The sequence below is a fragment of the Diospyros lotus genome, chromosome 2 (assembly GCF_014633365.1).
Source record: "Diospyros lotus cultivar Yz01 chromosome 2, ASM1463336v1, whole genome shotgun sequence".
In the NCBI taxonomy this organism is placed as follows: Eukaryota; Viridiplantae; Streptophyta; class Magnoliopsida; order Ericales; family Ebenaceae; genus Diospyros; species Diospyros lotus.
The window spans coordinates 44,223,750-44,488,218 of NC_068339.1; the positions used below are offsets into that span (position 1 = coordinate 44,223,750).

General features: G+C 36.7%; 13 protein-coding genes across 35 annotated transcripts; 4 read left to right on the top strand and 9 right to left on the bottom strand.

The window, feature by feature from the left end:
• Window positions 1-2,164: 2,164 nt before the first annotated feature.
• On the top strand, window positions 2,165-13,596 carry LOC127795590 (uncharacterized). 2 transcript variants are annotated; one of them, XM_052327370.1, is made up of 11 exons: window positions 2,165-2,353; window positions 3,045-3,099; window positions 3,210-3,277; window positions 3,534-3,567; window positions 3,898-3,967; window positions 4,374-4,431; window positions 5,480-5,608; window positions 11,866-11,957; window positions 12,665-12,746; window positions 12,955-13,033; window positions 13,176-13,596. In XM_052327370.1, exons 2-11 carry the CDS (start codon window positions 3,054-3,056, stop codon window positions 13,232-13,234), a joined length of 717 nt encoding a protein of 238 aa, XP_052183330.1. In that variant the 5' UTR covers window positions 2,165-2,353; window positions 3,045-3,053; the 3' UTR covers window positions 13,235-13,596. The 2 variants fall into 2 exon arrangements, with proteins under 2 accessions (XP_052183330.1, XP_052183329.1); XM_052327369.1 differs by having other exon boundaries at window positions 2,167-2,353; window positions 3,034-3,099.
• Window positions 13,597-13,767: 171 nt separating this feature from the next.
• LOC127795463 (uncharacterized) lies at window positions 13,768-64,785 on the bottom strand. Of its 7 annotated transcripts, none has more exons than XM_052327143.1 (17): window positions 64,574-64,784; window positions 64,260-64,355; window positions 63,244-63,835; window positions 44,096-44,225; window positions 43,776-43,977; window positions 42,548-42,634; window positions 42,385-42,444; window positions 42,178-42,264; window positions 39,960-40,031; window positions 39,731-39,786; window positions 33,854-33,939; window positions 32,734-32,824; window positions 32,490-32,647; window positions 32,300-32,391; window positions 31,665-31,727; window positions 23,447-23,520; window positions 13,768-14,293 (listed from the first exon to the last, which is right to left on the bottom strand). In XM_052327143.1, exons 3-17 carry the CDS (start codon window positions 63,800-63,802, stop codon window positions 14,101-14,103), a joined length of 2,010 nt encoding a protein of 669 aa, XP_052183103.1. In that variant the 5' UTR covers window positions 63,803-63,835; window positions 64,260-64,355; window positions 64,574-64,784; the 3' UTR covers window positions 13,768-14,100. The 7 variants fall into 7 exon arrangements, 6 of the variants coding, with proteins under 6 accessions (XP_052183103.1, XP_052183101.1, XP_052183100.1 ...); XM_052327141.1 differs by having other exon boundaries at window positions 64,260-64,360; XM_052327140.1 differs by having other exon boundaries at window positions 64,260-64,468.
• On the bottom strand, window positions 18,786-23,431 carry LOC127795462 (uncharacterized). The gene has a single exon (XM_052327138.1). The coding sequence runs from the start codon at window positions 21,552-21,554 to the stop codon at window positions 18,795-18,797; it is 2,760 nt and encodes a 919-aa protein (XP_052183098.1). The 5' UTR covers window positions 21,555-23,431; the 3' UTR covers window positions 18,786-18,794.
• Window positions 64,786-68,387: 3,602 nt separating the features above from the next.
• Window positions 68,388-89,262, bottom strand: LOC127795464 (40S ribosomal protein S15a-5-like). Of its 2 annotated transcripts, XM_052327146.1 has the most exons (6): window positions 89,050-89,262; window positions 86,593-86,652; window positions 85,794-85,821; window positions 85,260-85,288; window positions 84,955-85,115; window positions 68,388-68,649 (listed from the first exon to the last, which is right to left on the bottom strand). In XM_052327146.1, the coding sequence occupies exons 1-6, from the start codon at window positions 89,177-89,179 to the stop codon at window positions 68,551-68,553; spliced, it is 507 nt and encodes a 168-aa protein (XP_052183106.1). In that variant the 5' UTR covers window positions 89,180-89,262; the 3' UTR covers window positions 68,388-68,550. The 2 variants fall into 2 exon arrangements, with proteins under 2 accessions (XP_052183106.1, XP_052183107.1); XM_052327147.1 differs by lacking the exons at window positions 85,260-85,288; window positions 85,794-85,821; window positions 86,593-86,652 and having other exon boundaries at window positions 89,050-89,255.
• Window positions 89,263-90,425: 1,163 nt separating this feature from the next.
• Window positions 90,426-112,803, bottom strand: LOC127795077 (uncharacterized). Its single transcript, XM_052326525.1, has 12 exons — window positions 112,218-112,803; window positions 107,454-107,680; window positions 98,557-98,621; window positions 96,659-96,730; window positions 96,131-96,492; window positions 95,883-95,951; window positions 95,712-95,800; window positions 92,679-94,892; window positions 92,459-92,536; window positions 92,212-92,323; window positions 91,318-91,368; window positions 90,426-91,187 (listed from the first exon to the last, which is right to left on the bottom strand). The coding sequence occupies exons 1-12, from the start codon at window positions 112,599-112,601 to the stop codon at window positions 91,137-91,139; spliced, it is 3,774 nt and encodes a 1,257-aa protein (XP_052182485.1). The 5' UTR covers window positions 112,602-112,803; the 3' UTR covers window positions 90,426-91,136.
• A 1,507-nt stretch (window positions 112,804-114,310) lies between these two features.
• On the top strand, window positions 114,311-132,095 carry LOC127795351 (ubiquitin carboxyl-terminal hydrolase 6-like). The gene is made up of 18 exons (XM_052326968.1): window positions 114,311-114,411; window positions 116,887-117,032; window positions 117,150-117,185; window positions 117,276-117,383; window positions 118,445-118,545; window positions 118,646-118,772; window positions 119,027-119,086; window positions 119,201-119,268; window positions 120,317-120,367; window positions 121,399-121,507; window positions 129,775-129,863; window positions 129,971-130,040; window positions 130,135-130,215; window positions 130,364-130,459; window positions 130,546-130,594; window positions 131,153-131,272; window positions 131,364-131,438; window positions 131,790-132,095. Exons 1-18 carry the CDS (start codon window positions 114,402-114,404, stop codon window positions 131,843-131,845), a joined length of 1,452 nt encoding a protein of 483 aa, XP_052182928.1. The 5' UTR covers window positions 114,311-114,401; the 3' UTR covers window positions 131,846-132,095.
• A 3,764-nt stretch (window positions 132,096-135,859) lies between these two features.
• On the bottom strand, window positions 135,860-137,630 carry LOC127796010 (dof zinc finger protein DOF1.7-like). Of its 2 annotated transcripts, none has more exons than XM_052328039.1 (2): window positions 136,936-137,630; window positions 135,860-136,706 (listed from the first exon to the last, which is right to left on the bottom strand). In XM_052328039.1, exon 2 carries the CDS (start codon window positions 136,695-136,697, stop codon window positions 136,083-136,085), a length of 615 nt encoding a protein of 204 aa, XP_052183999.1. In that variant the 5' UTR covers window positions 136,698-136,706; window positions 136,936-137,630; the 3' UTR covers window positions 135,860-136,082. The 2 variants fall into 2 exon arrangements, with proteins under 2 accessions (XP_052183999.1, XP_052183998.1); XM_052328038.1 differs by having other exon boundaries at window positions 135,860-136,703; window positions 136,936-137,622.
• Window positions 137,631-139,874: 2,244 nt separating this feature from the next.
• On the bottom strand, window positions 139,875-153,730 carry LOC127795256 (serine/threonine protein phosphatase 2A 55 kDa regulatory subunit B beta isoform). 8 transcript variants are annotated; one of them, XM_052326823.1, is made up of 14 exons: window positions 153,251-153,730; window positions 149,294-149,397; window positions 149,078-149,176; window positions 148,885-149,004; window positions 147,863-148,042; window positions 147,095-147,186; window positions 145,453-145,571; window positions 144,796-144,919; window positions 144,479-144,602; window positions 141,381-141,449; window positions 141,203-141,294; window positions 141,037-141,114; window positions 140,878-140,945; window positions 139,875-140,790 (listed from the first exon to the last, which is right to left on the bottom strand). In XM_052326823.1, exons 1-14 carry the CDS (start codon window positions 153,372-153,374, stop codon window positions 140,651-140,653), a joined length of 1,533 nt encoding a protein of 510 aa, XP_052182783.1. In that variant the 5' UTR covers window positions 153,375-153,730; the 3' UTR covers window positions 139,875-140,650. The 8 variants fall into 8 exon arrangements, with proteins under 8 accessions (XP_052182783.1, XP_052182785.1, XP_052182781.1 ...); XM_052326825.1 differs by having other exon boundaries at window positions 139,875-140,787; window positions 153,251-153,729; XM_052326821.1 differs by having other exon boundaries at window positions 139,875-140,787; window positions 147,860-148,042; window positions 153,251-153,729.
• Window positions 153,731-163,533: 9,803 nt separating this feature from the next.
• Window positions 163,534-165,916, top strand: LOC127794115 (inorganic pyrophosphatase 2-like). Its single transcript, XM_052325016.1, has 4 exons — window positions 163,534-163,907; window positions 164,327-164,448; window positions 164,563-164,764; window positions 165,156-165,916. Exons 1-4 carry the CDS (start codon window positions 163,770-163,772, stop codon window positions 165,513-165,515), a joined length of 822 nt encoding a protein of 273 aa, XP_052180976.1. The 5' UTR covers window positions 163,534-163,769; the 3' UTR covers window positions 165,516-165,916.
• Window positions 165,917-170,415: 4,499 nt separating this feature from the next.
• On the top strand, window positions 170,416-219,964 carry LOC127794345 (pre-rRNA-processing protein las1-like). 7 transcript variants are annotated; one of them, XM_052325364.1, is made up of 12 exons: window positions 170,433-170,772; window positions 174,707-174,737; window positions 174,824-174,884; window positions 175,821-175,999; window positions 176,125-176,216; window positions 176,304-176,399; window positions 178,284-178,390; window positions 178,637-178,692; window positions 202,470-202,644; window positions 204,238-204,321; window positions 206,485-206,784; window positions 212,330-213,938. In XM_052325364.1, exons 4-12 carry the CDS (start codon window positions 175,841-175,843, stop codon window positions 213,196-213,198), a joined length of 1,938 nt encoding a protein of 645 aa, XP_052181324.1. In that variant the 5' UTR covers window positions 170,433-170,772; window positions 174,707-174,737; window positions 174,824-174,884; window positions 175,821-175,840; the 3' UTR covers window positions 213,199-213,938. The 7 variants fall into 7 exon arrangements, with proteins under 7 accessions (XP_052181326.1, XP_052181325.1, XP_052181324.1 ...); XM_052325366.1 differs by lacking the exons at window positions 174,707-174,737; window positions 206,485-206,784; window positions 212,330-213,938 and adding exons at window positions 215,805-216,104; window positions 218,851-219,964 and having other exon boundaries at window positions 170,416-170,772; XM_052325365.1 differs by lacking the exon at window positions 174,707-174,737 and having other exon boundaries at window positions 170,432-170,772; window positions 174,867-174,884.
• A 9,209-nt stretch (window positions 219,965-229,173) lies between these two features.
• LOC127794963 (serine acetyltransferase 5-like) lies at window positions 229,174-230,769 on the bottom strand. Its single transcript, XM_052326306.1, has 2 exons — window positions 230,149-230,769; window positions 229,174-229,907 (listed from the first exon to the last, which is right to left on the bottom strand). Exons 1-2 carry the CDS (start codon window positions 230,752-230,754, stop codon window positions 229,416-229,418), a joined length of 1,098 nt encoding a protein of 365 aa, XP_052182266.1. The 5' UTR covers window positions 230,755-230,769; the 3' UTR covers window positions 229,174-229,415.
• An 11,156-nt stretch (window positions 230,770-241,925) lies between these two features.
• On the bottom strand, window positions 241,926-243,522 carry LOC127794961 (serine acetyltransferase 5-like). Its single transcript, XM_052326304.1, has 2 exons — window positions 242,902-243,522; window positions 241,926-242,660 (listed from the first exon to the last, which is right to left on the bottom strand). The coding sequence occupies exons 1-2, from the start codon at window positions 243,505-243,507 to the stop codon at window positions 242,169-242,171; spliced, it is 1,098 nt and encodes a 365-aa protein (XP_052182264.1). The 5' UTR covers window positions 243,508-243,522; the 3' UTR covers window positions 241,926-242,168.
• Window positions 243,523-254,679: 11,157 nt separating this feature from the next.
• Window positions 254,680-256,276, bottom strand: LOC127794962 (serine acetyltransferase 5-like). The gene is made up of 2 exons (XM_052326305.1): window positions 255,656-256,276; window positions 254,680-255,414 (listed from the first exon to the last, which is right to left on the bottom strand). Exons 1-2 carry the CDS (start codon window positions 256,259-256,261, stop codon window positions 254,923-254,925), a joined length of 1,098 nt encoding a protein of 365 aa, XP_052182265.1. The 5' UTR covers window positions 256,262-256,276; the 3' UTR covers window positions 254,680-254,922.
• Between the last annotated feature and the right edge of the window lie 8,193 nt (window positions 256,277-264,469).

Here is a 264,469-nt window from a genome sequence, read left to right on the forward strand (position 1 = left end):
TTAACCATAATTTTCATCAATCTATTATTTGTTATCTTTTATTTATAATTATTTGTTGCCACGCCATTGTTGTTGCACTAAAATCAAGCCCATATCATTGATTGTGAAAACCTTACAATCCAATATTGAAACTCATATATTTCCACACCACTTGTCTTTATTCTCAATGATGCAAATTTATCTATCATCATGAACCTCATTTATTGATGGTTCTCGAAATAAAGAGAAATATAGATAGATTAAATAAAAATAAAAATAGAAGTAACATTTGTGAATATGAATGATGAAAAATAAGATGTAACAATACCAAATTTTTATTGATGACTATTTATGTCGATGATAATTTAGACCCAGCGCATTGGGTTTCAGCAACCCATTCACATAAATTAATGATGATTTGGAACAATTATTTTTTGTCTCCATCTTATTATCGTTTTTTATTTAGTTTTCAATTATTAATTAGGAAGAGATTAATAACAAACTAAATTAATTTTATAGCCGTTTGAATAAAATCCAATAAATAAGGTGTTTGAGAAAAAAAATATAAATCACATAGGTCTCCATAGCTATTTATAAACCACAGGAGTCACTATGCAAAGCCCTTACAGTATAGATTGAGTGGTTGGATGAGTAATATATTAGTGTCAATTAAGTGGATTTGCGAGTTATATTCCCATCCTGTACAAGGGTTAAAGGACCAACTTATGATTTATTTCATATGATGTAATCGATGACATAAGTAACAGGGCCGTACAATGATAATCATCCCAAAAGTCACTATGCAAATGATCTAAAAATTATAAAATAAATACAATTAAAAAATATGTTATATTAGCAGAGTAAACTCAATAATTTAACCCATACCTTACTCAATATTAATTTGATAATAAAATTAAATGATTAATAATATTTAATCATCATTTGTAATCCAAATTAGTTTTAATAATGTCAACATTAATATAAGAGGATATTAATTATTTTGCCAAATGAATCACTATTTGAGCAACTAAAGAGGATTAAATATCATTGTAAAATATATTATTATATCATAACACATATTGAAATTAAACGAAATTACATACATCTATTTATCTTAAGAAATTACAAAATCCTCATGCATTATTAAAAATTAAGGTAAAATGATGATTTTATCTTTGAAATTTTCCATCACTTATCTCATAGTCTTTCTTATTGATCTTTTTTATGTCATTATGAGCAAAATAAATAAAATAAAAAGATAATATATTAGCGACAATCACATTGCTAGGATTTTATCATTAAAAAAACAAGGAAAAAGTTTTCAGGTGGAGTGGGATCTCAAAAAAATTAGGCTTAGGTTATTCAGATTTCATCAAGGAGTATGAGTTTCGTCAAAGATAAATGTTGTCCATTGCTATGCTATTTGATGAAAATTTATTACCGTGAAATTATAAAACTTGCATCAAATAAGGGAAACGCTTGAAACATTTGACTTGAGTTGTGTTATCTATGAAGAAAACTTGTGATAAATTCAAGCGTACTTATAAATGATTTTATATGCGTAAAAACCCTTGTTTAATCTCAAAATCAAGTCTTATCTCGTAGGTTACTCAAACAAAAATGAGAGATAGATATAATAAAAAAATGAAAACAAGAAAATGATATATTTTTTTAAAAAAGTAAGAAATGAAAAATTAAAAGAAAATGCATAAATAAAAAAATACAAAGATATTTTTGTAAATCTAAATTTTAATATAAAAAATTATTCAATATAAAAATAAATACAAATTTTACAATTCGTCAGAACAAAGTTTAGAAACAAATTATGGGAAAAAATTTAAAATTTTGAGAAATTTCATATAAAAAATTCCAATCTTTAACCTATTTGTGAATGAAAATGTGTTTTTAAATTGAAAAACGTGTTTTTGATATATTTTTAATATTATAAAATGATCTTAAAATAATTTTAAAATTTAAAAAATGACATAAAAATGTTTTTTTTGGGGTGTTTACCGACATTTCTATAAAAAAAAAAACCAAAACTATAATCCAAAGCGTTTATTGCATCATAGGTTGTCTCCATAATTTCACCTAATCTCCGAGAGAGTTTAAATTTCAACGGATGTGATGTCCCTGATTGAGCTACACAGACCCCACTAATATCACGCTCGCACCTTAACTTCTCTGCGAATTGAAACACTTAAAGCAAAACAAAGGGTGACGTTGAGGTGTTTCGATTGGGCGCCTAGGTCTTCCATCGCGGCTTGAACAACGTTCCTGCAACTCCTCTCGAGATCAATATATCTGTACACACACACACACACGCACGCATATAATATCAGGGAGAGGGAAGGAAATCAAGACGCCATGACTGGTAATTCCTCTGAAAGAGTTACTTTTCCAGTATGTTTAGACACTTATTCTTGATGGAATGTAAGTATTAAGTATTCGGACGTTTATTTTGATGGTTTGATGACGATGATTGAAGGATTGATAATATTTTGCGAGTTCGGTTGGCTACTATTTTGGAATAGCGTATTGATTGGTGGTTTTCTTTGTATGTACTGATGGGTGTTTATCTTTGTGAACTTCGTGGATATTTTGTAATGAATTTTGATGGGTTTGATTCCCAGACGTTTGGGGATGTTTAAGGACTATAATTGTGGTGTTTGTGTGTTAAGAATGTGAGGAAAGATAGAAGTTATATCATCATGATTGACTGAATGGAGTCTTTGCCGGAATGTGGATTTCAATTGCCTTTAACTTCTGTTGGTTCTCTTGACTAAGATTTCCAAGAAAAGAAAGATATTTATTGAAAGGAGAAATCGAGCATGCCAGCTGATTCTTTACCTCTACTGTCCAGCAACTTCTGAGAAATTATGGACTATGGTTATTCAAGATACACTTTATCATTGCCGAGTTTGGATAGTTCATTTTGTTCTTTAGTTGTGCGCTTGTGTTGGATAAGCTCTTGAAATCTGATGCTTTTATGGATTGTTTGTACAGCCTTTTTTCTTTTTGTAATTTTTCATCCATACTAAACATTTCTGACAGACTATACGCAGGAGCAAGATATGGAAATTGAAGCCCTGGAAGCCATACTTATGGATGATTTTAAAGGTTTCTAATCCACTTTTCCTTTGTAACGTGTTATCGAGGACCTAAATTCCTTCAATTTTGTTCTCCATAATAGATAAGCTGATATGTTTTCTTTTCTTTTGTAATGCCAGAAATTCACTCTAGTGAAAGTGGCTTAAACACTTCTAATCGTTGCTTCCAAATTACACTATCTCCACAGGTACATACTGCCATTGGTGCCATTTGCTTCTATGTATATTCCCACATTTCTTTCTTCATCTAGTTGAAGCTATGCCATTCACATAACCAAATAAGAGCCACCAATATGAGTTGGAAATCATCGCTTGTGGTTTTGGGATGTCTATGTTAGAGAGGAATTCTTATGTATGATTTGACAAATTCAAGAAGTCATACCAACTGTTGCTTCATCTGACTTCACATTGCCTTTAGTTTCTAAACGTATTGTTTTTTAACAGGATGATGATGCAGATGAAGTGTCAGCAGCTCCAGGTCTGTTATTGTTATTATTATTATTATTTTTATTTATTTTTTATTTTTTACAATACCTTGCAGGGTGTCTCCTCTATTGCACTTCCCTTTGACCCTTTCCCCTCTCAGTAACCCAATCCTATCCCATTCACCCCCCCCCCCCCCCCCCCCCCCCCCCCCAACACCAATGAAAAGTGAAAAAAGACAAAGAAGGGTTGCATGTGTGTTTCTTTATGCACATTCACGTGTTGGCTATCCTCTTTTGCTCTTTCGGAGCCTTGTTTCCTGGTTTCCTTCTTCAGGGTATTTGAACCCCTTTCAAATTAAGCTGTTGCCAAACTTTTGTTGCAGTTCGCTTGGCTTTGATTTTCTCACACACTGAGAAATATCCAGATGAACCACCACTTCTGAATGTAAAAAGGTTGGTGAATACTTCTTTAAAACATATTCTATAATTGATATTTTTTCTATTCTACTGTTCTGTCAATGCCTTTAGTTTTCTCTTTTATACTACTCCAATCTGGGATCAACTTGATCAACAAATTATGAACATTAGAATTCTACAAATGGTTGTCATAGCCTTTGCAACTACTTTTCAAATGGTGATTGAGAAGCATCCAACATTTACTCTTCTTGTATACTTATTGTCTCTTTGATTCTTGTGAATTCTATAATGTCGAGCTTTTGTATTTCAAACTGTCATGTCTTCCTGCACTGTCTATTTCCTTAGAAAACTTGTGAGAACTAGGACCTTCTGTTCATGATGGTGTCTTAAGCCTTGGTTTACCATGTGCTATCCCTAACCTATTGCTGTGGTACATTTTCAGTTTAAAAGGAATACAAGCAGCAGATCTTAAGGTTCTGAAAGAAAAGTTAGAACAAGAGGTAGTTTCTGAAGCCATTTGTCTTAGATTGCAGTTATTTGTTTTTTTTTTTTAAAAAATTCAGATATATAGTTGGAGGCACATTTCACTTTCAATTTTAGTTCAATGGCATGGAATTATTGATAATAATTCTTGTTGAAATGGCTTACATTAGGATGGAAATACAAGAGGGGGGAGGGAGGGAGATGAATTTTATATAAAGAAATACTATAGAGTTGGAAATACAAATGGGGACGCTATTAATCGCTTCAAATCATAACTGCTTAAATGGCGTGTAGAGATTGAAGTGATAAAGTAGTGTATCGTGAAATAGAATCAAATGTCATTAATCCGGCTTTTTGTGTGGTCATACATGCTCTATAATATTTTATGACTTTTCTCTTCTGGCTAAATACTTTCTTAAAACATGAATGTGGTGCTTGTAATTCATTAATATTAAATAATTAAACTTAATTTATCTCTTAGATCTATTTCATGTTTATATTACAATGTGGCTATCTGTGATGATAAAATCCCATTAAAATTGAAAGGAAAATTCTATAGGACAACTATAAGACCAGTTTTGTTGTATGACTCAGAATGTTGGGCAGTCAAATACCAACATGAGCAAAAGATGAGTGTAGCGGAGATGAGGATGTTAAGATGGATGTGCGGCTATACAAGAAAAGATAAAATTAGAAATGAAGTTATTCGTAATAAGATAGGAGTAGTGCCAATAGAGGAGAAGATGAGAGAGACTAGACTAAGATGGTTTGGTCATGTGAGAAGGAGACTAAGAGACGCTCCTGTGAGGAGAGTTGATGAAATGGAACAATTAATCAAAAAAAGAGGTAGAGGCAGATCTAAGAAGACTTTGAGGGAGACATTAAAGTTTGATATGAAGTGTATGGATCTCAATGAAGATATGACAAAAGATAGAAATACATGGAAGTCTAGAATTCATGTAGCCGACCCTACATAGTGGGATAAAGGCTGAATATGTTGTTGTTGTGGCTATCTGTTTTCTGAAATTTGTCATCCAAATTTTGATCCATAATTGTTTTTTACAGGCATCTGAAAACCTTGGTATGGCAATGGTCTATACTCTAGTTACGTCTGCTAAGGACTGGCTATGTGACAGATTTGCTCAAGATGATAATGATGAGAATGCTGTTGATGTAGAGGCAGAAACAAATGATGTATGGCTGCATCATGCCCTATGTTTCCTACTAATTGGTATATGCTTTCTGAGTTCAAAATGTGTATGCTACTATAATGCACAGTACTTGATTTGATATACTCTGTAACCTCCTCAGGAGTTATCAGCAAAAGTTAAACTTCTTATCCCCTCTTTCTCTATCTAGCTAATATAGAGCTATGTTTGATGACCATATGAATTAACTAAAAAGATTTTTTTTCCCCCTTTTTCAATTAAAAAATTGTTGTCAAGTGTTGAGAATCCCAGGCAATGGGTTTAAGACTTGATAATGTTGTTGCTGTGGTAGAGTTAAGAATCAAGTTTGAGGAAATTGGGGAAGTAGTTCCTTGGTTCACGGGAAGGTAAAACACTGAGAGTTGAGACTAACATCAACAGAAGTTCTCATCCATGCCTGGAAGTCCCTTTCTCTTTCTTCAGCATCAATGCTTATATTATTTTCTGTCACCAGTGCTAAATGAGTTGCAGGATTATAAGAATGAAACAGTTACTATTTATATAATATTTTAGCACATATCTTGTCCATTCTTACATCTAACAGTTAGCGAAGATAAAAATTGAACAAAAAAGTTTTCAAGATTGATTCATTTTCAGTTGGATGGACAGCCAAATTGGATTTGAGTATACAGGAAGAAACAAAGAAACTTAGATTTGAGTATACAAGTTAGATGGAGAGCCACTGAGGACATGGTTATCAAAATCCTACTAGTGAGATGGATCCTATTTAGGGTTTGTGAAGTAGTTGGATCATAGGATCAGATCAAGGATCATAAGATCCTACTAGAAGAGTCACAGAAATTTAATAATTTTATGTAATTTGATAAATTCATCAGCAGTATTAAACATAAACCTCAATTGTGATTCTGTGAAACCTAGAATTAGTAAACCCATGACAAGTAAAAGGAACCATATAATGCTACATCAGATGCATTTAAATATAAAATAAGTTGAGATTTGAGAAATGCTGGAATAACTGCAGCAGCAACAGAATTACTGCTGCTTCTCTTGCCCCGCATACTTGGATGTGATGTGATGAGAAAAGGAAGCAAACTGGTTATTAAAAGTTTCCAGAATTCTCTAGTCCTTCGAGGAGAGTCCTGGCCCTTTCTGGAAGGTTCTAAGGTGTCATGTACCTGCTGTTATGGGGATTGGGGGGTTATACTTTGATTGATTGTACCTAGATAGTAGCTTGGGCAGTTGTACCCATTTGAATTTGGCTGCCTTTTGGCGCCATTCTTGGTGGCTAGGATAAGTATATAACAACTGATCCAGCCATTTCAAGGTATCGAAGAATATTATTGAGACAATTCTGAAGTCTATCTCTCTCAAATTTCCCTCTCTTTTTCCCGGTTCTCCCTAATCTCTCTCTCTCTGTGGCTGCTCTTCCTGAATTCCTTCCCCATTTCTTCTGGTCTACCTCCCTAAATTCCTTCCAATTATCTCTTAAAACCTTAGGTACATGACAATTGGCATCAGAGCCAATGCTCCTTGGTTGTAATTCCTGCAAATCGTAACAGTTAACTCTGAGATCTCAGCAACATATCTAGGACAGGTGGATTCCGACGATTCTTTGCGGAATCAGTTGAGCAGTGATTTCTGGAGATTCCAGTGAATTCAAGAATTTCGATGATTTTAATTGGCCTCAGCGTTGATAGGCAGCGCTAGCAGCGTTACCAATCTGATCCTGAAGGTAACAACGACCGATTAAAATCGAGAGAGGGCAAGCAAGATCTCGGTTCGTATTGAAGGCGGCTTTCGATTGTAATTTCAGGCATTGTTGCAGTCGATCAAGGAAGGTGAAGCCGATTCAAGAGGTGGTTTCAAAGAATTGACTCTTTAACCCTAAGTGATTGCTGTTCGATCTTCAGGAGAACTGATCAGAGTGGTTCCTCAGCTGGCAATTCCACCAACGATCTAAATTATGATGGCGGATGACACCATGATGAAATAGATGGAGGCACAATTGCAGTAAGTGTTGGCGACGATGTTGGAGATACAGATCCGTATTGGATCCATAGAGGGATCTATCAAATCGGTGGTGGAGAAGAAATTGGATAGTGCAATTGATCGGTTGCATGAGGAAATCAGCAATCAGATGCAGCAGTTCATGGTGATGTCTTGAATTTCCTCCTAGGGAATGAACTGATCCAATCCTTCCAGGATTCGGACCATATCCTAGGACAGCTGGTTCCGTGGAATTGGAGGTGGAACCTACTATGTTTGGAGAGAATTTAGAGGAGAGAGTTGTTGGAAGGCGGCAAGGAACACCAGCTACACAAAATCAACCGTGTTTTCCTGTGCTGAAGCTAGACATTCTGATGTTCGAAGGCCAGAGCCATAGGTGATGGGTGAGAAGGTGTGAGAGATTGTTTACCTTGTACAATGTTCTAGAGCAACAAAGGGTCTCATTGGCCTTTGCTTACCTCAATGATGTAGGAGATGCTTGGTTCCAGGGTTAGAGATGGATGCCAAGGGGCAGAGTTTGTGGAAGATTTGTGTGAAAGGTTCGGAGACCGAAGTACGATGGATGTTATCGAAAAATTTAACAAATTAAGGCAAGAAGATTTAGTATAGGCCTATCAACTGAAATTCGAGGAGTTGAAATCCCTAATGTTGAACCTCAACCCACATTTCACTGAAGCCTACTTCATCTCAAGCTTCATCAGTGGCTTGAGTGAAGAATTAAGGCCAACAGTGAAAATGTTGCAGCCAAGAACCGTCAAACAGGCATCAGAGAGTGCTAGGCTGCAAGAACTTACAATAGAAGCCTTAATGAGAAAGAACATAATCCTGTATGAAGGAATTGAGTTGGGGGAAGCATAGGTGTCCTTGGTTACTAGAAATTTCAATGGAGCCAATAAGGGAAAACTCTTACAAAACCTTCCCAAGACCCATCCCTGTCCTATCAACAGAATATGACAAAAGCTGATATTACAGAACAAAGGAGGCAGATGGGACTTTGCTTCAAATGTGGAGAAAAATATTCTCCTGGACGTCGCTATAACAGGCAGCTGTTACATTTGGAAGGCAGAAATGAAGAGGTAACAGAGGAAATGGAAGCCACGGATGAGGGAGGAGGAGGACTTTCATTACATGCCTTAAAGGGGTGTCCCTCAAACAAAATCATCAAAGTGGAGGGTCAGGTAAGGGATAAAAAGTTAAGGATATTAATTGATAGTGGCAACACACAGTTTCCTCAATGAGAAAATTGCCAAGGACTTGGGTTGTGAGTTGCTGAAAACGTTTCCTTTGTTGTCACTTGGCAAATGGAAGCAAGGTGTATGGTAAATCCAAGTGTGTTGACTTCAGCTGGGAAATGCAAGGGGAAGATATATCACTGAATTACGGCTATTAAAGTTAGATGGATGTGACATTGTGTTAGGAGTGGATTGGATGCAAACATTCAGTCTAATAATATTTGACTTCAACAAATTGGAGGTTCCCTTTGAGAAGGGTCCAAAGGGAGGAAATAAGGTAACTCTCACTGGCAGCTTGGAGATGGGAACCTGCAAATTGATTTCTGGAAGGAATTTACGGAGAATTTTCTAGATTCCCCCATGCAAGCTGTGGAAGAGAAGAAATAGACGAGGCTGGAAATTGGAAGGCTGGAAATCTACTCCTACAGGAGGTCATTGTATTTCTTGAGGATAAGAAACTTTTTTTTTGGGGGGGGGGGGGGGAATTGTCATGTACCTACTGTTATGGGGGTTATACTTTGTATTGGCAGTTATGGTTGCGATTGATTGTACCTAGATAGTAGCTTGGGCAGTTGTACCCATTTGAATTTGGCAGCCTTTTGGTGCCATTCTCGGTGGCTAGGATAAGTATATAACAACTAATCCAGCCATTTCAAAGTATCAAAGAATATTATCGAGACAATTCTGAATTCTATCTCTCTCAAATTTCCCTCTCTTTCTCCCGGTTCTCCCTAATCTCTCTCTCTCTCTGTCACTGTTCTTGAATTCCTTCCCCATTTCTTCTGATCTACCTCCCTCAATTCCTTGCAATTATCTCTTAAAATCCTAGGTTAAACCCTCCCTAGGTACATGACGTAAGGGTCATCTGGATTCTTCTAATTCCTCCCAAGTTCTGGAACATTCTTGTGTAAATAATATTAGATATTGTCTTTATAATATACTAGAATTCACTCATTACCTTTGGGTGTAATAAATTTCCATCATAAGGTGGAGAGGTTATATAAAGTGGAGGCCTTGTTTGGCCAACCCATCCTGGGAAGTTTGAATATCCTAAGAGATCCTAGAGAGCTTCTCTCACTAGCTTGTACTTTTCTCTAGTAATATAAGAGACTCCTATTCAGTCAAAGCTCCTCGTCTTGTGTGCATTGCCCCTGAGAGGGTTTGAAGGTTGACTTAGCATCACAAAGGGGGTGGCTTCTGTTAAGTGCCAGTTGCAGAACACTTGGGAGGGCCAAGTTTGTGACATGCTGGTCTCCACAGAGGAAAATTACTGCAGGCAGTGACCAGCACAAAGGGGGTGACTTCTGTTAATTTGGGGTAGCATGGCTTTGGAAATTTTTGAACTTCACAATGTTATATATGGGAGAGTTTAACATTTTCTTTTTGGCTAAATTCCACGCCTCACCCCTGAGGCTTAGTGAAAAAGGCATCGACCACCCCCTCTATTTTTGGAAATAACAGACTTCCCTCATCTTTATTGACCATGCAACATCTTCCCTGACTGTTAAAACTTCTTAAAATGACCAGAACACCCTCAGATTTCTCTCCCCAATCTCTCTCTCTCATTGCCGGAAAGTCTCTCTCCTCTCTTACCTCATCTCACCACTGAACAGCCATGCCCCCCTCCCCCCCCCCACCTTTGTACTCACTGGAATCAAAACCCAGACGAGGAAGCAGGGTGGCATGGCATTGGAAATTTTTGAACTTCATAATGTTATACGTGGGAGAGTTTAACCTTTTCTTGTTGGGTAAATTCCACAAGGCACCGCTGAGATTTAGTGAAAAAGGCATTGACCACCCCTCTATTTTTGGAAATAACAGACTTTCCCTTGTCTTTATTGACCATGCAACACTTTTCCCGCACTGTTATATCACCACCATTAAACTTCTTAAAATGACCAAAATACCCTCACATCTCTCTCCCTCTCTGTGTGTGTGTGTATATATATATATATATATATATCACTGCCAGAACTTCTCTCTACCTCACCTCATCATCGGAAAGCCATGTCTGCCCCTCTCTCACCTTCGAACTTGCTGTGTTTTAATCAAAGCCCAGACAAGGAAGCAATTCAATAGGTTCTCCCACAAAAATATTGATTATGTTGCAATCAAATCTATATACAGAAACCCAAAACCTCAGTGATGGTGAGCAAAAATGATCTCTAAATTTGTATATTCATGTCTGGAAAGAGCTGATTTTTTTATGGGTTCGATTTAGGATATGCAGGGATTAAGTAGAGACTACGTGGGGGTGAACATAGGCACAGATGTAACAAATTTGCTGTCGCCAGCTAATTTGTTGGTGTTTCGTAAGGCGCCAAAATCAGCCATGTCAGGGTCTACAATGGCGATGCCAACAATCTCAAGGCCTTGGCCAAAATCGACAATATCGGTCATCATCAGTGTTCCACTGCCATCTGTTTATTCATTATTTATTTCTTAAAACACACTCCCCCCACTCTCCTCTCCCACATTCTGAAGCCACCACTAGGTTTGGCCATAGCCGCAATGTTCGAAACCAGTGCTGGGTTTTGTATAAAGTTAAATGATATAACCTATAAATCATATAATTGTAAGCGCTGACTCATATAGTTAGAAAGGAATATTAGCCAATTGAGTTTATGGTTGCAAAGATTGTGTATTACAAATTAGCAGCTCCTAGATCAATTATGTGTTTTGCTTGGAGACTTTCTAAAATATCTCATGGGGATCTGAAAGATAATATGGATGGGAAGGCCCATGTGTTATATTATAAGATCAAAGTAATAGAATGACAATCTTACCAGTGTTCACAGCTTAAGTTTTATTTGAACTATCTGTTAAAATATAGGCTTTTATTATCACCTGATTCCTGACAAAGAGTTCAAAGGAGTTGCATCTTGATTTTTTTGTGCTTTATGCACTCTCCTGTTATACATGGTTGTGTTAACGTTCTCTTGGCATGTTTCTTTTTTTCATACACTTTCACTATCATTAGACTGATTCCAAATACCTTCTTCTATTTTTCTGATTGGATGTTGCTTCATATTTTTTATTTCAGATTATTGTACCCCACGGAGAACCAGTTACTGTCGATACATTTCTTGCATGGAGAGAGAGGTTTGAAGCAGAGTTAGCACTAGAAAGAGCAAAGTAAGTTTGTAGCTAGCACCTTTTTCTTCTCGTTTTTCCAGTTTGGAAGCCAAAATAAGGGGAGCCATGACAGACACAGAAAGCAGAACTAATGTTGCCATTTTTGGGGTAAAAGATATAGTTTATTTGTGAAAAGTTTTCAACCTTCATAGTTCGTACAACTGGAAATTAAGCTTGGAAAGATTTTACTCCAATCCATTTCCACCCTTAAACTAAACCTTCTCTTCAGCTTTCAGAGTTTTGGGATTAATCCTTGTTCCAATGTTTGCTTCAATACCTTTCCAAATATGTGTGGATCCTATATTTTCTCTATATCATTGTTAAAAGAAGGGCGATCCTCATTTTCTTTTCCTTTTCTTTGGAATGAGATTAGGACATTGGATTGGCTGGTTCCGCAAGCGGCTAATATTTGATATTGTCTACAGTGCGCAGCACAGTATAGAAGAATACCAGGCTGTCAGCGTGAAACCAAAAAAAAAAAAAAAAAGCAGAAAAGGAGTGACTCATTTTTATGCACTTCTATTTAAATGAATAACTCATATATTTGAAGTCATAAATAGAAAATAATTTAGATTAGCATCCAATTTCAAACCTGATGTTCTTCCTTATTTTGTCTATGCATTTTTCACACTACAAGTCACATAATACTTCTCGATATTTTTGGACTCAGTTTCATCTCCATGACAAGTGGATGTGCCAACTTTCAGGTTAATGCCCGAGTCGGCACTTGCACCCAAGGAAAAGAAGCTCACAGGCAGACAATGGTTCGAGAGTGGAAGAGCATCTATGGTATTTATTTTTTTGAACAGTTTCTTCAGGCTCTACTTTAATACATGAAAAAGACAAAAGAAGAAGAAATCTACATTTGCTACATTTGGCTGTCTGTTTTGCGCAAACCTATCATGAACAAAAGCATGCATATATAAGTGCCATTTCATTACGGACTTATGGCACACGCACTTCTTGTAATCAAGGTGTGTTTCTCTCTTTTCTGCAGAAAGGTTCAGCTCCAATTACTGAAGCATCTGATGAGGAACAGGAGGAAGACATTGATCTTGATGATGAGGACTTTGAAGGTGATTATACTTCTTCCCATTTAAGCCATAAATCTCCATTTCTATATGATTCGAGTCTTGCACTGGGGTATCCCGTGCATGCACGTGATGTTTAAACCTCATAGGAAAGAAACAAAAACACTCATCTTTGGGGTGATGGCAGATGACGAAGACGACATGTTGGAGCACTATTTGGCTGAGAAATCAGATTCGTCCCGTTGAAACGAGTGTGCAACATTACCGGCCACACCCGTGACAAGATGTCACACCCGTGACAAGATGTTTGTGACCATCTCAGCGCTTTCTTCGCATGCTCATTCTGGAATGGAGAGACAGAGAGAAGTTGCATGCATTTTTCTTTGAAGAAGCCACGACAACTTTGAGGTTATAAGATGTATTTTTAGTACAAGGCATGAGATCTGGTTTGAGCATTTGATGATAATAATAGTATCTTTGAAAAATGGTCCTGGATTGTAAGAGAGATCCTCTGCTTGAAATGTAGTCCTATATGTTTTGTTGACTCATTCACCATCAAAAGGAAGGCCCAGTATTTATGAAAGTCTATCTCGTCATGCTATTAGTGATATGTTGTTCCGTTGTCTTGCTTTTGAATCAGCAATCACAATGTGCAAACTATTCTTCTCCAGATGTCTAAAAATTCTTAAATTTTTAGATTCACATCAACTAAAATAAACATATTTCTCTTTTGTTTCCGAAGAGAAGGCTAAAGAAACAAAACTTTGAACTCGGTGGCATCACCTACAAAGAATAGCTTTTATTTCCAATATAACTTTTCAACATCGTCACAAGACAGCAATTTCTTAACCAGGGGCAAACCCTATTCAGTTACATCTTCCAAATATGGTACAGAAACATTCTATCAACTTCCATAAATAGGCCTTCTAAGCCTCGGACATAAAATTACACTATAAATTACAGACAGATTCCCTGCCATATTCCAATACTGAATTCCTTAAGCTCATGTAACATTGCAGTCCACTGGACCGTTCCAAGGATTAGCTGATATCTTCTGCAGGCCACCAATGGGTTTTTCATTCAAGCTCGTCCAAGTGTGCAGCCAATTGCAATCAAACTGGGGAAACATGCATGTAGGCTGCTCTTTCTATACACATCCTTGATCCAACATACCACTGGCAATAGCCAGAAAAGCAGAGATGGCAGCTCCATGCACTAAAGCCCTGTCCGGCAAGAAAAAGGTATAATCTTAGAGGCAGTGAGGAGAGAGATTTCAGATCCAGTACACAACCCATTGGGTTTATCCTGTAGTTGGGAAGTCAGAAATGAATAAATGCAGTCCAATTTGATTCTTCATTGCCTGAGTATATGGGGAGAGAATTTCTATATCATTAATTAATACAAAAGATTAAAACAACAATCATAAGAGCCTTGTGCCTACTAGGTAGGGTTGGCTTATAAAGATTAAAACAAATAAATATAACACACAACTTATTTTGATAATGTGATGTGACTTAAGGACCTTTAGGAGGTTTCTAGAACTCGTCTCAATCTAACAAATTCTTTGCAATGCTAACACCATTCTTTATGAACTACTTCAACACAAAGAACCCCCTACACATTTACAAGAAATGCACAAACCAAGCTTCATGTTTAACTCGTGGATTCTATACCTACTGAATTTTAAAAATTGAAAACTAATATGACGTTTATTTCTTTCCCTGTAAATGTTCATTGTTGCCAGTTAAATCACAGTGTAAGGATTCTCTCTACTTGAAGGTATTCTTTTGTGACCATTAATTCTCCTCATGGTTTTAGTTTATGGAAAGGTATATTGGAGGTGTGAAGATTTTCTTCAAATGCAAATGGTAATACACTTGGATTTTGGCTTAATAGCTGATATGGACATAGACCTCATTTTGAGGGTTTTCCTAATTTGTTCAAGTTTGTGCATCTAAGGAATGCTCTGGTGAGCGCTTGTTTCTTTTCTTCCTCTATTGGTGTTTCATGGTCCCCCCAATTAGATGTAATCTCCTAGATTGGGTTCCAAAACCATTTTTCAATATGTTGTATAATCACCCTTTGATTGGGGAAAGGTAAAACAAATGAATATGGATTCTATCTAGAGTTGAGTTGAGAAATTTTCAGTTTGCTTGTATTACTAAACCTTTGTGACAACAGGAAAGTGGTTTTTCCATGTAAACAATATGGAGATCCAAAGCCCCTACACTGCTGCTTTTTTTCACATTTTGATTTCTCTTGATTCTCTTGTCTAAATAACTTAGAGTAGGTGGCAATGGGCGTTGGGTTGGTGTTTCATGTGAAAGTGACCGACTTTTTTTGCATTGTGTGGTGGCTTGGGATATTTGGAACAAGGATCAAAATATCGTTTTGTTGTGTTATTTAGATTAGCTCAGAAATGAAAATGTTTTGAAAACACAAAGAAAATGATTTAAGGAATTAGAAAAGTGTGAAAATGTTGAGATATTGATACAATAACACAACACCAAGCCTTAATCCCACTAGGTGGGGTTGACCACATGGATTTTTTAGCTCACTAATAATCTTTGTTCATGACTAGAAACAGAACTTGATATTCACACAAGCTTAATAATTGAATAATTACATATTTTTTTAATGCTTATAGTTTGAAAGGAAATTCCACTCACTTTAAATTAAGCATATGAACCCGAGAAGTTTATATTTTTAAACTATGGGAAATAAAATTAACAAAGATAACAATAATGCCAACATAATTGGTAAACAACAATGTTACATATTTGGGAGGTACACATTGAAACATAGTATTTTTTTTTTAAATAACAGTGAAACATATTTGAGAAGTACACAAGGATTTATTTTTAAGAATAAATTTAAAAAAATATGAGAATCCTAAAAACGTAGATTCAAAAACTGTACTTGACAGTTTGGGATATATTATACAAAAAACTTCAATTGATGATCATAGGATGAAAAAAGACAAACAAAAAAAACAAGAAAACTATTTAGCAAAAAAAAAAAGAAAAGGACGAAAAATCTATCATAACATTGCATAGAAAAGATACCTAGTTGTAATAACTAATAATAAGAATAAATAATGCCCAATTTCTCTCCTATTCTATCTCTCTCCTCTAATGTAATTTCGTCAAATTTTCCAGTATATATCTCCTGATTTTTTTCCCTTTCACAAATATATTCTTACAATGATTTTTTTATGTTTCTCCTCATATCATGGAAATGCATCATTGGTTGGGAAAATTACATATTGTTTTGGTGAATTTTTCTGTTTGATATGTTTCTTCCGAAATATTGGAATTTCAATTTTTCAATAAAAATCATCTCTCTCTAAGAAAATGGAAACATTTTGGCTGTTTCAATAAAAAGAAAGGAAATTTTTTTCTTTAATAGAACTTATATTTCATCTTGTTTTTTTAGTGTACAATGGATTATGCTAGTTACTATCTGGAAGGTATTTTGTGCTTGGGGTTGAGCTTGAAACAAACAGGGGTTCAAAGGTGCTCGGACGGTCGCCTAGTTTTTTGTGTTATGCAACATATACGGGAGGAGCTGAATGTTAGGACTTCTAAGGGTATGGGGAGATAGAAGTTATAAAGGAACCTCTCACACTTTCCTTTTTTTCAGGTGGTTGAAGGAGGAAATTTCTGATTAGATCCAACCGATAGGAAGGATCTCCAATGGATGAAATGGATTGAATTGTATTTCAGAATTGGAATTACAAGAAAATGAAAATAAGAACAGCAGCAACTGGGCGTTCGAGAGGCCCAGAACTCTCCTACAATCACTCCAAATTCTTCACACCCTCCTCCCTCTCTTCCTACCCCTTTTATAAGCTGTTACTCCCTTCTCTCTCCTGCATAACCGTATTTGGTTATGCAGGCGTGTCTACTGGTTTGTTACACAAACCAGCCAAATATCTACCCTACCCCTTAGCGCACCAGCTGATTGGTGCTTCCTCCAACTGTACCCTCAACTCCCTTCGGATGCTTGTGACGCCTATAGCAAGTACGCAAAACTGGGGGCCTAACATCACTCCCTCCCCCAACTGTCACCTTGTCCTCAAGGTGAAAACCTGGAAACTGCTGCTGAATGAGGCTGAAAGGCTCCCAAGTGGCTTCTAATGGGGGTAACCCCTTCCATTGCAGAAGAACATCCAAACCTCCCACATTATTTCCTCTGCCTGGTCTGACTCCCAATACTGCCTCCGGTTCGACCAGCATCTCCAACTCTGCACTTAACTAATTGGGAATATGCACCGTGGCTTGCAATGCCCCTTTGGCCTCTCGCAGCTGAGACACATGGAACACTGGGTGAATGCTGCAAGATGAAGGTAATTTTAACCTGTAAGCCACCGGTCCAACCTCCCTCTCAATCTCAAACGGACCATAGAATCTAGGAGCCAGGTTCTCATTGGCACGACCAGCCAATGACTTTCGACGATAGGGAATTAGTTTTAAGTAAACTAGATCCCCTACTTGAAATTTTACTGCTCTTCTCTTCACATCAGCCCCTTTCTTCATTATAGCTTGAGCTCTTTGTAGCTGTGCCTTCAGTTCTTCCAGAATGTGATCTCTCTCGACAAGCTGCTGCTCTACCACTGAAACCGAAGTGGATCCCTTTTCAACTTTAAGTATTGCTGGCGGTTCGCGCCCATAGACGGCCTGGAAAGGTGTAGTTCTAGAGGCTGTGTGGTATGAAGTATTGTACCACAATTCCGCCCAAGGCAGCCACACAAACCAAGATTTTGGTTTGGAAGAAGCGAAGCAACGAAGGTAGGTCTCCAATGTCCTATTCAGCACCTCCGTTTGACCATCCGTTTGTGGATGGTAAGCTATGCTGCGTTGGAGCTTGGTACCTTGGAGACGAAAGAGTTCCTCCCAGAATTTGCTCATGAATATCTTATCCTGATCAGACACAATGGACCGTGGTAGACCATGAAGCCGTACAACCTCCTTGATGAAGACTCCTGCCACTTCTCCAGCAGAAAAAGGGTGTTTCAACCCAATAAAATGGCCATACTTACTGAGTCTATCAACCACCACCAGAATCGAGTCTATTTTTCCTGACCTGGGTAAGCCTTCAATAAAGTCCATCGCAAGGTCTTCCCAAATTTGATTTGGAATCGGAAGGGGTTGCAAAAGTCCTCCCGGTTTGAGTGCCAGTACTTTGTTTTGCTGGCAAACCGCACAGTGGCTTACATACCTGTGAATGTCCCTCTTCATCCCCAATCAATACACACTTGCCGCGATCCTCTTGTAAGTCTTCAAGAAGCCCAAGTGCCCCCCAACACATCATGACCCTCATGTAAAAGCAATGGGATGAGAGAAGAACCCTTCAATAGATATATCCTCCCTTTGTAAAAAAGGAAACCGTCCACCAACTGAAAATGGGGTCTGGAAGTAGGATCCCGCTGGAGGTCCTTGACCACCACTTGTAGCTCTTCATTGTCAGCTACCTCCTTAGCTAGCTGATCCAGTTGGAAAACCTGAGGAACGGTTAAAGCTAGGAGGGCAGCAGAGTGGCTGATGCGGGACAACCCATCAGCCGCTTTATTCTCCAACCCAGGTCTATATTGGATTTCAAACTGAAATCCCATTAACTTCACCATCCACTTCTGATATTCTGGACTCACCAATCTCTGTTCCATCAAGAACTTGAGATTTTTTTTATCCGTCCCGACCACAAATTTCTGTCCCAAGAGGTAGTGTCTCCATTTTTGTACTGCGAACACAATGGCCATTAGTTCCCTCTCATACACTGATTTCCTCCTACCGAACTGATTAAACGCCTAATTAAAGTATGCAATAGGTCGATGGTCTTGCATTAACACAGCCCCCATGCCATGTCCCGAAGCATCTGTCTCCACCTCGAATGGTTTGTCAAAATTCGGCAAAGCCAACACGGGCAGTGACACCATGGCAGCTTTGAGCTGGCGAAAAGCTTGCTCACCCGCTTCATCCCAAAAGAAATTACCCTTCCTGAGTCTGTCCGTGAGTGGCCAAGCTATCTTGCCATAATCTTTAACAAAACGCCTATAGTACCCGGTGAGACCAAGAAAACCACGCAACTCCTTCAGTGTGGCGGGAGAGGGCCACTCTAACATGGCTTTTACCTTGTTATAATCAGCCGAGACTCCTTCATGTGATATAATGTGACCTAGGTACTCAATTTCCAATTGTCCGAATGAACACTTCTTCTTATTCGCAAATAAATGGTTAGCTGCCAACACCTCCAGAACAGAGCACAAGTGTTGTGCATGCTGTTCAAAGTCTTTGCTAAAAACCAAGATGTCGTCGAAGAAAACTAGCACGAAACGCCTCATCTGTTCTCTGAAGATGTTATTCATCAGTGACTGAAATGTGGCTGGCGCGTTAGTCAATCCAAAAGGCATTACGAGGAATTCGTAGTGGCCTTCATGCGTCCGGAATGCTGTCTTTGGAATATCCTCTGCCTTGACGCGAATTTGGTGATACCTGGACTTAAGGTCGAGTTTGGAGAAGACCTTGGCTCCATGAAGCTCATCCAGCAGCTCTTCAATCACTGGAATTGGGAATTTGTCGGCCACTGTCACCTTATTTAATGCCCTATAATCCACACAGAACCTCCACCCTCCATCATTCTTCTTGACCAGCAGAACCGGGCTCGAAAAGGGGCTGGAACTGGGTTGTATGATCCCTGCGACTAGCATCTCTCCTACCATCTTTTCAATCTCGTTTTTCTGTAGATAGGGATAACGGTAGGGCCGCACATTGACTGGAGTTGTGCCTGGCAGCAGGTTGATGGCATGATCCTTCTTTCTGGAAGGAGGCAGCCCTTCAGGTGCTGAAAACACCTCCTCGAACTCAGCTAACACTTGCTTAAGGAACGGTGGGATCTCGACCGTTTTGTCACTGTAATCAGATGCCATCGTTCCCAATTCAAGCAGCACTCCTTCTCCATTCTCCTTGAAAGCCTTCATCATTGCCTTCAGGGATACCAAGCTTTTGCTCAAGCTAGGGTCGCCCTGCAAGGTCACGGCTAATCCCCCCACCTGGAACTTCATAGTCAAGGCCTTCCAATCCACTCTCATTTTTCCCACCGCAGCCAACCACTTCATCCCAAGAATTACATCTGAGCTGCCCAGCTCCAGAGGTAGAAAATCTTCCACTATTTGCAAGTTTTGTAGATGCAACTTTACGCCCTTGCAAATCCCGGCCCCTTGCACTGCCATTCCCGTTCCCATGATAACACCATAACCAGTCGTTTCTGTTCGCGGCAGTCCCAGTTGTTGAACTAACTCGGCCGCTATAAAGTTGTGCGTCGCCCCTCCATCGATCAGTACTACTACTGGTTGCCCTTCGATAACGCCTTGTAGCTTCATGGTCTGCGGTGTTGTTAAACCAACCACTGAATTCATAGAGAGTTCAATGATTTCACTGCCTTGGTGCACTTCCTCTCCTCCCTCGTCTTCTCTCACCTCTGTGGTTCCCCTTTCGGATCCTTCCCTCTCTTTTTCTTCATCATAGATCATCATAACGTGCAGCTCCTTGTTCTTGCACCTGTGGCCAATCGAGTATTTCTCATCACAACGGAAACACAATCCCTTCTCTCTCTTGGCTTTCCACTCAGCCTCACTGAGCCGTTTAAAAGGAACATTACTACCACTCTCGGCCACCGGTAGCTTACTACTCACCTGGTTCGAGACTCTCGAATAAGGAGTCGGGCTTCTGGATTGTGAGGGAGGGATTCTAACGGTGTTAGTGGTAGAGTAGGTGGGAATTTTACTTCCCACTTGTCCGAACCCCCTACCGCAGCTCAGGACGACTGCATTTTTATCCTCTATACATTGCGCTATTAGCATGACCCGATCCAACCCCCTGGGTTGTAATACCCTGATCTCAGCCTTAATTTCAGGCTTAAGGCCGTTGATGAAATGTCCTTCCAAGAATGCCTCAAAGACGTCTGACACAGGTACCGCCAATGTCTCAAACATCAGCCTATATTCCTTAATCGTGCCTTCTTGTCGCAGAGCAAGGAACCTCTCTTCCAGCGATCCTTCTTGAGTTGGGCGGAATCGGTTAAGAATTCCCTGCTTGAGCCCCTCCCAGCTACGGATCCCCCTGCGCCTAGACTCCCACTGGAACCAAGCGAGGGCCCCTGCCTCGAAGCATAATGCAGCGGACTCTATCTTTTCATCCTCCGAGAGCTGGTTGGTCGTGAAGTATCTCTCCGCCCTGAAAATCCAGTCGTCTGGATTGTCTCCTTCGAAGGTAGGCATTTCCAGCCTCCTACCTCTCCCCTCCGGTCGCCATGCGGCGCTCATGCTTCCCTCCATTCTGTGACTCATACCCCCTCCTGGTGTCACTTCGGAATCTGGGGTCAATTCCGGTGGCCAGTCGTTCCCATGAGCCTTAGCCTTCCGCTCCCGTTCCTGTTCGTCCCACCTTGTGATCATGATAGCAAACTGCTCCAGCATTTCTGCTACGTTCCGGTTGATGGTTTGAATCTCTCCCCTCATCGTGTCAACCTTCCCCTCCAGGTCCCCCACCCTCTCGGTTAAGTTTACCATGGCGATCGACTATTGCTCTGATACCAAGGTGATGAGATCCAACCGATAGGAAGGATCTCCAATGGATGAAATGGATTGAATTGTATTTCAGAATTGGAATTACAAGAAAATGAAAATAAGAACAGCAACAATTGGGCGTTCGAGAGGCCCAGAACTCTCCTACAATCACTCCAAATTCTTCACACCCTCCTCCCTCTCTTCCTACCCCTTTTAAAAGCTGTTATTCCCTTCTCTCTCCTGCATAACCGTATTTGGTTATGCAGGCGTGTCTGCTGGTTTGTTACACAAACCAGCCAAATATCTACCCTACCCCTTAGCGCACCAGCTGATTGGTGCTTCCTCCAGCTGTACCCTCAACTCCCTTCGGATGCTTGTGACGCCTATAGTAAGTATGCAAAACCGGGGGCCTAACAATTTCTTTTTGCTCTCTTGGATATTTTTCAGAGTAATTAGTTTACCAAGAGTTCCCGAGCCTCCATTGTACAGTGTTCACCCTCTCTTGGCAATGCTGACCTCCCTCCTAACATCCTTAATGGAACCCCTAACCCCAAAGCTAATGGAGAAAAAACCAGCACGTCAGAAGAAGAAAGAAGGCTACTGACAACTAGTACAAGGCACTCGTGAACAAGCAAGGCCGAAGACTAAGGGCCCTGTACTGAGCTATCCTGCAATCTATTTGATAATCCAGAGGAATTAGCCACCAGACTCCTCAATCAAACCCCAGAATTTCATAATGCCTCAACCAACTCTCTCCACCAAATTGGATGTTCTCCACCCAACCCATACCGATTGATTCAGGGATTTTCTAAGAGAACAGAAAAGAAGATGCAAAAGGAGCATTTTCTTTATTTGGCTACAATAGAAATAAACAGGAAAAAAAATATGATGAAAATGCCCGCGAAACTTCCAGTTGTACGGTATTTTCTCCACCCCTTTCAAAGATATCATACAAAGGGCTTCCTCAGTGCACAAGGCTTCCCATTTCAAGGGTCAAAGGAGGAGGTTTTTGTACACAACCTTACCCTTGCTTTGCAAGGAGGATATTTCCACATCTCAAACCTGTGACCAGTCACAAAGAAGCAACCTTACTGTTGCTGCCAAGGCTTACCTCTTTTGAAAGACATCATTTAATTTCTAAAAATCCTATAATCGAACATTATTTTTATCAGGACAGATCATTTGGAAATTTATTCCTTTCTCATTTTCCACATCTTCATTTAACCTATGTTTGTTGAGTGATGTTCTAGAGGAAAAATTTTCATACACAACAATGTAACATAAAATTCTCTCCAACAATTTTCAGTTATTCAGTAATAAATTACAAATTTTTGACAGAATTACTCCTACACCAAATTAATTTGACAAAATATAAGGGAAAAAGTTTCAATTTTATATTGATTATAATTTATCAGAGCCAACAAGAGAGACGTAGAGATAGAAAGAAATTTGGACTCTCCCTTTTGTACAACTTACTTAAGTTCTTACATTGCCTTGATTTATTGGAAACAACTGGACAAAACTTGGGATATTATCTCCTAAGAATATACTTATTTTAGAAACCTTATTTTGGAAGTTCTAATTTTTTTTTTCACGAAAGTGAATCATAATCTGTTGTTTCTCCAGAACTTAATCCTTTTCCAATATTCTCCAGAAAAAGTCTTAGTACGAAGATGCTCATGACACAGTTAATATTATAATATCTCCAGAGTGCTGAATATCATTTTTCAGGGTACTTCCAACATTGCTTTGACCTAGATAGGGATTTAAAGCTCCTCCCCTCAAAGTACATCCCTGGCATGACTTTGATGGCACAAGATGTCATAAAAGACAATAATAAGCATGTGCATGTGGAAATTGATATTGGTTGTGAGGATCTTAAAACAAGAACTTACTCAGGACTCTCTTTCTGATAGCCAAAATCAGTTGCTGCTTTGAGAGCTCTCTGGTACGTTTGCTTCATTGCCTCCTACCAGTATAAGGAAATATATAAATTCATATATAGATGTAATCTTGAAGGGTTCAAATTAAAAGGTAAAGGATGACAGCTTGCTTTATTTAGTTCCACAAAAATTTACACCAACTACTTTGTGCCTGGGAATTAAATAACACTAATGCCCGTAGCAAGAAACTCCAAGTCTCCAAGAGAGGTTATACTATGAATTCGGAAAGCAATTGTTCTAGGTGACTTATTGTTACTGCATTCTTTGTACACCTAATGACTATAACAATACTAAACAAATGGTATGAGTGTGCTTTTATATATACAATAGCATGTTGAAAAAAGAAAACAAATTGTGCCAGTAGACTGTAACATAAAAAAAAGTATAAAAATATGAAATGGTCCAGCAATTATGGTATAGATATTCTGGCAACATTATTAGCCTCATAAAATTTGGAAGTAGATACTACTGGGGTGAATATGTTCAAAACCCAAACAACCAGAGCAACACAACCCAAATTGTTGGGTTGAGTTTGGTTTTTGCATTTTTCACCTAGGAAGCATAGACATTTCATCTTGCATGTTGGAGCTGTCCGACATGTATGGGACATGGATACTCACTTGGCACCCTGAGACACATATTGGGTGCATGATCATTAGTTTTATAATTTAACTTGTCTAGGGCATGCAGTCAACACACATCTCCATGGGTTGGGCACACAACAGACAGATTGAGGAGACTGCAGGGTTTCTAGTAGAGTTTTTAGATAAAGAATAAAAAACACAATTTAGCTACAACTTTGACATCTTTTTTGGCACGTTCAATGATGTGTTTATTTTCATTACTAATTTTTCTGATATTTTTGTGACACCCCATACCTCAGTAAAGGACCAAAAGGAAGAAAAAAAGGTGAAGAAAAGATGGGAATCAACCAACAGTTGATTGGAGCAGTCAACTGTTGGAAGAAATGGTTTGTGACAGTCAACAGTTGACCATAAGTTGACTTAGGGGTAAGCTGTCCATACTGGACTTAAAACTTAAAAGCTGCCCACCAGTTGACGGTGGAAATTGATTGTGTGAAGAAGTGAAGCAATGGAACCAATAGTTGACTATCACATTAGGTACAAAGCAGGTGAATTGAATTAGGTAAGTACTAAACAGCTGACTTTGAGCTGGATTTTGGGGCTAATGAGGTACTTAGGAGGGTAATGAAGAGAGATTAGGAACACTAGCAATGCTCCAGCATTCAGGAGAATGGGAGAAGCTTTGAGAAAAGGGTTGAAGTGTCCCATTTTGCTGAAGCAAGATGCTAAGTTTGACAAGTACAGACTGCCACTAAGGGAGTGAAATGTGGCAGCAAAGTGAGAAGCCAACTGGCTGCAACTTCAGTGGCTTGTGGGAGTTTATAAATAGGGGAAGGAAAATGTTGTACAGACAAAGCAAGAGCTGAGACAGAAGACCTGCATGGTTGAGGTAAGAAGCATCCTATGGCTTTCTTATGTGTGGTATGTTGCATGAAGTATGCATAAACTATTTATAGCAACATGATGCCATGATTCCTCATCTGCATTGTGCGTGTGTGCGCATTGGAGATGTATGAGTGTGCTAGTGTGCTGCATATGAGTGGGTTCATGGTCATGTATTTGAGAGTTCCCTTGTGCTCAATACTGATAGCCTAGTGAGAAGGTTGAGCCCAGTTAAGGGGTATTAAGACCAAGGGCTAGTATGAGACCCCTTTTAGGTGGTCCCTAGTAAGGCAAGGCCCATGTGAGGCCATTAACCTATTGGAAGGACAGGGATATGCGAATGAAGCTTGAACCTAGGGGTGCACTCAGGAGAATATGTGTCCGGGAAAGAAGCTGCCATCATGTGTGTGCATGCCTTCAGGCCTTAGTGATTAGCAAGCTCATGCCAAATCTCAGACTAAGATGGACCCTAATAAGCAAGGAAAATTTTAAGGAGTTAGGAAGCTGTTAGTGTACACTCAAGACCTGCTCATTTTGATGAAATGTACCAAAGCATGAAGTCTTTTGATAATAGAAATGCTACTAATTGGTTTAAGATCAAACATATGTAAGGTGTATTATAAAGCATGTGATAAATGAAAGGAAATATATTGTAGTAATGGACTTGCTTTAAAGACTCAGATGATTCTGTCATGCACCAAGGAATCAACATAAGGTAATGGGTGAATTGGAATTAGGCTCAAGTTGACAATGGAAGCAGCCAACAGAAGAAAAGTAGGCAACAGTTGCTAGTGATAATTGACTATGAAGCACCAGAAGGCCTAGAAGGTCAGTTAGAAGAAGTCGAATGTGAGTTAACAGAGTGTGGAAGATCAACTACAGGCTTTAGGTCAGTTGATTGAGAATTGATTGTTCCTTTTCGACAACTGATATTCTAGGTAACATTCAATGCGATAGAATGCAGACTATTGTCATGACCTTAGGAGCAATAGAGGGGCAAAATTGTAATAGGGATATAAATAGTTGTTAGAGTTTATTTTGCAATTTGTTAGAATTTCAATTGTTTTGCACAGGGGTGCATGGTTGAGGCCAAACGGATTGCACATGGGTGCAGGAGCAGTGAGGCTATAAATAAGCCACTATTGTAGGAAGAAAGCATGCTTGAATTGATATTGAATCTCTCATTTTTTTTCTCTCTAGAATTCTCTCCCATTCTCTCTCATTCCCTTATGCAATTCTCCCCTATTTACCTCTAATTTCTTCCCCCATCTTTGTCCCATTTCCCTCTCCAATCATTTTGTTCTCAGTTCTATTCAATCGGATCATTCCGATTGCCAATCCAACCCTAGGCTAAACCCTAGATACATAACAAATGGTATCAGAGCCAACGATTCTTGGCTGTGATTCCGTCAAATCCTATTAACCAATCCAACGAAGCAAAGATCGGCAATTTCGACAACAAATCAGAGCCAGGCAATCTTTGGCGGTCGAGATTCCGGTGAGCAAGGAAGCGAGTCTGGAAGCAATTGCCGAATCAAGGCAATCGCATGTGGGATCCAAAGTATTAGTGGTTTAGTGGGTGTCGCGATTTGGACTCGAGAGTGTTTCGATGCAGTGGGTTGGACTGGGGAGTGTCTCGATACAGTGGGTGAGGCGATTTGGACTCTGGAGTGGGTGTAGCGATTGAACTAACAGTGAGTTCTGGTGATTTTGGAATCAGAGGCGATCGCAATTGGGCTGGGAGCCTTGGACGGTGATTGGGTTGAGAAGAACCGCCATTAATTCCTGTGGGGGCGATTGGGTGGTAAGAGGTGGAGGAGAGGTTCTGGGCTTCTGATTCTTCTTATCGATGATAATTGTTGTTGAGCGATTCCTTGCAAGAGATAGCAAACAGTGTAAGGGCTCAGTTGATCAATTTGGATTGAGTGAGACGAAGGTGCTAATTCCGACAAGGAAGGATGGTGTGAGGTGGGAATAGGTTTGGGTCTTGGCTAAGAAGTTCAGCAATTTCGGTATCTAATTCCAGTAAAGCTCGTAGTAGCTGGGAGTGGATTCTTGAAGGCGCAACAGGTGAGTGATTTCGGTAATTATTATTTGGAATTGAAGGGAGAAGCAGGGTCTGGTGATTTCCGATTGCCTCATGGTCTGAATCAGAAGGAGTCACAGAGCGAGGTTATCCTCGTGGTTGTAACGAACCAGTGATTAGAATTTTTGTCTAACTTTTGGAGGCAAGTAGGCCAGTGTTTCTGACGGTGATTCCAACAAGTATTAGGTATTATTGCAGCAAGCGAGCGATACAAGATATTCGGTAGCCCTAGGCGACTCTTGAAGGCAGATCAAAGTTGTTGTAACATGCAGTTTAATCCGGTCCTAAAATAGGATCAACTCTGAAGTAGAACAGTGCCTGCAATTTGCCACTTCTTGGATCAGTTCAGAGGTGACTGTTGTGAAGCAGATACAGAAAGGAAGTGCTGGATTAAGGATGTACAAAGCTCCTGTTTATTGGCCTTCGGCTTATCCTGCTCAAGAGAAGTTTGCCATGGGAAACAATGCACGCATGAGGCAATTGGAGCCTCAATGGCAATAGAAAAAGGTTGCATTTTCAGTTGGAAACAACAGGAACCATGAGCAGTTTGGTCAGAAGAGTCAGGTATGGAAAAAGTTGGATAATGAATTTAGCCGAATTGACAAGGAAACCAACAATGGGATACATGGAACATGCAAATAATTCAGTCATATGTTACACGAACAGCTATATGAGTTTGCAATGATACTAACTAAGAAGTATCACTACAGCTTCCCCGCTAAATTTTTTGATGATTATTGCGGAAGATTTAACCTAGAAGAATTCCTTAAAACGGAGCAGCCGAAGGAGAAGTCAAGATGGCGAGAAATTGATTCACTGCTTACCTCCAATGTGGAGTGGAAGAAGTATACCGGTTTAGGTAGAATTGACAAAGAAGGTGACTGTAATGATAGTGCCGGTAGTAACAACAATTCTGGGGGTTTGGTCCAGGGTGTGTGGGCAAAAGGAGAATTAAAGGAACGCACTGATTCCTTTGGAAAAGAAGTTCTCGATGGTGATATTTTTGGGGTTCTGCAACAAGATTAGTTCAACTTTAAGGAAGAAGGAGAAGAGGAAGAAGAAGACGTGGAAGGAGAGATTGAGGAAGAGGAATTGGAGGACAACATTCAATTAGTTGATAGTCTCTCAAGCACTCCGATTAATGTTGAGACTCTTGATGCTATTGATCTACGAAAATAATAGAGAAAGAAGCCTGAAAAGCCTCTTTACCAACTACATGAGGAGAAGGATGAGAGGATTGCACCAGACACTTTGCTTGGAACATTCCATACAGATGTTATTGGCTTGAGCACACAAGACAGGACAACAATTGTCAAAAGCGTTGATTTGCTTAAGGAGAAGTTTGAATTTCTTCCTATAACTGGAAATGATATGGTTGCAGGACTGACAGCTCAATTGGAACCATTTTCAATGGCAATAGGGAAGAAGTGGATGGCTGGACTTGGTGTTGTAGCAAGTCAGAGTATTGTTACTATTGAGGAAAAAGAAAAGAGAAAGCAAAAGAAGAGGGAAATACGAGATAAGAACAAGAAAAGACGAAGAAGAAACCAGTTGGTGAAGATGGGCATTGGATGAAGAATCAACAGGTTGGTTGTAATAAGTTTCTTGGGGACAAAAAACCTTTTAAGGCGGGGGAAATTGTCATGACCCTAGGAGCAATAGAGGGGAAAAATTGTAATAGGGGATATAAATAGTTGTTAAGAGGGTATTTTGCAAATTGTTAGAATTTTAGTTGTTTTGCATAGGGGTGCATGGTTGAGGCCAAACGGATTGCACATGGGTGCAGGAGCAGTGAGGCTATAAATAAGCCACTGTTGTAGGAAGAAAACATGCTTGAATTGATATTAAATCTCTCATTTTTTCTCTCTCTAGAATTCTCTCCCATTCTCCCTCTCGTTCCCTTCTGCAATTCTCCCTCATTTCCCTCTAACTGCTTCCTCCATTTCTGTCCCATTTCCCTCTCCAATCATTCTATTCTCAGTTCTATTCAATCGGATCCTTCCGATTGTCAATCCAACCCTAGGCTAAACCCTAGGTACATAACAACTATGTTTCCTATTCAAGGGAAAGTCAACCGTTGAGGTTGATTTTTTTTTTTTTTTTGGGGGGGGGAGACGTTCAATGACAAGAAGTCAAGGTAATCAAGCTGGAGGGTGTATGGTTGAATTCAAGACCAGTGAGGTCACGCACTCTAATGAAGAACCCAAGGTAAACCAAGTGGAGCCTCTAATTCCCAACCAAAGGGTTAACTTATGACCTGCTAAGCCTTAACACATCCTGAGAAAGGATATTGGACTTTGTTAGGTCACCCTTGTGGGCATGGGTGGTTACATTTATGTTGTATTACCTAATGAATAAGGAACGCCAAAGATATAGTTGAGGTGCCACAATTGTGGCATCAAGGCAAAATTTTACAAGTTATGGACTACAATACTACTATCAAATGAGGGGCATTACAATTTTTATGTTAGTTTGGGGGTCCTTTTCAATACTTTTGCATATTATCATTATTAGAGATTAAACACTATTTCATGGTGGACTAGTTCTACTTTCTCAAGACTTTAAATGCCTTTCCTAGCGTAGCACCCAAGAAGATTAAGAAGAAGAGCAAAGGACCAGCAAAGAAGATCAAAAAGAAAAGAAAGGAGAAAATAGAGGAAGCAGCATCAGAGAAGAAGAAAAGAGAGAGAAGAAAGAAGATTAAGGAGGAGAAAGAACGAGAAAAATTAATAGCAAACTTTATAATCAATAATTAGTCATCTAGATCTAATAATTCCTACCCTTATGAGCTATTTATATACCAATAAAATCCTACCAAACCATAAAACTAAGTAAAAAAGGAAATAACAACATAACGTTCTAATCCTAACTAAACTTGGAATTCAAATAAAAGTAAGAAAAAAAAAAAAACAACAACTTAAGGGCCTGTCTAGTTGTAGAAACATTTTCTGTTTTCCAACTTCAATTTTCTATTGAATAATTGAATCTCCCAATAGAAAGTAGAGAACTCAATCTTCTAATTTTTCAACTTTATACTATGAATTAGAAAACACCCTTTTTTGTTCACTAAATTTTCTGAAAATGAATGCTATGGTTTTTTTGAAACATAAAATGTTAGGAGATTTTTAGTTATAAAACTGGAGTTGAAAACTAGAAAATGTTTTTTGAACCTGAATGGGGCCTAAACTTTCTAATACTCTAAAATTCTTAAATTACCAAAATCCAGAACTAGTAAATTCTAAAATAAATAGAATTGAGACAAAAAAAAAAAGAAGAAGAGGCAAGAACATTAGATAAAGGTATGGAGGGATATCTTAGAATCTAAAGGCTTAAAGTTAAGCAAATCCCAAAATAAATATAAGGAATATAAGTTTAATATAAAAATGTGGGCAATTTTATTGTCAGACTTATCAAGTCATTCCAAGAAAATATTAGTTTAGATATTTTGGATGAATTGTCCAAAAAAGGGGGAGATTATTGAGAATGTAATTGGAAGAAAGCAGAGTGGCTAAAATGGAGAAGTGTTTTTGGTGTTTTATGAGATTTTAACATCCCTATAAAGCTAAAAGGGAAATTTTATCAAATGAATAGAAAACCAACTCAGCTAAATGGAAGAAAATGTTAAACAGTAAAACACCATGTGCAAAATATGTGAAAAGGGGATTTTACAGTAGATGTCTGGCCATACAAGAACAAATAGAATTAGAAATGAGGACATCCATAATAAGGTTAGGATGGTTCCCATTAAGGATAAAACATGTGAGACTCAAGCAAGAAGGTTTGATTATGTGAAAAGAGGACAAAATAGATGCTTCTATGAGGAAAAGGGATGAAACAAAGAAAATCATAGTGGTAGAAGAAAACTAAGAAGAAGAAATTAGTGGAAAACTTTTCGTGCATGACATGAGTTATAACATCCTTAAAGAAGATATAGGTATAGATATAGATGATTAGTGATCTAGAATCCATGTAGCTGACATGTCAAGTGTGATTAAGCTTGGTATATTGTAGTCATCGTCGCCCCCATCTCTGTCATTTTAGATATAATGCTCATTTACTCTACTAATAAAAGTTATATTTTTGTCATACCTGTATCCTTATTTTTTCCTGAACCATGTATCCAGTGTCAATTCTGTCTTCACATCCCTATCTCCATTTGTTTTTGTTATTTTTTCGACCATACATAAAAAAAAATTCATCTTCAAAATGCTTTGATAGCAAAGTTTTGGTATAAATAATAGCAAATCAAAATTTACATATTACATTATTACTTTTGTTGACAATCACCAATAAAAAGCTGTTCAACTAGTATTTTTAGTATATACTAAAAGTTAGTATATGGTGTATGCTGCATACTGATATTTCTTCTCCCCATATATGAGCAAAGCTACAAAGTTTTCTTTTATCAAGTGTAATCTTTTTCTTCTTCAAACATTGTTAATAGAAGATCCAAGTATTTAATATATAGAGAGGCTCCAACACTTATCCTATGCTATTCATGTGATCTCCAGAGCAGCCAGGTAAACAATGGGAGTAAAAAATTCCATGTGATGTTGTTGTTCCCATGCCTTCTAAACAAATTCAAGCTTATTTGACTGAATTTTCAGTAAAACCTCACCTGCAATTTAGACTCAAATTCTTCGGGGCACCAGTTAATCAGCTCAAGTTCTCCTGCAGCAACCTATCAACCAAGTGATACAAGATTTAGCTCAAATAGAACAACGGCTGAAAAAGTAAACAGAGCAGTATCAACTTATGCAAATAAGGATACGAAAGAAACAGTAAAACAAAAATTTTCCATTCAGATTCTCCTAAAATTATTTTCTCTTCCTTAGGTATGCTTTCAGTCAGACCACATCTCTCCATGTTTTTCACTTGGTGGGCCCATCTAATTCTATATAGGATGCATATGTAGAAACAATACATCCTGGCCAAGAACAAATAAGATTATGAGCATTACTGCCCCCTGCTCCAGTGTCAAGTGAAGTTATCCTATTCATTTCATTGTATTGTCTTCCTCCACATACAACATCTGGAATCCAATTGAACTGCAGATTTTCCTTCAACATACATTAGAATTGGGGCTGTGTAAAGAAATTAAAAACCATGAGCACTTCGGAGATGCATAGACTATATCATCAAACTAGGTAGATGGTTGACATGAATTTTGCTTATGATGTAAGTGATTATTTTATTGTTGTATTATTCTTAAAAGTGTTGAAAATATAGAAAATGCATAAGAGGTCATCCTACCCCTCCAACACCAGCTGCAATAGCAGGAGCAATGAGGACATTAGCTTTTCTAAGCACATCAACTGCTTCAGGCATACACGGCATATTGGAACCTAAAGGAAATATTGCAATATAATTATTAACAACAAGGGAAAACAACAAACAGGATCAAAAGAGAGAAGTAAAAAGGCATAATATTGAGAACCACTACCTTCTACTAGTATACGGCAACCTGAATTAACCAAATTAATGGCATCAGACTGATCAATTTCATTTTGTGAAGCACAAGGAAATGCAACATCGCACCTTTCATTCCAAGGTTTTGCTTCATCATAATACTTAGAACGAGCATAAGTTTTTGAATAGTCTCTGCAGGTGCCACGTTATGTATAAGGATAGAACAAAAATATTTAAAAAGTTGCAATCTGTTAAAAATTGATGAGGAGGAAACAGACCTCAAACTTCTTTGTTGTGCTTTAATATCTCTCAAAAATGATATTTTCAAGAAATCAAATCCATCCTCATCCACCAAATAACCCTTTGAATCTGCACAACATTGTTTCAGAAAAGGCACATGCTTATACAAACCGTTGATCAAATGAGTGTTATTTTAGGAAATGAACTACCCAAGAATCATTATCAAAGTACTTAAAAAAATAATTTTTAGAAAAAAATATAAGCAGAAAAAGGAGGCACTTCCTGAGATGAGAAAACAATTAAAGGACAAAACGTATACAATGTCCACATTTTTTCTACTTGTGTTAACAGACAACAGCAGGGTGAAGAATCTAAACAAAGGACATATACAATGATATAAATTGTTCGCAAAACTTCAACCTAAAAAACAACCATGTGAATTACACTTAAAAGCACCAAGACACTAATATCTTCTTTTTAAAAAAGCATGGTATTCTACTACACTTTATCCAATCCAAAAGTGAGATATTTAGTTGCTTGAAGTGGCACAGTATCAACCAACATCATTATTGGAAACAAATAAAAATGAAAATAGTTGACCTGGTCTGGAATCTATCTAGTTAGAATAAATTCTTGCTAAAATTCTAACAAATAGGGTAAAGGGGGGAACAGTGCCAGGAGAGCGATGTGGCTGATAGGGTGATCACATATAGCACCCAGAGAAACAAATCATCTAAGTAATTGCTAACAGAGGTGGACCCACAAATAATTCATAATAGAATTATTGCAAGCTCCACTAGACAAGGATAGTGAGAGGAAAAAGCAATTATTTTAGAACCATGTCATCAAAAGAAAAAATCTTTGTACAGTTGATTGCAAGTGGTTGAAGCAACACTGAAATTGCAGGGTCCTAAAGCCTTAATGATTCTAAAAGCCACACACGATGATGTAGGCGTTTCAGCATATTTTCTAGATAAACATAAGTTCAGTACATATATACTTGCAAAAGGATAGGGATAAGGTGCTAAATAAAACAGTAAGTCGGAAAAGAATAATGGAAGAAAGGCATTTAAGGTAGTTATTTATAGTAAGAACAACAATCTCCTTTAAAGGATAGCAATGGTTCTGAAAATAATTTGATTTGACATCAGAATGTACCTGACACTGTGATGGGAATAGCACCAAAAGCATGAAGCTTCTCCAGAACATGCATTGCAATCTTTCCAGAACCACTAACAACACATCTGGAGGAGCACAGAGAGGAACACTTAAAACTAAAAACTTAAAAAGAACGAATTTCTACATCGGGTCTATTGCCCTCTATTTGGTAAATGAAGGAGACACTAAGCATGAGAAAGAAGACAAAAAGTACAGATTTAAATCAGCTCCATGATGCTACTCACAAAAATATTTTTACTTGCATTTTCAACCTAACATGGACCTCCCTTCTAGAATGAACACACATCATTAAAGTGATATACAATGTGTTTTCATCATGAATTGAAGTTGTTGGCGAACACTTTACCCTTACCTAATCTAGTTCAAGTCACTCATTTTATAATATTTTAGTTGCACTTTTATTAAACCCATTGAATAAAAGAACTACTAACTTTCATGCCCTTTATCCAGTTTTTATTTTATTATTATTATTATTATTATTTATTTATTTATTTTTTTTTTGGGGGGGGGTGGTGGAATTCAGTTCCAGGGCATGGAGAAAATGAGCTGTGTTATTGAATAGGAGACAGTCTATGAACTAAAGTAACTATGTTATTCCATAGTAAACAGTATATTTCAACCAACTAGATTCAGGTACAGGTTTTCTGGAGTGCAGCTTTGCCTGAATAGGAGACTATCTCAAGCTTGGAACACTATTCCTTCTTGTAGTATGTGGCACATTTGTTGACAAATGAATCTGACAGCCTTTGAGGGAGTTGAGACTCAAGTTTTAGCCTTAATTGGACCATTCTCCTGCCACTTCCTTCCCACTTCTGTGGCTATAGGAGGATTCCTTTTTATTCCTGGAGTCCTTTTTTGAGTTTTGTTGATGATTTGCCTTGGTGCAGCTTGATTTGGTTCTTTGTGGAGGGTTAGCCCCCTTCTGGAGATTTTTTCCTGAACATATAGGGCCTGTTTGTTGTAGCTTAAAAGCTGCAACTTTTAGCTTCTAGTTTCAAAAAAGCGGATATGTAGTGTTTGTTGTACCTTTTAGAATTTTAGCTTATAGCTTCTACTAGCTTTTAAAAGGGGTAGAAGCTGGCTTTTTCAAAGCTGGGGTACCCCAGCTTCTACAACTTTTGATTAAATAGTTATATTTTTTTGACAATTTTGCCTCTATTTTTAACAAAGAATTACTCTTCTGTCCACGCAATCAAGGGTCTCTCTTCTCCACCGCCATCTCCATTTTCAAATCTCTTCTTCTCTCTTGCCATCTCCCTCTCTCTATACACTAATTAATTTTTTTATAACACTTGAAACTTATACATATACACTAATTAATTTTTAAATTATCATTTTATAACTATTAAGAGTATTATGGACAATTATACAAAAATAAGTTATTTTACAGCTTATGGTATCAAACACCACAACTGTTTAACTACAACTTCTGAGAAGTTGTAACAAACAAGTTCACAACTTATTCTAAGTTTTAGAAGTTATAATCTAAGAAGTTAGAAGTTATAATTTTTTTAATTAAGCTGCAACAAACGGGGCCATAGTTGTTTATCTAAAAAGAAAAGAAAATTAAAGCTTAAGAATGCCTTTTGAATGGAAATGAAAAAGGGATCAATGAAACAGGAATCAAGAAGACACATAAAACGGATTAGTTCTTGTTTTTTAACAGGAAAAATTGATTTTAATTTCATGTATTCCAATTAAATTAGGACTTCTGCAGTAGATTTTATGATGGGATTAAGACTACTTGTAGATTATATACTAGAATTTAAGTGGTATTATGCTACTGTATCAGGTAGAATTACCTCATAATCCCACAAGTTAGTATTCCTATATCAAAGCCAAAAAAACAAGTCTTATTAACTTTTTTTGGGGGGGCGTGTGGTAGAGAAAAATGTGTTTCACAAGAGGACTAAACTTTGAATTTTAGAACTCTCTCCCCTTCCTTCATTGTCTGCACCTCTGCAGTTCTTACCCCTGTGCTTTCTGTTGAATCAACCACTCTCTATTCTTTGATTCTCAGCAGGTTGCTACAGTTCCCCTCTCCCACTTTTCTCTGTTGTTCTATTTCTACTCTGCTTCCTGGTGATTGTAACTTGTTCTATCAGCCATTCTACTCTATTGATTTTTTGTTGTTGCTGCTGTACACTTCTACTGCTGCATGCATTCATACATCAGTTTTGGCTTCAGAGCTTGAAAGAACACTTCAAGAATTAAAATGCAGCAGAGTGAAAGAAGAGCATAACATCCGCGCATGAATGGCTCAGAGGAAGAAAAGAAACAAAAACAGCAGACTGACAACGAGAAGCAGCAGCAATAGTAAGAGACAAGCCACACAAGGAGAAAAAAATGCAGCTAGAGCATCAGAGAGAAGTAGCAGCAGCAGCAAGCAGAAACAAATCAATACGGAAATAAAGAAAGAAAGCTGAAACATAGAAGAAAGGTGCACAAAGTAGAGAAGATTCAGCATGAGAGGAGACAGCAAAAAACTCCCAAGCTCAAATTTTATCATATTTTCAAATCTATTTTAATTATTTATCAATGGATTGAAATGGCTATTGCTATTTAGAATACAGCAAAAATGGTTCTAAGAGAGTCAACGGGAAAAATCCCAAAACAAAAAGAGGCTTGGTGGTGGAATGAAGAGGTACAAGAAAAATTCAAAACTAAGAGAGCTTGCAGTTACATAATGCCATAATGAAGAAAACCTAAAAAGGTATATTTTGGCCAAAAAAGAAACAGAGAAGAAATATAGTGAAGCAAAGTCAAAAGCTTGTGAAAATTTATACCAATGACTTATCACAAAAGATGTATCAAGAGAAAGAAAAGCAAAAGATTTGAGCCAAGTGAAATGCATAAAAGACGAAAATCACAAAATACTAGCAAATGAGGGGACGATCAAGCAGAGATGGAAGGAGTATTTCTCAAAGTTGTTCAATGAAGGTGGAGAAACAAGTGCTAAGTTGGGGCATCTTGGTAACTCTTAATTACCTGTTCTATAGATGTATATATTCGAACAAAATAAAGCAAGCATCCAAAAAGATGAAGAATAGTAAATTAGTTAGACTAGACATATCCCAATAGAAACATGGAAATGCATGGAAGGAGAGGGCATTTTTGATTGAATGTGATCCTTAAATCAAAAAGGATGCTAGACGAGTGAAGGAAGGGCATTTTGGTGCCTATTTATAAGAACAAAGAAGATGATCGAAGTTGTGAAAATTATAGAGAAATTAAGCTAATGAGCCACAATTTGAAAGTTCACGAGAGAATGAGCAAAGATTGTAAAGAGAGATCAAAGTGTCTGAAAACAAAGTTGGTTCCAAGCTTGGTAGGTCATCAATTGGAAGCCATACACTTTCAAGGTGCCTAACATAAACATATAGAGATAAACAAAAGAATTTGCATATGGCATTTATAGATTTAGATTTACGTTATGACAAAGTTCATAGAAGTCTTATGGACAGTCTTAGAGAAGAAAATAATTTTGAATTGTTTATATACAAATTATTAAATATATCATGCAGCAAAAACGTGTGTCAAAACAAGAGGAGATACAAAGGCTTTTCCAATTACAATAGGATTCCACCAAGGGTTTTCATTAAGCACTTATCTCTTTGCCCTAGTAATGGATTAATTCACTACTAAATATATGCATGTGGAGGTGCTTTGGTGTATGCTATTTGCAAATGACATTGTCTTAAAGGATGAGACAAAAGAGGTCGTGAATGCTAAGCTCAATATATGGAGGAACACCTTAGAATCTCAAGGTTTCAAGTTAAGTAGAAAACTGAATATATGGAATGTAAGTTTAGCAAAGATACAAGTGTTGATGATTGTAAAACTTGAAGATCGAATCATCCCAAGAAAATATCAAATCAAATATCTTGGATTAATAAACCAAAAATATGGGGAGATTAATGTGGATGTTACCCATAGAATTAAGGCATGAAGGTTAAAATGAAAAAGTACATTTGGCATTTTATGCGATAGTAAGATTCCATTAAGGCTAAAAGGAAAAGTTTCTAAAACATCTACAAGATCAAGACTTTGTTGTATGGCACAAAATGTTGGGCAATAAAGCACCAACATGTGCAAAACATGAATATAGTGAAAATGAGGATGTTTCGATGAATGTGCAGCCATATAAGAAAAAAATAAAATTAGAAAAGAGGTTATTCATAATAAGGTTTGAGTGGCTCTTGTTGAAGATAAGATGTGTGAGATATGATTAAGATGGTTCAATCATATGAAAGAAAGACCAATAGAGACTCCTAAGAGGAGAGTAGATAAAATGAAACAAATCCTTGGCAGAAGAGGTAGAGGAAGAATAAGAAAAACTTAATGGGAGACTTTAAGTATGGAATACGTTACAAAAGCTTACAAAAGTTATCTGTAAATAGAATGACTACCGGGCCAGAATTCTTGTAACCAACGTTACATGATGAGATTAGGGCTTAATATGTTGTTGTTTTATAAGATATCTAAAACAAAGAGAACTTTTCTAAAAACAAATCCTACCAGCCATGATTCCCCCACTCAACTTTTTCTCTTGTCAATCCCAGTCATGTTGACTGTATCAGTATTGTCTTGTTGGTGAATCAAGTCTTTTTTCATACCTTCACCATTGAAAAAATTCCTTATAAGAGGATTTGAAGTAAGACCACAAGGGACAAATGAGAGAAGAAGAATAGGGGAAAAAATAATAATAAAAAAGAATGAAGAGAAGGGAAGGAAATCTGAAAAGGGGAGAGAGAGAAAATACAAAGGAGGTGAAGATACAAACAAAGAAAGGAGAAGTTGCTCAATATTCTGCAATTAGCACTCAATCATGAAATAACCTGAATAATCCTTACACTAGTTAGGTTTATATACTGACATAATTGTATCAGACTAAAAATTAAAATGAAAGGAAGAAACAAAATCAAACAAATTCTCAATGCTACAAAACTCCTAAATAAATTAAACTGTAAATACTCGAAGCCCTTGATCTTCGTAACTATGTTCCAAGCTTCCAGCAGCACATAGCCTCCAAAACCCAAATGTTCATTTTATGAGACCATTCTAACAGACAAATAGCCCCACAACTAAAAAATCCAATCCAAGCCAAAGAGGCACTCGTTATTATCATCTCCATCTTTGCTAAGACTAGCTGTAAATCCTAACAGTGTCCTCTTGCTCAATAGTTTCCATTCTCAAAAAGTCACACCTATCACCACAACCAATGGAAAAACCTAAGTGCCTCCCAAGTAGAAATCACTTTCATCACCATCATTTCCACTCAAACCTGCTACAGTTACCACTAATGTAACACACATATTAATTTCTCCATTATTTGTCACTTGATTAGAGCTTAAGCTCTGTGTCATGAGGGAAGCCCACTAGCCCATTTATCATAAGTTCAAAGAGGTACTCAGCCACAACTACAACTCCAATAATTCGGAAAAAATAAGGTTTTTATGATCTAAGTAGGGTAAACAGGTCTGTGATGGGTAAATGGCATTCACCCATCACAAACCAGATGGAGATCAGAGTATAATAATGCAATTATAACATTGATTGGATATTCGGCAATTCAACCTATGTAGGCCCTTCAATGACTACTAGACAATCAAGAAGAGTTTATAGATTATTGCACCCCCCAATGGGTCCAAAATAAAAGATGAGAATGAAAATAGCAGAATTAAACAGTGAGGAAGTGAGAATATAATCATAGTATCCTAGTTTGCAAAGCCGATGAAGAAAAAGAGAAAAATATCTCCCCTAAACTTCTTAAGAACAGAAATTTGCTCCACTCAGTAAAGATATAACTTCACCATTTGGATTAACTATATAACTTCCAAAATAAAAACAATTAACCTTAGTCCTTTAAGTTCTTTATTCATATCTGCAAGAATAAGTTGGGCAAAGAAGACCTGCAAAATCAAAGAAATTTATGAGATTCCTAGCACGTGACAGAGGCATAATCAAGAAAGATAACAAAAAGAAAAAGACACTTTTGCATAAACATAGATAATATCTCAAAACCACCCATCCATGCACAAGCTTAATCGTAGAGACAGAGAGAGATTAAGAGGAAATTGCAGACCAGTCCATATCCAGTGGCTTCAGTTCTTAGGCTAGAGCCAGACCAGATTATCCTTGGCCCTGTAAAACTCCCCTGCATAAGTAACGCATACAAATGAACTTGTCCAGATAAACTACACATGTACATCCAGAAAAAAGTTACACGAAAATTAATTACACAAAAACACCTTAGTAAGCAGTAACTCGATGTGTTTCGTGGATGGTACATTTTATATAACTTATAGATCAAAAGAATAGCAATGATATTGTGTAAAGGAAAATTTCAAGTTCAAAGGACAACAGCCAATTAAGGTAAGAGTGAGTTCCCAACCCAGGAACCACACTCTTAGCAGCATCCATGCAAAAATAAATAGACCACACTGACTACCAAATGCAGCACAGTAGCAGTAACATTAAAATTGTTCTATTTTTTGGTTATATATAAACATCGTGTAATATTGAAGCCAACCTTCTCATAAAATGAACAAATGAGATGCACACAGGGACAAAATCACAAAAGCAAGAGGAGGAAGCAAGGCAAAGTAAAACCCCAGGCAGTTGAAGGGGGGAAAAAATAAAAATCAAAAGTTTTCCAGTAGTTTGTGTATATAGTTATCTATTAAAATAATACAAGAAAAAATACCCAAATAACTTGAGAAGATATTGAAGAAATTCCATAAGAGCCAATTTACATCAGAATCTCAGAAAAACAATTGGATCACTGCAAGTATATTAAATATATATTACTTGCAATGCATGGAGACTGATTATGCCACAAATCTCAACAACCCTCCCTCCAACTTTTTAGGTAATTTGCTCCCAGACCCCCTGTGGTTTAGGTCATTTGCACACAGACCCCTATGGTTTAAAAAATGTCTCTAGAGGTTCCTTTGGGTTATTATTTTTTTAGATCAGACATCCCCTCCCTTAGTTTTTGGCAGCAATGACGTCAATGAAAACTAAATTAGGTTAAATTTATTTCTTAATCTCAATCCTAATCCTTCTCTCAAATTTAAAAATAAAATAAATAAATAAAACCAAGAGGTCGCTGGCTGCTCTCCATCACTTACTCACTGCCAGCATAGGTCGCTGGTGACTACTGTACTGGTGGTCATCTTGCTTCAGGCAGTGGCAGAAATCAGCAGCAGTGGCACAGACAGTGGCAGTGAGGGAACTGCCATTGTCTCTGGGATTCCTTCACCTCTACTGTCCATAGCCGCCAGAGGAGAGATAGAACGCCTATGGACACCATGTGCCACCGCCTGCAAGAGCCTGGAGAAGGCAAGATCTATTCATCTGTCGCCATTGCACCACCTTCACCAGTGAGATCCTTCTCGCAGCCGTGTGCACCTTAACCGGTAAGATCTGCCCCCAGCTCTGCAGCTGCCGTCGCTGGTCACTTCATCGCCTCCACTGCTCACTGATGGCTCTCCACCCACCACCACCCTCTGCCATTGCTGCCCCTTTGACCTCCACACCTGCCTCTGATCAAGGAAGACCAGCCACTGTCTGCACCACCACAGCTGATTTCTGCAGCCGCCTGAAGCAATAAGAAGACCAGAACAATGGTCGGCAACCTATGCCAGTGGCAAGGAAGTGACATAGAGCAGCCAGCGACCACTGGGTTTTCTTTTTTAATTTTTCAATTAGAGAGAAAGATTAAGATTGAGATTAAGGAATAGATGATCTAACCCAATAGGTTTTAATTAATGTCATTACTGCCAAAACAAAAGGAGAGAGTGTCTGAGCAAAAAAAGTAATCCACACGGACCTCTAGAGAAACATTTAAACCACAGGGATCTCTATGCAAATGACCTAAACCATAAGAGGTTTGGAGGCAATTTACCCTTATTTAAAACACACTAACATAATCACATCCACTGCAAGAAGAAAAAAAATAAAAACTACTGTACTTTTTCCCTGACTCATATTGAAGTCCCTTCCCATCCAAAAAAACACTAATGCCATAAAAATCAAGCATCTTCAAAATCCAAGACCAGGACGGTTTACATGGAACATTTTTGTGGTAAAAAAGTACCCTATAGAACATTATTCAGCTAGTTGGACTAGTTTTTCTTGTGTGTGCCAGATTCACAGTTCAATTTGGTTGATCTTCGCATACATGATCCTTGTCAAGAAACAATTGTTTCACTCTCTCCTGAGCCGGAGGTTGACACTCTGTTACATCAGCAATATGGCCCATTTACATCAGAAATTAAGTTCAGCAAGACAGATTGTACCTGAACATGACTGGCTAGACGACGATATTGTCCAAACATATAACCCATTTCACGAGCACCAACACCCATCTCCTCCGAGGGAAGATCCTAAGGGTCAAGAAGAATATAGAGTTAGATTGTCTTGCTTACCCAAATGCGGAAAACACACACACACACACAAAACTAGGGACATAATGTTCAAAAAAATATCACTTCTTTCTGGGTTACCTTATCAGGACCTAAATAGCGATATAACTCATCCATAAAACTCTGACAAAAGCGCATGATCTGCAATTATAAGTTTTAACAATCAATCATTAAAATTCAAAAGATTTAAAACCTCCAAGAGTGCATCAGAAAAACCAAAAACATGTTAAATTGAGAATAATACCTCACTGTCACTTTTTCCTTTTGGATCAAAATCACTACCACCAGCAGCACCTCCAAGTTTATATGGAGACAAAGCACTCTTTAATGTCTGTAAAGAGTGAAAATCAAACAATCACAGGTTTTTTTCCATTCCATCAGTAATATCTATTATAAGTTGATCACTAAATAGACCTCAACCATCTTTAAAATGGAAAAAAAAAAAATAAATAACAACCAGGAGAAAGGATGGGTTTTCCTATGGTCCTCAGAGCATGAGAAAAAGTGAGCACAGCACATACATTCATATGATAAACCAATTAATGGACATTTAAGCGAGAGCATCCTAGCACCTTTCAACACTCTTCATTAATGCAACTTTATCCAACAACAAAAATAAAAATAAACTCTGAACATTCAAAAGATCTCCAACAAGGAAGTAATTTGGACATGCCTCCTCCATGACAATACATTACAAGAAAAAAAGTCACTCATCATACACAACAGCACAGCTGAAGACAATCTTGCTCATAGATATAGGTCTTTTCGATTTTCATGAATGATCTCATATTATGTGTTTATTTCCCTTTAGGCAGTCTTTTGAGTATATAATGGCATCAAAGATTCAATTAGGAAGAAAAAATATATGCAAAAGCTCAAAGAAGAAGGAATTCAAATGATTTAACCAATCACTTAGCTAGGTTTAAGAGAAAGGTTACCATGGTAAGTTCATTTAAGAAATTTCACAAACAAATTATTTTTATTTTTCTAACAAACAGATTATTCCACAAAATGTTCCCATATATGGGAACCAAAAAGAGCTCCTATGAGAAGAAGACCACAATAAGACTCCTCTCAGGAGAGTGGATGGAATGGAACAAATTTTTAACAAAGGATGTAGAGGAAGACCAAGAAAAAATTGGTGGGAGACTCTTGGACATGATATGAGTTATAAGGGCCTTATAGAAGATAAGGCCATGAACAGAAATGATTAGCGAGCTAGAATTCATATAATTGCTCCCACATAATGGGATTAAGGCTTGATATAATGTTTATGTGGGTGCCAAAAGTGAACATAGTTCCATCTTCAAGTGGTTAACCAGAAGCATCTATAGATAAAATCAACAAGTGATATAACTTTATTATATTGCTTGAATCAGAAACATTGCCTGGTAAGATTTAATACAAAATTGGGACAAATAACCATTAAAGGAAAGTTCATAAGAATACAAACTTCAAAAACACAAATAAACCTGTTGAAAACCAAGAAACTTCGCAATGCTTAAGTTCATTGACGGATGAAAACGAAGGCCTCCTCTGCAGGGGCCCAAAGTCTGGTTGAATTGAACACGAAAGCCTCGATTGACATGTGCCTCACCCCGATCATCAATCCAAGGAACTCTGAAAAGAATCATGCGTTCAGGTTCCAGCAAGCGCTCCATCATGTTGACATAACTGAAACATCACAGAGCCACTACATGAAAATTGTAATATATCTGTATCTCAATGCAAACACCTTTCACACTGCATGATGAGGAGTTAATCACACATAGTTATCCAAGAGACAACTCACTGAGAATTTTTGGCGATCACTCTTTCTAGAGCATGAACGATTTCTTGTCCACACTGTATAAACTCAATCTCATGAGGATCCCTCTTCAGAGCAGCCTCAACAATTGATCCAGCCGTTTTTGACATAAGAGCTTCAATTTGAGAAAACCAGCAGAATGTCAAATGGAGAAAGAATTGCAAATCAAAATGTGAATTGTGATTTTTAATTGAAAGGAGAAGAACATATAAAAATCAAGTCATACAAGAAAAAATAATTCATATCAAGCCATAAACACTTTTTAATCCCATGTTAATTCAGCACATATCAACTTAAAAAATGATCCCTGTTAATATGCTAATTCAGATCTTTTAAGTGGCTTCTATCCCTATTACAAGTTGAATAATAGTAAAATGGCTGCTTCAATGTGTCTTAGAATGCCATTTATACTAGGGTTACAACAATAATAAATCCTGGCCACAGATCGCAAAGGAATCCTTCTAATCTTAGGCATCCATCTATGTTAAAAGTCACATGGTAGTCACGTGACTATTTTTTAAAGCTAATAATATAAATCTTTCTAAAATCTAATAACTTAAATACTAACCATAACTAAACAAATCAAATAAATAAAACACTAATAAATAAAGAATATGCTCCTACATCAGTTTTTCTCTGTGCTTTCTTTGGCTTTCTCATGCTTTATTTTTGGTTTTGAAAATATTCTCAAGTTCCTTGTTTGCTGTGCTATTTAAGCTATTAAGAGTATGGTATCATTTTTAATCTGGATTTTTATAAAGAATTCATTAATATGAGTTTCAGCTTTATTCCATTTTCTTTTGGCACTTTCTTTGGTTATATTTCCGCAAATTCTGCTAAGATATTCCTGGTTTCTGTTTTTTCAAATGAGCATTTTCCCAAATCTAGTGCACTACGTCTTAATTAAATTTTACTATTTGAAGAAGCACAAACACTTCCAATAACATGCCATTTCTATGTTAGCGCCATAGTTGTTAATACCATACCAGTCAAGGTACTAGATTTGCCACTGGTACGGTATAGTACCGGTACAGGGTGGTACCAGAGTAACATTTCAAATTTATAATAAATGAACAATATAAATTATAAAAATATATGAGTGAAATCATAATAAACTTTTCAATAAAAAATATCGCAACTTAATATTTGTATTTTTTCCAAAACAACATAACTTAAACAAAATAACGGAGGGCTTTTCTGTGACAGTACAGAGAAGATGGAAGCTTCAGCTGTAACAGAGAAGACATTCTCTGTAACAGAGGGCTTCTATGTAACAAAAATGCTGAAGCTGCGGCGAAGCTTCTCCGTCATAGAGAAGTGAGAAAATACATTTTTTAAATACAAAATTTAGAAGAAGAAACTTTTACAGAGATGCAAAATTTCGATATGAAAAAAGTACACAAAAATAAATTTTGGAAAAGTGAAAAACTCCACCCATGATGCTCTCTGATGGTTGAACCAGAGACCATTGTGGTCTCTGGTTCAACTATCAGTGGTCAAACCAGAGACCATTAGTGGTCTCTGGTTCAAACTTCAAACAACATTAACTCAGTGGAAGGCAGAAAATGACACTGTGCAGCAATATTTTATGTGTGTATATATATACCAAAAAATATAAAACTTACGTAGACTTGCAAAGCTGCCAGTGGTGGATGAAGACATCAGCAGTGAAGGTAGAGACGAAGCTAGTCAGTGAGGTTGCCGGAAGTTTACAGTTTTGATTTTGACTTTTGTGAGAGGGAGGAGGGGAATAAAATGGGAGATTTCATCTTTGTTTTGGGGGTGGGGACATGTGCCAAACTGGGGTGAGATAAAGTGAAAAGACCAAATTAAAAAATATTTCTGAAAAATTAATTTGTGTTGAATGTGGCATTACCAGGCAGTGCTATGCATGACTAAGTTTCGCCAAATACCAGCCAGTACCAACTGGTATTTTTGGCAAAGACGAAACTATCTATGCACCAGTACCAGTTTGCCAAGAAATTGGTATGTACTGGCCAATACTGGATGGCAGTGGCGGAGCCAGGATTTGGCATCAAGGGGTCAATATATTAAGATTTAAAATAATATTAAATTACCAAATGCAATTAAGTATAACTATAAGGCTAAATATAGTAACAATAAAAAATTGTGCTTAAAATAACATTTTTTTTGCCAAGGGAAATTCAAAAAATGAAATGGTTACATTAAAATAACATTTTAAATGTACAAATATACTATTACAATTGTTTACTATAAATTTGCATATTTTAAATGTGTTGTACAACTGTAGTATTATCGATACTATTAAAAATATCTCTTTTAACATACCAAAAAATCATTCACCAAAGCATCTCTCTTTCAATTACACAATTTGTTCTTTAGTTTGCACCTTGATCTTTTGTAAACCATACACACATTATCCTAATTTCATGTATCTCTCAAAATGAAGAAAAATCGATTAACAAATATCTTGATTTTTCTCTACCAATTTTTCACCAATTCATTTTCAATTATGAGCATATTTTTTATGCTCATAATTTGAAGCAAGAGCTTCAAGATGTAAAAGAAAAGAATACGTGAGAAAGAAGAAAGAAGATCTCGCTGAAAAAGATTTGTTGAAAATGGAACCTCTTGCTTTAATTCCTTGATTCGTCTAAAGAGCATTACATGTCCTCTTATAGAGATGAGGATTTTATACCATAGGAAAGAGTACAAAAAATAAAGGAAAGAACTAATCATGTACAATTAGGGAATCTCCTAAACTAGAATAGGAAAGAATTGACTAGATACAATTAGGAAACTTCCTAAATGGGAATAGGAAATCTCCAAAAGGAGAACTGCCGTCAATCAACCAAGATGATCAAGATAATTAACTCCAAACCATGTAGCTAAAATAGGATACTTTGACTACACGGAAATCCACAGAATTCATCATTCCCCCTCAAGTTAGTGAATGGATATCAACCATTCCCAGCTTGCATACCAAGTCTTCAAACTGCTTAGTAGGCAACCCCTTTGTTAAAAGATCAGCTAGCTGTTGTTCTAAGGGCACATGGGGAATGCCAATTAATCCAACATCTAGTTTCTCTTTAATAAAATATTTGTTTATCTCCACACGTTTGATTCAATTTTGTTGCACAGGATTATGTGCTATACTTATGGCTGACTTATTATCACAACATAATTTGAGCGGCCTATGGCTAGAAATTCTTAGGTCTTCCAAAATGATCTTCAACCGTAACAATTCACATAGACCTAGTGTTAGTGCTCGAAACTCAGCCTCAGCACTAGATCTAGCTACTACTCCCTGCTTCTTGTTTCTCCATAACACCAGATTTCCCCCAAGAAATACACAATAACCAGTTGTGGAGCGTCTATCAATCAAGGACCCTCCATAATCTGCATCAACATATCCGGTAACATCCAATTTAGTCCCCGATTTAAACAAGATCCCTTTACTAAGAGTAGTCTTTAAATAGCACAAAATTCTTTTCACAGCTTGCATATGTTCTTTCGTGAGACTATGCATGAACTGACTGACCAAGCTTACTGTAAAAGCAATATCCGGTCTGGTATGAGACAAATAAATCAATCTTCCAACCAATCTTTGATATCTCCCTTTGTCCACTAGAGTACCTACTCCTTTGCCACCCAACAGACCCGTTTCTTGTAACAGATCTAAAATATACTTCCTTTGTGACAAGAAAATCACAGCTTTCGAATAGGTCACCTCAATTCCCAGAAAATACTTCAAGACCCCATGGTCCTTGATCTCAAATGCCTGGGATAGGTTTTCTTTTAAGCTGTGTTTGTTCTTCAAAGTCATTCTCGGTGACTATAATGTCATTAACATACACCAAAAGTGTTGTCACCCATCCTCCACTTGAGTACTTAAAGAAAAGAGTATGATCACCCCTACTTTGAAGATAGCCCATATGTCTCATAGCTTTAGAGAATCTATCAAAGCATGCTCGCGGTGACTGTTTAAGTCCATAAAGAGCTTTCTTTAGTTTGCATACCCTACTTGGAAAACCTTTGTCAAAATCGGGTGGTGGTTCCACAAACACTTATTCCTCTAAATCCCCATGCAAGAAAGCATTCTTCACATCAGATTGCTGCAACTTCCAGCCATAATGTGCTGCTAGAGCTAATAAGATTCGCACAGTTGTCATTTTTGCCACAGGTGCAAAAGTTTTTAGGTAGTTAATACCATAAATTTGAGTGTATCCTTTAGCAACTAGCTTGGCCTTATACTGCTCTAGGGTTCCGTTTGCATTATACTTCAGGTTAAAAACCCATCGACAACCCGCAACCTTGATCCCCTTTGGTCTAGGAACAATGTCCCACGTCTAATTCTTTTCCAAGGCTTTCATCTCCTCCTGCATTGCTTGAACCCAATTCTGATCTTTAAAAGCCTCACTATCTTGGGAATAGAAATGGCATCCAAGAAAATTAAGAACCCTCTATGTTTGGAAGACAAATGATGGTAAGAAAGATAATTGGCTAATGGATGTTGGGTGTAGCTTCTAATGCCTTTTTTGAGGGCAATAGGTAGGTCTAAATCACTAGCAATAGAAGTAGGCAGTGAAGCAAGAGAGGGACAAGTGACTTTAGTACCTGGACTTGGAGATGATATTGGTGCCAGAGGAAGATCTGCAATAGGCTGCAGTGGCGTCTCTTGAAGACACAAGGAGACCCTTTGAATCTAACAAGAGGGGATTGACAACATTGTTGAATGCTGCTTTGCTTGAGGTACTTGCTGATTCTGCTAATCTAAGGGAAAAATAGATGAGTCATGGATCTAAGAATCATGAGACATATCCAAAAAAGGAAGATCAATATTTGTATCAGCACAAGAAATATTTTTCCCTTGATTGTTAGTACTAGGAGGTCCAAAAAACGATTGAGTTTCAACAAAGGTGACATCTTTGGACACAGAATTTCCTAGTAGCAAGGTGATAACATTTGTATCCTTTTTGAGTGGGCGAGTAACCAAGAAACACACATTTGAGAGCTCGAGGATCTAGCTTATCCCTATGGTGTTTAGACATATGAACACAAACAACACATCCAAAAACTCTTAAAGGAAGAGGGTATGAAGACCTACATCTGGAAAATAGGAAGACAAACATTGAACCGGACTTTGATGATTTAGGAATGTAGAAGGAACACGATTAATCAAGTAGGCAGTAGTCAAAACTACTTCTCCACAAAAACTCTTAGGAATAGAATGATGAAGTAGAACGGCCCTAGTGACATTAAGTAAATGTCTCATTTTCCATTCTGCCACTCCATTCTGTTGTGGAGTATCTACACATGATGACTCATGAACAATTCCTTCTTGCTGAAAAAAATTATGCAAGTGATGATCAAAGTAATCCCTTGCATTATCAGTCTAGAATTTTTTAATTTGGGATCCAAATTGATTAGATATCATTTTATAGAATATAGGCAAGATAGAGCTAATAGCTGCCTTATCCTTTAAGAGATACACCCAAGTCATTTTGGTACAATCATCAATAAAAGTAATAAACCATCTAGCCCTAGAACAATTACAAATTCTAGATGGTCCCCACATATCCAAATGAATCAAAGTGAATGGAATGGAGGATAATTTATTACTCACAGGATAAGAGACTATGGCGTTTAGAAAATTCACACACATCACAATGAAGATTAAACACATCTAAAGTTCTAAACAAAGCAAGAAACATAGACTACATTAAACTAAGAGAAGGATGCCCTAAATGGCAATGTTGAAGCCAAAAAATAGTGATAGATGCAAGCTGAAATGAATAGGCATTGATAGGTGTCATGAACCTAGGGTTTGTGATAGGTTAAAAGAGGAATTGGGGAAGAAATTAGAATTGAAGGAAGGGGGAAATTAGTAGAAAGAGGGAGAGATAATAAAAGGAAAGGGGGGAGAAATAGTAGAGAGAAACAAGAGGGAGAATGGAGAGAGACGTAGAGGGAAATTAGATTTAAGAATTCATTCAATTCAAGCATAAATTCTCTCCTCTTACAATTGATCTTTTTATAGGCATAGCTAGATGCTTAACTAATTTCTAACAATATTCTAACAGTACCCATGTGCTTCTAACAACTTGTAAAATATCTCTAACTAACTATTATACCCTATTACAATAATGCCCCTTTATTGCTCCTAAGGTTATAACAATGCACGCATGAGACCATTGGAATCTCAATTGCAGCAAAAGAATGTTGCATTTTCAATGGGATGTCCTTTTCATGAGAAGTTGGCCATGGGAAGTAGTGCACACATGAGACAATTGGAGTCTCAATCGTAGCAGAAAAATGCTGCATTTTCAGTTGAATACAACAGAAATCATGAGGAGTTTGGCCAGAAGCATCAAACATGGGAAAAGAAATTAGATAATCAAGTTAGCAGAATGTACAAGGAATTCAACCGTATGTTATACGAGTAGCTGCAGGAGCTTGAAAAGATGCCGACTAAGAAGTATCACTACAGCTTTCCCGCTAAGTTTTTCGATAAATCCAGAAGAAAAGTTTCAAATGACCATCTCGGAATTTCTAACCAAAAGATGATTAATCCAAACAATCAATCATCAAGATTGAATTACCGTAACAAAGGACTCTTGGAGGAGAAAAGTGTTGAGAGTGAGCTTTTGAAATATTCTGATGAGCAAAAAGAAGATGATGTTGTTGAATTGGAGGAGAAAAGTGTTTGAGATTGAGTTTCGGAAATATTCTGATGAACAAAAAGAAGAAGATGTTGCTGAATTACCGACATGGGATCAGGGAATTCTAGCAGAAAAATTAGTCAAGGGTGAGGGAGAAATATTGGTCGTTGATGCTGCAGAGGAAGCCAATTTGCCTATTACAAGTACTATTGGAACTCCACTGAAGGAGAATTTTGTTAACATGAATTCGGTTACAGTTTGGCAACCAGGGGGAGAAAAAATACATCTAGATGTGCCTAATGAGAGCTGGTAGGAAAAAAATGAAGAGTTATTGAAGGGATTGACAAAGGAAGCAAAGTCCCTTGCATTACCCTAGGGGCTTAGTCCAATATATGGAAAATCGGCTAATGTGGGGGATGTGATTTTGGGAAAAGTTGAGGATTCTTTGGCTTGGGTTAAAATAGGCAATAAGAAGGTGAAAACAACACTAGCTAGAGGAAAGCTAAGGGAATATAACGGAAGAAGTCAAAGGTTTTGCCGAAGGGAACAAAACTCCTGTTGTTGTGTTGGTTTTTACTCCCACTGACAAATCCGAGTTGTTGTCTACTGCATTGAGGGATGAACCAATAGCTGATTATGTTCTTGAAGTGGAGACCAATCTTGATTGGACAACAATTGTAGGAGGTGGTTGTAGTGGGCTCGAACTCAATCAGGTTGCTTCTATTGAAGTTTTGAGCCAAATTATGCTTGGAATTGATCTTGAAAACCTAAGAATGAAGAAGGAGAGGCTTAGAAGGAGAAAGAAAGAAAGAGGAATAAAACAGATAGTGAAAGCTAATATTGGATAAGAGTAATGGCCCAATTGTTGCAAGTTCTTGGGGATAAGAACTCTTTCAAGGAGGTGGGAATTGTCATGACCCTAAGGAGAGATTAGTAAATATAATAGTAGGAGCTTACATGCATTAAACAATAATTGTAATTATCTCTTTTCTTCTGTTATAGATAATTGCCTTAGCTATAGGTAGTTAGGCTTACCGTTTGTACTGCAAATGGGTGCTTGTGGAAGGCTATTAGACTATATATAAGTCACAATTGAGGATGATAAATTATGTTTTGATTGTGTTAGCTCCCAAGGGTCTGAATGGTTTACTCGATCAATTGAACGATCAAGAATGATAACTGAGAAGAATAGAGAGAGAGAACAATAGAGAGAATGAGAGAGAAGATACAAGAGAGAGAATGGAAACTTCCAAGAATATTCATTAATGATGATTGGAGAAATGATCAGCTCATATATATAGCTAATCCAACTCTTCCCATGTGTGGTAACAGATTACCGTTGCTGGGAATGTACTAGCTCCCTAATGCAACAACAAACAATTTACAACTCCTTAAAGCATACTTTCTAATATACTACTTACTACCCTTAGTATAGCCCAATTAAACTAGCACCCTCTCCTTATCTCTTGACACATGACAATTACCCTCCCCTTCAAAATCTTCTTATCCTCGAGAAATGCTGAGAAGGCCTATTGTCTGAGGAAACTGCTTGAGAATATCTAGAAGGTATTCCCAAGAATTGTTGTCAGGATGTAGGTTAAACCATTACACAAGCACTTGAACGATGGGAGCCCCTTGTTTGTAGATGACCCTTCTGTCAATTATAGCCGTAGGTCCCTTCGGACTATTATCTGAATCTGGAAAACGAGGTAACATTGGACTAATGGTCTACTGTCCCACTGTCTTTTTAAGCAATGATACATGGAAGACCGGATGTATATTGGAGTTATCTGGTAGCTATAATCGATAAGCCACACTCCCTACATGAGCTAGCACTAAAAATGGTCCATAAAACCTCAAACTGAGCTTTGAACTGGCCTTCCCGAGTAGGGTTTTTAGATGGCTCGACTAGAGCTTCAAATATACCCAATCTCCCACTTGGAATTCCCTTTCACTTCTCCTTCTATTAGCAAATTGTTTCATACGATTCCTGGCATTAGCCAATTCTGTTTTGAGTGTCTGGAAAGCCTGCTGCCTCTGTTGAAGGTATGCATCCAAGGCTGCTACTGCAGAGGAGTTCCCTAGATCTGGCAGCAAAGTTGGTTTGTACCCATATAGGGCTTCAAAAGGAGACCTTTTGATGGAGTTGTGGTAGTTGGAATTATATCACCACTATGCCAACGTGAGCCACTTATGCCAAGACTTCGGCTATAGGAAACAAGCACGCCTTAAGTATGTCTCCAAGCATTCGCCTTAAGTATGTCTCCAAGCATTGGTTTACCCTCTCGATCTGACCATCAGATTTTGGATGGCAGGCCGTTGACATGTTGAGTCAAATCCCCAATAAGCCCATCAATTCCTTCCACAATAGGCTAGTAAAAATTTTATCCCGGTTTGATACTATAGCTTTAGGAATTCCGTGTAATTTCACCACTTGGTCTAGGAACACTTTAGCTATCTCTTGAGCTGTGTAGGGGTGTGTCAGCCCTATGAAGTGGGCATATTTTGTAAATCTATCCACTATCACCATAATGTAGTCTCGCCCTTCCGACTTAGGTAAGCCCTCAATGAAATCCATTGAGATATTTTCCCAAGGTCCTCCTGGTATATCTAATGGTTGTAACAACCTCGAAGTAGCCACCGTTTCTGATTTGTACCTTTTGCAGACATCACAACTCAGCACAAACTCCATCAAATACTTTTTTAGCCCCGACCAATGAAAGAGCTGCTTGACTTTGTGATAGGTAGTGATTATGCCGGAGTGTCCTCCTATTGGTGAACTGTGCAGCGCCTCCACAATCTTTTTCTTCAAATTTTCATCCTTCCCTATCACCAACCTTCCTCTGTTTCGGATAAGGCTGTCGGTCAAGGTATACCCTTGCTTGGCATTAGGATCCACCACTAGTTGCTGTAGAAACTCCAGAATGCTCTCATCCGTTTCATAGCTCGAAACCACTTAACGGTGCCAATCTGGAACCATCACAGTGAGGGCAGCAACGTGTCCCTCTTTATAGCACCTTGATAATGCATCCGCAACTAGGTTGTCCTTCCCCTTCCGGTATTGGATTACATAATCCAACCCCATTAATTTGGTCATCCCTTTACATTGCAACTGAGTATGTAGTTTCTGCTGAAGTAAGAACTTCAGACTCTCCTAATCTGTTTTGATCACAAATTTACTCCCCTCCAAGTAGTGTCTCCATTTATCTACACCCATCAGCATTGCCAGTAGTTCCTTCTCATCTATGTTTAACCCAAGATGTCGAGGAGCTAATGCCTTGCTGAGAAATGCCAGGGGCCTACCTTCCTAGACCAATACAGCCCCAACTCCAGAAGCACTGGCATCAGTCTCCAACACGAATGGTTTGTCAAAACCCGACAGGCCTAGTGTTGGCACCTCACTTATAGCCTTTTTAACTTTATCAAAGGCCTCCTCAGCCCTGTCATTCCACTGGAAGCCATCCTTCTTTAGTAACTCTGTTAGTGGTTGGCTGATTATGCCATAATCTTTGACAAACCGGCGATAATAGCCAACCCAAAAAACCCCTTAATCCTCTAACATTTTTAGGCCTCGGCCACTCCACCATGGCTGCTACCTTACTAGGGTCGGTGCTTACCCCTGCATTAGATATTATATGACCCAAATACTCCACATGACTCTGTGCAAAGGCACACTTGGACTCCTTAACATACAATTTATTGAGTCTAAGGACCTCAAAAGTGGTTTTCAAGTGGTCTAGGTGTTTGACAAATGAGGGGCTATAAATCAGAATGTCATTAAAAAATACTAAAATAAATTCACACAAGTAGGGTTCAAATATTTGGTTCATCAACGCCTGAAAGGTAGCTAGGGCGTTGGTGAGTCCGAAGGACATTACCTTGAATTCATAGTGCCCTTGGTGAGTTTTAAAAGCGATTTTAGGGATATCTTGAGGCTCCATCCGAATTTGGTGGTAACCTGCTCTAAGGTCTAGCTTAGTGAAAACGGATGCATGCTTCAACTCATCAAGTCTTCTATAATGGATATGGGAAACTTGTCCTTGATGGTTATGGCATTGAGCTGTCGATAATCAACACAAAACCTCCACGAATCATCCTTGTTTTTTAACAAGTAACACGGGAGATACGAAAGGACTATGGCTGGGTTGGATGATCGATTTTTGTAGCATGTCTTTGATGAGTTTTTCTATTTCAATTTTCTGTTTAGAGGGATAACGGTAGGACCTCACATTAATTGGTTCGAAATTGGGCTTGAGATTGATGGTATGGTCACAGAACCTTCTAGGGGGAAGGGAGTTGGGTTCAGAAAAGAGGTCCTTAAATTCAATTAACAGCATGTTGAGGGAGTTAGTTTCATGTACCTTCCACTAGTCATTTGAATGGCTGCTCACCGTAACCAACAATTCCCCTTCCAGCTCCTGTCCTTCCTCGATGACTCCCAAGGCTTGGATGGAGAACATCTGCGCTACATGACAAAACTTGCTTTTGAGCATCCTCTGGGGTCTCTTTCCTGTTATCATCTTGCACATCCCTGATTCTTGACTGCCCTTGAGTACCCTTCTTTTTCCTTCTTTCTCAAAGGTCACCTCTATTTTGTTAAAATCAAAGCTAATAGGGCTCACTCCTCTCATCCAGTCCACCCCAAGTACCACATCACATCCTCCCAACTTCAACAATCTCAAATCTACCACGAATTCTTCCCATTTCATCTCCCAGCAGAATCTCAAACACGAGGATTGACTTAAAACCTTATTCCCGTTTGCCACTGTCACCGAGAGGGGGTGAGAGTTCAAGACCTCACACCCCAATTTCTTTGCCATACCTTCATCTAGGAAGCTATAGGTACTTCCATTGTCAATGAGTACCATTAGTGGACAATGGTGACCTCTCCCATCCACCTTAATGATCTTGCTGTGTGCCAATCCTTTCAGTGCATGTAAGGAGATTTCTCCTTAATCTTCTCTGTCCACCTCCAAGGTCTAGTCTGCTAGTTCTTCCTCATCTTCCCCCTTCCAATAACAGGATTTGGCATTTGCATCTATGTCCGGGAAAGTATCTATCTCCACACCTATAACATAAGTTAGCTTGGAGTCTCTGTTCCATTAACCCTCCTCCATTTGTCGGATTAGGGGCTACATAAGGTAATGCTAGGACCCCTTTGCCACTGTGCCCCATCTCTCTTCCTACAGTCCTGTTACCAGACTGCCATCATCCGAAAATCACTCCTTTCACTTGCTACGATGCTTATTTAGCAGTGCCTCGATCGTTATTTCTTGCAATCTCGCACTCTCTGCAGCCTGTCTATTGTCGTTAGTTGCATCATCTTCACCATGGGTCTCACCTCATCTCCGAGGCCACTAATAAAACTTGACACAAAATATTCTTCTGACAAATGGGGATTGTGCACCATCATTAAAAACCTTAGCTCCTCACATTTGAGCTAATAGGTCTGCACCGATCCCAATTGCTTGAGTTTGTTGAATTCCTATACTCCTGTCTCCATTTACACTCCTCCATTTGTCGGATTAGGGGCTGCAAAAGGTAATGCTAGGACCCCTTTGCCACTGTGCCCCATCTCTCTTCCTACAATCCTGTTACCAGACTGCCATCCTCCGGAAATCACTCTGTTACGACCCAAGATTCCATAGAAGGGCATTATAGTAATAGACTTAACAAGTTGTTAGGAGATATTTTGTAATGCTGTTACAGCACATGGATGCTGTTATTTTTGTTAGATGAAGCTTATAAAAGGTTGTTGGTAGGAGAAGGGAGACAAGTTGTTGAATGAATAAAAATCTTATTTCTATCTCTCTCTCTTAATTCTCCTTCCCCTCTTCTGTCTCTCCCTCTTGTTCTTCTTTCCCCTCTCTTCTGTTCTTCTGTTTCTTCCCCCTTCTTTTGATTTTCCCCCCTCATTCTTCTCATTTCCTCCCCCAAACCAGGCAATTCTTGGTTCTAAACCTATCGGATCCTTCCGATTTTCGATCTAATCCTAGAGTAAACCCTAAGATCATGACACACTCCTTTCACTTGCTACGTTGGTTCTTTAGCAGTGCCTCGATTATCATTTCTTGCAATCTCGAACTCTCTGCAGCTTGTCTATTGTCGTTGGTTGCATCATCTTCACCATGGGTCTCACCTCATCTCCGAGGCCACTAATAAAACTCGACACAAAATATTCTTCCTACAGATGGGGATTGTGCACCATCATTAAAGACCTCAGCTCCTCAAATTTGAGCTGATAGGTCTGCACCGATCCCAGTTGCTTGAGTTTGTTGAATTCCTCAATTATATCTCGCATACTCTTGTCTCTAAACCTTTCACATAAGTTGTCAGCAAACTCATTCCATGGGCTGCCTTCTTTCAATGCGATCCATCCCTAGAACCACACATCACCCATATCGTTCAGGTAAGCAGAAGCTAAGGTGACCTTCTGTTGTTCATGTACTTGATACAAGGTGAACATACGCTCACACCTCCTTATCCACCATCTCAGATTTTCCCCATCGAAGAGTGGGATCTCCAGTTTGGGTACCGAGAAGCTCGGCTGGTAACGATTAGCCTAAGCTCCTGGTCTTCTCTCCCTTATATTATCTCCGATTCTTTCCGTCTCAAATTCAAATTCCGACGTTCCTATTGGTCGATGCTTCGTTCCTACTCCCTAAAGAATAGGTTCCGACCGCTTCCTCTGAGGAAACTCAGGCGAAAGCCTTATTGGCTGTTGGGATGCGAACATCTGCATGATTTGCTGCATCTGTTCCATCACCTGCTCACGAAGCAGAGCACTCTGTTCTCGATTCTCACCCCGCCACTGGCCTGATCAATCCGAGCATCCACCCTTGCTCCAATCGAGGATTCAAGAGTCCCCATTCTTGTTTGCATTTCCGCCATTGCTGCAGTCACTTGTTGCAGATGGGACTCCATCTGCTTCATCCTCATTCCCTCGACCATACGGATAATCTTCTCCTACTCTACCGATGCCCAAGAACACCGCTCTGATACCAAATGTCAACTCCTGAGGGTCTGACTAGTTTACTTGATCAATTGAAGGATCGAGAAGAATAGAGAGAGAGAGAGAAGATATAAGAGAGAGAATGGAAACTTCTGAGAATATTCATTAATGATGATTGGAGAAATGATCAACTCATATATATAGCTGATCCAACTCTTCCCATGTGCAATAATAGATTATTGTTGCTGGAAATGTACTAGCTCCCTAATGTAGCAACAAATAATTTACAACTCCTTAAAGCATACTTTCTAATATACTACTTACTACCCTTAGTATAGCCCAATTACACTAGCACCCTCTCCTTGTCGCGACACATGACAGACTGATAAATGAATTCCCTCATTTTTCCCTCTCTTGAATTCTCTCGTATCTCTCTAAACTCTCTCATGATCCCTCTAATCTCGCTTTCTTGATATTCTGTTGTATTCCTCCCCCATTTCTCACTGCCTTTTACTCCCTATTTGTCTAATTCTCCCTTTGATTTCTCTCAATTTCCTATCAAAACCATAGGAAAACCCTAGATACACAACAGAAGATTGGAGCTGCTAAAGTCCACAATAGGATATATCTTCTTGACGATGTGCAAGCTCTTGTTGCTTCTAAGAAACAGCTTGCTAAAACACAAGTAAAATCACCTAAACTGTCTGATATTTAGCTTCACCATAGACGTTTAGGTCATCTTAGCTTTGATTCTCTTAAAGCTATGTTTCCTTCTTTATTCCTACATGTCTCTAGTTTTGATTTTCATTGTGAAGTGTGTGAGCTTGCTAAACACCATCGTGTATCTTTTCCACCTTCATCAATAAAAACTTCAACTCCTTTTGATTTAATTTCCTCCAATGTATGGGGTCCTTCCAAAGTCTCTAATCTAAATGAAGCTAAGTGGTTCATTAATTTTATTGATGACTATACTCGGGTCACTTGACTATTTTTTGCTGAAAGGAAAATCTGAAGTTCTAAAGATCCTTCAACATTTCTTTCAACTCATTCATACACAATTTAGGGTTTACATAAAGCGTATTCGAATAGACAATGGGAAGGAGCATTTTAATCATACCCTAAACCATTTTTCCCAATCCAATGGGGTCATTCATTGTATTGACACTCCCTAGCAAAATAGGGTTGCTAATAGGAAAAACCACAACTTCTAAATGTGATTGGAGCCCTTCTCTTTAACACCCATGTTCCATCTTATTTTTAGGGGGAAGCAGTCTTAACTGCTACACAACTTATCAACCGAACCCCATCTCGGATCCTTGACCAACAAAGTCCCCTTCAAAAACTCTCTCTTTCCTACCCTCACCTACCATATTTGACTGATTTACCTCTCAAGGTTTTTGGCTGCACCGCTTTCGTCCATATCCACAAAATCAATTGCACTAAACTTGACCCTAGAGCACTTAAATGTCTATTTCTTGGTTATTCTAAGATTAAAAAGGGATACAGGTGTCATCATCCCTCTTCTCAAAAGTTTTTTATATCCCTTTATGTCTCCTTTCATGAAGATCAACCATTTTTCCCTTCTGCCAAACTTCATCTTCAAGGGGAGCACCAGTCCAATTCAGAAGATAAAGCTTTTCTTCTTCCTTTACCTATAGCAATTGACCATGATCGTGATCAGCCCTTGCAGCCTTCACCTACAACAACTATTCATGACCAGCCTTTGCCTATAGCCACTAATCATGATCAGTCTATAGCCAATGACAACCAACCTTTAGTCAATGACTTTCCTATGACCAGCAATCAGTCTTTCCCTATGACAGCCTCACCATTGAAACCTCTAAATCAGCAAGAGACAAGGGAGCATAAGGAGCCTACACTTGTATAATCAAGAAGACCTCAACCTAATTTGGACTAGGGGCTACTCCCCAATTCCAACTTGACATCAGGTAATAAAATTTTCAAACTTGGTTGTTCTAACTTTCAAAATCCTACCGATCTTGAGTGGCCAATTACATTGAGGAAGGATACCCGTAAGTGTACTCAACACCCTATTTCTCAATTTGTTTCCTCTCACCGATTATCTTTGCAGCATTTAGCCTTTCTTTCAAATCTTGACTCCATAACCATCCCAAAGACTGTTCGTGAAGCATTAAAAGATAAGAACTAAACTCTTGCTATGAGGGATGAAATGAATGCCCTAGAAAAAAACAAGACTTGGGAGGTGGTTGATCAACCAAAAGAAAAAAGGATAGTAAGTTGTAAATGGGTTTATACACTCAAATTCCAAGCCAATGGGTCGTTGGAAAGGTATAAAGCTCGCTTAGTTGCAAAAGACTATACACAAACCTATGGGATCAACTACCAAGAAACTTTTGCACCTATGGCTAAAATGAATACTATTCGAATCCTATTATCTATTGTAGCTTGTTTTGACTGGGATCTGTAATAGTTTGATGTTAAAAACACCTTCCTACATGTAGAATTAAAAGAAGAAGTCTTCATAGAATTACCACCAGGTTTTGAGAATAAATTTGGGCCAAATAAAGTTTGCAAGTTGAGGAAATCTCTCTATGGACTAAAGCAGTCCCCTAGAGCATGATTTGGCAGATTTACTGAAGCTATGCTAAGGATGGGATATCAACAAAGCCAAAGAGATCATACCCTCTTCATCAAACACTCAAAGGAAGGTAAACTCACTATCCTCCTAGTATACGTTGATGATATAATTGTAACTGGGGATGAAGTTATTGAAAAAGGAAAATTGAAGATTCAGCTGGCTAAAGAGTTTGAAATTAATGATTTGGGAAGGCTGCGATATTTCCTAGGGATTGAAGTTGCCTACTCTAAACAAGGCATATTTATTTCACAAAGGAAATATGTTCTTGATTTGCTCAAAGAAACGGGGAAGCTAGGATGTCAAACTTCCAGTACACCAATTAAGCAAAATCACAAATTAGGAAGATAAGAAGATGAAAGTGTTGTTGACAAAGGTCAATATCAAATGTTGGTATGAAGGTTAATTTACCTATTTCAAACACGTCCTAATGTTGCCTACTCAGTAGGAGTTGTTAGCAGATTTACGCATGATCCTAGAGAAAAACATACGCAAGTTGTTCACAAAATCTTACAATATTTGAAAGCCTCATCAAGAAGAGGAATTCTGTTTAAAAGAGGAGGAAAATTGACTATGGAAGCTTATATGGATGCTGATTATGCTGGATCCTTGACAGATAGAAGATCTACTACATATTATTGTATATTTTTTGGAGGAAATATTGTTTCATGGAGGAGTAAAAAACAGCCTATGGTATCCAGATCTAGTGCTAGGGCAAAACTAAGAGCAATGGCTCATGAAATTTGTGAATTATTATAGTTGAGAATCGTTCTCAACGATTTGGGATTAAAATGAGCAAAACCTATGAGGCTATATTGTGACAGCAAGTCAACAATAAGCATAGCACACAACCCAGTGCAATATGATCGAACAAAACATATAGAGATTAACTGGCATTTCATTAAAAAGAAATTAGACAATGGCCTCATCACCATACCATATGTCTCTTCAGATAATCAATGGGCAGATGTCTTTACAAAAGGTTTTCCTACAACTAAATTTGAAGAAATTATATGCAAGCTGGGAAGAGAGAATATCTACTCACTAGCTTGAGGGAGAGTGTTGGAAATATCACAGTTTACTCAAAGGATAACTCAAGTAACAGCTAGATTTATCACCTAATCTTATTGCCAAAAAAATAAAAGATAAAAGAATAAAGTGATAACGTGATTTGGAGATTGAAAAATTCCAAGAATAAAGGGATAAAGACAACAAATAAGATAGCAGATAATTCAAGATATCTTAGCAGTTTTTTAAATTCTTGTTGTTGTATTTTATCTTCTAAACATATTCAAATATGTTCCTAAAATATAGGAGATGACCTAGGTGTTGTGTATAAATATGCCATATTACTCAAAAATATATCAAGCAAGAATCTATAGTTCTTTCAGCTTGTTTCATCTTTTTCTACACAAACCAATCCAACTGGAATAATTTAACAAGCATAGTCTAACCAAAATTATATAATCCAACAATTAACAATGAGAGAGATTTTAGGGTTAGGACAAAATTTTAAGTCTTTTACGGTGGCCAATGTGACTTTCAAAATAAGTGTGCATGATCAAAATTAACAATGAGAGAGGTTTTAGGTTTGGCATACTCATTAGTGATGATGAAAGTAACACTGTAGAAGCATAAAAACTATCACTAATGTTAAGAAAGAGTTAAAATACCAATATGCTCTTGATAATAGTGAGAGTTTTATGCTTCTACAATGTTATTTTCATCATCACCAACTGCATATTAGTTAAGGTGGTTAGCACAAAATAATGTCAATTGACTTTTGAAAGTCACATTGACAATAAAAATCCATACAAAATAACAATTCGACAAAATTTTACACTGGATGCCCTTCCTAATGCAACCTCGAGAGAATGATGAGATAAAGTTCTAACAACATCTTAATATGAAAAAGTTTCATGAGATGGTGGAGATAAAGATAATTGACATGGTCGACTTTCATATAGTTGATATTGTGAAACCAACTTGTAAAACATGGAAACAAAACACCTACAATGTTATTTTGTATAGAAAATTCTATTATATTCATACGTATTTTTTAAAACATAGGTTATTGGTTTGTATTTAGTGATATATTTAAAATAGTAACCCAATACAGTTCAATACACCAGTACCATGCCGTACCAATGATAAATCTTGTACTTTTTTTGATATGGTATTGTTTATTTTGAGAATAACACCTATTAAAGATAAAATACAATAATGCAATTAAGATAGTTTGGGCATGTGAAAATAAATGGCCAATGGATGCACCTGTAAGGAGAGCAGATGGAGTGGAAGAAGTTTGTAGTAACAAAGGTAGAGGAAGACCAAAAATATTTGGTAAAAGCACTTGGGCATGACATGAAAAATAATAGTCTTACAAAAGATAAGGTCATGGATCAAAATAAATTGAAACCTAGAAGGCTAGTGGCTGACCACACCTAGTGGAAAAAAGCTTGTGGTGACGACGAGGATAGTGAATCCTTTTATGCAGTAAGAATCAATTTAAGCAGAATTTATGAGTGTATTTTGCATACAATTGTTTCAAACCATGCAATGGTAAACCCTTGACCTTTGCCTTCTAGTTCTTTCCAGCTAATTCCAGCACCAGATACTAAGCCTCCAGACTTTAAAATTAACTGTTTTCAACTTAAGATCATCCTTTGGCCAGCCAATTACATCAAGACCCTAAACCTAAGTACCTAAAAGCAAAAACCAAAAATAAAAGATACTGCTCTTGAGACAGTGTTCCCTACCTCAAAACTCTCAGATAACAAGACCTTCAAACCCAAACTCTCCCCTATCCTTAGGCTTTTTACTTAACAATAAAACCTATAATTGTATTTTACTAAAATATGAATGTTTGTGTAAAAGTGTCATGCAAGTACAAGGAATATAAATCAATTCATGGACTGACCTTTTACATAAATTGGCTTGTCCATCGTAATCTTGTCTTTGGAAGCCATTTGAAGACGAAGGGCCTCTTTGTGCAGCAAACTGTTGTTGTGTTCTTCCAACGCACTCATCTGCATATTCCTACTACCTTCATTCCCATAAGGATTCCTTCTATGTTTCCTACCATATTCCCTACAAACAGAACAGAATATCCTTGCTGTCCCTTCCTTCACATCAACATATGCCCACTTGTAGGTGTCAGCCCATTCCTCTCTCCATCTTTTTACCACCTTCTTTTTCCTTTTAGCAGGTTGTGCCTTTGACATATCTTGATTTTCACCAGAAAGTTCGGAAACCATCACCATCTGTTTGCTATCGTCATGATCTTCAGCTGAAGGCTCTCGTGGTGGGCCACTAATAAGAGGAGTGCTTGCAAATGTTGGGTCATCATCCCCAGGCCCAATTTCCAAATCAATCTCTTCGCCAAGCTCCCTAACGACCAGGTGTCTCTGCGCCTGCTGAATTAAGTTCATATCATCCATTGTGGAATTCATCCCTAGCCCACCCACTGGTAGCAACATTCAGCATGACAGTTGAAGTCACTCCCGAAAATCCTATAATATTTGAAAAAGAAATTCCAAAATTAACTTAAATTATGTGGAATGTTGCAGCAATAAAGAGAAAAATTAGGGCCATAGAAACAAGTGAACAAATCGTATAGCTCATCATACGCCTCCAAGTTGCAACCAATCTCAAGACAATGCCATTTTGTTGCTGCAATAAAAAACATGGGGTGGAATTTTTCACTAAATAGGAGTCCTAATTATAACTTTGACCTGAAACCCTAACTGGAAAACTCCCAATTGATTCTAGCACTGAGACTCAAGCTTCAAAACTACAACCAAATAATCCTTTTTCCTTTCACTCCCTTTCAACTAAGGCACCTAAGCGGCACGTCTGATCCTAGAAGGGCACCAAAAATAAAAATAAAAAAACCGTACCATTTAAAAAAAAAAAAAAAAAAAGACAAGAACTTACCAAAAGGAAAAATCACAAATCAATATCTCGACTTGCTCATGTTATTGCCCCTTTCAATCAGGCTGCTGCATCTTTGAAAGCAGGAAGCAAACTTTCCTACCCTTTAAAACAGATACACTTTCACAATGTGAACTAATCGCAAATACATCAACCCCAATCAAAGTACTTGCTAATTTCCTCTTGATCACCGAAATTACAGGAACTCAAAACTAGGCGTGGAGGAAACAATAAAAACGAACGGTACCAGAAATCAATACCAGAGAGAGATGGAGAGAGAACGCAAAGCCCAAGGTAAAATTAAGGCCAAGGGCTACCTGAAATTGAAGTATGAACTCGCTTGGCTCGGCTGTGAACTTGCTGCTAACGGAATTGAATTCGGAAAAGCACGGCGAGACCGTGGCCGTGAAGGGGAAGAGTTGGTCGGGCCGTGATCGGATTGGTCTCCGATTCCGTATTCGCAGGGGTGTAGAGAGAGAGAGAGAGAGAGAGAGAGTGATAAGAAAGAGGCGGCTTTCTTTCTTTGCTGCGAGTTGCGCAAAAATAACTGCAATCAATGCGAGACAGAAAGTAAGCTCATTGAAGTTGGGGGAAGACGGCTTCCGTAATCTCATTAAAAAAAAAAAAAAAAATCCATATCAGATGGTATAATTTCTTGATCTATGAGGAATAAATAAAAATAAAAATAATATTTAAAAAAAATATGTGAACATGTGTAAATAAAAATATTTTTTATGAATATAATTTTAGTATAAAAAATAATTATTCAATCAAACGTGTGTTAAAATGAGTAAGATAAAATTATATCAAAATAAAATTAAAATATTATACGAATTAAGATATAAAAAGATTATGACTAGAAAATATTTAAAAATTTTATCAAACTATTTGTTAAATTCTTTAAAATACATTAGAGGATATATGCGTCATTTTTTTTATTTATAAGAACTAAGATAAACTTATCCAAGATGAGAGATCAATTTATGTGAAAAAATTTAGATAAAAAGTCAAATAACTTTTTTCTAATAATCATCAAATAAATTTAACAAATATAATATAAAACACTTTTATCTGAAATAGTTTTCATATTTCACTTTTTTTTCGATCTATATATTGATTGATTAACAAACATTACCTCAAAAAATAAGCATACATTCCATAATGTATTCAAACAAATGTAGTTATAAATTTCATCATCCATGAATTATGACTTATTAATTAAAAACTAACAATAAATTTAAAATATATATATGATCAAACATAATATAAATAATAAATTTAAAAATTAACTTACTTTTAAGAATAAATAATAAATTTGTTTTTTTTGGGTAGAGACAAAAAAAGTGAATTTTGTCCATTTATAACTTTTTCATGAAAATGCGTTTTTAATATTTTTTCTAATATTATGCAACAGCCCCAAAACATTTATGAAATTGCATAAACAACCTAGTTCTAATTTACAAATGTTTTTATCCTTCCCAGATTTGTGGTAACAAAAACATTTTGAAAACAGTAAAACAACACTCCTGCGATGTTTTTGTGCATCATAGATTTCAACCAATAGAATGATCGAATCATCAAAATATTCACCTCACTTTTACTTTTCTACTATAGAATGATCAATGTAATAGGGCAAAGGTAAAATAGACATTTGTCATTTGAGCTCAATAAATTGATATTATTTTCTATGTAGTCGAATTAAGTATGTTATTTTCATGTGATTTAAGGTTGTATTTAGAGCTAGAAAAGCTTACCAACGGGGTTATCAAATGGAGACAAAAAGACAAAATTGCTCTCGTCAACTTTACAAATTTACAAAATGGGCCACTGCCCTGCTCTCTCATCTCCCTCTCCTCTTCCATGATTGCTGCCTTGTCGCTGCCATCGCCTCACTAACCGTCATTGCATTTTTAAAATGTAACGACAATTGGTGAGGCAATGCGAGACTACAACGGCATGGCAGTGAGGCGTGGCGATGAGGCGAGGGCAACGACCATGGAAAATGAGAGAGCAGGACAATGACCCACTTTGTAAATTTACAAAATGGGCGGAAGGCAATTTATATTTTTGCCCTTATTATGTAAGTCTCTTTGTCACCTTTTCTAACTTTGTAAGACAACCTCTAATTTAATTAGTGATACGGGAACCTAAGAATGATTGGATATATCTTTAAACCAATCAAAATCTTACAATCCTACACTCTCTTATCAAAATTTATATTTTTAAATTACTTTATAATATTTTATTTTAAAAAAATTACAATAATAAAATTTGAACTTATAATCTTCACATATTATTATAATAAATTTGTGAATAGTTTTTTCACTACACTCAAATTTATTTTATTTAAAATTTTATTTTAAAAATAAAAACTAAACAATAATAAACAAACATCACTCGATAATTTTTTATTTAAAATTTTAATTTATATATACACGGGCTATCTTTCTATTGAACATTTCACAATCGATATCAACTCCACTAAAGTTGAATTTTTCTCACATAAAAAAAAAATAAATTTAATTATTTTGACTTATTTATTTATTGTAAAAATAAAAAAATATATTATCTATCAACTTTAACAAAAATACATTTAATAGGTAAGATTTAGTTTTTTTAAATAATATTTATACAAATATAAATTATCCTAACCGATTCCATATTTTAATTTGAAAATTCGTTTCGATTAAAAGCAAATATATTCAAAAATTTTATTTGAAAAACTCCAAAATAACTCGTTGTTTCGATGATCTCGTTTTATAAGAGACCTAAAATAATTATTTTTACAAGATCAAACTCAAAGAGATAGAAAAAAAACAACAATAACAATAATAATAGTAGCAAAGAACAAAAACCCAACATCTACTACCCACCTCCACCATTAACATCAACCATCACTTATATGCCACTTTTTGGAGACGCAATTACCTTTACATGTATGCATTGTTGCTATCTCACGCCATTAGATTAAATTGATCTTCTTATCTCTTCCCCTTATCTTCTATTTTTATGAATTTTAAATCATGAAAATCTGATGTCATGACAACAAATTTTGACAATTGGAGCCCATCATAACAATGGATTCCTCGATGAAGGAATCCCCAGGTGTTGGTTCTATTGATGATGCTTGATGTTTTAATTTTTATTTTAATTTTTAAAATTTTATTTTAATTAAATTTATTTAATTTAGCCTTGTTTGTTATGAAAGAGGTGCGTGAGTAAGAAAATTAATAGAAATGCTATTTAAATACTAAAGTTTAACACTTTTAGTGACGCTCTATATTAATATCTTGTATATCTACATTAATATTTTGTACAATTATATTAATATGATATATAAAACAAAACATCAATACATAACATAAAATTTAAGTATTCAAATAACATTTCTCAAAAATTAAACCCCACAAACCTTTGAAACCATTTTTAAACTATACAAAATTTATATAAAATGGCCAAAACTACAAATAGTTTGAGCGCAATTTATCTTTTTCTAAATAAAAAAAAAAAAACTAAGGGAAAGGAGTTTCCATTTGCATTTCTTTGGTATGTGGCCTCCCATGTGACACACTGACAAATAAAACCAAACAATAAAATTACCAATTACTTAACGTCAATTTAAAATTGTCTACATTGTATCAACTACTGTGTTTTAAAAAATAACACTAACCTCCCTTGCTATCAAGAGTACCCTAATTTAACAATTTTATCCTTACATTTAAACCATTACTTTATCTTCCTCTCTCCTCTCTACTATCATTTTCTTTCTCATATTTTGGTTATTCCCAATTGTACCCTTAATCGTATGCCATCATCTCTACTGTCACTAAACCTTTCACAGCCAACAAGCACCTTTCACCATTGCCTTCACCATCGTTGTTGATTGGGTTCTTATCAAAACCCAATGTCAAGTTGGGATCAAGATTTGGAACCCGACATTGAGTTGGAATCAAAAACCAAGTTCCATATACAGAGAGAGAGAGAGAGAGAGAGAGAAATTTACCCTAAGCAAACATGCAGAGCATTGCCCTTGGCACCTACTACACAAGCTGCAAATGGCAACCAAAACATCAAAATCATGGATTCAACACTGCCCCAGGGAAGAAAATGATCTATCGGACCTTAAAAACAGAGGCAAAAACAAGAGGATAAACAAAACTTTAACCAACTACACATCTCCCCCTCTGTTGGAGAAGATTGTTCAGTAATAAAAATTGTGCCAGCAGTGAAGGGGCCAGCCCTAATGGGAGTATGAAACAAATTGGTTCCCACTTCTTAAGCATACACGAAACGTTTAATAGAAGTACCCTAAAACCTGGCCGCCAACATTTTGCCGGATTGCCTCTTCATGATCCAGGACTCCATTTGGTGTTGTGATCACAACGTACCCCCACTGCATGTGAAGTCAAACAGTCCGAGCAAGTGAGCTCAAGTAAATTGAAACTAAAGCCACGAGAAAGCAAAAAGCATCTTTATTCTTTTTTCCATCACACCGAAATGGCAAAAACTACTCCTAAAGAATCTCAACTTTCAAAAAGAACCAAATTTGTTTATTGTTCATTATGACTTAAAGCTGCTCCACAATTCATAACAATATCTACCACCGATGGAAATGAGACAGGATGTGAACCTGTGGATAAAGGGTGAGGCACTTGTGATAACGTTTTTAATCAAGAAATCAATCTCGAATCAATTGTTCAAAGAATGGAAAGATCACTGAGAATGTTACTCGAAAAATCAAAGCATGGTAGTTAAAAGAAGAGAAGCGCATCCAATATTTTATGTGATTGTAAAATTCCTTTAAAGCTGGAAGAACAATTTTATCAAATGGCTACAAGACCAACATTGTTGTATGGCTTAGAATCTTGGGCAATTATATATCAACATATGCAAAATATAAGTACAGTGGCTATACAAGAAAAAAAAAAATTAAGAAAAGGGATTATCTATAATGAGGTTGAAGGTGAGGCCTATTGAAAATAAGATGAGATGTAAGTACAAGCATGTTATATGATGAAATGCCTATTTATTTTGTTTAGCATGCCTTTTGTATAAATTAATTTGTTACAGATCACATGGTATGATTAAAAAGATATCATGATGAATTAAACGTGTTATATTCAGCACATGTTATGATTGAGTCCTGGAAAATGTAATTTATTAAGCATATGAAATATATGCATTGCGGAATAATAATAATTGACATGCTATTGTTATAAACAGAATGGAAGCCTTTAGAAGCATGTTAGTGGCATTGTATATTGATTCATTGAAAATGGATATATATACATGCTATGAAGGTTCTATTTACAGAATTCCGCTCGACATGCTATGATGTATGATGGACCCATCTAGAACATGCTGAAGTACAGAATGAAATGGCTCGGTAAAGCTAAGTAGCAGGTTGACAATAACCCCCTGTTAACTGTAATCTAAGTAAATGGCAAAACCTTCTGAGACTTGGAATGAACCCTAGATAGTTCAGGTGAAAATGAGCTAGGTACACACAAAACAGGGTAAATGGGCAAGGGAAAGAGGAAAATAATGATACAATGGGCCTATATGAAAGTTCAGAATGTATCTGAGAGAAACCGATCCTAGTGGCATTTATCTAGAGATTTATGCATCACGCCTAGTTGTTAGACTTTCTAAGCATTGATTTAAGACTCCCTTGCAATGTATTGGAGGAGAGTCATGAAGTGCAACCTATTTCAGGGTGGGCCATGACACTGTCAAGATCCTAGAGTTGGGCTTAGACAATTATGGAATTCTGAACATAGAATAGAATAGGAAGAGAGAGAGAGAGAGAAGAGAGAGAGAATAAGAGAGAGGGAGGGGCAAAAGATTATTTCTGTTATTCCCCCCCCCCCCCCCCCCCCCCCCCAAAAAAAAAAAAAAAAAATTCTCCTATCACCTTAGGTTACATATATAGCCCCTCCTTAACCGTCTAACTGTTACAATAATTGACTATTACAACAACTATCATCTAACTAATTGTTACAAATATAATTGACTTTTGGTACTTGACTCCAAGTAAGAAATTGGAAGAGAAAAAATCACATAAAACAAAATTCAAGAATTAGGTGGTGGGATTTAAAAGGGGAGAAACAATTAATATTCAAAGAAAAATTAAGGGGTAGAAGGGAATGAAATGGAGAAGGACAGGCAAACCAAATGTGGAGGAAAATGACTACTGTCCTGAGAAGCACGGCAAATGTAATCCTTGAAAAGACAAATGGTACAGCCCCAAACTTTAAGGAGTTTTGGTGGTGGAATGAAGAGGTACAATTGAAAATTAGAAATAAGAAAGCTTGCTATAAGACTGTATATTAGTGCACAAGTGAATAAAACCTAAAAAATTATAAAGAAACGAAAAATGCAGCAAAAAGAGTTGTTGATGAAGCAAGATCAAAAGCATATGAGAATCTATATAAACAACTTAATACAAAAGATGAAGAAAGGGATATGTTATGGTCCACTGCAAGGTATGGGACTTGTCTCACATTGGAAGTTCAGGCTTCTGGTGTGGGATTTATAATCTCTTGGGCACCCTCCCATTAACAGCTAGCTTTTGAGAGAGAGTTCTACCCGAGAGTTGTAACAGTGGTATCAGAGTCAATCCCATGGCTCCTAGTGCAAGCAAGCGGCGACGGAGGTGACGTCGGCATTGCAGTGTTCGCCCGAGACTAGTGCATAGCCTGCTGTCGTGGGCGCTGGGCTACGGAGCGTGGTGGTATGTTATGGTCCACTGCAAGGTATGGTACTTGTCCCACATTGAAAGTTCAGGCTTCTGGTGTGGGGTTTATAATCTCTTGGGCACCCTCCCCTTAACAACTAGCTTTTGAGGGTGAGTTCTACCCAAGAGTTGTAACAATATATAAATTAACTAAAGCAAGAGAAAGAAAAACAAGGGATCTAAACCAAGTGAAATGCATAAAAGATGAAAACCAAAATGTATTAGTGAATGAGGGAATGATTAAGGAGAGATGGAAGAAGTATTTCACAAAATTATTCAATGATAGTGGAGACACAATAGTTAGGTTGAGACATCTTAATAACTCAGAGAACGTGAGCTATACATTTTATCGACGCATAAGTTCAAAAAAAATAATGCAAGCATTAAAAAAGATGAAAAATCATAAGGCGGTGGGACCAGATAATATACCAATAGAAGCATGGAAATGCATGGGAGAAGAGGACATCTCCTGGCTAACGGAATTATTTAACGTGATCCTTAAATCAAAAAAGATGCCAGATGAGTGGAGGAAGAGTACTTTAGTTCTTATATACAAGAACAAATGAGATATTCAAAACTGTGAAAATTATAGAGGAATTAAGTTAATGAGCCATACCATGAAACTCTGGGAGAGACTAATAGAGCAGAGGCTCAGAAAAGAAATAGACGTCTCGGAAAATCAATTTGGTTTCATGCCTGGTAGGTCAACAATGAAAGCTATATACCTACTGAGGCGTCTCATGGAAAGGTATCGAGATTATCAGAATGACTTGCATATGATGTTTATAGATCCATAAAGGCCTATGATAGGGTCCCTAGAGAAGTATTATGGAGGGTTCTAGAGAAGAAATGAGTCTGAATAACCTATATACAATCCCTTAAGGACATGTATTACGGTGCAGAGACAAAGGTCAGAACATGATGAGGGGATATTGAACCGTTTAAAATTACAATGGGAAGTTTTGCACTAAGTCCATACTTATTTGCTTTAGTAATGGATGAACTCACTAAATACATTCAGACAGAGATGCCATGGTGCATGCTATTTGCAAATAACATAATGTTGGTGGATGAAACAAAAAAAGGAGTGAATACTAAGCTTGAGTTGTGGAAAAACAATTTAGAATCTAAGGGATTTAAATTAAGTAGAAGGAAAACAAAATATATGGAATGTAAATTTAGTAAGAATGCAAAAGTGGAGGATGTTATAATAAAATTGGAAGACCAAATCGTACAAAGAAAAGACCATTTTTGATATTTGGGATCAGTGATTCAAAAAGATGGAGAAATTCACGAAGATGTCACGCATAGAATTAAGGTAGGTTGGCTAAAATGGAGAAATGCATCCGGAGTATTATGTGATGGTAAAATCTCATTAAAACTGAAAGGAAAATTCTATAGAATAGTTATAAGACTAGTTTTGTTGTATGGCTCAGAATGTTGGGCAGTCAAATACCAGCATGAGCAAAAGACGAGCGTAGCGGAGATGAGAATGCTAAGATGGATGTGCGGCCATACAAGAAAAGATAAAATTAGAAATAAGGTTATTCGTAATAAGGTAGGAGTAGTGTCAATTGAGGAGAATATGAGAAAGACTAGACTAAGATGGTTTGGTCATGTGAGAAAAAGACCATGAGACGCTTATCTGAGGAGAGTTGATGAAATGGAACAATTAGTTAAAAAAAGAGATAGAGGCAGACCTAAAAAGACTTTGAGAGAGACATTAAAGTTTGATATGAAGTGTATGGACCTAAATGAAGATATGACAAAAGACAGAAATACATGAAAGTCTAGAATTCATGTAGCTGACCCCACATAGTGGGATAAACGCTGGATATGTTGTTGTTATTGTTATTTATTATTACAACTGTAATTTATTAATATTCCCTTCCTACCCCAAAGATCATGACAATTCCCCCCTCCTTGAGAGAGTTCTTGTCCCCAAGAACTTGCAGCTGTTGACCCTATTCTTCATCCAATTCCAGCTAGTTCTTCTTCTTCATTTTTTTCCTTTGTACCTTCCATGTTGAGTAATTGTTTTTGACATCAGTGGCCGAGGCTGAATTTGGCGCCACACCTATAACATAATCCTAACTTTTGTCACTACTCCATAGTACTTGATTGAGCTGCAATAGGGTTAGGGAAACCCTTAGAATGAACGTTCACTTGATCCCCTTCCAAAGGTTGATAGAACGAAGGCTGAATTTCTGTTGCCATTGTGTATTTATTGTAGATCGCTTCCAACATGAGCTCCTGCAGTCTTGCCTTCTCAGCCGCTTGCCTCATGAATGTCGGCATCATCATCTTCACCATTAATCTCAGTTCCTCCCTCAGCCCGCTAATGAAACTGGATATTAAATATTATTGTCAATCCTAGTTGTACAGTATACACAATAGATCTCAATTCTTCAAACTTCGCTTGGTACTCCACCACCGATCCCCCTTGCTTCAATTTACTAAATTCCTCGATCACATCGGCCATGCTTCTTTCACCAAATCACTTACATAACCCTTCCACGAATTCTGCCAACTTCCCTGATTTCCTTCATCTTGGATCCATCATTGATACCAAGAATTGGCTGCATTGTTCAAGTAAGCTGCAGCCACATTGATTTTCTGCTTTTCTGGGATCCTATAGAATTGAAAAAATCTTTCACATCTCCCTGTCCACCACCTTGGTTTCATCCCCTCAAACATTAAGATCTCCACTCTTCGCATCGGAGGATGAGTATGAGTCAAAGGCTGGATATTCCTCACCTGTGCCTCCTGATTCATAGGCTGGTCCTCTACTTCAAGAACCCCCTGCGTTCTTGGACAATTGCCTTGGTGTGGCAAGATCGGATTAGAGGTTTGCATGGGCAGAAATTCCGGCGACAACCGAAATTGGGGCAGGGAGGACAACATGCTAAGCATGCTGTTAATCCTCTGCCCTTGTGTCACGGCTTGGGCTCGGATTGGCTAACTGATTTGGAGTTAATCAGCGATAGAAATGGTAAGTCGGGCAAGGAGAAAGAAAGGAAGAGATAGCAAGGGAGACAAACGAGTATAGAGAGAAGGAAAGAAATCTGAAGTTGATTGATAATCTTGTTAATGGACCAAAAGGTCTAAGAAGGATATATAGGCCTCTGCATACCCGAGGATTCCTTCCCTAAATAGTTATAACAACCTATTTTGTCCTATTCACACCCTTTACACTTGGGCTACTTTTGGAATATTCTTTCTAACAAACTGATACAGCTGGAAATTAAAACAAATAACAGAATCTAAAGAAAGTAGTAACAGAATGCAATGAAAGGAAATTAGGAGGGGTATCACCGTGTGTGACAATTCCCTCCTCCTTAAATCATTTCTTGTCCTCAAGAAATGTTAAGTAGGCTGGCAGTCGTGAGGAACTGTTGGAGAAGATTTGGTAGGTACTCCCACGTGTTGCTTCCTTGTTCTTCGTGTTGCCACTTTACCAACACCTGGATGAGGGGTACTCCCTGGCAGTAGATCACTCTTTTGTCGAGAATGGCCTCAGGCTTCTTTGAAATCTCCTTTTCCTTTGGATTGGTGGGCAGTGCAGTATCCACTAGCTCAGTCCCAGCTGATTTCTTCAATAATGAAACATGGAAAACTGGGTGAATGTGGGTTCCCTGGGGAAGTTGTAGTCGGTATGCCACCTTCCCGACCCGAGCGAGGATGGGATAGGGACCAAAGTATTTGGGGCTCAATTTGGACACCAGTCCTTGGATAAGGGTCTTCAGATGAGGATACTTCAACCGGAGATACACTCTTTCGCCCACGTCAAACTCCCTCTCACTTCTTTTCTTGTCTGCATACTGCTTCATCCTATTTTGGGCTGAGGCTAGCTCCTGCTTAAGCTGTTGCACAACCATCCTTCTTTGCTGCATATATTCTTCCACAGCGGTTGCAGTCACCTGTCCTTGTAAGGCGAATAAGATGGGAGGTTTGTACCCAAAGTTGGCCTCGAAAGGAGACATTTTCAAGGCTATGTGGTAATTAGAGTTATACCACCATTGGGCCAATGCTAACCAGCGATGCCAGCTCTTGGGTTGTCGAATGCACATACACCGCAGGTATGTTTCCAGGCTTTGATTGACCCTCTCCGTCTGACCGTCCGATTGCGGGTGATAAGCTATCGACATATTAAGTTTGGCCCCCATAGACTTCATCAAGCCTTGCCAGAACTCACTTGTGAAGATCTTATCCCTATCCAAGATGATAGTACTTGGAACTCCATGCAGTGCCACTACTCTGTCCACAAAGGACCTTGCTACCTCCTGCACTGTAAAAGGGTGGGACAAACCTATGAAATGGGCGAATTTTGTCAGCCTATCAACGACCACCAGCACACTATCCTTCCCTTCGGATTTAGGTAACCCTTCTATAAAATCCATAGAGACACTAGTCCAAGCTTGGCCCAGAATAGGCAGGGGTTGAAAGAGGCCGAGGTAGGGTACATTTTCATGTTTGCATCGCCTGCTAGTGTCGCAGGCCAGAACGAATTTCTGGACATTAGTCTTTAACTTGGGCCATTGGAACAACTGCTTTACCCTAAGGTAAGTATTTTGAACTCCTGAATGCCCTCCCAAAGGTGATTCATGCAAGGATTGCATGATCTTTTTCTTGAGACTTCCCTTATCACCAACAACAATCCCGCCATGAAGTCTGATCAACCCTTCCTGTAAGGCATAACCTCCAGCATCAGTAACTCCCGTTGCTAGCTTCTCCAGTATTCCCCTCACCTGTTCGTCCGCTTCATAGCTGTCGACAATTTCTTGATACCATGCTGGAATTACAATAGTGATGGCATTCAGACTTCCTTCTTCTTGGCACCTTGAAAGGGCATCAGCAGGAACGTTCTCCTTGCCCTTTCTATACTAAATTATGTAGTCCAATCCCATCAATTTTGCCATTCCCTTTCGTTGCAGTTGAGTTTGCAATTTTTGCTGCAACAAATGTTTCAATCTCTCATGATCTGTTCTGATTATAAACTTCTCATTCTCTAAGTAATGCCACCACTTTTCTACTGGCATAAACACCGCCAAGAATTCCTTTTCATAGATGCTTAATCCCAAATGCCTGGGGCTTAATGCTTGGCTTAGAAATGCCAAGGGCCTTCCTCCTTGTGACAACACAGCCCCTATGCCCCCCCCGCAGGCGTCTGTCTCCAGCATGAAAGGTGTAGAAAAATCAGGCAGGCCCAAAGCAAGCACCCTGCTCATCTCAATCTTCAGCTTCTCGAAGGCTTCCTCAGCCTCTTTTCCCCAGCTGAATGAACCCTTCTTAAGTAGGTTGGTAAGTGGTTTACTCACCACTCCATATCCTCTCACAAACCAACGGTAGTAACCGGTAAGGCCAAGAAATCCTCGTAAAGCCCTTACTGTTGTTGGACGTGGCCAAGCTATCATGACTTCCACCTTTTTGGGATCAGTCCTAACTCCTTCTTTTGATATCAAATGGCCCAAATACTCAACCTGGTCTTGCCCAAAGGAACATTTCGACCTTTTGATGAAGAGCTGATTAGATCTAAGGACTTCTAGGGTGGTTTTGAGGTGTTGTAAATGCTGGTTAATGTTTGGGCTATAGACAAGGATATCATCGAAGAATACTAATATGAATTTCCTTAAATAGGGTGTCACGAACCTAGGGTTCGTGATGGGTTAAAAGAGAAATTGGGGAAGAACAAAGAAGAATTGGAGGAAAAGATTGAAGAGAATTAGGGAGAAAATTAAGAGGGATATTTGGACAGAAATGGGAGAAAGATGTAGAGAGAAATGAGGGAGAGAAGTAGAGAGAAAATGAGAGAGAATCAGATATTCATTTAATCAATTTCAGCATATCAATCTTCTCTTACAATGGCCTTTTTATAGGCATAGGTAGCCCCTTAACTAATTTCTAACAGCACCTATGTGCTCCTAACAAACAACCAAATATCTCCTAACAAACTAATATGAGCCTATTACAATATTACCCCTTTTATTATATCTCTATCCAATATTATCCTTCTAATCCTCCTAAGGACACGACAATTTCCCAGCCTTGAAACATGTCTTATCCCCAAGACATGCCAAACCTTCACAGCTTCCAATATGCTCTCTTTTTCCTTTTCTTCCACAGCTTTGCTGGAGAAATTTTGAAGATATCTTTCACTGCCAATGGAAGGATCTCCGGTGACTTTTGCTCTCCATGAATGGTATGAGTCTTCCCACTGCTAGTAACACCATAAGCAAACATTGTACCATTAATTCCTTGCATGGCACCACTTACAACCTGCTGGGCTGCAACATCAGTTCCGATCTTCAATCCTCCCTTCAACAAGGGTGACAAAAATTCTAATCGGCCAGCTGTAGTAACAACGAACATAATGGAATGAGACTTGTTCTTTCCGGCCAAACTCTCGACATTTTTCTCCTCCCAATCAGCAACATCTTTTCCCTTTTGTTGGCTGCAATTCCCCTCTATTTGGACTTCTTTTTCAGCAATATCAAATGATCCCTCTGCATTGGCTGCCCTATCAATTTGTTCATTACAAGTTCCCTTCAAAGGATGTAATCCATCACCAATATCATCTCTGATGCTGTCAACATCCTTCTTGATATTGCTGCCTAATTCAAAATACCCAAGCGCATACTCGGAAGTCAATGATGAATCAGTTTCCCACCTTCTTGTCTTCTCCTTTGGCTTCTCCATTTTAAGAAACTCCTCCTTATTAAAACTTCCATGATAGTCATCAAAGTATTCGGTGGGAAAACTGTAATAATACTCCTTAGATAGTATCATTGCAAACTCTTGTAACTTCTCGCGAAACATTCGACCCAATTCCTTGCATTCTTCATCAAACCCACTACTGGTTCCTTTGTCCCTTCGGCTAGCCTCATTCTCAAACTCCTTTCCCCATGTTTGATGCTGCTGGTCAACTGAAAATACAGCCTTCTTTGGCTGCCATTGAGGCTCCATTCCAGCTGAAAAGGAGGCTTTCTTCTGCTGCAATTGAAGGCTCATCTGCTCCATGTATGCACTGCCTCCCCTAGTTTCATGAGTAGGACACCCCATTGAAAATACAGCCTTCTTTGGCTGCTATTGATGCTTCATTCCTACTGAAAAGGAAGAATTCTCCTGCTGCAACTGAGACTCCAATGGTCTCAGATATGCACTGCTACCCATGGCCGATTTTTCAGCAACAACATACTTCGATGGCCAAGGAATGGGAGTTATATACATGCTTCTGTTTTGCATGTTGTAGCAGTTCCTAGTCTCACATCAATTGCAACTCAAGAGTCGGGCACCCACTCCTCTTTGCCTTTCCACTTTGACCCAAAAATTTACAGCCAAAATCTACCTTAATGGAGTCGGATCATAATTACCGCAAAGGAGAGCCGCAAGTCACAGCCCAGATTCCAGAGTCACCCATCCAAATTCGCCTTCAAAAATCCACTCCCAGCAACTCCGAACTTTGCTCAGCTTCTCCACTTGCAGCTGATTCTTAATCAACAGCCTTCCTTGCTCATCGAAGGCACTGTCGGAAAAAATTAGCCTAGTCGCCCCTACAGAAATTAATGGCAGTTCTTCTCAACCCAATCACCCTCCAAAGCTCCCAGCTCAATTGCGATCGCCTCTTAGAGTCTCCTAAAGCATCTGACTCTCAGCAGAAAATCACAATAAGAATCACAGCAATTGAGGATTGCCAGATCTGTTGGGTAATCAACTGCCTCAAGGCTAATTAGCCAAGAATTCCTCCGTCGGAATCAAGGAGGTTTAATGCGCCTGCAAGTTCCGATCAACTGGAACTGCTCTAGGGTCTCCGAAAGCACCGTCGAACACCACCGTCTCTGACTCTCTGCTACCGTTGCTCGCAATTGCTGCAGATTCAACAATCGCTTGGCCTTGAATCCGCTTCAGCTTATGGCCAGTGATGCATCCAGCTTACTTCCCTTGGTTATGCTCTGAAGTTGGCTTTCCAGAATGGTCAGAATCTCCTTCCGATCAAGGAGGAAAGCACGGTTCACCAACACGATTCAGAAGGCAACCCCAAATCGAGCACAACAATGCCTTCCGATCAAAGCGGCAACACCCGCAAAACTCTAGTCGGAATTCCAATTAAAACCGCAACACCCAGCCGCGCCTACAGGAAGCTTATCGGTCTGGTCGAACTAGACTTCCGGTTTGGTTGCAACTCTCTGGGCCGTCCGCTTCACCTGTGACAGACTCCGCTTGCTTTGGACAGTCGCAACCCTCACCGACCACAAGCTCCAATCGCGAATCCTCCTGGCTTGCTTGCCTTCAATTCTGGACAAGATTGGAGTCTTAGCCGCGAGCCGTCGCCTCTTGCAGTGATCGCTCTCCACACAAGATTACAGTGGATTCAAGATTACCCAAGCTCTGTGTGCTTTTGCTGAGATTCAACGACTACCCCCACTCGCTTCCACTTCGCGCCTTCCTTTCTCGCCAGAATCAGCGCCTTTGTCTCACCCAATCGTCTTCGACAAACTTTCTCACCAATAGCGAGCGTTGTCTGTTCACGACGCCTAAAGTATGCTCGCCTATCAACCCACTCCAATCGCGAACGCTCCTCTGTACTGATCGATGATGGGCTCTGCTATGAATCGACGACGGAAATTACAGCCAACCAAATCAACCAACTCTCTTACAAGAACGATTGAATTTACAACCGAAGAACGATTGGCTCTGGTGGGAATCACCTTCCGATCCAAATGAGCAGCACACTCCCGAGCCCCAATTGGATTCGCCTTCAAATCAGGGCTACAACAGAATCACAGCCGAGGATGGTAAGGCTCTGCTCGTCTGGGCGTTTCAATCAACTGGAATCAAATTCATAGCCAAGGATTGACTGCTCTGATACCATTTGTCACGAACCTAGGGTTCGTGATGGGTTAGAAGAGGAATTGGAAAAGAACAAAGAAGAATTGGAGGGGGATATTGAAGAGAATTAGGGAGAAAATTAAGAGGGATATTTGGACAGAAATGGGAGAAAGATGTAGAGTGAAATGAGGGAGAGAAGTAGAGAGAAAATGAGAGAGAATCAGATATTCATTTAATCAATTTCAGCATATCAATCTTCTCTTACAATGGCCTTTTTATAGGCATAGGTAGCTCCTTAACTAATTTCTAACAGCACCCATGTGCTCCTAACAAACTAATATGAGCCTATTACAATATTACCCCTTTTATTATATCTCTATCCAATATTATCCTTCTAATCTTCCTAGGGACATGACAGGGTTTCACAAAATAAGCTTCTCAATATTGAAAACAGAGAATAAACACTCAGCTTATTCTGTTGAAGTACAACTTCTTGTACTTAATTTGTACAGCTGTAATGTTAACAAACAGCTAACTAATTTTACAACAACTATAACAGAACATAACAAAAAATAGTAACACAGTATAACAGAAAAACTAATTATCTTCTACAAAGAGACAGAATTACTACTTTAAAAATAGCAATTAGATTTCCTTTTTCCCCTCTCTCTCTCCTCATCTTCATCTCTTGCTCCCACTTTCTTCTCTCTGAATAGTAGTGTGCAAACAGGATGTTTGCGTGCCTATTTATAATAATTTATTTTAAAACATAAATCCAGGCAAACTAAACCCTTGCAATCCTTTATCAGTGGCCTGTTTCTGATTTGAGACCTTTATTAAGGCTTTTTTTTTTTAAGTGGATTGATAATTTATCTTTTGTTTTAATTTATTTATTTTGTAAATCTGCACTGGTCTTGGTCTTGCTAATTACTCATCATCATCTGTCAGCATGACCTGCTTGTGGTCTAGCCTATTTGATCACTGATTTTCCTTATCACTCCTTCCTTATTCCTGCTCCAGGCTTGTTAAAAAAGTCAAGCGGGTGTTGGAACTTTTTGTTTTATGTGATCAGTGAATGTGTCTGCCACGATTTTAGGGGTAGGAAGAAAATATTAATAAATTACCATTGTAATCATTATATTTATTAGCGAGTTATATTTGTAACAGATAGTTAAATGATAGTTGTTGTAATAGTCAATTATTGTAATAATTAGACAGTTACAGAGAGGCTATGTATGTAACCTTCTCTCTCTCTCTCTCTTCCTATTCTATTCTATGTTCATAATTCCATAATTGTCCAAGCCCAACTCAAGGGACTTGACATTGTGGTATCAGAGCCAGGATAACTGGCTGTGAGGTGATCGGCAGGTAGTCTCTTAGTGGTAAGCTTTTGAAGTGATTGGCAAAGGTTGTGCAGGTGATTGGAGAAGTACAATAACAGTAGTGGTGAATTGCGATGGTAGAAGGTACCAGATTGAAACAATTGAAGGGGCAGATGGAGGCTTTGGAGCATGAGTTGTCACAAGCCCTAGAAGCAATGGCCCAAAGTAGGGAGGACATGGTGGAATTAAGGGAAGCCATGTAAAAGGGCGTCAGAGAAACACCAAGAAGCAATTGAGAGGTGCCAAGAATCGATGGAGCAGCAAGGTGTCACACACGGCGATACCCCTCCTAATTTCCTTTCATTGCATTATGTTACTACTTTCTTTAGATTCTGTTATTTGTTTTAATTTCCAGCTGTATCAGTTTGTTAGAAAGAATATTCCAAAAGCAGCCTAGGTGTAAAGGGTGTGAATAGGACAAAATAGGTTGTTATAACTGTTTAGGGAAGGAATCCTCGGGTATGCAGAGGCCTATATATCCTTCTTAGACCTTTTGGTCCATTAACGAGATTATCAATCAACTTCAGATTTCTTTCCTTCTCTCTATACTCGTCTGTCTCCCTTGCTATCTCTTCCTTTCTTTCTCCCTGCCTGACTTACCATTTCTATCACTGATTAACTCCAAATCAGTTAGCCAATCCGAGCCCAAGCCGTGACAATTTGGTATCAGAGCCTCGGTCTTGGCTGGATTAGCGGAGCATTCATCCATGGCGGACGGTACCCGCATGAAGAGCTTCGAGGCGCAGCTACAACAGCTCAGCTCGACGGTGACAGGCTTCCAGAGTCACGTAGATCAGTTAGAGCGAGGATCAGAGCGAAATCATGAGGCGATTTTAACACTGGACCGCCGAATGGAAAGTTCGGTAGGTGAACTGGAGACAATGCTCGACGGGGCTCTGTCTCAAATGCGCAAATGAGAGCAGAGCTGGGAGCCCAACTCCAACAGTTTATGGTTATGTTCACTCGCCAAAATGCTGTGAGATTGACCCCTGAGTTTCCTCCTAGAAATAGAACAGAGCCATTAATACCAGATGTCAGGAGGGACAGAGTAGCGAGCGATGAGGGGGCAGGAGTGGAACCGGAGGGGGATATAAGGAATGTGATGGAGGGTGAACACGAAGGACATAATCGTCCACAGCAACCGGGTTTCCCGACACCCAAGTTGGAGATTCCAGTGTTTGATGGGAATAATCCCCGGTGGTGGGTGAGAAAATGTGAGCGCATGTTCGACTGGTACAACGTACTTGAGGAAAGGAGGGTGGCCTTGGCCTCGGCCTACTTTGATGACCTAGTAGACGCTTGGTATCAGGGGTGGATTAGGGTCAGGAACAACCCAACCTGGGTGGAGTTCATGGGGAGGTTATGCGAGAGGTTTGGAGAAAAAAGTATGTCGGATGTCATTGAAGAATTCAACAAATTAAAGCAGGTAGGAGACGTGAATGCCTACCTGAGAAGGTTCGAAGAACTGAGGTCATTGATGATCAACAACAACCCCCACCTCTCAGAAGCCTATTTTGTCTCTAGTTTCTTGAGTGGGCTCAGCAATGATTTGAGGCCTATGGTTAAAATGATCCGACCTAGAACAATGGAGCAAGCGGCAGAAAGCGCTAGACTACAAGAAATGGTGGTCAAAGCCTTAATGAAGAAGTAGAGACAACAGCACCGGGTGGTCACGGGAAACTCAGCCCATCCAAGCGATAAGATACATAACCGAGATTGGGGTAGAGTCGGCCAAGGTGTTAGGAATACAGGAGGGCCCAGCTCAGGGGGAAAATATAATGACCCGAGGAGGCAGCCTGGGTTGTGCTTCAGATGCGGGGATAAATACTATCCTAGGCATCAATGTAGGCGGTAGCTGTTGTTATTAGAAGGGGACCTAAAGGAGAAAGCAGAAGCGGAAGAAGATGAAAGAGAAGAGGACGATGAGCTCGGGGAAGAAGACACAGGTGAGATTTCACTCCATGCGTTGAAGGGGGTGACCAATAACAAGATCATTAAGGTGGAAGGGAAGGTGAAGAATGACAGCTTGTTAATCTTAATTGACAGTGGAAGCACGCATAGCTTCCTGGATGAAGGGTCGACAAAAAGATTGAAGTGTTCCCCCAAGGAAACTCAACCCCTCAGTGTGACGGTGGCTAATGGGAATAGAGTGATCAGTGAATCAGTATGCCGGGGGTTTAATTGGGAGATGCAAGGGGAGAAGTTTGAAGCAGACCTGAGGCTGCTGTAGTTAGGGGGCTGCGATGTGGTACTAGGGGTTGACTGGATGAAAGAAGTGAGCCCCATAAGCTTTGATTTCAATAGGATGGAGGTATCCTTTGATAAAGAAGGGAGAAGAATGACTCTCACGGGAGGAAGAGAGTTTGGGACTTGCCGAATGATAACCGGGAAGAGGCTTCACCGGGTGTTCAGGAGTAAGTGGAACCAACTGGCTCAACTGTTCTCCCTTACAGTAGTGGAAGAAGGGGACAAGCAGAAGCTGTATGGGGAATTATGCTTGACTGTCAACAGCCAGTGATGTGATCTTGACCAGGTACACTTTCAGGCCCCTATTGATGAATTGCTATTAGAATTTAAGGATTTATTTACTGAACTAGATACTCTACCTCCATCCCGAGCCTTGGACCATTCAATCCACCTAAAGCCCAATACCGAACCCATAAACATCAGATCCTCCCGTTATTCTCCCATCCAGAAAACAAAAATTGAGAAAATGGTGAAGGAAATGCTAAAACAATCCTTCATAAGACCCAGCCAGAGCCTTTTCGCATCACCAGTCCTCCTTGTTAAAAAGAAGGATGGATCTTGGCGTTTTTGTGTGGATTACCGACAATTAAATACCCTAACTATCAAAGACAAGTATCCTATACCCTTGATAGAAGACCTAATGGATGAGCTACACAATGCCAAAAAATTTTCAAAGCTGGACCTTCGTTCGGGATACCACCAAATAAGAATGAAACCTGATGATGTCTATAAAACAGCCTTTAGAACCCACCATGGACATTTTGAATTCTTGATGATGCCATTTGGACTCACCAATGCCCCAGCCACTTTTCAAGCCCTAATGAACCAAATCTTCAAACCCTATGTCATGTCCCTAAGAGGATTAGAAGGATAATATTGGATAGAGATATAATAAAAGAGGTAATATTGTAATAGGCTCATATTATTTTGTTAGGAGATATTTGGTTGTTTGTTAGGAGCACATGGGTGCTGTTAGAAATTAATTAAGGGGCTACCTATGCCTATAAAAAGGCCATTGTAAGAGAAGATTGATATGCTGAAATTGATTAAATGAATATCTGATTCTCTCTCATTTTCTCTCTACTTCTCTCCCTCATTTCTCTCTACATCTTTCTCCCATTTCTGTCCAAATATCCCTCTTAATTTTCTCCATAATTCTCTTCAATCTCCCCCTCCAATTCTTCTTTGTTCTTCCCCAATTCCTCTTCTAACCCATCACGAACCCTAGGTTCGTGACAAACCCTAGCTTCAAATTCTCTTCAGTTTTCGTTCTTTCTTTTCTATTACTACATTGAAGCTCTCGCTTCAATCTTAAATAATTTTATGCTGACAAGAAATAATGATAAATTTGTTGCTTAAAATATTTGGCATCTAAATGAGAGGGCATGGCTTTATGGCTTTGTATACTTCAAATGTATGTACATGACCGCCTCATAATATTCTAGTCTCCCTATTTTCTGAGAACAAAACAGTTCATTTGGAAAGAGTAAAAAGAAATTAAATGAACCTGATGTGTTGGAAGTGCACCCAATCTATACTGCTCAATATCTTGGGCTTTAACGTCCTGTCTATACATGAGAGCCCGGCAATCTTTGATCCTCCCCTGCAGCTCCACAGTTATCCTTCCAACTCTGTGAGGATCATATACTTGGAAATCTTTAATATATCCTGCATGGCAAGTTAACAACTTGGCATGATAAGATCCAGATTTCAAGATACAAATATCCAGTATCATCCATCCTAAAATTTAGCTATTATCAAATTGAGAAAGAACAAGAGGATAAACCAAATGTAAAAACTGCTTCTGTTTACCTGTCTGATTTTCTTGGGCACCATATGAACAGAAAATGCCATTGGTTGAGTTGGAATAAAATAACATACTGAGCAAGAAATTTGGTTGGAAAGGGCCATGCCACAGACAAATAATTATGCCATAACTTTAATAAAATATAACTAATAAATTTAAAAATGTACTATATAGATTTCAATAAAGGATTGGCAAGCTAGAATTCATGTAGCAGACCCCTTATCTTGGGATAAAGGTTTAGTATGTTGTTGTTGTTCAGATTTCAATAAAGAGATGAATTTTTTTTATTCTTCAATGACAAGCCAAGCCTTTATCCCACCATGTGGAGTCAGCTTTTTTTCTTTAAATGATGATGATGGTGAAGATGAAATTTTTTTATTCATTGGAGAAAAAAAATACAAACAACTCAGTAATCACAATAAAAAATAATAGTTTTTATTTCTTAACTTTATATAAGTATAACATATATAAGGCAATTAGTTATCACAATTGGTTCAAATCTTAAGCTGGCAAATCATTAAATTAAATTAGAAGGATACTGTATTTGAGAACATTCTCCATTTTCCCCTTGTACAAAAACAACCATGTCATCATTATATAGTATTGAAATTAAGAGAAAACAAGTATTCAGTGTGAAAAAGAAAACAGTAACTTTTGTTGTGACAATCAAACTAACCTATTATTTACTTAAGAGATATTTGAGTTTCCATTGTTTAGAAAATATTGATGGTTTCTAATTCAAAAACACCATTCCATAAGACAAAAAATTTTGTTTAAACAGAGGTGAAATGATTATGATAAATAAGACAAATAGTTCTCTACATTTTGCATAACTGCCAAATCTTTTGCACTAATAATATCCATATGTTAAGATAACTAATTTACTTAATTGCCAAATTTGGGTAGGGTGGGAGTTGGGAGCATACCAATGCTCACAAAATGCAGTTGGAGGACGCATGCCCCCACCCTCACAACTCACCTAGATCATGGGTACAAAAATATTATCATTTCAGTTCATAAGCTTTCTTCAAAACCATATAAGATTACAGCTCTGTCTTTTTTTTCTGTAAAATATGTTCCAAAAAACTTTTCCAAACTTTTGGTGTTTGGATGCATATAAATTAAATAAATATCTTCTACAAGTAAAACATTCTAAAACATATTAGGAGAAAATGTTTATTGAAATAAAATCAGTCATTTTCCAGAACAGGACACTTGTAATGTAAAATGCATCCATTATTGTCAAATCTTTCCACTATGCTCAACATGCCAAATCAGCTTTGAACCTTCAAAATCTCTTGATTTAAATTTTCTCGGGCACAATTAGCAATGACTTACATGAATTGTTGTCCATTCTTGTTGAGTCCAATGAGACCACATCGATAAAATGCAAAAGACCTGACCAAGTAAAATTGGATACTGCTTCATGGATGAAATCAGAAGGAGACTTGCCAGAAACATGGAGGACAACCAGAAGATGCACCTATACTTACAGTTGGCATGCTAAGGACTCTTTTTGTGATGAATGCCTTTATGAGTCTAAATCTGAATATGAGTGCTGACAATAGATTCTGCAATCAAATGCTCTTTTGGCTAAATTGAAAATTTTCATTCACGGGAGAAATATTTTTTTAAAATATTTAAAATTTCTGTACTTACCAAACACAGGAAAATGGCAAGAAAAACCACCATTTTTGTGTAAATATCTTTTAAAGAAAATATGTTTGTAAGTAAAACAATCTACATCCTAGCAAAAAAAAAGGGCTAAGATACCACATATTCTGAGTCCTTCCTATGAGATTGAAGAGTGCCTTCAAGATAAACTGCCCAAAAATGTCAGCAAGCAAAGAAGAAAACAAACACCCAATTCATAAGGTACGACTCAACAGCAAAGACAGTCTTGGACTAAGGGTGTCCCCATTCCCCGAGACTCCCGACATTACAAGGGTTGAGGAAGGGTAATTTTCATATGCAGCGTTACCATTGCATTGTAAACCAGTTGTTTCTGCAACTCAAACCTATGACTTTCCAATCATAAAAACAACCCTCAATCAAGCCCAAGTTAACTCTGAAATTTTCTATTACCCAAGCATAGAGGCATCCTGTACCTTCAAGGCATTCAGTTCAGGCCTAAGTTAACTTTGAAATGGAACTGTCCTTTCAGAGTTTTGAAAAGTGAACACTGAACACAGGTTACACATTAGCCCAATAATTCTGAAATTATAAACCAAAAGTTCCCACATCTCACATCTTATTTGTAGGCCATTTCTGAAACTATAACCCAAAGAATTGATTCATTCGTATGCAGGCCATTTCTGATATTACAACCCCAAAATTCCCAAATCTGAGAGCTTTAACCAACACAATTTTCCATATTATCAAGGACTTGTGCATAGGAAGCAATTTAACCTCCATTCCATGCCAAACACAACAATAAGGAATTGCGCATGGTATTAATAGACAAGAAAAAAAGACTTTGTTAAGTCTTTTAGAGAAATCTTATGGAATGTTTTAAAAAAAGAAAATAATTGGATTGTTTATATACAGATTATTAAAAACATGTATCATCAAGCAAAAATGAATACTAGAAATAGTGGAGAGTATTGCGGCTTTTCAATTTCAATCGCATTACATCAATGTTCTGCACCAATCCCTTGGTTTTCTGATGGATGAACTCACAAAGCACATTTAAGGAGATGTATATCGGTGTATATTATTTGAAGAAATATCATCTTGGTGGACAAGACAAAACAAGGCATGAATACTAAGCTTGAATCATGGAGGAACACCTTAAAATCCAAAAGTTTCAAGTTGAGTAGGTCAAAAACCAAATATGTAGAATAAAGTTGTAGAAAAAATAGAAATGTACATTACAAAAAATCCGTTTAGATATCTTAGATCAATTGATCAAAAACAAAGGAAAAGATTATTAAGAATTTCAATCACAAAATACAGTACAATGGTTAAATTGGAGAAATGTGTAACATCTTATGTGCTCCTAAAACCCATTTAAACCTAAAAGAAAAATTATATCAGATAGGTATAGAGCCATCTTTACTATATGACGTAGAATGTTGGGCAATTAACAGTTAACATTCACAAAATGTGAGTGTAATGAGATGAGGATATCAAAGTGAATGTGTGGTGTGGCCATACTAGAAAAGATAGAATTAGAATTGAGATTATCTATAATAAGACATTAGTGACACCACCTACTGAGGGTAAGATATCCAAAATACGATTAAAATTATTTGGGAATATTAAAAGAAGGCCAAATAAATGCGCCTGTGAAACAACTGAATAGAATAAAAAAGTTTGTAGCAAAAAAAAAAAAGAAGGGGGAAGACTAAAGAAAACTTGATATAGATGATTGGAGAGCTAGAATCCATCAAGCCAATCCTACCCAGCAGGATTGAGGCTTGTGATGATGATGCTGAGCAATTTAACGTCCGGACTGAAAAACTCCCTGAGAGCCTCCCCAGTTACTTGCACAAGGAAACGCCAAACCAACTTCAAAATCTTACGAATAAGTTCTGAAATTCAGACACCACCCAAAAACCTCTCAACCCATCGAACTACAATGAAGATTTCAAAGAACATGAACTTTTCAAACATTAGAAACCCACAAAGTGTTGCTTAAAACGGTACCGAATGAACCACTCGACTACTAAACCACTCTGGCCGACTCCAACTACTTTCATGTTTCGGTTGCCTTTAACTGTTAAAAAGAAAAACGTGACCGACAAAGAACACGCATAGTAGAGCACACTGCATTGAGTTGGGGATAGGGTTTACCTCGATGTTTCATGATGTTGAGGAAGGAGGCCATGACATTGGAGACGGGTTGAAGCTGAGCAGAGGCAAAGCCTCTCTTCTCAGCGTTTACGATCGTCCTCAGAGCGTCGTTCAATATCCTTCTTCCCATTTTCTCCACCCGAGCGTTCGACGGCTCCCGACGGCGACCTGCGAAGAAGCTCCAACCCAAATCTTTTCACTTTCTCAGTTCAGTCCCCAGCTTCGGACTATATCCAGTAAACCCCTTATTTTTTTTCTTTTTTTTAATAATTTTCTCTCCTATTTTTAAATTCACATAATGGCTAAGAATTTTTTTTTCTAGATCAGGGCTAGCAATATTTAAAGAGTTCTTTTTATTATTTTATTTTTTTAAAAATAAAATAATGCCATAAAAATAAAATCTCTTTTATAATAATTAATAACTGGTAATATGAGAAGAATATTAATAAAAATTTATGTGAAAAAAATTAATAAGATAAGGAATTAACCTAAAAAATCACTTGATAAATGACACTTAGAGATATTTAAATTTGATATTACTAATATAATGTCTTGGGGACTCAGTCACTCGAGAAAAAAAAATTTGCTTTGGTATTTAAGGTTTAATTAAACCAAAAAAATTATTCAAAAGATCATGATGTGCTACGCTTATGGTCATATTTCCTATATTAGTGATAATTTATTTAATATATGTATAACAGATGTCGTGTATGGATTCATGAGATTAGTTGAACCAAAAGTGGAAACACTAATGTTAAGAAATAATTGCATCAATATTCTTTTATATCTTATTTGATTGATTATATTTCAATCAAATAAGATATGAGACTAGTCAAAAACATTAAGATAGTTTTTTTTAAAAATGAATAAGATAATGTTATAATATTTTTTGGACTATGATATGGAATGATGGAGATAAGATATTCCAAAATTTTTATTAAATTATTTGCTAAATTTTTTAAAATACATTAAAAGACATGAGTTATTTTTTACTATCTGTAAGGAACAAGATAAATTTATTTGAAAAAACTCAAATAAGAAGTTACGCGACTTTTTTTTCAATGGTCGTCAAATAAATTTACTAAATATAATAAAATAACACTTTTATCTAAAATACTTTTCACATTCCACTTTCTCCGATACATATCTTAATTAACAAACACTACTTGAGAGTATATAATTTGTATATGGTAGATAAGTTAGCTAATGTCAATAATAAATATATCAAGTTTTTACACTATTGAAGAGATTTTAGGAGCATTTCTTCAAAGTTAGTGAAACAAAAAATCTCTCAATTTTGTTCACTTGCAAAGAGTGGATCATAGAGCGTAAGAACTTTGTGTACAAATACCATTTGCCAAATAAACAAACCCAAATTAAAAGCAGAATCACTGGCTTTCTGCCTAATAGCAAGAACATTATTAATTAATTTGCAGAGCAAGGACAGGCAGCATTTTACAAATAAGGGTACAAAGTCAAAACCTAATTGGATCATTGTCCAAGGGAAGCCAGCCGGCTCGCTCTTGTTGGGTATCCCTAATAACAAAATGCTTGACATTATTACATCAACCTGTGAAGAAGGATCTTATCTTGTAACCTTTGCTCAGTATAAAAAACATAACATCACAAAACTTTGGGGCCGGGGGGATGGCTTCCTTCCTGTTTTTCCGGCCAAACAAACAGATGACCGCGACGAAATTTCACAGCAATAGGACCTTACGGTAAGTTTCCTGTATGTAAACCCGTTCGAGGAGATGAATACTTCATTCACAACTCACAATGCTTTGATGCCATCGTTGCGCCCGAAAAAACCCTATGGGAGGCTGTGGCACCAACACTTTCTCTCTATTCAACCGGGTGGTTCCAACTTCATCTCATTGAGACAAGACTCGACCGACATTGGGCTCCTTCGAATTTTTAAAGCTTCTTATAACACTGTCTTACTGCAGCCATTCGTCGTATATTTACGGATCGATCACCACATTGAAACCTGTTGTGCAATCATTGGAACCCACCTCGACATATATAGAATCCCAGAAGTCCCGAGAAGCAAATTAGGCCCGGAAAGAGTATGTCACAATGAGGTGTCAATCACTTGAATACAAGGTGGCAAAGTCTTTCATCATCTCCTTCATGTGCTGTGACAAGAAATCATAACTATTAACTTGACATTGCCAGAAGAGGTTGCTGCAACATAAGCTTTACTTATCGATGGCCTAATAACAGAAAATACATGAGACACAAATTCACCAGTTTTGGATTAATAACCTTTAATTCTTCATGAAGCACAACAAATATTCTCTTCAGCCTCTTATGTCTCTGCATAAGTTGAATTATAAAAGGTCAGATGAGAAATTAAGAAAAGCCAATATAGATAATGCATACTGTATTATACAGTTAAACTTGCATAAAGGAAAACACTCTCTTTTTTGATAAGCACTGCTATTACCAACTTCAATGAGATTCACATCACATTGTTAAAAGATTATTTAGGAAGTGTGGCACTCTTGAGCATGGTGCCCTTGACATGAAGAGAGTGGCAATCACCCATCCTTATGCTCAAGCATTAGGATAAAAATAGATGCCAAATGATGCAATCATTATGCTCAAGCAAGTTCCTGAGTTGAAAACAGATTCAGCAAGCAACAAAATCTCCCAAAAGTAACTCTAAAACCATAGTTTTTAACACCAACAGAGGCGTATCCACGTGTGAGCTGGCCTGAGCTGAAGCACAGGGCAGCCCACAATTAAAAATAATTTTTAATATAAAAAATAATTTTTAATAATAAATTAGTCAAAAAAAAATTACAGCCTACCCCAAAATCTATGATGTACAGTTCTACATCTCAAAAAAAAATTTCAACCTCCCCCTACATAAATTTCTGCGTCTGCCCCTGAACACCAATAATCATCACCCGTGTAAACTAGCTAAGGTGTAGACACTGAAGCACATACAGTGTGTTGTCCTAAAAGAGGAAGATCAACAGTTCAGAATACAATAACAGGTTGGGAGAATGGAGATCGTGAAGAATATAATAGGAATTGAAGAATATAGGGGAACATAATATTTGATTAGTAAAAAATCTCATCATGGATTTGGCCGATGCATCAAGCTTTGCACAAGGACTTTGTATGAGAAAGAGAAACAACAATGAAGCTCACCGTTCCACACTGACGATATGATTCCTTCAATTGGTTCACAATGTTGTAATATTTTCCCATATCCCTCTCTCTAGCAATTGCAAGGTCCTTTCCCAGTTTTTCAAATTCAATCCTGCAACAAACAAAACCATGCCACCTTAACCAACATGAACTTATATCCATAAACCCAAAGCAACTTCAATAGAACAATTACTAACAAAGCAGAAGTCCCAAAACCTAGAAATGAGCAAATGAACTTGCATAATACCTGTAGCCCTCTAGGATCTTGTTCAATGAGCAGTAGCTATCATACTTCTCACAAAACTCCTGCACATACTCATTATACCTAAAGATTCACAAAGGCAAATAAAACAGAAAAAAGATGAGCAGAATAATTTTAGATGAGACCATAACTATAGAAGATAGAAAGGCAAAATAAAGCAGTATACTGATATTAATTACAGTAAGAAAGCACTGTGAGTACTTACTGATTGATGTCCTTTATTGGTCCCTTAAGCTCAGGCTCCTCCTTTTCATACTTAGAATATGAGCAACTATTCTCATCGGAAGAAGATTCCCTCCTCTTTACATTCCCTTCATTACTCTCAGTTAAAGAAGTATCCTTCCTTGTATCACTTAATTCCGCCAACATATTTGATTTCTGTGTTCGACTTTCTTTCATAGGATGAGAAATTGGTCCTCGCTTGGTATCATACTGTTGCGGTGCACTGGAAGATGCTTTCCTATTAGTATCTCCATAGCCTTCTATACCAGTCGCCTGGCTTACTCTAGCTTCATTTTGTCTAGGCTTACCACTCATATCTGCTAATTTATATGCATCAAGTTCACGATCTACTCTTGATAGGTGCTGTAGGGCTTGTGACTGAGATTTCCCAACCCTATGGTGCTGCAGTCTATTTATATCTTCAGTATGATGTTCAGGAGTCTTTTTAGATAAACCCTCCAGGTTGTTGGGGACCCCTACCCTAGAATGAGGCGGGGACAGCTTTCTCGAGTCAACAGATGTTTTTCCAGTAAGTTTCCCCTTACTTGTATCTAAGTTCCAGTAATCTGAAGAGCTTGTTCTGTTCTCAGATTGTTTAAATGAACTTTTTCTTTCAAATTCTTTCTTAAACCCAGGAGTTTCCTCCAGCAAAGGCTCACGAAGTTCACCCAACTCCAAGTCTGAAAGCTCTCTCTGAAGTATTTTGCTTCTCCCATTTAAGATGGAAGATCTTTCCACATCAATTCTTTCATTGTCCTTTAGTGAATACCCCATGCGAGAATTTGAAACTTCTCCAGCCTCCTTAAGCTTCCCCCCTGGGGGTTCCCCATGTTTCCCATAAAAAGTAGAGTCAAGGTACATTGAGTGTGTGTCTGCAAAAGCACCTTCCTTGGAATTTCTTGGCATGTTTTTCTCTTTAGTATAACAATTCTCATCTTGAATTTCACTACAAATGTTATCTTTCTGGATTGGTAAACCATCATTGAAATGACGATTCCTTTCAGTAACGCCATGTCCATATCCCAAATTTTCAGCATGTATTCCATGTCTTTCTGCTGATTCAGGAACCCTCACCCGTGCAATGACGTCAACAGGCCTTCTTCCTGAATTTTGAGAATCCAAACTAGATTTGCCAAAGCTTCCTTGGTTGTAGCCCTTCTGTATATCAGAATCAGCATTTCCATCCCTAGATGTTTTATTCATCATTTGAGTGGAATTACCCTTGTAAGGGTCTTCAATGACCCTATCAGGAGATAGTCTCTGAGGAGACTCTGAGAAGAAGGAATCTCTACCCCGGAAGGCTTTTGGTTGAGGCAAGCTTCCAGATTTCAATCTTTTTGCATGGTCAAGTTTCTCAACATGGCGCATCGAATCAGAGCTCCTTTTAGATTTTCCTCTAGACAACCTCTCGGAACTACCAGTCTGCTCATGCTTAAACCCATCCTTAGCAGTACTTTCACTTTCACCAAACAAAATTCCTGTGTAAACTTGATTCTCTGGGCATTCTTGGTTACCAGGTGAAAAAGGTCTAATGTCTCTTAAAGGTTTCTCACCTTCTCTATTAGAAATCAAATTGACAGCTGTTTCAGTTTGTTGAACATCATCAGGCGAGTCTTTCTCAATCTCAACCACATCAGAACTATTTGCATCTTGCTTCTCATCAATTCCATTTTGTACAGGCACACTGTCAGATGTCCTCCAAGGAATTGGTGATACTGAAACCCCTGGTTCAGATTTTGGCTTCAATTCCTTGTCATCATCACTTGTCATAATGTCCACATCCTCATCAGGGCCTTGTTTGCTATTAGAAGAGGCATCTGTTTCGCTATCACTGCTACTTGCACTCCCGCTTCCCGCTGGGCTCCTACTTTTGCTTCTGCTTCTACTATGGCTTCCACTGTCACTTCCGCTATCACTGCTATCACTTTCACTATCACTGTCACTTCCACTGTCATTAGAGCTACCTGCTGGGCCTTCACTATTGTCAGAAACCTTTTTGTCACCAAAAATATCAGGAGAATGATTTTGAGTATCAACTTTTTCTGGGGACTTCTGTTCTCCAAGTTTAGGGTTCAACCCTGCCTGCCTATCAAATTCCTTGGTAGGGACTTTCTCTTCAAAGTTCCGTGTGGCAGCAGAAGCATCATCCTGTTTGTTTTCAGGGGCAGGTGTTCGATGACGATCATATTCAGGAGAACTGCAAAGAGAGAACATTAAACCAAAGAACTATGGCAGCATGAATTCCCCAATGCACAGCTTAACACCATGAATATAACATCATGAATATGCATAGCTTAACAATATATATATATATTTTCCTGAAGATTAATGGCATCCCTTCCAAGTTGGCTGTCATGTGACCTTGATATTTACAAGCTTGAAGTACAAAGGTCTCACTGAATTTGAAAGTTAATAGAACGAAAACAAAAATAGAGAAAATTGCTTCAAGAAGTGAGCTGCAAAAGTTGATACAAACAGAAAACAAGAAAGGCCAGAATGTAACAGAACCTGAGTAATTCACCATTTACACGTCATATAGTCAATAAAGTCCATGAGTACTTTAGTGAAAAAAGATGGTCAATCAATAGTAACAGATAGAATTTGCAATAATTATGCCAACAATGAATGGGGAAAACAAAAGGACAGAATAAAATCAGGATATCCTGAAATTTCATCCAAAACCTGCCACTATGAAATCAAATTAAAGATGAAAGGGTACATAATAACGACACAGACAATCTAATGACTTAAAAAGAAGTATGGTAAAATAAATTAATAAAATTTGCAGGTCATCCTATGTTGAGGACAGGATTATGACTTCACATGCAGTTATTTTTCTTATCTTCAATCAGTTCAGCCTTTTCATTTGATGGATAATAAATATATAGTGATGACCAAACAATGAATAGAAGTACCTGGTTTCTGCCTTTTAGTGACTACAACTCACTAAGATATAATAAAATACAAAACTGTTAGCATTTGAGGAATCGGACTAATTAAAAGCAAAACTGTTTACCTTCCACTTTCTGACAAAGGTTTCTTGAGGTGTTCCAACTCCACTCCTTGTTTCAAAAAATATCTTCCTGGGGCTTGGAAAGTTGCGATCTGATGTTCAAAATTAAATGAGAACACATAAAGTCATTAACTGTTCTTACAAATAACTGCATCAAGGATTTCCACCACTTACTTTTTTTATTATGGGCTCAATTTTCTTCACAGAGTTCGGTATTTTATCACCAATGGCTTTCTCCAATGCCTACAATATACACACACACAAAAAAATACAGGAGGAAAACGAAATTACAAGGTTATGTAATAAAGAATGAATGAACATAATGTGATATACTTAAGATGTCTTAACAGAATATATGGATTACTCACAGCACATAATTTGATGAAAAGTAGTTTGAATTTATGATTTATCCATGCACTAACCTTAACACTCATACCCTTGGGGTTCTCCTTGAGGAGCGAAATCAGCATGCTCTGCAAATCTGTTGGTTTAGCCCCTAAGTTCCCCCTACTCCCTGGCTTTACCCTTGCTGCTCCACTAGTGGCCCTATTGGGCATTTCTTTCTCAGAGCGGGTACTGTTCTCTTTGGTGTTCACCTGAATGGGCATAACCTCTTCTATACCAGTGTGACCTTTGGTATGATTTCCAGTTCCCAATGGAGATGCTGGAGCACCAGAATGCTCAGGCGGTGAAGGTAGAGGAGAAACTGATGGCCTACCCTTTGCAGGAGTTGTGGCAGGCAAACCAGATTTAAAAGCAGCTTTAGGAGGACCTCCAATGGTAACTGATGCAAAAGAATAATGGAGGTAGGCAAATTACAGCAGTTGAGGAAAATATAGAAAGAAGCACTGAGTCAAAGTAGCTGCTTAAACTGAAACTGAATTGCCAAAGTAAGCATGTGCAAGTTTTGAAAATAGAACAATCAGGAAACATTGATCCATAATAGCTACCTGTATGTGTTTCAACTTTCCTCTTTTTGAATTCAGGTTCCTTTTTCATGAAAGGCTTCCTCCACGGGTTAGCTAGAAACAAGGAAACCATGTTAGGTAGCTCACAATCATGTCAAAATTTTGCAATGTGGATTCTAACATAGAAAGTAATAACATAAGAATTCATTTAAACCAAAGTACGAGACCAGAAATAATGAGGAGACCCATAATCCAACATCTAAAATGTAGAAGAATCAGCTTCTTCACCCCTATATGAAAATCCTCTTCCTCGAATACTATGAAGGAAAACAACAGTTTTTCTAATATGGACTTCATTATTACCATTTAGACAATAAAACTAGATCAAGAACCCTCAGTTCATAGATCAACAAGATCTTGCATAGCCAAATGCATTCAGGCTAGTTGAATATCTTGCATCTTCAAATAAATGCAGATTAATTAGTGGAACCAGTAATGTTACCAGCAAATAAGAGGCACGATATTGTGAATTACTGATAGCCATACAAATGACTAAATCCGTCAACAATGAAAGGACCATATTAGGTCTAAATAACAATAAAAGATTGCAGATCTAGTCTTTTAGAATTGCAAGATATACTAAATCCAGTTTCAGAGCAATGCAACAAAAGGCGAAGAAAAATCAAAAAAAGAAAAACAGGGAAGTCCTACATGTTGGTTCAAAATGAGTTAAATCATCCTTAGTAATTCCGTTGGGTACCCATAGTGTCCTGTAATGATGGAAGAGAAACCGAGTCACTAGTCAAATGGGAAGGCATTCTAACCTAATTCATCACCGAGTTGCTTTATACAAACCAGGAACATCTAGGGGCTGTTTAATTGTGGAAAACAGCCCTAATTTTTCAGAAAATTATTCCAAAGAAAAAGGAAAATTAGAACACTTTTTCAAATACAAAAACTTAAATTGAAAAGGGAGATTTGGAAAACACAATTTTCCAAAACTGAATTAAACTTGGACAACTCCAAAAATGAGTTTTCTAAGTTTTCCTTATTAATTTAGAGATTTGGAGAACACGGTTTTTCAAAAAATTTAAAGAAATCATCTCCATCTCCTTCTCTGACACAAGTTACACATATTCTAATTTTCTAGATTGGAAATTAGTTCTCTGTACTTCTAACATTTGAACACATTTTTCAAACTTCCTATAGAAAATGGAAACTAGAGATTTTATAGAAAATTGGAGATAAAAAAACTAGAGATCATTTTCCACAACTAAAACAGCGCCCTATGTTCTAAGAAATTTCACCAATCTCTTTATTTGATTTCACAGTAAACCAGCTTTCAACTAATTCAAGTCAACATCCATATTTAAACCCTAACCTTGACTTCTAATAGACCTTCAAGATATGACCTTAGCCAATAACATATGAAGAGCGACCAACCATAATTGGGCTCCATCATGCATCAAATACTGAACCATGGTTCCACCTCTGTGGTGAATGAATAACCTAAGCGTTAATCAATATTTAATGCAGACAATAGATCTTCAATACATACTTCATCCTCAACATATCCATCTTCAGGCCGACACAAAGTTTGTCACTGTTCCAGGTATTAGTTTGTTGTATCACAAATTTCATGTTTTCCAAAATATTATAGATCAACTTATATCAAAATATGGTCTTTGTTCCTTTTTCCCATTTACACAAGAGAAGGAGGAACCTTTCTTTGACTAAGTAGGAAGGAGAAATTTTTTCATGCTTGAGTGAGGAAAAACCCTGTCAAACCCCTCTTTGAGTCAAATGAGAAAAAAAATGTTGGTGCATGTTTCACGCCAATGTGCCAACTAAAATGAATAGTTTCGAGAACTTCATAAAAGGACTCAGCAAAACAACACTAACATCATTAACAATGGAAACAAACGTTATTAAAATCTTACCTTCTGCAGCAGCTAATGCCTTTATTTGACTCTTTGTTGGATTCCCGTGCTCTAAAATAATGGCTCTGTAATCAAAAAATTATAGTCAACAGAACTTAAAGCATCAAGCTTTAGGTCAACAATACAACTTCAGTTCAACCTTTAAATGCTCTTCCAAAAACTAGTGAGAGATCATTTCAAAGTTGAAATACCAGGAATTATTTAAAGATTATATAGACAATACAAGTTATCAGGAATTCAAAGCCATCTTTTTGAACATGAGAATACAATAACATGCCAAGCCTTTATCCCACTATGTGAGGTTAGCTACATGAATTCTAACTCTCCAATCATTTTTATCCATAGCCTTATCATAAGGCCCTTATAACTAATATCAAAACTAAGCATCCCCCACCTTGTTTTTATTGATCTTCCTCTACCTCATTTGTTAAATACTTTTTCCATTTCATCCACTCTTCTCACAAGAGTCTCTATGGGTATTCTTCTCATCTGATCAAACTATCTTAATCATGTTGCACACATCTTACTTTTATAAGAGCCACTCCAACCTTATTACAAATAAACACATTTCTAATTTTATCTTTTCTTATATGGCCACACAACCAGTTTTGCATCTTGATCTCCATTACACTCATATTTTGCACATGTCAATGCTTTACAACCCAACATATCATGTCATACAACAAAGTTGGTCTTAATGTTATCCTATAAAATGTTCCTTCCACCTTTAATGAAAATTACTATCACATAAAACTCCGAATGCATTTTTCCATTTAAACCATCATGCCTTAATTCTATGGGTAACATTCTCCTTAATCTCCCTATCTCTTTGCATGAATGATCCAAATAGTTGAATCGATATTTTCTTGGTATGATTTGATATTTTAGCTTTATCATAACATCATCCACACTAATATTTTAATAACCTTATATTCTATATATTTAGTTTTCATTATATTTAAAACCTTTAGATTTTAAAGTGTTCTTCCATATCTCGAGTTCAGTATTCATGCTTTCCTTTGTCTCATCCACTAACACAATATCACCTACAAACAACATTGAACCACGACACTTTACTTGGATATGTTTAGTGAGTTCATCCATTACTTGGGCAAATAGGTAAGGGCTTAATGCAAATCCTTGATGTAATCTCATTATGATTGGAAAAGCCTCAATATTTCTACCACATGTTTTTACTCCATGATACATGTCCACGTAAGCAATTCAACTCCTTTCTTCTCTAAAACCCTCCACGAGACTTCTTTATGAACTTTTTGATAACCTTTTGCTAATTCTATAAACACTAAGTGCAAATACTTGTTTATCTCTATATGTTTACATTAGGGACCTCAGCAAGTGTATAACTTCCATTGTTAGCCTACCCAGCATGATATCAAATTGGTTTTTAGACACCTTAGTTTCTCTTCTTAATCTTTGTTCAATCACTCTCTCTTACAGTTTCATAGTGTGGCTCATTAGCTTGATTCTTCTATAATTTCTACAACTTTCAGCATCTCCTTTATTCTTGTAAATGAAATGAGCACTTAAGTGCTCTTCCTCCACTCATCCAATATCCTTTTCTTTTTTTGTTTAAAGATCACATCAAATAATTTCATTAACCAAAAAATGCCCCCTTATCCCATGCATTTCCATACTTCTATAAGTATATTATCTAGCCCAACTACTTTAGGATTCTTCACCTTTCAATGGTTGCTTTATTTAATTTGGAACACATCTATAGTATATGTAATTTCTATCTTCTTCAAAGTTACTAAGATATCCTAACATAACACTTGTTTCTCCACCTTCATTGAATAACTTCGAGAAATACTCCTTTCATCCCCCTTTGATTGGCCCCTCATTGACTAGAACTTTTTGGTGTTCTTCTTTTATGTCTTGTAGTTCCTTTGTTTCTCTCTGTTGCTTTAACTAGTTTTATATATATATATATATGTCTTTATCTTTTGTATCATGTCGTCAATATAAATTTGCATAAGTAGCTTTTGACTTTGCCTCAATAACAATTGTTTTTTGCTTTCTTGGCCAAATTATACCTCTTTAAGTTTTCTTTATTATGGCATTTATGTAAGTCTTATAGCAAGCTTTTTGAGTTTTGATTTTCCCTTATACCTCTTCATTTTACCACCAAGACTCTTTTTTGTTCGGTACTTTTCCTTTGACTGTCCTAGAATCATTTTTGCCATATTCCAAATAGTAGTAGCTATTTTAGTCCACATTTGGTCAATACCTCCTCCTATTGTCCAATCTTTTATGACATGCACTTTTTCCTAGAAAATAGTTTGTTTTTCACCTTTTAAATCCCACCATCAGAACATCTAATTCTTGGGCTTCATTTGTGTTTGAAGAAGTTTGGACTATAAAACTCAATCTCTTATTCGGATTAGACACACACATATATATATATTACAAATAGTAACTACCTCTATGGAGACAATTAAACACAAAAAAAATTACCTAATTTAGGAAAACAAATAATTGTATAATGAATCAATTAAATTGTCCTTATTATTTTGCCTAACTGTTCCTATATTTATGCACATGGTTTTCTACATGCCCCCTTAAACTGGGTTGTAAATATGAAGAAAGTCTAGTTTGGATCTTCACATCTTTAAACTAAGTCTTTGATAGGTAGTCTCTAGTAGATCCTTGGTATGTAGAAAATCCACCTTCAATTTTGCTTTTTATAAAGTGCTTGTCTATTTAGGTCATTTTGAACATGTTGAGTCGCTATCAATATCTAGTAAATGACTAAAATATTGGGTGACTAAGAGGTCTACTTGACAACCCCTCTGCTATGTCTTTAGTGTCGGAATACATCTCATTTGTTACATCCCAGATTCCTTGTGTTGTCTTGTGGAGGATGAGATTTTTTCCGACTTCATTAGTCATGGAATTGACAAGCCATGATATTAGCATATTGTGTTTTGCCTTCCATGTCTTGTACTTCGAATTTGTTGAATTCGGTTTAGGGGCTTCACCATTAAGATAGTCATCTTTTCCACTGTCACTTATGAACATCATAACCAAATGTCTATTAAAACTAGAAACAACAGGAACTTGAGAGGAAGAAGTAGAGACTGCTATGGTGAATGACGCCATTGGGACGATGGAGGAATTTTCTAATAAAAAATGCCCTGATACCAAGAAGAAGTTTGGATTGTAAAACTCCTTAATCTATTATTTGGATTGGACACATATATATATTACAAATGATAACTACCCCTATGGAAACAGTCAAACACAGAAAAAACTGCCTAACTTAGGAAAAAAAATTAACTATATAATAAATCAATTAAATTGTCCATATTATTTTGCCTGCCTAACTGTTCCTATATTTCTACACATGGTTTTCTACAGTGTTACTTTTTCTCTTCCATGTTTTGATATGTACACCAATGACTAGAAGTCTATGTTGAGCAGTCAGACATTCTTTCGATATAACTTTACTATTCTTACAACAAAAGTGGTCCTCTTTTCTCATAAGAAAGTAGTCTAATTTGGGTGGTTAATAGGCCATTTTTATATGTGATTAAGTGTTTATCCTGTTGGTTAACCCTAGCATTGGTTAAAATGCCATGGTAAACTCCAAAATAGCTTTACCCTCATTATTTCTTCCTCCAAATCCATAATCTCCATGTACGTCTCTATACTGATTCCTTTCTCGACCCATTTGACTGTTTTAAGTTAGCTCCTATAATGATCTTGTCACACCCTTAGAGATGAGCTAGGGTATGAAAGGAAGTTTGGGAATATTAAGAGAAGAACTTGGGTAAGAGATTGGTTGGGAGGGAGAGAACAACAAGAAGATAAGGGAGGAGATCACCGAGAGAGAGAGAAAGAGAGAGAGAGATAGGGAGGGAGAAATATTAGAGAGAAACAGAATATTCAATACATTCTCATCATGCCCTCTTCCTACAACTGAGGCAATATATATATATAGCCTCACTTTAGCTACCAGACAAAGCTCTCTAACCACCTAAGCTACAAGACAAAAAGGGAAAAGACAAAAAGAGAAAAATATCCTAACAAACTATTGCAACCCTATTACAATGATGCCCTTCTATTGCTCCTAGGATCATGACAGATCTTCACCTCTTGAACCAACCCCTCTAAATCTTCCCAAAATTTAGCTTTTACTTGCTCCCTTAACCCAACTTGCAATGCATAATTTCTTCTCCTAAAACAACTTTAGATACAATAATCCTATCTCTTATTCTCTTTACATCCATGGCCCCATCCTTTAAAGTTTAAATACTCCCCATTCCATTCTTTGCTCGATCCTTCCTTGAGTACCAAAGTCAGTCAAATATATTATCCTTCTCTCCAAACCATCTCGCCTCTTGGAAGAAAATAATATTAATTTTTCTCCTAATGATCACATCCACCATTTCCAAAGATTTCCTCGTCAAAGTCCCAATATTCCATGATCCAATCCTTAATCTATGAACTTAGACTAGTTTCTTTACTCAAAACCGTCTCCAGGACCCTACATGGAACCCCAGGGTAAAATTATATTTTGTTTCCTATGGTTGTAACAGTAAGCGGGTAAATACTGTAAATTGTAACGGTAGGCAGATAAGCAGTTAATAGGCAGTTAGGAGGGTGTAGTAAGTTGTTAGTTTGTTGGAGGATGTAACCATTAGATTATTAAGGTTGTAACCTCCAAGGATTGGTGGGAAAGGGGCTGTATAAGAGCTCCCTATTCAATAATGGAGGTAACGAATTTCATAACCAAATTGATACTTTCTTTTCTTTCTCTTCGACTTCTTTTAGAACTCCCCTGTTTCATCTCTCTCTCTCTCTCTCTCTCCTAACCCTAATCCCCTTTGTCAGAGGAGAAATTCCATGTCAGGACATGAGGTCCTGACAAATTAATATCAGAGCAGTTATTCCGTGGATGTAATTCCAACCTTGAAGCGATAAAAAACCAGCCAAATTCAGCCTATTCAAGTTGGAATTGTGGCAGCTCTAATCTGAAACACAAAGACGAGGTAAACCCAAAAATTCCGACATCCAAACCAATTTCGCCGATTTAAGTTGGAATTGTGGCAACTCTTACTCAAAATGCAAAGCAAACCTAGAAATTCCGACAACCAAATTCCACCAATTCAAGAACCGATCAATCTCAATTGGGTTCGATATTGTTAGGCGAGCAAGACCAACAACTACAATTTGATCTTGGAGTCGAACAAGGAAGGCAAAATCTATTCGGTATTGTTAGGCGAGCAAGACCAACGACTACGATCTGATATTGGAGTCAAACAAGGAAGGCGAACTCAATTCAAAAGGTGTTCCAGAAAAGTGAATTGGTAACAATAGGCGCTTGTTGTTCAAATTGCAAAAGGGCTGACCAAAAGCTCGAGTCTTGGCCTATGGCAACTTAATCCAAACAAAAACAATGGCAGATGGAATGCGAATGAAGCAAATGGAGGCGCAACTTCAACAAGTTAATGTAGCAGTGTTGAACATGCAAGGAAAGATCGAAGCTATCAATGAAGCAATTGACCGAAAGCTACATCAGGCACTCTCACACATGGGAGAGGATGTGACAAGCTAGATCCGAGTAGTTCGAGAGTAGATGCAGAGCTTCACGCTCATGTTCGCAAGACAAAATTAGGTACGACTGTCCCCTAATTTCCCCCCAAAGGAATGATCGGAATCAGTGTTGTCCAAACAAGGATCAGGCCCATGGGTGGTAGAAACAGTGGAGTTAGAAGCAGAAACAGTAGCGGCAAGAGAGGCATTCGAGGATCGAACAACAAACAGGAGACCTGAAATGCAAACTGCACCGTTCCATCCTCAATTTCCCATGCCAAAATTGGATCTACCATGTTCAAAGGACAAAATCCACAATGGTGGATTCGACAATGTGAAAAGCTATTTGTTCTCTATCAAACTCCAGAGCACCAGAAGATCACATTGGCGGCAACTTACTTAAACATGGATGACTCCTGATTTTAGGATTGGTATGAGTCGCAGGAAGGCAACAACTAGTCAGATTTCGTTGAGGAATTCTGTACCAAGTTCGGGGATCGAAATTTGACAAATGTCGTGGAAAAGTTTAACAAGCTAAAACAGGTAGTGACAGTTCAACAATACCAAGAGAAGTTTGAAAAACTTAAGTCTATTATACGTACAATGAATCTGGCGTCAAGTGAGGCCTATTTTGTTTCAAGTTTCATTAGCAGCCTAAATGATGAACTCAGGCCGGCAGTCAAGATGCAACGACCAAAATCGGTTAAGGAAGGGGTTGAAGGTGCTAAGCTACAGGAGATACTGGTGGAAGCCCTGATAAAGAAACAACAGCTTTCTTTTCACAACAATCAAATGGCCTTCAACCATGAGGGTGGTAAGGAAGCAGTGAAATTTGGCCAAAACATGAAGGGCAATGTTGTTCCACCTATGACAGTGGGAAATCAGTCATTCAAAGGCTGATTCAAGATCTTTGAGTAGCGGAACTATGCTGGCCAGTGTTGCAAGTGTGGAGATAGGTATGTACTGGGGCATCAATGTAAAATACAGTTGTTAATGTTGGAAAGAGGTGAAGAAATGCTCACATCAGATGACATTCCACATGAGGAAGAGGTTGTGGAAGAAGAAGCGAAGGATGGAGTGATCTCCTTACATGTATTAAGGGGACTGGTGAACAATAAAACTATCAAGGTGGAAGGGAAGGCGAGAAACTAGAAACTGATGGTTCTGATCGATAATAGAAGTATGCACAGTTTTATAGACAAAAAAATAGTGGATAAGTTGGGGTGTACGACCACGAGGGTGCAGTCATTGACGGTAACAATTGCAAATGGGGAAAAAATGGAAAGTAGGATGGCTTATATGAATTTTCACTGGGAAATGCAAGGAGAAGCGTTCTTGACAGATTTACGACTATTGAAGCTTGAAGGCTGTGATGTGGTGTTGGGGGTTGATTGGATGCGGGCAATTAGTCCCATCAGTTTCGATTTCAACAAGCTAGAAGTAACGATCACGAAAGACGGAAGGGCAGTAACTTTGATGGGGAGCATGGACAATGGGTCGTGCAAGATAATAACCAGGAAGAGGTTGGGAATATTGTTAAAATCAAGGTTGAACTAGGTGGCACCGCTGTTTTCTCTACACGCCACTAGAGAAGAAGAGGAGATCCAACCGCAAAGCGGGTAGTTGCTAGTAACAATCAACAGTCGGGGTCAATCAATGTGGCAGGTTCTAAAAAAGAAGTTGGTTGGCTTCTCTCTCTTTCTTGAGGACAAGAAAGTTAAATGGAGGGGGGGGGGGGTAATTTCAAGACCCTATGTGGAACCCGAGGTAAAATTGTATTTTGTTTCCTATGGTTGTAATAGTAGGCAGGTAAATGTTGTAGATTGTAATGATAGGCAGATAAGCAGTTAGGAGGGTGTAGTAAGCTGTTAGTTTGTTAGAGGATGTAACCATCAAATTGTTAAGGTTGTAACCTCCAAGGATTGGAGAGAAAAGGGTTGTATGAGAGCTCCCTATTCAATAATGGAGGTAATGAATTTCATAACCAAATTGATACTTTCTTTTCTCTCTCTTCGACTTCTCCTAGAACTCCCCTATTTCATCTATCTCTCTCTCTCTCCCCCTCCGTTCTCTTCTCTCTCTCTCTGTCTTAACCCTAATTCCCCTCGCCAAAGGAGAAATTCCTTGTTAGGACATGAGGTCCTAACAAACCCTTGCAGATTTGACACTACATCCAGGCGTCGATGCAGTGGTTCTAGCTCATTTGTCATTATATGCAAGTGGCGTAGTGTGTCACTATTAAGGGTTACGCCCCACTATTTTTCATTCATCTGAAATAATTGCTAGGTGAATTTGTGCACTAGGTTTCATACCACGGCTAGTTAATAATACAAATGGAACAAATATAGAACTTTCATGGACAAACATTAATTGAACCTGCATGTTACTGTGCTATGATAGCAACAAGAGCTCTGGACATGGCAGAAGTACTGAAGAAAACTCAGCCAACTACTAACAAACACAGATTGGAAACTAACTTTTTTATTCAATCGTCATCAACTGCCATCTTATCTTATCTTAACTAAGTTAGGTCAGTGGCACAACATTCATCATGTCAATTGACTTATAAAAGTTACATTGACAATACAAATCCATGCAAAACAACAATGTGGCAAAATTTTACACCAAATGCCCTTCCTAACAGAACTCCCTAGCTAGGATGAGATATAACTTTATCATTCAAAAACTGGAAAATGTGGCCGTGTTGATTTTCTTTCAAACTTTCTATACTATTTGAACATCATTCTTTGCATATTGGTTTCCATTTTCATGAGAATGCAGTTTCAGAAACTCCAGAGACAACTTGGTTCCAGAAACTGGGTCATTTTTTCAGGACTTTTTCCTGAAATGTTTGGGAATCAATTGACCAGACAGTCTCTTGGCAGTTCCTAAAAAAAATGAATAAATAAATAAATAATCTGTGTGATAAATAAACGGAATGTTATACAAATGCCTTGCAACATCTGCAAAAAACTCATCATGAGATGTATTTCATAATCAAACACCACTATGACAAGGTACAAACATGCTTGACTCTTCCTTAGAAGGCCTTATTTCCAAGGCCACAAATTCCAAAGAATGAAATATGCAGAGAAGAGCTTGACCAACTAAAGGGTTAGACCATTGGTCATCAATTCTAAACTAAATTACAAATGTAAGCCACTTATAGGGTTTCAAGGTGCTTCCAGCCATATGAAGGAAGAATAAATGTGCAGTTTAAAGCTCCAGACTAAACATGCATGCATGAAAAGAATTAAAATTAGTGTGTGAGACAGAGAGGAAATAAATAGGCTAAATCCATTAAGTATAAAAAGACATTCTCCTTTGAATCTATGACATACTTTCGTGACTTTTGCTGGCGTTCAGCTTCTTCTGACCGCTTTTTAACATGGTTTTTAGTAGATTCGTCCAGGATACGCTGTACATTCATTTTGCGCCAGGCACACCCAGATTCAACAAGTAACCCATTTCCATCTTCGCCACTTTGACGTTCTTCATATATGTCACAAAGGTCTCGAATTTCATGTGACCATGTGAACCTAAAGTCCTTACCACCCACATCAATAACCTGATACAATGAAAAACTTAAAGCTGCATTAAATAACTGGATGTCAAAACAACATACACAGCACTAGCTTGAAGTTGTGCAACTGCAACCATAGTGTAATCTAATAAGACACCAGACATGATATTTTTAACTTAACAGCCCTAAATTGCAACAAATTAAAAAAGGAAATTGGTCAGCATAACCATCAGAATTCACGCTATGCAAAACCACAACACGTGTACATATTTATGAATAATTAACAGTCCAGATCTCAAAAATCTTCAAAGATATCCCAGTAGCTCCTTCATGATGAACAGGTCGCAAGTTCAAGTTATGGAAACAGCCCCTTTGCAAAACAAGGGTAAGGCTGCATAGAAAAAACAACCTTTTCCTGACCCTCACAAAGCAGGGAGCCTCTTTCGCTGGGCATGTGTCATGACCCTAGGGATATGATTGTAATTTTTTTTTTTTTGGGGGGGGGGGGGGGGGGGAATCCACGGTGTATAAGCTGTTAGAGTTTAGAGGTTAGGCGGGAATAACTAACTCTTGTATAAATAGTTATTAGGGCTGTTAGAGTAGTTGGTTGGTTGTATTTTCCGTTATTTCCTTCAATTGTAAGCCTATGAAAAGGCTAGCATAGTTAGAGGAAGGCATGATTTGAATAACAATTGAATTCCATTTCCCTCTGTCAATTCTCCTAGCTTTCCCTTGGTTTTCTCTCCTCTCCCACAATTCTTTCTGTTCTGTTCTCTCTTTCCCTCCCGTTCTGCTCTTTCTTCCTCTAATTCTTACCAATTTACTTCCTAACCTTAGCCAAACCCTAGGGTCATAACAGCATGCCCTTCCTTGGATGCAAAATACAAGGACCAAAAAGAAGAAGTGAAAGTGAGGAGCCTCTTTCACAAGGCATGTCCTTCTTTGGATGCAAAATACAAGTATCAAACTATGGCAAGCACAAATTCATTTCAGCATTTCCTAAGAACAGGATTCGGAAATTGGTTAGTAGTTTTTGAAGCGACTCTATCATCGACTAGAACAACAGGATTTGAAAATTGGTTCTAGTCGATGATGGAGTCTCATCAAACAGATGACTTGGAATATCTAGATGCATTTTGATCAGTGGCATTAGTGCTGAAAATTGGCAAAAAAACTGTGGACCCTTTTAGTCAAGGTTCCAAAATTGGTTTTCTTATTCCAGGCCTAAATAAACTCAAGAAAATATTTTTTGGCAAAATTGGCTCCAAAACTTTTTCACTGAATTGACCCCAAAAGCAAAAGACCAAAGTTTTAGAAAACAGCATAAAGACATTTTTGTTGGATTCAGAAGTTATCATATAAGGTGTTTTTAAAATTTCTAGAATTTTCACTTTCAAAATGGCAAGTGCACCCTAAGCTATCAGCTATGTAAGACCAAATATGTACAACTACCCAAAATTACACCAGGTTCTAGGGATATCACGATGCAAGGCCATGGTAAAAGGCAAAGGTACCTATCTAATTGGAAGAATTAATTTTGAACAAAGTTGAAAACTAACTGAACTTCAAGCAGTAGCAACAACACACCAAACCTTGATCCAACAGGATAGACTGCATGGTTCTAGCTAGCTAATCACTATCCATGATTGTATCTTTTTTGTAAACCACAATATTCTGAGTCCTACTCCTACCTAAGAGCATCTATTGATTTTCTTCTCACATGTTCAAGCTCTTTTAATCACTATTCATGTTTCATATCTATAAGACATTACTTTGACTTTATTATAGATGCTTTTAATTCTAATTCTATCTTTTCTTATATACTAGCACATCTATAGAAACATCTTTTATCTTAGTGACACAAGTATTTTCCACATGTTTGTGCTTAATTGCCTAACATTTCGTGACATACAATAAAGCTATGTTACGACCCTAGGGTTTGGCTAGGGTTTAGATGGAAAATTGAGAAGAGTTCGGGAGAGAGAGAAAGGAATTGGAGGGGGACAGCAATAATAGAAGTAGAATAGACAGGAAAGGAGAGAAGAGCACAAAGATGCGAGAGAGAAATCTGAGAGAGAACTGAAGAGAGAGAAGCATTCAATCAATTATTACTCAATATCCTCCAAAAGAGCCTCTCGAGTAGCTTATATAGCTACTCTCATTGTTAGTGCTTTCAGTTATCATTTGTAACTGAAAGTATTACAACTTCTCATCTAAAACAGAAATGTAACTAAAGGAATACAAGAAAAATACAAATCAGTAATTGTCGCATGCTTAATGACCGTTGTATCCTAGGGTCATGACAAGCTAGTCTTATAACCATCCAATAACACTTCCCTTTTATTTTTAAATTGACTTGAATCACATAAAATGCTTGAAACACTTCACTATTCTAACAATCTTGTCTTAATTTTGTCAATAACATCTTATCTCCATCTTTTCAAACAATTAATCTTAGATATCTAACCAGTCTTTTCCAAAAATGACATAATCTTTAAGTCCCACCATAAAATCATCCACAATTTTTTTTTTTTTTACAAAAATTACTTTCTATATACTCTATTTTTTATCTTCTCAACTAAAAGCCATTGAATTCTAAGGTGTCCCTCCTTCACTTGAGCTTAGTATTCATGCTTTCTTTCATCTTATTCACCAAGACATCAACAAAATAACATACAATAAGGCACCTCTTCTTAGATATGCTTAGCGAGTTCATCCACTAGTAAAACAAATGGGTAAGGCTTAGTGCAAATCCTTAAAATCTAGTTGTAATTAAAAAAAGCATCAATATCTCCCTCCAAAAGTCCTAACACATTTTTAATACATAATTCATATATTTAATAACCTATATATAAACAACTCAAACTTCCTTTTTCCTCTAAAACCATTCATAAAATTTCTTAAAGGATTTTGTCATAAGCTTTTTCCAAATGCATAAACATTTTTGTTTATCTCTATGCCTTTTCATTAGGTGCCTCATTAAGCATGTAGCTTTCATTCTTAACCTACTGAGCACAGAATTTTTTTTTCTAGCATCCATGTTAAAAAAATTAAACAGTTTTAGTTTTACACTAACTGTTAGCTGTCTAATGCAACTTTCTTCCTTCATCCAAGCTCAGAACTTGGCATAATAAGGAGTAATACCTTCAACACTTAAATTTTTAAACGGATTACTCAATCTCAAGTCATAAAAAGTTAGACAAATAACCTTGTAGGTTCATCAAGAGAGAAGGGAGGAAAAGAAAAAAGTGGTTGATTTTCATTTTCCAATAATAAGTCTACTAACGAATCCTTTCCACCTGCTTGCATAGTCAAACCATACTCCCATTAACTTACATTGGAAAACCCCCATCACATCCTTTTAGAACACTTGGGACATTCTAAATATGGTAAAATCAGTTCATGGAACTCTGTAAGCATAACAAATATGGAGAAGGATATGATGAGTGTGAGTCTTGCCACCTTTTTTGAACTAGTATTCCTCTTCCACCTTATCAACCTCCTTTCAAGTTGCTCTACCATCCTATCCATAACTTTAATTGGAAAGATGATCCTAGAGCTAAACACAAAAAAGGAGGAGTGATACCCTATTCTACATCCATTGACAAACACTATGTTCCCCAAAATTTGCCACCACATCTTCCCAGCAATTTGACCAAAATGACTTTTAATCATGGCATCCCTTGAAACACATCAGCATGCAAGGAAAATGCATCAAGATGATCCACATAAGCATGCGCAATAATCATAGTAGCAGTAACCTAACTTATCAAAATAATAATCACAGCAATATTGATTTATACATGTAAGAAATGAGAAAGTGACCAACTGAAGTTACCAACAGGTTTCACCTGGAAACCCTCTAACATACACTCCTCCATAGCTCTAGTAATCATTGGACAAACACTCATCAATCATGAGATAAGAGATACCAAATTATCAATACTGGATCATTTTATCTCGGCCTTCAGAGTTTGGACTTAAAAATAAACCTACTGGTGTCCCACTACCCATTGCTAATAACTTTGACATTAAAACACAGCACCTAATCCCTTTCCTCCATTTTTCCTTGAAGATTGAAATCGGACCCTTCACAATGTCAGAACCCTAAATACTCGACCTGTTTATAGTACTAGGAGGGAAAGATGTCTATGATTTAACGTTAACCAGCAGGGTACCCTTGTAGGTTTACTATACGTCTAGCAACTAAAACTTCTAGATTTTAGGTAATGCGGTTTTCAATTTTATCAATATCCCTAAGCACAGTGCGGAATTCAATTGGCAACGTTTTACCCCTTACATTCAATAACATACATTTTTAATCCAAAACAGAAAATGCAGTAAACCCCTATAAACCCAAACCCAATGAAATTCGTCATGAACTCTGTGATTTACTTATGCACCATGCAGAACTCCCTACACCACCTGCTGCGATGCCTAGTTTTCGAGAAGCATTGTACACTGCGACAACTAATTAGCAAGTGCAACAATACTCCAACATTTAAGTATCAAATTACGAACTCGGTTGCATAAGCTTGGTGAATATGGATATTCCTAGTTATCTACAGCTCGACACACTTACGTTTCCAGAAGGATTGTTAGCGTTGGAATCGAATTTTATCCGCGCCGTACCGCCCTGGGCCTCGACTCGCTTGATCTCGTCGACAAGGTCCGGCGCCAGACGTATAATCATGGCGAAGTTGAGAGGATTCCCGGTGACTAAACTAAAGGTCTCCTCCACACCGGAAGGGGCCGATGTGCCGGGGCGTGAAGTCATGGCGCCGCGGTTGCGCGGGGCGGCGGCGGCACCGCCGACCGAGAGGCGGCCGGCCGGTGCGGCAGAGGGGCGGTGGAGGGGCGGCGGCTGGTGGTGGAAGGCGGAGTGAGGGTTGTTGCGCTTGCCGGCGGCGGCGCCCCCTCGGCCGCCGCCGCCGCCTCGGCCGAGCTTTCCGGAACCTCCGTACATTAATCGGAGAGTTTCTTGGGGGTTTTCGCTGCGCGTTGGGTTTGGTTTGGTTCGGTCCGGCGGAGCGGCGGAGAAAGAAAGCTTCCGATTCGATTCGAGAGGGGATCCAGCCTGCGGGGCAGATACCTCTGAGAGACCCGACGATTAATTTTTATTCCTTATTTTGTCCCCAATTTCCCCCTTTTGCCACATATCTCTCTTCAATTTAGCATATCAATCAATCAATAATTGTTTCGAATTAAATTCCTTCCCTTTTTATCCCGTTTATATTAAAACATTCCTCTTTTCCAATTAACCGTACCACCTGACGGCCTTCCGATCCCCATCAGTTCAAATTTTCTGTACATTATGAACTTAATTAATCACGTTTAGCCCTATAATCTTAGACCCCTAATTTAATTTAATTCAATTATAATAATAATTGGATTTATATTTTAAAATTATTTAATAAATTCAATTGTTTATTATATGTATTAATTAATTAAAATTGTTAGTTTGCATATTAAGATAGTTATTTATTTGTGTATTTGTGTTATATATTTTAAAATAATAATAAAAAAACTCAAAAATAAATTATCAATTTACTTACAACTAATAATAGTAAATAATAAAATTAACAATCAATATAATAAAAATAAATTAAGCTCCAAAATTGTTGCAAATATATTCTATTAAATTTTAATTTAAATTATATGTACTAATAATATTAGCGTTTACACACACCTCCCACAAATTGATGATTATGTTATTTACACGAATTGGTAGTTACATTGCAACGAATTTGGCTTGACTTTTGCTATTTAATAGAATATAAAATATAGTTATTATATTTTCGAGTAATTTAATTATTTCAATTATAAAATAAAGACTACAGGGATCAGGATGAAGGTTGACAATGTTGGTCTCGATAAACATTAACAGGGGAATGTCATGATATATGACAAGTTGGATAACCCTTAGCGCATAGGTTGAGCGAGTGGGCAAGTGATATATTAATGTCAGTTCAGTGAATCATGAGTTCGATTATCACATTGTGCAGTGAGGTAAAACTTCACACTTGTAATTTACTTGTTTTAACATAATTGATGGCACAAGTATCGGAGTCGTGTAATAGCGATCATCCCAAGTTGGATATGTTTGATATTGGAGTTAGTTGAGTGAAATCTAAAATTCAATATAATAGAAAAATAAAAAATAAGTAAATCATATAAAAAAAAATTAATAAAGACACTCAAAGCTTGCTTGTTTATGATATGAGGTGAGTTTTGGGTTAATTTGATTTGGAGTTTTGTAAGATTCTGTAGAGCATACTATAGTGTATGCCATTGAAGATTTATTGTGTTTTGTCATTAATATATTATTTTTTACAAAAAGAATAATACATAGTAATTTGTTTAAAAAATAATAATAAATAATTAAAATAATATTATTTAACTGATTACGTGTTATTTAATTAATGCATATTTATTATATATATTTTTTAATTTTAATTTTTTTTATTAATTTTAAAATATTACAAAATACGATATATTTATTACCAATCAATAAAAAATAAATGATATTTATTTAAAATGTGTCAAAATAAACAAAAAAATAAATTATAATCACAACGTATTTTTTAAAATAAAAATAAGAAATGAACTTATTTTATATATTATATTTTTAAGTAAAAACTAAAAAGCTAAATAGCTCTCCCCCTTCTCCTTATATATACGAGCGAATGTGGTGCCCTTCACGGCAAGAAAACAGGGAAATAGCGGACGCCTCTTCCGATCCTGCCAACACCGAAGCTCTCCAACCATGCCGACAGGTCAGGGAACCCTCAGCTTCTCCCCGATTTCCGTACTTGGCTTTAGATTCCTGCTGAAATTGAAGCTAGATGCTTGTTTATGTCTAATCACACTCTTATTTTGTGTTTCAGCTTCCGATTTTTCCTTTTATTTGCCGTAATCTGTTGTTATCATGTCCTGCCGTTATGCTCTTCTATCCGATGAATGGATAGGGTTTTTATTGTATTTTGCTGATTGTTCGCGTTCAGATGGATGGATTTTTTTGGTCTGTCGATATTACGAACGGCTATCTATGTCGGTATAGGGGTTCTGAAGTGGGATGTCAAGGTGAAACAGTCATTTTTTCGTCAATGCTTGTGGGGCATGGCTTGCCACCAGTACGAAAGAGTTCAATTTGACGGTGCTAATTGCTGTTTAGAGTACCGTTCACTAGGTTTATAGCTACTGATGATGTTGCAGCGAGAGATTTGAGTGCTTGTTGGGAGTTTGGTTCGCTCAGGCTTGATTTCTGTTGTACTCTTGTTTTGACAAGAAAAACCCTAATCCTGTCATGTACGCCCATATATTTTTTTGACAATCATAACTTAGTAACTGTGATTTATTCACACGAGCTTCTTCTTGATTTATGGTGATAGCTAATGAGTTGTTGCTTAAACTGGGAACTCATTTTTGTTGCCAGTTTCCAGCATCGAGTGCTAGAATAGGTTTGTGTCGACTAGGGTTGCATATTTAAGCATTGTGCATGTATCTGCATTGGCTCATTTCGTGCCTTTATAAAGATAGTTAGTTATTCGTGGGATCCTACTCAATACTTTTGGAGAAAAAGAAAGATTGTCTCCTGCGAAAACAACATAAAAACGTTTGAATTCTTTAATTACTTTTTAGTGGGCCAGTGTTAGAGATTTCACATCTCCCTTTGCAAATTCTTATTTGAAATTTCTTGTTGGTTACACAGTTTCATTAGCTAGTCCATATTCCAAGTCTTCATGTAAAATGACTTTATATATACCTGAAAAGCATATAGTTTCTAGTGTGATAAACATTTATGAAACCTAACCAATGTCTAATATTTAGAGGCTACTATTCACAGCACAGCCTTGACATGTCAATGATAGTTGATGCATTCCACTTGGATAAAATTGAAGCACACGAAAGCACTATCAGAAGTTACAAAAATAGTATGTCGTTCCCCGATATTGTGAATACAATAATAACAAGCACAAGTCTAAATCCCACTAAGTGGCCCACACCTATTATGAATATAATTACAAAATTTACTTATATTACAAAAACCGAACGAGAGGAGGAAAGAGAAGAAAACGGACATGCAACATTTGCTTTGTTTGGATAGGCAGGATTTAAAATCCTACATCCACATGCATGTTTCGTTTTTTTTATTGATATTGACTATTGAGGTTATTATTTGGGAATTTGATAAGCTACTTACCATATTTGAAGAGTTAAACTACTTTTGAGTGTTTATTTCCTTAGTTGTTGGTATGAAGTAAAAGTTTTAACATTTGTACTTGGATAATTTGATATACATGAAAACATTATGAAAAAGTTGAAAATAATGTGATACTTCTTAATAGAGTACAACAACAACAATAATCACAAGCCTTAAAATCACTAAGTAGGGCTACTCCTATTATGAATATATCACAAATTTACTTCTATTACCTTTCCTAAAAGATATTTGAGAATGCAAGAAATCCTTAATTTATTAGAAAACTTATGGAAATAGAAGGAGAGGAGAAAAGATGGACTGTTGGTAAGATGAAAAGAAAATGGACATGCCGCTTCGGTTTGTTTGGAATAGGCAGGATTTCAAATCCCCGACCAAATTCTATATATATATATATATATATTTTTTTTTTCAATTGATATCGAGGCTATGGTGTGGGATTTTGATAAACTACTCACTGTATTTGAAGAACTAAACAACTTGTGGAAAAGGTTATGGGTTTAGGTATGTAACAGGTTGGTGGGAAATTTAGAGGTAAAAATATGGCGAAAAGATGGATTTCAGGGGCTGAAAATTGATCTGAAACTAGGCTTATGGAAATTCCTCCTGGAGCCTTAGATATTGAATTCTAAGGTGTCTAGTGGAAAGGTGGAGACATAACTGAAAATTTACCTATGGTGTTTCTAGACTAGAGAAACAGCTTGTAATAAAGTCCTAAAAGAAATCTAGTAGAGGGTTTTAGAAAAGAGAAGAGTCTGGTTCACTTGTCAGTAGGTTACTAAAGACATGTATCATAGAGTAGAAATGTATGTTATGACTGACAGAAGATATACTATGGCCCTTTCATCTATAACTGGAGCCTTATGGTCTGACCGTCACAAAGGAGCCTAATGCTCCAGGGTTGCTTAAGAAAATATTTTTCAGATCATAGCTGCTTGTTTTTCCTGTGCATCAACTGACCTACGTTATCAATTTCATTTCGGGGTGCCTGTTTATTGGATTTCATATTGTTATGCATTTATACTGGCAGTGAGTGTTAAATGGCAAAAAGAGACCTTCCCAGCTGTAGAAATTGACACAAACCAGTCACCATATGTTTTCAAATGTCAGTTGTATGATCTAACAGGAGTGCCTCCTCAGAGGCAGAAGATTATGGTTAAAGGTGGTTTATTAAAGGTAAACAAATGGTTATTGTAATTTATTACTTGCAAAATCATTCTGATTGGAAGTTCCAATAGCATACTTTCTAAAGGGGGCTATTAAGCTTGTTGACGCATTCTTCTGAAAATGTAGGATGATGCTGATTGGTCAAAATTAGGAGTGAAAGAGGTAGATCATCTTTCTATTTTATGTCACGTGTAACTTTGCTATACCGAGAATTAATTTTTCAGTATATTATGTAATGTCTGTTGTGTCTAGGGTCAAAAGTTGATGATGATGGGAACAGCAGATGAGATCGTGAAGGCCCCAGAAAAGGGCCCTGTTTTCATGGAAGATCTACCAGAAGAAGAACAAGTGGTTGCTGTGGTATGGTTCTTTACTTTCTTGTTGTAGATAGGAAACATTAATTGGGTTTTTGTTATTCCCTAGGTTCCTCCTGCATTAGCCTTGTATGGACCGTGTCTAGTTTACGTAATTAAGTTTAATGGTTCAGTTGGGGAACCTTGGACACATTCCACCGCTTCATTTTCTTTCCACTAAACACTGGGAGGAAATACATAGTTCAGGTATACTTATTTAATTATGGTAGTTTTTCATCTGTGCCTTCTCTTATTATGTAGACTCAGGCGAGAGACATAAACGACCTGCTTTGGGGTGGGATTCCTAAAATGGTACTGAGCTTTGGGGTGCAATTCACCCTGATGCTGTAATGTTATTCCATTGCCATCTTTTTTATCCTCTCCCTTGGTTTATTTTCTACTCCACAGAAGCCATGATTTCTTCTCTTTTTTTGACTTGGTTGATTCACCGGCTGTTTTCTGAGAATTGTTAACATTTCTTTCTCATTTATTTGAGGAAGTTTGTTCCATAATTCCATATTTTGACTGCTCAAACCTAGAGTTTATGGTGTATGATTCAAGATAAGCAAGAAAATGGCTGCATATTAGCTTAGTACCGTGCAAGGACTTTTGCACTAAGGCACTCAGCCATTGCTTTCTCTGATGCATCCTTCTGCTTTGTCACGGGTAGTCCCCACGTAGTTTCCACAACAACATTTTGGAGTCAATAATATCTCTACAAATGGTGAAACATGAATTCTTCCAATTTGTGTTCCTAGAACCTGCTTTAGAATGTTTGGGAGGCTCAAATATATGGACTTGAAGCTGGATTAACTATACAATTGCTTGGTTTTTTTCATATCCAACTCACTATTTTTTCATGGATTTTAATTTAAACTTGGCATTGATATTTGTTTTTGACTGCAAGCCATAGAATGAAGAAATTTGGTACTTCCATCTTTTGTTTTGTTTAGTTTGCCTCCAGAATTGTACTCTATTTTGTAGATTTGGCTGAAAAGACTCCAAATATTTTTACACTTTTTATATGCCCAAGTGCTGAAATTTAACAATTAGCACATCTGCCTGCAGGGTCATACTGCCGGCTTAATTAATCTTGGCAATACCTGTTACATGAACTCTACGGTACAATGCTTGCATTCAGTTCCAGAGTTGAAATCGGCATTGATTAAGTGAGTTTTTATCCATGCGAAGCATATCAGAAAAGATTTTTTGGATGGCATTATACTCACTTCACAGAGTTCTTGCACCGTTTGCTTTTTGGTTGATAAGGTACCCGCATTCTGGAAGAAGCAATGATTTGGACCAGTCTTCTCATATATTGACTGTAGCAACAAGAGATCTATTTAATGAGCTTGACAAAAGTTATAAACCCGTGGCTCCGGTGCAGTTCTCCATGGTATTTCCTTTTGCATAGTTGTATATAATTCTTTTTCCAGTCTCAATACTGCATACCAAAGTATAGTCCAAATAACTTCATAAGTGCCACATACCAGAACTTGGTATCTTCTTCTGCAATGCACCATAGAACTATTGGTCAGAATGTCATTGGTGATAAGGGGATAGGTGTATGCGTCTATTTTAGGTGCTGTATGTACATAAAATTGATAGACAAGGCAAATGAGTATAACGAGTTTCTTAATGTGCCCACAGGTTTTGCAGAAAAAGTATCCACAATTTGGCCAGCTTCATAATGGATCCTTAATGCAGCAGGTTTCTCTCCCCCCACTCCTCCCTCCTTCCTTGTATCGTTCTCAAGTCTGAAGCATGTCTTTCACTGTTCTAAATTTCTTGTGGTGTTGATGCTTTACTGTTATGCACGTGCAGGATGCTGAAGAATGTTGGACACAACTTCTATATACCCTTTCTTTGTCTCTTAGGTCACCAGGTTCCAGGTAGTAATTCCTAGTGTTAAAACATTGTTGTCTTTCAAAATGTGTTTTCTGGAAACTAGCTACGGCTTGTGTGCTCTCTCTCTATTTTTTCCCTTTGCCTAGATTGGCCTTTACACATCAAAAATTAGTGTCTTTTATCTGTTTTTTGTCTGTCCCCTCTATCAGTTCATGGAATTTGCTGTCCTATACTCGATGAATGTCTGATTCAAAATTCTTGTGCCTTGCTGTATTTGTTAAGGTTATCTATATCGCCACAAAATTGTCCATATACACTACCTTTTTACATTTCCAGACACATTTATGCACACACTTCTCTTCATGCATTTAGAGGTTACATTTCCCCCTCTCTTTTATTTACCCTTTTTGGTGACTAGTGGTTTCTTGACGCAGCACGAAGCAAAGGATTTCCAGCGAAATCCTTCTAAAACAAAGAAACTGGAATCCGCCAGTGATAGGAGTAACAAAACTGGAATCCACCAGTAATTTGGAGTAAAACTCACAAAATAATTTCATTCAAAGTTGACATTAATGAAGAGGACAACATGTTTAAATACTACTAACAACCCTAAACCCTAAAATAAACATAAAACTGAAAGACAAAAAAATAGACATAAATTAAAATACTGTTTGACTAGTATTATAAATGCTATTTTGAGCTTGAGCCCCAAATCCGTCCTACATCATTTCTTGGTTATTTAACTGAGATCACCTTCCACAATATTTGGTGAAAACCTTGAAAATTAATGCCTTTTTTTCCCCTCTCCCGTTTTCATTATGAAACTTGGATCCTATACTTCATCGTGTGCACTTAACTTCACACTCCCTTTTTGTGCTTTGCTTTGTTGAAGTTGTCTGTATTTGCACAAAATTGTCTAAGCAGTACCTTTTAGCATTCAAAGATCCACTTGTATACAACAAATTTGTCTGTGTGTATTTTTAGGTTACACATCTTGTTACTCTCTCTCTCTCTCTCTCTCTCTGTTTGTGCTGATAAATAGTGGTTTTTGTTGGTTTTAAAGCAACCATCTTCCACAATGTTTGTTTGTAGTGAGAATCCGGACACTGTGAAGGCACTCTTTGGTATTGAACTTGTTAGCAGGTATTTTCTGTACTAGTTCTTTTATGGCAACTATACGCATATTTTTATTATTTTAGTATTATCTAACTTAATCTACACAAGAAGCATTTACATAGAATCTATTGAATAATTGAAAAAGGTAGAGATGTTAAGATTTATTGACACTATTGAAAAGCCATTCATTGATGTTTCTGTAGTGATTTGTATTTCGAGGTCTTTGAATTTTGTTCTTGATTGGATCTTAAGAGTAGTAAATCTCCACAAGCTTTAAAAAAGTGCTTAGGTTTACGGGGTTTCACACCAAGAGAGTGAAGGGTGAACTGGTGAAGGACTTGACTGTAAAGATGTGTAATATGGGGTTGCTGATTGAATTTGTAAATATTCATATCTTCTGAAGTATGTAGGTTCCTTTTTCTATGAGAAGTTGGATTTTGTTACTAACCTACTCCATGTCTACTGCATGAACTTTGTCCAGCAGATGTGACGCTGGATCTGTCATTTTTATTCCTGATTGAAATATTTAGTAGTATTGGGGAAGGAGATGGTATTTTGGTAAACACTTTTCTCACTGCAATTAGAAAAATACAGAAATCATTCATATGAGAACCTTATTGGCTTTCTGCCGCAGATCAAACCTTCAATGGCCATTGCTAAAATTCTTATGGATTAAAATTCAGTTCCTTGCTTTTTGCTAAATGTGCTTAGGTAGTGGAAAATGATTCTAGTGTTAGATCATTCCATTTTTTATATGTTAAAAGATTGATTACTTTCATTGTTTTGATGTGGCAAATTTCTCCCCCCTCTTAATAGCAGGAGCATGATTATGTTTTCTCTTCATCTATGTCACTTAAGTTCCCCCCCCCCCCCTCTCTCACCGTACATATTATATTCTAGAGGTTTTTGCTTTTCTGGTGCTTGACCAGACTATTGGTGCACTGTTGATTTGTGCCTTTATGGTAACAAAGTGACAATTTAAATATGGTTGGTTTTATTTTACGGCTATGAAAAGCATATTGCAATGAATTTATTTCTTGGTGGTTTTGTGAGTTCAGGGTGCACTGTGAAGAAAGTGGTGAAGAAAGCTCAGAGACAGAATCAGTTTATGCGCTGAAGTGCCACATATCACACGAAGTGAACCATTTGCACGAGGGGCTGAGGCATGTAAGTACTATAGCTGAATAATTTTATTTTTCTTTCCTTTTAAACACATTGCTCATGTGATGCTCTTAAATTGACAAGCTCTTGCTACATGTGTCTGAGGTTGAGAGTACATATGAGGTTTATCTGTCGGAAGATTTTTTCTGTAGAACTAATTATTGCAACCTCAGAATTCTTCTTAACTTTGATAGAATAATATAGACTTAGAATTTTTTGTCTGATAATCCTAGCTGGTTTCTTTTGCGCTAGTAACCTCTTAAAAGTTTAACATAAAAACTTTCATAATGGTGACATGTTAAACATTCATGCGAATTGTATGTTAATTTTGAAAATCAGATTAGGGTGTCAAATGGGAAAGGAAAAGGGTTAATGGTTGAATTGAGTTTCAAAATACAACAATATATCAAGCCTTGAATTCTAGCTTGCCAATCATTTCTATGTATGACCTTATCTTCTATTAGGCAATTGTGATTTGCATCATACTTAAAGGTCTCTCACCAAGCCTTTCTTAGTACCTTTGCTCTTTTGCTAAATACTTGTCCCATTCTTTCCAATCTTTTCATAAAGCCTCTATTTATCTTCTTCTTACATGCCCAAATCATTTTAATTGTGTTTCACTCATCTTATCTCAAATAGGAGCCAATTTGACCTTATTACAAATAATCCCTTTTTTAACTTTTATCTTTTCTCGCATGGGCGCATATCCATCATAACATACTTATCTCTATTATGTTCATATTTTTTATGTGGTGCTTTATTATCCAACATTCTATGCCATACAACAAAACTAGTTTTATAGCCGTCTTATAAAATTTTCCTTTTAGCCTTAATGGAATCTTCCAAAAAATGTGGGGTGCATTTTTCCATTTTAACCATCCTTTCTTAATTATGTGAAAGTATGAATAATGTCTTCATTAAATAAATAAATGAATAAATAAAACTTTGATATATAAAAAGGGTGTCCCCAGTGCATGGGTCTTGCTTTGCAAGGGTCAAGGGAGGGATGTAATGTTAGAATTGAATATGATGGGGGGGGGGGGAGGGAATTCTCCCTTGAACCGAGGAGAATTGGGTAGAATAGGGGGGAAAAACAGAAAGAAGGAGAGGGATAAGAGAATTAGAGAGAGAGAGAATTAGGTGGGAGAATTATATTGATGTATTCTCAACATGCCCAAAGGAGCAATATCAGTAATGTTTTATACTGATCTGACTTCAAGGAAGTTGCCAAAAGCAACCTCTCCATCACCAATTACAATTTATTTGAATTTGAAATTAGGCCTAATTGTAATTCCCACCTACCAAATTGCTAATTACAATTGTAATCCCATGACAATTCCCCTCCCCCTCGGAAACTTCTTGTCCTTAAGAAGTTTAGAGTAATCCAGCCACCTTTGGAAATTGGTTGAGCAAGTTGGAAAGGTATTCCCATGCGTTATTCTTTGAATGAAGATTAGACCACCGTACCAACACCTATGTCAAAGGGGCTCCTTATCAGTATACGATTCTTTTATCAAGGATAGCCACGAGTTCGAAGACCTCATTAGGATCAAGAAGCAAGGCGGGCAAGTTGTGCTCACTGGGTTTGCTCCAACAGACCTCTTAAGTAAGGATACATGAAACACTGGGTGGATTTGGGAATCCAGGGGTAGCTATAGCTTGTAGGCGACCTTACCTACCCTTGCTAGGGCCTTCAGGTGAGCATGTTTGAGCTTAAGGTATACCTCATCCCCCTCTACAAACTCTCTGTCACTTCTCTTCCGGTCAGCAAAGTGCTTTGTTATGTTTTGGGCATAGGCCATTCCTTTTGTAACATCTTCAACACTTGCTGCCTCTGTTGTAGGTAGGAGTGTTCAAAAAAACCACTAGACCGCTGTTTCCGGCTGAACCGGACAGGAACCAGTTGATTTTTTTGAAGTGGCAGTCTGGTTTGGTTTGGAAAACTGCCAAACCACACGTATATAATATATAATTTTTTGAAAAATATAATTTATATATTATAAATATAAAAAGGGGCAGGCGGTCTCTTCGGCTCTTCCTCTCCTCTTTCTCTCCCCTTTCCCCCCAACCATACCCTAACCCTAAGCCATTTGCACCCACCCACGCCCGCCACACCCTCTTTCTCTCCCATTTCCCTCGGACGATCGCCGATCGGCGCCACCCCCATTTCTCATTTCTTTCTCTCTCACATTCTCTGTCTATTGCTCTCTGCTCTCACAGCCTCTCTTCGATCGCTGCCACTGCCTCCCATTGCCGTGAGCTCCATCGCCCTCCATCGTCGCCATCCACAACGCTGTAGCCAATGGTCGCTGACTCGTTGCATCTCGCTCTCACTCTCGCTGTTTGCTGGTGGTCTGGTCGCTGCGGCGCTCCCTCTGCCTCTTTGTCGCTCTTTGCTTTGGTTTATTGCACGTTGACTTCTCTCTTGCTCGCTCTCGGACCCTCCACTCTTGATCCGTTCTATGGCCGTTGACTTCGGACAGCTCGGTGGTCGACAATCGCTATTGTGCGGGCTGTCCTGCATCCCTGCCTCTCTCTCACTCTCGCTCACTACCACTGTAAGTTATCTCCTTTGCTGCTCTATTGGGTTTTGAGTTTCAGGCTTATAGGACTATTCTATGGGTTTGGTTGTTGGCATATTAGGGTTTCCTGTTTCTCAAATCGCAGAAACAAACCACTCGGTCTGTTAAGAGGTGCAAACTACATGTGCGGTTTGGTGCATTTTTTTGCCCAAACATTTGCTTTTGATCAATATTGCATCAGACCGCAGAAATCGCACTGCAAATTGCGGTGCGGTCTGGTGCGGTTTTCGCAAACCAAACCAAATCGTGCAGTTTGGTTTAATGCCAAACCGCATGTGCAATTTGGCGTGTTGAAAATAGTCTAAATCGCCCAAACCGCACCATGAACACCCCTAGTTGTAGGTAGGAATCCACGGTGGCCATTGTGGCATTTCTTGGAATAGTAAGGAGCCGAGGTGGTTTGTAACCATAGAGGGCCTCGAAAGGGGTCATTTTTATGGAGCTATGGTGGCAACCACTGATGCCACCCCTGGGATGTAAGAAACAAAGGCACCTCAAATAGGTCTCTAGACATTGGTTAACCCGTTTAGTTTGTCCATCAAATTTAGGGTGGTATGTTGAGGACATATGTAACTTGGTTCCCAAATTCTTGAACAATTCCTTCCAGAAAAGGCTAGTGAACACTTTGTCTCTATCGAGACTATGGATTTAGGTACTCCATGTAGTTTTACCACCTAGTCTAGGAAGAGGTGGGATACCTCTTGAATTGTGAAAAGGTGTGTCAGCCCTATGAAATGGGCGAACTTGGTGAATCTATCCACCACTACCAAGATACAATCCTTACTCTTGGATCTTGGCAACCCTTTCACAAAATCCATTGATATATTGGACCAAGCTTGGGTTGGGATAGGAAGGGGTTGTAGTAGCCCAAGGGTAGCTACTATTTCATGCTTACATCTCCTACAGGTGTCACACTTCATCACATAGTCAACCACCCATTTCTTTAATCTTAGCCAATAGAAAAGCTGCTTAACTCGGTGGTAGTTATTCTGCATACCTGAATGGCCCCCCAAAGGTGATCCATGCAAAGTCTCCAATATTTTCTCCTTCAGTGTCTCACTATTCCCAATAACCAACCTTCCCTGATATCTCAATGCCCCATTGTTTACGGTAAACCCAAACTTGCTATTTGGATTTAAGATGAGTTGCTCCAATAATCCCCTTGACCAATCATCTTGCTCATAACTAGCAATAATGTCCCGATACCAATTAGGGATAACAAAGGTGATCGATGCCCAAAGTCCTTTCTTCCATACATCGAGATAGGGCATCTGCTACCTTGTTCTCTCTTCCCTTCCAATATTGGATGACATAATCTAATCCCATCAACTTTGCCATCCCGTTTTTTTTTTTGGAGGTGTGTATGCGACCTTTATTGCAAGAGAAATTTTAAGCTTTTATGATTCGTCTTGATGATAAATTGACCACTCTCCAAGTAATGTCTCCATTTTTCAACCGCAATCAAAACTGCTAGCAATTCCTTATCATACACACTCAACCCTTGGTGTCTTGGACTTAGGGCCTGGCTAATGAATGCCAGTGGCCTCCCTCCTGTGTGAGCACTGCCCCCACCCCTATGTTGCTTACATCAATTTCTAGGGTGAATGGTTTAGAGAAATCTGGCAGCCCAAGAGTGGACACTTCACTCATTGCTTGCTTGAGCTGCCCAAAGGCCTCCTCTGTGTTATCATTCCAAGAGAACCCTTCTTTCTTCAATAGGTCAGTTAAGGGCTTGTTGATCACACCATAATCCCTCACAAATCTCAAGTAGTACCCGATCAAACCCAAAAATCCCCTCAGGGCTTTCACACTTGTAGGTCTTAGCCATGCTACCATATCGGCCACCTTCTTAGGATTAGTGCTCACGCCCGCACTGGATATCACATGCCCAAGTACTCCACTTGTGGTTGTGCAAAGGCACACTTAGATTTCTTAATAAACAATTGATTGAATCTAAGGACCTCTAGGGTTGGTTCTTAGGTGGTCAATGTGTTGTTGAAATGAAGGGCTATATACAAGGATGTCATCAAAGAAAACAAGAATGAATTTTTGAAGGTAGGGCTCAAAAATGTGGTTCATTAGAGCCTGGGCGTGTTTTAACTCATCCAAAAGGTCTTCAATTATAGGGATTGAAAACTTGTTCTTGACAGTGTGGGTGTTTAGCTGGCGGTAATCAATACAAAAGCACCAATCCCATCTTTCTTTTTAACAATAAGTATAGGTAAGGCATAAGGGCTTTGACTTGGTCAGATGATAGACCTTGTCAGCATGTCTTTTATCAATTTTTGCTTTCTGTTTAGGGGGGTATCTATTGGCTCTGATGTTGGTCGGTTTAGTATTGGGTTTTAGTGTGATGGAATGATTAGTGTTTGTGGGGTGGAAGTGAATTTGGTTCATCGAATATGTCCTTAAATTCGAGTAAGAGTTTATTAAGTAAATCTAATTCATGTACCTTCCAATGGTGATTGTCGAGGGATATCCTCCCTTCCTCTTTTTGTGTTGGCTCCTCCTCCACTTGCTCGACTGCATGGATTGAGAAGAGTTGAGCCACCTGGGTCCATTTTGTCTTTAGAATTTTGTGCAGCTTCTTCCTCGATATCATTTTACACACCCTTGTCTCAGGGCTACCCGTGAGAGTCATTCTCCTGCTTTCTTTCTCAAACGTGACCTCCATTTTATTAAACTCAAAGCTTATAGGACTCACTCCCTTCATGTGGTCCACTCCCAGGACTATATCACATTCCCCCAATTTGAGTAGCCTTAAGTCTGCTTCAAATGTTTCTCTGTGCATCTCCCAACAAAACACCACACAAGCCAATTTGAACATCATCTTGTGATCATTTGCCACTGGTCACTAACAATGGTTGAGTCCCTGCTAACTCACACTTCAATTTCTTGGTTGTCCCCTCATCAAGAAAGCTATGGGTGCTTCCATTATCAATCAACACCATTAGTTTGCTGTCTTGTACCTTCCTTTCCACCTTGATTATCTTGTTGTTAGTAAGGCCTCTGAGGGCGTGGAGTGAGATCTCCATGTTTTCTTCTCCTTCTGCCTGAGTGTTGGGCCCGTCGTCGACTTCCTTTGTTTCTTCTTTTCCCTCCAGTAACAAGAACTGCCTCCGGCATTGGTGCCCTAAGGCATACCTATCCCCACAATAGAAACATAATTTGGATTGCCGCCTCTGTTCTGCGAGCTTCCTGTTGGTTATGGGAATGGCAACAGTAGCTGTTGAATTGCTCATCCCCCTTCCTCCTTGATTGCTTCGTCCTCCTTCCTTTCCCACTCCCTTGCCACCATATTGAAGCGTTCCAGTGTTCATACCCCTCATTTGCCATCTATGTTTCTTCATTAATGCCTCCACTGACAATTCTTGCAACCGTGCACATTCGGCTACTTGCTTGATCGTTTTGGGTTGTAGCATCTTGACAGTAGGTCTAAGTTCTTCACTCAACCCACTCACAAAACTAGAAACAAAATAGCCCTCCCGACTTAGTTTGTTAAACTCTTCCACAAATTCTGCCCAACAACACCCTTCCTTAGCTTCTATCCAACCCTAGAACCAAGCGTCCCCGGCATCATTGAGGTAGGCAATGGCAAGAATCACTCGCTGCTGTTCGGGTACATGATACGCTGAACATCCTCTCACACCTATGTACCCACCACCTTGGATTCACACCATCAAACATGGGGATCTCCAACTTTGGTAATGGAAAGCCAGGCTGATGAGGGACAGCCTGAATTCCCTGCCACCTTTCTATAGCATTCTCCCCTACCACCACCGGATCTGCCTCAAATTCAGAGACATCCTCAGTGCTGTGGGGCTGATATGTGTCCAGTTAAGATTCGGGTCAGATCTCTCCTTGAGAGGGAATTTTGGAGAGTCTTACCTGATTGTTGCTCATAAACATCCTCATAAACAACATCATCTGATCCTTCAATCAATTGTGTTGTTCCCGGCTTTCTTCACTCCATCGCTTCATGGCTCCATCAATTTTTCTTTCCACCACCGACTCCATACTCCCCATTCTGATCTGCATGTCGGCTACCGCCGCTGTGACCTGTTGGAGTTGGGTCTCCATCTACTTCATGCGAGTGCCATCGGCCATAGTGAAGACGAAGAATAATCTCCTCCTGAGATTGTGTTCTGATACCAAAATGTCATAATTGAATATGACATAGGGGAATTCTCGCTTGAACTGAGGAGAATTGGGTAGAATAGGGGGAAGAATAGAGAGAATGAGAGGGAAAAGAGAATGAGAGAGAGAGAGAATTAGGCAGGAAAATTGTATTGATGTATTCTCAACATGCCCAAAGTAGCCGTATCAGCAGTGTTTTATACTGATCCAGCTTCAAGGAAGGCGCCAAAAGCAGCCTCTCGATCACCAATTACAATTTATTTGAATTTGAAATTAGGCCTAACTGCCTAACTGTAATTCCCGCCTACCAAATTGCTAATTACAATTGTAATCCCATGACATGTATTTGTATGTAGCCTTTCCCATTTGCTCTTTTTGTTAAGAGGTTGTTTCAACAATTTGAACCAGTGACCTTAGTCACAAGGGAGCAACCATAGACCTAGAAAGATGAAAAAATTGCCCCCAAAAAGTTAAAAAAATAAAATAAATTAAAACCCAGTTAAACTGGACAGTCCACTGGTTCAACCAGCCGTTTTTTTGCTGGCCAGTATTCTTGATGACCTGGACCTGTCCATTGACTGGTTGCCAGTTAACTCCGTCCAGTCTGATTTTCATTACACTGGTTTTTGTTTTACACATCATTTTCTTTTAAAAGGAAACTGATACAAAAATCTTTCTCATCAAAACATACCAAAAATTATTTTGGTGGAACTTTTATGATATCACTCCAATATTTCTTTTTGGGGTTCCCAAAAGCACAAAAGGAAAACAAAAATTTTGATTACCTACCAAACGGGTCCAACCCAAATAAAGCAAACAAGCATGTAGGCAAAATTTCCAATGAGTTACATGTATTTTGCATTTTAACGTGTAAATCGGATCATCTATCTATTCAAATATACAAGCAAACACCATATTTGGTGTTACCTAATTTTGAAGCCCTGTCAAATTTTCTTTATTCTCAAAATGCCCTCATCTAACTATTCTATTTACTAATCTCCAAACCTCTATCAAGATTTTGTTTTCTTTAAGTACCCTTTAATTCATTTATCAATTACTCAATTTCTCCATCAACGCCCAATATCTTGTAATAACCACCCAAAACTGTCTATACAAAAATTGCCTATGACTATTTGTATTATAAAAATAAAACAAACAGAACAAAAATAAAGAATATCCCGAACATTTATTTGTATTTATATAATCATTAATTGATTCCTCAATTTCTCCATCAACACATACATAAAATTTTCTGTAATAACCACAAAAAACTGTCTACATAGAATTTCTTATTACTATTTGTATTACAAAAATAAAACACACAAAACAATAGACATCCAAACATTTATTTGTATCTATATAATCGTTTATTTAGGTGCAGGTACACAACACATGTCCACCCTAGTGTAAAAAACATTGTTTCTTTCTGTATACCTCAACCGTAGTGGTGTTCTTCCAGTTGGCATTCAGTGAATGGAAGTCTGGCTAAGAATCCTGCAATAGCAGATCCTTTTGACAATTAACCCATTATATTTGCTGATTTACTCCATGCAGGGTCTGAAATCAGAATTGGAGAAAGCTTCTCCTGCTTTGGGCCGCAGTGCAATTTACTTAAAAGATTCACGTATCAATGGCTTGCCAAGGTAAGCCTGGCCTTACTTTCTTACTCGTCGGTTTGGAATACAAGCATCAATAAGCATTAGATGTCAGTCAAATTTTTAAATGTGCCTTCTTTTCCTGTCCATAAAAGGTACTTAACCATTCAGTTTGTTCGATTTTTTTGGAAGAGGGAATCAAACCAGAAGGCCAAGATTTTGCGGGTAACTTCAGTTCACCTTTTCTGCAATTTTCACCTGACAGCCTATTGAGTGCGTGATTGTAAAATAATCTGAAACATCCTTTTGTATATTGCAGAAAGTGGATTATCCACTGGAGTTGGATGTTTATGATCTGTGTTCTAATGATCTTCGCCAAAAATTAGAAGCTCCTCGCCGGGTATATACTTTTCTTTTTAATAATAAATGCTGGGTATACATTTTAGTGTTTTGCTTTGGATGAATTCAAGTTGTGGGGCTTCACTTTATGGGACATTTGCTTGTTCTTTTTTTGCTGATCAATTTTGTTCTTGGCATGCCATTACCAGAAATTAAGAGATGAAGAAGGTAAAAAGCTTGGTTTAAAAACCAATGATAAGACCTCAGGTTCTGCGAGCAAGGATGTCAAGATGACTGATGCTGAGGTACCTCTATCTACGGCATCTATAACCATACAAAACATACCAATTTGGTATGGGTGTTTTCATATTTCCTTATTTCTTTTATGCAGGGACCGTCAAATGGCAGTGGAGAATCATCTAATGCGATCTCACAGGAAGGTGATAAATTTCTTTATATCTTTTTGAGCTTCAATTGAAGGAACCTTTAAGTACTTTTTATGAGGATCCGGTTCATGCTTTCCAGATTTTATAGCTGGGGCTCGCTATAAATGTGTTTTGGTCACTATTTTGGGCCTGTAAAGTACTATACAGGATTCTTAGCTTCAAGGCCTAGAGTATAATGGTTCTCAATGGAAGCTTGGATTCTTTATGAGTATTTGTCCGCGGGCCAGTGGCAGATAACTCTAGTTCCATGACTGGAGACCAGTTTCACACGGATCTTCTTATAATGCTTCTATGTCAAAGCTTTTTAAGCTTTTAAGTTGACCAAACTCCAAAGTGTGTCCTGTATGTTTTAGGAAGGTTCCCAATGAAAAAAAATTCTCTTTGGACTTCTATGTTGGGTGGTAGTTCCATTTATAATGCAATCGACGCCCATCAAAGCTCGCCATGTATGGTGACTCTGATTCACATTCACTATAAAATGAGAGAAGAGTTGAATGGACACGTTAATGTTAGATCAGTCAGCAACTTATTTTAGTTCTCAACTCTGTCCAGGTGTTGTACCCGAGAAGGAGATGCACTTGACTGGAATATATGATCTGGTTGCTGTGCTGACTCACAAGGGTAGAAGTGCTGATTCAGGGCATTATGTTGCTTGGGTCAAGCAAGAAAGTGGTTAGTTCACCCACAAAAAAAACAGAAAAGAAATTCCTTTGCACTACTTTATGTTAGATTTAATCCTCTAAGAAAATGGGTTCGGTCACAGGGAAATGGATTCAGTATGATGATGATAATCCCATCCCTCAACGGGAAGAAGATATTACAAAACTTTCTGGGGGAGGTAAGATGTTTTCTACCACAATCCATAATGTTGTCTATTCCACACTTTGTAGCCCTGATGGCATGCATAATCTGAGAAAATTCTTGCCATCATATAATCCTCATGAGGATGTTTCCAAAATCTATCCAGGGCAACCTTTACTATCATTTGACAATGCTTCATTACGCTCTCTCTCTTCTCCTTTTTATTTTTTCCTGTTTAGATATATATATTGAAAAAAGGTCCATTATCTAGTGAGCTATGCTAACACCGGGTTATTTGGTTGGATAAAGTGGCAACAGACTCAATGTTTTACAATATTTATAGGACCTGGCTAGCTGCTTAATGAAACTGCTTTTCAATTTGTTTCAGGTGATTGGCATATGGCTTACATCTGCATGTACAAAGCTCGCCTTGCCCCCATGTAAATTACTATTTATTGGAATAATCAGTGGAGGGCTTACTTGCTTTATCAAAAACTGATTAAATATGCTATGACCAGTTTGTTTTAGATTGTGCTTGTTTTACCCCTAGGCTAATGAATTTGTGGGCTAAGCTTTGGTGACTTTTATGTGTGTGTTTATGCATTTCTTCTTTCAACTTATACTAAAAGAAAATGAAAAATGTCGTTGGGACAATCAACCCTTGATTAAGGTGAGCAATGATCTTGTTTTCTGGCTGGCTGTTGTTCTTTTTCATCATTGTTTTGTTGGTGTGTAGTGGTGCCGAAGGAATGCCAAGCCTCTTTTGTGGAAGATGGTATGATAGTTCTCCACTTTGCTTTTTCATTGTAAATATTGGGCTTCCACCAAGCCACATTTTGATGAAATGCTAGTGTCATACTATTATTATTATTTATTCTTTTATTTTTTTATGCACACTACTTAACATACCGATAAGGGTTAGTTTTAGATACCCACTTAAGATGTGATGTAATCTTCACTTTGTATTAAAATTTTTTGCACTCTACTTAACATACTGATAAGGGTTGGACATACTTTTCAAGGGTAGCGAAAACATCGACAAAGTTGTGTAAGTTCGATAGTACTTATTTAAGGAGTTTTAGATATTAAGAGAGAAAGTGGTTAGAATCATTTTATACCCAAAAAAAAGAAAAAAGAAAAAAGGAGAGGATTGTTAACCAAAATGTGGTTTTAGAGGTTAAGAAAAAATTTGTAAAAATGGCTTATGTGAAGCAAATGCTATTTTAGAACTAGCGTCAAGGGTTCATAAATTTCTAGATTTTAGGTTTGTATTCTTAGATTAAAAAAAATGCAGATAACTATCTCAAAGTAACAATAAGTTTAATGGAACCCAAATGTTATATCAAATTTCAAGTAAGTTTGCGTAATAAAATTCTTCTAACAACAGAAAAAATATCTATTAAATGTCACTCTCAAGAGCAGTAAAGAGCGAAGTGTTGGATGGTGAGTGCACTTGGGAAATTAAACAAAATGTTCAGGAAGTAGGCAACAAAAGAAGGGGTGTCCAAAATTTGACCAATTTTAAGGACCACTGCCAAAGCCTTATTGGGTTTGATTGAATGCCAATTCTGTGATTGACACCGACCATTCTTAATTGGATAGTGCAAGTCACCATGGGGCTCTCTCCATGCTCTCTCTGTTCCCATTCTATATTTTCTGATTTTTGATAATAAAAAATAAAAAAAAATCACTACTCTGCTATATTTTTTCAATAATTTAGTGAAGATGATGGGTAAAATTGGTATTTTAAAAAATGACTCGTGAATAGAATCATTTGCTTATAATAATAATGTAATAATTATAATTCATTCATATAATTATTTTTGGGAGTTTAGTAGAGGAGATAAAAGAGTTGAATTTCCATATCCAACCATCTGGTCTGGATCACCTCTTGTCTACCTGTATTTGTTTGAATATACAGACACACACACACACACATACATTCAAATGTCCCATTGATGACATTCAAACTGGTTGGCAAGCCGTAACACACCACAGGAAAGCGAAGACTTGAAGGTGATGAAAGGAGCAGTCAATCATCTATTATTTCAAAGCTTTGATGAAGAAGTCGGCTATATATTAGCTGCTACATTGAATTGAGGGGGACATCCACTCTCTCTGCCAAGGAGTGGGTGCCCCTTATTGTGGGGGAATCTAATCTATGATTTCACGTGTAAATCATGATGTGATATTATAAATTAATTATAATTTATTACATATATATTATTTATAAATATATAATATTAAATTATCGATGATGCGTGCTAACAATGTGTGCATGTGAACAAAGATTCATTAGGGAAAAATAAATATTCAATTTATCCGAACTAATCGAATTGAATCGATCAAATTTATCGGTTCGGTTTGATTTTTTTTTTTATATTGGTTTAGTTCGGTTAGTTTCTTTCTAAAAAATTAGTTTTTGATTTAATTTTTTTATTAGAATAATCGAATTAATTGAACTGATCAAACTTTAAAATGATATTTTGTTGTTTATAAAATGATGTTTTTTTCGATTTTATGCATTTTCAATCGGTTATCTTTTTTTTTTGGTTCAATTTATATAGTTTGAATTTAATTTTTCAGACTAATTGATCGATTTGATTCAATTTTACTTATCAATTCGATTTAATCAGTTAGTAAATTTTGATCAGTTCAATAATTAAACTAATTATTTGCACACTCCTAATAATCATTAGCTCGTTTGATTATTTTTTTTCATGTTATGATTAAATATAATAGTAGTAGGGTTGAGCAATGAAGTTGCAAAAATGATTGAATGGAATGTAACTAACCCGTCAAATTATGGTTTCTTTTCTACAATGATCAGACGTGGTTTGAGATTTTCAAAGTTCGATCAAGCTAATTTGACGGTAATTTCATGCATCGATAAACTAAAACAAAATCAACCGACCACTTCCAGATTATCTAAATTACAAAAATCCTCTAAATCGCTAAATTATATTTGAGTGGTTCTAAATACATGATAAATTAGTTATACTTTGAAAAATAGAAATTGTAACTTTTTAAATATTCACACATTAATGTATTATATAATCCCTCGAGATAACTCAAGTGGTTGACCGCATGGGTTTTGGATATGTCAAGATTATGTGTTCGAATCTCAAGCAATACAATAGATATTGTTTAACTACACGAGGAGCCACAGGCACAGGTCTTTGACCTGGACTTACCTCAGTGTGGCTCGGTGGTCCAGTTTGGGTTAGCCCGTAAGTTATAGAGAGGCAATGCTTGCGTCAAAGACACCATTAGACGAAGTTTCTCAAAAAAAAAAAAAAAAGTATTATATATTGTTTCAAATTAATATAAATATATAATCCGTCTATTTACAAATAATATTAAGAATATAATAACTAAATATTGCAATAATATATTACACTTCCAAAATTGCCCAAACCGCTCACACCCTGCCCAGGCTGATTAATCACCGTCCAAATCCAATGATTTTCCCCAATGTGGGTGGGTCCCAATAAATTTGAGGACAGGTTCTAAGTCGGCCCAATTTGTTGCATTCATGTCTACTAATGACTTCGACGAGTGGTCCATCTTCATGGGGACACTTGTCGCAATCCGTTCACATCCAACTGCCACGTGGAGCTTAATCCCATACCCTAATCTAATACCATTGCTATACAATTATTGTACAACACAAATTATTAGCATGATTTATATATAATTATTTTAATATATTTTAAACTCAATAAATTACGATAGAACCCTTAAAATTTAGTGTAAGCTCAACACTACAAGACTACAATGCACAATAACTTTTCTAGTTTTTTTTTTGTAATATGTGAAATTCAAGGATCACTAATAATTTTCGGCTTGAACGATCCCATCATCTTTAAAACCCACAGTCTAACTTGACTCAACCCAAATATTCAGATAAATTTGATTGCGAGCCAAAGCTTAGACCTAACATTTCGGATAGATTCAAACTTTACGTTATCCCACGTGAAAATAGAATCAAGCCCACGACTTCGCGATACGTTAAGCTTCCGAACGCATGGTATCCCGAGAGATTAGTGGACAATAACTTGGAAACCTTATATTTTGTTTGGAACTTGATCGTATCTTAGTATAACCTTGTTATTAGCATCACTAATTAAACCGAAAATGGAACACTAAAGTTTGTGGCACTTGATTACTCTGTATTATATACACAATACAAAACATAACATGTATGTGACATAGCAAGACAAGTGTTAAAACTTAAATGTTCAGCTACCATTTCATTTCAATAACGTTATGAATATAAAGAAAACCCTGCTTGAAGTAAATCCTAATCTTTACCACATTAGTTGAAGACTTACAAACAGAGACATGAAAATATAAAGAAAATATTCTATTTATATGACCGTAGAAAGATCCTGAAAACACCATCATCATGCATACACAGCTTCAGCATCACAGGAAGAAGAAGAAGAAGAAGAAGGATCATCTAAGCCAACCAAATTGCTACTGCCACATCAAGAGGATGAAGATGAAGATGCTGCTACATATATATATATATGTATATATACGCGGAGAATTTATCAGAATTCTCACAATCAACACTACTACCATACCATTACTCTTCAGGAAGAAACAAAATCAAAGCAAAGCAAATCATCTCTCTCTCTCTCTCTCTCTCTCTTTTTCGTGTGAAAAGACTGTAATTTTAGCTACTGAAAGGGTGACCCGGCGTGAAAATGGCAAGCTCTGGCCAGCCATTGTCGCCGCCCCAACAGCCGGATTCTCCCCCATTATCAACACCCAGAAAATTCTCCGAGTTACCGGCGCCGCTCTGCAACTCCACCGTCTGGTTATGGATGCCGCCCGGCTCCGAATTCGAATCGGGTTTTTCTCGGAAGTCGCCCAATTGCAAACCCGACCCGTGCGGATTCAAGCCCCCAATCTGCATATTCGCCGCCAGAAGCGAGCCGAACCCGCCGCCGCCCATGTCCAGCGACGCGGCCGGAAAACTGTACGGGGCCGAGGAGGTTTCCGATTTCGGGAGAGGCTGCGACGAGGAAGGAGAGGATGACGATGAGGCGCGCCTGCCGCTGGACGAGCGCTTGTTGGCCTTGCGGGTGCCGCCGCCGACCGGAATGTTGCGGAGCGCGCCGCCTTTGGTCCAGTAGCGGCGGCAGTTCTTGCAGAAGTGGCGCGGCTGCGAGAGGTTGTAGTTGTTGTAGTAACAGAACTTGGTGTTGGTCGAGTTGCAGCGCGGGCACCTCAGCTGCTCGTGCTCCGGGAATTGGGGCTGATACGTCGACGGGTCTTGCATTTGCATTTCACTCTGCTATTCATTCATGTTCAAAAACCATGAATTTCTTCGTGCTTGTACTTTTGTATTGCATTAAAAGAACAATAATTTAATGATTCCTTTATTCTTTTGATCGACCCAACAGGTCCAGACAAACAAAAATATGCAATCTTTGGTTCTAACAACGAAAATCAAATCAAATCAAAACAAAGGATAAGGGTGTATGTCTGAGCCTGAAATGTAATAACTGAGAAAATATCCTTACGGAGGCGTTTCCGGTGATTTGGCGACCTGGGTATGTTTCAGCGCCGAGATTCCGTCAAGCTCATGGGCCGAACGGCGACGGGGTTCCGGGAAGACAGATCGGAGAAGAAGACAAAGGTAGGGTCAGGATACTTTTGACGAAATCGGAGATGGGTTTGACAGAGACAGATCAACAAGATGGAAGGTCGAACGAAGCTTAACAAGAAATCAGGTCCGAGGCTTACGGAGCCGGAGAGAAGCAGATCGCAGAAAGAGAAGGAACCGGGTGGGTTGGGAGCTTTGAGAGCAGCAGCTAGCTTCTGGCTTCAACACTCACGGATGAATGAATCTGCAGCAAGCAACAAATAATAAAGGGCCCAATCTTTCTTTCAATTGGGAACCACCCAGCATCCAGATCTATGTCTCTGTGACTGTGTGCAAGCAGAACTGAAGAACACCAGAAGACTTCATTCACAAGAAGAAGACCCCTCTGTCTCTCTCTCTCTCTCTCTCTCTCTCTCTCATATGTTTGCATATATATATGCCTGGGAATTTGGAGTTGGCTAAGCTGATGGAGACAGGACAGCCGCTCAGAGCTGGAATTTGATAATCAGAGAGAGAGAGAGAGAGATTTATTAGGGAAGATTATAATAAGGATAGTTAAATTCTTTGTTGTTGGCTGCAGTGGGATTTTAGTAGGAATCTGCCCCCACAGACATTCGTTTAATTGCCTAATGCCACTTCTTTACCACATTTTTAAAAAGGTTCAAACCAAAGGGGAACATAACTTGTGTCAACTTCTTCTTCTTCTCTGACTGCTGCTGAAAACTTCTGAATTCCCTCCATATATATATACATATATAAGATCAAGATGGTCACTTTCTTCTATATTATATCATCATAATTACTTTTAACTTCAATTTATTCTTAAACTTTTCAATTCAAATGCTTTATTTGGAAGTAAATCTGAGAGAAAAAAAAAAACACTACATTTCAACGTCAAAGTACATAAAAAATCAATATTTTAGTGATAACGCGTAACACTGAAAATTTTAAGGTAAAATTGGGGGCAGAAATCAGGGCAAATCAAATCTCCGTGGCGTGGCTTGGCTTGGCTTGCAATTGCAAAGCTAGCCAGTGCCCACTGCCCAGTGCCAGCAGCTCTTCTCTTCTCTTCAGCACTTATAATTAATTAAAAGTTGTTCCGTAATGGAGCCGAGCCGAGCCGAGACAGAAGCTGCTCTGCTTTGCGTTGCGTGGGAACGAAGCGGAGCATTTTAGGGTAGGGAAGACTAAAAGAGGTAGTGGCATCATTGTCGGATTACAATTGCTGTACAATCTCAACCGTCCGGATCCCGTTTTCGTGGGATCCAGGCCGTCCAGATGTGAGCTTAAGGGGCGGTCATTCACAGAGACTATTCTCACCCCCCCCCCCCCGAAACACGTGGCACAACCCCATCATTTCCTTCCTTGTGTAGGCTTCCTCGCCCATAAGTTAAAAGTTACAGCTTGATCGCCTGGCATACATTCCCAATTTCAAGATAAATTAAAATTATTAAAAATGATTTTTTTTGTTTTTTAATAATTAAATAAAATATTATCAAATCTTCTATGACTCCTTTAGAGATTGAAGTAAGTTAATAAAGATAATATTTTTGGTTATATAAAATTATTTATTACTTATCTTAATTTAAACTTATATAATATAAACTGCTTTATGTTAACACACAAAATACAAAAAATAATTTAATTTGTTATGAGACGTTAGAGATATTTTAGTCATTTATGTATAATCCTTAATTGATGTACAAGTAATATGATGCAGACAAGACATATCCCATCTATTCCTCTATTATCACATATAATTTTTAATTGATGTACAAATAATATGATCCCAACAAGACTTATCTCATTTATTCTGTCATGGCTATACTTCAAATTAAATCATATCTTATTCTAATTAAGCACATCAGTGGTCCCCCCCCCCCCCCATGATACAATTGGATTATTATCCTTTTATCCCAAAAAAAAAAAAATTTAAACCGTCTGATAAATTAAATCTTATATTACTAATCTTTTTGTACTTGAAAAAAAAAAACAGAGAGACGCTTAAAACTGCGCGTCTCTTCCCAGTCCAACACGTCAACCAACCAACTAGTGCTCCATTTCGTATTTCAGAGATCAAAGTAAACCACCCACCCTAAATAAATAAAATCTTAAAATTCTTTGAAATACTAATCCATTTTGCTCCCTTACAATACAAAAACATCATTATCCTTCCCAATTCCACCGTTTCCCTCTCCCTCAATTCTTTTAAGAAAAATGTTAATGATGCACGAGTGTTTGTTTTAAACTATATAATGATATTAAAATATTTAAAATATCTATCACTCAGAACGATACAATAAGGCAATATATTTACCCAAAACGCTAGGACGTAGTGAGACAAAACAATGAAACACATAATATATTTTTATCATTTGTGATATATTATATAATTTAAGATATATACAATGATATACCTATAATATGATCCTTCTCTGAAAGAAGAATTGTATAATCGCTGTATCAAGATCAACTTAACTTTCCACAGCAGCTGACACAGAATAACATAGGATAAAATTACATTAATCATCACCACCGATGCTTCATCATTGTTCATCTCAAGTGTAAGTTATCCCCCCCCCCCCCCCCAAAAAAAAAAAAATATATATATATATATACACACATGTTAACGTTAAAAATAAAACAAAACGCTCTTTGATCCTACTTGGTAGTCCTAAATGATAATTTTACTGCAGAAAAATATCAAAAATGCCCTTTTAAAGTAAGTATTTTAAACATTTTCTGCATTAGAACTACCATTTAAGACTATCAAATAAGATCAAATAGCCTTATTCTAAGGTAAAACAGAGAAACAAACTTAATGCGCCCAGTACAGGGAGAGGGAGATAGAGAGAGTGAGAGCAATATGGCAATTCATCCAAAAGGCAGTCAATTAAAGCCATAGGCATCGAACTGCTATTACATGAAACACCTGAATTGCAAAGACTATAAAGAAAAGAAAAGCCAAATGTTATATCATCCTACCAAAAAGAAAGGATAAAAAAAAAATGAAAAAAAAAAAAATTTAAAGATACCCCCCGGGGGAAAAGCTGCGAAAGTTTAACAGCAGCTTCTTCCCGGCACGATTTCAGTAAAAGCTACATTTTTCTTAAAACTAAGTGACGACAGTAGTACTGGACATCCTTAAGTTTCTGTTGTAGGAGGGCTACAATCACCGTTTTAACCCGACTGCGACGACCCAAGACGACACAATTTTTAAGGAACAGAACTTCAACAGCATCTTTCCTTCCAGGATAAAAAAGAAGAGATAAAAGAAATAAGGGAGTGAGGTGGACGAGGATGAGGATGGATCGCAGGAACTGGGAGAAGAGAAGAAAAGAGATGAGAAGAGAGGCAATCTGCTCGCCGGCCAACAAGGACAAATGCTGCTTGCTTGCCAGTTCTGCAGCAGCAACTTCTGGAGTCTGGACCTTTCGATATATATATTTAATAATGCACATGCTACACACAATTACGAGGGCGAGTTGGAATGTGAGAAACCTGGAAGCCTCTTGTTGCTGGTTGGTGCAAAAAGGGGGGAAAGAGTGTCGTCCAACAGCAACCCCGAAAAAAGTTTAAACAAGCAGCAATGAGTTTCTTCTTCTTCTTCCTCTTCTAGGTCATTGTCGTCTTCATGCATAGTACATGTACAGGCTGTTTGCAGCAGCACAAGCAATTGAGTTTTCGGTTGGGTGCCATGCTAGGTGGAGCAACTTTGTGGTGAAATCAAATGAATTCCCATTCCCATCAACTCCTGGGCTTTCTGCTCCTGCTACAGAGATAAATTCCAAAGTTTGCGTTCATGTCCAACAAAGGTCACCATGTCTATAATGTAACAGAGAGAGAGAGAGAGAGGAACCTCGTCTAACAACACGAGTTATACTGCTGAGCGATCTGGAAGGCCTTGAAGGGGTCTGAACTTGTCTCCTGCAAAAGCATATCAAAGTTTCTACAGTATAAACTAGACATCAAATATAGGATCGATACTTTGATATTTTTGTCAATGATAGATAGATACCTCATGGGGTTTTTGCTGGCTTCCAAAGTAGTCGCTTCAGTACTGCCCGCAACACAACCAAACACTCGGAATATATTGCTGTAATTGTGTTAATTGAATGTTAGATTCATGCCTTAAGGTCAACGGCACCATCCGTTAGTTCACAAACAGAAACACGTGAACAGACCTGTAAGAACCTGTTGCTACCCGCAGCCCATCACCACTCAAGCAACACTCAAACTTGTCAAAGATGGAATCATTTTCATACAGATCACATAACTGGGCAAAGCAGAAGCAGTTCAGCTTGCTTATATATTAGAGCAGCAAAAAGTAGCACCATAATATGAATGATGAAAAGAAATTACCTTAGGCCTTAAGTACTCGTGGACCTGGAAGGTTGAAACTGGACCAGAATCCATGTTTATGTCCCACAGCTGAAACCAAGTAAAATCTAGTTCAGCAAGCATATTAAAGCCAAGGAAAATTGTGCTCGAGCAGTTCTCAAATCTAGACTAATTCATTCAGTACAATACTTGATGCCGTGCAAAAATGCCCAGGATCCAACCTAGCCTGCCTAACATGCTTTTCAGGGGAACTAATCCTTGAGTATATGGAAAAAACAGAAGGCAAGAAGTTTCAAGTTCCTTGCCAGGAATACACATGGCATGCTCAACAAATTAGGATATATTAGTTGCATTGGTCCTTCAAAACCCAAACCCTATAGCACTAAAGAAAATATAATGCACAAGCCATGCTTATTCATCTAACAATCTCATGAATAGAGTGATGGAGGAATCCCAGTCCAGACCAACTCTAAACACAGCCATCTGATATATGATTTTCAATAACAGAAAAACACTCGTTACACCAAATAGAATAAAAGAATGACTACATCACAGAAGAGAACTACCTAAATTTATAGATAAAAGTAACTAATTACACTTACACAATTGATCAACACAAGAAAAGTGATGCCACCATGCAATATCCAACCAACACTTTCTTCATACCCATCTTAATTTTGAGGTGCAGCATTGACTGTGTTTTAAGCTTTGCCTTTAACAGAGCTGTCACTGGTGGGGAACTTGAGTCCTCAACAGCTTTACCAGTCCAAAGAAGGTGTTTAGGAAACTAACTATAGCATGACAAATAACAGTGAAAATAGAACTTAGCAAGCAAAAGAAAGACCCTTTCTTTGGTTCTATTTTTTGTGGGGGGAGAGGGTGTTGGAGCGTGGAGTTGGGAAGAGAGGAAGAGTGGGGACAACTATAAACTGCACAAAAGAAAAAAAATAAAAATAAAAAGGAGAGGACCTAACAAAAAAACAAGAAAAAGAAGAGAGAAGGCAATTCAATTTTTTTAGTCAGCTTTTAGAAAACAACATGCATTTTTTTGGCTTGTGATTGTTCTTGCTGTTGTTGCTCTCTGCATTTTTGTTTTCCTGTCAAATAACTCGAACAGTTTTACAAAATCAAACAATCCCAAGCCTTAGTCCTACTAGGTGCTGTTGATTACATGAATTCTAATTTTCAAATCATCTCCATCTATGGTCATATCTTCTAAAAAGTTATTATAACCTATTTCATGTTTAAGAGTTTTTCACTCAGTATTTTTCAGTCTTCCTCTGCTGCTTCTCCTACAAACTTCTTTCATTCTATTCACTTGCATCGCAGGTATGTCTATTGGTCTAATTCTCACATGTCTAAGCCATCTTAATCACATCTTGCACACCTTATCTTTAATAGACACAATTATTACCTTATTATGTATTGTGGAGATAATGGAGAATTAAAGTTGATAAGCCGAGATTAAAGAAGAGATAAGAAGATTTGAAGACCGGTTGCTGCATAGATAAGAATACCGAGTATTCAGGAGATAAGATAACAAAGCTGATTTAGTTTATCTAGAGATAGCTAGTTTATATTTAAATTTATCAGATATGTTGTACATAGAGTAGACTCCAACTTAAGGTAGAAGACTTGTATATGGCTGTATATTTATTCCCCTTTGTTACGATTAATGAAGTACTTGATTCCAGCCTTAGAATCAATTTCTTCATTTATATTTTCATTTTATTTTAACCACATATCTACCATAACATTTTCATTTTAATTACACCCATATTTTACACATGCTGGAATTTAACTAGCCAATACCCTGACCCATTCAACAAAAATGGTCTCATTGTTTGTCCAATACAACTCCCTTCTAGATTCAAACGGATTTTAGAATCACATAAAATATTGTTCACATTACTCCCTGTTAAACATCCTACCTTGATTCTGAGTACCATCCTCAATAATTTCCCCTTCTTTTTAAACAATTGATCTAAGATATTTAAATTGATCTTCTCTAGAAATAACTTGATCCACAATTTTATAGATAACCAGTAATTTATATTATTATAAAATTTAATAATCCCTCTTTCTTTTGGAAAAATTGATCCAAGATATATAAACAAATCTTTTTTAGGAATAACTTGATGCAAGATTTTATAGATAACCAATAATATTTACTATTATACAATTTCATAATCAACAGAGACGAGAGGTCAAAAGAGGAGGAAAATTAAAAAAATAATAAAGAACAAACCTTCAGATTCCTAACAAACCCTCCAACCCAACCCCCGACCAACCTCCAAGGGTTTCAAACTAGATGTAAACCCATTTTCTTTGATTCAATCTCCAGCTCTATTTTTTACAAACTAGGTTCAATTCCTAGTCAAAATAATCCTGGAGGACACTCCTCAACAACCCCCTCCCCCAACAACCAAAGGTTTCAGACAACCCCTGTTTCATTGATTCAATCTCCATCTCTTCTTCTATAAAGCAGGTCCAACTCAGTGACAACTGGAATTTAAAATGTTAATCTTAAAAATCTTCCCACCTCTAATAGTTTCAATTGCTTTCTGGCCAATTATGATATATGCCTCACAGGGTATTTTAATTATGTTAGCACCCTAAAACTAATGTTGGGGATTAAGGCTTGTGAACTAATGTTGGCAGATTTTATGATAAGGCTAAAGAGCTATATCAGGAATGTGACACTGGAAATCGTATAACAGGGACCCATCATGATTTTTCTTTTTAGAACTAACCTGAATCACTCCAAAGTAAAAAGTGCAAGAAGTGGACATCAACTACACATGATTGCAAAAAATTGATATATAAGCACAAATAAACTGGGCCAAATAAGTAACACAAATGATGCATATACATACAGGTAAAATGTAAATTAGTGGGGGCAAATGCTTGAAATTTGCACATTATTCTTTGAAAAATGAGTTAAAGGGCCCCTAAAATAGAAAGAACGAACAAAAAAACAGAACAAGAAATTCAGCGGGGGCAACTGTGCCCCCCTACTGGACCACACATGGGTCCACCCTTGGCTGAAAGTCCACACACATGCAGTACACGCTTGCGCCAAACATAAAGCCTATGTTATTAGAAAGAAAGATATGAACCTTAAGAGTCATATAATCACGGCTAAGTATGTATCTTCCATCCTTTCCAAATTTAATATCTGAAATTGAGGCAATTATTTCTGTGAAAAAAGATCTTGAACCAGGCGCCTCCTGTTCCTCAAACCTGCATGCAAAGAATATTATTGACTAAGGAGATTCACCTAAAAAATTCTGTTTTCCTTTTGGCTCTTTCCCATGTGAGCTTTGACAGTTCTAATGTGGCAACCACTAGCTTTGATTCCATCCTTATAGTTTTAAATGATTATTAGCAAGCTCATTAGGGTGTGATTAAGGCACAAAAGCCAGAAGGAACTTACAGCTTTGAATGTGAATCGCATAAAGCTGATTGCCGCAAATCAATAAGGCGTATTGACCCTTTTGAACTACTATATGCCAACATGTTACAGTGGCTAGGATGAAACTCTGCTGATGTTATCACCTCTGTAACAAAAAAGGAAATATTAAAAATAGCAACTCTAAGCCAAAAACACACTGATTAACCAACAAAACAGTATAGAGTAATTCATTGTGGGCGCATTGCTCAAATTGCAAACTATCCATTTTACACCAACACCAGGTTAGAGAGCAAATCAGACAATCCTACAGGCTTTATGAGGAGCACTACTTTAGGTAAACTAATGCAAAATATATATTCTTCCCCCAAAAGGGCATGGCTTCCAGCTTTCTTGTGCCGGTAAAATAATTAATGGGATTCATCATGTTCAACTAATGACCATATACCATGTATCATATGATATATAGCAAAATAAGATTTTGAAAAGGAATGAGAACAACTAGATAAGAATATATGGCATGCTTCCACGCACAATAAGAGCTAAAAAGTATTACAACCACCAGAAAACCAATCAATTAGAAATCAAGATATAAAGAAAACAGGAATAGAAAAAAAATAAAAAAAATGAACATGTCATGATTTAACCAGGGAACTCCCATCAATATACTAAGGGCCATACCAGTTAGATCCTCCATGTTAGCAGGCTTCACATCAACAATATTGAAACTTTGATTGCTAATTTCCAAGTTCCAGAGGTTTATTCGCAGATCATCAGCAGATATAAATGTTTCACCATCACTGGCATATGAGAGAATGAGAGAGTCAGTGCAATTCTGCAAAAACCATATTACATGTGCAAGGCAGACCAGATACCAGGCACAGAACAAAGAAACAACTGAAAGTGCTCTCGTGTTGTTTCAAGTTTGCCCCATTCGCTGACCCCACCTACTAGGATTAAGGCTAGGGATTGTTGTTGTTGTCCATTCAAATTATAAACAAAGAAAAGATGAGCACACTTTCCCATAACAAAACATAAAAATATAACAAAAGAGTGCATGATGCACATATAAACCAAGGAAAAATATCCTTGCAGAACAAGTTCTCTGTCTACAAGCTGATGCATGTGATCCAGGAGAAACAGTTGGACAAAGATAAGGTCTAACCATCAATTCTACAACCACAAGCCCATATTCAACATGTAGGTAGATAATCCCCCAAATTATTAAAGGCAGACAATCTTAATTGCCAACATTTGAACATCCAACCATAGAAATTGCAATTAGATTCTTTCTAGTTTTAAGACAACCCAAGTCACCATGTGCACTTGCATAAAATGAAGTTCACCAATAGAAGGATAAAACAATGCCAACTTAATGTAAACTGAGAGCCAAAATTTTACCATTTCAGCCAATTATTTGTTTCAGAAAAAGGAAAATAATCTTCAACACCATGCATTCTTCATACTTGGACATGATACCTTTCCATTCTATATGCCACCCAGACAACTGCTAATTCATTTTTATTGACAACTTACTTAAGTTTAGGCGCACAAACAGACAGCAAAAGAGCATGCCTTCAATTAGCATGAGATTTTAATATGCACTTAATTATGTACACATGAAGGCATCTAATGACCTATATATAAATATAGGAGCATATGTCTATCTCCTTCTTTGATACAACATTTTTTGTCAGACTCAATTGTCTTCTACCTCTTCCATATCTTCAGCCATTAAACTAGGGGACTCATGAAAGAAGGAAAAACATTAAAAGGTTCAAGAGAAGAAAAAAACAGATCATATAACCCTTTTTTTTAAAAAAAAAAAAGAAAAGAGGTAACAATATATAAAAACCGAATGCCTTAAAGAGGGTAAACTTTACAAATGAGGCTACTTAACCACATGATCATCTAAAAACTTCACAAAATATTCGAAAGATAAAGAAATTTCCCCTGTAGCCTATAAGAAAAGGGAATTGAGAATGTTTCTTTCAAGATAAACAAGAGAGCTTTTAGAATTTTCAAAATCTCTCCTATTTCACCCCCTCCAGTTATTGCAGAGCACAAAAAGTACATAATAAATCTTAATGATATTCCAGATTCTTGGAAGGGAATGAAGAATGGTAATAATTTTTCCTAATTGAGGAAGAAAGTAGGAGAGTATTGTTATAACTGAGAAACTCTAAGCCCATGAAACAACCAAAATGGGTAAACAAATATAGAACACAAAAATAAAGTGAAAATTAAAAGCACAGTTCAATTATAGTAGAATATTAGAATATAAAAACAGAGGTGAATTTAATGAGCCTCCACGGATTAGCACCTGTTATTTGAGATAGAATTGATATGATAGTCATGTGCATGAGCATAAACCCTTCTGCACCTTGCCACAAGGCTGGTCTCATGACTAGTTACCTGAAAATAGTAACAAAAATTGGATATTATAGCCTTCCTGAATAAACCAAATTGGTATATTTTGTACATACAAAGGCAAATGTACACAGTGGCACAAGTATATATCAAAAGTAAAATATTTGATGATTGGTTCTAACTAAAAAAAAGGTGGTAGCATAAATTGGCCAAACAGATGAATGGTCATGCTGATAAAAAGATCTGCATCCAGCATGCTTGCTCTTGATTCAGAAATACAAAGTGTTTTTGATTCTCTCTTTTGATAAGTACGTACATATGAAACAAAAAGGCTGTCTTTTTACAGAACTGACATTGGTATCTCCTAAAGGCGGACATACATAAAAATGTGCATGTCAATGAAGCCAACCTAATTTTGATAGTCTAACTTGGCCAAGTTACAGGTTTTGCCAACAGAAATAAGTATTCTGCAGGCTCCTGTTTCTGCAATTCGCACCAAACCTTGCATCATAATCTAACCCTAAAACCAGGCATCATAATTGCAGCTCAAGGATCTTGTTACTTCCTTTTCCCTGTACCATTTTCTTCCTCTGCTTCATTTTATTTTTCACTTGCTTTCAATAAGTGGATTAAGTATTTCAACTACATTGAAATGACAACAATATACTGAAGACCCATTATTACCAAAAGAAAATAAAACACTTAGGTTGAGTACAACTACCACTGGTAGACGTAGTGATGGAATGCCCCCTTGTGGGCAATTGTAAGGTTTGTCCGGGTATCCTCCATTTGCAAGATATGGTCTAGCAGCAGAAGAGATGCTTGAACTGGCAACACCACCATTTCCTTTGGAAGGGTCAACATTCATTTCAGAAATTTTCTTGACTTTCTTCTCCTGAACCTGTTTAAAAAAAAGAGGAGCAAAAAAAGCCACCAATTAATGCATAGCTAGCCATTATTTTATTTTCTTCTTTTTATGTTAATCCTTTTGATAAGTGGAGATTAGCTAAAGTGCATATGAAAAAGAATGTAACAACCATTAATATGAGCATTTGTGTTTCTCAACTAAGACTGCCATATAAAACCAGGAGACAGGGATCATTCAAGTTTCTGCTCTACACAAATAAAGGCCACTCTTCTATTCAACATATCAACTTTGTTCACAAGTAGATTAGCATTTCCTTGTGATTAGCATTTCCCATCCTCCACTAACAAAACTTTGCATTAGTCTTCAATAAATATCCTCAAGTCAACTGAACTGAGATTAATGCTTCAAAAACTATTCTTTGTTAATTGGTGGATCCACTGGAAGGCTACACCAAAGCCAGTTCAAAAAGTGAACTCCAAAGTTCTTAGAAGTGATCATTGAAACTTGACGGCTCAACCAAACACCATTAGATAGGAAAGTCCAAACTCAAATTTCAAAGAATCATAGTCATAAGACATGACAGACATTTGCAAATGTTTTGCTTACCACAATGGTGCAATCACCCTTGTTTCTATATATTAAATGAATTGAAAGAACAAGTATAATAAATAAATGCTGTAGGTCTGGTGTGACATCAAAAAAATAAAATTAGAGCTAGTACAAATTTAATGTCCCTACACACTTAATCAAGCAACTCTACAAAATATGATAGGTGAGGCTCCAGTTAAGGTATCAACTAACTGGAAAACCATCACACATTAACACAAAGAACAACATAGAAAGCAAAATATAACAAAAACTATTTTGTTTCTCACCTTCCAGAATTTAATAGTTTTGTCATTCGTGGACAGAAGGAACAAGGCGCCATTAGCTGTTTGGCACCACCTGATCTTGTTGATTTTCTCCTCAATCTCCAAGCTCTTAAGGTAATCAAACTGGAAAGAAAAGAAGGACAGTAAGTAAAAACAACCTGATCCATCAAGAAGAAGGACTACAGAAAATAAACACCTCAGGTTCATGGCTCTGAAACTCTGTTTTATAACGGAACTCTGGGTGTCTACTAATTGGATAATCCATTCTCTCTAGATCCCTTCGGCTTCCACCATGCTGCTGCATATCACATTGCACCAGAATATTACAACATCATAAGAAACAATAACCGATAGCATATATTACGAGGTCCAGATTCAGTAAGTAAAACCCAATAGAGTAGCAAAAACATACATCCTTTGTATCAGTCCTCTCAAACAATACAACTCTGCCCCCACGATCACCAGTAGCAAGGTGGTCACCAGTTTTATCAAACTCAATTGCCGAAATGATATCCACTGCAAAATTAAAAACAGTATTTAAAGTAATCAGATTAGAATCTGCTACGGTCCTCCCAAAGTATGATATTAGCTTTAGTTCACCATATAACAATTTTAGTGCCACGTTAACTTTAAAATTTTACCAAACTTTAAGGAAAGCACCCAATTCCACAGACAGTTAATTTGCACATAATCTCTGGATGTTATGAGCATGACTAATAATACAGAATTTACATACATAACTTCCAGCACATGTGAATGCAACCTGTAGCCTACTGCCAGCCAAACTGGTATATGCAATGAAGCACACAGTTCTGGGCCTTCTGGCCATAGAAATCCAGTCAAACAAACATCAAATGACATAGAATAGACATAGAATAGACATGGCATTCTTATAAATTTCAGATTTAAATGGCTATGTTAGTCAAGCTTGTCAGAAACTTGGTCATGGAGGTTTGCTTGTGAGAGGGAGAGAGTGGACAAGAGTGGTAGCTTCTTAGTAATATCTTTATGTCTTATGGAAAGGACATCCAGATTTGAAATAGTAGGTTAACTTCTAGGATTGCAGGACAACTAAATCTCCGTTGCATGTGTCTTGTGGCTAGAGGTGGTTGTGTGTTGGGTGAATATATGGCAGGGGCTGATTAAGGAGTGTTACCTTCTTTGTTTGTCTGATAATTAAGTTTTAGTCTTAACAATAATCACCCCAAGGAGAAAAACAAGAATTCAGATGTCTACATAGAGGAAGAATGACTAGCAATCAAATGAATATGAAAATTTCAATGACTAGCAATCAAATGAATATGAAAATTTCAGACAAGTGTATCAATATTCTTAATAATTTGAAACTTTAAGGGATTTCAGTTGCAGGTATTTACCACGAGAAACTCAACCTAAAGCCTTCAACTACAAACACCCATGGCACATGGGAGATCAATTTAATGTTCCTGTACACAGCCGATTAGAATTCTTTTTAGCAGGTCCAGAACCCCTAAGAAAGAACTTTACCTTTAATAATTGCTCACTCAGCCCACAAGTACAGACAAATCTAAAACAAGAATATGATAAATATGCCTTTCTCACCCATGGATGCGTGAAAAAAAAAAAAAAAAAAGAGGCTGACGTATGGTCAAAAGTAAATTTTTCCCAGGGCATCATCTCTAAATATTTGTTTTTACAAGATTAATTTTAAGTGTTTTTATGAACACAATGGAGATGAAGATGTTACAATGGATGTGACCGTATAAAAATAGAAATAAAATTAAAAATGATGTTATCTATAATAAGATCAAAATGGCTCCTACTGAAGATAAGATTTGTAAAACATAATTAAGATGATATGATTATATGAGAAGAAAACTCATAAAGGCTCTTATGACAAGAGTGGATGGAAAGGAACAAGTTTTTGAAAAAAGAGGTAGAGGAAGACTCCCCACCCACCCACCCCCCAAAAGGGCTAAAAAGAAAGAAAAAACACTTGGTGAAAAACTCTTATATGTGGTATGAGTTATTAGGGCCTTAAGAAAGCATGGCCATAGATAGAAATGGTTGGTTAACTAGAATGCATACAGCAACTGCAATTAGTGAGATTAAGGCTTGATATGTTTTTGTTGTATTGTGTATAAAATTGATAAAAAGAAAATTGCAGTTACATTTATATCTTATAATTCAATAGAAACATATACAAGTTTTCCCCGGTGTACCATATTCCATAATAACATGTAGCATCCCAAAATCTAGAATTCTTAAATCAATTCCACAACACCTCCATGTTCAATAGATGGCACAATGAATGTAGCAAAGTTCCCATAGTTTCAACCAAATCCTTAGTAAGTATAAACCAACCAACTAGACGAAGTGCCCATGTGGAAATTTTCCCAATATAACTAAGATTCTAGGATATGACATGTGGTATGAAATACTAATTTACTTCCTGTGACAGCAGTAGAACCATGGAAACTATAGGCTGCAAACCTCTTGCTGGGCATCTCAATGGAAATCAGAGGCAACAAATGCAAAGCAGAATTGAATCCCATGGGGAATAATATCCTATTATTGTAACAGAACACTAAAGGAGTCATCGCTTCGAATAATTTTGAATTTACCATCGCTCTCCCCATACCCAACTGCAGCCATTTGTATTATCTTCTTGGACAATTATTGTGGGCCATAGGTGTAAAATGTACCCTTTTCTAGGCCCCACCCCCCGATAGTTATTGTGGGCCATGGGTGCAAACCGTTGCCTTTTCTTGGGCCCCTCGGGGGTTCACACAAAACACGCAACCTAAGACTTGTTTAGAAATTCATTCAGTACAACATGCCCCAGGTGTCCAAATATCTACACAAAGACTTCAAAGGTCTTCTTTTTGTCAAATTTCTGAAAGCACACCTGTCACTTAGTTAAACAACAGTAAAGACACTAGAATAAGGCTGGTTTAGTCATTGCACCAGGGATGAGGGGGTCACATAAAACACGCAATCCCAGGTGTCCAAATATCTACACAAAGACTTCAAAGGTCTTCTTTTTGTCAAATTTCTGAAAGCACACCTGTCACTTAGTTAAACAACAGTAAAGACACTAGAATAAGGCTGGTTTAGTCATTGCACCAGGGATGAGGGGGTCACATAAAACACGCAATCCCAGGTGTCCAAATATCGACATGGAAACTTCAAAAGTCTTTTGTCGAATTCCTGAAAGCATACCTGTCACTTAGTTATAGGACGTTATAGACATTGGAATAAGATTGGTTTAGCTAACTCTCCAGGATCTAGATAGCGATTGGCAGAACGATACACAGGGTCGCATAAAACACGCAACCTAAGACTTGCTCAGAAATGAAAGCAGTAGAATATTCCTCAGGTGTCAAAATATCTATAGGGCAACCAGCCAAAAGTCTTCTTTTGTCGAATTTCTGAAAGCATGCCTGCCATTTAGTTATAGGACATCAAAGACACTAGCATAAAGTTGGTTTAGGTATGGCCGTTGCAGGCTCAACAGCAGGAAACAGTGACGTACAGGAACTCCAACTTATTAACCCTTTGGGATCTAGATAGCAATTGGCAAAGGTACACCAGAAAACCAGTCATCCCCCTCTCCCTTACATTACAGTCTCCTGACACTAAGTCATGCACAAAACATCACTAAGAAAGTAAGTAGAGAAAAGCCCGATAGCAACATTGTCAATCTCTATTTGACATCACTAAGAAAGTCAAGTATATGAAAGCTCTATAGCAGCATCATTGTCCATCTGGATTAGATTTTATGAACATTGTTCAGCAACCTTTTTGCTTCAATAAATGTACCTAATGGCACCATAAACAGAAGTCCATCGAACTCAAGAATGGCCATTACTGTAGCAATGACTGCTAAACAACCATTCGTCTTCATCTTTTATTGATTGGTAACAGTGTTTTAACATTGGTTTTAACTCCATAGTAACGTCCAAGTTACCGCCAAACATAATACTACTGTTGTTGCAACAAACATAAGAAACGAGTTCTATCACACTATTTAGACAGTGACTGGGTAGCTATAGAGATCCATACTAAACAGTATTTCATCAAAATACTTGGAACTCAAATACTCTATCCTAATGGCCAATGAAGTCAGGCACTGTTCGTCAAGCCACCATCACACTGCTCATCTATGTCTATGGATTTTTCATCAGATTACTAGATACAATCTCCCTCAATTCCAAAACCTAAATCGAATCATTCCCCCCCCCCCCCCCCCCAATTACCAGATAAATCAACCATCCGAAACAGATCAACAACACGAAAACAAACCCTAATCACCGTATAGACACAAAAATTTCGCGGATCCAAGGAGGTCCGAAGAGAGATTAGAGAAAAGGAGAAGCAATGATGATACCTTCCTGAACCTCTTCCCCCGCGGTCCTCTCACCGAACACCTGAGAGAATTTCCACTCGAGCGGTGGCGGCGGCGGGCCCGTTGGAGCTGCCGCGGCGCCCCCTCCATCGTCACCACCGTTCATCTCTGCCGACAAATCAAGGCCTAAAAAATCGATCAAATCGAGGAATCAACAAATCAGTGCATGAACCGATCGCGCAGCGGTGCAGGTGGCTCCCCGTCAGAAGATCGCGTCCTCGGAATCGGCGAGAAATGCATAGAAAATGTTGCCTTCAGATTCAACCATTCCAAGTCGAAAACAACAACAGAAAGGGCTTGAATTGAACGGAGATTGAGATCCTCTCTCTCTCTCTCTCTTCGACCTCTCCACCTCTCTCTCTCTCTCTAGTGCGAGGAGAAAATTGGGATTTGGAGTATAAAAACCGTTCCGTTCATTGCCTACGGAGAGAACAAAAGAACACTGTTCTTTCTGTCTAAGCTCTATCAATAATACACATTCTCTCTCCTCTTACTTTTATAATATTTCGCGGTGGGCTGTGCTACCGTCACTCGTCTGTCACGGACCGTCCCGCCTTGGCGCAGCTTCATTGGCTCACGACTGCCTTGCATGGACCGAGGCTATTCATTTCTTAATTATGTTTTTTTTTTTATACTATATGCAGGGGCAGGTGTTGTTGGGGAGAACACTACGGGAGGTTATGCGATTTTACGCTTATACCCCTTGTCGTTTTCGTATTTTCCCACTCCTGCCTATCATGATTTTGTTACGAGGACAAAGGCGAACCGATCTGACAATTCTAGGATAAATAATTAAATATTTTATTATTTTACCTTTTTTTATAAACATAGAATAGAATATTATTAAAGTGGTAAATAGCATAACCCTTATATTTTAATATATTATAATTAAATAAATAAAAATATGCTTATAGCTACAAATAATTAAAAGTTTAAAACTTTATGTTAGTTAACTTTACATAATCAAAATGAAGATTGATTAAGAAACGATTAGTTGATTAATTATACCTATTGAAATTATATTAGATTTATTAATTTTTATTAAATGATAAAAGCAACTTAAGAAGATAGAGAAAAATTAACTCACAACAAGCCACAAAAATAGGGCATTCATAACGCAAAGTCCGACACCCTAGCACTTAAAGGACTATGCCGAATGCAATTCGGAAGGAGACGTCAAATGTGAACCAAAGTCAACATCTGAAGAGACTGAAAAACTAAAAAGTGTAGAGAGATAGTTTTAAACGACATTCTATATTAAATGTGCCAATTGAAATTCCACACGTTACTGCCCACAAAGGGTGAGGTAGATGGTGATCAACCCTTAGTAAACACGAAATTACAAGATCAAACATTTTTATGTCTTGTAGTATGAATATTTGGAAAAAAATCATCTAATTAGTCCAAAACAATATATCAATCTTTAATCATATTATATGAGGTTAACTACACAAATTTTACTTCAACGGTTTAATCTATAGTCATACCTTATCTAAGATTTTATTTATTTATAGTTATATCAGACTTATGAGTATTCCATAACTATTAAAAAAAATAAATAAAGCATCATGTCGAGTTATTATAATCATTATAATACATATCGTATTTAAAAATTGCTCGCTTTATTTTTTTATTTATTTTACTAAAAACTTATTTCATTTTATGTACTTTCTTTAAGGAATACTTTTGATATTTCAAATAGTATGCTTTTCAAAATTTCAATGCCAATCAAAAAAATAAATAAATAAATATTACAACTAGGAATGGTAATGGGTCGCCTATACTCATATAATAAATGTTCAAAATATGTCTTATATTTATACCCTTTAAATATAATTTTTTTAAAAATTATTTAAATTTTATATGTATAATTAGAGCTTTATTTTAATAAATATTCAAATAATTTGTTTTTTACGACTCAAAATATAAATTTTTATAATCATATTAACTTTAAATGGGTAAATGAGACTTATTACAAATTCATTAATTTTATGAGTAGCACAAATGATTCACCGCACAGATTCAAAAACTTTGTTATCACAAGGTCAGAGAATTGAGTTTGGTTTAATGTGACTCTCGATAGTCTACGTATATCAATAGGGTCAAGGCTTAAGTTTTGACTCACGACTCACACGTCTAATCCGAGGGGTGGTAGACCGTAAGTTTTATAAGGGTGTGATGATCTTGACTAAAAACTATCTATTGATCGAGGACTACTCGTGTTTCTTAAGTTAAAACAAAAAATATTCATTTATAAAGCAATTGTAATTTATAACAAAATTGGTTTCTTGCATTTTAGGAAGTTTGAAAATACTTTAGTGCACTTGTTTTGAGAATATGAAACACATGCAAGAATGTGCGTCACATCATTTGAACACAAGAATGCACAAATGATTATCAATTAGGTATTGTTCCAATAACCACATGGAGTGCAATTAGGGTGTTAAAAAGGAATCTAATACAACTTTTGCCTTACTTGGCCTCAAAATTTGACATTGTGTCATAAAGTCTATTTGGAAATATTTTCGTTTTTAGAATCTTCATTTCATTGCCAAGTTTTGGAATGGAAATGGTTAAAATGATATTTGTTTGTGAAAATTATTTTCAAAGTTTTAAAATGGATTTGTGATTCATTTTTCCTATTACTTTTAAGAGAATGATTCGAAATTCTTGTAGTGTGAAACCATGTAATACTAAACACGAGATAAATTTTCTAAAGAATAAAACATTTTTTAAAATAAGCCAATTTACTTTCAATACCATCATCTTTGTTCATCCTTTTTAAAAATCGATATCACTCTCTCACCACTCGTTGGTGATGACATAAGTTGTATTGATGTAGTTTTGGCATCCTTATTGGCCTTTTAATGACATATCGTAGATCCAATTGGGTTTTACAGCAAGCATGAGCAAATTTGATTGAGTTTCAAGTGAATCAAACCAAATTCAAGCGTTATCCGACAATATCAACTAGCTTCGTGAGCCTTATTTCTAGCAAAGTCCACCAAATCTAGCTATCATTCCGCCCATCTCCACTAGATTGATTGCATTCTAGCAACATCGACCAACTTTGACCTTTGGGTTCGATGAACTCCTCGAAGCAATGGCAACCTCTAGTTTTGGCAAACTCCTAGAACTAGTTCCAACCTCTAGTTCTAGCGAGCTCCTTTAGTTCCATTATTTTATATATACAAAGGATATCCCTTTATCTTATACATTTTTATTATTTAATTTAATTCCTCTTATCGAATTTAAAATCAATAACTATAATTTGAATGATTGTAAGTAGAACATGAATCTATTATTTTATGTTAGTTTAGATTTAATTCTTAAAGAAAAATGTTAATAATGCCCATTGATACTAAAAAATAATGTAGATTTTTTTTTTTTAAACGTAAAGATAGTTTTGATTTGAGCCATACTCGATCATTTGATATAATCTTTGACAATAAAGTCAATCTTAGTGTTCGAGATAGAGTCTAATAATTAATACACGCTAATGCATAATAATGACGTGCCAATCTCTTGAAATTCATGCTTTTTATATGGACGTGTTGCAAGGCATGGGAGACTCGTGATTATATTTTGTGGATAGTCAAATCACACTTTATGAGTCAGTCTAAATAGACAAATATTTGGTTGTTTATCAAGTTAGGTATGATGGAGTGGGACGAGTCAAATTGGATCATACCATAATTCGAACACCTCAAGACACGTGTCGATATCTTAAAATGAATGGTATTTTCATAACTCTTTTTAGGACCAAAATATCACCAATGATTCTAGAGGATTCGAAATATATATATATATATATAACTTTTTCTTTTATGACGGTATACATGGAATGATAATTGTCAAATACATTATTGACAATTAGACTCCCCACCTTCTAAGCATGAAATGGAAGGGTAGGCTAATTCAACTTTGGATAAAGATCACATAAACTATGGTTTATTCAATTCTTTGGGTTTTAATATAAATAGATGTGACTAGTTGATTAAAGTCTTTGGTTAGTCAATGCCTAATTCAAATCAATTCAAAGACATATATATATATATATATATTACATTAAAAAATATTATATGTACATATTAGATTTTTTTTTTTGTTTACTAATAAGTTAATTAAATATAAAATTGACTTGAAATTATCTTAGGCCAAATCTATATTTTTATTTTTGTATTTTTATATTTTTTTCATGTGATTATTCAAACTTTTGGTTATTTCAATTACACTTATATACCTGCATTTTAAAATTAATTTAATTATTATACTTTGACTATTTTTGTTTATGTCAACCTAAACTTTTTGTTATTTTAAATACACTTATGTATCTGTATTTTTGAATTAATTTAATTTATATATTTTGACATGTAAAAAATATGATTAAATTAACTAAAAAATATAGGGGTATAATCAAAATAACAAAAAGTTTGAGTTGCCATGTAAAAAGAAAAAACATCAAAATACAATGACTAATTTGACTCGAAAATATAGATCAAATAATATAATTAAAATAATAAAAAAATCAGAGGATCACACAAAAAAAATTGTGAATATACAAGGACAAGAATATAAATTTTACCATTATCTTATTAGGGAATTCAAATAGATTATAAAATATTATATTATTATTTGTTTTCCTTATTAAATTTGTGAATAGTACAACATGAAATATTATTTTATGCAACAAAAACCGACATTTCAAACTTTAAGGTTAAATTTAGTGTCTAATAGTTGATTAGATAATTATGGGTAATGTAGCCCAACAGTGTAAGAGTAATTGTAATATTTATATTATCATACAAGTAAATATTATTTTTTTACACTCTTTATATATTCGTTAATAAGATTTGAACTTATAATCTCTGAACAAAAATTAATTTCTTAAATAATTTTATCATTATATCAAATCTCTTTATATTTAAAAACTTATCTAAAAAAATAAATTATTACCATTTGACGTGTCATAAGTCGGGAGACTGAGTGAAGGTCGGGAGACCTATACTGGTAGACTATTTTTGTCTCTAGATACTGTAAGCTGCCACATAAATTTTCCCTTAATCGGGAAGGGATCATGAATAAAGTTCAAACAAGATAATTCTGACGTCTAAAAATTCTTTCAATAGTTTTATAAAAATTATAAATATTATCTATACGAACCTTAATTCTAGTGGATTTCAAAATATTAGAATAAACATTATTCGTAAGAATTATAATCCTAGTATATTTAGAAATTTTCATACTCCTTTATAGATAGATGAACCATCATTCCAAAAAATGCATGCCTCTAATAATAATTTTAATATGACATTCAAGTATTTAGTGTCTAACTTAAATATCGAAATGTTTGCACGTAAATTGTTTTGTCTCATTATTTGATCGTCCATTTTCTTATAAAGTTCAAGTAACTTAAAAGATAATATTTTTAATTAATAAATCTATTATTGCATTCGAGTGACAACACAACCAAATGTTACCCGATAAACTTTTATTCAAAATTTTGAATTTTATTTACTCGTACTTAATACCAACCACTTTGTAATTAATAAAATTGAGATGCTTATTGATGTATGGATGGGACAGAGATGGGTTCTGTTTTTACATTGAGAGAAGAACGTGGCACCATTCAAATAAGTATTAGATTCCCAATTAATTCAAATATATATAAGCACTAAACTCCAGCTTCGATCAAATTTGGGTTGTGGGCCTTCAGGCCCATTAAAGCCCAAAGTACTAGGGCTCCATCTGATTACCGCCGTCCTCCATGAAATTCTCTCGAAGTTAGAATTTATTTATAAGTTATGATGATTGAGCCCAAGATACAATTCACATGAAAGTGCTGTGGATTGGGCCCACATATTTTGGGTCAATCCAGATTCCGGTCCAATCAATTTTGTTTTGTGGGCCTTGTGGCCCATTAAGCTTCTTGAGGTAGGGCTTCAATAAAATATAAAATAAAAAGCAAAATATGCTTAAAAGAACATGTTTGACTTAGCTTTAATAACTGTATAGTTTAACTATATTTTTAAAAAAGTAATTATAATAAAAGGTTAAAATATAATATTAAAAGCTGATTTTAATATTTAAATATTTTTTAAAAAAATAGTATAAATAAAAAAAAGATGAATTCAAATAAAGGCTCATTTTAAAGGGATAATACTCTATTTTTACCGATTCTACTCAAAATACTTGTTATTTGTCTATGAAAAGGGAATATAACATTATGATTATTTTTAAATTCATCGCATGCCAAGTGTCCTATCAATCATAATGTGTCATGTGTCTCGTTCACTATAATTTGACACGACTCATTCGCTCTTTTATTATTCGAAAAAGTAAATAATATCTAATATATCCTATTTCATATTTTGAAAATTCGAGGAGACGATTGGACCACGCATGGGTGTATTTAGCCCATAGGTAGGAGGGTTCCAATTTTTTTAAAAATAAATTTTTTAACTTAAAAAAATAATAAATTTTTACCAAGCATCCCACCTCACGATCTCGACCCCAACCCCAAATCTATTGCCTCCTCTTTGTTGCTGATCCTTTTCTTTTAAATAACCTAACAATTTGGCCTTACTTTTAAGAAGGCAGGAGGAAAACCAAACCCAAGTGATAATAGCAAGCTACTAGGGTTTGAAATTTTTTTTTGACGCTCCCCCAATTAAAAAATCTTACATTTGCTCTTGATACCACGAATCTCATTCGGGATTTAAGATAATGATCGTCTTTAAGAATTTCGCTCGATTATTGAACGTTAAAAGGTAAAATTTTAATAGATAGCACTCTAATATTTTGATCTGCACAAACTCTTTAATATTTATTATAACTCTTTTTTGAATACTAACTTTTAATCATTTGAAAGCATAACCACAGAGAAAAACCCTGCATTTATAGGATTTTGGAGGCCTTGGCATATTCTCCCTAACAACATAAATGGGGAGAGAATAATTTATTGTCACCCCTAAGGAACCTTCTGGTGCAGGGCACATGCCAGGCAGGCACACACTACATTAGGATACGCATTGCACGTGATAGATTGTCACACAAATAATTAAAATAAGTCATCCAATGAATTAGATAAGTTGGGTACGATGGCATGCCAGCATATATTATAATATTATGATAGGAATATGATGCATTGAACATGTGACATCTTACTCACTATTCATCTTGAATTCGCCCAAAAATCTCTTTTGTCTTATCTTTAGGGGCATAGCTGGCTGATAAAGAAGAGATTGTAAAAGTCATGTTGAAGGCTACCAGCGTGAGATCAATTCTTAGGGAGACAAAGCTTATTTTTGGGAGTGGTCCTTAGTAAGGTACTAGTGGATATAGTTTAAAAAAAAAAAAACATAACCAGTCAGACACATTCTTGATTTACTTGTCTCGTGATGATCTTGGGGCAAGTTCAGCGAGGGACGCAAGTGATAGCGCGTAATCTAAAAAAAATCTCTTCTGTCTTGCGTGGCTTGTATTATATTATTGTATTCAAAGCCACCCAACCACTAAAGTTTTATATTTTATGTAACACTTAAAATTAAGGGTAAAATATTGGCTAAATCTATATATTTTTTCTTATATTTTTATATTTTTTGATATAATTATTTAAATTTTTCGTTCTTTCGATTATACTCATAAATTTATATTTACAAATCAATTTAACTTTTATATTTTTGACTTTCTTTCAATGTAATAAGTAAATTTTTTCATTATTTTGATTACACTCATGGGTCTACATTTTTGAGTCAGTTTAACTCCTATATTTTGATGTTAATAAATTGTGACGTTTATTTTTGTCATCTCATTATATATATATTTTTTCACATAAAAGTACAGTAGTTAAATTGAGTGAAAAATATAATTTTTTTCACATGAAAGTATAAAGGTTAGATTAATTTAAAAACGCAAGCGTTGTAATCGAAACAATGAGAAGTTTGGATTGTCACATGAAAAAATGTCAAAGTATAAAGAGTTAAATTAACTCAAAAATTAAATTTAAGGGTGTAATTGAAATAACGAAATGTTCAAATTACTATATATAAAAAAAAGTGAAAGCACGGAGGAAAAATATTCTCAAATTTTATAATGATTAATTGTTGCACTACGTTTGTTGTTATTTTTGAAGTATTATAATAATATTTTTATTTTGTAAAAAGTAAATAATTCCCACATGTGACAGAAGGTATTTTCGATCACATTGGGAAGCTTTGAGAATATATTCTTATTTAGTTTGGAGGGAGGTCTAATTATACAAAGTACATAACTTGGTAATAATATTGTTTTCATTGTAATAATTTTGAAAGGTTTTTATAATTTAAATTTTCTCCACATCAATTAAATTTTAATTAAGTCAAATTAGATTAATTAAATTCTGATTAAGATAGAATTAAAAGAAAAAATCATTTTTTTTATAAAAAAAAACACTTTATTAGGGATTGGATATGATAGATTGTTAAACGTGAGAGAGTAAAAATTATGTATTCCACTTTGTAATTTGAGATTAAGATTTAAAACCTAAAAAGAAGAAATGGTGAATTCAGAGTTTAGTTCTTTGTCTTGTAAGAGACTAATTCAATGAAAAATATGTTAAAAACCCGATTCACAGTTTAAACTTTAAATATGTTTTTATTAATTTAAAAATGATTTAGATGTTGTTGTAAGTAGTAACGTGTCTCAATTCTTTGAGGGATATAAATACTAGGTGACCCTTTACCTTTCGGATCTTTTTGGAAAACTTAAAAGACTATTTCGCACACACCTATTTTGAAGAGTCATTACTCTTCTGAATGCACCATTGCACCGTACCGTATAAGCATAACTTTTTTGCACCATAACCATATTCAACTTAGACATTAGATGCCTTGCGCATGAGAGATCTCCACATACCTTTTGACTATCTCCGGCCTTACAGATTGAAAGATCCGAAGCTCCCCAAAGACCTCTGTAAGAAAGATCATTCTGTAGTTCCCTCAGAAGACTCTTCCATAGCTGTAGGCATCCCGAATACTTTCCAAAGCCACCATTTTGTAAGACCTTTCCAAATGACTTTTTCCCAACAAACCTTGGTCTTTTGCTTGGCTCTATCGATTTGTTGTTGAGTTTTTCTTAAACAGATAAATTTTTGTTGAGAAATCTCTCTTGTGAAAACAATCACACAGTCACACAGCCAAGACCAAGAGAAGTACCAAGATCCATAAGTAATCGAACTAAACGAAAGAAAACAAAGAACACAACGCACATACGTGTTTGGATTCAAAAGAGTCTTACTCACGGTAGAGATTCCGCCTCTAATTAATCTACTAAAATAATAATTAAGGGATTTACATAATACATACCCAAGAACATCACAACTATCGCAAATTAGAAACCAAAACAAAAAAAAGGCAAAATATACAGAGTACAATGCTCAAAACTCGAGCAACCCATGCACTCATACCTCACCAATCTCTTCCTCAAATCACCCAAGCGATTATGCACTTACTATGATTCGAGATCGAAAATACCTTGCGTCTTCTTTTTCTTTCTTGGATCATCGAGCATCTTCGAGCTCTTCGCGAGCTTCTCTATTCTGCCCTCTCTCTCTATGTGCGTTTTTGTTGTCTGATTAGGGTTTCTTTTCTAACTGTTGCACACTAATTTTCCTCAAATACCAACCTTTATATACATGAGTCAAAGGACATGAATGAGAATAACAAGAAATGAAGCAAGACATGGACTTGGGTTTTAAATAAGCAAGCCGCAACCCAAATTATTTTGAATCATAAATATTAACAATTTTAATTGTGATATTACGACAAAAAAAAAAAGATGTGAAATTAATAAAAAAAAAATGCATATTATAACAAACTTTAAATCAATCTTAAAATATGGCGTTTCAAAAGGCCGCTGGCGTACCGGATTCGGTATATTCGGATCCAATTTCCAAATCGAGGGCAACGTGGGTGGGGTGGGTGCGTGGGGTTTGCAAAAGTGCTTTTCCTAGTTGTACCTGCGGCCGAGAATCCAATTCCGCCCACCGCTACGAATATTCTCTTATTATCATATATTCCCCCGTGTCGGGTCTCGCCCATCCGGACCGACGATCTCCTGACCAAACAAATCGGACGGCACTGGTCGCAGGGGCCATTATATTGATTTAGGACGAGAATCACGGGATCACAACAGTGGCAGAAAGGGCTGGAAGCCGGTGGCCATCTTGGCTTCAAAGACATGGCCACAAACGGAACCCTCAAGAATTCAAATAATATTCCAACGGAATATTCACCAATCCACAAGTGCAGTAGTAATCCTTCGAAACCACGCTCTTGTCTCTGCTATATATATGTTTCCACAACTCTCCGAGTGTTTCAAAACCCAGCAATCCGTTCTTCTTCTTCTTCTTCATCATCATCTTCTTCTTCTTCTTCTTCTTCCTCTCCCAGTTTTCCGGGAAAAAAGAAGGTAAAAGCCTGTTTGGTTAGATAGAAAAAGAAGCCCAGCATTTTATCTGAGAATGGCAGGAATAGTGGTGGTCTTCGACTTCGACAAGACGATCATCGAGTTGGACAGCGATAACTGGGTCGTCGACGAGTTGGGCGCCACCGACTTGTTCAACCAGCTCCTCCCCACCATGCCCTGGAACACCCTCATGGTCAGTATATATGTATATGTATATGCTTCCTTTCTTGTTTCATTTTCCTGTATCTTCTGTCTTGACGATGGTTTCATGTTTAGTCATGTCTCGTACGAGGTAACGTTGCACATGGGAAATCAATGCCATTTCCCCTGTAACCAGTGACTCCCTTGAAGGGGGCCGTGTGAAAAAGATGGTTCTGAGTTATAAATATAAAAAAATCATTTTTTCATGCTAATTGTCAAATAGTTGACCGCATCAATTTCTTCTCAAATGAGAAGAAAACAAACAGAAAATTCCGAATAGCTCTTCTGTTCTGTCCTTTTCCCCATTAGTTGGGAGGTTAGAAACGTTAGTTTTAAGATCTTTTTCAATTTCGATTTTGGGTTGAAAAACAGAGAATCATTGATTCATTGTTCTGTTGGATATATCTACAGGATAGGATGATGGGGGAGCTTCATTCCCAGGGGAAAACCATTGATGACATTGTGGAGGTTCTGAAACGGGTCCCAATCCATCCCCGGGTGGTGCCCGCCATTAAAGCAGCTCATGCTTTGGGGTATCCTCTCATCTCCCTCCAACTCATCCAACTTTCCCTTTTACATCTTTCCCTCTGTTTCCTAGCCCTTTCGGGGGGGAAATTCGCTTATGTTTTTGGATGGGTGCACTGCAGGTGTGATTTGAGGATTGTGAGTGATGCAAATCTCTTCTTCATCGAGACAATTCTGAAGCATCTTGGGCTGAGAGATTGTTTCTCTGAAATCAACACCAATCCGGGCTACGTGGATGAAGAAGGCAGGCTGAGGATCTTGCCTTACCATGATTTCCACTCTTCTGGCCATGGATGCAGCCGCTGCCCTCCAAACATGTGCAAGGTAATGTCATTTACTTGATCGTTCTTTCTGGGTGTGCAATTTCAGTTTGTGTGATTATGGGAAGGAATTCTCGGGAAAAACCCAGAATTGTGTCGAAAGTAACAGCCTCTGTCGAATCGAATGTCATGAAAAGATAAGGTCTAGATTTTTCTAGATCCTCGTACCATGAAACTTGTTTCCCTTATTAGGAAATTCTAAAACAAAACAAGAAATCTGTTATGTGGTTAGCATGGCTTTTGGTATAAGTTGTAACGTTGGAAAGTTTGGTGAGAAAACATAATCATATTAATATAGAAAGAGATTGATATCTGGACATGAATTGCATTAATGGATAGATACATGGGGATGGGGCCATTGTCCACAGCTTGCTAAGGCTTGATGTTCTTCTCAGGGCCTGATAATAGAGAGGATTCAAGCTTCTCTAGCCGCGGAAGGGAAAAAGAGGCGATTCATCTATCTTGGAGATGGAAGCGGCGACTTTTGCCCGACCTTGAAGCTCAGAGAGGGCGACCACATGATGCCGAGGAAGCACTACCCGGTCTGGGACTTGATATGCAAGAACCGGGCTCTTGTCAAAGCCGAGCTTCATGAGTGGAGCAACGGGGAGGAGCTGGAGCGAGTCTTGCTGCAACTCATCAACGCGATCTCCATGGAGGAGAGCAACAAGTTGTTCTCAGTCGACTGCAAGTTGGAGACGGTTCCTATGGCTGCCCGCGAGGCCTTGCCTCAGGCTCTTTCGGTCCCTCATTAGTGGGGGGGACATCGCGATGGCAATACCTGACGACGATGATGTAAAAGCTTATGAATTCACAGTTTTTCCTCCATTTGCTTCTCTGCTTGCTAATGTGCAACCTCTTTACTGATCAAGAATAGATCAGCGTAGAATGAGATACATATACAATCACAAGCTTTACCTTATCTTTGAATGGATCGATGACTAGTTCTGAACTTTTTGTGGCTTTGAATGGATCACATCCTTGCTAGTTTTGCAGAAATGGGCATCCTACTGTACAAGACGACTCGTTTTGTAAGGATCGAAAATGTCACTTTTACATGAAAGTATTTTGGTTATCGTAATGAATACGTGACAATATATGATTGATTTAAGATAGTAAGTGATGGACAAACACGTAACTTTTGAAACTTTGGAGGTATCATTGTGAGTGCCATTTGTTTTTAGGGGGCTAGTATTTTTCGAGTGCCGGGAAGTTGGGGTATTAAAGATCACTACAAGATTGTGAATAGCCAGCATTCTAATTGAAGAATAGATCATTGTAAAAAAAACATGTCTTTGGCACACAAGGCTCCCTATTTTTTGAGGGCCAGAAAGGGTCATTTTTTGTACACAGCCTTACTCTTGCATTTTTTGGAATGAGATTGTTTCCCTAACTTCTTGTTGGAAAGAAATTTCTCGCTTTGGCAAGAAAGCAATTTATATGTACAATATAGAAAATGCACACAAGAGGATCATCAAATGCAGAATCATTGATTAATCTTCTAAGTGAATGGTTCACTCACTATCTTTACAAACCGACGTTCAAAAAGGTGACATGAAAAGCATCATCTTAAACATCATGTGAACGGAAGATCTACAAAACAAGAGGTTAGTGTAATATAATCGAAAAATAGAATCAAACGAAAAATACACAAAATATTAAAAAACTCCCTCTAGTAGTCACCATTAATGCATTCAAGGCTTAGATTTAGGCAACAATCACCACTTGGGCAACTCCAAGAATAAAGTCACCAAGCACTAACGAAAACCCAGCCCCAAACTGTCCAAATCGCCCTTCTCTCTCGGCCAAAAATGAAAAACCTCTTGCCAACGGAAAACTTTACACGAAGTAGAGTCCACAAAGGAATAAGAATCACGAAGATAGAGCAAGAAGCAAGAATCATATCAATCGTAAAAGCTTACCTCCCAAAGGTCGAACATACCAAATATATAGAAGAAGAAAAAATAAAGAGGCACGGTTCAAGATTGACAAGGAGATCACCACACGAATCAGTAAAGAAGCAAATCAACGAGATGTTGCACAAAGCAGCAAGGAAAGTTGATGGATAAGGAAGGGACATTGGTGTTGACAAGGAAAAAGAGGGGGGAGAGACTTAAGTCTCCAAACAAGGTTTATATATGAGGTAGCTAGGACATCCAACAAATGGGCCATCACAATAAATGGGCTTACACAAAGCAAATGGGCTAGGCTTCTCCATCTTGAGCAAATGGGCTAAGACCCATTTCTCCCCCAAAGAGATGGTAAATGGACTTATGGCCCGACTTTTAATCGGGCTGCTAATAAAAAGTGATATTTGGGTTATACTTCAATCACGGGCCGAGATCTTTGAATATTATACTCGCCCAAAACATCGTCACCGTCTTGAGCCTTATTCGGAAACACAACCTAACACCTTACTATGATGGATCATCTATGTCTACCATTTATTAGAAATAACAGGAAATTTTGAGTACACCTTCAATAATTAAGTGACATACATAGTTTTCAGTTTGTCAGCACTCAGTGTGCCGGCAGTCCTACGGGGAATCCCAGAAGAAATAAAATTTTAGGGGCTTTGAAGGAAAAAGAAGCCAAACATCTCTCAGACAATTGTTCTATATCCTTTTGTTTACAATTGATCCGTTATTCAATAGGAAATATAGGAGGAAGAACTTGTTTGATTACAGGTTCCTTTCTACATCTTTTCTACATGAAAATGCACTGTCCCATAAAACAGCCTTCTCAAATTCTTGTAATTTTCTAAGATATGCCAACAAATAACATATTTGAAGAAAAAAATATAATGATTCTCATTTTCCTATATATTATAATTATTTATTTATCAATTTATATTTAGGTTCTATATTACCACATTTATTAAAGAGCCGATATATCCATTTCTGGATAACTAAACATAAATTTGTCTCCAATAGATATATGAAGGGCAATAAAAGATCAACAATTAATACCATTTCATAAAACAAATCCAAGGCCTTATGCTTGAATTTTGGGCAACAGTTGCAAAGATATACATCATATTCACATGCACTGTTTGTGTCTAATTTGCTTAATTTAAACTGTTTTTCAATAGCACATTAACCAAGAGACCCTCTGGACTAACTCATCAGTAAAGCATATATGATCAGTAACATCACTTTCCAATGGCAGTTGATCTGGAGTTTGGAAGCTCTAACATTAAAGAGTACGAGAAACATTGGAATGTTAACAATTACAGTCGTTTTAGTTTTCTTTTCCAATGCATTGATAGACAGACTTAGAGACCAATTCATCAAAAGCACGACAATTACCTCATGATTGCCATGCAATACAGCATGACCAGCATCTCCTCAGAGCCCAAAGCATCTTTCCTGATGTCAACTATGGCATCAACGAAATCAGTTCACTACAAAGCAAACCATCACATGCTCAAACGTTTATATTACCTAGATATTATGTTTTATCAGTGCGGTTTAGAATGGGAATCTGATACCTGAAATAAAGATCCTTTTGCTGAACCTCAATAAGTACAGCAGTGGAAGACACCCTCTGCTCCGCCATACCGTTATCTGGAGACCATAATGCGTCGTTCTGTAACTACTTTAGGGTTTCAAATAAAACTTTTCCTATAAACAACTGCAGGTTTTGCTATTTGGTGAGAGGACTTACTTTTCGAAGGGCAGAGGAAATGGGTTGTGGAAGAGAAGAGAGGAGAAGAGAAGAGAAGAGAAGAGAGATGCTTGGGAGATTTCCCATTCGACCCACGTCATACTTAGCTTAGCTAGGCTTTTTTTTTTTTTAAGAGTTTTTAAATTAGATAGTGTTTAAATTTTATAATAATGTTTAAATTAAATAATATTTAAATTAATAAGATATGTTTTTAAGTTATTAATTAAAAGTTATATGTTTGATTTATAAAAGCTAATAAGCTGTTAGAATTTTATAAAAATATTAAAATAAATATAATACTGAATAATATAAATAAAATTCAAAAAATACACATTTTTAATAAAAAATTTAAATTAATGTCCAATTGCTAAAATACTTACAATTATATGTTAATAAATTATAAATATATATATATATAAATTTTATATTTTATGTATAAATTTAAATTTAATTCATAAAAAATTTCAATATATATGTTAAGATATTATATAAAATTATTTATTTTTAAATTTTATCGATAGATATCAAGTATTTGTCATTTAAATAAATATTAATACTTAAATTTATATTTGTTTCGAATAGCTAGAAATTTGATATATATTATAAAATTACAAGATTATACGTGACATAATAATTGATAATCAAATAAATTTGATAATTACAAAATTCGAAATTAGATAAGACACAAATATAATTGAAATTCAATCATCTCATACACACACAAAAATGTTAGTAGAACAAAAATACAAAAAGTTATAAACAACAATGGATAGCGATGCGTTGTGCAACAATGAAAGGTTTTGGGCAGCGATGGCAATAATGACTGACAATGACAACCGTTTATGGAGGAGATCTGACAACGACAATAATAGATGAGACACAAATACTGTGAGAGAAAAAAATATGAAAGAAGAAAAAAATGAGAGTAAAAAATGTATAAGGATAGGAGGTGTAAATATTAAAATTGCCAAATGACAAAATCATTATTTCATTGATCAACTCAAAAAGCGCTTAGAAGCTTATTTGCAAAAGTTACTCAACGACAACTTCCCCTCAAATGCTAATATATTAGCTTATAAGCTTGTTTACAAAAATTATATTAGTATTTAAGTTATATAACTTTTAAACTATTAATAATTTCAAATAGATAAAAAAATAATTTATCAAAGCAAAGTTTAGAAACTCTACCATACCCAACCCAACGAATCAAAGAAACAAACAAGTATAATCATGCTATATATTGAAGGATAATTATATTTAATAATTATTCATGTTCAAAACATTATATTTAAATTAAATAAAATTAATTTATAATATAATAATATTACGAGTCATAATTGATGACGATAGATTAGTTATGTGACGCCTCTTTATTGGAGTAGATTTAAAAAAATTATGTATCATTGTATCATCTACTTAACACATCTTATAATAAAAATACAACACATGATTTTTTGACTCTTAATATTATATTTTATAATATTATAACATACTTTATTAAATATATAATAAAAAACAATTAATCTAAAACTAAATACAAACATTAAAACTCATCATATAATTTTATAATAAGCATATAACATTAAAAGCAAATAAAAAATAAATCAAAATTATCTTATTTTTATTTTATTATAATTCACCAATATCCTTACGCATGCACAGTATCAACTATCAAATAGCATGCTATATTTTATTTATTTTTTAACTTCACATCAAATTAATTACAAAAAATTAAAATTAAGACTAAAAACAAAAAAAATTAAATATATAAATCTTTACATATAATTCATATTATACCTAAAAAGTTGCTTAAGGGTTCCTTTGGCAATGCCGTTTAACCGCTTATAAGTTATTACTACAGCTTTTAAGCTATTAAGATTATTTTTTTATTTGTTTGAAATTATCAATTGCTTAAAACCTGTACAGCTTAAAGGAGCTGACTAATGAAATGACGATTTTACCCTCTGACAATTTCAATATTTACATTTCCTATCCCTATACATTCCCGACTCTCCTCTCCTCCTGCAGCATCCGTGCCTCGTCCATTACTGCCGTCGCCGGCCATCGCCGCCCAAAACCCTTCATCGCTGCCCAGCGCCGCCCATCGCTGCCCAGAGCTTTTTGTATTTTTGTTCTACTATCTCTCTGACCGTCCCCCCTGCCGCCCGGTTGCTGGTGCTCAGTGCTCATTGCCGCCGTCGATTCACAACTCCGATTGCTCGGTGCCGCCGTCGATTCACAAACGCAAACTGGGCTGAGGTGCCGTCGATCACAAACAGGAATCGACGTTTCCGTGCTCGGCGCCGCCGTTTTCGTGCAACACGAATAGTCGATTCAGCGTAAAGGGTATGATTTCTTTTGTTTTTCTTCTTTTTTCTGTTTCTTGGTCTTATTTGTGGTGATTCTCGTATTGCTTCGTTTTGACTTGAAAGGGTCTGATTCGGTTATTCCTGTCCGTAAGCTAATGATTTTGCTTTCATTGTGATAATTTGATTGTGTTGTTATAATCTTTCAGAGTGATGGGAACCTTTTCTTGCCATGGTTGTTAATTCGTGTCTCCCTTAGCCACCGATTGTATTTGTGGGTTCCATACTATACTTATATCCCCTTTATTCATATGTTGTTTTGTTCTTCTTGGTGCAAGGGAATTTAACATTGTCTTCCAAAGTTCTTAAATTGTTGTGAAGGTTATAAAGTTCATAATGATACACAAATTTGACTACCAATATATTACAGAGAAGGAAATATACTATATGGTGAAAAACTTTGGCTTTGAACTGATGAGTTTGATATACTGCAAAAAGATAATGAGACTCCCTCTGACTAAATCAGACATGGAGTGATAGAGAGGGAGGAAGAAAACTTAAAATTGTAATGGAGAATATTTACCTCATAAGAGAGACCTTATTTTATTTATAGCAGTTTAGGGATAATCCTTTAAATTATGACGAGAGCTCCTTATTAGACAGCGCTTGTGAATAATTATCCTAGACAATTTATAATAATTAACTTTATCCCTTAAAATCGTCTTTCTATAATTTTGGAGAATGGTTTTATCCCAAGTTTATGAAGATTAGAATTAGTCACTATACTATAGGAAATAATCCTGAATCATAATTTTATCGCTTAATGTATGAGAGAATCCTAGCTTGAATTAGGTGATTCAATCTTGAGCAGGATTGGTTTGCCATTCGGTTTGTAACATACCCTTTTTTCCTGGGTCAAGAGGCCAAATGTGGCCTGGTTAAGAGAGTTGAGGCTAAAAAGGACCTGGACATGTGCCAACTGAGTTGAATCCCAAGCATCATTAATTTATTTTGCAACATGAAACTATATACCTATGAGTGTGCATACCCCCTGTCGTTTGCATTTGCTTGTATTGATCTATATGTTTGCAATATCATCTATTTGTAGATAAGCAAGACAATTTAAATACATTTTACCTTCATGCCTGCAAATTTATGTTGAATAACACTTTGGTCTCAAAGAGCTTTGCCTGTTTGCATTATTCCAAATTATGAATTTTTATGATTCTGCCATTTTTTTGATGAAATGCTTTAGGGGGAACGATTTCCATTGAGAAGTTAGAACTTTTCCATGGTTTTTTTAAGAAATAATAGGGAAGGGCATGGTTGAGGTGTTCCTCTATTATGTTGTGAATTAAGTTAGCACTATGTATTCTAATGTGTTATAAGTTTAGTGCTTGTTTGGTCATGTTGTGGTGAAAGAAAAAAGTGTTTTTAATAGTAAAAGTATTATTATTTATTTTTGTATTATTTGGTCAAAATTTAAAAGCAATCTTAACAACGGCATAAATAATAATTTGAAGCTTCTAAATGCACAACAAAAGTAAAAGCAGAAAATTAAATTATTAATGAACAAAAATAACCTTCATAAATATTTAAATTGACAACTATTATCTTTCCTATATATATTCAATATATATTCTAAACGATGTTATATGTATATATGGAAATATATATATTAGTGTTATTAAATGTGTGCCTAAGCGCTAGGCGCACCTAGGTGCACCTTAGGAGTTTGGAATGCTTCCAGGTGGGCGCAGACCATCAAGGTGTGCCTAGGCCCAAGGCGCTTTGAGCTTAGGCATGCTTGGGCTTTTTTTAAACTATTTTTTAGAGTTTTTATTTTACTTTTTATTACTTTTTTTAATTTTTTACTATTTAAGGTTTAAATTTATTGCTTCAACTATAAATTTGATAATGATAAAATGGCTACTACTTCAAATGCTCCAATTGAATTTGAACTAGATGAAGATGGAGAGGGAGATGATGTGGAAGAAGATATTAGAGATGATACTTTTAATGATGAAAATATGGAAATGTTTGATTTTGATGATGGGGATGATTTTTAGATTATTGAAAATGCATAATTAGTTAATCTTGATTAAGATTTAAAACCAATAAATTGTTTTAAGATTTAATTTAAGTTGACTTAAAAACTTTTAATTGTATCTTTTGGCATTTTTTATTGTTCTTTTCATTAGTATATGTTGAATTTTTTTATTTCCTTGATAACATGCCTGTGAATATGTTATTAGAAGTTAGAACCTATTTTATATCTTATTTTTCAACTAGGATATACATTTTCTTTTGTTTTTGTTTTGGTTAGCATGTGCCTAGTTTCATCAAGCGCTCGTCTCGCCTTGTGCCTTGTGCTTTAGGCTCTAACGCCCTGTTGTGCCTTTAATAACACTAATATATATATTTGAATACTTAAATTTTAAAAAATTATAGAGAGATAGTGGTAGCCACTTGCCATCGTCACTCCACCATGGAAAAACCCTAATGATTGGGGTTCCCAACTCCTAGTGATAAGGGAGACCCTAACAATGAGGGTGTAGAATAAGTCTGTATTATTGGACACTTCTTTTATCCCATCATTGGGGCTTCCAAGTGATAGAGGTATTACTAATTACTGGGAAACCCCCAACATTGGAATTTCAGGGCGACAATGGTTGGCTTCATTCTTTGGGCTTTACTATTTTTTCTTTTTTCTTAAAAGAGTATTAACTATCAAATATTTTGTGTCAATATTCATTTTTGTAATTTCATTGTTAAAATTATTTTTCTTCATTAATTAGGCAAACATATATAACAATATTAAAAGCATTTCAAATGATCTCTCTAAACACTGAACTAATTTTTATAAAAAGTGATTGTTGTAAAATCACTTCTCATGAAAGTAATTCGTACAACAAAAATTTCACAGCAAATCCGAACTGAACCTTAACCACTTATTTGTAGACCTATCAATAGGTTAGGTCTACATACCAAATCCATTAGATTTGGATTTAATTTGTTAAGATTATGAGCTCTTAGGAACCCAATTCAATACTCTATTTCGCCAATCTCTCTTCACTCCTCACCTGGAAATCAACCCACAATAGAAAGATATAAACTGGAAATGAAAAACAGCAAAGAAAATAAAATAAAAGAGCAATCAAATCAAACAGTAGGCGCTAATTTATCCTGGTTTGGATTGCAATATGCAATCCTACATCCAGCATTGATCCCGGTAGCCAATTCCACTAGAAACGACTTGAATAAGATTATGAGAACTCTCTTTTCTCTCTCACACAAGTTCCCTGCCCTCACACAAGAGAATACAAAGACAAATTTTCTCTCTAATTCTTTCTCTCTTTCTTGGCAATCTCACTTGCATTCAGAGAAACAGTTTGAATGAGTAAATGATGTTGTATTCGACTGCCTAGCCTTTGCCTCCTATTTATAGAACATAAGGGCATTAATTACAACTAGTTATTTTAATATACCCAATGACTAAAATAACCCTCATAATATAACCACTAAGCTAACTAATCTAACTTGGAAAAAATCCAGCCGCACATCATCTTCATTCTAACAGGTTCTATTCTTCATTTTCTAGAAATAATTCTCTATGCAAAAACCCAACATAATTATAATAGATCCAAAACAAATCCATAAGATCCATACATGTTAGACTCATTTATTAGGTGGATTAGGTTTGGACACACCTATTGGCTCAAGAGAAAGGCCCAAATCTGTTAACCCTTAGGCATTAAGGCTCAAATTATGGCTCTCTCTTGCAATTGCAAGTTCGCAACCCAAACTATGATGAAACCCTAGTTAGATTTCTACACTTTCATCACTTTTAGATCTTTAATGGCTTCTCAAATTGTTGAAACCCTAGTCAAGCTTAGATTCATTTGGAGAAGGTCATTCTTCTCGTGATTATTTGGATATTAACTTCTGATACTTTATCTATTTTACATGTCTAGGTCGGGTCCAACCCATTGACAATCCATACAAGTAACTCGCCTGTACTTTTTGCAAGTTAAATTTTTAACTGTTAATTTTTTCTGTTGATTACAATATGTTGCTTGTGACCTTTAAAGCTTATTGCAAGTGTTGATGCAAAGATTCATTGGTTGGTGAAAGGCTTTTGGATTCATTAAGGTAACCTCTAATCTTAGTGCAACCAAAATTAGCCATTTGTAATGTCACTTGTTTGGGAGGATCCGTCTTAGAAAATATTCAATGTAGAATTATTTACTGAAAAGTTTACCTTAGCCTCAAGAGGGGATATGTAAGAAATGCTCAACCTTAGTTTAAGTATTTTAACGAATCAATTATTAAAATTGCCCTTTGTTCAGCTGTCAAATGGAGGTTCGTCTTTACACATTTATTTTTGGTCACCTAATCTATAGAGTGTAATTAGAATATGGAAAAAATTACAAGAATGGTTGATTTTTTTTTTTTTTTTTTTGTGTTGGGAAACGATCATTTTGAAACTAATGTTTTAGATTTATGGATCGAAAAATAGTTTTTTGTATTTAACATTTTAACATGTTTTCTAATTTATCATAGAAAATAAAACTCGGTGATTTTTGTAGGAAGTTAGAGAAAGAAAATAGGGAAAACATCTTCTCAATTAAGCAACTTTTTAGGTACAATATGAATTATGTATGGTCTATTTGGCAGAAATTTAATTTTTTGTTTTTAGTTTTAATTTTAATCTTTTGTATTTAATTTTTTTTTTAAGTTAAAAAATAAAAAAAATTAGCATGCTATTCGATAATTGAGACTGTGCATGTGTAAGGATACTGGCGAATTCTAATAAAATGAAAATAAGAGAATTTTGATTAATTTTTTATTTGCTTTTAATATCTGTGTCTGCTTATTATAAAATTATATGATGAGTTTTGATTTTTTTTATTTAGTTTTAGATTAATTGTTTTTATTATTATATATTTCATAAAGTACATTCTAATTTTCTAAATCAATCTTGTTCAATTTAAATATAATGTTTCGAACATTAATAATTATTAGAAATAATTATCCTTTAATTTGTAGCATGATTATACTTATTTATTTCTCTGATTCGTTGGGTAGAGTTTCGAAACGTTGCTTGGATGGATGCTCTGCTAGGGTTTAATGAAACCACAAGCGATATGGTCGACCGATCTTCTGGCTACAAGATGGTGCCATGGCTGAGCTGGGTCGAATGGGAATTCGTCCAAGCGTCTCTCTTCTCTTCTTGTCCGCAATCCATTTCCTCTGCCATTCGAAGAGTAAGTCCCCTCAGCAAATTGCAAAACCTGCAGTAGTTTATAGGAAAAGTTTTATTTGAAACAACCAGAGAGATTCCTTCCAACATCACTAAGATAGTTACAGAACGACACATTATGATCTCCAGATAACGGCATGGCGGAGCAGAGGGTGTCTTCCAGTTGCTATAGAAGTCACTGCTGCACTTATTGAGGTTCAGCAAAAAGATCCTTATTTCAGGTATCAGATTCCCTTTCTAAACTGCGCTGATAAAGCATAATATCTAGGTAATATAAACTTTTGAGCATGTGATGATTTGCTTTGTAGTGAACTGGTTTTTGTTGATGCCAGAGTTGACATCGGGAATGATGGTTTGGGCTCAGAGGAGATGCTGGCCATGCTGTATTGCATGGCAATCATGAGGTAATTGTTGTGCTTTTGATGAATTGGTCTCTAAGTCTGTCTGTCAATGCATTGCAAAAGAAAAAGAAAAAAAACCGAAAACTAAAATGATGGTAATTGTTAACATTCCAATGTTTCTTGTACTCTTTGATGCTAGAGCTTCCAAACTCCAGATCAATTGCCATCGGAAAGTGATGTTACTGATCATGCTTTACTGATGAGTTAGTCCCAAGGGTCTTTTGGTTAATGTGCTATTGAAAAACAGTTTTAAGCAGATTAGACACAAATAGTGAGTGTGAGTATGATGTATATCTTTGCTACTGTTGCCCAAAATTCAAGCATAAGGCCTTGAATTTGCTTTATGAAATTGTATTGTTAATCTTTTATTGGCCTTCATATATCTATTGGAGACAAATTTATGTTTAGTTATCCGGTGAAGGATATATCAGCTCTTTAATAAATGTGGTACTATAGAACCTCAAGGTAAACTGATAAATAAATTATTATATTATATAGGAAAATGAGAATCATCATATTTTTGCTTGAAATATGTTACTAGTCGGCGTATCTTGGAAAATTACAAGAATTTGGGAAGGCTGTTTTATGGGATAGTGCATTAGCATGTAGAGAAAAGGCAGAACGGAACAGGTAACCAGACAAGTTCTTCCTCGTGTCCTATCGAAGAATGGAGCAATTGTAAACAAAAGGATAGGGAACAATTGTTTGAGAGACGTCTGGCTTCTTTTCCTTTAAAGCCTCTCAAATTTTATTTCTTCTGGGATTCCTCATAGGACTGCTGGCACACTGAGTGTTGACAAACTGAAAACTTTATATGTCGCTTAATTATTGAAGGTGTACTCAAAATTTCCTTTTATTTCTAGTAAATGGTAGATATAGATGATCCATGATAGTGAGGTTTAAGACAATGCCGTTTATGTCACTTTTTTTAACGTTGGTTTGTGAAGATAACGAGTGAATCATTTACTAAGAAAATTGATCAATGACGCTAATTGGGCATTTGATGATCCCCTTGTGTGCATTTTCTATATTGTATGTATAAATTGCTTTCTTGCCAAAGCGAGAAATTTCTTTCCAACTGCAAGTTGGGGAAACAGTCTCATTGCAAAAATTGCAAGGGTAAGGCCATGTACAAAAAATGACCCTTTCTGGCCCTCAAAAACTAGGGAACCTTGTGTGCCAAAAACACCTGTTTTTTTGTTTGTTTTGTTGTTCCTGTTTTTGTGGTTCCTCTAATGTTTAATAAAATGAGGTTAGATTTTCTTTCTAATGTTCTATTAATCTTTTATTAATTGTTTTCATGTGTGCTGTAGAAAAGATTTATGAGGGGTGTGCTGCCCATGTTCACAAGTGAATGCTCAAAATTCAAAAGAAAATGCCTCATGTACATCAGCACTAAAAAGATTCAAAAAAAGCCAATATTAATGCCTAGATTTGTTGAAACCACTTAAAAAAACCAACTATACAAAATTAGAATGATCTATTCTTCAATTAGAATGCTGGTTATTCACAATCTTTTAGTGATCTTTGATACCCCAACGTCTCATTACTTGAATAATACTAGCCCTCTAAAAACAAATGCCACTCACAGTGATACCTCCAAAGTCATTTACATGACAAAGGTTGATTGAAGTACTTCACAATTTTGATCTAAAAATGACAGAAATAGGATCCCAGTCTAAAAAAAGCAGAGACATGAAATAGTTTGGAAGGGGCACTATAAAAGCAAATACACATTTTTATTACAACTTTTAGTGGTCACCCGAACATGAATAAGCTGCATGCTAGGAACTTGATTTGATTATTTTTCTTTCTGCATGATGCAGTCTTGAATATTTCATTCTTAGAGATAATTTTGGCTCTTTTATTAAATCATTTTCTGTGAAGGCTTGTGAATGGTGTTGTTGAGAAGACCCGTAAGAAGATGGTGGTATCAATTGCAGAGGCAGCTGACGCAATCAACATTCCACGTATGTTGATTGATATCCGTCATGGTAGGGATTTCTAAATAATTTTATTTGACTCTAATTCAATTCTGTTAATTTTCTTCATTGGTTTATTCCTTTTTCCATTATAATAATCTATCTTCAAGTTTATCTTTAATTCTTGGTTGCATTTGAGATTGAAGATTTTAAGTCTTAGTCTCTCAATATTCCCTATGGGAAATGCTAGGTGCCTCTCACCCAGGCTCCCAGCATCTGTCTACTTACCTTCAACCTTTGGTATTGCTTTATTTGTAGAGGGTTCTCACCGTGATCTCCCTTCACTCAGACTGGTTCGCCTTGCTTCAATAAAGGTAAGCATATCTACTCTTTCTATCATATAAATTATAATCCGAGTGTCCTGATTGGCCGTCTCTTTGATTGCATAAGTGGAAACTTTCAGTGGTGATTTCTTAGAATCTTTTCAACATTTTGATTTCTTGTCAACAGATAGATCTAGTCATGTCCAGGTATTCTCATTATTATGTTTATTGGTTTCTTACAAGTAAAAGCTAATAGTGAATAAATCACTATCATTTGCAGTTTCTGAATGGCTTCTACAAGTTGAATAAAAGTGATGTGATGGTTTCTAGATTTTGGAGAAAGTTGTTGATGCTTGTTCAGGCCTTTCACTTCTTTTTCTTCTTTGTTGTTTGTACTCTTCCACCACTTCTTTCTTTCCTTTCATTATTATTGTTATTTTTTGTGTAAAACCAGTGACTTCTGCATAGTTGGAAGTCAGGTATAATTTGTTTCTTTTGAAACAAAAGTAAAATTTAGAATGCTTTTCTCTTCAAAAAACTAAATCAGGGTTTGTGGCTCACTAGTTAGGAATGTCATGCATTTATCAATTTGGTTAGTCAAACTATGTCATTTCACTGTGTATAAAGGTTACCTAATTAGGCTGTTTTGGGGCATTTTTTGTCCTTTCTAAAATTTATTTTGGATCATACAACAATAGATGGGATTGGTTTCTTGCCATCTTTGCTTAATATGCTGCACTGATAATGATGTTTGATTTATAGAAAGATAAGTGTAGCAGATCGGGATCTAAATTTCATTTTGTCATTTAGAGAAACTGAAATTGTCATTACCTGATGCCGGGGTCTTGATTGGTGTGAATCCCTAGGAAGGCAGTCAGCCCCCCTTACTGACCTGCAAGCCTCCGAACAATCCATTTTTATACACTAGCTATCAAGACTAAAAATCACCGTCCCTATACCTCACATGCATAAAGCAATCAGTTAAAATATATCACATTTGATTCATTGCAGACAACCCTGTCAATACATCTGGATAACAAAAATGCAAATGAAGTCAAATACTCTACCTATCAATTTGAGTATATCTATCTCTATCCAAGCAACCAAGTCATCAATACAAACGAATAGACTCTCCTATATCATATCTAGGCGTAGACATCTAATACAAATTAAAAATAAATGAATATATAGGATTGCCTTCATAGCCTACTAGAACTCGCCTATCCCGTTGTTGAATGAGTTCTCTCTCCCCAAAAATCGGTCAAAAACCTTTAGAATAAAAATGTATGCATGTGATGAGTCCATAGGAGACAATGAGTAGATTTGATTATTCTTTAGGATATGTATATATATATATATATATATAGGATTAACTTCCTAACCTAGGATGTTGTAAAATAGAAATAATTCCTAAGCTATAAGAGAATACGACATGCAAGATAATAATAGAAGATCACTTCCTAAAATACTATGATATCAATCCCTCTAACCTAGGATTCCACTAATTCGAGATTTTTCCTACTATTTTCTAACACTCCCTCCAAAGTTGGTGAATAGATGTGTAACATCCCGTTCAAACGATAGGAAGAACCGGAACAACTTACCCTGATGGGCCTACACGAACTTCCCAGGGGGGTCACCCATCCCTGGATTACCTTAGGTCAAGCACGCTTAACTTGGGAGTTCTTTGCCAACATTCAGCCCAAAAGGTATCTAGCTGGTGTTGTTTCCTTTCTTACACTATCCTCGATATGTACTAACTTCTCTGGGCTCTCGGGGTATTACATTCTCTCCCCTTTGAACACATGACGTCCTTGTCATGCGACCTTACAACCGGTCCCAGATCTCCCCCCGATGCATGGCCGATGTGGGATTCGCCTAAGGTGCCTACACGCACCCCCCCTCAGGGACTCAGCATCATCGCTGAGGTTTGCCCCACCATCGCGCTCAGAGGCTCGGGGGTCGGCTCTGATACCATTTGTAACATCCCGTATCGAGCGATAGGAAGGACCGGAACAACTTACCCTGATGGGCCTACATGAACTTCCCAGGGGAGGTCACCCATCCCTGGATTACCCCAGGTCAAGCACGCTTAATTTGGGAGTTCTTTGCCAACATTCAGCCCAAAAGGTATCCAGCTGGTGTTGTTTCCTTCCTTACACTATCCTCGATATATACTAACTTCTCTGGGCTCTCGGGGTATTACATTTGTAATTTGATTGTGTTTGAAATTGAGGGGTTAAGTCCTTTATAGCAGTGAAGAGGTGATGAAATGGTTCGCCGAATATTGAGACCATGTATTGTCTCAAGATGTCCATAGAAAGTGAAACCCACGGAATGAGGAATGGCTCTAGCTTGGAATAATACTACAGGTGATGCCTATTAGTGATGGGTTTAATGCTAGGGACCACTGAATGCAGGTGGGAGGTGGCCACTAGGTTAGCTCATGTTGAGGGACCGTGACCCTCTATATGGGGTAACGAGTCTGTTGTAGAGACGATTAAACGCCGAAGACCTAGAGTGAACTGTAGGTTATGTCTGGACTAAGCCTAATTTCCGTGGGGATTGTAGTGTCATGGTGGTGCCACTAGCATGGCGCGGTGGTTCAGAAGTTTGTGTAGCCTGACTTAGGATGTAAATTTTCAATCTTCGAATGAGATGACAATTAAGATTCGATATCATTTACCTCGATGTGATTAATTATTAAAAATTGCAAGAGGTTGAGATAATTTGTTTGTAATTGATATGCTATCGAGGGAAGGACAAGGAAATGAAATGTTAAAGTACTCAAAACATAACATTCATTCCATATGTTCAAATATAATACAAGAGATCAAGCCGTACAGTAAAAAAAAAAAAAAGGGGGGGGGGGGGCAAACCATAAAAACTGATAATGTGCCAATGCTCAAGGACGTCGGCGGTGGCCAAAGATGACTGGACCTAGCTCATCAAGGTCATCCGAGAGTGGCATCTGGCTGCTGCTCGTTTCGCCATTGTGAGGTAGAGTAGCCTCTGGGATGGTGGCAGGACTGGAGCTCCAGTTGGAATTTGGATCAAATGGAGGAACAAGTTGGGGATGCGAAGAATAATATGCGAATAGTGAATCTTGCAAATAAGCTCGATAAGCTTGCAACTCACTAACCTGCTGTTGAAGGGCTAAAATGTGAGATACACAGCCATAGACGGGATCTTGAAGCCGAGCTAAAGCTTCAATGGTAAGTGAAATGGCTGCTTCTGACCGATCCCTTGTCGGAACTTGGTACAGAAGAAATGAAGCATTACCGACGCCAAAAATTCTGTGGATAGCAGAAAAGTCAATAGCTCCTTCCTCATGACTGAAGTACGGGGCAAAGAAGCACCGTGGAGGGCATTGGGCATGTAAGACTATGCAGGCACCACACCGAGGTCGGGATCTGGGTATGTTGCGCCTTCGCATGATAGATCTGGACCTGGTTTAGATCTGGACAAATCAGATTTGGGTTAGATCTAATCAGATAAGTCAAATTAGATAGGGGTTAAATCTAATGGGTCAAACCTGAAGCGGATCAAGTCCGGTCGGGCTGGGCCGAGTAGGGTCGGGTTAGACCGATCGGGTCGGGTCGGATCTTGTAGCAGTTGCAGAGGCGATGGGGGTCGCTGTGGCGGCCGAAGGAAGCCGAGCGAGGGTCGACAGCTGTGCGAGGGAGCAAGCACCGGTGACTGCGTGACCGGATCTGGCCGAGGCGTTGGCCGATTGCACCGGCAGTGATGGCTGGAAGGAGATAGTGATCGGCGGCTAGGGCGCGAGGAAGCCACGCGGTGGCTTGCAGCCGATAGCGAAGCAAACGCTGGAGGCGGTTGTCGTGAGGGCGGTGGCTACTGTCGGAGGCGATGGCAATGCTTGTGGCTGTTGCCCGATCCGCACGTTGCAGAGAAGGAACGAAAAGGAAGGAAGAGGAAGAAGAAGGTTCGGGAGAAGAAGAGAAGGAAGGAAGAAATGGAAAAAAAAAATTAAATATATATATTTAAAATTATAATTATATATATATATTTATAATTATAATTATATTTATGTAAAAAAAAAAAATGTGGGAGAACTTTAAAATATATATATATATAGGAAATGGAGATCTTCAAATATTCCAGAGATTTTGGCAAAAATATATATATATATATATATAGGCACGTGTTTTGAGACAGTGCACAACAATCGAAATAGTGCACCAGAATTGAGGTGATGCACGAGAATCGAGAATTTGCATGCGTTTCAAGGTCAAGGCACACATACCAAGGAAGTGCTTTGAGGCTCAGTCAAAGATGCTTCGGGGCTTAAGATGAAGTGACTTGTGCAAATTTTGAAGTTAACACGCAAATCAAGATGATGCGCTTATTTCAAGGTAAGACACGAATATCGAGGTAGCCCAATAAGTTTGAGAATATGGAGATTGTAGCTTAAACAAAGATGATTGAGGTTAGGTTGGTAATCTTGGCTAAAAAGTCGTTACGAGGATGTTGGTGTAACCATGATAGCTTGAGGTGGTGGATGTGGGACCAAAGGCTAGAAGTCATGTTATGGGTGTGATGTAAGCAGTGACGGACCCGAGCTATGCTGTTGAGAACTCATGTTGGGACCGAGTGTGTCCTTGTGGGAGCAGCCCAATTGTGAGACTAGGTGTTGACTCACCGGGTGCATAAGGACAACAAAGTGACTGTGCAAATGGGCAGGGAACGAAGACCTGTGGTAAGCATGGTAGGCGTGGTGAGGATTGTGGTTAAAGGTTCCACAACCAGATGGTGAAATGGTAGGACCACTCACTCATTATAGGGTTTGACAACCAAGAGAAAGCCAAGCAAGGTAGAATTGAGGATCGGGTGTAACCTATTCCAGAGGGGTTGCCTAATGAAAATTCTTAGGTAAGGGAAGTGACCCCAGTTGGCAAGTGACATCGGGTAGTAAGAAAAGTCTCATTATCTTTGTTGAACATGAAATAATTCCTAGTTAGGAGAGTGGTGTTGTGAATATCTCGTTAAGCTCGAGGTATGGACAAGGGTAATGCCATGATAGGTGTGTGCTGATTTGGAGTCTTGGGGAAACTCAATCCTCACTATATCGGGCCGTTTGAGATTTTGGAGAAAATGGATCCTTGGTTTACAAGTTAACGTTACTTCCTCAGTTGTTAGGGGTGCACAATGTTTTTCATGTATCTATATTGAGGAAATATGTGTCAAACCCCCAACACGTGATAGATTATCGAGATTTAGAGGTTGGAGAGGATGCTTCATATGAAGAAATGCTTGTTAGTATTTTGGAGCAAAAAGAAAAAGTGTTGCGAAATCGGTCAATTCCGTTTGTTAAAGTCTAGTGGTAACGTCATTCTCCAGATGAGGTTACTTAGGAGCTCGAGAATGAGATGATACGTCTCTTTCCCCGGCTATTTGATTGACTAGGTATGAATTTGGGGGACCAAATTCCCGTAAGGGGGGGAGAAACTGTAACGACCCGTTAGTGGGTCTAGGTGTTATGGGTATTTTAGTTTGCACATTAGAGTTGTTGCCTTTATTAATTAATTGTTAAAAATATTATATGAGTTGGTAATGGGGGTAAATTAATGAAAATAATATTTGGTGTGAAAAAGTCTCAAAGTTGTGGGCTAAATGGGTTTGGGCCTTATTTGAATTAGACCATTGATAAATAATTAAATCTTAAGTGTAAATGAATTGGGTTGAACCCAAATCTCAAGAAAAGTCCATTGGGCCTTAGTTGGATTGGGATATATATATATATATTTTGACTTGGGCTTGGGCTATGGGCATAGAGAATGATATCTTAAATAAAAAAAAAAAAATTAAGAGAATGGTAAAATGACCAAAATGGGTAAGAGATATGTGAATTGTGTGTGTTAGTATGAGGGGCAAATTAGAGAAAATTAAAAGGGAGATGGATTGAAAGGAGTTGGGAGACAAGTCTCTCACATTTTTCCCTCCTTTTCTTCTTCTTACTTTCTTGTTCCCTTCTTCTTCTCTCTCTCCCGATTGTCTCTTCTTCCTCCATTGTTCTTTTTCATTAGAGCTTCAAGTGGAGAATTTCCAATTTGAAGGGTGTCTTCATCTCTTTGATTTTGTAACCATCTAAGGCAAGTTCCATTCCTTCTTGTTTCATACGCAAGATCTTCTTCTTCTTCTTCTTCTCCTTATGATTGTGTAAGTTCTTTTTCTCTTATTTATCTTTTAATGCAAGTTCTTCAACCTTGTTTCCATCTTAGAAGGCTTGTTTCTTCATTTTTAAGTTGTTGCTCTTAAATTCTTATTCTTGGATTCACTGACCATGTTATGTTCTTTGGTCTATAACTCCTTGTGTTTATATCCAAATTGAGATCCGTTTGTTGGGTTGTAAACTAGACATCTTAAGCTTCATTTTAGACACAAGAATCGAATTTTTTGACTAAGATTTGATCATGTTATAGCCTTGTAAATCCCTGCAAAGATTTGGAAATTGTACTGCTTTCGAGTAAACTGACATTATTGTACTCTTTAGGGTATAACTCTCTGTGGTTATATCCGATTCAAGATCCGTTTGTTTCTGTGTAAACTAGACTTGATAATATTCATTTGGTAAAGTTTTTAGAATTTTTGTCTGCGTTTTGAGCCTACAGTATCCTTGTAAATTCTTGCCCAGAATCTGGAAATTTTCTGCTCTGTTTTTTTGAATAATCTGTTCTTGCTTCGGTTTGTGGGGTATAATGCTCTGTGGTTATATCCAAATTGTGATCCATTTATTTTTCTATAAAATAGACATCATGGGCTTCGATTCGGTATAAGATTTGAAATTTTTGGTTATGATTTGTACCATAACAACCTTGTTGAATTCTATGTAGAATTCTGTAAATTACTGTTACAAATTCTGCCTTGTTTTGGTTTTTGTGGAATATCTCCTCGTGGTTATTTCCGATTTCAAATCCAATTGATGTTCCAGAAACTAGACTCATTAGGCTTTGATTTGGTATATCGTTTGTGGTATTTGACCAAATATTGAGCCCGAATTAGATTTTTGAAAATATACTTGAAATCTAGAAATTTCTGAAATATGTTGTTATTCAACTCTTCCTATGTAGTCTATCATTCCTACGTTTAAAATTATGATTTTTGTATAGTTCTTTCATTTTTTTGAATTATTCTTGATAACCCTCATTTTTGAATAAAAGGGTTTTATTTTCCTTATTTCGATAAATCTTGCAATATTAATTCGATTTCGTGATGAACATTGCTAAAATCTAAATAGGGTTTTGTGTCACCCTACATTACTTAAGGAATGACATTTATTCATTAGGGTCTAGTGTCATGCAAGATTTAGTGTTTCTTGCATGTATAAATTTTGATTTCTTGCGATTATTATTGGGGTAAAAATATACCGTAAATATTGGTTGGGCATTTCTATAAATATGAGTAAATAAATGTATTAAAATTTACCATGTGATCATAGGATAGTGCACACTTTAATTTATGTAATTGTGCATGTTAAGCATGATTTGAGATTTTTCTTAATCATTGAGGATGACATGAAATTGGGATATGCATATGTGATGCATGATTATACTGATTTGCGCACCTATTATTTTGTGCGACGGCTAAGTCCGTGGGTGAGAAAGGATATCCTATGAGCGTTTGACGCGGGTGAGGTGGCCATCAACCCAACAGGCGTGGCTCAAATTGTTATTAACTGTTGATGTATTTTAATGATGCATATATATATTCATGTATGGATATATATATATTGGCCGTGAGAGCCTTGAGAATTATGCGGAAAAAAATTCCTTACTACTGGTGCATATGCATGAGCATGGGAACGAGTACATAATATATGTAATAATCACGACATGAGAAATTAATGTAAATGGGAAACTTATGAGTCGCGTTATACTAATATCTTCTCATAGAGTTGTTTATTCTATCTTGAGTATCCCTGCCTTTGATTCTATATCTCCATGCTTTATAAATACACTTGCTGAGCCTTGTGGCTCACCTTGTTTACTCTCATGTCATTCCAGGTACAAATAGAGCAGTGGTTGAGGGCGAGCCCAGTGAGGCTAAAGCCCAGGGTTAGAGGTGTACAGAGACCTTCCAAACTAGATGGTCTATGTTAGCATTTGTGATGAGGGCAAGTGTGAGGAAATTTTATGTTGTAAAATTTGTTAGTGCCCTTGTATTTCATTTTGTTTAGACTATGGTCTAAGATGGTGTAAACCCTTATGTTAGCTTCCGCTGAATTTATCTAAGGATAGTACTATGGTGTTGTATGTTATTGTTCTATATCACACTTGTGATGACTTCCTTTCGGATATCCTATGCTAGCGGGACTATCCGGTAGTGGGCCACTACAGTTTTGGTATCAGAGCAACCCGGGCCGTGTGTTGGGACCGTGTACTAGCCTAAGGCTGGGGGTACTGGACCAGTGACCGTGTATTAGCCACAGGCTGGGGGTATTGGACCGGGGACACTGGACGGGGGATTATTGTTAGGTTATAAGAGCAAAAGTTGGGATGAGAGGAGTCTTTGTCCACATAGGAATGACAAGTAGAGTTAAGGGTGTGTTTAGTGGTTTAAATGAGGTTAAGCTAAGATAACGTTCAAAAGGTAATTTGATTGTGTTTGAAAATGAGGGGTTAAGTCCTTTATAGCAGTGAAGAGGTGATGAAATGGTTCGCCGAATATTGAGACCATGTATTGTCTCAAGATGTCCATAGAAAGTGAAACCCACGGAATGAGGAATGGCTAGCATAGGATATCCGAAAGGAGGTCATCACAAGTGTGATATAGAACAATAACATACAACACCATAGTACTATCCTTAGATAAATTCAGCGGAAGCTAACATAAGGGTTTACAACATCTTAGACCATAGTCTAAACAAAATGAAATACAATGGCACTAACAAATTTTTACAACATAAAATTTCCTCACACTTGCCCTCATCCCAAATGCTAACATAGACCATCTAGTTTGGAAGGTCTCTGTACACCTCTAACCCTAGGCTTTAGCCCCACTGGGCTCGCCCTCAACCACTGCTCTACTTGTACCTGGAATGACATGAGAGTAAACAAGGTGAGCCACAAGGCTCAGCAAGTGTATTTATAAAGCATGGAGATATAGAATCAAAGGCAGGGATACTCAAGATAGAATAAACAACTCTATGAGAAGATATTAGTATAACGCGACTCATAAGTTTTCCATTTACATTAATTTCCCATGCCGTGATTATTACATATATTATGTACTCGTTCCCATGCTCATGCATATGCACCAATAGTAAGGAATTTTTTTCTGCATAATTCTCAAGGCTCTCACGGCCAATATATATATATATCCATACATGAATATATATATGCATCATTAAAATACATCAACAATTAATAACAATTTGAGCCACGCCTGCTGGGTTGATGGCCACCTCACCCGCGTCAAGCGCTCATAGGATATCCTTTCTCACCCACGGACTTAGCCGTCGCGTAAAATAATAGGTGCGCAAATCAGTATAATCATGCATCACATATGCATATCCCAATTTCATGTCAATCCTCAATGATTAAGACAAATCTCAAATCACGCTTAACATGCACAATTACATAAATTAAAGTGTGCATTATCTTATGATCACATGGTAAATTTTAATACATTTATTTACTCATACTTATAGAAATGCCCAACCAATATTTACTGTATATTTTTACCCCAAATAATAATCGCAAGGAATCAAAATTCATACATGCAAGAAACACCAAATCTTGCATGACACTAGACCCTAATGAATAATGTCATTCCTTAAGAAATGTAGGGTGACACAAAAACCCTATTTAGATTTTAGCAATGTTCATCAGGAAAACGAATCAATATTGCAAGATTTATCGAAGTAAGGAAAATAAAACCCTTTTATCCAAAAATGAGGGTTATCAAGAATAATTCAAAAAAAAAATAAAAGAACTATACAAAAATCATAATTTTAGACTACATAGGAAGAGTTGAATAACAACATATTTCAGAAATTTTCAGATTTCAAGCATATTTTCAAAAATCCAATCCGGGCTCAATATTTGGTCAAATACCACAAACGATATACCAAATCAAAGCCTAATGAGTCTAGTTTCTGGAACATCAACTGGATTTGAAATCGGAAATAACCACAAGGAGATATTCCACAAAAATCGAAACAAGGCAGAATTTGTAACAGTAATTTACATAGAATTCAACAAGGTTGTTATGGGTACAAATCATAATCAAAAATTTCAAATCTTATACTGAATCGAAGCCCATGATGTCTATTTTATAGAAAAATAAATGGATCACAATTTGGATATAACCACAGAGCATTATACCCCAAAAACCGAAGCAAGAACAGATTATTCAAAAAAACAGAGCAGAAAATTTCCAGATTCTGGGCAAGAATTTACAAGGATACTGTAGGCTCAAAACGCAGACAAAAATTCTAAAAACTTTACCAAATGAATACTATCAAGTCTAGTTTACACAGAAACAAACGGATCTTGAATCAGATATAACCACAGAGAGTTATACCGTAAAGAGTACAACAAGGTCAGTTTACTCGAAAGCAGTACAATTTCCAAATCTTTGCAGGGATTTACAAGGCTATAACATGATCAAATCTTAGTCAAAAAATTCGATTCTTGTGTCTAAAATAAAGCTTAAGATGTATAGTTTACAACCCAACAAACGGATCTCAATTTGGATATAAACACAAGGAGTTATAGACCAAAGAACATAACATGGTCAGTGAATCCGAGAATAAGAATTTAAGAGCAACAACTTAAAAATGAAGGAAACAAGCCTTCTAAGATGGAAACAAGGTTGAAGAACTTGCATTAAAAGATAAATAAGAGAAAAAGAACTTACACAATCATAAGGAGAAGAAGAAGAAGAAGAAGATCTTGCGTATGAAACAAGAAGGAATGGAACTTGCCTTAGATGGTTGCAAAATCCAAAGAGATGAAGACACCCTTCAAATTGGAAATTCTCCACTTGAAGCTCTAATGAAGAAGAACAATGGAGGAAGAAGAGACAATCGGGAGAGGGAGAAGAAGAAGGGAACAAGAAAGTAAGAAGAAGAAAAGGAGGGAAAAATGTGGGAGACTTGTCTCCCAACTCCTTTCAATCCATCTCCCTTTTAATTTTCTCTAATTTGCCTCTCATACTAACACACACAATTCACATATCTCTTACCCATTTTGGTCATTTTACCATTTTCTTAATTTTTTTTTTTTATTTAAGATATCATTCTCTATGCCCATAGCCCAAGCCCAAGTCAAAATATATATATAGTCCAAGCCCAAGTTAAAATATATATATATATATATATCCCAATCCAACTAAGGCCCAATGGACTTTTCTTGAGATTTGGGTTCAACTCAATTCATTTACACTTAAGATTTAATTATTTATCAATGGTCTAATTCAAATAAGGCCCAAATCCATTTAGCCCACAACTTTGAGACTTTTTCACACCAAATATTATTTTCATTAATTTACCCCCATTACCAACTCATATAATATTTTTAACAATTAATTAATAAAGGCAACAACTCTAATGTGCAAACTAAAATACCCATAACACCTAGACCCACTAACGGGTCGTTACAGTTTCTCCCCCCCTTAAGGGAATTTGGTTCCCCAAATTCATACCTAGTCAGTCAAATAGCCGGGGAAAGAGACGTATCATCTCATTCTCGAGCTCCTAAGTAGCCTCATCTAGAGAATGACGTTGCCACTAGACTTTAACAAACGGAATTGATCGATTTCGCAACACTTTTTCTTTTCGCTCCAAAACGCTAACAGGCATTTCTTCATATGAAGCATCCTCTCTAACCTCTAAATCTCGATAATCTATCACGTGTTGGGGGTTTGACACATATTTCCTCAATATAGATACATGAAAAACATTGTGCACCCCTAACAACTGAGGAAGTAACGTTAACTTGTAAACCAAGGATCCATTTTCTCCAAAATCTCAAACGGCCCGATATAGTGAGGATTGAGTTTCCCCAAGACTCCAAATCAGCACACACCTATCATGGCATTACCCTAGTCCATACCTCGAGCTTAACGAGATATTCACCACACCACTCTCCTAACTAGGAATTATTTCATGTTCAACAAAGATAATGAGACTTTTCTTACTACCCGATGTCACTTGCCAACTGGGGTCACTTCCCTTACCTAATTACCAACCTAGCCTCAATCATCTTTGTTTAAGCTACAATCTCCATATTCTCAAACTTATTGGGCTACCTCGATATTCGTGCCTTACCTTGAAATAAGCGCATCATCTTGATTTGCGTGTTAACTTCAAAATTTGCACAAGTCACTTCATCTTAAGCCCCGAAGCACCTTTGACTGAGCCTCAAAGCACTTCCTTGGTATGTGTGCCTTGACTTTGAAACGCATGCAAATTCTCGATTCTCGTGCATCACCTCAATTCTGGTGCACTATTTCGATTATTGTGCACTGTCTCAAAACACGTGCCTATATATATATATATTTTTTTTTTTTTTGCCAAAATCTCTGGAATATTTGAAGATCTCCATTTCCTATATATATATATTTTAAAGTTCTCCCACATTTTTTTTTTTACATAAATATAATTATAATTATAAATATATATAATTATAATTTTAAATATATATATTTAATAATTTTTTTTAATTTTTTTTTTCCTTTCCCATTTCTTCCTTCCTTCTCTTCTTCTCCCGAACCTTCTTCTTCCTCTTCCTTCCTTTTCGTTCCTTCTCTGCAACGCGCGGATCGGGCAACAGCCACCAACCACCAGCCACAAGCATCGCCATCGCCTCCGACGATCGCCACCGCCCTCACGACAACCGCCTCCAGCGTTTGCGTCGCTATCGGCTGCAAGCCACCGCGTGACTTCCTCGCGCCCTAGCCGCCGATCACTATCTCCTTCCCGCCATCACTGCCGGTGCAATCGGCCAACGCCTCGGCCAGATCCGGTCACGCAGTCACCGGTGCTTGCTCCCTCGCACAGCTGCTGGCCCTCGCTCGGCTTCCTTCGGCCGCCACAACGCCCCCATCGCCTCTGCAACTGCTGCAAGATCCGACCCGACCCGACCCGATCGGTCTGACTCGACCCTACTCGGTCCAGCCCGACCCGACCCGACCCGATCGGTCTAACTCGACCCTACTCGGCCCGGCCCGTCCGGACTTGATCCGCTTCAGGTTTGACCCATTAGATCTGACCCCTATCTAATTTGACTTATCTGATTAGATCTAACCCAAATCTGATCTGTCCAGATCTAAGCCAGGTCCAAATCCGTCATGCGAAGGCGCAACATACCCAGATCCCGACCTCGGTGTGGTGCCTGCATAGTCTTACATGCCCAATGCCCTCCACGGTGCTTCTTTGCCCCGTACTTCAGTCATGAGGAATGAGCTATTGACTTTTCTGCTATCCACAGAATTTTTGGGGTCGGTAATGCTTCATTTCTTCTGTACCAGGTTTCGACAAGGGATCGGTCAGAGGCAGCCATTTCACTTACCATTGAAGCTTTAGCTCGGCTTCAAGATCCCGTCTATGGCTGTGTATCTCACATTCTAGCCCTTCAACAGCAGGTTAGTGAGTTGCAAGCTTATCGAGCTTATTTGCAAGATTCACTATTCGCATATTATTCTTCGCATCCCCAACTTGTTCCTCCATTTGATCCAAATTCCAACTGGAGCTCCAGTCCTGCCACCATCCCAGAGGCTACTCTACCTCACAATGGCGAAACGAGCAGCAGCCAGATGCCACTCTCGGATGACCTTGATGAGCTAGGTCTAGTCATCTTTGGCCACCGCCGACGTCCTTGAGCATTGGCACATTATCAGTTTTTATGGTTTGCCCCCCTCTTTTTTTTTTTTTTTTTGACTGTACGGCTTGATCTCTTGTATTATATTTGAACATATGGAATGAATATTATGTTTTGAGTACTTTAACATTTCATTTCCTTGTCCTACCCTCGATAGCATATCAATTACAAACAAATTATCTCAACCTCTTGCAATTTTTAATAATTAATCACATCGAGGTAAATGATATCGAATCTTAATTGTCATCTCATTCGAAGATTGGAAATTTACATCTTAAGTCAGGCTACACAAACTTCTGAACCACCGCGCCATGCTAGTGGCACCACCATGACACTACAATCCCCACGGAAATTAGGCTTAGTCCAGACATAACCTACAGTTCACTCTAGGTTTTCGGCGTTTAATCGTCTCTACAACAGATTGGTTACCCCATATAGAGGGTCACGATCCCTCAACATGAGCTAACCTAGTGGCCACCTTCCACCTGCATTCAGTGGTCCCTAGCATTAGACCCATCACTGATAGGCATCACCTGTAGTATTATTCCATGCTAGAGCCATTCCTCATTCCGTGGGTTTCACTTTCTATGGACATCTTGAGACAATACATGGTCTCAATATTCGGCGAACCATTTCATCACCTCTTCACTGCTATAAAGGACTTAACCCCTCATTTTCAAACACAATCAAATTACCTTTTGAACGTTATCTTAGCTTAACCTCATTTAAACCACTAAACACACCCTTAACTCTACTTGTCATTTCTATGTGTACAAAGACTCCTCTCATCCCAACTTTTGCTCTTATAACCTACCAATAATCCCCCGTCCAGTGTCCCCGGTCCAGTACCCCCAGCCTGTGGCTAATACGCGGTCACTGGTCCAGTACCCCCAGCTTTAGGCTAGTACACGGTCCCAACACACGGCCCGGGTTGCTCTGATACCAAAACTGTAGTGGCCCACTACCGGATAGTCCCGCTAGCATAGATATCCGAAAGGAGGTCATCACAAGTGTGATATAGAACAATAACATACAACACCATAGTACTATCCTTAGATAAATTCAGCGGAAGCTAACATAAGGGTTTACAACATCTTAGACCATAGTCTAAACAAAATGAAATACAAGGGCACTAACAAATTTTACAACATAAAATTTCCTCACACTTGCCCTCATCACAAATGCTAACATAGACCATCTAGTTTGGAAGGTCTCTGTACACCTCTAATCCTGGGCTTTAGCCCCACTGGGCTCGCTCTCAACCACTGCTCTACTTGTACCTGGAATGACATGAGAGTAAACAAGGTGAGCCACAAGGCTCAGCAAGTGTATTTATAAAGTATGGAGATATAGAGTCAAAGGCAGGGATACTCAAGATAGAATAAACAATTCTATGAGAAGATATTAGTATAACGCGACTCATAAGTTTCCCATTTACATTAATTTCCCATGCCGTGATTATTACATATATTATGTACTCGTTCCCATGCTCATGCATATGCACCAATAGTAAGGAATTTTTTTCCGCATAATTCTCAAGGCTCTCACGGCCAATATATATATATCCATACATGAATATATATATGCATCATTAAAATACATCAACAATTAATAACAATTTGAGCCACGCCTGCTGGGTTGATGGCCACCTCACCCGCGTCAAGCGCTCATAGGATATCCTTTCTCACCCACGGACTTAGCCGTCGCGTAAAATAATAGGTGCGCAAATCAGTATAATCATGCATCACATATGCATATCCCAATTTCATGTCAATCCTCAATGATTAAGAAAAATCTCAAATCACGCTTAACATGTACAATTACATAAATTAAAGTGTGCATTATCTTATGATCACATGGTAAATTTTAATACATTTATTTACTCATACTTATAGAAATGCCCAACCAATATTTACTGTATATTTTTACCCCAAATAATAATCGCAAGGAATCAAAATTCATACATGCAAGAAACACCAAATCTTGCATGACACTAGACCCTAATGAATAATGTCATTCCTTAAGAAATGTAGGGTGACACAAAAACCCTATTTAGATTTTAGCAATGTTCATCAGGAAAACGAATCAATATTGCAAGATTTATCGAAGTAAGGAAAATAAAACCCTTTTATCCAAAAATGAGGGTTATCAAGAATAATTCAAAAAAAAAATAGAAGAACTATACAAAAATCATAATTTTAGACTACATAGGAAGAGTTGAATAACAACATATTTCAGAAATTTTCAGATTTCAAGCATATTTTCAAAAATCCAATCCGGGCTCAATATTTGGTCAAATACCACAAACGATATACCAAATCAAAGCCTAATGAGTCTAGTTTCTGGAACATCAACTGGATTTGAAATCGGAAATAACCACAAGGAGATATTCCACAAAAATCGAAACAAGGCAGAATTTGTAACAGTAATTTACATAGAATTCAACAAGGTTGTTATGGGTACAAATCATAATCAAAAATTTCAAATCTTATACTGAATCGAAGCCCATGATGTCTATTTTATAGAAAAATAAATGGATCACAATTTGGATATAACCACAGAGCATTATACCCCCAAAACCGAAGCAAGAACAGATTATTCAAAAAAACAGAGCAGAAAATTTCCAGATTCTGGGCAAGAATTTACAAGGATACTGTAGGCTCAAAACGCAGACAAAAATTCTAAAAATTTTACCAATTGAATATTATCAAGTCTAGTTTACACAGAAACAAACGGATCTTGAATCGGATATAACCACAGAGAGTTATACCGTAAAGAGTACAACAAGGTCAGTTTACTCGAAAGCAGTACAATTTCCAAATCTTTGCAGGGATTTACAAGGCTATAACATGATCAAATCTTAGTCAAAAAATTCGATTCTTGTGTCTAAAATGAAGCTTAAGATGTATAGTTTACAACCCAACAAACGGATCTCAATTTGGATATAAACACAAGGAGTTATAGACCAAAGAACATAACATGGTCAGTGAATCCGAGAATAAGAATTTAAGAGCAACAACTTAAAAATGAAGGAAACAAGCCTTCTAAGATGGAAACAAGGTTGAAGAACTTGCATTAAAAGATAAATAAGAGAAAAAGAACTTACACAATCATAAGGAGAAGAAGAAGAAGAAGAAGATCTTGCGTATGAAACAAGAAGGAATGGAACTTGCCTTAGATGGTTGCAAAATCCAAAGAGATGAAGACACCCTTCAAATTGGAAATTCTCCACTTGAAGCTCTAATGAAGAAGAACAATGGAGGAAGAAGAGACAATCGGGAGAGGGAGAAGAAGAAGGGAACAAGAAAGTAAGAAGAAGAAAAGGAGGGAAAAATGTGGGAGACTTGTCTCCCAACTCCTTTCAATCCATCTCCCTTTTAATTTTCTCTAATTTGCCTCTCATACTAACACACACAATTCACATATCTCTTACCCATTTTGGTCATTTTACCATTCTCTTAATTTTTTTTTTTTTATTTAAGATACCATTCTCTATGCCCATAGCCCAAGCCCAAGTCAAAATATATATATAGCCCAAGCCCAAGTTAAAATATATATATATATCCTAATCCAACTAAGGCCCAATGGACTTTTCTTGAGATTTGGGTTCAACTCAATTCATTTACACTTAAGATTTAATTATTTATCAATGGTCTAATTCAAATAAGGCCCAAACCCATTTAGCCCACAACTTTGAGACTTTTTCACACCAAATATTATTTTCATTAATTTACCCCCATTACCAACTCATATAATATTTTTAACAATTAATTAATAAAGGCAACAACTCTAATGTGCAAACTAAAATACCCATAACACCTAGACCCACTAACGGGTCGTTACAGTTTATTTGTAACATCCCGTTCAAACGATAGGAAGAACCGGAACAACTTACCTTGATGGGCCTACACGAGCTTCCTAGGGGGGTCACCCATCCCTGGATTACCCCAGGTCAAGCACGCTTAACTTGGGAGTTCTTTGCCAACATTCAGCCCAAAAGGTATCCAGCTGGTGTTGTTTCATTTCTTACACTATCCTCGATATGTACTAACTTCTCTGGGCTCTCGGGGTATTACATTCTCTCCCCTTTGAGCACATGACGTCCTCGTCATGCGACCTTACAACCGGTCCCAGATCTCCCCCCGATGCATGGCCGATGTGGGATTCGCATAAGGTGCCTACACGCACCCCCCCTCGGGGACTCAGCATCATCGCTGAGGTTTGCCCCACCATCGCGCTCAGAGGCTCGGGGGTTGGCTCTGATACCATTTGTAACATCCCGTATCGTGCGATAGGAAGGACCGGAACAACTTACCCTGATGGCCTACACGAACTTCCCAGGGGGGTCACCCATCCCTGGAGTACCCCAGGTCAAGCACGCTTAATTTGGGAGTTCTTTGCCAACATTCAGCCCCAAAGGTATCCAACTGGTGTTGTTTCCTTCCTTACACTATCCTCGATATATACTAACTTCTCTGGGCTCTCGGGATATTACAAGATGTCTTTCAATCCCAGTTTGCCAATACGTGATTTGAATCTCAGTCTTGTCATGGCCTTGGTGAATACATTTGCCACTTGACTAGCTGTGGGAAGATAAGTAAGCTTTATTCCTCCATCTTCAATCTCCCTTTTTATAAAACTTCTATCAATTCTTACATGTTTCGTCCAGACTGGATTGGTTTATTGACAATACTAATAGCTGACTTGTTATCACTATACATTATTATTGGAAGGGTTAGGGGCACCTATAAATCTTCTACCAGCCTTTCCAACCAAATTAACTTACAAATTCCTTGGGTAATAGCCCTGAATTTTGCCTCTATACTATTGCGTGCCACTACTGATTACTTCTTACTCCTCCAAGTGACTAGATTGCCCCACAATTTGGTGTAGTAACCAAAAGTTGATCTGCTATCCATAATAGAACCTACCCAATTTGGGTTAGCAAAACGTTCAGCTCCTCTGGCTTCATTTTTCCAAAGCATTAACCTCTTTCTTGGTGTCCCCGTTAAGTATCTCAGGTTGTGATATTTTGAATTGAGATGTTGAGTGGGTGAGTGCATAAATTTGCTCACGATGCTCACGACATAAGCAATATCTGGGCTAGTGAGTGAAAGGTAGATAAGGCTCCAACCAGCCTATGGTATTGTCAGGAACCTAATGTTTGTATAAGGGTTTCTTGGTATTTTTGGTATGGTAGTTACAGCAGTTGTACTGTAACAAGCTGTTCAAAGTTGTACTTTATATTGGCAGCCTTATTGGCACTAAACTAAACTGCCTGAGTTAGTATAAAAATCTAATCTAGCTGAATGAAAGATGATCGAAGCTTTTTTCTAGAAATTCTCTTTTTCTCTCTCTCAATTTCTCTCTCTTGCTCTTGCTTTTTCTCTCGCATACTTCTGTTTTCCTCTCTTTCTCCGAATCTTCTTCACATTTCTCCCTAAGTTTTGCACTAATTCTCTCAATTAGTAGAGAATTGACTTTGTCAGATCTAAGGATCTGATAGTTATCTTCCTTTGTTAACTGGGCAATCATTTTCAGTTGCCCTCCATTTCCAGTTCATGTCTTGAGTTATCTTGCTAACACATAAAAGGGAATCAATAAGAAAGATGCTGGAGTAGATCTAGTAGAACATATAATTATGTCTAGGTGTTAGTGTCTTTATAAAAGGAAAATTTTATAATATGGTCATAAAACTAGCTTTGTTATATGGCACCAAATGTTGGGTAGAAACTATCAACATGTCCAAAATATGGATGTAATGGACATGAGGATGTTACGATGAATGTATTGCCACATAAGAAAAGATAGAAGGTTAGAGTGGTAACTCATGAAAATAAGACGCATGAGTGTCACGACCCTTGGGTTTAGCTAGGGTCTAGGAAGGAAATGGGAAGAATTTAGGAGAGAAGCAGAAAAGAATTGGAGGGAGAGACAGAGCAGAAATCAAGAAAAAGGAGGGAAAACAAGGGAGAATGAGAGAGAGAAAGTAAGGAGGGAAATATGAATTCACTATATCATTCAAACATACATTTCTCTACATACTAGGGCCTATTTATAGGTTGTTCAACAGAAAGTAGAGTCTAGGAACATCACACATGTGCACTACAACAGAACTAATAGCATTTCCTAACCAACAATGGTAACTAATTACAGTTTTGCCCCTATAATACCCCAAGGGTCGTGACAATGAGACATTATTAAAATGTTTTAATCATGTGGGACTAAGAGTAATAGAGGGGAATGCCAAGAAAAACTTAGTGTGAGACTCTTAGGTTAGGTTTGATATGAGTTATAAGGGCCTTATAGAAGATAAGACTATAGATAGAAATGATTAGTGAGGTAGCATACATATGTCGACCACATGTAGTAGGATTAAGGCTTGATATGTTGTTGTGTCAATGTCTTTTAAATTTCAATTGACTCGCACTATCTTGCAGGCATGAGTTTGAATGCTTGTCTCTTTCAATTGATTCACATTGTATCATGTCCCGTGTGTTGGTTGATACATGAGGTTAGCAACTCCCTTTCTAACTAGGGTGGGCATAGTGCATTGGTCGTTAATATACCCTATTGTTAGCTACAGTGTCCTAACGAGTCTTCTCCCATGCTACATGTGTATATGTATGAATTACATAGCGACAAAATATTCTTGAATGCATTAAATCATGTCATATCATGTCCAAATCTCATAATCATGTAACATGCTTCTGAAATAAGTCATTGATATACCAATGCTATACATCAAATCAAAATTCTAAATCTGTTAATCATGTTATGTCAAGTGTAACAACCTGTCATGACCCTAAGGATTTTCCAAGGATAGATTAGTAAATATAATAGTAAGAGTTTACATTTCCTTTTGTATTTTCTGTTATAGGGCTTTGTCTTTAGCTAATAGGCAGTTGGGCTGTATGTTACATGGGTGCAAGTGGGAGGTTGTTAGGCTATATATAAGCTGCAGCCGAGGATGGATGAATTATGCTTGAATTGATTGAATGAAATTCTCATTTCTCTCTCTAGATTTCTCTCCAATCTCCCTCTCGTTTCTCTCTGCTACTCTCCCTCATTTCTCTCTAAATCCTTCCCCAATTCTGTCCAATCTTCCCCTAAATTCCCTCTGTTCTTGGACTTAGCTCTATCGATCTTTCCAGCTGCCAATTCAAACCCTAGGTAAACCCTAGGTACATGACACAACCATGTTATATCATGAACCATGTTTCAATATGTCCCGTGTTCTAATCATCAAATCTTATCTATAAATTGCCTCCCTACTAGTTAAGAAAATATATGGGTATGAAAATAGGTTCATGCTAAATCATTTAAAGATAACATACATATGCACATTTTAATGAAAGTTATTCATGCTAAAAGATTTAACTAATAAAAACCCCATTGAAGTATGAATAATCAAGTCAATGTCCTGTTGTAGTATGTGCACTTAGTTGGGCCCATTGTGGGTGCATTTGATGCTTGTAAAAGCACAAAATAGTTGTGCCAATATCCTATCAAATCCACGTCGTATTACTTAACTTAAAATCATCTCACTCATGTCCTAATTTTAGTACTTCCATAGTTGTCAAATCGAGATATATATTGCGAATCAGATGGCCTACTTTCTGTTCTTGAATTGTATCGTATCATATGATACAACAACAATTTCATAAGTTTTTGTACCTATAACATGAAGAAAATACTCAAAAAATATATTTTAACCCAAGGTTAACAATATTGATATCATGTATGGCACTAACAAAAGCTACCAGTAACAGTGTCTTACGAATAGGAAAGAGTGGAGACAGTTGAGACTGTTCATCTGCTGGGCAGATACCATTTGGCAGAGACCAGAAGTAAGCTTTCTTGGAGAGCAATAATCTTCGAGAGGCTGTTCATATGTGTCACGACCCCAAGGGTAGCTTAGTCATAGTATGTTACATGTTGTATTAGTCATGGTTGTACTTGCTGCTTTACCTGTTGTACCTTTCAGTTGTCCTAATAGCTGAGCATAGACAGCCTATAAATAGGCTATAGTAATTAGAGAATCGTCATTGTGGAATAATATTTTGAATTCAGTATTTTCTCTCTACATTTTCCCCCTTCCGATCTCCTCTGTTTTCCCTCCATTTCCTCTGCTCTCTCTCACGTTCTGTTCTGTTTTCTCCCTCCAAACTGTCGTCTTCCTTTGTAATTCCTCTCTAAACCCTAGCTCAACCCTAGGACCCAGTCAATATGCTTATCATAAGCTTTTTTTTTTTTTAACCTGGTTATTGATGTATATTTTTGAACTCAGAAGCCAGCAATAATTTGCTCTGGAATCTGTTATGACTGTTCGGATTCCCATAAAAATGTATTTGCAGGCTTGCATGACTGTTTGAATATTTAACTGATTTGATTTTTAAATTCAGCAGCATTTTTGAGGACTGCTCATATTGACCAAGCTGCAAAAATTCTATTTTAACCTCATTTTTTTGTTATTGCCCGAATCGTGTGATAAACGCAAATCGTATCATATTGTACGATACATGCAATACATGTTGTGATACAAAGCAAAATTTGATACACTTTGATTCATATCTGATAAAAAACAACCTGGGTTTGAAAAGATGTATTCGGGTACCCGTTTAAATGTTGTACCCGAGAGGTTAGAAAGAGTAGGGAGGAAACTTGAATAAGGACTGTTTTTCTACTATTCCTTGATCTCAAGTAGGGTATTTATACATGAGTACATCTAATATCTTCCTAAAGTACAGGAATACATGATAAATGAAATAAAAAAACTTTAAACTTGATTTTTCTGATAGGATTATTAAGTTCTGTGTAATCTCCTTCTTTCTTGGTGCTTTATCTTCTCATCTCTTTTCTCTTTTAATTTGAAACTTTATCCCCAACAACCTGATCACAAACCAAGCCTTATCCTTTATCTCTTATCTCCTTTAACTTTGAAATACCCTAACAACCCTACCTCTTAATTTTCGGCCATCAAGGTTTCATCTTCCCGATCTTTCCAACAGTATCGTTGATTATGTGTATAGTATCATACTGTACAATATGCGTGGTGTATTGTATGATACTAACAACTATGGGTACTTTTATTAACCTAAAAAAGGCATCCTATCCTAATATCGGCTCCTAGTCAACAATTTGGGTGAAATAGGTTGAAGTCAATTTTAAGTCATAGGTTAATTAAGTAAAAAGTCAAATTAGATCAAAGATAAAATATGTAAAAACTATTTTTAGTCAGAACCCATGGGTTGTTCTGAGGGTGGGGGGGGGGGGGGGGGGGGGAACTCGTGTGTGTGTCATTTTTTCTCCCCAAAAGTAAGCTAGTTTTCATGTTTTATTGGTGTTTAGGGTTGGATTTGACTCAATGTGGGTGGATTTGGGCATTTATTAAGGACGTAGGTTAGGTGTGATTCATTTTGGGTTGGGTATTCATTAATCTGGGTTAGTTTTAATCAACTTTCGGGTCTGCTACATGCTTCTTGGTCAAGTTTTCTCTGGTTTGTGTCAGCCTGCACTAATGTGGGTTGGGTTAAAAGTTTTCATTAATTTGGGTCATGGAATCCCAGACCCGGATTAGGTGTGGTTACTGTTCTCCAAATTGGGTTGGTTCTAGGGGTTTGAATTTACGTGGGTGAGTGAGGTTCACGTGAGACTCAAGACAGGTCCAACAGCGAAGATTTTGGCCAAATCTGGCCGGAACCTGAGGGTCAAGCCTCCTTGGTACAACTGAAGGCTATGTGATAGAGGGAGGTGCTAAGTCTCCATGGATGTTAGGCTATGCTTAGGTTTTGGAATCCCCTTAGGTTCAAAGGGTTTTCATGGGCTCCCTGCAATATCCAATTGAAATGTTTAAAATACATGTTCATTCTGAGATTATATGACCAAAAATGCTTTCCTTATGTACTTTCCATCTATCTTGATAACAATATCTTTTATGTTTTGTTAAATCACTTAGTATTCTAAACCAATGGATGGTTTCAGGCACTTGACTGGCTAAAGTCTTACTACTGGGAGCCTCAGCAGAAAGCAATTAGATTTCAGAGTCACGCAACTGCTAGTCTCAGAAAAGAAATCAAGGCTGCATTTTGTCAATTGGCCTTCTATTTGAAAGTAAAGCAGGATACTGGGTCATCTTCTTCACTAGCTAAAGAAAAATGTGTGTGTTTGTTTTTTGTTTTTTATTTATCATCGTTTTATCATTTCCTTGGTTCCATGGACATTCCATCTTTCTTCTTCTTTGTACCCTTCACATTATTATGGGGTAATATCTTGTTTTCCTATGAACTTAAAGGCATTATTATGTCTCTCCATTAGTGCAATTATTCTCCTAGTATGTTGTGTATTTGCATACTGCCAGCAAGTATACTTGTTTGGATAAAGAATTGCATATAAAGTCACTTCTTGCATATGAAGTCCAGGCCATTTATTGCAAAATGTGAGGTAATTAGAGAATGAGCTATCTGTTATCACGCCTTTGATCTACTGTTGTATTAAAGAAAGGCAAACCTAATGCATGAGGCTCCTGCGTTGTGGGCTCTGGGGGAAAAGTCAATTGTACACAGCCTTGCCCTTGCTTAAAGAGTTTCCTGACTTGAACCTCTGACATCTAGGTCACAATGGAGCAACCTTACCATTGTGCCTATCTGTTATTGCATCCTATTGAAGGTATTTAAAAATGTGCACTAGTTTAGTCTGTTTTCTGTTACTAGCTAAATAATAGAATATTAAATGTTTGAATAGATGTTTAACTGCAGTAATGTACCATTCTTTTCGGCATGCACATAAATATGTAGGCTACACTATTCATTCCTGAAATAAGAATTTTTAAATCACAAAGGAGAAAATATCCAAGCTTTTCTTTTTTATTTGAATTGTATATAATAAGATCAGCTGATATAATAGTTAATACTATGTGATTAAATACAAGAGGTTAAAAATTTTCAGTATTATGCTGAACTACTTAAACCTGACTGCTAAACTGTTGGTGGACAAATTGTGTGCAATCCACCTTGTGGATTCATCATGTTCCAGTTGCATAGAAAGCAAAATTTGGATTTACTATGTACATTAACTTCTATAAGTCTCGGATAATAATTTCTGTCCTTGATATTTGTATAAAAAGGGACGAACTACAGTTGTATGCTAGAGTATGAGAAATGAGAAGTGAATAGAATAAATAAAACTAAATACATGCATTCATTTAGCTGGAGGTAAGCCATCTTATTCCTACCAGGTGAAGAAGTTGAAGTGCACTACAGGGAACCTCAAGAGGGTATCCCTGGTGCACTAGACTCCCTGCTTTGGGAGGTTTAAGGGAGGGTCGTTTTTGTACACATGACTACTGGTAACGTCATTCATGGAAAAATTATGTGTATGCATAACTGGGCATCTGTCTGAAAGAAAAGAAATTCTTTGCTACAAATAACAAAGTAAGAAAAGAAACCTGTTTTGGTTACATTCTGCTTGTAGTTTTCATTACACTTAATTATCTGTTACATGTTTAAGTCACAAGCCTGATATTAAACATACCCTGTTTTTGTCTTCCTTCTGTACTTGTTTTTACTCCTTTAGAACAATTTACATATCTTGTTTTGGATGGGTCCGTGGTTAGCCAATCTGAGAGATGGGACTGTTGAGATGAGTGGAGTCGAAAAGAGGAGTTAGATTGCTTTATCTATTGCATCAAAGAATTCAAAACTTATTACTGCTTCATGATCTGTGATTATATAGACATCCACCTTGATTGTAGGTTTGAAACATCATGAAATTCTTTGGGGGCGTAACAAGTTTCTCTCTCTTATGACCGGCAAAACACTGTCTTCAAAGTCTGGAGGTCAGTAATTACTGTTATTTTCTATCTTTCATAGATACATATCTGGTTGTGTTTTTCAGTTTTCTATAATCTTGTCTTATGCCAAGACATTTTTATTTTTTTCTCCCATTCCTCTTAAATAGTTCCTTACTTGAACTGAATCCATGCTGACCATGGAACTTTGGCATTATTCTTCATTTTTGGTATTGTTTTGGTACACTTATCTGTGGTCCTATGTTGGTTTTAGAAGGTTCATATAGAGGGGTGGGAAATGGGTGATTTACAATCCAGGTTGCTTAGGCATTGTCTATTTGGATATATGAATATGAATTAATGATCAATTTGAATTCCGTAATTCCAGAACACAGCCACATTTGTGGAAATGAATGTAATTTTCAAAAACAATGTGGGACCTTAAACTGGCTGTTTGATGCTAAATATAAATTCTAACACAGATGGCTAAATGGCATAACAGTACACAGCCACATAGACATACTGAGTTGTGGTGCTTGTGGAAGTGAATATACAAAATAACAATCGCAAGCTTTAATCCTTCAAGGTGAGATGAGTTGCATGAATTTTGGCTTTCCAACCATCTCCATCCATATAGCTTTATCTTCTATAACGCCATTATGCCCTCTATTATGTTAAAGTATTCCTCACCAAGTTTTCTTGTCTTCCTCTCTCCGAACTTATATTTTATCCACATGCTTTAGCTTTACCAGTGTGTCTATTGATCTTTGTCTCACATGTCAGTACCTGCTCTTCTACAAAAATACATATTGCTGTTCTGGTAATTGGAGCTTCAAGATTGATATTAAATATATACTCTAATGAGGACGACTGAATTGCATAACAACAATACAAAGCCATATAGGAATATCAAATTGTACAAGTTAATGTTATTTTCAAAGACAACCTGCTTACTAGGTACAAATTTCTATTGCGGTAATTGGAGCTTCAAACATTTGAAAGAACGGTCTTTATTGCTGAAAAGGATAAAATGAATTAAGGATCTAAGCATACAAAGCACAATATGTGCAATTATTTGTGTCTATGCCATCCCTAGCACAATTTACTTAATGCTGTAAATGCCTACTGATATTTATTTGTGTTCCATTACTACTAGATTTTAGGGTTTATATGGAATGCAAGTTTAGTGAAATTAAAATTGTTAATGATATCATGGTGAAATTTGAAGTTCAAGTTATTCCTTTAAAAGAGCAATTTAAATATATCAGATCAATTGTTCAAAAAGTAGAGATTATAGATAATGTTGCTCATAGAATTAAGGCATGTTTAAGCCAAGAAGTGTGTCCAACATCATGCAATGGTAAAATTCCTTTAAAAGTAATAAAGAAAGTTTTATCTTGAATGGTTATAAGATCAAAAATTTGTTGTATGGTTGAAATGTTGGGTAGTTAAGTGCCAAATGTAAAAAATATAAGCATAACTGAGATGAGAATATTATGGTGGATGTGTAGTCATTCAAGTAAAGACAAGAGTAGATGGGATTATCCATAAGCAAGTTAAGAGTAGCATTTATTGAAGATAATATACATTAGATGTAATTATGATAGTTTGGACATGTAAACAGAAAGCCAACAAACACACTTGTGAAGCAAATGGAGGAGAATGTATAGGTTCAAAACTATTAAAACTAGATAAATTCAGGAGAATGTATTTGATGAATTAGTTAACCCTTTTAAGAAAATTGAATTGGTATATTATTTTTGTACCTATTGGACCAATAGCAGTGTCAGGGGCCCCCAGTCGTCATGCTATATGGATAACCAGTCTTTCTACTCAGGCTAACACTGCAGCGTATTTTTTTAGCTATGACTTTCCCCGCTTGATATCTGATACTTTGAGTGAGAAAAACAAGTAAGTGTTTAATTTGAAGGCAGTGGAGCATTTCATATCAGTGTTTTGAATGGCCCATGATTTCATGCAGCTTCTTTGTTAGAACAAAGCACAACCATGCTTAGACATGTATGTTTGTTAGGTTGGTATTGATGAAAAGGGAAAAAGCTAAAAAAAGAAAATAAAAGAAAATACAAAGTATGTATTATCATGTCATTGTGCAATTTTTCTATTATTCTCTTATACTTCCTTTTGTTTGTTTTTCGGTTACTTTTTTTTTTTTTTTTTCTGATTGTTTTGCTCACCTTTTGTCTGTTTCAGGTCCTAGGAGACAGGTTACAAAGGCATTGAAAAATCTTGTTCACTTATATTCTTCCTTCTCCTCAGATGTAGTTTCTGTGTTAATAGACCTTCTGCTGAAGGAATCACATGCTGCAGATTTTGCCGAGGTCCCCAAAACTTGTCAAGTCAGTGAGGGTACAGATCAGATGCAGAGTGCATTTGATGACTGGAAGCCTATCATTGCAAAGTTGTCAAATAAGGAACCAGAGTTGCTTATGACTCTTATTAAGTTGGTCCTTGAAATCATTGAGACTGAAGAAGGCAAGAAATATGGAAATGGTAACTACACATCTTTTTTAACATGTTTTCTATATGTTCCAGTATTTTTCAATTAATAATCATAGTTCTTTCCTTAAAACAACAGCAAAAACATATCTAAGCCTTTATCCAACTATGTGGGATTGACATGAATTCTAGCTCGTTAGTGACTTCTGTGGATGGCCTAAGGGTCTTCGAATTTGTATCGTACCTAAGTGTCTACGAAAAGTTTTTCTTGGTCCTTGATAGGTTTGAAATCTTATGGCACACACCTAAGAGGGGGGGGGGAGGGGGGTGAATTGGGTAAATAAAAAATTTGTTTGAAACTTAAAATCCTTTGGATGGAAAATAAAAATTTAATGCAAGTGAGGATAATGAAATACTGGCAAATGATATACAAACCAAATAACACAAATAAGAGAAGAGCACAAAGGATTTATAGTGGTTTGACCATAGTTCTGAAAGGCGCGAGGCGCAAAAGGTCCTGGAGCTTGAGGCGCGAGGCGCACGAGGCGAGGCGTGCCTTTGCGAAGCGAGGCACACCTTTTAGAAAAAAAACTCAAAATCTTGTAAAATCATAAAAAAATATCAAATTATCAATAATAACACATGCATATCATTAATGTTTCATTATCTTCAAATTCCAAACTAACAACATCAAAGTTGATTCATTCATCATGCAATTTCAAAACTAGAAATATCATCAAAGTGCAAACTTAAAGTCTCAAACTCAAACAAGTACCAATCATCGTGCAAAGTTCTAAACAAACATATAAACACTACAAGTCCACAATCAATAAAGAAGTTTTAATCATCATCATCATCATACCCTTCACCAAATTGAAAATCATTATCTTACGGTGCCATATTTTGCTCATCCTTGTTATTTTTCTTCTTTTGCATGTACTCTCCAATCTCTTGTTTTTTTGATGGAAGACATTTTGGAATAGCTTTAGTATTCTGCACAATCAATAAACACTACAAGTCCACAATCAAGAAAATATTTTCATTTTGAAAAATGTTATTTTTCTAGATCTGGAAGATTAGCGCATTTTTTCTAAGTCTGGAAGATTAGTGCATTATAAGGAGATATATAAGAAAATGTTTTCATTTTGAAAAACTATCTCCCGGTATTTTGATAGCTAATATTCATTGTTGTTAAAATGATTTTTAATGATTTTTTCAAGAAATAATAGGTATGTATTTTGGGGGTGGTAAAATCGCTAAAATCTAAGTTTGTACTAAAATCAAAATTCTATTTTCTTATTGTTATGGATTTTGATTTTTTAGATATTTTTATTGAATCCAAATGGGGGGTACTTTCTTATTTACATTTATGTATTAAAGTAAATGGACATTTACTTAAACTAAAGAAATGTAAATAAGTTGTGATGTATACATGCTGGAGCTAAGAAGAGAGGAGGCTGGAAATGAGAGGAAGAGAGGATGCAGGCATGGGTTTCATTCTTTAGTAAATAAGTTGTGATGTATACATGCTGGAGCTAAGAAGAGGGGAGGCTGGAAAGGAGAGGAAGAGAGGATGCAGGCATGGGTTTCATGAGGCGCGCCTCGCGCCTCACCTTGCAAGGCGAGGGCCTTGTTGAAACCGCCTCGCCTCAGCCCAGGCGAGGCGCCAAACTGGCGCCTTGCGCCTAGGCGCGCCTTTAATAACTATGGGTTCAGCTTAATCCAAACCTAATCCATTACCTTAGTTCCTCACTAAGGATTTTGCAAACTAATCTACTATAACCTCCTATTTGAACCCAAGTAGGCCCTCTAGTCTAAGACTAGGAAATACAAACCTTCTACCAATAATGAGTAGGCCCTCAAACTTCACAAGCTTGGAAATGAAAATATAATAGTGAACAAGAGAGAAAATCTAAGAGTAGAATACTTTTAGTTACAATGATCTCTCAAAAATAAAATACAAGGCTTGAAAATAAATTTACAAAGATAGAGCAAAGCCTTGGAGAGATAAAAATTAAAGCACAAATACAATGGAAAAGAATAAATATAATTTGTAAGCTTACTTCACTTCTTTCAATATTTAGATCAACTCATTTCCATCCATTAGCCCTCTCGAGATCATCCATGACTTGTATTTATAAGCATCCCAAGAGCATTAAGAGAAATATAGCCGTTTGTGACCGTTGGAATTTGAAAAACTAGCCATTATAGCTTTCTGCGAAAAGAGTTAGTCGACAGAATAAAATAGATAGTCGATAGAATCAAGTAACAAAACAAGACATAGTCGACAGATTCAATTTATCTATTATGTTAGTCGACAACACTAAGGAGATAGTCGACAGAATTGATTTCTATATTACAAAATGAAAGAGATAGTCGACAGATGAGAAGACATAGTCGATAAATGTTGGTATAGAACCATAGCTTAGTTGACATAAAGGAGAAATTAGTTGACAGATGCAATGCATATAGTCGACAGTTCAAAGGCACTCAGTCGACATATGAAGACTTTGAAGATACAATATATTACAACATATTTACATTTCTTTAGTTTATATAAATTAAAGAAAATGAGGACATTTACTTTAATGCATAAATGTAAATAAGAAAGTACCCCCTATTTGAATTCAATAAAAATATCTAAAAAATCAAAATCCATAACCATAAGAAAATAAAATTTTGGTTTTAGTACAAACTCGGAATTTAACAAATTTACCATTCTCAAAATACATACATTCTATTTATTGAAAAAATCATTAAAAATCGTTTTAACAACAATGATTATTAGCTATCAAAATACCGTGAGATAGTTTTTCAAAATGAAAATATTTTCTTATATCTCTCTTATAATGCACTAATTTTTCAGATTTAGAAAAATTATATTAAAGGTAAAAACATCCACTATCCAATTATACAAAACCAATTTGGAGAAATCATTTAGGAGATTCTTTTAGATCATTTTGTTTTCATTTTCACAAAGGTAATTGAAATTGATTTTTGTTTGCAAATCATATTATCAATTTTATTTTTCATCATCAAAACCAAACACAAGATAAACACAAGAGTAAAACATCACTTCTCTTACCTCTTTTGCTAGATACTTGTTCTATTCCATCCACTCTTCTCACATGAGGTGCCATTGATCTTCTTTCCACATGAACAAATAATCTCAATCAAGTTTTACTATAACTTTCTAATGAATAATCTCATTTCTAATTTTATTTTTTCTTGTATGACTATAAATCCTTCTTAACATCCTTATTTTTGTTATGCTTATATTTTGTCCATCTTGGCGCTTTGTCACTTAAACATTATGTGCCATATAACAAAGCTGGTTTTATAGTTGTCTTATAAAATTTTTCTTTAAGCTTTAATGATATCTTACTATCACATAAAATGCCAAATGCTTTTTTCCATTTTAACCATCTTCCTTTAATTTTATAGGTAACATGCTCATTAATTTCCTGTCTTTTTTGGATGATTGATCTAAGATATTTGAAATGATCTTTTTTGGGGATAATTTGATCTTCCAGATTTACCAGTTTGCATTCTCTATAATTCATTTTTCAATCTACTAACTTAAACCTCTAGATTATAAAGTGTTCCTCCATCCATCATTCTCTCATCCACCAATACATTGCTATCAGCAATTAGCATACACCAAGACACCTCTGCCTAGATATGTTGAGTTCATCTATGTCTCTCTCATCCACCAACTCATTGCTATCGGCAATTAGCATACACCAAGACACCTATGCCTAGATATGTTAAGTTCATCCATTACTGGGATAAATAGGAGAGGGCTTAAAACAGATCCATGATGTAAACCACTTTTAATGAGAGAAGCCTTAGCATCTCTTTCATATGTTCTGACACATGTTTCTACTCTATGTCTATGGTACATCTTCTTTCATTAGAGTTGCAAATACTGCATTGTATTTTCTGTTATAAAATTATAATATTTTCATCACATTGTTATTGGGTGAGCCACACTTGTTGACGCCACACTGAATTTTTGCTAGTTCTTATGAATGTCTGCATTTGTCTTGATAAACACTTGAATTCCTCCCCCCCTCCAAATCACACACACACACAAAAAAAAACTATTTTGGCTTTGGAAAAGTCTTTTTAGCCCTGTTCATATGATGAAACTCTGTTTAGAATACACATCCCTGACACAACTACAAGAAATCTTATTCCTACTAGCTAGGTAGGAGGTGGGGTTAGTAATATGAATTCTAGCTCACCAATCATCTTTTTCTTTGATCATACCATTTGTCGGGGTAGTATGCATCCCACACATGATAAGGTTGCTCCTTTGTGATTTGAAGGCCACTAGTGTCATGTGCCAGCTATGTAGGGAGGTACCTTAATTAGAGAAGCTATAGAGAATGAGTAATTGTACTAAGGAAGTTACAGCATTGGGAGGTTGTACCCTGTTAGTTACAGCTGTAAGGACTTGTACTTAGTTAAATAGCCTAATTGCTTGTAATTCCCAGAACGTGCAGGCCGTTTGCCGCACATGGGTGGTTGGATCAGCAGGTAGGTATATAAGCTGTCCACACCTGGAAGAATGTATGAAATAGCAGAATTCTGATAGTTTTTAAATCTCTCTCCCTTCTCTCTTCCCCCTCTGTTCTCTGTTCTTCTAATTCTCCCTAAACTTCTCTAATTCTCCCTCTTTCTTCTAACAATCTCACTGGATTCTGGTGAGAGAACTGGTCAGATCCTTTGGGAGCTGACAACTAGTTGGAGAAACACTTACTTAAAAAGTAAGTGCAAGGCTGCATATGAAAACAAACCTCTTCCAGTCCTTATAAAGAGGGGAGCCTTGTACAATGGGGGCACTTTTTTCTAGTTTGATGTTTTATATCCTTATAACTGGAATTTTAGCACAGAGAATCTTACTAATCTTTATTTGTATATATCATTGCTAATTTTGGAGAATCACTAATTCTCACACTTAAGGAACATTTCTGAGTTGTGACATTGCTTTCGGTAACCATAAGATGAAAAAATATGCTTTATACATGATCTCTCTACTGATTGTATAATGGTTTTTTCTAAAAAATATGTCCATTTTACATAAAAACCAAGAAGAATTATGAGCTACTCCAAGGGATCATTAGGTACTGAGTGGTTATGCTGGTGCCCTCCTAAAATTTTTATTCATTTGTTTACACCCTACTTTTTAACAGTTTTCAACTACTTCGTTTTTATCCTGTACATCTATCATTCTGTGTCCCTGTTTGTCTCTATGAAAGGTTGCTTGTAATCGTAAATTGGATTAGGTTCTTGAATTATTGGTTTGATGTCATAGTTATCATCCATGAATGGAGCGTTCTCTTCTTGCCCAATAGGAGAATTAATCTTCGCGGTATACAGAAGACCTTTGTTTAGGGGCTGCTGGCCTGTTTAGGGTATGGAAACCTTCTGGCTTTGTCGGGAAGATTGGATAGATGCACATACTACTTCTTTTTGCTTTTTGTTTGACAATCTTTACATATCCTAGCTAAAAGAATTACTTTACTGATCTAACAACAAAGTTATTGCTTGTTCTTTGTTTGTTTTTTTTTTTATCCTTTTGAATTGTAATCAGATTCCATATTGGAGAATATAGTGGAGGTTCACCACATTGAAAGACTTTCACATCTGGTCAAGTGGTTGGTCGAAAATCTCAAGGGCCTCAAGCTTACTGCCACGCGCAGGAAAGATTCTGGTAATGCAGCCGAAGGTTGTTCAGCTGATTCTAGTAGTTTGCCAAAGTCAATTCTTGTAGAGCTTCTACGTAAATGTCTTCTGGCTTCATGGCCTGGCAACGAGCAGCTCAGGAATTCGGCCTTAGTGCTCGCGCACATGATTGGAAATAGCTCATTGATTGACAAGCTCAACAAACTCCACTGCTTGCTGGCTCCACCTACTACTCCAATGTGGGTTGATGAACAAAACTCTTCCATCTCTAATCACCAAGACATCCTCGCTCAGCACAGGGAGTCCATTCGTAAAGCAGAGGCTTTTAACCTTCACCAAAGGCAGCAGAAGAAGAGCAATGTGGTGAAGGCAGGGGATGGGGGCGTCACAGGATGGACTCTGGCGAAATCATGGAACAAATGCCCGATCGGAATGCTGCCTCGTGACATCGGTTCTTCTGGTCGCCTTCCCGTTCTGGACTGCTTCAGCGATGAACAGGCATTATCAGAAAGCAGCAGAGAATTAAGGGAGGAGGAGGAGGGGGAGGCTACGCGCAAGAGAAAACCGGACTGGGAGATTGAGCTGTTGAAGAAGTCGAGTACAAAGAAGAAGAAGAGAAGGGAGATGGAGTTGGATGATGCCCAGGAATCAGATGGTGAGGATTTGGATGCTGCTGCATCATCTTGGGAAGGCCAGCTGATGATGGATGGGGTATGGAAGAGAGCTGGGGAGGAAGAGCTGCGTGCCATTGCATCAGCTGTAAGAATATTGGTTTAGTTCATCCTAAGGTTTTATTATAAGATGAATTGAGGATGATGATGATGAGGGACCTACCCAAATTACTTTTGTGTGGGAGTGGGGTGGGGTGGGGTATTTGGAGAAATTGTATAAATTATGAATCAGAAAAGCAAGCCAGTTGATGATGATATTGGCCTTGTGGGTTGGTCAAAAGGCAGGCATTTCTGAGCAAATAGATCCCCCCCCCCCCCTCCCCCTTCTTTTTCTGATTTTTTTTTTTTTTAAGGCAGGCAGTCAGGCAGCAATAGCTATTTTCTTTTTTTATTTTTACTGTGGAAGAGTGGGTGCGGGAGAATGTTTCAAGTTTCTACTATAGAGAGAGAAAATACAAAATATAATAATTACTTTGACATCTCTCAAATATTATTCTGTGTGTGTTTTTTAATGTCACTTTAACTTTCACTACATTGCTAAATGGAGATCGAAGTCTGGAAAGTTATAATAACAAAGGGGAAGAAAAAAAAAGAAAAACACAAAAGAAAGGAAGGAAAGATTTTATCACAACCCAGCTAAAGTGTCGCTGCAATGGGCGGAAGGAAGTCATCTGATCGGACGAACGGTGGAGGAAAGTAGGTCCGGCAGGGGCGACCTGAGAACACATAATGAAAGGGTGGGAGATTTTGCATCTCGCGCACATGAACATGATGTGATCTCACGTCGCCCCTGTTGGACCCTTCCACCTCTTTGCACCACTACCACCACCACTACTGCTACTGCATCTCATCTCATCTCATCCATTGAGGGTGTGTATGTGATCTGTATTATTATTATATTATATAGCATATACAAACTAACGTTGTAGTACCAGTGCTTTGGTTCTGTATTAAATTGCTGGTACACACTGTACTGCAAGCACTCACTTTCCTCCTCAAGTCTTGAGGATGGTGTTTGTTTGGGGGGGGGGGGGGGGGGGGGGGGAGAACGGATGGGCGAGTACGACATTTCAATTGCAATTACCTGTACTCCCCGGCGGCGGGCGAGTACGACACTTCAATTACCTGTACTCCCCGGTGGTTTGTACTACCAATTACCTGGTTTGACTGCGAACTCCATAATCCATTGTACTGCCTGCCACCATACACGTGTTCGTTTAATTTGTTGCGTAATACTTTGTGTTTGAATAATAATAATAATAATGATTGCATACGCGTTCAATGTGTGAGTGAGGGACCAAAATGTAATTTCATCCTTTCATATAATGACATTTCAATTCCATCCGTTGTTGTTGTTGTTGTTGTTGTTGTTTTATGATTCAGGTATATATGAGGTCGGGAGGAAATTCTTGTTAACAATTCATCAAATTATTCATATATTATACACGAATTATTTCATATTTTTATTAAAATTTTTATACTCACATATATTTTAAATATTTAGAATAATTCGTGTATTTTAAATTTAAAAAGTATAAAACGTGTATTAGTCAATTTTTTTAAAAAATTTGACTAAAAAATCTATTGCGTGCTCTCATAAGACCATGTGCAAAGCAAAAAGACCTTGTCTGATCAGAAAGACTTTTTAACTATTATAATGGCACTAATGGCTCATGATGACTCATTATTATTATAGTCAATGGCTCTGCTGCTAACAAGATTCTATCTGTTTCTCACTTTTCACCGACCTCTCATTTTATTTTTATTAAATATTAATAAATATTATTATTCAATTCTATCTCCATACACATCTCTCTCTCCTCTCTCTATCATTTATCTAATAAACTACTCATTTACCACATTTCTCTTCGGAGTGTTTGTTCTTCAATCTTCAACTTCTCATCAAGTTCAATAACTTCAACTCCTCTTTATCTCTATCTCTCGGTAGCTTGCTTCGTTTTATTCCTTGTTTTGTGGTCTCCTCAAGATTTTTTGAAGTAATTTTTCTGTGCTGATTTTTCATCTTTATGTTCATTTTTATATGCATGGAAGATTATTTAGGGCATATTTTATTACATTTTTTAAATTAATTTTTAGTTTTAAAATCAAACAATATAAGATTGATAGATTTGAAGAAGTGATCTTCACCATTTAATGGAGGAGAATGTATAGGCTCAAAACTATTGAAACTAGATAAATTCAGGAGAATGTATTTGATGAATTAGTTAACCCTTTTAAGAAAATTGAGTTGGTATATTATTTTTGTATCTATTGGACCAATAGCAGTGTTAGGGGCCCCCAGTCGTCATGCTATATGGATAACCAGTCTTTCTACTCAGGCCAACACTGCAGCGTATTTTTTTAGCTATGGCTTTTCCCCCTTGATATCTGATACTTTGAGTGAGAAAAACAAGTAAGTGTTTAATTTGAAGGCAGTGGAGCATTTCATATCAGTGTTTTGAATGGCCCATGATTTCATGCAACTTCTTTGTTAGAAAAAAGCACAACCATGCTTAGACATGTATGTTTGTTAGGTTGGTATTGTTGAAAAGGGAAAAAGCTAAAAAGAAAAAAAAAGAAAAGAAAAGACAAAGTATGTGTTATCATGTCATTGTGCAATTTTTCTATTATTCTCTTATACTTCCTTTTGTTTGTTTTTTCGGTTACTTTTTTTTTTTTCTGATTGTTTTGCTCACCTTTTGTCTGTTTCAGGTCCTAGGAGACAGGTTACAAAGGCATTGAAAAATCTTGTTCACTTATATTCTTCCTTCTCCTCAGATGTAGTTTCTGTGTTAATAGACCTTCTGCTGAAGGAATCACATGCTGCAGATTTTGCCGAGGTCCCCAAAATTTGTCAAGTCAGTGAGGGTACAGATCAGATGCAGAGTGCATTTGATGACTGGAAGCCTATCATTGCAAAGTTGTCAAATAAGGAACCAGAGTTGCTTATGACTCTTCTTAAGTCGGTCCTTGAAATCATTGAGACTGAAGAAGGCAAGAAATATGGAAATGGTAACTACACATCTTTTTTAACATGTTTTCTCTATGTTCCAGTGTTTGTCAATTAATAATCATAGTTCTTTCCTTAAAACAACAGCAAAAACATATCTAAGCCTTTAACCAACTATGTGGGATTGACATGAATTCTAGCTCGTTAGCAACTTCTATTGATGACCTAATCTTTTGTAAGGGTCTTCGAATTCATATCATACCTAAGTGTCTACGAAAAGTTTTTCTTGGTCCTTCTCTTTCCTATTTTGCTAGATATTTGTTCTATTCCATCTACTCTTCTCACATGAGGTGCCGTTGATCTTCTTTTCACATGAACAAATAATTTCAATCAAGTTTTACACATCTTATTTTCAATAGGAGTTACTCTAACTTTCTAACAAATAATTTCATTTTTAATTTTATGTTTTCTTGTATAGCTGTACTTCCTTCTTAACATCCTTATTTTCGTTATGCTTATATTTTATCCATCTTGGTGCTTTGTCACTTAAACATTATGTGCTATACAACAAAGCTGGTTTTATAGTTGTGTTATAAAATTTTTCTTTAAACTTTAATGATATCTTACTACCACATAAAATGCCAAATGCTTTTTTCCATTTTAACCATCCTCATTTTATAGGTAACATGCTCATTAATCTCCTGCCTGTTTTGGATGATTGATCTAAGATATTTGAAATGATCTATTTTCGGGATGATTTGATCTTCCAGATTTACCAATTTGCATTCTCTATAATTCATTTTTCAATCTACTAAGTTAAACCTCTAGATTATAAAGTGTTCCTCCATCCGTCTTTCTCTCATCCACCAATACATTGCTATCAGCAATTAGCATACACCAAGACACCTCTGCCTAGATATGTTGAGTTCATCCATGTTTTTCTCTCATCCACCAACTCATTGCTATCGGCAATTAGCATACACCAAGACACCTGTGCCTAGATATGTTGAGTTCATCCATTACTAGGATAAATAGGAGAGGGCTTAAAACAGATCTATGATGTAATCCACTTTTAATGAGAGAAGCCTTAATATCTCTTTCATATGTTCTGACACATCTTCTTTCATTAGAGTTGCAAATACTGCATTGTATTTTCTTTATAAAATTATAATATTTTCATCACATTGTTATTGGGAGAGCCACACTTGTTGACGCCACACTGAATTTTTGCTAGTTCTTATGAATGTCTGCATTTGTCTTGATAAACACTTGAATTCCTCCCCCCTCCAAAACACACACACACAAACTATTTTGGCTTTGGAAAAGTTTTTTTAGCCCCGTTCATATGATGAAACTCTGTTTAGAATACACATCCCTGACACAACTACAAGAAATCTTATTCCTACTAGCTAGGTAGGAGGTGGGGTTAGTAATATGAATTCTAGCTTGCCAATCATCTTTTTCTTTGATCATATCATTTGTCGGGGCAGTATGCATCCCACACATGATAAGGTTGCTCCTTTGTGATTTGAAGGTCACTAGTGTCATGTGCCAGCTATGTAGGGAGGTACCTTAATTAGAGAAGCTATAGAGAATGAGTAATTGTACTAAGGAAGTTACAGCATTGGGAGGTTGTACCCTGTTAGTTACAGCTGTAAGGACTTGTACTTAGTTAAATAGCCTAACTGCTTGTAATTCCCAGAACGTTCAGGCCGTTTGCCGCACATGGGTAGTTGGATCAGGAGGTATATAAGCTGTCCACACCTGGAAGAATGTATGAAATAGCAGAATTATGATATTTTCTAAATCTCTCTCCCTTCTCTCTTCCCCCTCTGTTCTCTGTTCTTCTAATTCTCCCTAAACTTCTATAATTCTCCCTCTTTCTTCTAACAATCTCACCTGATTCTGGTGAGAGAACTGGTCAGATCCTTTGGGAGCTAACAACTAGTTGGAGAAACACTTACTTAAAAAGTAAGTGCAAGGCTGCATATGAAAACAAACCTCTTCCAATCCTTATAAAGAGGGGAGCCTTGTACAATGGGGACACTCTTTTCTAGTTTGATGTTTTATATCCTTATAACTGGAATTTTGGAAGCACAGAGATTTTTCAATCTTACTAATCTTTATTTGTATACATCATTGCTAATTTTGGAGAATCACTAATTCTCACACTTCAGGAACAATTTTGAGTTGTGACATTGCTTTTGGTAACCATAAGATGAAAAAATATGCTTTATACATGATCTCTCTACTGATTGTATAATGGTTTTTTCTAAAAAATATGTCCATTTTACAGAACAACCAAGAAGAATTATGAGCTACTCCAAGGGATCATTAGGTACTGAGTGGTTATGCTGGTGCCCTAAAATTTTTATTCATTTGTTTACACCCTACTTTTTAACAGTTTTCAACTACTTCGTGTTTATCCTGTACATCTATTATTCTGTGTCCCTGTTTGTCTCTATGAAAGGTTGCTTGTAATCGTAAATTGGATTAGGTTCTTGAATTATTGGTTTGATGTCATAGTTATCATCCATGAATGGAGCGTTCTCTTCTTACCCGATAGGAGAATTAATCTTCGCGGCATACAGAAGACCTTTGTTTAGGGGCTGCTGGCCTGTTTAGGGTATGGAAACCGTCTGGCTTTGTCGGGAAGATTGGATAGATGCACATACTACTTCTTGTTGCTTTTTGTTTGACAATCTTTACATATCCTAGCTAAAAGAATTACTTTACTGATCTAACAACAAAGTTATTGCTTGTTCTTTGTTTGTTTTTTTTTTTTTTATCCTTTTGAATTGTAATCAGATTCCATATTGGAGAATATAGTGGAGGTTCACCACATTGAAAGACTTTCACATCTGGTCAGGTGGCTGGTCGAAAATCTCAATGGCCTCAAGCTTACTGCCACGCGCAGGAAAGATTCTGGTAATGCAGCCGAAGGTTGTTCAGCTGATTCTAGTAGGTTGCCAAAGTCAATTCTTGTAGAGCTTCTACGTAAATGTCTTCTGGCTTCATGGCCTGGCAACGAGCAGCTCAGGAATTCGGCCTTAGTGCTCGCGCACATGATTGGAAATAGCTCATTGATTGACAAGCTCAACAAACTCCACTGCTTGCTGGCTCCACCTACTGCTCCAATGTGGGTTGATGAACAAAACTCTTCCATCTCTAATCACCAAGACATTCTCGCTCAGCACAGGGAGTCCATTCGTAAAGCAGAGGTTTTTAACCTTCACCAAATGCAGCAGAAGAAGAGCAATGTGGTGAAGGCAAGGGATGGGGGCGTCACAGGATGGACTCTGGCGAAATCATGGAACAAGTGCCCGATCGGAATGCTGCCTCGTGACATCGGTTCTTCTGGTCGCCTTCCCGTTCTGGACTGCTGCAGTGATGAACAGGCATTATCAGAAAGCAGCAGAGAATTAAGCGAGGAGGTGGAGGGGGAGGCTACGCGCAAGAGAAAACCGGACTGGGAGATTGAGCTGTTGAAGAAGTCGAGTACAAAGAAGAAGAAGAGAAGGGAGATGGAGTTGGATGATGCCCAGGAATCAGATGGTGAGGATTTGGATGCTGCTGCATCATCTTGGGAAGGCCAGCTGATGATGGATGGGGTATGGAAGAGAGCTGGGGAGGAAGAGCTGCGTGCCATTGCATCAGCTGTAAGAATATTGGTTTAGTTCATCCTAAGGTTTTAATTATAAGATGAATTGAGGATGATGATGATGAGGGACCTACCCAAATTACTTTTGTGTGGGAGTGGGGTATTTGGAGAAATTGTATAAATTATGAATCAGAAAAGCAAGCCAGTTGATGATGATAATGGCCTTGTGGGTTGGTCAAAAGGCAGGCATTTCTGAGCAAAGAGATAGGAGGAGGCCCCCCTCCCTTTTTCTGTAATTTTTTTTTTAGGCAGGCAGCAATAGCTATTTTCTTTTTTTATTTTTACTGTGGAAGAGTGGGTGCGGGAGAACGTTTCAAGTTTCTACTATAGAGAGAGAAAATACAAAATATAATAATTACTTTGACATCTCTCAAATATTATTGTGTGTGGTTTTTTAATGTCACTTTAACTTTCACTACATTGCTAAATGGATATCAAAGTCTGGAAAGTTATAATAACAAAGGGGAAGAAAAACACAAAAGAAAGGAAGGAAAGATTTTATCACAACCCAGCTAAAGTGTCGCAGCAATGGGCGGAAGGAAGTCATCTGATCGGACGAACGGTGGAGGAAAGTAAGTCCGGCAGGGGCGACCTGAGAACACATAATGAAAGGGTGGGAGAATTTGCATCTCGTGCACATGAACATGATGTGATCTCACGTCGCCCCTGTTGGACCCTTCCACCTCTTTGCACCACTACCACCACCACTACTGCTACTGCATCTCATCTCATCTCATCCATTGAGGGTGTGTATGTGATCTGTATTATTATATTATATATAGCATATACAAACTAACGTTGTAGTACCAGTGCTTTGGTTCTGTATTATATTGCTGGTACACACTGTACTGCAAGCACTCACTTTCCTCCTCAAGTCTTGAGGATGGTGTTTGTTTGGGGGGAGAATGGATGGGCGAGTACGACATTTCAATTGCAGTTACCTGTACTCCCCGGCGGTTTGTACTACCAATTACCTGGTTTGACTGCGAACTCCATAATCCATTGTACTGCCACCATACACGTGTTCGTTTAATTTGTTGCGTAATACTTTGTGTTTGAATAATAATAATAATAATGATTGGATACGCGTTCATTGTGTGAGTGAGGGACCAAAATGTAATTTCAGCCTTTTATACAATCTTTTATATAATGACATTTCAACTCCAACCGCTGTTGTTATTGTCATTATTATTATTATTATTATTATTATTCAAGTATTAGAGCTTCGTCCGTCTAATCTGAAGGAGATTCTTATTAATAATTCATCGGATTATTCACGTATTATATGTGAATTATTTTATATTTTTATTAAAAATATTATACTCACATATTTTTTAAATATTCAAAATAATTCGCATATTTTAAAAATTCGTTGCATGCTCCCATAAGATCATGTGTAGAGAAAAAGACCTTGTCTGATCAGAAAGATTTTTTAATTATTGCAATGGCACTAATGACTCATGATGACTCATTATTACTATGACTAATGGCTCTACCACCAGTTTTTCACTTTTCACCCATCTCTCCTCTTATTTTTATTAAATATTAATAAATACTATTATTCAATTCTATCATCTATCTAATAAATTACTCATTTACCACATTTCTCTTCGGAGTGTTTGTTCTTTAGTTTTCAACTTTTCATTAAGTTCAATAACTTCAACTCCTCTTTATCTCTATCTCTCTGTAGGTTGTTTTGTTTTATTCCTTGTTTTGTGGTCTTCTTAACATTTCTTGAAGTACTTTTTTTGTATTGATTTTTCATCTTTATCTTCATTTTTATATGCATGAAAAATTATTTAGGGCATATTTTGTTACATTTTTTAAATTAATTTTTAGTTTTAAAATCAAACAATGTAAGATTGATAGATTTGAAGAACTATCTTCACCATTTAGAATATGTGGACAGATCTTCACCATTTAGAATATGTGGATAGATCTTCATTCTTCACTATTCTATCATGGGACTTGAGAATACAAGCTATTTTCCTTTTTTGGGTCAATATTTTATTCACTTTATGTGCTTCTTCTATTCCTAGTATACAAGCCTCCTTGTGTTGTGAGGTACATATCTGTATATAGCCTTTTGCGTGTTTTCATTTTAATTTTTTATTTTTGTTTGCAACGAGGTATCTGCTTCTTCCGTGCAAAGGTGTTTGTTATGTTTTGGTAAGATTTAGTTGGTGTCTATGTACAAAGAAGATAAGTACTCAAAAAATTTGAAGTGTAACAGCTATTACAAAAAAAAAAAAAAAAATTCTATCATCATGTTCAACTTCAGAATTAAAATTGAGATCTGCATAGGACAAAGAATGAGACATGACTTAAGATTCATAGCAACCAATAACCACTAAGGTTGCGTTCTCTTTGGTTTTCAATTTTTAGTTTTGAGTTTTGAATTCATTTTCAGTTTTCTGTTTTGCTAGTCTGTTTGTAGAAAATTGAAAATGCGTTCTCTTTGTCATTTTGAAAAACTATTTCTCAAAATAGAAAATTAGAAAACGTGTTCTCTTTGAAGTTTTGAAAATAATTTTTTAATGATATTTTATTCAATAAATTTGATTATTCAGTAAATTAAAAATATTTAATATTTATAAATTATTAAAAAAATATCTACATTTTAAAGTTAATGAATTTTGTAATATTTTTTTCTATTATAATAATAAATATATGAATGAATAAATAAATAAATGTGTTTTGAGTTTTGAATTTGTTTTGGATGAAAACACTCAAAACAACTTTTTGTTGTTTTGAGTTTTCTTTACAATTTTTTTTTTGTTTTCAAAAATGCATTTTTAAAAACAGTAAAGAGAACGCGTTTTCATTATTTTAGAAAATTGAAAACTAAAAATGATTTGAAAACAACAAAGAGAACACAACCTAAGATTTTTGCTTTCCTTACTTTCCATTTCACACAATTTCCAAATATAGCCTCAACTAACTTCAATTATTTGTCTAAATTAAGATCTCAGCTACCATGCATGCACTCTATTTGTTAACTTCAACATGGCTTTATTTATTTGTTTTGAAACTTAAATATATTGTTTGTTTGTGGCATCTGAATTTTTTCATGTTATCTTGCGTTAATGTAGATTGGTTGAATTTGTTGTTTTTTTTTTTAATTATATAAGTTTTAATAAATTTGTTTCTACTTATATATGTTAATCTTTGTTAATTAATTGTTATGCATATTAGTAAATAAAATTAAACTATATGTAGGAAATGAGACAAAGAGATAAATTTTGAGAGTATGCTAATAATCTGAACCGATGATTCAAATGTAAATTTTGTTAAAAGGAAAATTCTGGTGGTATATGTAGAGTAAAATCGCATTTATCTAGTCAAATAGGGCATGATGTTATGGTTTGTCCAAGTGTGCCATATGAGGTACAAGCTCTAGTTGTTATTGCTATTGGATGTGATAGTAAAAAGATAAAATTATTTACTGAAAATATTAGAACTAGTCAAGAAACTTTGTCAAATTTACAACAAACTTCAATACCTACCATATACAACAAAAAGGATAAGGATATGGTGGACATGAAAATAGCTCAACATTTTTTTTTTGAATAATATTCCTTTTAATGTTATTCAAACACCTGCTTTTATTGAGATGATTAAGGCTGTTTCTGACTTTGGTATTGGATATTAGTTACCAAGTTATTCTACCCTAAGAACTAAATTAGTGATGAACAGCAAAACAATGGTTGAATATTATGTAGCTAAAGTGAAAGAATCGTGGAGTTTATCAAGATGCATATTAATGTTTGATATTTGGACAGACATAAAAGGTTGCTCATTTATCAATGTGGTTGTTTATTTTCTGAAAGAGCCTGTCTTTTTAAAGTATTTTAAAAGGTCGAGTCATAGAAAAAGTGATTTTTTTCTTAGAAATCTACTTGTATCTGTCATTGAGGAGATTTGACCTAAGAATGTAGTTCAAATTATCACAAACAATGTTTCAAATTATGGACTTGCTAGTGAATGATAATGGATAAGTAATGTTACTTTTGTTTAACTTATTTTAATATCTATTTTTATTAAGTTATTTATCTTACAAAAAGCTAACTTGTTGATCATTATGTGTAGGAGTGTGGTGGAAGCAAACGGAGGCTTAGTTCCTATTCTAAAGAGGGTTGCTATTCGTATATTGAGCCAATCATGTAGTGCTTTTGCATGTGAATATAATTGGAGTGCATTTGATGCTGCACAAACAAAAAAGAGAAATAGATTATTACCAGATATGTTAGAGGACCTTGTCTATAAAAAGGTGAATTCATTAATGTTAAAGAACTTTACTAATTTTGAGATGCATGATAGAAAAATAATTGATCTTGAAAATCTTGTGGAGTTTGATGAAAATGTTAATGAAAGACTTGAGGAGGCTGTAGATGAAGGTCTTGAGGAGAATGCAATAGATAATATTGATGTTAGTGATACTTCGTGGCTTGATAGAAGACTTAGCATTGGATCATCTATATCTCGATCATTTAATTATGATTTTTTTTAATTCAATCAAAGAACTGACTTGAGTATTTGGATTTAGGACTATATAAAAATTCTCATTTTGTGATATTGGGTAGTTTAGAATATTGAAATGGGAGAAAAATTCTCATATTGGGTAGCTTAGAATATTATCGCTATTGTGATTTTGGATTGTATAAAATTCCCATCAACTACTGCACTTTTCTACTTTTTCTTTCTCCTTATTTTTTTTTTCCTTCCTTTTTCTTTTCTTCTTTCTTCTTCTTCCTTCTTCTTTGCGCCTCCCCTGCAATGCACGAACAGCTCGAGCTAGTTGCCACACTTGGTCATCGCCTTTGCTAGCCATCTCCTGAGCCTTTGACGATCAAATCCGTGATCCCCTTCTTTCTAGTTGTCACCGTTCATTAGATCGGGCCTTTTATCGGTCGTCGCCTGCTCGAGTAGCCATTACTGTTGTTTGCAGCTGCAGTTGTCGTCTTCACCAGTCGCCGGCCACACCGCCCGCTCGCGCCACCCGCGCCACCAGCGGTTGCTCTACCGGCCTCTAGATCTGGCCACACTGTCGCTGCTTGTTGTTGTTATTAGATTCAAAACTAGATTTGGGCTGATCCAACCAGACTAGATTCGATCCGACCCGACCCATCTCTGATCCGGTCAGATCTATTTAGTATCCAAATCTATCATGCTAAGACCCTGATCCCGATGCGGTGCTTACATAGTCTTGAATGTCCAATATACCCCATGGTGCTTCTTTGTCTCTTACTTCAGCCATGAAGAATGAGTTATTGATTTTTCTGTCATCCACAGAGTTTTTAATGTCAGAAATGCCTCCATCCTCCTGGCCCAGTTTCCGACAAAGGACCTATTTGAGGCAGCCGTTACACTCACTATTGAACCTTTAGCTCAGCTTCAAGATCTTGTTTACGGCCGTGTGTACCATATTCTTACATTCTAACAACATGTTAGTGATCTGCAAGCTTATCTAACTTTATTGCAAGAATTTGCAAACTATTATGCATATCCTCAAGCTGTTCCAAATTGGTTTCACCCACAACCCAATTCAAATTCATTTGTAGAAAATGCCTTATTTCCTAATTTTTCAAAGGATATTTCTCTACCTTATCCCTCCAATACTAGTAGTAGCTAATGCCCACTCCGAGATGACGTCAATGAACTTGGACCTGTCGTGTTCGGCAATCATCGTCGGCACTGAGCATCCGCAACATTTTAAGCTATCAGTTTCTATGGTTTGACTTATTATTTTTTTTTCTTGTATACATATAATATGCCAAATTTTTATTGACGAATTTATTCAATTGGAACGTATTAAACATGAATTAAGTCTCTCTTGAATATTTTTCATATGACGAATATTTGACTATATTTAAAATATATCAAGCCGAATAATACTCGTACTTTTATCGTATCAAATTTTTCTCACTCGTCGAATTACTAACAAGGGAGGAGACCAAACTTTCCTCCTATTTTGGCCTTCGAATAAATCGGATACGGTCACAAGTACTCTCAAGCAAACACACGACTAGTCCTCACCAAATAAAATATTTTTACCTCCACTAGGAGTTGATCCCGCGCCACTCTTAAAGAAATTTGAGAACTTTACCACTTGCGTCATGTCTTGAGAAAAAGACATCTTTAGGGAAAAAAATTATTTAACATTTTTTTTTCATTGATATTCTTGACATTCTCTTCTTAAGCAAAACACTTTAATCCAATCATCAAAATTATAACTGAATTGATAATGTTTGTCGATTAAAGATTTCAAATTTCAAATTTGAGGCTACGAGGGTGGTGACAATTGCTTGAATGGTCACTTTGTTTGAGTAATGGGTATGGTTTAAATGTCGCTCTCTAATATTAACCTTTTCAAATTAAAAAACAACATATTTTGTCCTTGAACACCTAGAAAGTTGTTTTTTTTTTCTTAACTAGTATGGGAAGAACAATTTTTAAACCTTGTTGCGTAGACTGCGCATGCTATTTTTATACATAACATGCTAAGTTGGGATTCAAAAGTATTAGGTTGTCTTCTCCTTACTTTTCAATTTTCAATTTTGAGTTTTAAATTTATTTTCAATTTTCTATTTTATTAATCCGTTTTTAGAAAATTAAAAACGCGTTCTTTTTAAAATTTTGAAAATAATTTTTTAACAATATTTTATTTAATAAATTTGATTATTTAGTAAATTAAAAATATTTAATGTTAAATTAATGAATTTTATAATATTTTTTATTATAATAATAAAATATAAATAAATAAATAAATATGTTTTGAATTTAAAGTTTGTTTTGAATGAAAACACTCAAAACAACTTTTTGTTGTTTTAAGTTTTTTTTACATTTTTTTTAATTTTCAAAAATATATTTTTAAAAACAATAAAGAGAACGCGTTTTTATTATTTTTAAAAATCGAAAACTAAAAATGACTTAAAAACAGCGAAAATAATACAACTTTAGGTGTATAGTTGCGGACTTAGGTTGCATAGAAATAGAAATTGAAAATAAATATGATAAAAAATAAAAATAAGGAAATAATATTTTTTAAAAAAGTAAAAATAGAAGACATACATTAGTTTTAATATATAGTTGTAATGAGATATACATTAGAATTTCCATGTATTTTAGTAAGGGGTTATTTAAAAAAGTGTGATGATTGTACTTTGTTTTTAACACTCAATTACTCTAATTAGTTGATAATAAATAATGTGACGCCTAATTAACTTTTGCCTTTAGTTTTTTCCTACTCAATATTTGAAACTTTATATGAAGCACTTAAAGATTGACAATTTTAACGATAAAAATACAATTTTATCAGTAGTTTTGTACATAAATTACAATATGAAATTATTATTTATTAGAAAATAATTACAAGTTAGATGTCATACCATTATAACATAAAACTCAATTTACTCGAAACATTACCCCTCGTAAATATAATTGAGGTGAATTAAGGATGTAAAATAAAATGATATATTATCTCGAATTATTTGATTCTGAATTTGGAAGTAAAAATTAGAGTTGTTTATATGAAAACTAGGAACTAAGAAATAAAATTATTTTTGAAAAACTAAGAATTAGCACATTATTTTAGGAAATATTTGTTTTTAATTTTTAACTCCAATTTTATAACTAAGTTTTTATGTTTTAAAAGGGCATAACATTTATTTTCAGAAAATTTAGAAAACATTAGAAATTATGATTTTTATTCATACTACAAAGTCAGAAATGTTTTAAAAAAAATGATTTTTTAAGTTTTTAAATAAGATATTTAATTACTTAATAAAAAACTAAAATTAAAAAATATCAGGTATGGGCCGGCTTAGGAGTGCGCCTAGATTGAGCCCAAAAGGCTTGAGAGGCCCAGCTTCGACCACCAGATCTGGCCCAAATATCCATCCCCACTTGCTCTTGAAGAAATTATATTCTAACCCAAACTTGTATAACACTGTGCCAATTATATTGGTTTTATTATAAAAATATTGATTTTATTGGATATATTAACCAAAGTTTACCCTTAAAGAAATTTTATTCTTGAAAATCAGTATTAAGAATATATCTAACAAACAATCAAACAAGACCTTAGGTGTCAAGACTCGCATTTTATGAGTACTAAATGGGTAAATTACAAGACAAAAATACTCAGCTTTCAAGTTTGTATAATTTCAGAATAAATTTTTTATTTTTACAATTCACTACCTAAATTTTAAGTTTGTTACAATTTTACAACAAATTTTTAACTTTTATAATTTATTAACTAAACTTACAAGTTTATTACAATCATAGAGAACTATTAGAGATCCTTAGTTTTTATCGTGAAAAATAAACAAACAAAACATGATGTGGACGGTAATATAATTTGTTTTAAAGTTTTTTTTTTTTTTTTCACTTCTTTTTGTTTTTTTTTCTTAAAGGTGGGTTAACTTTTTTCAACATCTGTCGTGTGATTGTGACAAACTTACAAAATTTGACAAGTGAATTGTAAAAGTTAAAAGTTAATTATTAAATTGTAGCGAACTTAAAAGTTTAGCTAGTAAATTACAAAATTCATTTTAAAATTATAAATAACTTTAAAAAAAAATCAAAAAATTTCTAGTAATAAATTGTGTGCATATTTGTTTTTGGCTCATATCCCACAATTTCAAAAGGAATAAGCCAAACGAAGTGAATTTTTAACCCTCAATCAGGTCAATAACATGAATGGAATAGGATAACCTAACGCATTATCAAGGATAGAGAAGCTTTTTTTTTTTAGGATAGAGAAGCTTTTCATATTTCAACCCTCAATAGAGACATAAAAGATTTTGAGTCTTTCTACAAGTCTAGAGAAGTTGACAAACAGAGTTAGAGAATAAAGATTAAAAAGGCTCACAGACAGACATATGATTGGTAAATTGTGGGCAAATTTGCTTTTGCCTGGGATTAATCGATCCTTTTGACCATAGTGATGATGTCTCCCAGTCCCAACATCACCACTAACATATTCTCCCTTGGCAAATCACGAGAAAGTGGGGCAGCATATATATATATATATATATATATAATGGGCATTTAAGAGGCACTGTCCGCACCTGAACGAGCATTTTGGATTCGCGAGGATCCAAGACGGACGGGGATTCTGAATACAAATAAATCATCGATGACTCGTCGGGAGGAGGATTCTTAGCCGCCGCCGCCATCATCATCATCATCATCATCTGGATTTTAACCAAATAATCCCTGTTCTATTCACCGGGATTCTTAGCCGCCGCCATCTTCTTGCACCATTATAGGATCTGGATTAACAAAATCCCTGTTCGATTCACCCACCCAGATTCAAATACCCAGAAATCTAAAAACTAAGAATAAAAGTTTAATTAATCTCGTTTAATTTTAGTAATTACTAGTTTCTTAATAATACATTCAATTCATTTTAGTAGTAATTATTTGATTGAAGTCGAGATGAAATAAAAGTTTAATTAATCTCTGACTATCAAGAAAAATATAATTATTATTATTATTATGAAGTATTCATTTTCATTCAGTATCGTCATCCCCCGAAAAAACAAAAAGGAGATTATTTTTATTTTTCTTTTCCCATGATCTCTTGAGGCAAACCAAAAAAAAAAAAAAAACGATAATCTAGTACAACGCAGGCAAGCCTGCACGGCGTGCATCATCGCGATCAGCGTCACTAACCAAAATCAACTTCATCGCGATCAACGTCAAGGGCTCAAATAACATAATCAGACCAATGAGAAATGAACGACGTGTGATCCATAGACTCTCCCGGTACGTCCGCATGCACCTTAGGCTGTTCCCTCCCTCCCACCAGCCTCGCCGGATTCCCTACCGCCGTCGTCCACGGCGGCACATCAATCAGCACCAGCGAGCCCGCCCCGACCTTCGCCCCCTCCCCGATCCTCACGTTCCCCAGGATCGTTGCCCCGGCGCCGATCAGCACTCCATCGCCGATCTTCGGATGCCTGTCGCCGCCGGCCTTGCCCGTCCCCCCCAGCGTCACGTGGTGCAGAATCGACACGTTGTTACCAACCACCGCCGTCTCGCCGATGACCACTCCCGTCGCGTGGTCAAGCAACACGCCCTTCCCGATCCTCGCGGCGGGGTGGATATCCACGGCGAAGACATCGGCCATCCGCGATTGAAGCGCCAGCGACAGCGGCTTCCGGTTCTGGATCCATAATTTGTGTGCCACACGATGCGCCTATTTACATAGGCCGGTAACAATGAGATAAATTGAACTCAAATCTAAGAAGAAGTCTACTTTTAGACTGAGATCGGCAACAATTAACCTATTCATCCTAATTAATTTAGTTTATCTACCAAAATTTGTGACAAATTCTACCTGGATAACTAAAATAGTTCCATCAATCTAATCGACAAAGATGGAGGAAATACGAACAATTAACCAATGGATTTCAATAAATTTGGATTATCGCCAATACCTGAATCGCTAGAAAGCCTTTGTAGTTGAGAAGGCAGTGAGAGAACGAGGTGCAGGCCGGATCGCGATAGCGGGCGGCTCGGAGGTCGGCGACTGTGGCTGCGCGGATGGAGGCGTCGGAGGACAAGGTGTTGAGGAAGAGGTCGTAGAGGAGCGTGGAGAGGAGAGTTGAGGAGCAGAGCTTGTTGCCGAGATGGAAGGAAAGAGAGCGACCGAGAGAGGAGTGAGAGATGATCGTAGAGTAGAGGTAGCTGGCCAGAGCCGGCTCGGCTTCGGCGTCTCGGCGCGCCTCGGCTTTTATCTGGCTCCACACCCAGGCCTCGTCTTCGTTGCCGCCGGAGGCGATGTCGGTGGACGATATCGCCGGAAGCGATGAAATGCTGATGTCTTGCACTGGCATTGTTGGCGGTTGGGTCAGCGGTGGAACGTGGAAGACAACGCCTGGATAACAATTTCGGCTTCTGTTTATAGCAGAATCAGGCACGCCTGGTTTTACCATAACGCCCCCCGGTTTTGGTCTTGGTGGGATAGGGTTTGGAGACCTCGTGGATGAGGCACACGGGGCCTCTAGGTGCGACGCAAGAACGAACGGCTGTGATGATCCCATCTGATCCAATTGATTCAACGTTATGAATTAACGATAAGAGTGTCTTCATCCCACTCCCACACAATTACACTAGCAAGCAAATAAATAATTGAGGTCCAAAGGTCAACATCAAATGTAATTAGCACTTCTCTACTTGATGCTGATGCAGTACAAATTTAGGTAGTACTGAGGCCCTTCCCTGTTAACGTTTATTAGATCGAAAGGTGATGTGTAGTCCGATGCGGCACATATGGGTGGATGTGAAGGGGTGAGGCCTACGCCCTCTTTTTAAGTTTGTCGGCATTTGCATAGGATAAACATCATATCATCATCATCATTTTAAATTACACATTATCACTCGTGTTTCTCATCGAATTATTCTCGAATCATCACGAGAAAAATAAATCAAGAATGTGTCTGGACGATTAATTTTTTTTTTTTTTAAATTGTGTCCACTAACACTTATCAAGAACCACTCCCAAAAAAAATTTTTACCTCCCCCAAAAATTGATTTCACACTAACAGTTTCCGACATGACTTTTACAACCTCCTTCTTTCCTACTCAGCTATGTCCCTGGGGCTAGGACAAACATTATTGATATGCCCCATAAATAACAAACTTATATGATAAGTTTGATTCAAAATCTATAAATCAACAATCAGTTCAAGCGCATGTCGAGAGGCCAAAATTCACAAACCAATAATAAAAAATCAAATTAATGAGAAAAGCTATATAGAAAAATTAGAGAATTAATTAAAGTAAAGTAATGGAACAAATCAATTAAATATTTGAAGACATAATTGAAATGGCTGCATATTAAATTGGAGGTGAAGTTGTCTGCATAATAAACAAAAGGAGTTATGCTATTCGGCCACTCTCAATGTCACCCTCAACACCACCTTTGATATATTGCAATTTATCGACTCCAAAATATTGTGATATGCCAAGATATTTTGAGCGGCTCCGAACTCATTATTTCAGATTTTATCTCATCTCTCTCTCTCTCTGTATCTATCTATCTCACTCACCCTCGACTTTGAAGGAGAAACGTGTCGTTGTCGCCACCGCTGTTTGCATTACCGTTGCCCATACTTGGTTGACCTCGGCCTTGATAGAGAAACCTGCCACCATAGTTGCTCACTGTCTCCATTGCTCCGATTTACAAGGAGGTAGGTCTCTCCTAGAATAATTTTCAACACATCTATCATATATATGTATATACACATTTTTTGGGTTGGGCTGAAACTTTAAGCATAAATCTACGGAGTTTTGGCAGTTGGATCTTGTTGGTTTTTGGGTATATTTGTCGATGGGTTCTTGGGTGTTGAGCGATTGCCTCTAATCATCAGAAACCACCGACCACGATGGTCGGTGACGACCGACAATGCATTTTTTAGATTGGCCAAAAATTAAAACTCAAATCTATTAAAATCCAACTGTTAATATACATATATATACACATAATTATTTTAGTTTATATTGTGAATGTTGATATTTAATATAATTTTTAATTATAAATTTGTATTGAAGATGGGGAATTTGAATATTCAATTTGTGATATTTGAATATAGTGAAATTTAAATGTTAATAAATTAAATTAATTTGTATTTGTTTTGTGAATCTTTAAATAGAAATTATTAAGTTTATTTAAGAATTCAATGGTAAATAATTATTGTTAATTTAATTTGAATTCAGATATTTATTAATATATATTTTAAATTTATATTAAATAAAATTTAAATTATGTTAATTTTTTTATAATAAATTAAAGATTTTAAAATATTCAAAAATTTTGAATATTTTAAATTTTTATATTTTATAGTTTTTAATTTTTTTCAAGTTACAAAAAAACTAAATATTTTTTGTATAAGAAATAAAAAGATTATCATAGTAAAAATCAAAAGTATATGAGCCTCAAAAGGTTGTAGGTTATAGCAAATCAGTGTTCTCTTTTAAGTTTTAAAAGAAATTTAAAGATTTTAAAATATTTAATTTATTATAAAAAATAATTAATTTTAATTAGATTACTCTTGCTGTAATTCTATTTTAACCCAAGTTAATATTGTGATTGATCTCTGAAAATAATTTTTTTTCCTGTACTTTTAATTCTTATTGCAAAGTTATTGACCCAAATGTTTAAGTGAAATAAGAGAAACAGAAAATTAAAAAAAGAAAAAGAAAAATAAAAATAAAATTTATTATCCTAGAAGACAGAAATACATGGAAGTCTAGAATTCATGTAGCTGACCCCACATAGTGGGATAAAGGCTGGATATGTTGTTGTTGTTTAAAATTTATTATCCTAGAACGAGATTACTTACAAAATTAAAATCAACCAAGACCTTTGTCCATGTTTGGAGTTGGTTGACCGTGATTCGTAGACCTGCAACGAAAGAATGAATACAAATGCAAAGAGGAGGACTAAATAGAACCAATGATGGAAAATTTTTACGTGATTTGACCAGAACGATGCCTATTCTAAGACTATTCCCTGGTTATTCCAGTAGAGTAACAGTATATTATTGTTGTTCATCTCCTTTACAATGGTGTTTTGACCTATATTTATAGTATGAGATGTTTACAATTTTCATAAAATTCATAAATATAAGCATAATGTTATGAGAGACAAAGTGTCCTTATCAATTCCATAAAATCGGGAGTGGGTTTCGTATTTCCAGGAATCTGATTTGCCTCAAATAAAGTAGGTGGGTCTCAGCCTCCGGTTTGTAACGCCCCGTTTTCTCAGAACGAGCACTACTTCGAGATTTCGGGAATATATATTTTTTTCAATATCAAACACACAACATAAGTCTCTCAATACACATACCTTCATCATAATCATTTCCTGACAATCCCGATCGTACCTTCTTAGCATATCAAAATTTAATAATTAATAGACTAAGACAGGTATTATCAATCACATCAGCGGAAGCAAGATCGAAACCTTAATGATATATATAACTGACAATTCCTTTTACAATAACCCAATCGATGTTTCATATGAAAATACCAAAATATTACATAACCTCTGAACATCGTAATCATAGACAAAACCTACGAAAACTAAACATAGCAGCTACATCTCAATGACATTCTTTCCCTTGGCGCTACTGCATTCACCTGGGACGTTTGAATATTCCAGGGACATAGTCCAAATTAGATGCTGAATCATCTAAGTGAGAGTTCAAAAATATTTTCATGAAGATATGTAAAACCATACATAAAATCGATAAATCCTGACATGCCCCAGCCTAAGAGAATCCCACATAACACTTAACTCTAACCGGGGAAAATGCAATCTCTTTAAAGGCGACATGACCACATCGACCCATTGGCAAACCAATCATGCTTAAGAGGGACAACCTCGACATGTGAACCCGGGAATCACCCCATTGTCATTGTTAGGTTTTACGCTCCTACTCAAAAGCATTCCAAAACTCAACACAACCCTAGCCCCAAGAGTGTCACATCAGCACTATCCCTGAAATTCACAACACCTCGGCCTTAATGCTATTGCTCAAAGGAACCTGGGATGGTGTCCACTCTCAGCCCCGCCACTTGAGTACCGTAGGGTGAAGTCTATCTCAGCCTCGTCCCAAGTGGGTCACATAGCATTAACCCTTGGCACGCATTACGAGTGTTAACACTCGAGAGCTACGTTACAGGTTAACAACCCACATCCCACATGGACAACACAACATGCCAATGCCAAAAATCATAACATGCATAACTTAAAATCAACATTTCGATGTATACAATTTATCGTACGAAATTCAATGCATGTGTAAATAACCGTTTGGACAAACCATCACAATAAACCAAGCCATAGGGATGAACACTCACAGTAAACCATTCACATGCTACTATAAGTCTTTTCGGGTAGAACTACTCACCTTTAGGCGCAATTCGGATTTTTCTTGAAAAGCGCGGTACGCCTCAATTTGCGTGCCCACCTCGAACTTCGCACGAGTCACTTCACCTCAAGCCGCAAGGTACCCTAATCATCCAATAATCATCAAAATATAATTTTTTCCTCAATTTTTCTCATATTTTCTCATTTTTCTCCTATTTTTTCTCACTAACAATTCAAAATAATTATCTATACAACTATTTTCTCAAATATTTTTACATAATAATTCATAAAATATTTAAATAAAATTTTTGGAAGTTGAATTAACAAAAAGCCCCTCGTCACGCGCCTTCACGCGCTTGGCGCGTGGGTGCAAGCAAAGGCTGGCGCGTGCAGCTCATGCGCCACCGTCTTCAACCTCGAGCTAGTCGCCGACGGATGCTCCGATGCCCCCGAAACCGATACCCCCTGAAAGCCCACGAAGAATCGATCCCAACCCCACCGGTTTCAGGCCGAAAGGCCACCGAAAAAGCCACCAAACGGCCGGTTATAGGCGACGGTAGGTGGACCGCCCAATTTTCCGATCAGCCCTCGAAACCCCTTCAAAACACCTCAAAAATTCACGAAACTTACCAGAAATGCTCCCCTCGCCTCAAGGATCAAAAGCCCCTTATTGGATTCCCTCGATTCGCCTTCAAACTCGAGCGATTTGTTGCTTCATTTTTGGCCGAAAACCCTTGGTATTTATAGGCTAAATCTGACCCCCATGTGGCCGATTTCCGGCCAAATCTCCTCCTACACGCCACCAGGACCATCCTTGCCCATGCCCTGACGAACCTAGGCTGCCAAATCGTCAGATTTTTCGGCCACAAATCGCGGCCAGATCTGCCATTTCTGGGCAGATTTTCAAAAATTGCACTTTAGCCCCTTAGAAACTTTCTTTTGCATTTTGGCCCTTATCCTCAAGCCCCTAATCTTTCTAGCACCATCACTAAGACCCTAAAGATTAGTACTTCTCATTTCTCCCTTGAAATTTTTAAAAAATTACCGTTTTGACCTCCCTCGGGCAAATTCAGAAAATTACACTTAGGCTCGATTGATCGTTTTGACCTCAAATCCACTTGATTTGACCTGAAACCACTTAAGGGTTGTTCTATGCATAAAATGATAGTCCTTGATATGCTCCGTTGATTTTTCGGACATCGTCTATAACAAGTGGATTTGAGGTCAAAACGATGTTATGGTTTGTCCAAGTGTGCCATATGAGGTACAAGCTCTAGTTGTTATTGCTATTGGATGTGATAGTAAAAAGATAAAATTATTTACTGAAAATATTAGAACTAGTCAAGAAACTTTGTCAAATTTACAACAAACTTCAATACCTACCATATACAACAAAAAGGATAAGGATATGGTGGACATGAAAATAGCTCAACATTTTTTTTTTGAGTAATATTCTTTTTAATGTTATTCAAACACCTGCTTTTATTGAGATGATTAAGGCTGTTTCTGACTTTGGTATTGGATATTAGTTACCAAGTTATTCTACCCTAATAACTAAATTAGTGATGAACAGCAAAACAATGGTTGAATATTATGTAGCTAAAGTGAAAGAATTGTGGAGTTTATCAAGATGCATATTAACGTTTGATATTTGGACAGACATAAAAGGTTGCTCATTTATCAATGTGGTTGTTTATTCTCTGAAAGAGCCTGTCTTTTTAAAGTATTTTAAAAGGTCGAGTCATAGAAAAAGTGATTTTTTTCTTAAAAATCTACTTGTATCTGTCATTGAGGAGATTTGACCTAAGAATGTAGTTCAAATTATCACAAACAATGTTTCAAATTATGGACTTGCTAGTGAATGATAATGGATAAGTAATGTTACTTTTGTTTAACTTATTTTAATATCTATTTTTATTAAGTTATTTATCTTACAAAAAGCTAACTTGTTGATCATTATGTGTAGGAGTGTGGTGGAAGCAAACGGAGGCTTAGTTCCTATTCTAAAGAGGGTTGCTATTCGTATATTGAGCCAATCATGTAGTGCTTTTGCATGTGAATATAATTGGAGTGCATTTGATGCTGCACAAACAAAAAAGAGAAATAGATTATTACCAGATATGTTAGAGGACCTTGTCTATAAAAAGGTGAATTCATTAATGTTAAAGAACTTTACTAATTTTGAGATGCATGATAGAAAAATAATTGATCTTGAAAATCTTGTGGAGTTTGATGAAAATGTTAATGAAAGACTTGAGGAGGCTGTAGATGAAGGTCTTGAGGAGAATGCAATAGATAATATTGATGTTAGTGATACTTCGTGGCTTGATAGAAGACTTAGCATTGGATCATCTATATCTCGATCATTTAATTATGATTTTTTTTAATTCAATCAAAGAACTGACTTGAGTATTTGGATTTAGGACTATATAAAAATTCTCATTTTGTGATATTGGGTAGTTTAGAATATTGAAATGGGAGAAAAATTCTCATATTGGGTAGCTTAGAATATTATCGCTATTGTGATTTTGGATTGTATAAAATTCCCATCAACTACTGCACTTTTCTACTTTTTCTTTCTCCTTATTTTTTTTTTCCTTCCTTTTTCTTTTCTTCTTTCTTCTTCTTCCTTCTTCTTTGCGCCTCCCCTGCAATGCACGAACAGCTCGCGCTAGTTGCCACACTTGGTCATCGCCTTTGCTAGCCATTTCCTGAGCCTTCGACGATCAAATCCGTGATCCCCTTCTTTCTAGTTGTCACCGTTCATTAGATCGGGCCTTTTATCGGTCGTCGCCTGCTCGAGTAGCCATTACTGTTGTTTGCAGCTGCAGCTGTCGTCTTCACCAGTCGCTGGCCACACCGCCCGCTCGCGCCACCCGCGCCACCAGCGGTTGCTCTACCGGCCTCTAGATCTGGCCACACTGTCGCTGCTTGTTGTTGTTATTAGATTTAAAACTAGATTTGGGCTGATCCAACCAGACTAGATTCGATCCGACCCGACCCATCTCTAATCCGGTCAGATCTATTTAGTACCCAAATCTATCATGCCAAGACCCTGATCCCGATGCGGTGCTTACATAGTCTTGAATGTCCAATATACCCCATGGTGCTTCTTTGTCTCTTACTTCATCCATGAAGAATGAGTTATTGATTTTTCTGTCATCCACAGAGTTTTTAATGTCAGAAATGCCTCCATCCTCCTGGCCCAGTTTCCGGCAAAGGACCTATTTGAGGCAGCCGTTACACTCACTATTGAACCTTTAGCTCAGCTTCAAGATCTTGTTTACGGCCGTGTGTACCATATTCTTACATTCTAACAACATGTTAGTGATCTGCAAGCTTATCTAACTTTATTGCAAGAATTTGCAAACTATTATGCATATCCTCAAGCTGTTCCAAATTGGTTTCACCCACAACCCAATTCAAATTCATTTGTAGAAAATGCCTTATTTCCTAATTTTTCAAAGGATATTTCTCTACCTTATCCCTCCAATACTAGTAGTAGCTAATGCCCACTCCGAGATGACGTCAATGAACTTGGACCTGTCGTGTTCGGCAATCATCGTCGGCACTGAGCATCCGCAACATTTTAAGCTATCAGTTTCTATGGTTTGACTTATTATTTTTTTTTCTTGTATACATATAATATGCCAAATTTTTATTGACGAATTTATTCAATTGGAACGTATTAAACATGAATTAAGTCTCTCTTGAATATTTTTCATATGACGAATATTTGACTATATTTAAAATATATCAAGCCGAATAATACTCGTACTTTTATCGTATCAAATTTTTCTCACTCGTCGAATTACTAACAAGGGAGGAGACCAAACTTTCCTCCTATTTTGGCCTTCGAATAAATCGGATACGGTCACAAGTACTCTCAAGCAAACACACGGCTAGTCCTCACCAAATAAAATATTTTTACCTCCACTAGGAGTTGATCCCGCGCCACTCTTAAAGAAATTTGAGAACTTTACCGCTTGCGTCATGTCTTGAGAAAAAGACATCTTTAGGGAAAAAAATTATTTAACATTTTTTTTTCATTGATATTCTTGACATTCTCTTCTTAAGCAAAACACTTTAATCCAATCATCAAAATTATAACTGAATTGATAATGTTTGTCGATTAAAGATTTCAAATTTCAAATTTGAGGCTACGATGGTGGTGACAATTGCTTGAATGGTCACTTTGTTTGAGTAATGGGTATGGTTTAAATGTCGCTCTCTAATATTAACCTTTTCAAATTAAAAAACAACATATTTTGTCCTTGAACACCTAGAAAGTTGTTTTTTTTTTCTTAACTAGTATGGGAAGAACAATTTTTAAACCTTGTTGCGTAGACTGCGCATGCTATTTTTATACATAAGATGCTAAGTTGGGATTCAAAAGTATTAGGTTGTCTTCTCCTTACTTTTCAATTTTCAATTTTGAGTTTTAAATTTATTTTCAATTTTCTATTTTATTAATCCGTTTTTAGAAAATTAAAAACGCGTTCTTTTTAAAATTTTGAAAATAATTTTTTAACAATATTTTATTCAATAAATTTGATTATTTAGTAAATTAAAAATATTTAATGTTAAATTAATGAATTTTATAATATTTTTTATTATAATAATAAAATATAAATAAATAAATAAATATGTTTTGAATTTAAAGTTTGTTTTGAATGAAAACACTCAAAACAACTTTTTGTTGTTTTAAGTTTTCTTTACATTTTTTTTTAATTTTCAAAAATATATTTTTAAAAACAATAAAGAGAACCCGTTTTTATTATTTTTAAAAATCGAAAACTAAAAATGACTTAAAAACAGCGAAAATAATACAACTTTAGGTGTATAGTTGCGGACTTAGGTTGCATAGAAATAGAAATTGAAAATAAATATGATAAAAAATAAAAATAAGGAAATAATATTTTTTTAAAAAAGTAAAAATAGAAGACATACATTAGTTTTAATATATAGTTGTAATGAGATATACATTAGAATTTCCATGTATTTTAGTAAGGGGTTATTTAAAAAAGTGTGATGATTGTACTTTGTTTTTAACACTCAATTACTCTAATTAGTTGATAATAAATAATGTGACCCCTAATTAACTTTTGCCTTTAGTTTTTTCCTACTCAATATTTGAAACTTTATATGAAGCACTTAAAGATTGACAATTTTAACGATAAGAAAATACAATTTTATCAGTAGTTTTGTACATAAATTACAATATGAAATTATTATTTATTAGAAAATAATTACAAGTTAGATGTCATACCATTATAACATAAAACTCAATTTACTCGAAACATTACCCCTCGTAAATATAATTGAGGTGAATTAAGGATGTAAAATAAAATGATATATTATCTCGAATTATTTGATTCTGAATTTGGAAGTAAAAATTAGAGTTGTTTATATGAAAACTAGGAACTAAGAAATAAAATTATTTTTGAAAAACTAAGAATTAGCACATTATTTTAGGAAATATTTTTTTTTAATTTTTAACTCCAATTTTATAACTAAATTTTTATGTTTTAAAAGGGCATAACATTTATTTTCAGAAAATTTAGAAAACATTAGAAATTATGATTTTTATTCATACTACAAAGTCAGAAATGTTTTAAAAAAAATGATTTTTTAATTTTTTAATTAAGATATTTAATTACTTAATAAAAACTAAAATTAAAAAATATCAGTAGTTAGATAGGTATGGGCCGGCTTAGGAGTGCGCCTAGATTGCGCCCAAAAGGCTTTAGAGGCCTAGCTTCGACCAGCTCTTGAAGAAATTATATTCTAACCCAAACTTGTATAACACTGTGCCAATTATATTGGTTTTATTATTAAAATATTGATTTTATTGGATATATTAACCAAAGTTTGGACAGTCATACCCTTAAAGAAATTTTATTCTTGAAAATCAGTATTAAGAATATATCTAACAAACAATCAAACAAGTCCTTAGATGTCAAAGACTCGCATTTTATGAGTACTAAATGGGTAAATTACAAGACAAAAATACTCAGCTTTCAAGTTTGTATAATTTCAGAATAAATTTTTTATTTTTACAATTCACTACCTAAATTTTAAGTTTGTTACAATTTTACAACAAATTTTTAACTTTTATAATTTATTAACTAAACTTACAAGTTTATTACAATCATAGAGAACTATTAGAGATCCTTAGTTTTTATCGTGAAAAATAAACAAACAAAACATGATGTGGACGGTAATATAATTTGTTTTAAAGTTTTTTTTTTTTTTTCACTTCTTTTTGTTTTTTTTTCTTAAAGGTGGGTTAACTTTTTTCAACATCTGTCGTGTGATTGTGACAAACTTACAAAATTTGACAAGTGAATTGTAAAAGTTAAAAGTTAATTATTAAATTGTAGCGAACTTAAAAGTTTAGCTAGTAAATTACAAAATTCATTTTAAAATTATAAATAACTTTAAAAAAAAATCAAAAAATTTCTAGTAATAAATTGTGTGCATATTTGTTTTTGGCTCATATCCCACAATTTCAAAAGGAATAAGCCAAACGAAGTGAATTTTTAACCCTCAATCAGGTCAATAACATGAATGGAATAGGATAACCTAACGCATTATCAAGGATAGAGAAGCTTTTTTTTTTTAGGATAGAGAAGCTTTTCATATTTCAACCCTCAATAGAGACATAAAAGATTTTGAGTCTTTCTACAAGTCTAGAGAAGTTGACAAACAGAGTTAGAGAATAAAGATTAAAAAGGCTCACAGACAGACATATGATTGGTAAATTGTGGGCAAATTTGCTTTTGCCTGGGATTAATCGATCCTTTTGACCATAGTGATGATGTCTCCCAGTCCCAACATCACCACTAACATATTCTCCCTTGGCAAATCACGAGAAAGTGGGGCAGCATATATATATATATATATATATAATGGGCATTTAAGAGGCACTGTCCGCACCTGAACGAGCATTTTGGATTCGCGAGGATCCAAGACGGACGGGGATTCTGAATACAAATAAATCATCGATGACTCGTCGGGAGGAGGATTCTTAGCCGCCGCCGCCATCATCATCATCATCATCATCTGGATTTTAACCAAATAATCCCTGTTCTATTCACCGGGATTCTTAGCCGCCGCCATCTTCTTGCACCATTATAGGATCTGGATTAACAAAATCCCTGTTCGATTCACCCACCCAGATTCAAATACCCAGAAATCTAAAAACTAAGAATAAAAGTTTAATTAATCTCGTTTAATTTTAGTAATTACTAGTTTCTTAATAATACATTCAATTCATTTTAGTAGTAATTATTTGATTGAAGTCGAGATGAAATAAAAGTTTAATTAATCTCTGACTATCAAGAAAAATATAATTATTATTATTATTATGAAGTATTCATTTTCATTCAGTATCGTCATCCCCCGAAAAAACAAAAAGGAGATTATTTTTATTTTTCTTTTCCCATGATCTCTTGAGGCAAACCAAAAAAAAAAAAAAAAACGATAATCTAGTACAACGCAGGCAAGCCTGCACGGCGTGCATCATCGCGATCAGCGTCACTAACCAAAATCAACTTCATCGCGATCAACGTCAAGGGCTCAAATAACATAATCAGACCAATGAGAAATGAACGACGTGTGATCCATAGACTCTCCCGGTACGTCCGCATGCACCTTAGGCTGTTCCCTCCCTCCCACCAGCCTCGCCGGATTCCCTACCGCCGTCGTCCACGGCGGCACATCAATCAGCACCAGCGAGCCCGCCCCGACCTTCGCCCCCTCCCCGATCCTCACGTTCCCCAGGATCGTTGCCCCGGCGCCGATCAGCACTCCATCGCCGATCTTCGGATGCCTGTCGCCGCCGGCCTTGCCCGTCCCCCCCAGCGTCACGTGGTGCAGAATCGACACGTTGTTACCAACCACCGCCGTCTCGCCGATGACCACTCCCGTCGCGTGGTCAAGCAACACGCCCTTCCCGATCCTCGCGGCGGGGTGGATATCCACGGCGAAGACATCGGCCATCCGCGATTGAAGCGCCAGCGACAGCGGCTTCCGGTTCTGGATCCATAATTTGTGTGCCACACGATGCGCCTATTTACATAGGCCGGTAACAATGAGATAAATTGAACTCAAATCTAAGAAGAAGTCTACTTTTAGACTGAGATCGGCAACAATTAACCTATTCATCCTAATTAATTTAGTTTATCTACCAAAATTTGTGACAAATTCTACCTGGATAACTAAAATAGTTCCATCAATCTAATCGACAAAGATGGAGGAAATACGAACAATTAACCAATGGATTTCAATAAATTTGGATTATCGCCAATACCTGAATCGCTAGAAAGCCTTTGTAGTTGAGAAGGCAGTGAGAGAACGAGGTGCAGGCCGGATCGCGATAGCGGGCGGCTCGGAGGTCGGCGACTGTGGCTGCGCGGATGGAGGCGTCGGAGGACAAGGTGTTGAGGAAGAGGTCGTAGAGGAGCGTGGAGAGGAGAGTTGAGGAGCAGAGCTTGTTGCCGAGATGGAAGGAAAGAGAGCGACCGAGAGAGGAGTGAGAGATGATCGTAGAGTAGAGGTAGCTGGCCAGAGCCGGCTCGGCTTCGGCGTCTCGGCGCGCCTCGGCTTTTATCTGGCTCCACACCCAGGCCTCGTCTTCGTTGCCGCCGGAGGCGATGTCGGTGGACGATATCGCCGGAAGCGATGAAATGCTGATGTCTTGCACTGGCATTGTTGGCGGTTGGGTCAGCGGTGGAACGTGGAAGACAACGCCTGGATAACAATTTCGGCTTCTGTTTATAGCAGAATCAGGCACGCCTGGTTTTACCATAACGCCCCCCGGTTTTGGTCTTGGTGGGATAGGGTTTGGAGACCTCGTGGATGAGGCACACGGGGCCTCTAGGTGCGACGCAAGAACGAACGGCTGTGATGATCCCATCTGATCCAATTGATTCAACGTTATGAATTAACGATAAGAGTGTCTTCATCCCACTCCCACACAATTACACTAGCAAGCAAATAAATAATTGAGGTCCAAAGGTCAACATCAAATGTAATTAGCACTTCTCTACTTGATGCTGATGCAGTACAAATTTAGGTAGTACTGAGGCCCTTCCCTGTTAACGTTTATTAGATCGAAAGGTGATGTGTAGTCCGATGCGGCACATATGGGTGGATGTGAAGGGGTGAGGCCTACGCCCTCTTTTTAAGTTTGTCGGCATTTGCATAGGATAAACATCATATCATCATCATCATTTTAAATTACACATTATCACTCGTGTTTCTCATCGAATTATTCTCGAATCATCACGAGAAAAATAAATCAAGAATGTGTCTGGACGATTAATTTTTTTTTTTTTTAAATTGTGTCCACTAACACTTATCAAGAACCACTCCCAAAAAAAATTTTTACCTCCCCCAAAAATTGATTTCACACTAACAGTTTCCGACATGACTTTTACAACCTCCTTCTTTCCTACTCAGCTATGTCCCTGGGGCTAGGACAAACATTATTGATATGCCCCATAAATAACAAACTTATATGATAAGTTTGATTCAAAATCTATAAATCAACAATCAGTTCAAGCGCATGTCGAGAGGCCAAAATTCACAAACCAATAATAAAAAATCAAATTAATGAGAAAAGCTATATAGAAAAATTAGAGAATTAATTAAAGTAAAGTAATGGAACAAATCAATTAAATATTTGAAGACATAATTGAAATGGCTGCATATTAAATTGGAGGTGAAGTTGTCTGCATAATAAACAAAAGGAGTTATGCTATTCGGCCACTCTCAATGTCACCCTCAACACCACCTTTGATATATTGCAATTTATCGACTCCAAAATATTGTGATATGCCAAGATATTTTGAGCGGCTCCGAACTCATTATTTCAGATTTTATCTCATCTCTCTCTCTCTCTGTATCTATCTATCTCACTCACCCTCGACTTTGAAGGAGAAACGTGTCGTTGTCGCCACCGCTGTTTGCATTACCGTTGCCCATACTTGGTTGACCTCGGCCTTGATAGAGAAACCTGCCACCATAGTTGCTCACTGTCTCCATTGCTCCGATTTACAAGGAGGTAGGTCTCTCCTAGAATAATTTTCAACACATCTATCATATATATGTATATACACATTTTTTGGGTTGGGCTGAAACTTTAAGCATAAATCTACGGAGTTTTGGCAGTTGGATCTTGTTGGTTTTTGGGTATATTTGTCGATGGGTTCTTGGGTGTTGAGCGATTGCCTCTAATCATCAGAAACCACCGACCACGATGGTCGGTGACGACCGACAATGCATTTTTTAGATTGGCCAAAAATTAAAACTCAAATCTATTAAAATCCAACTGTTAATATACATATATATACACATAATTATTTTAGTTTATATTGTGAATGTTGATATTTAATATAATTTTTAATTATAAATTTGTATTGAAGATGGGGAATTTGAATATTCAATTTGTGATATTTGAATATAGTGAAATTTAAATGTTAATAAATTAAATTAATTTGTATTTGTTTTGTGAATCTTTAAATAGAAATTATTAAGTTTATTTAAGAATTCAATGGTAAATAATTATTGTTAATTTAATTTGAATTCAGATATTTATTAATATATATTTTAAATTTATATTAAATAAAATTTAAATTATGTTAATTTTTTTATAATAAATTAAAGATTTTAAAATATTCAAAAATTTTGAATATTTTAAATTTTTATATTTTATAGTTTTTAATTTTTTTCAAGTTACAAAAAAACTAAATATTTTTTGTATAAGAAATAAAAAGATTATCATAGTAAAAATCAAAAGTATATGAGCCTCAAAAGGTTGTAGGTTATAGCAAATCAGTGTTCTCTTTTAAGTTTTAAAAGAAATTTAAAGATTTTAAAATATTTAATTTATTATAAAAAATAATTAATTTTAATTAGATTACTCTTGCTGTAATTCTATTTTAACCCAAGTTAATATTGTGATTGATCTCTGAAAATAATTTTTTTTCCTGTACTTTTAATTCTTATTGCAAAGTTATTGACCCAAATGTTTAAGTGAAATAAGAGAAACAGAAAATTAAAAAAAGAAAAAGAAAAATAAAAATAAAATTTATTATCCTAGAAGACAGAAATACATGGAAGTCTAGAATTCATGTAGCTGACCCCACATAGTGGGATAAAGGCTGGATATGTTGTTGTTGTTTAAAATTTATTATCCTAGAACGAGATTACTTACAAAATTAAAATCAACCAAGACCTTTGTCCATGTTTGGAGTTGGTTGACCGTGATTCGTAGACCTGCAACGAAAGAATGAATACAAATGCAAAGAGGAGGACTAAATAGAACCAATGATGGAAAATTTTTACGTGATTTGACCAGAACGATGCCTATTCTAAGACTATTCCCTGGTTATTCCAGTAGAGTAACAGTATATTATTGTTGTTCATCTCCTTTACAATGGTGTTTTGACCTATATTTATAGTATGAGATGTTTACAATTTTCATAAAATTCATAAATATAAGCATAATGTTATGAGAGACAAAGTGTCCTTATCAATTCCATAAAATCGGGAGTGGGTTTCGTATTTCCAGGAATCTGATTTGCCTCAAATAAAGTAGGTGGGTCTCAGCCTCCGGTTTGTAACGCCCCGTTTTCTCAGAACGAGCACTACTTCGAGATTTCGGGAATATATATTTTTTTCAATATCAAACACACAACATAAGTCTCTCAATACACATACCTTCATCATAATCATTTCCTGACAATCCCGATCGTACCTTCTTAGCATATCAAAATTTAATAATTAATAGACTAAGACAGGTATTATCAATCACATCAGCGGAAGCAAGATCGAAACCTTAATGATATATATAACTGACAATTCCTTTTACAATAACCCAATCGATGTTTCATATGAAAATACCAAAATATTACATAACCTCTGAACATCGTAATCATAGACAAAACCTACGAAAACTAAACATAGCAGCTACATCTCAATGACATTCTTTCCCTTGGCGCCACTGCATTCACCTGGGACGTTTGAATATTCCAGGGACATAGTCCAAATTAGATGCTGAATCATCTAAGTGAGAGTTCAAAAATATTTTCATGAAGATATGTAAAACCATACATAAAATCGATAAATCCTGACATGCCCCAGCCTAAGAGAATCCCACATAACACTTAACTCTAACCGGGGAAAATGCAATCTCTTTAAAGGCGACATGACCACATCGACCCATTGGCAAACCAATCATGCTTAAGAGGGACAACCTCGACATGTGAACCCGGGAATCACCCCATTGTCATTGTTAGGTTTTACGCTCCTACTCAAAAGCATTCCAAAACTCAACACAACCCTAGCCCCAAGAGTGTCACATCAGCACTATCCCTGAAATTCACAACACCTCGGCCTTAATGCTATTGCTCAAAGGAACCTGGGATGGTGTCCACTCTCAGCCCCGCCACTTGAGTACCGTAGGGTGAAGTCTATCTCAGCCTCGTCCCAAGTGGGTCACATAGCATTAACCCTTGGCACGCATTACGAGTGTTAACACTCGAGAGCTACGTTACAGGTTAACAACCCACATCCCACATGGACAACACAACATGCCAATGCCAAAAATCATAACATGCATAACTTAAAATCAACATTTCGATGTATACAATTTATCGTACGAAATTCAATGCATGTGTAAATAACCGTTTGGACAAACCATCACAATAAACCAAGCCATAGGGATGAACACTCACAGTAAACCATTCACATGCTACTATAAGTCTTTTCGGGTAGAACTACTCACCTTTAGGCGCAATTCGGATTTTTCTTGAAAAGCGCGGTACGCCTCAATTTGCGTGCCCACCTCGAACTTCGCACGAGTCACTTCACCTCAAGCCGCAAGGTACCCTAATCATCCAATAATCATCAAAATATAATTTTTTCCTCAATTTTTCTCATATTTTCTCATTTTTCTCCTATTTTTTCTCACTAACAATTCAAAATAATTATCTATACAACTATTTTCTCAAATATTTTTACATAATAATTCATAAAATATTTAAATAAAATTTTTGGAAGTTGAATTAACAAAAAGCCCCTCGTCACGCGCCTTCACGCGCTTGGCGCGTGGGTGCAAGCAAAGGCTGGCGCGTGCAGCTCATGCGCCACCGTCTTCAACCTCGAGCTAGTCGCCGACGGATGCTCCGATGCCCCCGAAACCGATACCCCCTGAAAGCCCACGAAGAATCGATCCCAACCCCACCGGTTTCAGGCCGAAAGGCCACCGAAAAAGCCACCAAACGGCCGGTTATAGGCGACGGTAGGTGGACCGCCCAATTTTCCGATCAGCCCTCGAAACCCCTTCAAAACACCTCAAAAATTCACGAAACTTACCAGAAATGCTCCCCTCGCCTCAAGGATCAAAAGCCCCTTATTGGATTCCCTCGATTCGCCTTCAAACTCGAGCGATTTGTTGCTTCATTTTTGGCCGAAAACCCTTGGTATTTATAGGCTAAATCTGACCCCCATGTGGCCGATTTCCGGCCAAATCTCCTCCTACACGCCACCAGGACCATCCTTGCCCATGCCCTGACGAACCTAGGCTGCCAAATCGTCAGATTTTTCGGCCACAAATCGCGGCCAGATCTGCCATTTCTGGGCAGATTTTCAAAAATTGCACTTTAGCCCCTTAGAAACTTTCTTTTGCATTTTGGCCCTTATCCTCAAGCCCCTAATCTTTCTAGCACCATCACTAAGACCCTAAAGATTAGTACTTCTCATTTCTCCCTTGAAATTTTTAAAAAATTACCGTTTTGACCTCCCTCGGGCAAATTCAGAAAATTACACTTAGGCTCGATTGATCGTTTTGACCTCAAATCCACTTGATTTGACCTGAAACCACTTAAGGGTTGTTCTATGCATAAAATGATAGTCCTTGATATGCTCCGTTGATTTTTCGGACATCGTCTATAACAAGTGGATTTGAGGTCAAAACGATGTTATGGTTTGTCCAAGTGTGCCATATGAGGTACAAGCTCTAGTTGTTATTGCTATTGGATGTGATAGTAAAAAGATAAAATTATTTACTGAAAATATTAGAACTAGTCAAGAAACTTTGTCAAATTTACAACAAACTTCAATACCTACCATATACAACAAAAAGGATAAGGATATGGTGGACATGAAAATAGCTCAACATTTTTTTTTTGAGTAATATTCTTTTTAATGTTATTCAAACACCTGCTTTTATTGAGATGATTAAGGCTGTTTCTGACTTTGGTATTGGATATTAGTTACCAAGTTATTCTACCCTAATAACTAAATTAGTGATGAACAGCAAAACAATGGTTGAATATTATGTAGCTAAAGTGAAAGAATTGTGGAGTTTATCAAGATGCATATTAACGTTTGATATTTGGACAGACATAAAAGGTTGCTCATTTATCAATGTGGTTGTTTATTCTCTGAAAGAGCCTGTCTTTTTAAAGTATTTTAAAAGGTCGAGTCATAGAAAAAGTGATTTTTTTCTTAAAAATCTACTTGTATCTGTCATTGAGGAGATTTGACCTAAGAATGTAGTTCAAATTATCACAAACAATGTTTCAAATTATGGACTTGCTAGTGAATGATAATGGATAAGTAATGTTACTTTTGTTTAACTTATTTTAATATCTATTTTTATTAAGTTATTTATCTTACAAAAAGCTAACTTGTTGATCATTATGTGTAGGAGTGTGGTGGAAGCAAACGGAGGCTTAGTTCCTATTCTAAAGAGGGTTGCTATTCGTATATTGAGCCAATCATGTAGTGCTTTTGCATGTGAATATAATTGGAGTGCATTTGATGCTGCACAAACAAAAAAGAGAAATAGATTATTACCAGATATGTTAGAGGACCTTGTCTATAAAAAGGTGAATTCATTAATGTTAAAGAACTTTACTAATTTTGAGATGCATGATAGAAAAATAATTGATCTTGAAAATCTTGTGGAGTTTGATGAAAATGTTAATGAAAGACTTGAGGAGGCTGTAGATGAAGGTCTTGAGGAGAATGCAATAGATAATATTGATGTTAGTGATACTTCGTGGCTTGATAGAAGACTTAGCATTGGATCATCTATATCTCGATCATTTAATTATGATTTTTTTTAATTCAATCAAAGAACTGACTTGAGTATTTGGATTTAGGACTATATAAAAATTCTCATTTTGTGATATTGGGTAGTTTAGAATATTGAAATGGGAGAAAAATTCTCATATTGGGTAGCTTAGAATATTATCGCTATTGTGATTTTGGATTGTATAAAATTCCCATCAACTACTGCACTTTTCTACTTTTTCTTTCTCCTTATTTTTTTTTTTCCTTCCTTTTTCTTTTCTTCTTTCTTCTTCTTCCTTCTTCTTTGCGCCTCCCCTGCAATGCACGAACAGCTCGCGCTAGTTGCCACACTTGGTCATCGCCTTTGCTAGCCATTTCCTGAGCCTTCGACGATCAAATCCGTGATCCCCTTCTTTCTAGTTGTCACCGTTCATTAGATCGGGCCTTTTATCGGTCGTCGCCTGCTCGAGTAGCCATTACTGTTGTTTGCAGCTGCAGCTGTCGTCTTCACCAGTCGCTGGCCACACCGCCCGCTCGCGCCACCCGCGCCACCAGCGGTTGCTCTACCGGCCTCTAGATCTGGCCACACTGTCGCTGCTTGTTGTTGTTATTAGATTTAAAACTAGATTTGGGCTGATCCAACCAGACTAGATTCGATCCGACCCGACCCATCTCTAATCCGGTCAGATCTATTTAGTACCCAAATCTATCATGCCAAGACCCTGATCCCGATGCGGTGCTTACATAGTCTTGAATGTCCAATATACCCCATGGTGCTTCTTTGTCTCTTACTTCATCCATGAAGAATGAGTTATTGATTTTTCTGTCATCCACAGAGTTTTTAATGTCAGAAATGCCTCCATCCTCCTGGCCCAGTTTCCGGCAAAGGACCTATTTGAGGCAGCCGTTACACTCACTATTGAACCTTTAGCTCAGCTTCAAGATCTTGTTTACGGCCGTGTGTACCATATTCTTACATTCTAACAACATGTTAGTGATCTGCAAGCTTATCTAACTTTATTGCAAGAATTTGCAAACTATTATGCATATCCTCAAGCTGTTCCAAATTGGTTTCACCCACAACCCAATTCAAATTCATTTGTAGAAAATGCCTTATTTCCTAATTTTTCAAAGGATATTTCTCTACCTTATCCCTCCAATACTAGTAGTAGCTAATGCCCACTCCGAGATGACGTCAATGAACTTGGACCTGTCGTGTTCGGCAATCATCGTCGGCACTGAGCATCCGCAACATTTTAAGCTATCAGTTTCTATGGTTTGACTTATTATTTTTTTTTCTTGTATACATATAATATGCCAAATTTTTATTGACGAATTTATTCAATTGGAACGTATTAAACATGAATTAAGTCTCTCTTGAATATTTTTCATATGACGAATATTTGACTATATTTAAAATATATCAAGCCGAATAATACTCGTACTTTTATCGTATCAAATTTTTCTCACTCGTCGAATTACTAACAAGGGAGGAGACCAAACTTTCCTCCTATTTTGGCCTTCGAATAAATCGGATACGGTCACAAGTACTCTCAAGCAAACACACGGCTAGTCCTCACCAAATAAAATATTTTTACCTCCACTAGGAGTTGATCCCGCGCCACTCTTAAAGAAATTTGAGAACTTTACCGCTTGCGTCATGTCTTGAGAAAAAGACATCTTTAGGGAAAAAAATTATTTAACATTTTTTTTTCATTGATATTCTTGACATTCTCTTCTTAAGCAAAACACTTTAATCCAATCATCAAAATTATAACTGAATTGATAATGTTTGTCGATTAAAGATTTCAAATTTCAAATTTGAGGCTACGATGGTGGTGACAATTGCTTGAATGGTCACTTTGTTTGAGTAATGGGTATGGTTTAAATGTCGCTCTCTAATATTAACCTTTTCAAATTAAAAAACAACATATTTTGTCCTTGAACACCTAGAAAGTTGTTTTTTTTTTCTTAACTAGTATGGGAAGAACAATTTTTAAACCTTGTTGCGTAGACTGCGCATGCTATTTTTATACATAAGATGCTAAGTTGGGATTCAAAAGTATTAGGTTGTCTTCTCCTTACTTTTCAATTTTCAATTTTGAGTTTTAAATTTATTTTCAATTTTCTATTTTATTAATCCGTTTTTAGAAAATTAAAAACGCGTTCTTTTTAAAATTTTGAAAATAATTTTTTAACAATATTTTATTCAATAAATTTGATTATTTAGTAAATTAAAAATATTTAATGTTAAATTAATGAATTTTATAATATTTTTTATTATAATAATAAAATATAAATAAATAAATAAATATGTTTTGAATTTAAAGTTTGTTTTGAATGAAAACACTCAAAACAACTTTTTGTTGTTTTAAGTTTTCTTTACATTTTTTTTAATTTTCAAAAATATATTTTTAAAAACAATAAAGAGAACCCGTTTTTATTATTTTTAAAAATCGAAAACTAAAAATGACTTAAAAACAGCGAAAATAATACAACTTTAGGTGTATAGTTGCGGACTTAGGTTGCATAGAAATAGAAATTGAAAATAAATATGATAAAAAATAAAAATAAGGAAATAATATTTTTTTAAAAAAGTAAAAATAGAAGACATACATTAGTTTTAATATATAGTTGTAATGAGATATACATTAGAATTTCCATGTATTTTAGTAAGGGGTTATTTAAAAAAGTGTGATGATTGTACTTTGTTTTTAACACTCAATTACTCTAATTAGTTGATAATAAATAATGTGACCCCTAATTAACTTTTGCCTTTAGTTTTTTCCTACTCAATATTTGAAACTTTATATGAAGCACTTAAAGATTGACAATTTTAACGATAAGAAAATACAATTTTATCAGTAGTTTTGTACATAAATTACAATATGAAATTATTATTTATTAGAAAATAATTACAAGTTAGATGTCATACCATTATAACATAAAACTCAATTTACTCGAAACATTACCCCTCGTAAATATAATTGAGGTGAATTAAGGATGTAAAATAAAATGATATATTATCTCGAATTATTTGATTCTGAATTTGGAAGTAAAAATTAGAGTTGTTTATATGAAAACTAGGAACTAAGAAATAAAATTATTTTTGAAAAACTAAGAATTAGCACATTATTTTAGGAAATATTTTTTTTTAATTTTTAACTCCAATTTTATAACTAAATTTTTATGTTTTAAAAGGGCATAACATTTATTTTCAGAAAATTTAGAAAACATTAGAAATTATGATTTTTATTCATACTACAAAGTCAGAAATGTTTTAAAAAAAATGATTTTTTAATTTTTTAATTAAGATATTTAATTACTTAATAAAAACTAAAATTAAAAAATATCAGTAGTTAGATAGGTATGGGCCGGCTTAGGAGTGCGCCTAGATTGCGCCCAAAAGGCTTTAGAGGCCTAGCTTCGACCAGCTCTTGAAGAAATTATATTCTAACCCAAACTTGTATAACACTGTGCCAATTATATTGGTTTTATTATTAAAATATTGATTTTATTGGATATATTAACCAAAGTTTGGACAGTCATACCCTTAAAGAAATTTTATTCTTGAAAATCAGTATTAAGAATATATCTAACAAACAATCAAACAAGTCCTTAGATGTCAAAGACTCGCATTTTATGAGTACTAAATGGGTAAATTACAAGACAAAAATACTCAGCTTTCAAGTTTGTATAATTTCAGAATAAATTTTTTATTTTTACAATTCACTACCTAAATTTTAAGTTTGTTACAATTTTACAACAAATTTTTAACTTTTATAATTTATTAACTAAACTTACAAGTTTATTACAATCATAGAGAACTATTAGAGATCCTTAGTTTTTATCGTGAAAAATAAACAAACAAAACATGATGTGGACGGTAATATAATTTGTTTTAAAGTTTTTTTTTTTTTTTTCACTTCTTTTTGTTTTTTTTTCTTAAAGGTGGGTTAACTTTTTTCAACATCTGTCGTGTGATTGTGACAAACTTACAAAATTTGACAAGTGAATTGTAAAAGTTAAAAGTTAATTATTAAATTGTAGCGAACTTAAAAGTTTAGCTAGTAAATTACAAAATTCATTTTAAAATTATAAATAACTTTAAAAAAAAATCAAAAAATTTCTAGTAATAAATTGTGTGCATATTTGTTTTTGGCTCATATCCCACAATTTCAAAAGGAATAAGCCAAACGAAGTGAATTTTTAACCCTCAATCAGGTCAATAACATGAATGGAATAGGATAACCTAACGCATTATCAAGGATAGAGAAGCTTTTTTTTTTTAGGATAGAGAAGCTTTTCATATTTCAACCCTCAATAGAGACATAAAAGATTTTGAGTCTTTCTACAAGTCTAGAGAAGTTGACAAACAGAGTTAGAGAATAAAGATTAAAAAGGCTCACAGACAGACATATGATTGGTAAATTGTGGGCAAATTTGCTTTTGCCTGGGATTAATCGATCCTTTTGACCATAGTGATGATGTCTCCCAGTCCCAACATCACCACTAACATATTCTCCCTTGGCAAATCACGAGAAAGTGGGGCAGCATATATATATATATATATATATAATGGGCATTTAAGAGGCACTGTCCGCACCTGAACGAGCATTTTGGATTCGCGAGGATCCAAGACGGACGGGGATTCTGAATACAAATAAATCATCGATGACTCGTCGGGAGGAGGATTCTTAGCCGCCGCCGCCATCATCATCATCATCATCATCTGGATTTTAACCAAATAATCCCTGTTCTATTCACCGGGATTCTTAGCCGCCGCCATCTTCTTGCACCATTATAGGATCTGGATTAACAAAATCCCTGTTCGATTCACCCACCCAGATTCAAATACCCAGAAATCTAAAAACTAAGAATAAAAGTTTAATTAATCTCGTTTAATTTTAGTAATTACTAGTTTCTTAATAATACATTCAATTCATTTTAGTAGTAATTATTTGATTGAAGTCGAGATGAAATAAAAGTTTAATTAATCTCTGACTATCAAGAAAAATATAATTATTATTATTATTATGAAGTATTCATTTTCATTCAGTATCGTCATCCCCCGAAAAAACAAAAAGGAGATTATTTTTATTTTTCTTTTCCCATGATCTCTTGAGGCAAACCAAAAAAAAAAAAAAAAACGATAATCTAGTACAACGCAGGCAAGCCTGCACGGCGTGCATCATCGCGATCAGCGTCACTAACCAAAATCAACTTCATCGCGATCAACGTCAAGGGCTCAAATAACATAATCAGACCAATGAGAAATGAACGACGTGTGATCCATAGACTCTCCCGGTACGTCCGCATGCACCTTAGGCTGTTCCCTCCCTCCCACCAGCCTCGCCGGATTCCCTACCGCCGTCGTCCACGGCGGCACATCAATCAGCACCAGCGAGCCCGCCCCGACCTTCGCCCCCTCCCCGATCCTCACGTTCCCCAGGATCGTTGCCCCGGCGCCGATCAGCACTCCATCGCCGATCTTCGGATGCCTGTCGCCGCCGGCCTTGCCCGTCCCCCCCAGCGTCACGTGGTGCAGAATCGACACGTTGTTACCAACCACCGCCGTCTCGCCGATGACCACTCCCGTCGCGTGGTCAAGCAACACGCCCTTCCCGATCCTCGCGGCGGGGTGGATATCCACGGCGAAGACATCGGCCATCCGCGATTGAAGCGCCAGCGACAGCGGCTTCCGGTTCTGGATCCATAATTTGTGTGCCACACGATGCGCCTATTTACATAGGCCGGTAACAATGAGATAAATTGAACTCAAATCTAAGAAGAAGTCTACTTTTAGACTGAGATCGGCAACAATTAACCTATTCATCCTAATTAATTTAGTTTATCTACCAAAATTTGTGACAAATTCTACCTGGATAACTAAAATAGTTCCATCAATCTAATCGACAAAGATGGAGGAAATACGAACAATTAACCAATGGATTTCAATAAATTTGGATTATCGCCAATACCTGAATCGCTAGAAAGCCTTTGTAGTTGAGAAGGCAGTGAGAGAACGAGGTGCAGGCCGGATCGCGATAGCGGGCGGCTCGGAGGTCGGCGACTGTGGCTGCGCGGATGGAGGCGTCGGAGGACAAGGTGTTGAGGAAGAGGTCGTAGAGGAGCGTGGAGAGGAGAGTTGAGGAGCAGAGCTTGTTGCCGAGATGGAAGGAAAGAGAGCGACCGAGAGAGGAGTGAGAGATGATCGTAGAGTAGAGGTAGCTGGCCAGAGCCGGCTCGGCTTCGGCGTCTCGGCGCGCCTCGGCTTTTATCTGGCTCCACACCCAGGCCTCGTCTTCGTTGCCGCCGGAGGCGATGTCGGTGGACGATATCGCCGGAAGCGATGAAATGCTGATGTCTTGCACTGGCATTGTTGGCGGTTGGGTCAGCGGTGGAACGTGGAAGACAACGCCTGGATAACAATTTCGGCTTCTGTTTATAGCAGAATCAGGCACGCCTGGTTTTACCATAACGCCCCCCGGTTTTGGTCTTGGTGGGATAGGGTTTGGAGACCTCGTGGATGAGGCACACGGGGCCTCTAGGTGCGACGCAAGAACGAACGGCTGTGATGATCCCATCTGATCCAATTGATTCAACGTTATGAATTAACGATAAGAGTGTCTTCATCCCACTCCCACACAATTACACTAGCAAGCAAATAAATAATTGAGGTCCAAAGGTCAACATCAAATGTAATTAGCACTTCTCTACTTGATGCTGATGCAGTACAAATTTAGGTAGTACTGAGGCCCTTCCCTGTTAACGTTTATTAGATCGAAAGGTGATGTGTAGTCCGATGCGGCACATATGGGTGGATGTGAAGGGGTGAGGCCTACGCCCTCTTTTTAAGTTTGTCGGCATTTGCATAGGATAAACATCATATCATCATCATCATTTTAAATTACACATTATCACTCGTGTTTCTCATCGAATTATTCTCGAATCATCACGAGAAAAATAAATCAAGAATGTGTCTGGACGATTAATTTTTTTTTTTTTTAAATTGTGTCCACTAACACTTATCAAGAACCACTCCCAAAAAAAATTTTTACCTCCCCCAAAAATTGATTTCACACTAACAGTTTCCGACATGACTTTTACAACCTCCTTCTTTCCTACTCAGCTATGTCCCTGGGGCTAGGACAAACATTATTGATATGCCCCATAAATAACAAACTTATATGATAAGTTTGATTCAAAATCTATAAATCAACAATCAGTTCAAGCGCATGTCGAGAGGCCAAAATTCACAAACCAATAATAAAAAATCAAATTAATGAGAAAAGCTATATAGAAAAATTAGAGAATTAATTAAAGTAAAGTAATGGAACAAATCAATTAAATATTTGAAGACATAATTGAAATGGCTGCATATTAAATTGGAGGTGAAGTTGTCTGCATAATAAACAAAAGGAGTTATGCTATTCGGCCACTCTCAATGTCACCCTCAACACCACCTTTGATATATTGCAATTTATCGACTCCAAAATATTGTGATATGCCAAGATATTTTGAGCGGCTCCGAACTCATTATTTCAGATTTTATCTCATCTCTCTCTCTCTCTGTATCTATCTATCTCACTCACCCTCGACTTTGAAGGAGAAACGTGTCGTTGTCGCCACCGCTGTTTGCATTACCGTTGCCCATACTTGGTTGACCTCGGCCTTGATAGAGAAACCTGCCACCATAGTTGCTCACTGTCTCCATTGCTCCGATTTACAAGGAGGTAGGTCTCTCCTAGAATAATTTTCAACACATCTATCATATATATGTATATACACATTTTTTGGGTTGGGCTGAAACTTTAAGCATAAATCTACGGAGTTTTGGCAGTTGGATCTTGTTGGTTTTTGGGTATATTTGTCGATGGGTTCTTGGGTGTTGAGCGATTGCCTCTAATCATCAGAAACCACCGACCACGATGGTCGGTGACGACCGACAATGCATTTTTTAGATTGGCCAAAAATTAAAACTCAAATCTATTAAAATCCAACTGTTAATATACATATATATACACATAATTATTTTAGTTTATATTGTGAATGTTGATATTTAATATAATTTTTAATTATAAATTTGTATTGAAGATGGGGAATTTGAATATTCAATTTGTGATATTTGAATATAGTGAAATTTAAATGTTAATAAATTAAATTAATTTGTATTTGTTTTGTGAATCTTTAAATAGAAATTATTAAGTTTATTTAAGAATTCAATGGTAAATAATTATTGTTAATTTAATTTGAATTCAGATATTTATTAATATATATTTTAAATTTATATTAAATAAAATTTAAATTATGTTAATTTTTTTATAATAAATTAAAGATTTTAAAATATTCAAAAATTTTGAATATTTTAAATTTTTATATTTTATAGTTTTTAATTTTTTTCAAGTTACAAAAAAACTAAATATTTTTTGTATAAGAAATAAAAAGATTATCATAGTAAAAATCAAAAGTATATGAGCCTCAAAAGGTTGTAGGTTATAGCAAATCAGTGTTCTCTTTTAAGTTTTAAAAGAAATTTAAAGATTTTAAAATATTTAATTTATTATAAAAAATAATTAATTTTAATTAGATTACTCTTGCTGTAATTCTATTTTAACCCAAGTTAATATTGTGATTGATCTCTGAAAATAATTTTTTTTCCTGTACTTTTAATTCTTATTGCAAAGTTATTGACCCAAATGTTTAAGTGAAATAAGAGAAACAGAAAATTAAAAAAAGAAAAAGAAAAATAAAAATAAAATTTATTATCCTAGAAGACAGAAATACATGGAAGTCTAGAATTCATGTAGCTGACCCCACATAGTGGGATAAAGGCTGGATATGTTGTTGTTGTTTAAAATTTATTATCCTAGAACGAGATTACTTACAAAATTAAAATCAACCAAGACCTTTGTCCATGTTTGGAGTTGGTTGACCGTGATTCGTAGACCTGCAACGAAAGAATGAATACAAATGCAAAGAGGAGGACTAAATAGAACCAATGATGGAAAATTTTTACGTGATTTGACCAGAACGATGCCTATTCTAAGACTATTCCCTGGTTATTCCAGTAGAGTAACAGTATATTATTGTTGTTCATCTCCTTTACAATGGTGTTTTGACCTATATTTATAGTATGAGATGTTTACAATTTTCATAAAATTCATAAATATAAGCATAATGTTATGAGAGACAAAGTGTCCTTATCAATTCCATAAAATCGGGAGTGGGTTTCGTATTTCCAGGAATCTGATTTGCCTCAAATAAAGTAGGTGGGTCTCAGCCTCCGGTTTGTAACGCCCCGTTTTCTCAGAACGAGCACTACTTCGAGATTTCGGGAATATATATTTTTTTCAATATCAAACACACAACATAAGTCTCTCAATACACATACCTTCATCATAATCATTTCCTGACAATCCCGATCGTACCTTCTTAGCATATCAAAATTTAATAATTAATAGACTAAGACAGGTATTATCAATCACATCAGCGGAAGCAAGATCGAAACCTTAATGATATATATAACTGACAATTCCTTTTACAATAACCCAATCGATGTTTCATATGAAAATACCAAAATATTACATAACCTCTGAACATCGTAATCATAGACAAAACCTACGAAAACTAAACATAGCAGCTACATCTCAATGACATTCTTTCCCTTGGCGCTACTGCATTCACCTGGGACGTTTGAATATTCCAGGGACATAGTCCAAATTAGATGCTGAATCATCTAAGTGAGAGTTCAAAAATATTTTCATGAAGATATGTAAAACCATACATAAAATCGATAAATCCTGACATGCCCCAGCCTAAGAGAATCCCACATAACACTTAACTCTAACCGGGGAAAATGCAATCTCTTTAAAGGCGACATGACCACATCGACCCATTGGCAAACCAATCATGCTTAAGAGGGACAACCTCGACATGTGAACCCGGGAATCACCCCATTGTCATTGTTAGGTTTTACGCTCCTACTCAAAAGCATTCCAAAACTCAACACAACCCTAGCCCCAAGAGTGTCACATCAGCACTATCCCTGAAATTCACAACACCTCGGCCTTAATGCTATTGCTCAAAGGAACCTGGGATGGTGTCCACTCTCAGCCCCGCCACTTGAGTACCGTAGGGTGAAGTCTATCTCAGCCTCGTCCCAAGTGGGTCACATAGCATTAACCCTTGGCACGCATTACGAGTGTTAACACTCGAGAGCTACGTTACAGGTTAACAACCCACATCCCACATGGACAACACAACATGCCAATGCCGAAAATCATAACATGCATAACTTAAAATCAACATTTCGATGTATGCAATTTATCGTACGAAATTCAATGCATGTGTAAATAACCGTTTGGACAAACCATCACAATAAACCAAGCCATAGGGATGAACACTCACAGTAAACCATTCACATGCTACTATAAGTTTTTTCGGGTAGAACTACTCACATTTAGGCGCAATTCGGATTTTTCTTGAAAAGCGCGGTACGCCTCAATTTGCGTGCCCACCTCGAACTTCGCACGAGTCACTTCACCTCAAGCCGCAAGGTACCCTAATCATCCAATAATCATCAAAATATAATTTTTTCCTCAATTTTTCTCATATTTTCTCATTTTTCTCCTATTTTTTCTCACTGACAATTCAAAATAATTATCTATACAACTATTTTCTCAAATATTTTTACATAATAATTCATAAAATATTTAAATAAAATTTTTGGAATTTGAATTAACAAAAAGCCCCTCGTCACGCGCCTTCACGCGCTTGGCGCGTGGGTGCAAGCAAAGGCTGGCGCGTGCAGCTCATGCGCCACCGTCTTCAACCTCGAGCTAGTCGCCGACGGATGCTCCGATGCCCCCGAAACCGATACCCCCTGAAAGCCCACGAAGAATCGATCCCAACCCCACCGGTTTCAGGCCGAAAGGCCACCGAAAAAGCCACCAAACGGCCGGTTATAGGCGACGGTAGGTGGACCGCCCAATTTTTCTATCAGCCCTCGAAACCCCTTCAAAACACCTCGAAAATTCACGAAACTTACCAGAAATGCTCCCCTCGCCTCAAGGATCAAAAGCCCCTTATTGGATTCCCTCGATTCGCCTTCAAACTTGAGCGATTTGTTGCTTCATTTTCGGCCGAAAACCCTTGGTATTTATAGGCTAAATCTGACCCCCATGTGGCCGATTTCTGGCCAAATCTCCTCCTACACGCCACCAGGACCATCCTTGCCCATGCCCTGACGAACCTAGGCTGCCAAATCGTCAGATTTTTCGGCCACAAATCGCGGCCAGATCTGCCATTTCTAGGCAGATTTTCAGAAATTGCACTTTAGCCCCTTAGAAACTTTCTTTTGCATTTTGGCCCTTATCCTCAAGCCCCTAATCTTTCTAGCACCATCACTAAGACCCTAAAGATTAGTACTTCTCATTTCTCCCTTGAAATTTTTGAAAAATTACCGTTTTGACCTCCCTCGGGCAAATTCAGAAAATTACACTTAGGCTCGATTGATCGTTTTGACCTCAAATCCACTTGATTTGACCTGAAACCACTTAAGGGTTGTTCTATGCATAAAATGATAGTCCTTGATATGCTCCGTTGATTTTTCGGACATCGTCTATAACAATTCGATAATACAACTTAATTGGCAGCTGTATTTTTTGCTGTACTGAAAACTGTTCCTGATCTCATTTCTTTTATCACTAAAAATTATAATTTAAATCACTTGTCGATACTATACCATTTTCCTTGGCTATCTAGGGTCCAGGGTACCCCATCTGACTGATTTGGTCGTCCAAAGCTGTGTCAGTGTACCATATCGTCTTATTTTTTTGAAATTCCATTTATGCCCTTTATCAAATATCATTTTTATCCTCAAATTATTCCCAGGTATTACACGGTTGTTATATCGTCTTTGTTATTATGTGAACTGAATAATTAGGCCAGCAAATTGAAAGTATCGCTGAGAGCTTGCTTGGTTCTGCGATTTGAGATCGGGTCTCATCGATGTGTGACCTTGTTCTAACAAGTTCGACCTTGGACTTATTGAGCTTTGAGAGATTGCCCATAAAAAATGATACGAGAAATACCCATAACAACCTTGTAATTGTTAAAACCCTTCTAACATTATTTCACTCTCATTTGAGTATTGCTATTAGATTCTTTCCTTCAAAATGAGACCATAAAAATTGCGTTACATTGTTGAAGTGTTATTTATGAATACTTCATTTTATAAATAATGAAAAGTAAAATCTTAAAATTATTGGCTAAACCAAATCAAAGTTATTAAACTACTGATATGTCACCAATCTTTTAATGTTTCAAAATATAAAAATTTAAAATATTCAAAAATTTTAAATATTTTAAAATCTTCAATTTATTATTAAAAACATTGACATAATTTAAATTTTATTTAATATAAATTTAATATATATATATACACATTAATAAATATTTAAATTCAAATAAAATTAACAATAACTATTTACCATTCAATTCTTAAACAAACTTAATAATTTCAATTCAAAGATTCACACAACATACAAATCAATTCAATTTAACATTTAAATTTCAACAAATTCAATTTAATTTTAACCTTTACAATGTTAAAAAATCACAAATTCAATATTTAACTTCAACATCTTCTATACAAATTTATAATTAAAAATTATATCAAATATCAACCTCCACAATATAAACTAAAATAATTACAAAATAATATGTATATATATGTATATCAACTGCTACCACCAACGCCGCCAGCAACTACCATTGGTCAAAGATTCTCATGATTAGACCCTACCATTAGAAACACTAAGTCAATGGAGTTCACGTACAAAAAAATGGATCAAATTTAACGGTTGGATTTTAGTAGATCTGGGTTTTAATTTTCGGTCAATCTTAAAAATGCACTGTCGATCGCCACCGGCCACCATGATCGGTAGTTTCCGACGATCAGAGGCAACCACCCGACATCCTTATCCCCATTGACGCACATAGCCAAAAACCCCCAACATCCAACGATCTAATTCTACAGAAATCTAAGTTTAAAGCTTTCGGCGAAACCAAAATATCGCGTATATACGTATATATCATCATTGTGTGCTGAGCATTATTGCTGATAAAACTAAATGACTTACCTCCTTGTAGATCGGGGCCAATGGAGACGTAATCGAGAGCGAGAGATAAAAAGTGAGAGAGACGACCAGAGTTCCTTCGGCTTGTTATGGCTGATATGCCGTCGCATAGGTGGGAGAGGCTTGTTATGGCTGATATGCCGTCGCATAGGTGGGAGAGACAGAGACTAAATAGGAATAAACAAGGTGGTCGGAGATGCCACCAAATGGAAGAGAGAAACAAAGAGACCGTCGGAGCAAAAGCATATGAGAGAGAGAGAGAAAGAAATCGTGTAGAAATAAGCCGATATGACATGAAGTTCAAGAGAAAGGGTTGAATTTTGGGTATTTAAATTGAGGGTGTAATAATCATTTTAGCTTAAGATAAAATTGTAATTTAGCGCGAGATGACATGGAGGGTGGCCGAATAGTATTACTGATAAACAATTGAAGTGCAGAGGAATTGAGCATAATTGGAAGAAGCTTAGCAATTGAGGCTGGATATCAATCAATTAAATAATGTGAGGAGGTTGGCAATTGAAGTTGAGCATACACGCGAAAGCTGATTGAAGCAAGCATCATGAGAATTAAATAATTAAGTCCAGCCTTAAAGTGGCCGACAAATGCAATCCATGAAGAGGCAAAAGTGGGGAGCATGCAGCCGAGAGGCCCACTCTCGGTTCCCCCCCCCCCCCCCACTCGATTCAAAGTGTGGCCACACCCGAGATTCAATCGGTTTAAATCGAGTGGATCTCGGTGGTTCAAGGGCGGCCACAACCGAGATTCACTTGGCTTAGATCGAGTGGATCTCGATTCAAATATGGCCACAGTGGCCGATCGAGGTCCTCTCGATCCTTCAATCCCGTGTTTCTTCAAACCTCTTGAACCTAATATGTTGCAGAATATATTGGGAACATTTCAAAAATATGCCATCCAATAAGTCTCAGATGATTGCCATGTGTCCATCGCTCCCTCTTCTATAAATAAACGACTTGCCTCTTTATTAGAGGGATGGATTTTTGAGACAAGAACTCTATTTTGTTCCCAAGCATTTGAGAGGCTAGTCGGTTCTTCAAGGCCAGTCTGTTCTCAAGACCAGTTAATTCTCCAGGGCTAGTCAGTTATTTGGGGTCAATTGGTTATTTCAACAATACTACTCATTAGGGAGTTACTATTCACCAACAACTATTTATCAGTATGAATATGAGCATCTATGAACATATCGATAATGTCATACATATTATTCGCGACATGCATTAGACATATTTCTTATAACGTTGTCTGACTTGGTCGTTTGAGAGCCTGCACGAGAAACTCTCTCACGTGGCCTTCTAACTTGTACCCGCAGACTAAACCTGGACGGCTTGTCCTTAGCCTTGGAAAACCAACCTATTGAAGACCCTCTCAGGTCCCACGTCACTTGTCACTTGAACACCCTTCTAGCCACCTTGCAGAGGAGATTTTGAAAACTCTTCCAGACCCGTACCTTATTGAATTTCAACTTTGACCAAATCCAGATCCATTGAAGTCTCGCTAATGATATCCTGAACCCTTGACATCGATGAATACTTTTACTCAAATTGATCCCTAAACAAATAAATTTTATTATTGTAACTTGACAACAACAGTTATGTTGGACAACATAACATTTCACTTATTAAATCATGTCATAAT

Coding starts and splice junctions, on each gene's coding strand:
- LOC127795590 (XM_052327369.1), top strand. Junction 3,568..3,897: donor TGAAGTGTCAGCAGCTCCAG/GTCTGTTATTGT, acceptor CTTTTGTTGCAG/TTCGCTTGGCTTTGATTTTC. Junction 12,747..12,954: donor AGAGTGGAAGAGCATCTATG/GTATTTATTTTT, acceptor TCTTTTCTGCAG/AAAGGTTCAGCTCCAATTAC.
- LOC127795462 (XM_052327138.1), bottom strand. CDS start 21,554: ATGGTAAACTTAACCGAGAGGGTGGGGGACCTGGAGGGGAAGGTTGAC.
- LOC127795463 (XM_052327139.1), bottom strand. CDS start 63,802: ATGTTGCTACCAGTGGGTGGGCTAGGGATGAATTCCACAATGGATGAT. Junction 42,265..42,384: donor GCTATTTAGGTCCTGATAAG/GTAACCCAGAAA, acceptor CTTGACCCTTAG/GATCTTCCCTCGGAGGAGAT. Junction 33,940..39,730: donor AAAGAACTTAAAGGACTAAG/GTTAATTGTTTT, acceptor GTGCTCCTCCAG/ATGTGTTGTTAGTGGTTCTG.
- LOC127795464 (XM_052327146.1), bottom strand. CDS start 89,179: ATGGGAAGAAGGATATTGAACGACGCTCTGAGGACGATCGTAAACGCT. Junction 85,116..85,259: donor TGCCCAAGAAAATCAGACAG/GTAAACAGAAGC, acceptor CTTGCCATGCAG/GATATATTAAAGATTTCCAA. Junction 68,650..84,954: donor GTGCACTTCCAACACATCAG/GTTCATTTAATT, acceptor CTTCACATGCAG/TGGGGGTACGTTGTGATCAC.
- LOC127795077 (XM_052326525.1), bottom strand. CDS start 112,601: ATGTACGGAGGTTCCGGAAAGCTCGGCCGAGGCGGCGGCGGCGGCCGA. Junction 94,893..95,711: donor CCTTTGTCAGAAAGTGGAAG/GTAAACAGTTTT, acceptor CTCTCTTTGCAG/TTCTCCTGAATATGATCGTC. Junction 91,369..92,211: donor CATATCGTCAGTGTGGAACG/GTGAGCTTCATT, acceptor CAACTTATGCAG/AGACATAAGAGGCTGAAGAG.
- LOC127795351 (XM_052326968.1), top strand. Junction 117,033..117,149: donor TTAAAGGTGGTTTATTAAAG/GTAAACAAATGG, acceptor CTGAAAATGTAG/GATGATGCTGATTGGTCAAA. Junction 118,546..118,645: donor TTGAAATCGGCATTGATTAA/GTGAGTTTTTAT, acceptor TTGGTTGATAAG/GTACCCGCATTCTGGAAGAA.
- LOC127796010 (XM_052328039.1), bottom strand. CDS start 136,697: ATGCAAATGCAAGACCCGTCGACGTATCAGCCCCAATTCCCGGAGCAC.
- LOC127795256 (XM_052326817.1), bottom strand. CDS start 153,374: ATGAACGGTGGTGACGATGGAGGGGGCGCCGCGGCAGCTCCAACGGGC. Junction 149,180..149,293: donor AGAGGACTGATACAAAGGAT/GTATGTTTTTGC, acceptor TGTGATATGCAG/CAGCATGGTGGAAGCCGAAG. Junction 144,603..144,795: donor TGCGATTCACATTCAAAGCT/GTAAGTTCCTTC, acceptor CTTTGCATGCAG/GTTTGAGGAACAGGAGGCGC.
- LOC127794115 (XM_052325016.1), top strand. CDS start 163,770: ATGGCAGGAATAGTGGTGGTCTTCGACTTCGACAAGACGATCATCGAG. Junction 164,449..164,562: donor AAAGCAGCTCATGCTTTGGG/GTATCCTCTCAT, acceptor GGTGCACTGCAG/GTGTGATTTGAGGATTGTGA. Junction 164,765..165,155: donor GCCCTCCAAACATGTGCAAG/GTAATGTCATTT, acceptor TGTTCTTCTCAG/GGCCTGATAATAGAGAGGAT.
- LOC127794345 (XM_052325366.1), top strand. CDS start 175,841: ATGGATGCTCTGCTAGGGTTTAATGAAACCACAAGCGATATGGTCGAC. Junction 176,400..178,283: donor TATTGCATGGCAATCATGAG/GTAATTGTTGTG, acceptor TTTTCTGTGAAG/GCTTGTGAATGGTGTTGTTG. Junction 216,105..218,850: donor AGGCAAGAAATATGGAAATG/GTAACTACACAT, acceptor AATTGTAATCAG/ATTCCATATTGGAGAATATA.
- LOC127794963 (XM_052326306.1), bottom strand. CDS start 230,754: ATGGGATCATCACAGCCGTTCGTTCTTGCGTCGCACCTAGAGGCCCCG. Junction 229,908..230,148: donor AAGGCTTTCTAGCGATTCAG/GTATTGGCGATA, acceptor CTATGTAAATAG/GCGCATCGTGTGGCACACAA.
- LOC127794961 (XM_052326304.1), bottom strand. CDS start 243,507: ATGGGATCATCACAGCCGTTCGTTCTTGCGTCGCACCTAGAGGCCCCG. Junction 242,661..242,901: donor AAGGCTTTCTAGCGATTCAG/GTATTGGCGATA, acceptor CTATGTAAATAG/GCGCATCGTGTGGCACACAA.
- LOC127794962 (XM_052326305.1), bottom strand. CDS start 256,261: ATGGGATCATCACAGCCGTTCGTTCTTGCGTCGCACCTAGAGGCCCCG. Junction 255,415..255,655: donor AAGGCTTTCTAGCGATTCAG/GTATTGGCGATA, acceptor CTATGTAAATAG/GCGCATCGTGTGGCACACAA.